Below are 223,285 nucleotides of genomic sequence, written 5' to 3'. Positions count from 1 at the left end.
TATAATAACATAATTTTGGCATAATTTGGATCTTCAACGATCTACAAACACTTCATTTCAAAATCTAAAGGTCTGGGGCCTTATTTGAGCTACACAGAATTCTCTTCTGACTTGTAATATTGGGAAAAGAACAAAATTAGTCATGAAACGTGTCAGAAGTCCCACTCCACCTGTCTGATGACTGACACCTTCTCATTCACAGCATCTGCTGTGCTTCAGACTACTGATTTATTTCCTTGCCTGAAAACTCCTTCAGAATTTTGGAAAATTTTCTTTGAGCAGACACAGTATCTCCCCAGGACAGGAACTATCACTTTTCTGCCAGGGATTTCCACCTGATCTACTCTTTTCTTATGGGAAAACAGCAGGAGATGCCCTTACTACTTCTATCAGGACCCTTCATTTTTTTTTCAATAGAGAATAAATTGAAAGGTCTGAGAAAATCCAAAGTGGGATTGATTTTGAATTGAATTTAGTGAAGTTTCAGGCAAAAAAAAAAAAAAAAACCAGCCATCCAGTTGGACTTCTCTTAGCTGACGACATGATCAGCGTTCAAAGAGTAACAAGACAGAGGAAAGATCTTCATGGTGCAACATTTTTCTTGTATTTTCATCTACAGGAAGAAAGAAAGAAAGCAACCACATGAAAAGGTGTAGTACTAAATGGCACTTGTGCAATCAAGTGATGTAGTTGCCCTGAGGATTGGCGCACAATGGGCATGATTCATGGAACAGTTATTCCTGCACCAGGTGGTTAAAACTCTGTAATGACAGGTTTACAAGGAAATCATCTTTTATTTTTCTCACCACGTGTGTGAATCAATGGATCTGCAAGAGGAATCATGATTCTCAGTTACGTTATATTGGGAATGCTGGGTCTGCTGGAAACAAGTTCGTCCCCTTCTCCAAGCAAGGGCATTTCAGAAGACTGCCAAAACCTGCGCTAGTATCAGAATGGCACTGAAGATACACCCTGCCCAAAGCACAAGCTTGCTCTTGGGAATTCCATGAATGCTGTGCTGTTCTTCATCTGCTCAGAAAGTTGAAAAAATATATAAACCAAACAATTAAAAATAAGGAAAACCTTTCGTAGCAATACTTGAGATTTCTGCGTGGAAGCGGAGGGTCAAAGATAGGCAACTTACCCAAAAAAAGAATGGAATGAAGAACTAGCTGATATTTCTCAGTGATTAAACGAGGCAGAAAAGTAAATTAATTAAGGCCTACATGCTGTAAGAACTCTGTAAAAAACAAAGCAAAACAAACAACCAGCTGTTGGTGCAGTACAAATATCTTTCCTGATTTATTTTTAATTGTGAGAAGGAGATGAGGGGGAGAAAGGCACTAACAGCCTTTGCCAAGCGTTCAGTGATTCTCATATACCTGATTCCCAGCTGCATCTCACTCATTATCACTCTTGTGAGCATAACACTTCTCTGCAAATGCTCCAGCCACTTAGATTTTTGAAGAGGGTTTTTCAACAAGGATGGAATGTGATAAATGCAATTTAAACAAGGCACTTAATAAACTTGTTTGTATTAGATTACAATATAAGCAGAGGGAGTGAGTCTTTCACACAGAAGCACACAGGAAAACCTCTCTGGAAAAGAAAATATCCTGAGATCCCTTCATGTCCAGACACAAAATATTTCTCTGCTGGGTGATGGGTCTGTGTCCCCTGACCTAGAATGGGAGCTCAGGGATTCTCTATACTATGGAGCTTGTAGCTTTGGGATTCACACTGTCACCAGGTTTGGTGCCTCAACCCCTTCAGATCTCTGAAGATCTGGCACCACTTGTGCGTGAGCTTTGACAGATCCCATCCCTTGCCCCATACCACCAGCTGGTAGGCAAATTCAGCAGAGTCCTAACTGATTTCAGCAAACTATTTATCTGCTTAAAGCCATGGCTTTAATTTTCTGGGAGAACATGCAGCTGTAGTCTGGGAAAAAGAAAACAACCCAGGCCAATAGGCCTCAGGAAAATGTTCAAGGAAGAAATCTATGCAGGCAAGCTACTAAAAATGTCAGTGAATAAAGCTAGGTTTTAAAATTACTTTTTCAGATCAGAAATAGGAGATGATCCTCACATTAGGTGAGGAACAGCAAAATAGAGGCAGATTTTTTTATTATTATTCATCTTATTAATCTGAGAATTTAAGTTTATCCTCATTTTACAGAAGCTTGTGGAATCCCTAATTTGTGATAAGGTCTGAGCAGGGATCAGAGACCCCAAGCAGAGAAGAAGACTGATAGAAGTTTAAGCTGACAGAAATTTAAAAAGAAACAAATGGGCTTTGCCATCCTGAGAATGTAAGCAAAGACCACAGTTCTGGAGGGAAAACAAGACAAAGTCATAGTAAAATGATTTATAAACCACAGACTCCACTTCATGAAATGCAAAGGCAAAGGTGAAATTACAAGAGGAGACAGGGCAAAACTAGGGTGGCTTTTGAAGAGGCATATCCTGAAAGTGTACAGACAAGCAGAAACCAGACAAATTTTGGAAGCCGTTTTGTCTGTATGAAAAGTTAAACCATGGTAATAACTTCAGGTACTCAAAGGATACATAATTTGCCCAGACAAGAAGGATTTGTAGGAAGTGTTAGATAGCTGTATGCCGTGACTGAATATTAACAGAGCACTTTTCTTGGTCTTTTAAACATCAGTGCACAAGTCCATGGGAGATTGGAAGTTGCCTTAGAAATCTTGAAAATAAAATTAGTATTGTTGCAAATAAGAGTGTAGGCCCTTGCTGGAATCACTGAGGAATTTGAGAGCTAAACAGGGAGAGAATGTATCTGTCAACAACAGAATCCTCCAAGATACACAATAGAACAGGACATGACAATTAAGGCCCATGAGCTCCTTTAAAGATCTGCAAGACGGAGAGGACCGTTCAAAATGACACAGACCTTTCAATATGCCTGGTATAAGGTCTCTTCTTTATATATCTTTTTAATGAAGGAGATGTAAGTGAAATTAGACTTTTATGAGATTTGGGATGAAAAATAACACTTTCTGCAGCATTGCAGCTAGGAATGAATGCTAAAACAATCTGGTGAGCAGTATGCAGAAAAAGTACAGACCAAACACACAGACCTTCTGTCTCCATCCCAAGGGTCTTCTCTCTAACACATGTTCCACCAAGAAGGACATTTCTGCATTGCAGCTCGTGTTTCTCCCCTGTAGATGCACAGGGACACAGCTCTAGAAGCATCCTTTTCTCCTCCTTCCCCTGGAGACCAGCACAGATCTGCCCCTCACCCTGTGAGCATGGCTCAAGCATTACCAATGGCCTTGATGGTCAGGATTGTCCCTAAATTCATCCTTTCAAGGCTGCCACATTGGCCTTACTCACAATCTTTACTTTAATACAGCAGCAACAGCTGTCAGCCACTGATGGCAAGATCCCAAGTCTCAACCAGGTCTACAGTTTCAGAGCAACACGCGCACTTACCATATGGACAACCCTGTAGCAACGTCTCTGAGACTATCCTGGGCTGAAGCTGGAAGTTCATATGGAAATATTTTTTTGTGTGTGAGCTGGTTTTGCCAAACGTCCTGTTTTAATTATTCATCTCTCCTCATGAATAAATGAAAAAGGGAAACATCAAAAGTCGCCAAATACTCTGTGCTGGTCACAAACACTGAAGGTTTCTTTTTAATGTACAATCAGAAAGTTGGATTAAGATTCACTCCTTTGATATGCAACTGATTATTTTTTTATATATAAAAAAAGAGAGAAATTCCTGTTTCCTGCAATTAACTGTATTTTTTTTGAAGCGCAACAGGCATAGAGAAATCACATATCTGTGGCGACTTCTTTCAAAGAAAACAATTAGCATCCATATCAAAAAGCTAATTCAGAGAAATTAAAGAACACATACATCAGTAAAATATAATATTTCCTCTTTAGCACATCTCATTGTGTACAGTGTGTCACTGTAAAATTGTTAGGCTTAGAGATAATGAAGAGTGACAGTTGAAGGGTTCAGGGCTCCATATAAGACTTTTGGGTATGTAAAGATTTTAATTGCACATAATTATGAATGTGAAAGTGGAACGATTTAATTTTTTAGCTTTCATGCTATTAGAAGGCTAATAGAACCAATATCAAACTGAGTTAGTTACAGCAGAATTACTAGAAGAAGCTATTTTTTCATTCAGCAATTTAAATTAAATCAAAACAAAAAAAAATAGCTCATGTTTCTCTCTTCTTTTAAATTTATGTATTGGTAGGAAGATAAGTGGTGTATGCCATTAACAGAGATGAAGAAAATAGTTCCAATAAGATTAGAGTATCCTGGAACAGTGGGAATGCATAGTGGGGATCGCAGAAGAAAAGGGACAGCTATGAATCACAGACTCATAGAATCACAGGATGGCTTATGGTGGAAGGGACCTTAAAGATCGAGCTCCAACCCACTGCTGTGGGCCACTTTTCCCCCACCAGATCAGCTGCCCATGGCCCCATCCAACCTGGCCTTGAATGCCTCCAGGGATGGGGCATCCACAGCTGCTCTGGGTTAAAGTAATAGAGGTCTGTTAGTTTTGAGATACTGTTGATAATGACACTAGGACACCTTCCATGAAAGCACAGGGTGGAATAAAAAAAGCTTTCTGCAGGGTTCAGAGCTCTCCCTGCCTCCTTCCCCTGTCTGCTAAGCAAACACCCAGGCTAGGGGAGGCTGGACTTTCTCTCCCCTGCTTTTCATCCCTGTGCCTTGTCTGTCTCCTTGCAGCTGGAACACAGTCCGCCCAGCAAAGGGGACAGGGGCAGGAAGAGCAGCTATCAGCAAAGAGGAGTGAGAGGAAATAACGTCCAGACACTCAGCGCGTGCTGTATCCATAACCAAGAGTTGTAGTTCTGGAGTGCTTTTGCGTTCTCCAAGTCATCCCTTACAACAGAGAGAGAGAATGAATTTCTATCTACTCCTAAACCCTATTTAAGTCCATCTTTTAGCAGCAATTAGAAGTCTGTTGATGTTAGATCTCTTTGCAGATCTTGGACCTTTTCAATTAATTTTAATCAGGTTCATTAGCACTTTTTTCATGTGTAAGAAATGGGCAAATACATAACTGAAGAGCCACTTACCTTTTAATGAAGGTAACAAATACGCAATTAAAAAAGCTCTGTCTTTCAGCAACTTTGCATTAAATTAACTTGTTTTGTCATTATTGTGCATGCAGAATGTCACTTGCTGTGGAGTTTTGACATAAAATTCTTTGTCACTGGCAGAATTAGCCAAGTAACGTTAAGAACTAGGAAATGACAATTTAGTTCACGAATTAGGTGGGATATACAATGTGTTAATTACAGAGGAACCAAACTTCATGCAATTAAAATTTTAAATCAAGATAAGAATAATGTCTTATTAGTCATCTGAGTGTTTAATGAAGTTGCAAATGATTACAAAATTTTACAAATTAATTCTAAGTTTCCTTGACTATTCTTAGATATTTTTGTGCCTTGGGACTTATAACAGGCTACAGTTGCTTGCGAGCAGAATAATAAAACAAATCTCTAAAATAAATAAGAAGCTTTGGATTTTATCAGCTGTACGTATACCTGAAGAAGTGTTTAATAACTGCTTTGCTGTGTATTGTATATGTATACCCTTCTTCACCAAGATCTTCCTTTCAAAGCTGCATTTGACACATCCCATATCCAAAAGTTTGTTGCCTGTGTACTGGTAAGCTCCATGTGCTGCAAGCTGCTGGAAGTTCACTCTTCACTGTAGGCTCAAGCAAAGGCTCCTTAAAATGAATGGGAATCTTCCCAAGCAGGCCACATTCTGCCCTTGCCACGTTCAAGTAAACACAGAGCAAAAGCAAACAGCAGCTGGCTGCTGGCAGCAGTGGGACTTGGATCACGTCCATAATGCTGCTTGAGACTTGATCCAGAGGCTGCAGGTGGAGGCTGGAAAAGTCCTGAAGTTAGACTGGCAAGTCATCATTTCCCTGTGAACAGTCAGCCCTGTATTGTCCCAAGAAACTGAACAGTAAAACAACAGGTCCTAAAGAGGGATCATTTTTCACCACATATTTCTGGGTCATCGTGATTTCCTATGTCAACCACAATTGCTGTCTATCTGGTGAGAATAGAGACATCTACATAGGCAGCTTTCAGATGTCAGCAGGAAGAGATCACATCCATGGAAGGTCAGAGGGAGCAGGGAGAGGAGGGGCTCTCACAGGGCTGGACTGTGGCTGTTTCTCCCACCTTCAACCTGACAGACCAGCAGCACTTATGCAGAGAAGCAGCCTCTATCCTGGCTGCACCACTGAACAGGCTGCACTCATTTCTAGCCTTTAAGAAATAATTTTTAAAGGACTGCTTGGTCCTGACATTGACATGCACCACATTGCACCAAGCCACTGCTCCAAGGCAGTCTGGGTGTTCCTGGTCAGACCTGCACTGAAAGCAGTGCAGCATGTGGCACTGATTCTACATGCAGCCCACAAACAAGGCTCTGTGTAAACTATCATATTTATTTCACTATCCTTCCCCCATTCACCAGGCAAATTATCACATGTGTATTCAGTTTCAATAAGATAAAAAATTGCCTAATAAAATATTTACTCAGCCTTTGTCCCTGTAAGTGTAAACTCATGTAATTACAGAGTACTCCAGAACCTGTGGCTATAAATCGCTAGAAATAAAATCCTCAGCACATTGATAGAATAAGGCTCCCACTTACTGTGAAAATGGGAAGCTAGTCCATGCCAAGCTGTTAGATTAACTTAATATGCTCCTACGCACGCTTCTTCTCTCTCATCAGTCTTTAGGGAAGGATGCTTATCTCTTCCCACTGCCTCACGACAGCTGTCATTGTCCCGCTGTCATAGGCTGGAAAAGTGATGATTCCACCTTTCTCACTGAAATCATCACCTCTCAGCCAGCAGTGCCTCTTGTCACTGGCTGCCACAGGGGCTGTGGCCAGTGGTGCCTGGGACACGTCATTACCAGAATTTGGCACAGAGAGGAGAAGACAAAGGGACCTTGCGTGCTGAGAGAGGCACAAACTTGCAGCACAAGCGACGGGTGGTGGGAGCTACAGAAACGTGAGCGTGGTCATACCTCAGGTAACAAGGAGCTGTGTGTAATAAGGCGATGTGTACGGATGCACTCAGAAAATTCAAAGTATGCCGGTAACAAGGCGGCTTTGATTATCTCAGCTACAAGTAGCTGATGGATATTAAAGCCCTCTAACCCGATCTTCCTTGAGCAGCTTTCTACAGGAAATACTGTCAGCAGAAACATGGTGTGACAAAGCTGCTGCTTCCAGGAAAACAGTCGTGAAACTTCAGGACTGAACCTCGACAGGGAATGGGAAACCTCTGCTGGAGGAGGCTGCTGGCAGAAGACAGGCAGTGATAATCTGCTCATTAGATGGGCAGATGAGAAGAGAGGCTATTATTTCTTCTTTTAACTAATGTTTACATTGGGACTTCAGTGCAGAGGGATCAGTGGAGAAAGAAGCACAAAGAAAAACAATATCTTTTGTACCTGTCACTTTAATATATGCCTGCTCCCACTTTGGCACAGCACCAGAGTTTTTGAAACACAGTAGCTTAGAGCAGTAGGGAGTATATTTTGAAGGAACTTTTAATTAAGTCTGCCCTTGGGCTCCAGAGCAGAGAAAGGTAGAGGCTCTGGTGGTTGTTTTTAAAGGGTTCCTCTAAAAAGGCATTTTTTTTCCCAGACTATCACAAAAAAAAAAAAAGGAAAGAAAAAAAAAGCAGGTAACCTCTCCAGCTCAGCAGGTAACCTAACCCATCTGCCCCTGAAAAAGCACAGTTCCATAGGCTTTTTACTCCCCAAACTAATTACTTGAAAAAAAACACTGCTTGGACACAAACCAGGTATCAACATTGCTATTCAGCACTGTCACTCCAAGCCACAGCAGTAGGCAAATAGACAATAGGAGAAAGTAGTGAACAAGGAAGGAAAGTGTCCTTTACAACCTGTCCAGTAGAAAGTCAAGGCAACTCAGAGAAAGTATTCTGCAGAAAGGGGTCAGCGACTCAATCCATGAGTTAGTCATGACCTCAGGCTCCCCTTTGAAAACTAGTGGAGTCTTCCTAAAGAAAAATTTGCATGCTTGATTTTTCTCCTCAGATCACCATAAAACGCAGGCTTTCCTGAGCTAGTCCTTTTTACATTTGAAAACCTTTTGTTGAAGAAATCTTCCCAGCAAGGTCTGCTACCAGCTTCTTCAGGAGAGACCTGACCGAGTAAGTTGGCCGTGCTAAAATTTCTTTCCATGTTTGGCAAATGCTGGCCTTGGAAATTGTGGAGAGAACTCTGTGGGTGGTGTGTGGCCAGGGTGAACCCTAGGCTGTCACACAACTTCACACAGCCTTGCTGTAAAGTTGAAAATGGGAACAGAGACTTCCTACTCCCACCAGGTTAGTTCAGCATCACTTACCATTGCCATGGGGTACTTTGCTCTGGTTGTCTAAGTTGTTTCAAATTCTGCTGTATGAACAAAGGAAAAGAAATACGTATGTGCTTCAGCTTTGCTACCCCTTTGTTCTCTCTTTAATCAAGTTCTCTCTCACTTTCCCTCCTCCTTGGCACCAGAATACAGCTTATTCCTAAGTGCATCCCAATTGGGCTCTAATCAGGCCTGCTGCTCACAATGTTTGCTTCATGCCATCCTGCACTGCCTGGCTCCCTGTCCTGACCAAGGTGCATTGCACCATAAGAGGTCTTCCCATCACTCATTACCCATCTAAGTGGGTTTTGCTGTCTTTTTTTGTCTCTTCCTAGCAGAGAAGAAGAGAGTTGAAAGTCTTGTTTCTGGCAACATGATATAAGACAGTCTCCAGGCTGGTGAGGCAGGGTTGCACACTTGGGAGCAAATTCAGTCTCACTCTGCAAAAGCTGAGCAGATCTGCAGTTTCTTATGGCCTGCCAGTCCTGCTCCACATTACGTCTCTGTTGGGAATGGTGCAGAGGAAGGGGCCAGAGTCCTGCCCTGAGCTGTGTCACAGAGGGGGACATGGCCCCATGCAGTCGTTTCACAGCTTTTTGCTTTAAGAAATTACTGCAGAGGCTAAAGTAAGTGACTGAAGCGTTAATTTTCTTCCTATTTCTGCTCAGCCTTAACAAAAAGCAAATAACCCCTTTGGGGAACTCTATTAAGGAAGGAAAACTTTTTTTAAAGCTGAATTGGAAGACGCTGGAGTGGCATCAGCTTTCCGTGTCCATTAAACTTCAGACTGTGGCTGAGGAGTCCTGCTCCCAGCCTGGCTGGGCATGAGGTCTCTGCTCAGCACCGTGGCAGAGCTGGCCCCAAGGAGGAACATGCACAGAGCCTGCTGCACGCTGACACCCAGGGATGATGCTCCTGCACATATCCCTCATACAAACTCTGCTGGCTCTCACCCCATACTCTTTAATATACACAAAACATGGATACAGAGATGCTTGGGCATAATTATTCACAACATATAGGGCCACTTCCCATATGGGAGCTGTTTGAACACTTTGATCCTTCTTGCCATAAAGCTGGGCTTGGGAGGCCTGGTGCAGAGAGCAGGGTGGCAGGGAGGGCTCATGCTGCCGCCCACCCCTTTCAGCAAAGGCCAGGGCTGTGCCTGCATTTACTCATTTCCCATGCGTTTTTGGGAACAGGCTCTCCCTTCACAGCTGGAAGTGAGCTGGGGAGCAGCACTGGTGTCATCTCCAGCCAGCACAGGGCCTCTGTGAGGTACTTGGGTTGGGTCACAGCCAGGCTGCACCTCCAGCCCTGGCCATCAAGCAAGCAGAGCAGAAAGCCTCTGGGGGGAAATCTCAGTGCTCCTCAAGGCCTGTGCCTCACCTGTCCCATATCCCACCACCCTTCCCAATGGCTGACAGCTTCGTTTGCATTGGTAATGGCAGTGTAGGCACCGACAGGACAGGGCTGGCAAGCGGCTGCAACCCTTCATTTTTTCTATGATTTTTACCATTCTCTACTGAAATTGTTTTATGAACTACAAACGCTATATAGATGCATTTATTTGTTTTATTTTATATTTCACTTCTCAGATGGAAAAAAAAAAGCCTATTTGCAAAGACAGCTAGAAACGTAGATGTATTTTACATGGCCTGGTAGGCTCTGGGTTCTGATTCCCCAGCCTGAGTTTGATTTTTGACTCAGTTGCTGAGCTGCAAGCAGCCCTGTCCAGATCACTTGTCTGCTATGACTCAATTTCTTCTTTTCTCTTTCCTTTGCTCACTCTATAAAACCCTCCATGAAAAAAAAACCTCTCTAAATCCCTCTTCTAGCTGGGAGTTTGTACGTACAAAGGAGGGAGAGATCTGGGCTGGAGTAACAGTAGGGAAGAAACCCTGCTAACAGTGTGATAAAAACAACCAGCTATGTTTCCAAAAGCAAACAGCACCACTTGTCTGATCCTACTTTGTTCACCAGCTAAACCCAAGCTGGAACAGAAGCCAAACCTCTGGCCAGTTCACATCTGGACTTGCCAAAACAAGAGCTGGGGAGCCCCTGTGCCTCTGCCTGGTGCCCCAGGCTGCACCCACAAATCGCCATAGGTCTAAAGGATGCTTGCACTCTTGGGCTTGTACCAGCCAACTCCCCTGGAGCCGTTTATTCCATCCTCCTGCTGCTAAAACATGAGAGACAATAGCACTCTGCCTGCAGTTAGCAGTGTTAACCTCCCTTGTGCACACTCCTTACTGCCAATAAACCCATATCACAGAGCAGGTACTTGTAAACTTTTCCTTTGCATCCTATGTGGATGATACTGGGTTTTATTTAAACATTTCCCTTATTTCTCAATCTTTTTCCAGGCTATTTAAACCACAAAAATGGCCAGCAGACACAGCTGGGAAACACACTGCAGCACAAAGAAAAATAATAAGGATTGGGAGGAGTGGTTTTTTTTTTTCCCCAAACTACAGAACTGTAATTGGGGCTTGTGTTTATTTATTTATTTATTTTTAAAGCTCAGCTGGAATATGAACTCCTTAATGTTAGTTTAACTTATGGAAAAAGGAGGGCATTAGCATATTCATAAAAATTTACCTTGTTCTGAAACTGTAGACATGTTTCACCTTTTAATTTCATGATTAGTGTCATTTCATCATAGGGGAAAAGCCACTTTTTTCTATCCAGCGGCACAAAATGAATACAAATCAAACACATGCTTTCTGGAATTATTCACACAATGTTTTCAAAAATCGACATAGTTCAATAGTTGAGCAATAAATTTTCTTACTAATGAGACACTAAAAAATGTTTTTGATGTTACGCCCAGGGAGAACTAGTTATTGCAGATTTATAGGCAATCTGTGCAAAGACTGTCCTTTGCTTCCAATGAGTTTCTAATTTTGATTTGATGATATCCAGCTGCAGAGATTTGGCCATGATATTATATGACTTGTGATATCACATCTCTACAGTATTTTCTTCACCCTCAACAACTGGCCTTTCCATACTCACACTGGACTGTAACATGCCTTGGGTTCCCTGTACAGACCCATCCACAAAGCATACGTAGTTACAGTAAATGCATCTCGTAACTCTCTGAATCACACAAGGCAAACTTAAATTTTGCTGAAAACACAGCTTTTCTTATCAGTTCCTCTTGCACTCTCTTTGTTGCTGGGACCTGTAGGGCTAAAGTAAGTGGAAATGTGCACAGTGATGCACCAAGGCCTTTCAGGCAGCATTTTCCCCTTCCCCTTGTTTCAAGCACCTCTTCCAGCAGGGAAGCCTGTCAGCCTCATAACACTTAAGAGTCAGGCACCACATCAAGAGCTGGAGTTGCTGCAACCTGCCCTGCACACAGGGAGATTTGAGGGCTGCCATTAAATCCTGCCACTGGGACCTGAGCAACACCTATGGCTTTCATAATAGAGTCCATACATGAGTCCTCAACATGGTAGGCTGCGTGAAGGTAATCTCTTCTGCCACCATTATGGCGATGAGGAGGCTGAGCAGGAAGGTTTCTCAATTGAACAAGGAGTATTTTCCCCTCTTAGGAAAGGCAGAGTGGTGCATAACCACCAGTGGCCCAGTGTAGAAGCTGATTTCCATGACTGCAACAGATCCCACCAAAGACAAGTACAGATCTTCCCTGGGGACATTTTTAATCTGAAACAAACTGAGTGATGCCGTATTGATACTGTTGGCAGGCCTCCTTCCATCGGAAATGAGGGAATGTGGTATCTCTCAGAGGGTAATAACAAGGCTCCTTGCCTGGATACAAGAACGATGAGTGCTTCAGAAGTGCTGATGATTAAGGCCCATGTTTAGGACGTTTGGAAAAAGCAGTCTCCAAAACGAAACAGCCATCAGCCAGTTCTCTCCGCTGCTCGCCTGCCTTCCACCCACATGGCGGCCTTGTGGGCAGCCTGCAGACAGGCTCTGTGAGCGCGTCTGGCAGCCGGCTCCCCCACCATGTGTGCCTCAACACGCAGGGGCTGCCTAGGCCGCCATGTGCTCCGGCTCGGCCGCGCCGTGCCTCGCAGCCCTACTGCCTGCACCCCGCGGCCTAGCCCTTCGCACCCTCCTCAGCCAACAGTGCAGGCACATCTGCATCCCTCAGCCAGGTTGTTGCTTCGTGAGGTTAACATGCAATCATCTCAACAGATGACGACCACTTTTTTTGAGGTTTTTTTCCCCCTTTTTTTGTGGAGTCTGCAGCTCATGCTGTAACTGAAAAGTGTGGCTTCTAGCATGACGCAGTAAGACAGTGGTGTATTAAGCTGAGCGACTGCAAACAAAACTCTGCAGAGCTATTTTTCATTAAACAAACGTTCCTAGCTTCCAGAAAATGACGAGGAGTCTGTGGCCACCCTAATTGTATAACATTAATTGATAACTCAAGAACATGTAAGCCAGCTACTCCTCCAAGGTGCTGCTAGAAGCACACCCATAGAAAGCAAAACAAGTGATTTCAGCAGGGACTCCTCTGTGAATTGGGCAGAGCCATCATCTCTCATTCCTTGCATGTCATATATGTGCATAGTTCCACATAAAGCGTGTCTCTGAACAACACAGAAGTACTACGGAAAGTTAAAAGTTCACAGAAGCACATTCAGAATGACAACTTATTCCTATCTTTCAGTAAGCACATTATACACTGAAGAGTTGCCTTTTATTTTTCCTCATAACCCAGGCTTTGGGTCTCCTCGTCCTCATACACACCTTCCAGTCACATTTCTATCTTCAAATTCATCGCTAATACAAATGATTTCAATAGCACTTCACAAACATACACGGAAAATGCAGCCAGATGTCTTATTTGGATTTCAGAAAGGCAAAGAAGTGTCAGAATTAAATCTGGATTGCTGTGATGTTGCCAAAAATAGTTTCTGCACTCTCTCTGTGCCTGTGAAGATGGATCCCAAGGCCAAACACAGAAATTAGCTTCCATATCAACATTTTACTGTCACTTTCATCACCACGCCAATAGATTAGTTAAAATAACATCGTTTACTGGCATGGATTGTTATTGCAAACAGATGTCATTGTTAGGATAAAGACAAGTTCTTCTATTTCATCCAGAAACTTATTCATGGAAATTTTGATTTTTCTCATTGAAACTACAAACATTTTTCAGTCTTTGAATCTTTCACCCTCCAAAAACACTTCAGGGTGTGTTTTGTGGGTTTTTTTTTTTTTGTCCCCTTTTCCAAGAAAGAAGAAACCTGCCTTTTGCTTGACAAGGCAGAATTTAAGTAGATATTTCCAGTTGAAGGTTTTTCTTCCAATAGAAGACAAACATTAATGGGAAAAATATCCATGAACAGCTCTAATTTCCTGTATATCTTTCATAATTGCATCTAATTGCATACTGCTTCCTTCAGCTCTTCTTTGTCTGGAGTTGACTAACTCTAGTTTCAAATATATTCATATTTTTCCACATGTCTAGTCTCTGAGCTGCCTTGTCTGTTATTCAAATCAAATCGGACATACTATTTACAATGATTGCTTTTTGCTGCCCTCCTGTATCATTAAGGGAGTGGATGCACATTTCACTTCATTCTCTACAAGGGAATATGAAACGCTATAACAGTCTGAGACTGGCCACCAGAACACAGCAGCTCAGAAGGGATGGAGTAATAGTGCACCCCACAGAAATCTGAAATCTTTGTCCCATGGGACAAAGAATTTTTGAGTGTCTATATTTCATTTATTTAATCTACTGACAATGTATTAAATATTAACTACCACACCATAATAGATTCTATGTATCATTGAGAAATAACTATAAAAATCACCCTATACAAAAAAGTAGTAGTGGCAAAATTGCATTCTTTCTCGTTCTGCTCCAGAGAAAATAACAACAAATAAGGTCACATTTAGCAACTGCTTTCATGTAATACGTTGACTCATTCCTCCTCTCTGGTTCTGTTTATTTCATATACTCTGCCTAATAGGCTCTATATTACTCCTACATGAAAGCTGCAATGTGTTCTTGAGCTCTAGCGACGAGATGGAAATTCTTAGCATTTCACAAAGGCCCTAGACTCTACTCCTACTTGGATCAATGGAAGATTTCCCTAGACCTCAGTAAGGAAGGATCAGGCACTAAAATAAAGATCCTTTGGGAAAAAAAAAAAAAATGCCCTACTAGAATCCATAGTTAAAGTCCAGCAACTCAGTCTTTCACATGCTCTTGAGCCCTCTTAGAGTATGGGAGAAATGACACTAGCAAGAAAAGACACCTTTTCAATACAAGGTAAATCTTAAGGGAAAACAGAAAGCATTTGCATAAACAATCCTAGGGCATACACTAACTTGCTGGCTGCTGGAAAATCCTAATCTGAGCCTAGAGAACACAGGAAAATCACAGAGCAGCAATGGAGGGCCCCGTGGCAGTGAGTCACACAACCCTCAGAGCTGGTGGAGCATGCAGGCACCCCAGTACCTTGGTGACCATCAGTTTCCAAATCATCATGAATGCAAGGGTGCTTCTCACTGTAAGCACTCGAGGACATCAGCTGCCCCACCAACACCAGCCCTCTCCATGGGATGTTTTTTTTCCAGGGTCTTCCCACATGTAATGCTGTAATGTGATGGAAAATACTGCAATAACAGCAGAGAGGCACAATCCCAGGCTGCAACAAACAAGAACAAGCCCAAACACAGCAGCCATGGATACAAAAACAAAGGAAGAAAAATTGCTTACCTTCAGAAGGCCTCAGGTACACAAAGATCTCCAGCAAGATACCCTTACCTCCACTACCAACCCTTACACGAGGCCTGGGAAGAGGTGGATCCTGACTCCACCCCTTCCAATCACTCAGGTGCATTGCATGCACCCGAGCTCCCCTGGGTTGGCCCTGGCCTTTCCACCAGGTGCTCAATCACTGGTTCAGACCATGACTTAGCATTTCCACTACACCACAACACTGCAAATGTCCATTATAGCTTGAACTGGCTGTTGCAGAGCCAGTATTTGTTCATATCCTGACTTGTGGTTGTGTGCTGTTTTGCTTTAATGGGTAAAAATCTTTACCCTACATCTAGTATAAATGCCTTCAGGGGGAACTGCTATGTCTCACCACTCAGGGCTGAGAAAAGAGCAAAAATTAGTTACTGATGGAGGAGGAGCCCAGAGAAACTCTAGCCAGAATTTCTCTATTATGTGTTTGCCTTGACTGTAATTATGTTTCAGAATAATTTCTGTGTCAATCTTCTGCTTCCAAATATAAATGTCACTTCTCTTACCCAGGTTCAAAACAAACTGTCAGTTTGAAATAGCTTCTAACACGCTAATAATGAAATACCATTTTACCCCCACTGAGAATAAAATGCTAGCACTAATCATACCATTCTAAAGGGCTTATAAATCAATAAACTGAGAGGCAATGAATGAACAAAATGCTGATTGAAATCACAAGCACATCAAGTATCTGCAGATAATCAGTGTCACATGTTTAAAAAAAAAGAGAGAAATAATTTTCCCTAAACATGTGGATACACACAGTGCCTGGCTAGATTTTATTCTCACAACATGGTTTGATTACCTCACCGAGGTAGATGAAAGCACAATTAAATGCTAGAAAAATTAGAGCAGTAGATCACTTTACGATGTGACATTCACAACCCAGAGTGGTACAACTTCATAATAAACTGTCTCCAGTAGCTAGGATTTCTCCTGTGCCTATTTTCTCTCTTCGCTGCTGGGATGTCACCCCGTATCCTTTGATCATGAGCAGTTCTGGTGCAGGTCCTGGGGCCAAGGGCTATGTCATCTGGCCAACAGAGTGGCCATGAGCTAATCCCAACGCCTAACTGGGGCTGTTCCCACCACACAGCTCAGATTCAGTTCCTCATTAACCCAACCCCATCCCACCCCACGGCATGGGGAGCTTGGGGTATGACTCTCCCCTCCCACATCCAACGTGTCCTCCGGTTTCCCATTGCTTCTCTCCTTGCAGCGTATGCATTGTGGCTCTTGGCCACGTGCAGACTTCTGTGAGCAGCTCCAGGCAGGTGACTACCTCTGGTATCTTGTATAACATAATTGCTTGGTGTTGGCAGCTATGGTATCGTTGTTAGCTGAATACAAAACACAATTTAAACGTTCCTCCCTGGGTGAGTCATGTTCCTCCCCATCCCATAGATACTAAGAGACCTTTGTAAGCAGTGTTGGGAAAATATTTTCTCGAACGTGCTATTGCCTTTAATCAGTGCTTCGTGCAACTGCCGTTACAGAACTGCCATCCCACCTGGGGATGTCTGCAAAGTTCTGCTGTATGAAATGCTAATGAAAATTTTGGTTTCTAAGTTTCCTAGGCATAATGGAAGCATCCCAGTGCCTAATCTCAGGCCCAGCCATGCTGGCAATGCAAGCTTCTGTATTCAGGTGTAAGTCATTTGTGGGAAACCCTCTTGGAGGCAGGAATTGCACTTTATCAACCAGCTGTTGGCCACCAAGTCACAGCACATCAGCCCCGTGTTTGTCACTCAAAGAATGCTCCCTGTCTATAACTGATAGGATCACACTTGTCACCTATCAGCCTTTGGCCAAGAGCTGTTTTCCAGGCCCAAAGGAATTGCTGCAGGGCTCTACAGCACTTCACAGCTCACCTAGGTAGCCAGTCCCATCCCTCTCATCACTGGAAGGGAGCAGGTAAGAAATCCTTAATACCTTGGAAGAGGCATACTTGTATCTTTAATAAAACCAGAAGCCTTGTTCTGCACGTAAAGGCTGGCACTGGACATAAAGAGAAAATGCTTAATGCAAAACACCAACAGATCATCTCTTTCATTTGATGTAAACTGCTGACGCAATAGATTTCAGTAATTTCCTGTGTGAGAGTAAGAACAGCTCTTAGTAATTGTCAACTCCAAATTATTTCCTCATATACTTTTTGAATCTTCCATAAAGATAGATTTTGTAATCTATTTCAAGAGAAAAGTTTGCGTGATGCATCAAGAATTCTCTGTAACTTCTCACTGTGAATCTTGATGCAACAGAATGAATACAGTGCAACAGAAATGAAGATGTTGGGGTTTTATGACAGAGCTTTTAATTAAAGATCTAGGAATAAATGAAGATGGAATTTTCTTCCTAGACAATTGTACATTCATGTAATGAATATTAACATTGTCTTTTTTTCGATACTTAATGTTAATAGAAGCGGATTTTATGTATTAGTCCAAGTATCTTCAAGGACTTGCAGAGCCAATATACAAAAATGGATCCCTATTTTAATAAATAAGCTTTTCTGAATAGGTAAATGGATTAACTGATAAAGAATCATGAAAAGCTTTACAAACGTCTGTTGATGAACTTGTTAACAAAATATCACACAATGCTTTGTTTGCATGAGAACCAGTAGCAGAACTGCAGCAGTAAATGCATCCAGCAGTGTTATGGGATTTGGGCACCAATCTTCAAAGAGTATTGAGAAGCCTAACTACTGCTGCAACCCAATACAAATTTAACCTGGTGCTTAGGAGCTGGGTATTCAGAAACTCAGACTTACACCATGGAGGTTTAGAAATTAGAGGTCTGATCAGCCCTTGTTCACCACCATTGATTGCAGTCACTGGAGGCTCTGATTCCTTTAAACTGACTGGGATATCAGCTGAAAATGTCATTGTAGGTGGGTATATTGTGTATGCATGGGCACAGTCAGCAGAAGCCTGAAGAACGTCACAAACAGCAAGGACAGCACAGGTTATTCATTACCATGTTAATACTAAAAGATTAGATTATCATTATATGCTGAAAAGTGGAAAAACTGACCATTAACTTGGAAACAGTCTTGTAGAACTTCTCCTACAAGCCGTTCACAAACATCTCATGTTGTCAGATGACTGTTGCTGAAAGCTTGGGGACAGCCAGCAACAAATTGTCCTAAATATTAATTTTAAGGTAAATTTTAAAGCCATTACAGAGTTCTTATGAGGTGCGCTTGTGCAGGAGCCCTCAGTAGGCTTTGGCATGTGTCATGGGTACAAGTGGCAGCTCCACGCAAGCACACAAAAAGAGGCCCAGACTTGAAAAATTCAATGTGTTTCACAAGAAAGTGGCCATTTTTTCCTGTTTTCACATTCATGGCAACAAGGTATTGTAGCCTTGTGAATATTCACCTGATACTGAAAACATTATACTGAGTTTTTTCTCGGTACAGTATTGTTTTCTTAAATCTCTGTTATGCTATGCTGCCACTCTATGTCACAAGTGAAATCAAACAGCAGCAGGAGGTTTTATAAAGACGTAGAACATTTTGGTGAGAACAGACCCTGCCATTTGCAAGGTTTAAGCTGTCCCTGCTCTGACAGGCACCCAGCAGCAGTCAGCCCGTGGGGCTGGTTTGGCTGCTGGGATTCAGCTAACCCACTTGCAGCCTTACTGGACATGATTGCTTGCTTGGAGAGACATAGAAGACATAGAAAAAGAAGGTATGCTCTTTGTGCAGTTTTGATCAGGTATGCAGGTCTCTCCTTTTTCCTACTCCTCCAACAAACTGTCTGGATACTGCAGCACAGCTGTCTTGGTAATTATGAGAAAGTCCCCATCAGTGCTCCAGTGAGAGCAAAAGTAGGGAAGACCACCCTGACTTCATCTATCTTCATTTAACTCCTATTTTAAAACATTTGTTTGTGAAGCTGTGTTCTTGACAGGGAGCAGCTACACACAGACCGTTGTATTCAAGCTACTTTTTGGTAGCAGCTAATTAATGCCATTGACACACAACAGAGAAGAAGCCAAGGCAAGATGTGCTGTGGCCTCAGCTCCTTGCTGAGCACAGAGACAGCATCTCAGGGACCATCCCACACTGCTGGCAGCCACCAGGAATCCAAGAGCTCATGGGGAGAACTGGGGCTTGTAGGTCCAGGAGGCTGGGCAACCAGCAGCCCAACGCTTGGGGGAAATGCTCCAGTGCTGCACACTGAGTCTGGAGAAGCAGTAATCCCTGCCTCTGAGATGTAGGGCATTAAGTAGGCTGATATTGGACTGCCATTTCACTGGAGTTTCTATCAGTTACACTCAAAGTCCTCAAATGGTAGGAAATGTCAGGATGTAAGCTGCAGAGAGAACCTTACCTCCGCCCTTTTTGTGTGTTTGTGCCACACAGAGTAAAGCAGCACTCTGTTAAAATCAGAGACACAGCTTCATCCAGAAATGTGGGGGAGCATCTACTTCAAACTTTTCATATTTTTCTAATGTCCCTTCAGTTTCAGATTTAACACTTGGTTAATTACTGTTTCCTTCTGACAGTCACAGCATTCCACCTAAACAATCTTTGAGCTCTGCTTCAAGCAAGGAAAAAAATAAATAACGAAGTAACCTGGCTTGAAATACCATTTATTTGTAGAATGGAGCACTCGCTCTCTCCCCGAGCAGAGAGAACCTGGTAAAGCAAGGGGTGAATAAGGCCTGGCTTCGGTGAAGTTCCTCCTTTCTGAAGCTTCTACTGACACCTGCTGGAGACAGAATCTAAATGTCGGACACTTCTTGGATGCTCATTTTAAATTCAGCGTCCAAAAAGTGCAGGAGGGATTTAGGCACAATATACCTCACTCCTCCATTTAATCAACAAAGCACACTGAATGCCTGTAACAATAAAACACTGTCATAATCTACAAAGCTCGTCTGCTTTCATCTGAGTTTACAGAATAAACCTGGCTACACCTGAAAAACAGACCCAAACTACAACCATGTATACGCCATGTTTCCACAGCCTGAGAAAAACTAGATTTGCAAAATAGAGAGGTGGGATTCAGAGCTGGGTTCTGTTCCAGATGGAGAGGGGTTTGGAGAAGTGGAGGGAGGAAGAAAGGTCTCCCCTGCTGCCCTCAGCAAGTTAGAAGAAGAACGGGACCTGGCAGTGGTGGACAGACTTTCCTTCCCTTGTACAACAGCCCCACACAGAAGTGGAGGCAGCAGTGAGGTCAGCAGGCCCAGCTCTCAGTGCCCTTGCATCCTGGCTGGCAGATATTGCTGGGGAACACTGTATGCATTTGTTGTCACTACCAAGGTCACTCAGTGCAGCGCTGCTGGAGTCAGCAGTTGGCTTACACATCATAAAGCAATCAAGTGCTTTCTGCAAAGCACCCCAGCACTGCACGGCTGCTTGGCACAGCCCATAGCATAGTGCAGAACAAACCATGGGAGGGAAGGATTGTGTGACCCTATGAACCTGCATCACACTATGACCCTAACATACAGGCACAATCCTAAAGCAATGTAAACTAGAAAAAGCATCTCAACTTTAATAGATGATTTGTGCTGGTGTAACACTCTCCTCTTCTGATTGGGCATGAGGCAGAGCAAGCCACTGGGAGACCTAAACCCTTCCTCCAATTTCAGGTTAATAATGTTAATGCACTCATAACAGCTCAGAAGTGAGACATGTCTGACCAAAAATGCCTTTGCTGTGGTTATCTCACGTTGTCTAGGTCAAAACAGCAGGATTTTCACTAAAGCCCCAGACTGCAACATACAGTAGAGACCCATACACCTTTTCCTCCACACATCAGGATTTTCTAAAATGAGTAAAAGTATTTGGGGGGAAATTTTCATTTTGTATATGCAAAATTGACCCTTAGATTTTGAGTTCTGGCCAACTGGAGACAGTTACAGTGTGAGGTATTTTTTTGCTGCTTGTGTTCTGGTTTTCATTCTTGTGTGTTGGTGGTGTTGTTTTGTTTTTTGTTTTTTTTTTTTCTTCCTTCTGCAGAAGGAAAGGAAAAACTGAATCGCTTGTTTATTAGCTTTTCAGGTTCATCCATCCTTTCATTACCACCCTGCTCGTATCAGGTCAACTCCAATGGGTCGTGCAGCTGATGTCCCACTGCCCGCGGCCAGAAGGTGGCAGTGGAAGAGCACCGTTGAATGGTCCCCGTGCATTGAACACATGGTCAGGAAAAAAAAAAAAGATACTGCATCAAGCAACGGAAGAGTAGACAGCTGCATTTCGGAGAATTTTAAGAGGTATTTTCTGCCTCGGAGTACCAAAATGCGTGACCCCATAGCTGTGATTGTGTAAGAAGACTCATTTGTTCACTGTAAAACAGAGAGAAAAGCTTTTGAGACAGCTGTAATCACTTTAATTACTCAAATGGGTAATTAAATTTGAGCACCCGAATATGTTTTCAGGCTGTTAAAATGGGCCTGAAAACATAAAGGGCTGCACTGTAAGCAAACATCACAGAGTTTTCCCAGCATTGAGTTTTAGGTCTGTGTTTGTTCATGAAACCCCCCCCCCTTTTCTTTGCCCTTGCTGTTAGGAAAGCCCAGGAAAACCTTCCCTGGGAAGAGTCACATAACATGTCTGTACTGCTCCTGCAGCTAGACTGCAAGAAAAGCCAGCACCAGAGGGGAATGCAACAGCTGCTCTGCCCTATCCCTTAATGAACATTTGTCTTATTCTCTAAGAAAGAGGGCAGCATCAGACCACAAAGAAACAATAAAATTTCATATTTTCCAACTCTGAATTGAGCAGGGGCATTAGCAGACTTAGAATAACAACTTGGTGAGCCAACCAGAGACATGGGAGAAAGTTTGGGAAAGTGGGAAGAAGTCATGAGTTCGTCATTCAGTTTAAAATACAGAAAAGGTGCCTATAAGAAGGATCAGGCTGCTAAGGCAAGCATGAAAATGACATAAGCATACTGTTTTAAAGCTTTCTCTCTGCAAAGGCTTGGGATGAGATTGAACAAGTAACATCAGGACTAGCAGGAGTCAATTACAACAATGCACAGAGAGAAGGGAACCAAGCAAAGCACTGATTTTCTGGCAAGTGAAAATAAAAGTCATCAGCACAAAAAGAAAAAAGGCTAAAACAGTCAGTGCCTTATTTTGTGTATCTGAGTGAAAAGCTGAAGGGTGGACAATGGCAGATGTAAGCAGCAGCAGCAATAGAGCATTGGGATCTCTCCCCAGAAGCACAAAAGGAAATGTCAGCACACTGAAGGTATTCCGAAGTTTTCACACTGCCTGAGCCTGATGGATTTATCTCAGGAACCCAAACAAGGAGGTGGCAGAAGTAATGTCAGAACCTCTCATGGTTATCTGAGGGAAGTCAGGGAGCGTCAATAAGCATCAGAAGGCTCGAAAAGGGCAAACGTATTCAGTTTCTAAGAAAGGAAGGAAAAGACTAATCAGGGATTTGTGTATCAGTCAGCTTACCTTCAAATGCCAGAAAAACCCTAGAATGAATAAAATCTTTGTGAGCGTATGAAAGAAAACAAGGAAATGATTAAGAGCCAGAATGGATTTGTCAACTGCAAATCCTCTCAGAGCAAACTCATTTCTTTTTATGAATGGGTTGAAGGTCTGGATAGAGGGAAAACAATAGACATCATCTAAAAATCACAGAATGGCTATTGATATATTTGCTAAAGACTTTTTCATTCAAAAGGTCGAAACGGAAGTTCTACTTGAAACGCTGATATTGCACAGGTCAAACAGACTGAACAAACCCCTTGTGCTAAGCAAAAAGTAGCTGTAACCAGTGGCTCATAATCAAAACCCTGTAATTAACTATTATAACGTGACAGAAAGCACAGCAAGGTCCTAGGCCACAAAAAATGAGAATTTGCTCAAATGCAACAACCACAAAAACAAGGGAAAGAAAGCTGCTTACCTTCAGAAGACCTTAAGCATATAAAGATCTCTAGCAAGAGACCCTCACCTCCACTGCCAACCCTTAAATGAAGTCTGGCAAGGAGTGGATCCTGGCTCCACTTGTTCTGGTCACTCAGTGCACTGCATGCACCTGAGCTCCCCTGGGTTGGCCCTGCCTTCCCACCAGGTGCTCAATCACTGGTTCAAGCCGTGACTTAGCATTTTCACTACAATTGTCGTGGATCTGGCTATGTTCAAAATGCTTTTATAACATCCTGGTAGGTGCAACTGGAATCTGTACTGTTAAAGCTCTACAAAACACTAAGATGGGAAGAGATGCAAGTATATTAATGACAGGGGTGGAAACTCAAACAAGCTGGACAAATTGGAGAAATGGTATGAAAACACTGGATAAGCCCTTACAGTTCCAAGCAGAAATATGTACAGCAGGTGGAAGTGATAAGATGCAAAAATAAGAAATGGAAAAAAAACAGAAACTCCAGAAATCCATGTTTATGGGAAATCAGGAGCCAAACACAAGCCAATGTTTCTCTGCGGTGTTATCAAATGCAGGTAATCCTCACTGCCACACACGTTACTGTTTTCTGAACAAAACTGATGTTTTCTTGCAAGGAAGTGATATTCACGCAGCACAACACTCAAATGCATTTGAGCCAGCGTACAACGATCCATTTCCTAACATCATGCACTTTCACAGGGCAATTAAGCAAAATTGCTTATGTGCTGTGAGAACAAACCTTGCTGGAAGGGACTGCAATAAAGAAGAACCCATCTCGCCTAATGGCGCTAACTCATTTCCCAAAACCTGAAATTGCTAAGTGGCCGTCTGCAATCAAAAGGTTTGACACGTTTTAAAGAACCTTTTCCTGCAATTGGCCACTCCTGAGCCGTCCCTCAGAGCTGCAGATGAAATGAATGGAATATGCATTGATTTGGCACTTTTAAAAACCCTCTAGCACAAGCACAAACCAGAATAACCTTCTGCCATAGCTTGTGAGAGGCAACCTTTGCTAGCCAACATTTCTAGGTTTTAACATTGTTTTATTTTATTCTAGCTCTGCTAGACAGAGAGGCTAAACACCAAAACAGTATCTATTCTGCAGGAAATGGGAGGCTGATCTACAAAGCTAAACACTTGAGCCCTTGAATATTTCCCAGTATGCTCCCTTTGGAACAATCCTTAGGAGATGCTGTGATTTAGCAAACAGAAGACTGGCACTGGTCACTGTTATCTGCTGCATCCATAGATGTAAAAACCCCAATTCCTCTCCCTGGCTTCTTTCATCTCAGTAGAAGATGTGACCTTTACAAGGGAAGTATTCTAGGTTCCAAACTACTTGTATAAACTTTTGTTTGTATGGTGTAATAAATCAAAGGCAGAAATAGCCTACAGGGTTCCTTGCTACACTGCTCACTGTGAGCAAATCATTTACTTTCCAGGGGACCATTAATTAGTATTGATTTTTCTTCTTGCTCAGACAGTTCACAGGCATATGGACAGAAGGCTGCATGCCAGCTCATATAGCATCCAGAGCCTGTTGTTTTCACCCTGCAGCTTTTCACACAGGTTGAAAAGATTTGCAAACCGAAGACACACTGAAACTAAGGTGATCTTCATATCACCTGTTTTAAGCATCTAGTGAAAGGAAATAGGTGAGAAGTGAGGATCAAATCACTGGCACATGTCCCCACATCCCTAGAGACTGACCTAGACACCCAACGTCAGGCTCTGAGCACCTGGTAGAGCTGTTCACTGTTCATTTCAGAGGGGCTGTGATGACTACAGCTTGCCACCAGCAGCTTGTCATTCTTGCTTTTGCTGCACCACCTGAAAAGAAAGCTTGAGGAACAGTCCTGGGGTTGTACCGAGCTCCTGCTGATCATTGGCACAAACTCTACAGCAAAAGCCAGTTAGGTAGGAACAAGACCGGCTTTGTACTGACTGCATTGATCCATCATCCTCCATCCTCTAGACAGCCCCAGGATCAGCAGGCATCTAAAAATTGGCTGTCAGTACCTTCTGCACAGAGATAGCAATTATAATTAGAAGATCAAGTTTCTTAAAAAGAACATGACAGCTTAGGAACAGCACTTTGCCACTCCAGTAGAAGCAGGAGGTCTACAATTAAGTGGAAACTTGATTCCTTCATTGCTGCCTCCTCCCCCACCCCAGTATTTTTGTTTGTTTGTTTGTTTTTGTAAGTTTTCAGTATCTATTTTCTTAACAGATTAGGAGAGTTCCTTTTATTTCAGTAGGTTTCTGACTTAGTGTCAGCTATTTTAAATCAACCTTTTGCATACGTGGATTTTATCTGTCTTCAAATGCCCAGTAAGAATGCAATCCTGTAAAACATATTGTTTAGTAAGCTGGACCTCCCTACAAAGCACTCCCATACCACCCAGCCTTCAGCAGCACTGCTGGCATTTTCCATGGGATAACTGCATGCTGGGTGGGGCAGGGGATGAAGGGTTTGTTGGAGGGTGAGTTCTGGCAGAGAGGGTGTAAAGCTGCTGGTGGGTGTGGGGAGCAGTGACTGTTTTTCTAATGTTGAAAGAATTAGGGAGAAAACAACTGATGAGCAGGCTCTAGGGAGGCAAACTTCGTGTGAGACTCCAGGGAGTATCTAGCCATTTTCTTAAATGTTAAGGCACTGAATACTGAAATGAAAGGGATTTGGTATTAGTTCCAGGGGAGCTTGATCCAGTGGCTAGTTCTGATTTAGAGCACTTGCTTCATCTCTGGGTTAGGATGATGATTACCTCTACTGATGCTCTTGATTTTGGGCATTGGGAAAGCCCCTTGTAAAGTGCCTGTTCGCTTAAATCTGATATGAAGGCTGCTGACCTCAGTGGGGCTGGAGCCCAGTTTCTCGGGTACCTGGGAGCAGCCCACAGGGTGACCCCATGCAATCACTGAGGCACAACAAGTGCTTTCTTCCCTTTTGTTCAGGTAGTTCTAGCCAAATATTCTTCAAAAGGAGGCATTCGAAGCTTGCCACATCACAGTGCTTGAGTGCTGTGAGTCACAGAGGGGTTATATCTTCCTATCAGGCTGCTCTTTGCTTCTCAAATGTGATACAGCCTGCAGTGAATGCATATCCCACCCTGCTGCTTATTCTGAACTAAGTGAAACTGTTACTCTGTGGTGGATTCTCGTAAGGCTAATTAGCGCTTACTGGTAAATATACATGTGGGGTTGAGATTCAACGGATAATAAGTATCTGTTGGATGCTTCTCCATTAGTATAAGAAATTAGCATGCACCTACATAGCTAAGCTCTGCTGTATTTAGTTGTGAGCGATGTCTTGCTTGCTGTGTTCCAGCAATTCTGGTTCGGGTGATTAAAAGTGGCAGTATCTAGCTCAGGAGGAAAGAATATTTTTCTGAAAGAGTATTGCTCTTCCTGGAAACATCTGTGCTCTGGGGCTGCCAAGACCAAATGCAGAAAGCAGAAATTTCAGGTCACAAGAGCTGTAGTTTCACAGAAAACACCTCCAGCTATCCAAAGATGAAACAGACTACTTCAAAGCTTCCAGCGCTCCTCTGTCATTTCTTTTGGTTTTAAAAATGTTTAGTTGCTGTAAATGGGTCAATAGCAAGAGTTTCTATTTACATTGCTTGTTGTTTTCTATCCTCTGGTTATGCTGTGAATGTTAAATTAAAATCTTGTGGAGAGGCACCTCAAAGCTCGGTCTGGAGCTATTATTTACAGCAGAAAATCGGAGAGACTTGGTTTAGTCTCTGGACTGCAACAAAGAAAAGGCAATATGAACACAGTAGTTCCTGCTCAAAGCTTTCTTACACAAAGAGCTTAGGCTTTATGCAATTAAATTAATCAAATTAATTAATCAAACTGCACATTTTTTTGTGTCAAATATCTAAAATTTAGGGTAATCTGGAGGGCTTGCGAGGATTTTAAATAGGGGAACTGCAAGGCTTGATGTAGCTCTAGATGACATCAACCTTTCTCTGGTCTCAGTATTTGAATGTGAATAGCCTTCTAAATCTGTACTCTCCCTTCAGTCTCTATTCACTGGCGTCAAAATTTATAAGACCATTCTTGTACCAGTTTGGCCTTCCTCCAGCCCACATTCCACCTCTGGTTTTGAACGCTTCACACTGTGACTGGAAGCAAAAATGTTTGCTGAACAGTCCCTATTTCCAACATAGCAAGCACTGCAAATTAGGCTGTGTTTGTTGAACATGAAGTTGCTGGCCCAACTGGTCAAGCTGATTTGTTTTGACACTAAAAATCCCATGTTTTTTCTTCTTGCACTCAAATCTGTGCTTCTCCAATCACTCAGCAAACCCATAAGGATCTAGAAAGCTACCAAAAGTTTTAATGTTTGCCCCATGGAAGTGAAATATCTTCTACGCTTTTACAGGTGACCTCATGAATTGAGGCATTTTAGGAACTGTTTATTCTTCTATGTTGATCGATTCCTTCAATGTACGTTGTTTTGCTTTGTTTTTCTTGATAATACATTTCACACATCTGGAAAAGCTATTTAACCCAGGGCCAATAGTTACTGTGCTATTTCTGTTCAAATTCTTACAAAGCAGATTTGAGCTAAACCCACAAATTAGATTTAAACTTCTTAGGACCATTTGGCTCATTGCATAGGAGCATCCACAGCATTCCAGAAAGGCTGTTTGTACAGTGCACTGGCGGAAGATTTCACCCAAAATGTTGAATGCTAATGTGCAGAATAAGTTGTTCACCGAACTGAGCTAGCTGACAGCTGTCACTGAGGATGAAAGTGAAGATGTGGTTTTAAAGCCCACATCTCTGAGTCTGGGTGCAGGGAGATGTCTGTATGAGAATTAATAGCCTGCAACTCAAGCAGAATATGTGGGGGAAAAGGGGTAAATCATCTCAGTAAGCAACTATGAGACACATTTTGAGTTCATAACCAAATTCCTCCAATAATTTAGTGACTTCAGGATGTGGGTAGTCTGGCTTTTAATTCCTATTCTGAAATCTGAGCTGTCTTTTATGTGCTCATCTTACCCTCATCAACAGCACATACTGGTAGTGCCATTTGAAACTGCTCCATGGGAAAACTTATTTCTTGATTTTGCAAAAAAGGAATAATTTTATGAACTGCGAGAACATGAAGACACTGTGTAAAATTTTTTTATGAAAAGGATTTGAACAGTGCTTTCCACAACGTCACAGAAACAAAGAAAACATCAGAATCATTGTGGTTGGAAAAGGCCGCTAGGATCATCAACCACAAACCCATCTCCACCGTGCTCACTAGCCATGTCCCTCAGTGCCACATTCACATGTTTCTTGAACACCTCCAGGGACTTGTTAGCTACAGCAAAACTGGGCTCCCCGAGAGTCTCTCTGCATTGGTGATGTTGCTAGAACTCGGTTTGCCCGTTGATGGTTTGCATTTCATCTGTCCTCAGTTTGTGGCAATCTTCCAAGAAAAAGCGCTATCAAATTAACTTGCCATAAATTGTGACTGACAACAATTGCAAACGTTGTACTACAAGTTTTAGCAAATAAACATTATTTTATGCAACAGACGTGAATACATGTTTTAATGAAGAAGTGATTCATAACAAAAATATTATTGACTTTGTTAAGATTAAGCTGGTCTGCCATATGCTGTGTCTAGTCCTTCAGATGGTTTCAAATTTATTTTTAATTTTTCTAAGTTATGCATATTAACAACAGATGCTGAATTTTAAAAGGACCTAATCACTGAGAGGAAATTGTTCCAAAGCCGAATATTGAAGGTTTTTCTTCTTAATGATTCAAAATATGCTGTATATATAGTTACTCAGAAAGTAATTTTTAATTAGTAATGTAGCTTATAAAGAACTCTTTCACGTGGCATTTGGATTACTTTCATCTCAATGCTGCCAGATCTGTATGCAATTTCCACAGGCGCTGAACTGGCCCACTGCAAGTGAAGGGGCCGTGCTCACAAGAAGGCTTGAGTAGTTCTTCCTGCATTCAAGAAGAAATGCAGCCTCTGGCTGGTTTCAGATGTAACCTTTGGATGGTTATTTTTTACTTGAGTGCAAAAAATACTAATTTTTCTTTTTTTGCCACTCAGTCCCTAGAAAGACATGTCATACAGTGCAGTGCAGTGCACTGCTTCTCCGTTACCCTCCCAAACACAGCTGGTTACACAAACTGGAAAAGTAGGATGTTCTATAACCTGTGACCATGAGACACAGCTGCCGTTTTGTTCCACTGCCACACGTCCTCTAGAGAGCTCACTTCTCTTATCACAGGTGTGATGGGGGTGACTGAATACAGCTCCCTGTGGCCAAGAAACCACAGACAGAGCGAGGCCACCTCAGATAGCTTCAAGCCCTCCTGCTGCCTAGCATCACATCACCAGCTGCTGCCTTATGCGCTCCCCTGACATTGGAATCCCCAGCTGTGCAGATCCAGCCCTCAGCACCGCGCTCATCGCCAGAGCTAAAACCCCTCCTGCTGCTGTGAGACACAGGGTGCCATTGTAGCAGCCTATCTGGAAACCAACAGTTGTGATCGGTGGAGAGGGAAATGCTGCTGCTCCTTTGCAAAGCACCAAGCTGCTCCCCACAGCCCTGCTCACTGCTGACTGTCTCCAATGCCAAATGGAAATGTAGGAACTGCAGGAAATACAGATGTTGGACTTAGAGCCATCTCCTTCCACTCTTTTGTATTTCCTGCAGAGGAAAAAAATAAAAAATAAAAGAGAAAATTACAACTTAATGATGTTAATTAACATAAACAAGATGCAAAGAATGCAAAGCCCAGTCAGCTGCTGACAGTGGTGATCCTAAATTGGTTTCTGGAAGGCTCTAGACACAACCCAGGGAGCTCCTGAGTGCATGTTTTATTATTTATATCAATTACTAACTGAATTAACTTAGTTTGACAAATCAGGCTGCAGAAAGGCAAAGCAAGCAACACCAGGCAAGAAAGCCAACCCTATCAGCTCCTTGTCAAAGAGAACCCAGAGAGGCACAACTCCCAGCGAGGGCTGGGAGGCTTTGAGCTTCATGCCCTTGACACCTCACTTTTTGGATAATTCATCAGCACTTAGTAAGGAGGCAGCCTGGTGGACTCATTGTGAGTTGTAAACCATTTGATCCACCCCCTGTGGACATCACTGTCCCTAAAGCGCAGAGCACTTGCATCTCTTTTCCTTCCCTGGGCAGAACCAAAGCAATGCTTCCTAATTTCAAACAGCTACCCAGATCTGCACATCCTCGAGGTTCCTGCCTGTATTGGTTTGTTTGTTTGTTTGTTTGTTTGTTCTTCAGTTGATCAGTGCGTTCAAAAGGCTGGAGGAGGAACGGGAGAGCAGAGAAGCATGTACAAAACAGGGTTGAACTAAGCCTGGTGAAGTAAGCCATCTGGTCACATCTACTTGGTAGGAATTTCCCCATTTGAAACTTTTCAGACAGGGAGTATGATACAGGTTTTGGAAGGAAAGGTCTCATTCCTACAAGCGGGTGCCTAAGATGCAGCTGCAGTTGTTCCCTGGGACTCTCAGTAGAGCAGAGGCGCAGCTCTGCTGGTACAAAGGACTGGCTACACAGGAGGACTTAGAATTCTGGAATTGTTTAGGTTGGAAAAGACCTTCAAGTTCATTAAATCCAACCATCAGCTTAACCTACACAGAACAATTTTGGGCCCAGAACAAGGATGCACTCTATGGGGAGGGATATTTACTCGATACGACCATTAAAGCCAGTGCTCCAAGTGGCAGAAAGATTCCTGCCAGCTGCAGATCTGCATGGCAAATAGCTACACATATGGTCTGTATGTCAGGGAAACATCTAACTGGCTATTTCTTCCTCCAGAGAGACACTGAAAAGAGAGTCATAGAATCATAGATATCCCAAGTTGGAAGGGACCCATAAGGATCATAGAGTCTAAATCCTGACAAGAGTTGAAGAGGATCTCCACTTTAGATCTCTGATTTCTGTATGTTTTCTGAGGTGGAATACAACTATTTTTACGAGGAAAAGAAAAAAGAAGTGGGCAGTGAGAGGGGAAGTCTGGAGGTAAACGTTTGTGTTACATATCTTCACACAGAAGTGGAAAGACAGCGATTTCACATGCTTCACTACCTGCACACAATTTCTCCCTGTGCTCTTCTCATCTGGTGGGCAGATTGATGGATGTGCTGCACAGTGCTGTCCAATTTGGCATTTTTTTCCCGGCTGCAGGTGCACTGTTTTCCGCTTTTATCTGTACCCTGCATACTCTTAGACTTCTAATTATAGCTCACCAATGCCAGCTCAACAAGCAAGATTCACTCAATTAAAACTACACAGAGCATCTGTTGTTCAGCTGCCATGAAAAATGACAGCTTTCCTCATGTCTCTCAGCTGAGAGGCACTCACTGTTGTCCTGTAACTGTCTCATGGCAGAGTCTGCCTCTGACCATTCCAGGTAATCTGCCATTCCCCAAATACAGCTCCTGAGCTTGATACAAATATAGCTCTCTCAGTTTTCTTGATCCAGGTACAAGGAATGAAGTTAAATCAATGCACCTCACAAACACTTTACTCTTTGGTGACTGCTCTGGAGGTCTGTGAGAGATCAACTCTACCTGGCCCTGAGTTAACTGTTGTTTTGCTTTTATGGCTTGATTTAGGATGAGAAGTAATGGCCTTAAGTTGCACGAGGGGGGAGTTCAGGCTGGATATTAGGAAACATTTCTTCTCAGAAAGAGCGGTGCTGCACTGGCACAGGCTGCCCAGGGAGGTGGGAGGGTCAATGTCCCTGGAGGTGTTCAAGGTGGGGATGGGTTGGACTGGATGATCTTAGTGGTCTTTTCCAACCTTGATGATTCCATGATTCGATGATTTCAGATTTAGTGCCCTTTGTTCTGACAACCTGTCTTTTTGTTTCTGCTCAAATACTGATTCACATTTTGACGTTGCTCATAGGTGCATCACCTTTTTATATCAATCCTTTGTTTGACCACAGGGAGTAATTTATGTCTGACCAAGCATTTCTGCATCTACAGTCATTGAAAATGCAGTGTATTTGCTAGAAAGATGCCCTGTGAGTCCCTCCAAGAACAAGCTTCAAATTGTAAAGCTGTCACTCAGGGAGGCATTCCAGGGGCTGGCATTTAGGAACAGTCCAAGGAAGCATCACAAGTTGCGTGTATTTCCTGCTGTAAAATGCAGACGACACAGGTCTCTACCTGCCAAAACTCTCTTGGTACATGGAAACAACTCAAATGAAAACCCAGCAGACAGGGAGCACAGTGCTCTGCTCACCTCACAGAGCACCCTCCTCAGCTCAGACACAGTCCTTGCTCCATCCTTCACTGTGAGAGTCCTTGGATTTGAATGTAAACAAGAAACAATGAAAACCCTTGCTGGGAAATGTAATAGGCTCACCAAGTTTAGAACTGCACTACTTTATAAAATCAAAGCATGTAATGATTTCTTAAATTGTAATTAAAAATTATAGCACCAAAAATACTGTAGTGATGAGCCCTGGTCCCTCAGAGGAGCACAGCAGCTCCCCAGAGAGGGGTACAGATTAGAAAACACATTCCACATGAAGGCTTTTACTGTAATTATTTGCATAACTGGATTAAAGAAGTATACCAGAGTGCCTCTAAATCTTATTATTGTTTATTACTCTGGATATCAGAGAAAACAGTAATTACATTTAGAAGAGATTGCTGGGGCTAGGTTCAGAAGTGAGGCTATGTGAATGTACTCAATCACTTCTGCGGCCAATAGAACTGCTGAGAAGAAAGAAGGAGCCTCAGGACCTAAAGGCAAGACCATGCTGTGGTGTTCCTGCAAAACCTGATCCTGCAGGTTACAGTCCAAACACAGTGTTAGCAGCAGAGCCGCAAGTGCAAACACAAGAGCTGGAAGACTTAAGGCATGTGCAAGGTGCACCTGCTCTTATATGAGGATGCCCACCATGCTGAGCACCTCAACACGCAGCCCCTGGTGCTGCTGTGAAAACAGCTCTAGAGACTGCTGATAGTAAAAGCACACTTGTAAGAGTTAAAAATAAAAGACAGAGAAATTCAAGCTCTAGTTCGCTTCCTTCAGCCCTTTGCAGCAGCCATCTGCAGTCACTAGCATGCAAGAGAACATTAATAACCAAACTGTGGTGCCTGGAATGGGGCAGAAACGTGATGGGGAGGAAAGAAATAACACCAGGCCTGCAGTGGTCAACAGGGGTTTTCCTAGTTACTCCAGTGGGCTTTGGATCACCGTATTAAAGTGCTGCATTTAGTGCATGGGGTTGTAAACATTAAGGGCCATCTCAATGCTAATTAGCCTTTACAAATGGACAAATTAGGAGCTTGAAGTAGCACAGTTCCATAGAAGAAAAATCTCTAAAACACAGGGTTTTGTCGTTAGTTAAATCTACTTGTGTCAGTGTTCACTGCTTGCTCTCAGTGCTGTGCTATCTGCTCTTTCCTAAAAAGCCCTGAAGCAGAATCCAAAAAGCTCATCAAACTTGCTTAGTTTGTTTGGAAGGTTTTTGTTTGTTTGTCTGTTTGTTTGTTGCCTTTTGCAACGTCTCCTGTTATTCTGTATATTGAACTTGAAAGAAAATGATTTCCCAAAATTCAGCAAAAGCATCTTACAGTAAGACATTCGGATGGCTAAACCACAATAAGCGGGGCAGCTATACTTAATCACAGAGTAAATGCAAACACTGCCCACTTTAGAGAGACTTCTCTGATTCAGTGTCGCTGTAATCAGCTTCTAATATTCAACTCCTCATTACAATCACCGGAACAGCTTGAAATTGCAAGGAAATTTGTGAAAAGGGATTTCAAATGTTTCTGCAGCGCTTTTCCCAGGGTGTGCATTGGCATTTGTGTAATTTTTTTTAACCAGATTAGTTTACTGAATGTTGATGAGCAAAATGGTACAGTTTCACAGTAGGAATGCATTTAGAAACTAGTGAAACCGTAATCTTTTTCTTCTCTCTCCCCTTTTGCCTATTTGCCCTGCCTGGCAGCACATGCATCTCTGGCCACTTACAGGTACAGTAGGTTCAGCTTGGCTGAAAAAGGATGAAACTGCCCCTGGACTGAGCTTTTCCTTTAGCTGAAATATCAAACAGCTCCTCATGTTACCTAATGTTCCAGCTGGAAGAAGCCTCTTCAGAAAATGTGTCAGGTGTCACAACTTTTTCCCTGATTCTTATCAGTTATCTCAGATATTTTCAGTTCAGACAGGGGAAAGAGACTAGAAATCATTTGTTTGATTATAGCTTTTAACTCCCTCCTTCTATTGAAAGGTGAATGTCAAAGGAAATTGTTTCCTTACAAGAGACTCCTTCAAAAGAGAGCACTTACCACTCTGCTTTCTGACAAGCCTTTCTTCTGTTGGTCACTCAGTGCTCATCACAGCTCAGTGACAACAGCCCCTTCTACCCACCATCTCTTGAAGTGCTCTTGAAGGCCCTGGCAAGGTCTCTGGCTGTCTCTGGAGATCAAAGCTGATGGCAGCATTACCCATTGCACGCGTCAAAATCTGTTCCTCAAGGGGTGAGCAGAAAGCCTCTTGTCTGACAGGGCTACGCTGAACTCCATTGGCTGGGAACACGGTTGCCTTGCTGAAGGGTCAGCAAATTGGGGTTATATGAGACAATGGCAAGTGCACAACTCAATGTCTTGTGGCATGTCTTAATGTTCTCCTATTTTGATGAGTTTCCACCGTGCAGTTTCCAGCCTGACCACTCTTGATGGCAGCATCAGCAAATGCACCAGGTGACTTTGCTAATAGGCTGTCTGTCACTCTGCATCAGCCTCACCTCACCAAACAGCTTCACTCCTGCCTTGTTTGCCCTCTCCCAGCAGTGCAGCTCATCTCACTACATGACGTGCTGCAGCTTCCCAAGACACAGCAGCTTCAGGATCTCACAGCAATGCTCCCAGTAGCCCTGCTCCCTGATCACAGTGTCAGCTCTGCAGGAAGGGCACATCAGAGAGCTGAGGCTGTTCCTCATCATAGCCCTGATGAAGGAGGTCTACAGGAACACTGTCAGTCCTTTACTCTGCAATTTATGCTAGGGACTGTATTCTGGGTAGATAAACATTTAATTTTCACCCAAAGCTTTAATCCCCTCACTGGGGTATCTAGGTTTTATATTCATCACTGCTTCTCCCTGTTCCCAAATCTATGCTGCCAGCAACATCAAAACAAGATAGGAAGGATTCTTGTGGTTTACGTAAGGGGATTTTGTTGTTCTAAGATCTCCATGGCCTCTAGCTCCTGTCAAAGAAAAAAAAGACAATTTGGGATATGACCTCTGCCTCTCCTCTTCCAGCAGGGCTGGAGGTGCTGGGGAAGTAACCCATGGGACATGTGGTGTTATGACTGAGCCCCCAGGATGAGCATTAGCAAACAGAACCAATTCAAAGTGGAAATGACTTACAATGTTGCAGGAAGGAAGTGCACTCCCACCAGCTCTTGTATTTACAGCACCACACTGGCCACAATGCAATTTGTAGCAGGTCCAATCTTCTTCTTCCTCCAGGCAAACATTTTCTTCAGCTCCCCCCTGAAGCTGTCATGGAGCCAGGCGTAGAGGAAGGCATTGGTGCAAGCAGACATCATGGCAAACCAGTGGCACAGCAGCTGGATGACATTGAAGTACCGCTTGTCAATTAAGCTGATATCTATGTCCTTTATCATGTTGAAGATGTGCAGAGGCAGCCAACAGACTCCAAAGGCTGCCACCACCAAGACAAGCAAGCGGAAAGTCTTTCTCCTTCTTGCCCGGTCCCACTCAGCTTGGCCCTGGGTGACATTGCCTGGGACCACTCGGTTTTTCAGCTTGACTGAGATTCGCAGGTAGGACAGGGAGATGACGGCCAAAGGCAGCACGTAGGTGATGATCAGAGTGCTGTAGGCATAAGCCAGGCGATCTCTTTTCATGTGGAACCAAAACTCCTCGCAGATGGAGAAGTCCAACTCTGGGAATTCGGCATGGTAAGTGTGGACCAGGGCTGGGGCAGCCAAGGTGCAGCTCAGCAGCCAAATAGCAGCCAGGATATAAGCACAAACAGGGATAGTGAGCCTCCTCCGGAATGGGTACACCATGGCGTAATATCTATCCACAGCTATGACAGTCAAGGTGAAGACAGACACAAACACAGTGACGGGTTGCATCAGGAACACAAAGTAGCACATGAAACGTCCGTACACCCATCCTCTGGGCTCAAAGGCATACGCGAGCGTCAGGGGCACACAGGTTGCACACATGAGCATGTCTGAGAAAGCCAGATTGCCTACCAGAAAGTTGGTCACATTGTGCATTTTTTTCGTTTTGCAGATGACATAAATGAGGAGATAATTCCCAATGACACCAATAAAAACTACTAGGGAGTAGCAGGGAATGATGAGTGGCTTGAAGGACTGAACAAACTGGAGCCCTGAGAATAAATTGCTGGCATTGCTATGAATTGCAGAGAGGAAGCTCTGGGAGGTTAAATTGTCCGAATTCATCATTTCCCTCCTTTTGTCGTCTGCCATCAGCTAAGTGAAGTAGTTACCACTGCACTGCTCTCACACTCAATCAGTGAGGATAATGAATGGATTACTGGCTGTGCAGAGGTTGCCACATGGATAGTAAACAAGCATCTGTAAAAGCAAAAGGTGAAGTTGTAATCCTCGAGAAGCAGCTTTCAGCAGTTCCTAGGAAAAATCAAATACAACCAATTTCCATTAAAGTCCTCCTGTATTTACTATTAAATCTAGGTTTTGACAGCATGCCACTTAATAAACATTTAATGCAGGGAGTACTTACTGCAGTGTTTTTCTAATCCCATATGATTTTCCCGTGGATGCCAAGAAGTGCCCTAGATGTCTGGCTTCTGCAAATCCAGGAGCGTGTGTGTGTGTGTTAGAGAGAGAGAGAGAGAATATATGAGTGAGAAAGAGAGTGATGCGCATTTACAAGCTAAGTGGAGATCAGTGTTTTTAAACAGTCTTCACTACTAGGTCCTGACAGATTTGTCTATAAGCTTTTATCCCTATTGGCTGCCCTGAGCATTACGTTGCTCTTTGCGTGTGTCTTACTGATAGTAATTAGTTCTTGAATATACTTTCAAGAATTCCCTTCCTTTGCAGTACCTCTGTAATTGCCCTCCCCAGCTAAAATTCAATTTACATTCATTAACACAAGCGTACACAGCATCTGATCCCAGATCCACTTTGTCACAGTCCTCAGAGTGCCCAAAAAAGCTACCTGTGAATTTGCTGCCATAATGTGACCGTAAAATGGAATTCTAATGACGTACAGACATCAAATAAATGTTCACACCACTAGAGGGACTCAGCTACGCGCCTGGTGAATGAAGTTGCCCCTGGAAATGAGCATTGCGCATGGAACATAAAGAATCTTATTTTCTAATGGGGTTAAAATGTTTGCTCACCCCTGGTGAGTATATTCAGTGGGGTTTACATATCTTCAAGAGTAAAAGCATACAAAGATCTCAAAGGAAATAATAGCACCCAAGCAGCTTAGCTGTAAGCGCTCGCTTACAGCGAATTACAACAAATAGTTTATAATATTGCAGCTGCCCAAATGTATTTGGGATGTTCCCTCATTAGGCATTAACCTTAAGTAGTTATTAACCTTCTCGACACTAAACAGCAAATGCAAACCATGCTCTAAAACAGTGCAAATTTGTTTTGTGTGGTTCAGGCATTAGAAAGCAAAAGGTCAGGACAGATGAGCAGAGAACACACATTTAAGCAAACATCAGCATCAGACCCTTACTTATTGCCCTAATTCTCCCTTTACTCCACTCTGTTTCAACCACTTTGGGACCATGACCTCTGCTGGTGAAAAAAAAAAACAGTGAAACTCCACTGTTTCCATTTACATTCACTAGAGATGCTTTAAAAAAAAAAAAAGATAGAATAAAAGGGTAAAGGAGCAGCTTAGCAGCTCTTGAATACTTCAAAGCAGGGAACACTGAAGATTTTGCAAGGAAAGGGGGTTTAGACACAAGTACAATGGGCAGTTTATGTCCTAATATCTTTGATTACTCAAGAAAATATTAACCTAATGTTTTCTATGAGGCTATTATTCTCTTGATTTGATGGGAAGAGTGATGTACACAAACCAAAAATTTAGATTTCAAATGTGTCATAATCCTTTCCCTATTCTTAAAGAGGAGTTAATCTTCTGTAGCCTTTGGTCAGACCTGAGCCATTCTGCCACAAATACTTATTGATGAATGGGCATTTCAAACCTAGTAAGTGCTGATTTCGCAACTGCATTTATGATTAGATTATGCTATGGACTGGAATATGGCCATTATTCCAGCCTGAGGGGAGAGCAAGTGTGTAACTGAGGTGCTCAGAAGTACCATCCTTCACTTCATGGACATAGTGACCTACCCATGACCCATATAAAAAATGGGATGTTATATCCCGCTTTGGAGACCAGTCTCATGTATCTAAGCTGGAGGGGACCCAGAGGAATATAGTGCCTATTTGTCCCCACATACTCAAATCCAGAATAGCAGGAGGACTTGAGGGTAATGATTCTGAAGACGAATCCTACTGTTTTCACAATCCCACGTGACCGTACTATTTTCTTATAAGCAGAATGCTGCAAAACCATTTCCTTACGTTCATAAATACATTTGTTTCACATAGTGTGGGAGAAAACTGATCTCAGCCCTACTCAGGTCAAAATGAGCCTTTTAAGTGATTTCTGTAGGCTTTGGATTGGGTCTCTAATACGAGCCAAAACACACAGAAAAATGAACAGCGAGCATTTGTAAATAGACTGCGTACCGCCCACATCCTACTGGAATTGTAATGCTTATGCTAGGAAAGAAGCCTCACAATAATGTCAGTGCCCACATGGTACTTGAAAATCACATTTTTAACTAGATAATTTGTCTTTCTGAACAGTTGCAGAGTGGATCCAATGAATATCCTCACTGTATTCCTATGAGAAAGAGGTTTATGCTTTGCTATGTGAGAATAAAAATCAAACAAAATATCCAAAGTAGCCTCCAACGTCATCTTAACATTCAAGTCACAGAAACCTGCAAGCAAGTTTAAAAGTTCTTTTATTTCAAAATGTAGAAGGCAATTTTCATGCATTTTCTCTGATCAATATATGTATTTTCTTCACCTCTGGAGCCAGTAACTTGTACATTCTTTGTTGAAAAGCTGCTATCTTATTTCTGTTAATGATTCTCTGTTTGTTTTGGCTTCAGGCAGAAAGTTTCTTCAGTTCAGCTGTATTCTAAAGCCAAGACCTGGAAAGATAATATTTACTAAGGGGCTGAATAGAAAAAGTATTTCAGTATTTTAACACAAAGAAATCCTCTTTTCTCCTTTCGAAACTGCAAATATTAATCTTGTCTAGAATTTCCTAGATTAGATGGCAAAGTCCTTCATGAATGGAATGTAAGTCTATTTCACACATAGAACATACTTACTTAAAAAGAAAAGGTCACAGAAACTGCAAAGTGTCTCATTAGAACTGTTTTGCCATTCCAAGTGTATAAATGTGTCACACATACGGATGCTGATCAGTGTCTAATTGAAACCCTTTTCTTCCCTGAGTCAAGGGAAAATGTATGATCTGTAGCCAGACTGACAAACCTGCACAGAAACATTTCACAGCTGAGCTTACACGACCTTCCACACTAATCTGTCCAGCTCTGCATGGACACTGAGCAGGAACATCTTTAGCTTTCATAAAGTGGTAAACCCCCTAAAGCACTGAAGCTGCTCTGCACGTGCAAGCTTAATCACCCCTGCAGTTCTTGGATGAAACACCATCCAAGCATGAGATCTGGTCCTAGCAGCTACACAGACAAAAATAATGGAACTTCTTAAGTTAGGAGGCCCTGTTCTATTACTTCAGCTTTACAGACTCCCAAAAGATTTATTCTGTCATTTGAGCCTCAGTTACAGGTGTTGGTTTTCTATGCTTGTGTTCATTTGATACGTGTCTTTTTCTGTAATAAGGAGACATATAAATAAGTAAATAAATAATCTTTGTTATCACGGAACTCCTCGATGAAGTCTTTCATACTCTTCCAGAGATGTCTGGTAGAGAGCAGAGCAGGTAATTCTTGCAGGGCCTACAATAAAATTTTGCCAGCATTGAAGGAAGCAGAGACAAGAATTCCTTTGCCAATTTCTTATGATCAGTGAGAGAACAACAAGGGTGTGTGTTGGGTAATTTCAAGACAGGGCAGCCTGTACCTCAAACCCTCATTTACTCATCTGAATGCATTGTGTCTGCTCCCGTTGTGGGCTGAGACGTCACAAACTCCAAAAAGGGTGTTTACAGGTAAGGGACTTGTTTGACTCACTTGCAGTTTTTTTGTTTGTTGCTGTTTTTTTCTGTGCTTGAGTAGGGTACAAAAGGAAGCTCTTCCCAAGTTAGCTTTCCATCTGTGAGCTGTTAAATTGATTTTGTTTATTAGCTAGGATATACAGCAGTTCTTCTCAATTTCAACTTATATAATACATATGATGTGGTAGCATATGAGGAACTGTCAGCTATACCAGAGGAAATGAAAACTTTCCAAAGAACAGTAAGGTAGGCAAAGGAAAACAGCATTAATAAAGGGACTGGTCTAGAAGGCAGAAATCATTTATGCTCATTAAGAATTTTTCTTGCAATTTAACAGCCTTGATAGCTCTTTTCTTTTTATTAGGTTAGCATGAAAAGCAGGCTAGCACCAGCAGATTTGGAAACAGAGGTGAAATGAAGGGTTACTGCAATATTACACAGAGAAACTCTGAAAACATGAAAGTAAATGAAAAGAAGTTTGATACTATTACAGGAGAAAAACTTGTCATAAAAGTCAGGATCAAGGTCACCTTGTAATAAACATTTTGACTGTGGCTTAGGAAGGAGAATTTTCTGCACAAAGAAGAAAGCAATTAATTTGGAAGTGAAAGGAGAAAACCTATGACTTTGAGACAGATTCCAGGGTGAATTTGTCTCTACATTACATCAATTTCTCAACAGTTTTCCTGCTGTGAGTGTCCATTCATTAGAGCAGAATGTTGTATTATTTAAAAACACAGGGGAGGATGGTAAACTCTAGAGCAGGTGGAGAGGTATTTTAGCTAAGGACAATATGAATGAAAGAACAAATTCATCATAGACAAATTTAGGATGGAAAGTAGAACACTTCTATGTGGGAGGGCAAAAAAGTACCCTTTGAAAGTGCTGACTTTTGGAACAAACAGTGTATTATGGGGAATAAAACACCTACTTTTAACAGAAAACTTGAATCATTTATCACATACGTGTGGTATGATTGCTTGCATGGGGCTTGGGCTGCAGAAGATGCCATCCAGTACATCAGTATAGTTTTAGACCCTGAACTTCAGTCACTCTTCCTTGAAAATAACACCAGTAACAGTATTTCCATTGATAAAGTTCAAAAGATAGGATTGAAATTTCTACATGTGCACACTTACATGTATGGACACAAGTAAGACAAAGTCCTAAAATATTTTCAGTGTTCTTTGTGGTTCTTTGATGGGAAGATTTGTGTGTTAGTGCCTGTGCTGCTCAACTACAACTGCACTTGAACATTTGCCAGATCAACTTCCACTGTTGCTGATCTTGGCACTTGTTCAGAGCACATGATCTACAAAGTAAGGAGAAGAGGAGAAGGGCAGGGCCAGCAGAGTCACTCTATAAAAATATTTGAGCCCCAAAGTATTTTTATCAGTAAAATCAAAAGTTCTTTCTCTGCTCTTGCTTTCTACTGCAGACTCCTACCCAGACACTAGATACAAACAAACTTCATTCCCTCACCTTCATGCCCTCTTAAGATCTTCTTTGCCAGCCAAAACCATTCAGGAAATTAATGATCAAGAAAGAAGTTAAACCATTTTTTTATTTTTTTTTTTTAATGTTAGGGTGCTGGATTTTTTAAAATTTCTAAAAAGAGGACAAGAAGGCTAAACTCCATGACGACTCAAGAATTATGCAAGCTAAAGTAGGGACTAGGTGAGAAACTGTGACCATCTTTCACTTGTCTGGATTGAGTTTAATAGAGTTTAATATTTGTATTACAGGTCCCTCTGTAAAAACCCCACCGAAATTAAAGGTCTCTGTTACAAGACAGGATTAAACTAGAAAAGTATGGAAGCGGATCTGCATATCCATCAGAACCAGTAATTTATACTCAGCCCCCAGGAAAAAACTAGCATTTCTCCTCCTCCTACAAGTGCTAGAGGGATATGCAATACCAATACGTGCCCCAAGTTAGAACAGACTGTGGGAATTAACTCCTAGAAACACCTGAAGATTGAACTCTGAGCCCTGGAGAAACTTAGGGTTGTGAATATTCCCTGCAGACATAAACAACCAGGAGTCAGGTTCACTGTACACCCCCAGGCGCATGTGCACAACCGTGCCCTGGTGAAGAAGAGAACTGACAAGAAAACCTGACAGCCATTTGCAGCAACAGGGCAAGATGCTGCCTGGCCAGTGACACTTCTGTACAGTACCGTGGAGAAGCTATCCCCCTCTGCTCCCCCATTCTGCTGGGGTCTGAACGGCTTTCAAGGGGCATCCACCCGGGGAGAGGTGACCGGCGCGGAGCTTCAGCACCACGGACAGCGCCACCGCACCGGAGCTGCGCCCTTCCAGAGCTGCCCTGACGATGAGCGACGGGCAGGAGCAAGACAAAAACTGATACCTAGTGTTCTGTAGAGACCACATTGCTATTTCAACACTTTGTTTCCATGGGGCAATGAGTTCAATCAATATTTGTCGAGTAGAAACGGCAAAAACCCAGAACACAAACAACATTCCTGGTCTTCTTAGTTGCTTATATAAAGTAATGAAATCCATCTTCCAATTAATTAATTATCACACTAGCAGAAGTCTTCCCTGGAGCTCTGAAAGCTCTTTATACTAAAGGTTTGCCTGGAGGACTGTCATCTGGTTTGATTGTAGTTGCATAGTAACACAATGCCATCAGAATACTATTTGGAAATACAACTTTCTGCTCTTTTACACAAGCTAAAATCTGAAGAAAAGGAGGAAAAGAGATACTTAACTAAGAAAAACCCTACAGACATTTCTAATGAAGTCTTCATTATGTTTGCAGCACAGTCTCATCTAGAGTGAGGCAACATTTCAAAATAAAAGAAAAATAAAATAGAACATTTTCCAGTACATGGGCAGTCACAAGTGCAGTATTTTCTGATATTATATAGCACATGAGGAGAACTTGGATGAAATCTATAAGGTCTATCATGCAGCAGAGGTTTATATTTCTTACATCTTTTTACTTATGTTTTATTTTATCATTGTAAAAGAAATAACTCTCTACAGTAAAAAAAAAAAAAAAAAAAAAAAAAAAGTTGTTATTCTTCAAATGTTTCATTCCTAGGAAATCATAAGAACCATATCCTCATTAGAGTAAAAGTGAACTGATATGTGCTACACTGGACTTGTGTACCTCTATTGGTCTAGTAGGACTCTGGAAGTTCAGAGAGACATGCTGAAAACAAAATAAGATCTTTCCAAACAGAAGACAATTTAATCACTGCAAATTTAACAAGCCAAGAATCTCACAGCATTTTATACACAATAATGAATGTCTTTCTGACAGCAAAGTTCACTGAGATGTCTCACGCTAGAGAGGGTAAAGCTGAGGATGGATAATTTTTACCCCATAGCAGTACTGATTTGATGATAGAACTGACAAGTGTTATCCTACCTAGTCAAAACGCTGTTCCCTGGTATTATATTAGGTATCATGACTCCAGAGGAACAAGAAGGTAAGACAAGAATTTCTAATTAACCATTCTTTCCTTCCCCTATTTCTTTTCCAGCATTGCTATAGCCTAGATTCAAGCAGGCAAATTCAAAATACACAGCAAACTCCTCCAAAGATTTTTCTAAAGATGCCCACAAAATTATGTTTTCACCAAATCCAAAAATCTATCCTACATCAGTAATGGTTCCTATTTTTAGTTTTAATAGGCAAAAGTAGCTGTTTCCATGGGGTAAAAGAAGCTTTTGAGCCTCATTAGAGATTTACTTAACAAATACGTTATAATAGAAAATGAAGAGGAAAAACCCATTGATTTCTGACCACACACTAAGTCTCTTTGAGTACTGGAATAGTCTTTTTTCATGAACCCAAATCCCATTCTCTTCAGTATCTGGATAGAATGGGGGTTCCTAAAAAATGGAACAGAAAACATTATTGATGGAGAGTGATTGAGATGTCTATGTCAAAGTTCAGAGGAAATAGAGTAGATGGAGTAGATATATTCATTTAAGAAATTTTTTCCTAAGTATTTTAATTAAAAAATTCTTATGGACACCACCAACAGTATTTTATAAAATGCTACTAAATCCTGAAATAAAGGTTGTCTTGTTGAATGACATGAAATACTTGGAGGAGTTGTGCAGTGTCACTGGCATTGACATGCAGTTTTCAATACAAGGCTATGGTTACCTCAAAAAAAAAAAAAAAAAAAAAAAAAAGAGAGAGATAAACATCTGCTCTGTATTGGGATCACAAGACAGAAGAAAACAAGTCAGTTCCTGCCTGCTCTTGTATACATCAAGTAGCCACAAGAGCTGAAATAAGGCAACATACTTGTAACGAGGCTACACATGCTGAAGACATGCAGAGGCAGTGAGATGTGGGACCCCCCCACAGCCATAGCCCCCTTTTCAGCCAACCCTGTCAGTTCAGCTGTGTTCCTAGCCAAGACAGAGACTTTCCTCTGGTAGCATTACATGAACAGCAGGCGTCTTATCCCTCAAGTTTTTCAATATCTGACACAGACTCACCTATCTGGAGGTCACCTCTGAATGAAATCCCACAAGGAAGAGATTTCAGAGTGTCTGCATCACTACAATCCAGAGGCAGAGAAGCAGTGGGCCAACAGACTGGTGATCAGGTCTCATTTTTCAGGACAGTGCTTGTAAAGTCTCAACTCTTGGTCTAGCACATACTGAAAACTAAAATGCTTGAAATTATTCACAGACCATTTTCCTCTAGTTCCTCTGAGGCATTTTTTACCCCACAAAGCAGCAGTGGTCAATGTCTCTAGAAATGTATTCGTTTTCATTCTCAGGAAAACCGAACCACTTTGAGCCTGGAGCCTGAACACCTCGGGTCTATGCCCTAGTCAATGACCTTCTGCATCTAAGACTCATTCTCCTATTTCAACACTAAAATCCCATTTTTGCTATCAGAGCAATAACATGGGATGATGAAAGTATCCCCCTCTTCTGGCTTTAAATACTTGAGATTGTATTTCCCCTTCACATAGCCTCTGAACCAAACCTATATAGCCTGGGGTTCACACCTTGCCTCGTGATGGGAAGTTTTAACAAATTGCAGTGAAACCTCAATAGCTGAAAGCCAGACAAAGGCATCTTTTAATCATCCAATTAGGTGGAGGGAAGAGCTGGAACTGCTTTCAGTCTGGAAAGTAGGGGAAATCATTAAAGGAAATCATCCCCCTTTCTTTTTCCAAATAATTAGAAGAACCATCTGTATGTTCATTCCACTACAGCTAAGGGTGCAGATTAGCATTTCAGAGAGATTTGAGTTCAACCAGCAATACTTTGATGTGTTAACATGAATGATGCTAACATTTCTAAGGCTCTCAATGTTATACAAGCAAAAAAAGGTACACATGTCACTTTCCAGTCACTCTTTTTTAAAAGACTATTCAGTGGAGCCAAATTTCTGTTCAGAGAATTTTCTTTTTATCTCTGAAAGCATATTTAAAAAAAAATAATATGTTCCCATTAAAAATAAATACAGGACTTACATAATGCCTAGCTATAGCCCTTTGTATCTATACTGCCAGACTATGCAGTACAAGTTACGATAATGTAATCAAAATTGTAAAAACTTTTAAAAAGCCCAGATATAAACAAGTTAAGCAAACATTCCAATTATCTGTGTTTTTACTCAAAATAATCCCTAAAACATTTCTTCTGTGATTTACAAGCATATGGCAAAATTTCAGGCGCAAAATCAGAAATAACTAAAGCACAATGAAAAGGGAAAATGAAAACAGGAAAGTTCTACAGACATAGTTTCATGTATATAAAATAAACAGTCTCTAGCATGAGACCACCTTCGATTAATCTGGAAAGAAAATTTTCCCACTATTAGTTCTTTGAGCACTATAGAAATCTGCATTTGACCTGAGGCAAAATGGAAATTATAAGGTAATATAAAAGACACTACAGATCTCATAAATAAAAGACTATGCGATGTCTAAATCCTTCCATACAGACTTCTCTCCATGACTGAAATTAACTCATATGGATAAAGTAAAGCTGAATTTAGCTTCCCTAAAATCCTTTGTGATCATCCTGTTCCTTTAATATACTTGTTCACATCATTAAGACGGAGTTCTGCTCATTTATTTACCAACAAATTGTAAACTTCAGCTCTAGCAAGGCTAGCCTTCAGCTCCCTGAATCCGAGTTTGTCCTCATCATCCATCATTATCACTAATCATGCATTAGCTTTTACATGAAAATGCATGTCCTAGGAAAGAGTCTTCCAGTTACTAGCGCACTCTGGATATCTTCCACCTAACTTACCCTTCACCACCTGTGAGCTGGTCAGTCCTCCTGCACTTTCTGTAACTTCTGTCGGCTCCTTGCTCAGTTATGTTCAGCATCTTTTCACATCAAGTGCAGCAGTTTTTCACGGCTTGTTCAGTTAGCTAAATGTAATGCCAGTTATTTTGACCATTTAACGCACCCTACCTGATGAGGGACTTGTCCTCTGCTGACAGACACACAATCCTTTGGGTCTGGTGCCAAGGAGAGACCTAACTGTGCTGCTGCCAGAGATTGTGCCTCTTTGCATGGCACACATTTCTGGTAGAACCTAGCAGATCACATCATCATTTGTGAGAATGTACTCAGTCTCCTTGGCGAAGTGGTCTTGTGGACCTAATCACAGGACACTGCTGACAGCTAGCTGAGTTCTTCTGCTCAGGGAATCAGAAAAGCAAAACAATATATATAAAGAGAGAAGAGAGCAAAGAGAGAAATATATACAAAGAGAGAAGAGATGCAAATAGAGAAAAAAAAATTGAATGGTTGAAACACAAAGTGTTTAGCATTTCTTCTCCATACTTGAACGTGGTCCATGGAGAAACTGAGTCCCTCAAATTTGAAATATTTATCCACAGAGCACATTCTGCTGTGCCTCAATTTGCAAAAGATTAACAAAAATATGAAATTACTAAGCAACTTGCTCAACAGCAAAAAGAAAGGGAGAGAGAGATAGGTCTTAAACCTATGTTACTAACCCCTGCAATATCTTTGCTCTTTAAATGAAAACAGAAGCTAGACGATCTTTGTCCAAATGGCAATGGGTCAAAATTTGAAGAATGATAGGGAGGAGAGAAGAAATTTATTCTGCTGCAATAATTTTGAAGAAGAGCTAATGTCATGATGTTATCTCAACACCAAGTCCAGGAGCTCTGTCATTGATTTCCACAGGGCAAGGTTTTTTACCAACACTATGTTAAAATAATGTAGCTAATATAATCTACTGATTAATTCAATTTAGATTAAATGGCACCGTGTGCCACACTGATCTGATCGAATTTGAGCACACAAATCCAAGAAAAAATGCTAATCCGTGCTGCCCTCTCAGCATTCATGCTTCATAATGAGAGAATTTCCTGCTAAAATAGATTCTCAATTAATATTGTGTGATAGTCTGTGGCAGAGGTAGGTATTCACAAGGACTAAATTTAGCCCAGTGAGATATATCTCCTAGAGCTTCCTATGAGGTCAGTGGAACATGAGGCTCAGAGGCTAGTTTAAAAGGGGCTGAGTTAATTTTCTGGATCACTGACAGGAGAAATCACTCTTTTCTTCACTTTTCCTCTTTCTCCTTCCCAGTCCCATTTTTTAAAGAGGATCCAGGGGGGTTAGCCTTTGGGTATCTTTCAAGTCCTCTTTCTTTTGATTCAAACCCAGTGGTATGGAAACATCATTCTATAATACATAAAATAACAACAAAGTCATCAAAACTCAAAGTTCATTCAGTACCTACAGACATTTTGGGTAACCTGAGAAACAAGAGTAAAATGTTGGATCCGCACTAATCAAGCCATCATTCCCCTGGACCTCATTGGGAAGCATTGTGTTTGGTGTTTTCTAGGAAATACTTTCAGTACCTAGGTAAGGTACAGGAGCTTCCAATTTTGAAGTGTCCAAACCTGGCAATCCAAGCTGTCAGAAGTGGTACAGCTCAGCGTTCTCCGAAAATCTGTTTACTTTGCATGAGGGTTGAGTATCCAAATTTACAAGTTCCTTATAAAAAGGACACCCAACAATCCTATGTGTAGTTGTTTCACACTTCAGAAAGACTTGCACAAATTGTGAAAACATGAGATTTTTCTGCTACTTCTTGTTTTTGTTGCTGTTGTTGTTTGCTATTCTGTTAATCACAGTCAGTTTTAGAGCTGTTTAAGGTGTGTCAAGGTGATTAACACTCATTACTCCTTGCCTTAATTACTCAGACACTTTTTAACCTACTTTTTACTATAAAGTACATGAATTCTACATCAAGGGACCTAGGAAGATGGATGAGCAAACTAAAATAATTTAGTATAATTCCAGTACTTGTCCACAAAAAATACCCCATTACTAAAGGAGCAGTTTTCTTTCTGTGCCATTTCTCTCTGAAGTTAATGCTGCTTGACTACAATGAATCACAGTAGATGATGTTCCCATTATCAAGACAGCATAAGTAGTTTCTAATTCATAATAAAGCAATTTTTAAGCCATTTGAAACACTTACTGCACTTGGAGTTACTCTATTTTCTGCCGCTTACAGCAGGAGTTGTCTACCTCCAGTTTAGCTGATTGGTTGAAACGCAGAGACCTGTTTCACAAGACTGAAATTACACACTGCTTGAGGACTACAGAAGTGCTGCAGAAGCAGTGAGGAAGAAACAAGATAGCAAAAAGATCACAGAAATTTTGACTGGCTGAAGAACTTGCTTCACCTTGACAAGTTGCAGAGGAGACAATTGCAAGCATTTGCTCATTTGTTAAAGGTGAAACAGAGATAAAGCTTTGAGAGACTGAAATGCAAAGAGCTGGATCTCTACACATTCTTATCATGGAAAAAGACACATACAAGCTGTTGGAGCATCAGTTTTTACAAAGTCCAACACCACATCCATAAACTGAACAAGAAGATCTGGAAGCCTTAGCTGGAAGTATGCATTCTGTGCAGCATGGAGGGCAAAAGAATCCACCTAGATTCTCCTACACTTCACTTTATCAACCTGACAGCCCTTTCAAAGCCACATATCATGGACATAGTTTTGCTGCTAGACTGCCTTAAAAACATGGCTGAAAATGTTTTGCATTTATGCCAGCAACAGAAAATAAGTGCCGTTCTGTGCCTCTCAGGGTCTGAATGTGTGTTAAGCATCCAACTGGGGAGTATAAAATTACTGTGATGGAAGCACAGGATGTTAACTCCAGCAGCCAAAATAGTCACCTTGCTGTAAGACTCATACAGGGACTGTCATGCTTCTGTTGGGGTTCTACAGACACTGGGTGGGGAAAATGAGTTAGTTTTCTGCATTGTCATCAAACATGATTGAGCCATTTGGAGACATACTAAGTCAACAGACTTTCTGTCACTGACTGCAATATAATAAACTCAGGGTCTTCACTGATGCAAAGATCTAACAAGTTGTTCCATAAAAAGCAGAACACCAAAGCCTGGATTCATACAGATATCTATGTCACATCTCCCATACCACTGTGGCCGTCCCACACACATGCCCTTTATTACTTGTGCACACATCGTTCCTGGCTTCCCGTTACAGTCACCAGTAGGCGAGGACTGACTGGCACTGGGAATATCTAGTAGTTAAGCTAATGCTTGACATAAAAAGAAGCTGAAGAACTAACTCTATTGCTGGACCCATTTGTTGACCAGATGTTCCTAAGGTTTTATCATCCAAAAATAATGTAATATTTCAAGAACCCCCTCCCTGCCAACACACATATGTACAGCTAGATTTTACAATGCAATAAAAGTTTGCCTTTGAAAGCTTAGTTGTTCTGCCTAACATTATGAAGCATAATTATTTTATGCAGAAATTATCTACATATTTGTAGTTATCCACAGAATATTTAGATATTTTAAATGAAAAAAAATAGGAATGTTTCTGAAAAATAAGGTAACAGGATAATTTTGGGTGACAGTGAGGCCCAATAAAATGTAAAAAATATCTTGTAAAGGTATTTCAGAAGGAAAGTGAAGAATCATAGTTAATGGAATTCACGTTACCGTATATGAATTATACACTCTTTCGATACTTCTACAGAGTTTGAGCTCATGTCTCATTATGAATGTGATCTAGGGATGTAAATAAGATTTAAAAGGTCTTAGCACGGAAGGATAGGAGAAATATTCACATAACAACATGAAAGGGGCGAATTATGACTGCAAAATGAGATGCGGAAAAGTAACTATGAGTTTAACACTGACAAAACCTTCCTGCTCCTTGCCTTTGAATATTACTTGTGGCCTTTTGTGTCACAAGATAAGCCCATGATGAAATGAACTGAAACTGCATTATAGAATAACAGCAGCAGTAGGGTAAACTATCTAACCCAAACACCCATCTCTATTTGCGTCTCTCAGGAGAAGAAAAGGAGGAGAAGAATCAGAGTACAGTGATTCTTCTACTATTCCTACTGCCTTCCAAACAAACCTAACATTTTAGGTTCATCTAAGCCAGCAGTTAAATCCAGATAGACAAATTCTGTGGGCTTTTCTTCCACAAGATTGTCTAATTAAATATTTTCTGATCTCCATTCACTACAAGTAAAAAGAATGCCACATTTTAAATATGAAGCTCTGGTTTTTAGGCCTATAAGCCTACTGCCTGACAACTTTATGAGTTGTTTCCTAGTTTCTGCTTCCTCGTGCTATACCACATAATTTGCTTCCTACGCTAAACCCATAAAGTTATCAATCAGGCAATAGGCTTTAAGAGCAAAGCAACATAATTAAAATGTGATACTTTTTTGGCAGGGATTGTGTCTGACTGCTTGACATATTTAACTACAGAACAAGGAAGATAAAACGGCTTCTGTAGTACTGCTGAAGGCACAGATTGAACTTCAAAACAGGAGGCTACAGCCAACAGCAGCTGGTACTTCTGCGTAATTAGAAAAAATTACTGTTGGGCTTTTAACATTAAAAGTGATCAACATATCAGATATTACATGAAACAGAGATATCTTATTGTTAAATTTTGACAAGTTTTGTATTCCATCCCTTCCTCAGCAATTCTCTCCTGCGTTCATTAGTTAATTATTTCTGCCTGGAGCAGTAAGCTTGTGATGTTTAAGAAACAACCAGAAAATCAGTAACTTGAGAGACCCTCAGAAGCTTTGATCATTTGTTCACTTATTTTAACCTACAAATCTTTCCTTTTATCCTCCTGAAAACTCTTGCTACATATTCCCACAGCAGAGCCTAAAACATCGTTGGGGTCTTCTCAGGTGAACTTCTGGTAAACATCTTCAATCCCATGTTGCTATAGAGAGCTCTCCACAGGAGCTGGATGCCATGGAATAAACGCATTAACCTGTCAGTCAGAGCTTCTCCAAACAATTAAGTACCTTTAGTAAGAAAACCAAAGATGTGAATAAGCTCAGCAATTTTGACTTCCAATTACAGCCCCTCAACAAAACCTGGTATAAGGCAGTCACAAAACCATTATGAGCCAGACAAAGTTATTTGGCAATGTTAGCTCTGCAATAAGGTACCAAGAGCCTCATTCAGAATCAACTACAGTGTTTACTTCTGCATACAACAATCACTTCTCATTTGTCCTTCAGTAAGTTAAATAATTTGTAATTAAATAGTAAAGATATCTTGCATCTATTAGTCATCTTAGCTAGACCAGCAGCTTAGTCAGAGATTAAAAGAAATAATCATTTTGAAAATTCTGCGCACTTTATCTGGAATCAATACAGATTTGGTTTGAATATTTAGTGCTAGCAGCTATAAATACTGCCAGAAATAAATGCAAAATAGGTTTTAAAAGACTTCTTCCTTCTCCAAGTAAGAAACCACTCCATTAACCTCTTCATTCAAGTGTTGCCTGCATGAGAGTCGTGCATTTCCCAGCACAGTCACTGATTTCAGGTTAAGCTATTCATTGGAATTTGAACTCATTTGTAATTTAAAACTGTTCATAACAGCTCTTGGATTATCTTATTTACTGGATGACTGGAAATTCAATATTGCGACAATTAATTTTCCAAATTAAACTGCTTCCAGAGTGGTAATCGCACTGTAAATGTCTAAATATAACTCTTAAAATATGTTAGCAACATTCACAAATCGAAATGGAGGGATTTCCTCAACATCTGCACTAAGGAGATTTGGTTCATAATAACAGGAAATCTGTTAAACCATCAGACTGAGGCCAGGTGGAGAGAGCAGCATGTAGGAGCCAGGAATTCATGGACTGTGTTTGTTCTACCTTAGCTTGAGCCACAAGAGTGTAAGTGGTGTTTTAAATATACAGAGTGTTTACAAGTTCTTGCCCCAGAATCTATTAATCACAGAATAATTTATTTTGAAGTATTACAAGGACAAGAATTTACTAATATTTCACTCTGAAGATGCACAGGAGGGAAAATTTTGCTTGCAACCTGGGTTTCCAGGTCTAAATCTACCAAAACAGTGGACGTGCTTTGAAAAGTGTGCACCTTGACAAAGGTCTCATTCCCATCCTCCCTTGGAAAGGAATTCAACTGGTTATGCTCTTGAGTTCCGCATCTTTCTAACGTCAGCTTCCTTTTTGGTGTCAGTCCCCGTTTTGGTTCATGACAAGGACAGCCAAGGAGTGCTGGTGACAATGTGACAAGCATATGACTTCCTTCCTTCCTTCCATATCGCCCAGCTCTGGGCATACACCAAGCTCCACAGAAGCTGAAGTGTTTTTTCCTCTTTTGCCTTTATGGTCATGTTCAGGTCCACATTTCCACATGTCTGTGCTCAAACAGCCAAGAAGTTGCAGTGTCAAGGCTGCTGTTGCAGTTTGATGAGCTTATTTACTTTGCTTTGAAATGCAGAACTTATTTAAATAGCACAGCCAGCTGACATAGTTCCCCTTTCCTCTCCGTCTCCCCATCCATGTTAGGGCAGCAGCCTGGCAAGCTGCACTATGGAACTGATCTGGCTTAAAAATAACCCAGCAAACAGCAAAATGATTAATGGCCAGGGCTGGTACACAGGCTGTTCCCCAAACACTGTATCTGTCACTCAGTCCCATGGTCACATGGAGGCAGATCATGCTGACACAGCTCTTGGTGCTCAATGGTGGCACAGAAGAGGCAGGTGCTTGCCAAGCAGCACCAGGGTGGTGGCCAGCATTCTAATGAAGATCCCCATCAGATTGAGAGCCAGAAGACAGGGCTAACACTTCACTGATGACTAGGAAAACCTTATTCAACCAGATCGTGTGCCCATGTCACCCCAAGATGTCCTCATTTGCATCACTAGAGCCATTCACATATTTTTAACCATTTTTTTCTGTAGATATTCTACTGTTACGCAATGCATCCAGCTAATTTTTGCCACATCCCACATGTACACATATTTTTCATCAAGTGTCAGCCAGATCTGAATGAGTCATCCTCAGAAATGATCTTTTTTTCACGAAGTCCCCAATGGTATAAAATTCCAGCCAGGTTACTCGTCACCTTGTAACAACCAGTGCCACTGGTGGAGTTGGTTTTGGAAGTGGCACTGCAGGTTGGTTCAGTCATACACATGGCAGTAATAGGATCGCTGTGGCTGACACAGACTCATTCAGCTCATCCCAGATGTGTTTTCTGGCACACTGTTTGTTTTCCACCACACACATTGGTACAGACAGGAGGATGAGGTCTATATCAAAAATAAGCAGGCTCAGTGCAACATCCAAATTTTCCATGGTAGCACCTTGAAATCCGGCACCACATGCCTGTTCACTGTGCAGACAAACAAATATGGTCTTAAAAGCGTTCCAAAGGAAGCAATCAGCATAACGGAGGCAATACAGAACTGCCATATCTACAGGTGAACAAAAGAAGTTCCAGAAAGTGAAAATCTTTTTTTGTGTGTGACACAGAATCAATTCTGCTGCTCCTTTTTCCCCTCTCTCTTCCAGCTCATTTGTACTTAGAAATAAGATCGTATTTTAGCAAGGTTTTTGGACTCTTTTATCAGACAAAAACATCTTCCTGTTTCTTTCACTGAGAACAAAAGATAGCGAAGGTATCAGTTAGGCCAAGGCTGTGCAGATGTAGGTTCTATTTATAACTGTGAGTATCCAGACATGCAGAATTATTTTCCTCCCACTGGCATCACACTGTGTTCAGTACCAGCAGGACTGCATCCACCTACATCCATGCAATGCCCCTTCAAGCTTTGCAGATCTACAGCTTGCAGAGACTCAGAACAAAGCAGTTGTTAAGGGCCACGTGGCAGTGACCCATGGAAAAAGCCCTGTTTGGCAAGCTGGGAGTCAGATTTAATGATATATCACCCTCTGCTATCCCAAATGTGGGTTGTGCCCAGTGCATATAGCCAATAAGTGCACAGAGTTGGAATCCACATGAAGATCTCTGCTTTAGTTCTGGCCAGAATGAGGTGCTTGGCCATCCTTCACGAAGCAATCACGTCCCCAGTTACTTATACATGGTTGTTTACAAAATTATGTCTCTTTATAGTGTCCAATCTGTTACTCTGCTTCAACTAATCTGGGCATGCGTATTATGGAGTTAAAAGTCCCCGTTCTGGAAGGGGGTAGCTGTTGTCTCATTTATATCTCAACTTCACACTGACAGGCATGTTTTTTAATATGCAATTAGGCCCTAATGAACCAAAAGGTCACTTGTAGGGCACTTTCTCATCCTCACTTGCTAATACCAACTCATTATCACCAGTTTAACATGCCTATGGCTAAATAATTTTCTTTTATATTTGTTTTTTGCATATTTGTGATCAACCATTTCTGCTTTCTCGTCCTTGACAGTACTGCTGGCTGCCCTGTTTGAGATCATTGTGTCTATTTTCTTTGTCTCATTGTAGACTACACCTGGACAATCAATGGGATGCCTTTGAAGAGTTGGATCTGAAGATTCAATAATTACACAGGAAGATTTTCTTTGATACTTTCCCCATTAGATAGCCATCACTTTTCCTTTTAAGCTTTGTTTGCCCTGTGTAACAACTAGGTGTAATAGGTACAATTAGGTATAAAAGAGAGATTCTTTCTTTGCAAAAAGATGACTAAGTATTTAAAACGTCCATGAACAACATTTATATAAATAAATACAGAAATAGGGTGACTTCCAGTGAAAATCATTTGCATTTTTAAAAATACAATTCTATTGACTTCCAAACAAATTAAGTAACGTGGAGAACACTGAAAGGAAGATTAGCCTTTCATCTACACAAATTATTGGAAAGTAGTTTGACAAGATGATTGTTACGCAAATGTAGATTCGATGCAATCACAAGTCCTGGGAGTACTTTCTAAGAAAGCACATTCACTTGTTTTCTAACACACCCTATCTTCCCCCTTCCAGTAGCCTTTCAGTCAGGCTTTTCTAATCAGCTCCATATACTTTGTCTTAAAAGAAATATTTGCAGTTGTGAACGTTCACACAAACCAAACATTCCTACTGCGTTGGCTGAGAGTGTAGGGGCCACAGACCCCACATTGCCACTTGAAAGATGCACAAGTATCTTGTGCACCACACTTCTTCTGTAAGGACTGTTTGGAGGAAGCTGAGCCTACAGTGCCTACAAGGCACTGTATTGCATCCACATTTAAGTAATCCTGCATGCATGCATAGCTACTACACAGCAGCAAAAGAAGTCAGTCGTGGCTTTGAGCTGACAGAGTACAAACCTGAACCCTATATATATAAAAGCACAGGAATGTCACCTGGAGGAAGAGAAACGTTTGATCTGCTCATCAGGAGCAGAGCCAAAGCCTTGTTTAGAGACAGCTCACATGGGTCTTGCTGATCATCATCAGCAGTCCCTGCCTGCAACATTTTTCCAGCCCTGTCCTCGCTTTCTGCATGGCCCCACTGCTCTCACACAAAATGCCCCATTTACTGAGGCAAACAGCTAGCTCCTTAGGTTCCCTACCCCTCCAAGATCACCCAGCTCCCTCAGAGAAGAAAGCCAGCAAATCCGGTTGCAGCAGACTGATAGCTGTGCTTACCTCACTCCTGCCATTTATATTACCATGCTGGAATGCTTTGCATTTGCTTTGCTTTTTTCTTTTTCTCAGTTTCCCAATACCATTGTGAAAGAGACAGAAAAACAAATCCACTGGGGCTGGATTTCCTAGAGTTGAACATTCTCATGAAAGACCCAAAGGAGCTCAATATAAATTCAGCCAAGAGGAGGTTAAAAGGTGAAGCACTTCCAATCCATACAGACATGGGGAGAACATCTAATAATGCAGGGATTATTAATCTGCCAAGGGCATAATGAGAGCTGGAGGCCGAAGATGGGCTGGATAGATTCATGCTAAAAATAAGGCACAAAATATTAGCTACAAAGTGAATTGGATATTTTCTGAGAATACAGATTCTCTGTTGCTAGAAATCTTTCTAAAGGTTTTAAGGGATGATTGCCTTTCTAAGTGGTATTCTGCTACTCACATAGGATGTACGTGAATGGATGAATGAGGTTCCTTGTGCCGTACACACAGCATTTGATTAGACAGAGAGCTCTCCTATTTCCTAGAGACAATATGTTCCTCAGGAAGCAAGAGGCGTATACATAGCTCTATGCATTAAGAGTGTGTACATCTGTGTGTGCTGTACATCCTTTCTTCTTTACCTGGGATTTGATTGTGCACCTTGCTAAGGATTTTGATTTCTATGTAAAACGATCAGCAAGGACGGTCATGAAATATAAGCTTCATTCCTGGGTCACAAGCACAATTTCAGATCAAATCAGTAACAAATGGCCATGGGGTTTCATTGGTCTGTGATGAGGAAGGTTTGGGAGTGAAATTAAATTACAGGGACAGCAGCTGAATATTCCTAAACAAAAGGCTGCTACTGGGACAAGTATAGACACATTTAAAAGCTGGACAGAAGCAATTCAAGAATATTGTGCACGGTCATTGCCCTGGATAAGAGTGTGCCTCACTCCGCGTGCCATTTTAATGAGGCAATGCATGGAATTAAAGCACACTTCTTTCACCGCGCGCTGTCTCTTCTCTGCATTATTCCACTTCTCAGCATAAAGAGATATTACCACACAGCAGAGGAAGTGCAGAGTTTTTATTTTAAGGTGAGGAAAGTCAAAAACCTTATGAGCCTGCTCCCTTATCCACAAGTAATAATGGAAAAACTCCTACTGTTTGTAGCAGACTGTGTATTTGACCCATATCACTGTAGATTTTTTTTCTACTAACAGCGCAAAATACCTGACATCACTATGAAATCACTGTAGGTTTGTTTAGAGTATGGTGGTTTACTGTTTTGCTTTAACAACAGTTGTAACAAAAGGTGTGTTCTTTCTTATCCATTGGATTTATTTATTGTATGTCATCAGAGAGGAGAGCTGGAGCTGTCTGAAATCCTTAAATGGATTCCTAATTAACAAAAACATCCTGGAATGACACGTGCATTTTTTCATTATTATAACAAAAGTAGACCCTTGTAACATCAGCCTGTCAAATACCTTCCCAAATCCCAGCATTTCAATCCTTCCAAAGGGGTCCATTCATTGCATATGGAAACTAAAACCACAGTGCCTTGTCTCCACATGCTTAGCTACCTTCCTTTAAGCTTCTTTAGTACATGCCCCATTTCTGATGTATTGCTGTGTCTTTTCTTTGTCTTAAACAGTCGGTACAAGAGAGCTCTGCAATGCCTGGTTTGAGATGCAGGGTGCTGTGCACCTCATTTGCAAACACCAAACCACTGCAGATTTGGTCTGCAACACAGTTCCAACTCATAACATAGCTTCAACTTATTTTCAGTGCATTTGGTAGGCATAAGGAGCACCAGAGCACTAAAGCTCTTTGAGCCCATAACGCTGGTGCTCTCAAGTGCTTGTAAATCCACCCCCTCCTGTTCTGCAGGCACTGCCCTTTACTGTTCTGCTTTGCCAATTACCAACTGCCTCTCTGCAGTTCATGTTAAAAGAGTTGCAGCTTAATATACTGTCAGGTAGGATGACTATTCCTGCTCGCTGAATGAATAGTGGATTTTTCAGTTTGAGGGAAGAAATACAAAAGGATTCTAAAAACTTGGCTTGGGATAAACATCAGAAAACGGGGCAATGACTGGAGAAAAACAAATTAAAAAAAAATCATTCTGGGCAACACTTTGCCTATTTGAATCATAGAATCATTTGAGTAGGAAGGGCCCCTTAAAGAACATCGAGTCCAACTCCTCTGCAACGAACAGCGACACCCACAGCTTGATCAGGTTGCTCAGAGTGTGGTCCAGCCTGACTTTGAGTGTCTCCAGGGATAGGACATCTACCACCTTTCTGGGCAACATGTTCCAGTGCCTTACTACCCTCATAGTTTAAAAACAAAAACAAACAAAAAAAAAGCGCATTTTTCCTATATCCAATCTTAATCTCCTTTCTTTTAGTTTAAATCCATTTCACCTTGTCCGATCACTGCTGAAGAGTCTGTTCCCTTCCTCCTTATAGCCACCCCTTAGATACTGAAAGGCCACTATCAGGTCTCCCCGGAGCCTTCTATTCTCTCAGCCTGTCCTCGTAGGAGAGGCTTTCCATTCCTTGGACCATTTTTGTGTCCCTCCCCTGGATGCACTCCAACAGGTCTATGTCTCTCCTGCACTGAGGACTCCACATCTGGAGGTCTCACTAGCACAGAGTAGAGGGGCAGGATCACCTCCCTCAACCTGCTGGCCACGATCCTTTTGATGCAGCCCAGGACACGGTTGGCTTTCTGGGCTACCAGGACAAATTGATGGCTCATGTCAAGTTTACCATCCACCAGTACTCTCAGGTCCTTTTTGGCAGGGCTGTGCTCCATCCTTACAACCCCTAACTTGTACTAACAGCAGGGGTTGCCATGACCCAGGGGTCATGGACCTTGCACTTGGACTTGTTGACTCTCATGAGGTTCACCTGGACCCACTGCTCAGCCTGTCTAGGTCTCTCTGAACGGCATCCCACCCCTCAGGCATGTCAACTGCACCACACAACCTTGTGCCATCCGCAAACTTGCTGAGGGTGTACTCAAGCCCACTGTTGATGTCATCTTTTCTTCCATTATCAAAATATACCATGTCAGAATGAAAAGTCAAAGTTATGGGGGGAAAAAGTTTGACATCCCAAAACTGATGCAAGGAAGGATCCCCAACAGAATGCATTCAAGTTCTGTCCCTTCCACCAACGCTTCTGTGACATTATCATAGATTTTTTTTTTTTAAACCAATTAAAGTTGGAAAAGACCACTAACATAATCAAGACCTATCACCACCATGCCCACTAACCATGGCAATCTCCGCTCTTAAAATGTCAGCCATCAATTGCAAAGCATACTCTTTGCCCATCTGTATAGATTTATCTACTGTACATGAGTAAATCATGTTAACACATGAGTTAGTACATTGCATTTAGTGCTCTGAGCTCATGTCCCTCAATTAACTTTCAATGTCCCTGGCGTTGCCATGCCTACGAAGCCTAAGCATCATTCAAATAATGACTCCTCCGAGCAGCACCTCCTTCATTCCACTCATCACCAAAGCTCTCAGTCAGCCACAACTCGATGCAACCAAACTCCCTCCCTAGCGTTTGCAGATTAAGACAAGATCCTCTCCTCAGTTCCAGCATCAGAGAGCTGTGGGTGAGCAGATTCCTCCCACTACAAACCCTCTGCTCAAACAAGTCTCCACAAGCCTTGGGAGGGCAGGGCACCAGCAAACAACATGAGCAATGCCAAGGGAGATCGAGAAATGCCATATAACAGCCTGCACAAACGCTGGTCTTCTCATTCAACAAGCACAGTCAGCCCCAACATTAAATAGATTCACACTGCCAAGGCTGCTGCTGCTCCTCTAGCTGAGAAGTGGCACACGTGAGCAGCAAAGCGCAGCTGTCCTCCCCTCGGTGACTGATAGCCCTATTGCACCAGGGAGATTAAATCAGCCTTGCATCCAGGCCCATCTGCCGCTGACACAGCAAGGAATTGAGAGTTCTTAGCCAGGGGTTGAGATTGCTAGGTAAATAAAAGGAGCTTGTTTGCATTTGTCATCAGAAGTTTTGGCAAAAACATGGGCTTTCAACTAAATTGATTTTAATATTATCTTTGCTCTGTGAAGATTTCTGTTCTGATCGAAAGATGAAAGTCACACCAAACTGAAATATTCTGACAGGATATCGCACCAGGCTACACTCTGGTAATAAAAATTTGGAAATAGGACTTGAAGAGAAATCTAAGGCACAGACCCCAGCTGGCAGAGACACCCCATAGAATATAATCCCTTAAATAAACAGTTTCAGAGAGACATTAAGCACATGTTTTCTGCCCAGGTACCTCCTAGGCCAGGACCTCAGAACCTGCTCCAAATCCTGCTGCTGCAAGAGAAACTTCTTCCGCTTGAAATTAAACCACGCACAGTGACAGCTTGATCCCACAGTTCTGCCTCCCAGCAGAGGGAAAATCTCAGCGCTGGGACCCAAAATAATGGGGTCACCTTGGTGGATTCTGTCCTGTCTTCACCTTAGCCAAATAACGGAAGTCACAATAGCATTAGGCAAACAGCACAGTAGCTGCAAGAATCCCCCTGTTCCTCTTCCAATCCTCAACGTTGTAAATGTTGTATTCTGACAGCTGACCACAGAGTTACATAAAGTTTTGGCCAAAATCAAGTCTATCTCCTGTACAATCCCCTTCTCTCTGGCAAATAGCCTGGGGTCTACTGATTTTATAACAGCAGAAAAACAACATACTGAATTTGGAAAGAGGGTTATTTTCTCTGTATTTGGCTGGTACAACAAGATTTCAAAGGAAAAGTTGTGAAAAGTGAATAATCTTTCATTGTCTCAGTGCCAGTTCAGTTCCATAAATCATTTGCAAAGAGGCACCTAGGTCCATCCCATCATCTGGCTTTCTAATCTCCATGACAATTACCAAAAAAATCCCCAGGGTAATTTAAAAACTGGCTAGAATATCCTGGACTTTTCCAAGATAATGACAGAAAGAAGTACAAAGAGGAAGCCGTTCATCAGAGAAATGCTAACAGCTGGACGTATCTTGCTTTTGAATATCAGCTCTATTGGCCTTTGTCAGATAGACTGAAAAAAGATAAGCAGAGGCTCTTTTTAAATGTGCTTGTTTCCACTGGCAACCAACAGAACAAAAGGATAATCAGATTTAATCAATTGATTTCAATGTGCTATTTTCTCATAGATTTCCTTTAAATGATTCAAGAGATGAAAAGAGGAAGAGAAAAGTCAAGCAATAAAATGCAATAATTCTCATTAACTGCTATGAATTGACTGTTTCATAGTTTAATTTTAGCAAGGTCTGTGAGTTTTTCACATTTTCATCAAATGAGATCTTATTTTCAAGCAATGCCTCAAAACTTAAATCTAGACTGCAATCCTTTTATTGGATGCTGATTTCAGAGCAGGTCTATTTTAATTTAATTTGATCCATAATTGCAAATGATCAAAATGAATTTTTCTGTATGAAATATCATCTACGTTTTTCTTCAATAAATCTTTATATATGAATCATCAGTATTATTGCCAAAGGGACATAAAAACATTATACCTAAATTGGAAACACTATGAAGCCAGATGACATTTGCAAAAAACAACTTGTCAGAATAGTTTTCCACATATCTCTTAATGATTTTATTTTCCCTATATTTATTACTGTCAAGAGAAGAACATTTTGTCCTAGAATAATGTATTTATGGCCTTTCTCCATCTTTGTTGCCTAGGTCTCCTGGTTCAGAGAACTGTTAGAGGCTTTCAACCTGTTCACGATGTCATTCCTGTCAAGTGGTACTTTTGTCGGGCTATCTGTCCTTTCTCTGGGGAAGCTTCTTCTTGAAACCCAAATAGTTTTCTAAAATGCATTTCATAAAGTATTTCTTAATGCACATATTTGTAGCACCATTGCATTTTGTTATGATTGCAAGTGACTTGAGATGGCCCCACAGGCCATATCCAGCTCATAGACCTGTTGTTCCCAGTCCTTGATTTGATTTCTTTAATAGCTCTAAATATTTGTGTGCCCTATTCAGAATTCCCCAGCTTCCAGCTCAGTGTTTTCCAAGCCCCAGCCTCGTGATGAGATTTCCCTTGCTGGGATTTTTGTATGATAGCCTCAAATGAGAATCGGATGTACACTCCCAACCCACACTGTTCTCAGAGCCCATTAACAGTTCCAGTTTCTCTTTGAAACAGATCTGTTGTTTCAAGCATTTATCAATATTCATAGCCTTTTCTCAGGAGTTGCATAGTTTCTCAAATGTAATAAGGAGGCTGAAAAATTGGTAAAGAAGTTGAGGGAGGGCTAAGACAACAGAGGAAATGTCAGGCAGAATAAAGATTGCACTGCATGAAGGGCTGACATGAAGACAGCCCTTGTGATTTATTCAGTACGCAACGAGCCACTCCAGATTTCTGCACTCTCAGGGCAGACAGCAATCCTCCACAGGACTGAAGGTGAGAGGTGTCACTGATAAACATGGAAGTCAGGTCGGGAAAACATTAATTATATTGCAAATCACTGGTAAAAAAACATCTTTTTAAACAGTAATTGCTGGTAGTAGAAAGAGAACAGAAGATCAAAGTTCAGAAGAGATTTAATTATGGCTTTGTTTATTGTGTTCCAGACACATGCTAACAAGAAACCTTTTCTGTCACACTGGAGAATGGTTGCAGCCATGTGTGGGGACTGGAGGAAGAGGAAAAGGATTGTACCGAACAGCATAACTTCAAAATGTTTACTGTTTATAAAGGCCTACAGTTAAACCAGGAGATAAACCACACCAAAGGATTTCCTTAAAATCAATCACAGCAAACCAATTTAACATCCTTTCCCAACTGCAGAACTGCCCTAAAGACAGGGAGGACTGAAAAATATCACACATACCAATTTTCATGAGGACTTTTGGACCTTGTATAAAGAAACTAACAAGCCTGATCTCTCTAGATGAAAACATTCTGAGAAAGTTGGAAAATCCTTCTCAGGTACAACCAGAAATACTCAGTGTCAAACATGCTCCTCCTATACGGTAGGTTTTGGAGGAAGCTGATCTTGCTCCATCCAGTATTTCTGGCATGGACCTGAATGGTTGATGGGAAAGGATGCATATGAAATTGCATTCAATAACCACCTGGAGATGGCTTCAGGCATGTCTGAAGGCAAGGCTGGAATACAACAGGATCTCATCAAACTGGAGAACGGTCTGAGACAAATAGCGTGTGATACAAAAAATGGCAAATACAAAACATTTTGTTTGAGCAGGAATAATCTGCTGCACGGACACAGAGTGCAGAACTGCACAGATCACGGAGACAGTCATCTCCAACACCAGACTATGGGGAAAAACACATGGAGAACAGACAAGCCCCAGAGTGCTGTTATGCCTCTTTTTCCTTTGAGAGTCTTACTGTTTCCAAAGTAAATCTACTGGCAAAAAAACACATTTCAGTCAACAATTCAGATCTAAATGAATTGTGTTTCCCTTCATCTGTCTTATTTTCATCTGATCCATTTTTGCTTTGCTATCAGTTATTCCAGTGTGCTATTGTTTGCTGTGCATTCAGATGCATTTATTATCATGGATCAGAGTCAGTAAATATTTTCAGTTCTTACCCATTCCTTCCCTTCCATGCCCTCCCCAACACCTCCTAAGCAATTCATCATGTAGTCAAAGAATTTTTCACACCTTTGTTTTCCTAACCAAATGAAAAAAAAAAATCTCATTTTAGAGGTGCGAGGAGAAGTGGCTGAGCATGGAGATAAGAATTTTGTGTAGATTCTCTTAATACATTCCATTCACCAAGGAAAGCAAGATGGAATGAATTCATGACTTAGTTACAGCAAACCTGTTGGCTATTTTTGAAAGATTTGAGTACCCAGTCCTGAAGGCAAATTTTCTGTTAACTCCAAGGGCATACTGGCTCAGATTAGACAGACACAAAGACAAGAATGTTGTTTTACACTTGCAAAGTACCACTTGTGGAGGAACATCAATTTATGGCTGGAACTGACCTTCCAAGGCTGGGATGATCCCATGATCCAGCATTTGTAATTGTAAGAGTAAAAGCAGGCTGCAGCCTAAACAAAACAAGAGGAAAAAAAAAAGAAACTTGTGAAATACAAACCAACCAACGGCCTTTCAATAGCTAAAGGGGAGCTATAGGAAAGAAGGGGACAAACTCTTTAGCAGGGTCTGTGGTGGTAGAACAAGGGGAAATGGATTCAAGCTTAAAGGAGATAGATTTAGACATAAGGAAAATGTTTTTTACAGTGAGGTTGGTTTAGGCACTGGGACAGGTTGCCCATAGATGTGGTTGATGCCCCATCCCTGGAGACTTCCAAGGCCAGGCTGGATCAGGCCCTGGGCAACCTGCTCTAGCTGTGCATGTCCCTGTTCATTGATGGGGAGTTAGACTAGGTGACCTTTAAATGTCCCTTCCAACTCTAAGGATTCCATGATTCTATGAAACAAAACAACACATCTAAAACAAAAACCTCCCATGAGCTAACAAGAGAACATAAATACATGAACAATTAGGTCAACGTCAGAACATAAAAACTTCAGTCCAATGAACTGGACTGACAGTCTGAAAATATCTCTAACTCTGGATGGGAGAGGAGATCGCTACTTCCCATACTTCATTCATCGCTTTTCAGCAAGGACACTGGGGAAAGATGTCCTTGTGGAAAAAGCACGAAGCACAGATTGACAGGGCTTGAGGCGATCCCTGTGGAATGAGCACAGCATGCTGAAGGACCAACATCCACAGTCTTAGCAGGAGAGCATGCTTAGTTTTCTAACTATCCGAGGTGAGAAGTATGGATCAAAAAACTGTATTTTAAAACCTTTAAATCTCAGGATTTTTAATGTGAAAAAGGTCAACATTTCAGGTAGAGTTGGATAGTGCAGCATTTATTTTTTCCCTCTCTCTCTTTCTTCTCCAATACTTATTAATGTTTCACTCAGTGGAAGAAGGCATAATACACAGTTTATATGAATGATCAACAAAGGGTAACTATGGTTCATTCAACACACTTGACTGTAGATTAGATAAAAAGCATTGTTCTGAGAGCACCCTGAAGAAGAAAACTGAAAGACAGAAGTAGGTATCTAAGAGGAGCAACACCACAACAGTTCCCTCACATTTCTTTTTCTCCCTCTTCAGTCTCATTATAACATAAATTACAAATGGTTTTATTACCCTGCCTTCAGCAGATGAGCATCTTGACAGTGAGCAGCAAAGTCAAGATTTGTCATGAAATTCAAACAACTGTGACAGTATGAATGCATGACTGTAAAAGGAAAACAAAAAACTTCCAGAAGACGATTGACTGTTACATACTGTATAAGCCTCAAAACATTGTTGCCTAAATCACTAAGCCAAGATTTAGCAGATCAAAAGGCCAATCTCCTCAAAGTATTTCATGACTTTGTTTCAGAGCAACTGCAAGCCATAAACCAGATTTGCTGTTGTTCTCATGTGTTGCCACTCGAGCGTTCTTATTGCTAAATCCACTAGACAAGAGTTTTCAAGGACTTGAAGCAATTGTGGCTTTTGCAAGCTTGTTAGTCTGATTATCAAACAGAAATCCTGTCTAAGTGCTCATTAAAACAGTGAATAGAGGATTTTCATTGAAATTTTTGTGATGTGCTGATTCTAAATACTATATTAAATAGAGTACAGTATAGTGGTTTGGAAACAAACTGCATGACCAGAGGTCAGGGATTTTCCATCTCCCTTTTCGTCTTCACCACACTCTATCAAGTTTCCGCAAGACAGCAGTGTACATATTGAAAAAAGAATATGCCAGGGAATGGTTTTAAGTTATAATAATTTAACTCCAACTGTTTTCATTATCCTCTGATGCGTATACAAAATCAGTCAATTCTGAACATAATGAAAGACATTCTTCTGCTTCATGTCAATGACTTAAAATGTGTCTTACAATGGAGTATAGAAACATTTAAAAAAAGAGTCAAATATTGTGCAATATGGTACAGAATTTCAGTAATTAATTACATGCTACAAAAGCTCAGCTATATAACTTGTGGTTTTCCATAAAAGATAGCAGTTGTTTCAGCTAGTCCCAATGGCTCTGCTTCAAATTCACTGAAATGGATCACAGTGTCTCAACTGACTTCAAGCGATCATGATCCTTGAATTGAGTATTTATACTCAATTCTAACAGCATTACTACAAAACAAAACAAGGACCAAAATTCTCATCTGACTCAGAGAGGAACAGAGTATGGCAAGAACAGGAAAATCACGTCCTATAGACTGCTCACTAAACTCAACTGGAGAGCAAGGAGTGCTGCTCCCTCAATATGTTGCCCAAATACACAAAAAGTGATATTGCCTCTCTGGTAATAGAGAATTTTCCAGTTTCACATTGGAGGTCTTAGGTGCTAGAAGAAAATCATTTGTTTCTAAGGGTTGCAGATAACTTCCTAACAGCAGGCCAGAATGAGGTGATTTAAGCTAATCTCCCTTTCTTTGCACATAATCATTTCCTGCCTCACAGAACTGCAGACGGTAACATCTCAGAGCTGGCAAATATGATCACCTAAGGGCTTTATGGTAGAAGGATTAATAAGCTAGTGCTGTATGAAATGGATCCATCCAGATGTCTAAACATCAGCTCCTAGGTATATTTGAGACACTTCTTATTCAGGACGTACACATGGGGCTGGAAGATAGGATGCAAGACCAAGGGTAACCGCACCTTCTTGTAGCCACAGTTGGGTGCCAAGAAAGATACACAAATAGATGAAAATAGATGAATAGAAAGATACACTCTATATCCCTTTATTTAGGCAACAGAATTAAGACCTAACTGATACAACCACGTAGCAGAAGCTACTGTATAAGAGACCTAAAGGTCTGTTATCAACATGAAAAATCATTAAATGGAAGTACTTAGAGTCAGCACTTCCAGGAATAAACAGTCATTTCATGATAAAACAGAAATAACTTGATCAAAGAAACATTGCTTTGGTGCTGCATGAGGATTGAACTTTATCTTCTTAACAATTCCACTCTCCCATCAGCAGAAGCAACTATGATACCTGGAACAACCTACAAAGGAAGGTGACCCTTGCATTATAACTAGATGTAGAGAAACAGAAAATTCTATGAGAAGAAAGGAAACCCAAGAAAATCCCCGCCTATACTACACTAATCATTTAAAATATGAAGTTTTTAAAGGGCATGAGAGAAGTTGCTTTTGAGTTGATGAAACCCAAAACAACAGTTCTAATATCTGAAGGTGAATTGTGTCCCTGGAGATTAGAGTGCTGTCAACTACATCGGAACACACACCAGGAGCCTCCTCTTCTGCTAGACTTCCTTCCACCGCTTTGTCGTCATACAAGCAAGGCAAGGCTTTTTCTCTTGTTTCACTTGAGATATACTGCAAAATACCCTGGTTCGGAAGCAGCTGCTATATACTTTAAAGAAAAGCCAAACCCTTATTTGAATGAGAAACCTTGTGTAAAAGTGAATTAGCATGTCTTTTAATTGAAGTGCTGACATTAAATAAGCAACATGCATTGCAGTAACAGTTGCCTCGATATCTGAGCAATCTAGTCCAAACCACAGGATCCCTGTATTGTAATTAACATGCACTTCTGGGTGACTCAGGAACCTATGCATAGCTTGTGACACACTACCTGTGAGATGAGTGGTAAGGAATGTCAGAAAGGTTCCATGTGTACATGCATGCAGAGATACGTACACACCTGTATATAATATGGGCAAGGTGGTGATGCGCTGGTGACTGAACTTGACGATCTTAGAGATCTTTTCCAATCTTAACGATTCCATCATTCTATTCTACGAGCCTATGAATGCTAACAGCTAAACAAATCCTGCCTGGGAGATAAACTACACGCAGTTCGTGTTTCATTCTGTTTTCTAACTTCCCTTCTGTGTAAGTAAAGCCTCCCTTCCTTCCACCTGCAATAGAATAAAAATATATTTTAAAAGCACAGAAGCACTGGCACTTGAGAGGGATTTCCACAGCAAAACAGGCACCTTAACAAGTAGTAAACTAACACTGTAAAATTATGTACATTATATACAAGAAACAGAGGGGGTCTGGGGAATTGAGTTGTCTCGCCAGCACACTCTGAAACAGACACAACACACTGAGACTGTTACCTCTATGCCTGCTGCCAGAGATGTTAAAACCGTGTTCGTGATCAGGCAGATCAGGCAGCTCAGTCAATTGGAGTGATCAAGGCTGCTAGGAGGACGCCATAAATCTGTAAAATAATCCTCCTTGAGGCAGAGTTTATCAGCTTCAGGTTTGCCTGAACTAAGCATTGTCTGACAGCTCACTACAGACTGTACAGCCTCAGAATACCAGGACCATAAATAACTCTTACAAAATCAATTTTAATCTACATATTTGAGCCAATGTACTCTCCTCCAAATCGTGAAGGGAAGAGATTAGCCATTGCCTATGCCAGGAGTTGGCCTTGCATTGAAGAAGATAACACAAGTCCAATAAATTATGTCTGGTGCATCATCAGCCACGTGGAAGTTCAGCGTCAACTCTATTGATATTCACTCAAGAGAGTAACTCATCTCAAAGCCCAGTGACCTGTGATGCAAATAAAACAAGAAAGAAAGTTTGCCCTTTGGTTTATGTACACATTCATAATTCATGCAGACAGGCATTTCCTTCTGCATATGGGGAATGCATTTCTAAATAGACACATGCAGCAGTTTCAACTTCTAATGCTATTTTATAGTTAGGTTATAATAGCTTTTTGAATGGAAATGTGGATGGATCATAAAAACAGCACAGGCATAACCAGTACCCAAAACAGCATTAGAAACCATACAGGGTAGGTGAAGCACCTTTGTACACAAAGCAACTCTTTCCAAAATATCCCACCAGATTCAGGGGGGTGGGAAAAGGCTTACACAACAAAACACTTTCCTAACATCAGTCTCAAGACTTTGAGTTTACAGTTGTTGTGCCACAGATTCCCAAATCCTTCACTTAACAGGATTTCATGGGAAGTGCATAATACAGCATTTTACATCCATAGGGATTCCATGCTGTGGTCAAAATTATGCATACATCTAACTCCCTCCTTCAACACGGAGTTGCATGAAGTGCAACAGAGCCAATACCAATTTAGAAGGGTGGGTCACAGTAAAAGAATGAGATGGAGAAACAAAGTCCACCATCCTCAGTACACTCCCTTTCTAATTTCTTCATTCTCTGTCTTGATAATCTCACTGCCCAAAGGAGACAAACTAAAAAAAGAAATACCAGTCAACATCTCCATATGACTTCAGCAACAGCAAAGAGGCTACAGTCAGTAGGGCTGTACCTCACCAAACCTAAGCTATCATTTTCCAACAATTTCATGGCCAGAGAGTGCCTGTGCTTTAAAGAGGATGCTTCTTTGCTAAGAGCTGAAGCACTGGCTCCTCACCATCATTCACAGTTCAGTTGTGTTTCTGAACACAGAGTAGGTTGCTCTCTTTGCTTCTTTCTTTATCTGAACAGCACTCTTAGTCCTCAGATTCTCTCTTTTTATGGGTCTTGCCAATTTTTCCCTCTCTTCAGAAAAACATCCCAGCACCCCATCTTTGTAACTCCAGCACACTCATTAAAAGGAGAAAGCCTTTGAGCTGGGCTACTTGCATCACTTGTCTTGCAATCAACCTCACAAGAAATATTCAGCGCCAATCTAGAACAAACTCAGAATCTGCTGAAAGCCAACACAAATGACATGGTTTGACTGCTACTTGATTTGCAACAAATTATTTTGGCACAAATAGTTAATTCCTCAGGTCACTCAATATGCCTCAAAATGCTGTTGAGTCCCAATTGCCCCTTATTTTATGCCATAGGCATGTATTTCCTACTGAAAGCTTTTAGTACAGAGGTGTGGGTGCAAGAAGAATCATGAGTGTGGTGCATAACAAATCAGAAGACAGCTATCACAGGTACCACTGTTCATATTTTCACACCAAATCAGTACATACTTCATTTAACACCTAAAGGAAGCTGCTAGAAAGGCCCACAGAACCAGCATGGTTGAGTTTTGTGTCTAGGGATTTAAAACAGCAGGATAACACCTGGAGTGTTCAGTACTTGGGCAGAAGTTAAACCGTTGAAATGCTGCTTGTCAGGAGGCAGAGCCAAATCACCTCAAGCAAAGCAATTGCTGGAGGAGAAATGATGCTCCAGAGATAAAATAGCCCAGATAAGAAGAAAACCTACATATGTAGGCAGAGAAATCCAGTCAAGCCTTGCATATCAGGACTCTATTAACAACACTTACTTTAAAGAGATCAAAGGATATTGATTTTTCTGACACAACAGTTCTGCAGAGAGGAGAAGGAGGATTTTCATAAGTTAGGCAAGTAATAGAAAAAAGAAAGTAATAGAAGTCCTGGTTACAATTCTATGCCTCGATTCTTCCCCGTTTTAAAGCATTTGGGGATTTACATTACAATTCAAGGTCTCCTGTTCTGCATGTAGTTTTTCCATAGGCCATTCTTGTGCAGCCAGTCTCTTTCAGTCCCAGCTGAAGCTAAGAAGGATCCTTCTGCTAAAAGCGTGTTTCTCTGGGGATCTTTCTTGCTCAAATATCTTTGTACCTAATGCTCCCATTTCTGGTCATTTAACCTGTGAACTCACAGCTCAATTTATGATGCTGAAAGCTTTGAGCTTATAACAGTGCAGCTCAGAAACAAACAAATCTTCTTCACTAAATAATGAGAAAACGTTTTCCTAAGGGAATATTTATGTAGGATTTATAGTTTATACCTTTACACTTCATATTCTATTCTAGGATTTAGGTAATGGGGCTCTGTTCTGGAAAGTATTATTTCTGAGTTGTTTAAATCAGCTGCCATAACAGTAACACACTTGGAGCTCACAGACACAGCTAGAGACCCTGAAGCAATCATGACAAAAGAAATTGTTGTGGCTCCTTTCTGTTTCTGAATGAAGACAAATAGATGGACCGGCGCACCTAGGTGCATCTCCCGCATCCTCCAGTGTTTATGGGAATGAGACTTAGAATAAATACAGATAGGATAGCAAGATAGCTAACCTAGTAGCCATAACAACTGTATTCCTCATTGCAGGAGTCCAAAAGTTTTGTCTTGCTGCTATTTCACCCTAAAAGTTCTTTAGCTGTCGGTATTTGTGAAGAATCATAGAATGGCTTGGGTTGGAAGGTGATTTTGAGAGGAACTAAAGAGACTCTGACTTCTCAGCTATCCAATTGCTAAGTCACCTCACCCTGCTGGTCCTTTTCTTGCTACCAAGATTAAATCCACACATTTCCTTCCCTGCAGCTTCCTAATCAGTAGGAATGCAGCCTTCCTATATTAACTGATCTGCTCTTGCTATTTGCATGCTGAAGACTTCTTCACCCTGTCTGTACTACCTGAAATCAGCAGAACATATTATAAGGATATCTGCCAGCTAAAACTATTCATTTTTTAATTTATGTTTTTTTCCATACAAGTACCTTTGGCACTTCCATTTATTATCCCCCCCCTCCCCCATAACATGGGAACAAGTCACAGTGGTTTTCTATCAGGAAAGCAGCAGCTTACTAATGAAAAAATTAAATGCCCAATCTTGAAAATATTCAATTTTGGCAAATCATACGGTGTGCCAAAGGTATGGTTATAGCTCCCCAAAATCACCCCTTAAGTAAAACAGAAGTCTGATTTTCATTGTCGTTTTTCATTAAAAGCGCTATTCCCCCCAAAAGGAACAAATAAAAGAAAACATACTTCAACCTCATGAAAAAAAAAGAATTCTTCCCCTTATAAAAGGGTAAACTGGTGGGGTAGTAAAGATTGCTCTTGTATATGCTCCATACACAATGATCCATAGCTCATCCTCAGAAATTGAATTTTATAGCAGATTCAATTTAATAACATGAAAAACAAAATAATCCCATAAATGCTTTCCCCCTCAGAAAGTATTTTAATTCTCTCTTTACTGAAAGACTTTTTATCCAGAAATTGCCAAGAATGTTTCCATCATTAAAAAAAAAAATACATAGCCTTCCAATTTTATGTAAAAGTTTCCATTAATTTGAAATTTACCTAAAGAATTTCTTTTTGCCAGAAACATTCACATTTTATCAGATTTGTGAGTTACCCATTAAAGTGACAATCTGGTTTCCAACCTGTCCCATTAAGCAGAGTACAATGCTTTGAATCGATGTAGTAGAACAGCTACTACAATCATCAATCATATGATCTGGCTGAAGCACAGCCTTTTGCGACATTCTGCACTGTTTGTAGGACTTCAAAAATTCCCTTATCATTCACAAAATCTACTTCGCACCTCTTTATTGCTGAAAAATAGTCACACTGACATGTACATGGGGGAGGACCATATACCACGTCAGCTGTTCAGTACATTGATGACTGGTAGCAGATGATATTGCCATTTTTGCCTTCAAAGAGCAGAGAGAATTCATCTGAATAAATACCAAAGAATTGAGCCAGTACAGCATCCATTGTCTTTCTTGGTTTATGTAAAGAGTATTGGAGTCTTTTTCTATGCCTATATATAGGCATAAATTATGATAGGACAAGGGGGAATGGTTTTAAGCTGAGACGGGGAGATGTAGGTTAGATATTAGAAGGAAGTTTTTCCACACAGAGGGTGGTGACGCACTGGAACAGGTTGCCCAGGGGGGTTGTGGATGCCCCATCCCTGGAGGTGTTCAAGGCCAGACTGGACGTGGCTCTGAGCAGCCTGGTCTAGTGGCTGGCGACCCTGCACTCAGCAGGGGGGTTGAAACTCGATCTTTGAGGTCCTTTTCAACCCAGGCCATTCTATGATTCTATGATCAGTAACTCTTGCTAAGATAGATTCTCATAATAGATTCTTAATGAACTTCTTTATCTATCTACTTCAATTTACCTACTTCTTTATCTTCTGGAGAAGAGGAGGCTCAGGGGAGACCTTATCACTCTCTATAACTACCTGAAGGGAGGTTGTAGTGAGCTGGGAGTTGGCCTCTTATCTCTTAACTAGTGACAGCACAAGGGGGAATGGCCTCAAGTTGCACCAGGGGAGATTTAGGCTGGACATTGGGAAGTACTACTTTTCTGAAAGAGTGGTCAGGTGCTGGAATGGGCTGCCCAGGGAGGTGGTTGAGTCACCATCCCTGGAGGTGTTAAAGAAACATTTAGATACAGCATTGAGAGACATGGCTTAGTGGGGTTATTGGTGGTAGGTGGATGGTTGGACTGGATGATCTTGTAGGTCTTTTCCAACCTAGCTAATTCTATGATCTAAGGAGGACAAAGAAACGTAGTATGGCTTGGGTTGGAAGGGACCCCAAGGATCATCGAGTTCCAACCTCCCTGCCACAGGCAGGGCCACCAACCTCCAGATCTGGTACTAGAGCAGGCTGCCCAGGGCCCCATCCATCCTTCTTTTGAACACCTCCAGGGATGGAGCATCTACAGCCTCACTGGACAACCAGTACCCCCTAATATTTTTGCTACTTTGAAAATAAGGACATGAAAACAGTGCAGGTGCTGTGAGAGTAGCTTCTTCACAGAACCTTGCAGAGGAGAAGCAAGAAGGAATCACAGGCCTTACGTCTGCACAGAAATGTTCTATGCTGATTAACAACAAAGTCAGGGCTGATGGGAAGGAGCAGCAGCATGGAGTAATACTTTGGTGGAATCGCTGCCCCATTTTCTATGCTCCGCCCCCTGACAGCTCCTTGAATTTGGGTCTGGCAAAGTCACAGTGCACTGCTAACGCTTATTCTTCATCTCCAGTCCCTAGATGAGATGTTCACCTGTGCCCCATCAGGTGTCCTTGTCGTAGTTTTCCATCACGAAATGTCCCAGCATCCACAGGCTGGGACAGCTTAGCCACCATAACTGGTGCACCCTTTGGCCAACACAACAACGCCACCCAGTGGGATGGCAGACGTGCTGGGATGGTGCCCTGGTGGGACTGCACAGCCACCAGATTGGCTGCCATCACCAGAGGTCAGAGAAACGTCACGGTTTCACAGCACACATGCATCAGGATGAAGGATTTCTGCTGGGAGAAAACTGAAGGCTCGGTGTTCTCTTCCACTGATTTAACAGGAGAAAATTAGCAATTAGAATAAAGCAGTGAATGAACTGTGATTTCACTGTTCTACCACTTTACTTGAGCACCTCAGAGCCCTATAATATCACAGCAGCCCCAAGAACATGCCTGGAACTGCCTTCGGCTGATCAGCAAGAAGCTCCTGTGGAGCACAGGCATGCCACAGCACTTTATGTAAGAGCAAATACTGACTATTCTGAGAACAAAAGGAATCTAATGGAGATGCTTATTTTCTCTCGAGTAGGCAACGAAACAACAACATGTAATGCAAATCATTTTGTACATTTCGTAAACGAGCAGTGGCTGTAATTTGACTAATCTTCTGAGCTATAACCAAAGGGAGTTACTGTATTACTTCACATTGCTATTATTTCCCTCACAGGAATGAATCTAATTCTTTTACAGACATTGGGGCAATTTTTTTTTTCCTTGGAACACACAGAAACTGCTGCTTTCTAAATGCTGAAGAACAGAGACCTGACTGGGGACAAATGTGGTAATGTAAACAAAAACTCATCATAAACATTCATGGGTTTCTTAATTTGTTTCCTTTTTAATTAAAATTGTTCTGTTCCTGGGCAGGTTTCAAACTTCACAGCAAACACCTTCCAAAAAATTTCTTAGTTTCCGTGTTTTTCAATAAAACTGTTGAACAAAATATTTAAGGGAAAAATCCTTCCTAATCCTAATGGAAAATTAAGTAAGAAGGCATTAATAATCACACACCACTATGTATGACTAATAAATGAGCTTAGCATATAGCCTGGGATTTCTGGGGAAGACTGCCAGCCCTGGGCATGCAGCTCGGCACCTGTCTTGGATCAGCTCCCCTGGAGGGCTTAAATGGATGGATCAGTTGCTTATTCACACAGATTTTAGTCCACATTTTGTTTGTTTTTTAATAGAAACTAAACTGAAATGAAATTTGAACCAAAGTATGTTTATGAAATAAGTTGAAAGACCTTCATTCAGCAAGTCACAGAGGTGGACTGCCAGTAGGTGTCACAGCATAAGAACCATAAGCAATCATCAGTCGCCATGTCCAGGAGCCCAGGAAGCAATTACCCAGTCCTGTTCAAAGTTAAGGAGCACAGACATGGAAGCCACCACTAGAATGATGCATTTCTTTCTTTCTTTACATTTTCATATCTTCAAGGAAGATAAAGCTATGTTGCCTCTTGCTTAGGAACACACTGCTCCTGTATAGTGGAAATCTGCTCTTTAGAAAAAGAAAAAACAACAAAATCTGACATGACTGCAAGCAATTCACTCACTTTCATCACCCCAAATAGCTGGTTTCTATCTATTCAGAGAAGAGAGCACAGGAGGTAGAGGTTTACCTTGCTTTCTAATGTATCAGCTTTGCTTGATCCAGAGTTTAAGGGGATTCCTAGAAATTAAGTCTGTCACAGCAAACACAAGAAAATATTTATTTTTACCTTCATACTGCTAAACACTGGAGGGAGGCAAGAGAAGTTATTGGAGAAATCCAGAGATCAGCTTTTGGCTTAGAAAGTCCAGACTTGAATAGCTAGGAAACATCTCAGCAGGACTGTTCCACCTTTGTGTCCAGTGATGGGCAAGGTCAGCTGGACACATCTGCCTGCAATATGACGTCTCTTTATTTTGTGCACTGTTGGTACAGACAGCACTCTCCAACAGAGCAATAACACGGTCAGCCAGGGGAACCAGCATCTGAGAATTGCCAGGTACAGCAGAACAGCCACTGAAGTTCGAAGCCACTGCTTCATTCAATCGCTAAAGCCCTGGGAGAGCTCTGAATTTATGAGCTTCTCTCTTCATGAGTCCTATTAATTAAAGAAAGATCGCATCATTTCAAAGTTGCTCTAATGTAAACAGATCCAGATTTCTTACATAGCGTCTAATTTTCAGCCACCCATAAAAGCCAAAGTGATGAAAGTTTAATGCTGATCAAAGGGATCTGGCTATTTGCTACTGAATTTGCTACATCACTACTGGACAAAACACCTTGAGGTTGAGGCTTAGCATTGCAAGTTTCTCACTCTCTTATTAGCCAGAATTTTCTACATTTAGGCTTTTCTCACATTTCACAATATTTATTTTAGAACAGATCCAGCAGGTGTTGCAGAAATAATTCTGAACAGCATATGTCTTCATTCAGCCATGCCCTCTGGCTTACAAGTGCCCAGTGATGATCGTACGCCCTCTACAGAAGGACTCCTCCAGAACAGAGGCCATGAGGCACAGCAAGAGAAACCCAATAAATGGCCTTCCCAAAAACATCCTCAGTACACAGCAAGGCAGGAATCCATGGATAAGACTCATTATCACAGAGCAGTGTTCAGAATCTACTATAGAGTTAAAACATCAAAAGTAGAAAGTCAACAGTCCCTCCTCAAAGGGTGGACAAGCAAACAGCCCCAAACAAGTCATCAGGAAATCAGCTTGTCACACATGGCACCCCACTGCCTTTCTTCTCTTCCACTTCAGCTAAAGCCACAGGTTAATATTTCAGTGAATATCTTAACAATAAATTCCATTCCATCTCTGACAGCTTCAAGAGTATTTTAATAGAGAATTATAAACCAGACTTTCTTTTTTTAAACTCACTTTGATTCGATCTCATCTTCAATTAAGTCAGTACTGGAAAGCTTCAGGTCATAAAGGTCACTGAAAGATGTTGGCATATTTGTCAATTAGCACTAAAAACTACACATTTTTTAAATACATAGGTCCCATTTCAACACATGCGATAAGGTATTCTTAAAGGAAAGCGCATGACATTAACAAAATATCACTATAAACTGGTTTGAGTTGTAAAAATTACTCAGGGTTAATTGTATTTTTTAATTGCACTTCCAATAAATCTACGTTAGCCAAATTAAAATAACACTGTTCTCAAAATAATGACTAATACTTTATAAATAATGAATTTTGGGGGTGAACTTCGGAAAATGGTTTGCTTCCAGATAAACTTGAGAATTTTCAAGGTGTCACTGAGACACGCAAAGAAGAGTAGTTTGCTTGGAGTCAGTCTACAGAAGTGTTTAACTTGAAAGGTCATTTAAAGCTGTTTATTAATTAACCAATTTCTAAATAAGGAAAGCTGTATGAAAAAGAGAAAAAGGTCATTTTTTTTTTCCAAATAAGAAAAGTCAGCACTTCCAAATAAGGAACTAAGAAAGGAAATGACTGTCTTTCTCTCAGCTGACACAATTCATTAACGCTTTTCTAAATTCACAGCTGACATTCATTTTTGGATCAATTCACTCTGTTGCAGACTCTTCACCCAGATCTAGCTAAAACCACTTTCAAGGAGTTTCCTCACCAGTTTTCTAACAGCATCGCTTGAACGCCATCCAATTGAATGGAACAGATGAGCTTGGCTGTTGATGTCTACCAAACTCCAACAAGTTTCTCATTCACAACAGTACCCAGAGTTTGGCTGAGCATCATCTGGGACATTCCCTATAGCAGAGGGAAGGAAACTGGAGACAGAAGAAAGAGCCGAGAGCCAAAGGGCTCTGCCCTCAAATGAAGGCTGGTATCCATCACTGCCCTTTGCAGCTGAAAGAAATCAGATGAGTCTCCTGCAGGCCTTAACTGGGCTGTAAACTCATTAGGCTGCTCAGGAGATTGTGCAGAGATGGTCTACAGGGGTATACTGCTGCCTGCCAACGTTTCATGTGATGACAAGTAGCTAGTAAAAATAAATGCATATATTTAGAATGATTTTGCAAATACTTATGGGAAATATACAACACAACTGCCCTCATGGAATAAGGCTGCACTTAACAAATATCTTCTGGAATTGTATTTTCATCCTAATAGGATTAGTACTGCAATTTAGTATCTTAGTCAGCCTGGATGGGAACAGAGCTGAGGTCCCTTGGGGAAATGAACTTGTTCCTGGCTGGTGAGGCAACTGGGAGCAACAAGAAAGAGCACAGGCCTCAGTCTGCACACAGCTGCACAGCCACCCCAGGACCGGTTTGTGCCTGACCCCAGGCCTGGCACTCAGCAACGTCCTCTGCATCCCAGCAAATAGGCTCCCGGCAGCCAGACAAGCCCTGGCTAGCTTTCTGCTGCCGTGAAAATTGATCCACATGCTGGGCAAAAATTTGCTTTGTCCCTGTGACAAAGCAAGGCCAAAGAAGGTCATTTGCAAAGAGTGATGACAATATAAAAATTAAAAGCAAATCCTGCACTGAATTTGCGTAAGTTCGGGTTCTTGGGATTTTCAGGTGGTTCCATGAAGCAAGATTCCTTGTAAATTCCAGTTCAGACAAGATCGATGTCATCAATGCCATCCAGAGCCATGCAGGATTAGAAACAAAACAGTATCTGGAAAGTCACGTTGCTCATCAACATTCTCTGCTAGGTGGCTGTTTCAAAATCCCAAGCCTTATCAATCTCCCTGCCAGGAGCCAGTCCCAGCAAGAACACAGAGCTGTGGGCCATCCATCATCCTCAAGTTGTTCACCTGGCTTCCTGCTCTGAGATGGGATAGAGCAAGAACGGTGTGTGCTGATTGTGCCTACAGAGCTCACAGAGGATACTTGTGGTGCAGCACATCCCCCTGTGCACACCTGTTGTGCAATGGCCCCTGCAGGCCTGCGGAGCACCCATCACCCACACCCGATGGCTCCGAGGAGGAACTGTTCCTCCTGAGCTCCCACAGCTCCATGGCTCTGCCAGGTGCTCCCAGCATGGGCATGGGGACAACACCCACAGAGGAGCATCATGCTGGGGTGTGGAAGATTGTCCATCTGCGCAGTACAGGAGAAATGCCTTGGTGATTATGTACCATTGCACAACTTAATTTGCATAGCTTCATAGTGGCTATAGGGTCAAATTGGGGAAAAAGGGTCTTTGCGTAGAGGGTCCCCCAGGTTGCGTGTGCAAGCCAGAGAGGACAGCACATAGACACAAGCAATGGGATTCATCTGGGAGAATTGATCCACATAGACATCAAGTCAGATCCCATACAGGTACCCCCATGGACACACAGCATGGTGTACAAGGAGCCAGATACTGGCTTTTCAGAAGGAACGAGAGACTAAAAGGGTGTGCAAAACAATAAGCCTGCACAGCTTTTCCTCCTTGCAGGATTTACAGAAGTACCATGTTTGTCTCCTGCTCTTCCCAAAACTCGGAAAGATTTCTGTCAAAGGCTGTGCCTTTTTGTTTGTTTTTCAGTAAGGTTAATTTTCCCAGTGCTGACAGCCAGGCACACATTTGCATGAAGTGCTTAACTTCCAAGTGAGCCATTTCTTCCAGACTGTGAGCCTTGCCACCTCAGAACAAGGGAGCAGCTCAGCACCCAGTGCTTCCCATGTGACACCATGTCCCCTCACCCCTGAGGGCAGCAGCCAAACCCAGCACCTGGATCCAACACCTCGAGGCCTTCCAGTTCCTCTTGGCACCACTTCCCAGGGAGAAGCGCACAACACTGATATTAGGCCACTTGTCAATTTCTGAAGTGTGACATCCACTCGGCTCAAAGTGATGTTTTCACAGTGAGGGCAACCAACCAGATTATCTGCTCAAACGCAGAGCACCAGTTCCTGAGATGTGGGGCCCAACCTGGGCCTTCTGCCCACTTGTGTTCCCTTGTAGTGTGTGCTGGAGGCCTCAAAGCAAAATGCAAGGCAAACAGCTGTGAAACGTGACATCCTTCCTTCCTTCCCCTCCTCACCCCACTGTTCCCTCTTTTTTCTCCTCAATAATTACCCCCTTCTCTCTGGGAATTCCTGCTAGAACAGGGGTGACCAGACCCACTCCAGAAGAGCCAAGGGTGCACCAGTTACAGGCCAGCTCCCATCTCTTGCTGAAGCCATCAAGCGTGCCCATGCATCCACAACCAGGCAGAGCTGGGGACCAAGCTGCCACTCTTAACCCACAGAAAAGAGGTCAGATATTACAGCTTGGCTCCAAGTTCCAGAATTTAAGGATGCTGCCCACACCCTGGAGGAATTCCTCAAGGCAGGAGACAGGTCCTTACCCAGGGCATGTGACTCTCCACATTGACCCCATTCATAGCACAGGTATCATACTAATACAGTCTTCATTCCTAAGGCTATTTACTTTAAAATCCATTTTACCCAAGCTAGACTCCCTCAGCACAGCCATTTTGGTTTTGCGCACATACAGGCTGGGCCCTGCCAACCTGACCTGCCCCCAGCACAACTCATCCTGCCCTTGGCACAGCCATCATTCCCAGAGGCAGCCAGCTGCCCCGGGCTGAGCTCAGCTCATCTCAAACACCATCAGCATCAACATCAGTAACAGGAAATTGCAACATGATCTAGTGCCTGGCATTGGAACTAGATGCTCTTTGAGGTCCCTTCCAACATATACCATTCTATGATTCTGTGAAAGTCACCTAAAAAGCATTGCCAGTCTGACTCAAAGCCAGCCTCAGACACCCCACCTGCAGGTCATGGCTCAATAAGCACAGTTCTCAGGATTACTAAAGGTATTTCCTTAAACATATCGACCTGACCACCTATCCCTGTAACTCGCCATATGCTTTAAACCACAAGAAAAGGGAATCACAGAATTTCCCACTAAAGAATCTGCAACTCCTCTTGGAGGTATTTTCTTCGTTCAGCAGGCTTTGTGGGTAGAACAAAGCTCAGCCATGGGTGATATCTGCCCAGCCTGACTTGGGCCCACAAGGATCTTTTTCTAAGCAGATGCTTTAAAGTATGAGGAGCTGACGTACGTATTTGGAAAAAAGATTAATTTCTTAAAAATGAGCCAGGCTAGATATGGAGAAGTCTAGGTATGGAGAACTCAACACCTCTCAGCAGTTTGTTCCAGTGGATGCCTCAGAAAGAATCCATTCCAAATTTGCCCAGCTTCACTTCTAACCAGCCTCTCTTACATTACTTCTGCTGCTGCATATAAGAGCCCTTTCGACACAGGAATCATCTCCACAAAGGCATTTACATTTTGCATTCAAAGAGCTAGACAGCAGAGGTACCTACTTACCACCCATAGAGCAAACTAATGCATATTCACAGATGCCAAATCAATCACTCCAGGTATATATCAGCAATAAATTAAGATCCACAGCATATATGTAAGATAGTGAAAATCATTGTTTTCAAAATGAATAGATGCACAAAGAGGCATGAAAAGTCAGAACGTGTCATTCCAGCAACAGACACACCTGAGGACTCCTGTCCTCAGTTAATGGAACACCTATGCCATGCTTTTGTGCAGGAAATGTGTTACTGGAATAGTTGCTGCAGTCAAATTGCTGGAAAACTGAAAAGCTTTAGGCATATTAATTTTGAACTGTGTCCCTGAACAGTGTAACATGCCAGACTGCAAATAGCTTTCTTTCAAGTAATAAGTGGGTTCTTTTATGAACTTAAGAGCATGGAAAAGGTGTGGTTTAGTCTGTGTGCTGTCCATAGAGTGAATAGAAAAGGACACACGCCTGGCAGTCTCCAGTTCAGTGCCTCGTCTGGGAGTCCAGGAGTCTCCTTTTACACAGAGGCTTGCTAGCAACAAAAGTAAACCCACACCTTTTCCTAAAGCACATCCTGGACAGCATCCACTCATGCATGATTTTAAATAGCTTTACCTTGGCCACAGCAACAAGCCCAGGGGCATGGACAAAGGTGTGACAGCAGAAACTTCGAGGAAATTAATAAATACAAAGGAGCCATACACAGCAGAAAATCTAAATATGAGAAAGACAATGGAAATGATCCATCCCAGACAGCCCAGAAGGTGAATTCCCACCATCAAAAGGCATCCTTAATCTCTTAATGCATTAAGTGGATTCAGCAGTCATTACAACTGCCTAAGCTTTTAAAGGTTAATTGCAACCAAGATCTCCTAACAAACTGATGTGAGAGAATAAAGGTTTCAGGAGATGAAACAACCATAATTAAAAAGTTGATATCACAGATTCACATCTCCCAGAGCTTTGTTCAGTGCCTAAAAGGACAGCTGTCCCCTGGGCAACTTGATCTGGTGGGTGGCAACCTGCCTATGGCAGGGACGTTGTAAATGGGTGATCTTTAAGGCTGCCAACCCAAGCCATTCAAACATTGACTCTTCAGCTTCACAAGCAATACAAGTAAATGACCCACAAAGAGTTATGATATTAAAAGCTGAGTAGATGTGGAATCAATTCTTTCCACACCAGTTGAGAGGCTGACTCGGTCCCTTGTCATAGACTTTATCACCCCTGTACACTTGGGTTTCCATACTGCCAGCATTGGATAATGATGAGGTACTGAGCTCACATAGGGCCCCCACCAATCCATCGCCCCAAAGCTGCTCTTAGTCACTTTCCAAAAGTTAAGAATTAGGCTTGTTTTACAAGCTTAATTGCAGTCATAAGTTTTTTTTTCATTGCTATTGTGTTACAGATGAAAGCTAATTTCCCAAGAAATAAGATAACCAGGAAAGATGTAGGAAGATGTGAATATGAGAAGTCTCTGGATTTAATAGATAGGCATACAAGAAACTGATGAGTATTATAGATAGCATGGTAAGGAACAGCTGGATTTGCAGGCGGTGGCAAAGGATTTATGCAAAAAATAACCAAATTTCACATAATGGGAGTACTGATGGTCTATAGAGAAGTAGTCTTGCCCAGTCAGCCCCATCAGCAGTACCAGCAGGATGCCCATAGCATTGCCCAGCAGAAACAAGTCAGTCTCACAACTTTGTCCACAGTATCCACCCACCCAAGCAGCATCCATCCTATCTTGTGCAGAGAGCTCAAAGAGAAGGGTACGTTGGAGCAAACAAAGCAGACAAAATTTAGATAACCTATCTGCCTGAATTAACCTGAAAATATTCTCTTAACCAACCAAGGTCTCACAGCCTCCTACCTGAGGACAGAGTTTGTCCCGCTGATCAGGGCAAGGACACGTGGCTGGCAGATCTCATCCTGGTACCCCAATGCAAAACTTTGTTTCATGTCCAGTCTCTTCCAAATCAAGCAGATTCCTTCAAACTCAAGACCACTCTGTTAGCAAAAGGACGGGCCCAAATGCAGACACAGTAACAAGATCTTAGACAAGCACACAGGACAATGTGGACTAAGCGTGAGTACATCAAATCTAGTTTTTCCCACTCTGGCTTTACACAAGTGCAGAGCAGATGTAAGACTAGAGCTTTGTTAATTTGAAATAGTAAAAAAGCAGAAGTGTAAGCGGAGGAGAAGCAAAGCAACATTGCTATCCCTATAAGACATATGGCTACATTCAGCGATACTTCTCTTGGATGAAATCAGATCTCTGCTCAATTTTCAAAAGGAGATCTGAAAGCAGGAACGTATCTATTTACAAAGCAAGAACAGGAAACAAGCAGGATTTTCTTAGGAATATACCCAGCTCAAAACCTCGCCTATGACATCTAGTGTTTTAGAACTAAATGGTATTTCAAAAACCCAGTTATCACTGTTAACAGCTAAATGCACGGTTAGCATTTCATATTATGGGGGAAGAAGAAAACAAACAGACAAGACCTTTTCCATTAACAAACAGCTGAAACCACCTCTTGGAACTGCCTTTTAAGATAGGGATTTCTACCTGCTTTGCAACTCTTCAGGCTGCGTTCAGGGAGCAGGCTAAAACCAAGGACGTGAAGGTGCTTCTAAGATATTCTCTTAACAGAAGCCAGGCAGTTTCCTCCAGGTCTGGTAAGAGTCCAGACCAGCTTTTATTGCTTTCTATAGGGAGTTTTGATCAATGTGTTGTCCCCAGGAGGGAAAACGCTCACTTAATCTTAATCTTGTTTCTCATTTGCAAGGTTGATGAGTGAAATATTGGGCCACCCAACTCCAGATCCAGCAGGACCAGGTGCAAAGTGTAAGGCTAACAGACAACCAGCTGAAGAGTTCTCAGCCTCTGAAGGTCACAAAGTGTATGCAAAGGAAATGCCAATAACTATGTGAGCTGACAAAAGTTGCAATGAATCTCTAAATCTAAAGCGCAGCAATGCAAATTGGCTCTGACATTAAGCATTCAATACATCACTCACCCAACACAGCAAAGAAATCATTCTTCCTATTAACACAAAGTAAAGAACCAGTGATTAACACCAAGTGTTTGAATGCTCTATTATCTGATGTTAACAGCCCTCCACAACCAAGGATTGGTTCCAGCCACCTCAGGCCCTCAAGAGCACTTCTTCAGAGCCATAGAGAGCCCTATAAGAGATACATCAAGACCAAACTCAGGAAATTAGCTTTCATCTGTAACACAAAAGCAATGTAAAAAAATTTATGACTGCAATTAAGCCTGTAAAATAAGCTTAATTCCTAACTTTCAGAAAGTGATTAGGGCTTGGAGCAATGGATTGGTGGGAGTCCCACGTGAGCTCAGTTTCAAAGGTGCAGATGATCCCACTGAGAAAACAGTACACTACAAGTTAAGGGTATCTAGCTTAATACACCACCATTAAAATCAGCCCAAGTTGAAATGAAAGAGGGCTGTTTTTACGCTACTGCTTGAAGTATGAGAGACATTTGGTGTTGTATATTTGCTCAGCATCACAGGGAATAGCACTTATTCTTAACCTTACTTATCCCTCCGTGGAGAAGGTCACAGATACACACTGCCACACAAGGGTCATTGCAGGGAGAAGGCCAGCAGAGCTACTGGGGTCCCCAGATCATGCCAAGCGGTGTTTGTCTCCATCACCATGAACAGCACAATTCTTGAGGCGAGCAAAGACAGGCCTAAAACCACAAGAAGATCAAGAAGAGTTCATACAAACTTCCCTGACAGAAACGAGAGAAAACCACCAGCCCGAGACAAAAATGAGAGATTCTTCTCGATGCTCTTCTGCAAGGTGCCCAGCTCAACAACTTGCACAGAACAGAGAACAGGCAGCGGAAAGGTCATTTTGAAATTAAATTCTAAAAGAGACACTACAGCTAATGTTTTCCAGGCTCAGGAGGACAGAATTGAGTTATTTATTCAGAATGAAGCAGGTCTGGCTAATGTAGAGTTTGCATGTAATTGGCTCTGATGAACAATAAAGTTGCAAACTCATTTCACTAGTGCATGAACATACAGAAGGCAATCTACCATTGAGCATTTTATAGGAAATGCGGTTATCGAGCGACATGCAGCCTTCTGCTATGTGGATCACAGCCCATTTAACAGTGACATCGATGCTAGGCTGCTCTGAGGAAGGAAAGGCAGCTCTGCCCATTACATAGCAGCCAACATCATTAGGGTCAATTACCCCATTAGCGCTGAAACAAACCACAGATTCCTTATGCGTGAACAGAGAGCTTCAATCTTCTCCAAGTATCACTTTCAACTAGCAATCACAAAATGGGTGTATGAAGATATTCAGCTACTTATGAACAGTACTGAGCACCTAGCAGAATTAGGTCCTTAATTAGGGTTTAATAAGATGGTAATTGTAATGGTAGTGGTCTCATTAGCCTGATGCCTCATTACTGCGAACACAGATCAAGTAGAGAAAGCCAGTCAACCTTGCAAGCCTTTCCAAACAATGAGACTAGAGTTGATTAAAGCAAGCACTGCTTTTGTGGCAACTACTAATTAAAAGCTATTTCATGGCCAATGGGAAACTAATAGCAATTTGTGTCACTCTTTTTAAGTACGTGTTTAGTAAGAAGCATGGGACCAGGAAGTTTGTTAATACCAAATAAAGGCCAAAAATAGAGAGGAAGAATTTGTAGTCAGCACCACAAGAATTGGGTACACTGGACTGGAATGATGTTTGCACCAAAGGCAGTCCATGGGTATTACTAATGACTGTTCACTGTAAAATCTCTAAAGCAGACCAATAGGTTTCTGAATCATGAAGAACTTAATGGCCTTTGGTTACCTGCTACATCTGCTAAAGCTGCCACTTCAGGCACAAATTTGGACACTGCTCTGCTCCATAGGAACTGAAGTCAAGCTGGATTTTCACTGCAGTGTTCTACTTGTCTTTGAACAAACAAAAACATCTGTCTGGTGATTCTCATCTGCCTCCACTTGTAGAAGGTCATAGCTACAGGATCCAAGACAAAGCTGTGCCTTTAAGAACAGCATTTATAGAAATGTGTTTCATAAATCTTTTTCTTGTGATTTTGGCAGTTCAGAGAAAAAGCCAGAGTGCCCCATGAACAAAATGGGAGTATAGATGCCACTTCATGCTGGGCAATCCTCTAGCTGCCAATCAAATAATTATTCCTGATTGCAGACCAAGATGGTGTATCCTCTAGACTGTTGCTCAACTGCTTTCAATTGAAAACACGAGGCTTGCTGAGGCTGGGAGCTTGCAGCAAGCCATTCTCCATCATCCTTTCACCATCAGAATGCAATGTGAAAGTTGGTAAAATGAACTCAAAAGAAATGGTTCATTAAAAATAAATATTGAAGTGGCTTTAGCAAAAATGAATCACTTGAAAAAAAACAACAAAAACTCTTCTGGTCTTGATCTCTGGGTATCCAACTAGAAAATTTAGAAAATAGCCTTTTTTTGCTGGGCTGTTTCTTTGCTGGTTTAAGTCTTTGAACCTGCTCGCTCCAGGATCAAACATACAAAGCATCGATATCATCACTCCGAGCATCAGTTGTGTGCTTACAGAATCAATAGTGAATAAGAAGCACTACTCAAGGATGTTAATGCACAGAGAGGTCCTTCAGGATGGCCCAGGAGCATTACAGGAGAGTAAACATGGATATCACAAGGTGAGTTAATATAAAGCAAGAACACAGAGCCACGATGCTAGGAAGTCCAGCTGCCTGCTATTGGTTTTACACCACAGGCTACTGAAATCCAATGGGAAATCTTTGCCAAGGCTCCATTAGCCTTCAGAGAACTTATCTAACACTAAGGCACCGTGGCAAACACAGGCTTCAGGTCTGATAGAGGGATTTCTAACAGCCTTGCTATGCAACCGCTCTTCTGAAGGAAGTAGATCTCATTACCAAAAATGCCATTTCTGGAGACCAAGCAACCTCAGATAAATGCTGCAGGATGCAAACCGCACCAAAACCCTGCTGTGCATCAGAGAACATCCAGGCCAAGGCAGACAGTGAGTGGACAGCAAGGCAGAGGACATCAAAGACAGATGGAAGACTTCAAGCTTGTAAAATACTTAATGAGGCAAGAAGAGATTTATAATCTGTGCGGCATCACTTGCGGACAAGCTGAATTGGCAGGACCGAGCTTTTACCCTGATCTGTGAAATATCCAAAATGGAGATGAAGAAAAGCAGTAACAGCCTCTTCACGAGTGAGGAATGGAGGCACAGTATGACTAAAAAAAATACATTTTTAAAGTTGAGTACCCCAATACTCGGAAAATCTAGACTACTAGACAGAAGAGGGCTAACAGTACCCAATACCAGGCACAGTGACATCTCCATACCAGACTGCTTTCTCCCGAAGTTAAAGCAGATACCAAAGGGACTCGCTATGGCTGAGGTGCAGCAAGCAGTGAAATGCAAGTTCGCCAAATCACTCTCATCCTCCTTCTCATCACGCTGTCATTTCATAATTTAAATTCAAAAAATTACATTCAAGTCTCCATAGTCAGTGCAGATTCAAAAATACAGGACAAGGGGTACTCTGACACTGCCAGGCTCTCTCAATGGCCAAAGAGATGGACAGTGCACCAGGTACGTATGTAATCACTACAGATAAACAAGGTATTTGCCTTATTCCAGAAGGATGTGTGGAACTGCCATGCAAGAGGTTGTCATACCAGCAATCTGAGTGAGCAAAAACAGAGCTATAAGTTTTTTTGAACTTATAATTTTGTCATAGATTTAAGTGAATACTTTTAAAAATATTTATAAATTGTATTACTCTAGCATTTACACCAGTTTTGATGTTCATGAGCAATTGCACTTTATGGAGTTTAATGAAATACACCAGGAAAAATCTGATTTTAGCAAAGCAAATGGTGTTACGACTGGGACACAAAGTCTCTCTCTGTTTCTCCGATCTTACACCCACTTCCAGAACCCGTATCACTTCCTTCAGTAAGAAAGGGTGGTGGAAGTGCTCTGCCATGAATCCTCTAAGGCCCACAACTCTGACAAACTCTATTATCGTGCCTAATTTACTGTCCAACCAGTTTCAGCGTGGATGAACCCTTCACTCAAGTTGCAGTTTCACACAACATCCCTATTTGGTTGGGGTGTAATTTAAGAAACAGATGAATGCCATTTCCATCTTCGCACAGCAGTAGGTGCAGCCACACACCTGAGCACTTCCTGAACACAAACCCCGTGCTAAACCCACAGCCTTGGGGATTTCACAGGGCAATTCCTCCCAGGGACAGCACTTCCATCGCTCTTCATAACAGATTTCTTTCTATCTGTTTTGGAACATCAAGCTACCAGCATTTTAATCCCTTCTGCAACATGACTATTTAGGGGAATCAAAATATCACTCTGCTAAATGATTGCTAGTACATCATCCACACAGAACAGAGCAATCAAACCTGCTTTGGCAGCTGCAGGGAGATTATTAAGCCCAGGGGAATTCAGGTCATAATCTTTCTCCTCAGAAAGGGACAGAGCCCTACTATTTGCACTGTTGTCCTTCCCTGAGCAGCCACTCAGAGCATGGCAGCCACACAGTGAGCCCAGGAGGGGAGCAGGAGGATCTCACAGAATGGCTTTGGTTGGAAGGGACCTCAAAGCCTGTTCAGTACCAATCCCCTGCTGCGGGCAACGTTGCCACACTCTAGAATCAAACAGCATAGGGCTCCCTCCAACCTGGCCTTGAGCACCTTTTGAAGGTGCTCAGCAGCTGCAATTGAGAAGATGCTGCAGTGCTGAAATACAGTCTTGGCATCTGACATTACATGGAAAACAAGCTTTGGACAGAATTCAGGCAACAATTCGGAGAAGATAAAGGATGCTGAAACCGGGCCTATGAAGGCACACACCTTTTGCAAAATCTCAGCGTGATCAAACACAAGCACTCCTTCCTCTCTGATCATGAATTGTCACATTCCACGTGACCTGGCGGCTGTATTACCAGCTCTCTGTGATTCTGAATATTCTTAGACATCAGTATCCGTGAGCGAGCCAGCTGCACTCTGTGGTTTAAAATTCCTTTCATTAGCCTCAATTTGACCGATACATAACTAAAACCACATTGGCTCAGTTAAAAGGAGCCAGATCTTACTTTTTTTCCTGTGCACAGACAGCTTGTGGATGAAGAAAATAAAGTAACTTAATAATGGCTAAAGCATTTGTATCTAACGCAGGAGGAATTCATCAGATTAAGCTAAGCTTGAAGTCACTCACTCTGAGCATGCAGTCAAAACCAAAGTTAAATTAGCTCCAGTGAGAACAAGCTTCAGATGCATTATCTCCCAGAATGCTTTCAAAAATCAATAAAGCTCTTGAAATGCTTTAAATACAACCAGAGATTTGCTGCAAAGTAGCTAAACCAGTTTAAGAGCGGGGGTTTGTTCTGCCCTGGGAATTGCTGAACTGAAACACAAGCACCATTTGGTGGTACAACGAATAATGTCCTCCACCGCCCAATATACACCTACCCACTTAAGTAAATCCAAGGGCAAAGGACAATCTTCTGTTTCCCTGTTTATAAGGCAGAGGAGCTCCTAACCCCAAAGCTTAGCCAAAGGCCAACACGTACACTGTTATTACACCATTAATTAAAAGCTCAGCACCAGGGCTGTGGGTCCCACTGCTCACCCTGCCCTCCCATGCTGCGCAGGGAGCTCAGAGCAGCTGTACCTATCTTTCTCTGATGTTTCAGAAGTAGAAAGCCATGACTTTCTTACAGCAGAGCCCAGAGATGACATGCACTAGGAAGACAGCAGCTCTGGCAAATAAATTCATCTTAAAGGTGACTCCTGAAACTTGAACACTAACTGTGGTTTAATTTAACAAACAAAGGTGCAAGTGTGGTGATAGACAACTTCAGTAACAAGGAATTAAAGCACCCTGTAGATGAAAGAGACCATCCTGCAACAACAACTGCAAAGCCAAGCCTCAGCCACAGCAGCTGAGCTGCTGCTGAACTGCCCTGCTTACAGAACAGCTTAGGTTGGAAGGGACCTTAAAGATCATCAAGTTGCTCAGTTAGGATCTTCAGATGCAAACAGATGCTTAGAAGATGAGTTGCTGGGCTGGCAAGTTGACAAGAGGACTTGCCAAATTGTAAGCTTGCTTGCTATCCTATATTGGGAAATGATGAAGTCCAGACAATCAGTTAGTCTGATCTCAGAGAATTTTCAGCAGTAGGTGCAATTTCCACTATAGCAACTCTTCGCTAAATAAAATGAAGTATTCTCATGCTAGAAGTCTTTCCTATTTACTTTTACTGAAGGAGATCAACTTGCTAACACCCAATTCACCAGCAGGATCAGAGCATGGTATCACAAATTCCTGTTTGAATTAGTAATCTCCAATATCAGAGCTCAGACGTGAGTCCATCCAGCAACACCTACGTGCTAAAACAGCGAGCTATAAAGCATGGATGATGGAGGCTTCATTCCATAGTTTAGACAACAGACTCATAAATTCATGTGGCAATAAGCACAGCTGGGTTACATTAGGGCAAATCATTCAGCAAGCATGCAGCAAGAGCCTTTGGTAGTGATAACGGGGAAGCTTATATTAATAAACTGTCATTTGAAAGCTATGCAGTAGGCACTGGCAGCTCTCACAAAAGAGAAGAGACCAGCAGAAGATCATGGCACTTGGACTGTGCCAACTACTGTGTTCACTAAACGCTGAAAGAGAGAAACAGTGAACCTTTGCTCCTAGGGGAGCAAAGAAGATTGGCTACAATGGGCTATAGGACAACATTACACTAAGCAACAGGGTAAGCAAGCCAGATTACTCATTTTTATGTCAAATGTCAAAATGATACGTTAGAAAAACCCTATCTTAATTTTCCTTTCACAAGGAGGAGCTCTGAGTTACAGTCAACCCACAAATTAGATCTTGGGACTATGACAGCTCTAAGAAGCATTAGAACCATATACAGCAGTTATAAGGAAAATACAAATTTTATGCTGGGAATTATTAGAAAAGATTTTCATACAAAAACATGAATCAGACAAAGGATTTATATCAATAACCGTGTGCAATTTTTCAGTTCCCAACACCTCCCTGGGGGAGACTCAGAACAGAAGCATGGATCAAGGATCTCAGTTTAATTCATGGGTCTCTCCTGCTTATCTGTACTTAACTATGACATCCTCTGAAGCAGAAGACTGGAGCCATAACTAGAAAGCATACTATCACTCAAACATGCTTGCAGACATTGTAACTGAGGGAACAAATACGATCAGTTCATTTATATTATAATCAAATAATCACTAGGTACGATGCATCTCTCTACTTAAAGGAAATCGTTCAGTAGCTTGGAAGAAATTCTGCCTAACATTCATTGTAACAGACCAAACTGTGGTCAGCATGAAAGCAGAGCACAAGCTAAGACAACCACAGCCATTACCAAGGCACAGCAGGAAAAGCCCCTGGGATGATTATACACCACACAATCTTTATGTAATATAATTCAAAGGGAACTTCAAGGGAACTGCAGGCATGCAGCAGTCAAAATCGTGTAGTTTGAGCAATGAGGGCTACAAAAGCAACAGGGAGCAGCAGGTGCCTCCTCCAGACTAAACACAGAATTCATTAATGAAAAAAAGAACCAAATTTTGGAATCCTCCTAAACCAGTCATTCAGGTTAGGTCAAGATACTCACATTTAATCCATCCACCCCAAGTGAAGCACAAAGTACTTTGTCAGGGAGCTGAGGCCAAATCATCAAGATGGTCTGTCATGTAATGCGCTAATCTCCTGCACCCCCTGACAGAAGCTGAGGTTCCCCTCATACGCGGTTCAGCAACCCAGCCAAAGGCAGAGTATTTAAGTACCAATAAAGATTACATTTAGATTCTCTGAACTTCTTCTGTGAACAGGCACTGGAGCATAAAAACACTTTGCTGGGACTGTATCACATCAATCGATGATATAAAAAGTAATGTCCTATTGGACAAAATAACTTCCTCTGTACTACAGTTACTGGGAAAATGGCATCTATTGAAATCTATCCCAGTACACATCTTCCCTGCTTGTCACTTTATCTGAAGCTTACAAGTCTACCAAAAAAGTCATTATTTATCCAAACCCAGAATTCAAATGCTGGAGGGCTACAAGCACAGTACCATCAGTGTGACTGCCTTGCACCATTACCTTGGAGACCAGCAGGCAAAATACCCATAGCCTTGCCATGGAGAAAAGAACCTTCTCTTCTACCAGCCAAAGAATACCTCAAGATGAAACTTCAGAAGAAGAGATCCCTGACTACCTACTAATACTCCTCTTAGCTAGAGATAAAATATTAAATAGGACCTCCATCCCCTTTCACAAAAGTCACAAAGCTATATGCTGAGAATCTACCTTCAAATCTCATGTCCGAGAGCAGTGTCCAAGTACTACTGAAGCTCCAGCAGCTTGGTGCTGTGACCACTGTCCTGGGAACCTGTTTCAGTGCCCAGCCACCCTCTGCTGAGGAACATTTCCTTGTACCCAACTAATATCACAGCGAGTATTCCCACATTACCACACTGTACCACTATAACATGATGGAAAGCACAGCAACAATAGCAGGATAGCAAAGTCCTAGGCTGCAGCAAGTGAGGATAAGCCCAAGTACAGCAGCTGTGGACACAAAGGAAAAGGGCTGCTTACCCTCAAAAGGCCTCAGGTAGGCAGGGAGCTCCAGCAAGATACCCTCCCCTCCACTGCCACCCCTTAAATGAGGTCTGGCAAGGGCTGGATCCTCACTCCACCCCTTCCAGTCACTCAGTGCATTGCATGCACCTGAGCTTCTCTGGGTTGGCCCTGCCTTCCCACCAGGTGTTCAATCACTGGTTCAGGCCATGACTTGCATTTCCATTACACACACCATCCCAGCAGAACAGATAAGGAAGTTCACAATCCAAGCAGTGACCATTCCTCACTAGCAGTACTTCTTGGTTGTGGTCAGAAACTGTATCAATCCTAAAGGTACTCAAACTAACATACTGTGAGCTCTACTACATGACACCTCGTGCATTTCAAGATGTCAAAACACCTTGGGTTTTCCCTCAGCAGGAGCTGAGGTCATGACAAGAGTAGAGACTTACATAGGTGCTGTATTTTTCCCCCATCCCACAGATCTGCAAACAGGCCTTTCCCCAGGGCTGCCACAGTACACATGAATGATATTTTTCTGTCACTCAGAGCACGACCTTTGTGTTACTGCTTATTTTGTTTTTAAACCTGAGGTCAAAACATTGTTGCTTGAAACCATTCATTTTACAAACACTTCCTCAATAACTGCAGAAAGGCATCAAGGAAATGCAACTATAGAAGAGACGAGTACTTATCTACATGGACTCCCTTTTACCATTTGTATCAAAGCCCATCTTAAATATATATTGGCAATCTCCTACCATCACAGTTGTCGTGGAGTTGGATATATCAACTTTCAAAATCAAGAACTGAAATTCATCTAAAAATATTTTAATGTAGCAAGTTTGGCTATAGAACCAGTGCAACATAGAGAGGACACCCATTGCATAACCAACTTTACTGCTTAATCTTAACAGAGTAAGCTACAGATGCAACGGATTTACCACAAGTTATTTGGTTAAATTAAATACTGCAGTTAGGATCATGCTGTTCATAGTTGTTGTGGCTTTACAGTACCAATGCTCAAGGTGGCTGAGTTAGTTTTACTGTAAAATGCAAGTTTACAGAGAAACAAATAATTTAGTATAGTATGCTGTATTCTGTTTCATGCTCAGTCACAACGATAAAGCGTTAGACAAACACTATTTCAGCATTATGTTAATAATGCCAAAACACACAAATTTTAATGCCAAATTTACAACGTAATACAGTGCTTAACAAACAGATTTCTCGTGTATGTTGGCCAAGTGAGAATGCTGCACAGGACTGAGAAGCATCCAAGCACTGCTTGTAGTGCGCGTGAAGTGAACCACACCGACAAGAATGCTTTACCTTCTGAAGGAATTATTGTCCTAGAAGTTTGTGCCCCAAGCATAATGCGACATAAAATGAATGTTAAAACTCTTGCCTCAACCATGAAGCAAAAGCACTGTGTTATTTACAAACTTAAACCAGTAAAAACACTTGAAAAACAGAAAAAGTTGTAATCGGTTGACAAAGATGACAGAGCTTGCTTAGGGTACTACATGAATGAGAATGAAGTTGTAAACAGACTTTAACCAGGTTAGGTTAACACATCTACTCTGAATTCGAGTGTTGTCATTTCAGCACAGAGTGATTTTTAAAGCTAAGGACACTATCAGTGGTTTTATTTTTGTTTAAAGCCAAAACTGATACAAATCAGGAAGCTGGCAAATCTCTTTTTGTTCCCTCCTAGCGCTCATTAACTTCTCCACTGTGTACCAGCAACGTTTTTCAAAATACCTGATTCTGTTTAATGTTGCTTCAACTTAAGTGGTTGGTAGAAAGTTGAAACAAATGCTATGAGCATTTGAAAATCCCTCTTCAGGTTGGTTTGCTTTTCCACTATTAGGCATGGGGTCTGACTGCTGGCATTGTTCTCCCTGGAAAACAAAAGACTGATGCATTCATTTTTAATTTTAAAACTTCCTCAAAATTAAATTTTCTTTGCAAGCATGCAAAGCAATACGTAGGTATAATCACACTGGAATCTGTCAGTCAAGGTGTCCTTTTCCTTCTCCCTTTTTTCCCCCTCCAAATTAAAGGTATTGCCAAAATGGTTGATGTGAAACTGATAACATTAAACTCATTTACATGAATTCTGGCTACAAAATATAATGAAAAAGAAAGTTTATCCCTGCCGCATATATTATTATTAAATCTTTTTCCTGCATTTCAGAATGAACACATGCAAGCATACAGGAGTTTCTGTTTTGTTGTTTTTGTTATGTTTTTTTTAAACAGGAATAAAAGTTGTGCAAGACATAACTGAATAAACTTTTGTTTCGTTTCAGAAAGATTTTATATTACCAACTCATTTATCTTTGTAACTAAAAGTGATAAAAATAAATCCATAGTATTAAAAAAACTTAGTCAAACTGCTCTTTCAAGTATGTTTTTCCCCTCAAAGGAATTACATTAGCCACATATGGGTAAAAACTCATATAACAATCATCAGGATTCAGACCACAGGTCCTGACCTCCTAGAACAGGACTCAGCTGGACCTCCTGCTGAACCCACACAGGACTGGAAGCAGGTACACATGCATGCGTTACACCACTCCTGAACTCCCTGATTCTGACTACATCCACCATCGCACCCCCATCACATCCCTGCACAAGGAGCAATAACACAGAAGACACAAAGTGATCTTGGACAGGTGGTATTCACTGATCAATCAGGTGCAAATCTGGTTTGTGCTGATGGAGATGTACTTTACAGACCTACCACAGTGGAGAATTTTTCCACAATCCACCCTAAAAAATTTAGCCATGGCAACTAATGTTTCCACACGACACAGCCTAAAACACATCTTAGTATTTCCCTTCAGTCTGAAATTCACATCTCAAACAACTGCAATTATGGAGGCCAATGAAGAGTTAGAGAGGGGTTCTACAAGAGTTGGTCCCAGCACTGAACACTAACACATACAAAAAATGAAAAGGGACAAGCTTCTGAGTCACGATTCGTGATGGTAACAGGTTCAACTTTTCTTCCTTCCACTTTAAATTCACCTCCTATTGATGCAAGAGAAAAGTGCAACTTTGCAGCATGTTTGTTCACATCAAGTTTTTCCTCAAGAACACATTTTGCAGTAACAAAATATGGTCTATAAAGTTGCAAAGTGCACGAGCTGAAGGCACAGAGTACAAACACATAGGAAAGCAGAGTTCAAAATAACAAGAAAAAAACCTGGAATTTAAAACTCCCTGACAGAAGATACATATATATGGGACCAACTCTTAAAAGGTGACAATTTTTATACTAACAAACAAATACTGCAAAATAATGAAAATTTATTCCTATTATTTAATCAAAAGCTCCAGAAAATACCTTGAAGTTTAAAAACTAATACACTGACATGTTAACTAGTTTTAAGAACGTCCTTAATATTAAGAAAAGAGTGCAAAAAAGGTTCTTCCATTCTAATGCTTTTGGAAGCTGCTGATTTCGGCTGCCCATTCCCACTTTGAAAGGATTATTTTTTCAAGGTGCGTTCTTCACAATAATCGTAGAGCATTAACTTGTTGAGAGACCAAGGAGATATGTCTTTCAAAGTCACCCCAATTGTAGCAGCAACTGACATTTTATTATATGAAGAAGAGAGTCCAAAATTCTTCTTCGAGGCATAGTTTGTGTCAGAGCTCAAGTATCATCAGTTGCCAAAGAAGGCTCCGGATATCACTTGCGCTCCTCCAGTGTCTGTTGTGGCTAGGAATAGAAGCTGATCCAGTATATTCACTATCTGTACCCCCTGGAGCTTGCACAAGCTGATGAGCCATCTGAAATCATAAAAGAAAAGTTCAAGATATTCTCTCATTAAGATTCCATGTTAGGTCCTTTGCCCTCCTTCCCCAACAATTCTAAAAACAGCACTTCCTGCAAAACATTAGCAGTGCCACCTGAAGATGATATACCAAATAAGCACTCATGCATTTCAACATGTAATAAATATTTATAACTGTATGACATTTTATGGTCAGAAAGGAAGCAAACATGCTCAGCTGAAGGGACAGGAAGAAACATAGGGGAGAATGCAATGAAATGAAGTTAACAGCAGCACCAGAAATAGATACTATTACCAAACTCCAGGGGCATTTAATGACAAGCAGTCAGGACCCCATTTTTAAATATTGTAAAATAAAAGCCATATTATAAAATATGGCTGACTATATCTAGGTTAGGGATGTCTGGAATAGAGCAACTGACTGGAAGGGCATGGTTACAAGTCACAGTTGCATTGTTCCATTCCCAGTTTGTTCAGAAATATTGAACTTCACAGCACCCAGAGCAGACCTTGGCAGAACCACATCTGGCGGAGACCCATTGGAAACCCCTTGATTTGACAGCAAACCTCAGCTTACTGCTCAAGGAATACTCCAGAGCTCTGAAGCTTTGTAGTTCCAGCGTAGCCCAGGTTTTCTTGAGACACTTACAAGATTGTTGGGCAATGCAGTCAACCCTCACTGAAGCCAAGAAACAAAGCCATGACTACCACCTCTTAAGGTGCCAATAAAGCCTACTAGACTGCCATAAGAGGAAACTAGATTTGTTATAAAGTACAAACAACGCAGTTATAAAGGAGTAGTTGGTACAGAAATGCAGAGACAGATAAATATCCTCTATTCTTGCTTGTTGGGAGGAACTATACCCAGCTCAATACTGTCATCAGAGCTGAAGATTCATACTTACTGTAAGATAACTCTTCTCCAGCTCTCTTCCGTGACTGGTCACCTCTAGGAAAGAGGAACGAGAGAGGTATGTTCATTTGCCAAAGAAAAACAATTACAAAACACCTCAGCACAATCAACTTCTTATGGACTTACAGAAACAAACTGCAAACACAGGAGTTACACAAAATGATTTCTGCAATCTCAGTTTACAAAATCAGATGTATTAGCTAATTTTATTCACTTAATAAAAATAGGAAGTTCAATTTTATACGGTAATATTTTAACAAAAAGAAGGTGATACCATGGTGCATATGAGCACTTTCCTGAAGTCACGTATGAAGTCGTTTTCTTTAGTTCTATAAGGCTTGGTTGAGAAATTTTAAAAATTTGAGAAATCTGCATCTATCAACCTAAAATACTAAGGTGTGCCTGGAAACTCAACAAACTGACTAAAAAGTCCAAGCTGACAGTACTCCCTCTCTGAGCAAAATATTGAAATAACTGCAGAGTTCTACAAACACAGGTTGACTGCATTCCTCCTGAAAACTGAAAGCAATATTCCTACCCATGTGGGGAAAAAAGAAAAAACAATATCCCCCAAACCTCCTGTTGATCTTAGGTACACAAACTCTTCAAGGCTGGAAAGCCTTGCTGTTTTCATAAGTTTCTCATGCTGATAGGCTTGCTGTTGAAACTGTTATATAAGGAAGAGAGACTCCAACATATTTTCATCACGGTAGTTATAATTTCACACTTAACTGCTGGAAACTGCTTTAAATCAGGAGTTCTAGTGATACAAAGTGTTCTTCCTCTAAAACCAGTCCTAGGGTGGTAGACCTGCTGTGTATACCTTGATTAAGGTCTTTCACAAGAGAAATACCACTGAGTGATTGGTTTGTGTTCCCGTTTTTTGCGGCAACAACATGTGCTGATCAACAGACAATTTCAACTGTAGCCTGGCAGGCCATTAACACTGCTCAAGACATTTCCTAGTGCTGTATTCAACAGTTACTGCTGAAGAAGTGCAGCAGCAAAGACATCACCATTTTTTGATGTAATTAGAGGAGAGCAGAGAACTCAACAGAACAGTCTTGACATGCTCCTTCATTACAGAAAAACCAACCCTTTTGTACATATATACCCATACAGCTATATATAGGAATATAACCTTATCATTTATAACCTTTTACAACCGTTTTATATTACTGTACAGAGGAAGAAGCACATTAAATCTTGAAAAGTGTTTCCTGGCAAAATGTATTTCAAATATCAATGCAAAATGTAATGAAGCAAATATATCAACTGTACTTTCGTTTTATTTTACCTTTTAATGGCGACAGACTGTAACTTTATGCACCATGCATGTTTACTAGAATTCACCAACTCCCTGACAGTACAAGCCTACAAAGAATATTTTGCAAAACTTTCACCAGACACTCAGTTATGCCACTGCAAAGTTGTACTTTGCACTAAGCTACATCAAAAAAAGCAATTGTAACAAAGCACAGGCTAGTGCGATTTTATAAACCCACAAACATACATCACTGCTCCTTATGTGGCCAATACCCTTCCTGACTTCCACCAAACAGGCTTGATAGAGACCATAAAGCAACTGGCACAGTCCAGACTGAACAGAAAAGAAAAATTTCCACTGTCCCATCTACTGTGTGCTCACCCCTTCACCTCAGCTCAAAGCTTAGTCAGAAGGGAAATTCTCATTTAAAATAAATAGCTTAGCTGTATAAATAGCTCTGGAAGTGGAATAAGGAGAGGTCATTAAATGACATTTTCAGGAACACCATGGAAAAAATGTCAGCTTACAGAAAATAAAAGACCAACGTAAAAGCCTGAATAAGAACATGACTGTGCACTGCAAGTACAATCAAAGGACAAGGAGGCACGAACTATAATCTGTCTCATGAAAATACTTTAAGATTTCCAATCTTCTGGCTTTTGGCTCCATCTGCAGGGTTGGTAGCCCTCAAAACATGTGCAAATTTAGGCCATATTTTAGATACGAAGTTTCAAAGGTTCTTATTAACTCTTAAATTAATCCTTCAATACTTTTACTTGTATCCATCTTTACTGTCCATCACAATTACTACAGAAGACTAGTAACTGTTACCTAGTAAACCCATTCTGCATAAGTTCTCTTTGAAGTTTCTGGTCTTGAGCAGCATATTCCTGAAGCTCAGATTCCACAGCAGGGGGTAGAATGTTTGGGATGAATTTAGAAAATAAAGCTGGTGCCATCTGTACCCATTCTGTAAGAAGACGGAAAACAATAACAATATATGGATGAGATCATTTGTGAAATTTTGCTTTTTAAGTTAACAGCAGACTTACTATGTACCTTTGCCCTACCTTAAATAGCTTCTAGTATTTTGAATTAAAAAAACAAAACAAGATCTTGGAATAAAGAGTCACACTTAAAAATAGATGTTTGCATGTAGATACAGGATTTTTTTTTGTCAACCGTACAACCAAAACAAAGTTCAGTTCTAGTTGCATCTCTCAAGGATTACTGTATCTTTTACCTGAGTCTTCCTATCCAGCTGTGGAAAGGAAATCTCACAAGTTGTGGGAACAATCATACAGATGTAAGACAACTATTCAAAATCTGATGAGGCTCATAATGCCACCCAAACTAGTATCTGCCTGAGAAGTAAACAGGCAAGACAGGAATCAACTGAAATGGACAGCAAGGAAATCACAAGCCCAACATCTATAATATTAAGCGCAATACAACAGAACCACATTGGACTGCTTTAAAAATAAATCCCTTTTATACTTAACATATATATCCTTCCTTTCTGCAGTACTGAACACTTTATTAAAATGATGCTCTTCATTTTTAAAATGTTATTATGATAATTCTGTTGTCGTGAAAATAAATCTTGCTTACTAAAAGTGATTTATCCATGCATTTTGTAAATTGAAGGTCTACTACACTCCTGCCTTGTTTAAACACTAAACATTGCACTACAAGAAAAGGGCTTTTTTGTAAGATGTTCCTATCCACACTCTTATTTCTATAAATAGGGACTCCAAGGCAAAAAATCAACTTAAGCTGGAACACTGCAGTACTACTGAAAGGAAAAAGAAAGAGAAGATCTAATTTGTTCATTTTGGTTGGGGTATTTTTTGTTTATTTTTCTTTATAGGTGTAGAAAAATGAGAAAGACTTTCATTCTGAAATAGAATGGCTTGAGTTGGAAGGGACCTTAAAGATCATCTTGCTCATTTCAAGTTTCAGAAGCCAACCAAACCATTTCCTTTCTAGTTCTCAGAGGCAGATAGGACTTGACAGCAAGATTGCAGAACATCATTAGAGAACAAAAACATTTTAACATTGCTAAAACTATGCATCTTACTTTTACTAGCCGAACTGCCATTTTGGCACAGAACTCAAGCTCACAGCAAGCTTCAGGTACCATATATTTATGGATATTTTGAGAACTTCCTGAGTTGATGAACTCTTCTCAAACACAGGCTAGAGTTCTGCTCAATTCTCCAGATATTACAGAACAAAGGGGTTTGGTGCAAAATGGATTCAAACCTGCAACACGTTTTTGCTTTCGATATAGTTATTGTTACATAAGGTGTCCATGATGTACTGAGGAGCTAATTTAAGGTCCTGCATGAAATAATACCATTCAAATAATGGCTTCAGAGAAGAAACTGTCATTCATTTTACATTAAAGATCTGACCTTTTGAAGAGCTGCTGACAATAATTCTCATCATTTCAGTGCATCACCTTCTAAATCTCTGTCATAACTGACGCATTAAAGAAACTTCCTTATTCTTACAGAACACAAGAAAAAGCTCTTCTTATAGTCTTCAGAGCAGAGAGTTTGCTGCTGTGTTATTTGGATAAAAAACAACATCACCACCACAAAACAACTTCGGTACCCACATGGTTACCACACCACCTTGTGCAGGTCACAGAGATGGGCAGCAAGAACCACCAGGTCCTTGGGTTCCTTACACAGTGCAACTAAGCATTATCACTGACAAAACACAACATGGTTTGCATGGTAAATATACATTAGATGGTTAGCAACCACATACGTATGTAGTGAAATATATCAGAACAACAGTACTGAGACTCAAACATTTCTTTTTACCTGGTCTTAGTGTATACAGGCCTTTCACAATATTCGCCATGGTTGATGGAGTTATTTGAAAGGGTGTTGACTGAGCTTCCAAAAGTAAAGCTGAAATAAAATTAAGAGAAGCATAATTATCCATCTTCCTAATTAAAAAAGTAGGGAATTACTCACATACTTTAGTTCAAAAGAAATACAGCAATTGTGCCTTTTTTGTTATCAGATCGGTGGCTGTTTCCTTTGAGGACATCTGGACTTCATACAATTTCATCTTTCCGTAGAAATATTCTGCTCAAGTTATGGAAGATGAAAATGTGAAAACTTATTTTTCACCCCTTTTCAGAAAGGCAGTGGGAATCGTGACATAAAAACAAGCAAGCAATGGCTTTAAGTACTCTGATACACAAGTAAACAATTTATTACTAGAAGCACCCAGTGTGGTAAACACCTGGAGAGTCACAAATCCTCCCTTCGTATTTTTTAGCATCTTGCCTATAAAACTAAGACTGGATTGAAAGTCCATGAATGAAGTGGTGCAGAGAAAATAATCTAGAAATTAAATGAGTCATTTGTTCTTTTAAACCAAAAGCAGACATTTCTACTTCATTCTTGATACCAATGCCCTGTAGTAAAAACTGCAGTAATTGCATCTTTTTCAAGTGGATATAACTGTCAGTAGCAGATCTGGATTGCTTATACAAAGCTACCCAGACCTTTAGCCTGCACTACATTTCTTCGAGGTCTGAACTTACATTTGGATTATAAAAACAACCAAAAGAAAAAGATCACTACGGTTTAAACCAGCCGCTGCCTCCCGGGTTTTGTGCCTCTATGAAGCATCTGAACAGTACATAAACCCTGTAGAAATGACTGTTACAACTCTTCCTAAAGGGCACATCTCTTTCACCTACACACTACAGTCTCTGGTTTTCAAACATCTTTGTTTCTCCAGTTTTAACTTCTGTACCTGTCACTATAGCACTTAACGTAAGAAGAAAAACCTCCAATATTATGTTCTGCTCTTCCTGAAGCTGTGTAGACGGTTCATAAGAGATTACTGAAGAAAGCTTTTTTTCTAACCTCGCATTCCAAGTAATCAAAGCTGTTAAACAGAACTGTTATAGATGAATTTATTTTACACAGAACTATCTTAAAAGTGCTTGCTCCTTTCAGCTGAAGGCTTGAGGTGGTGAGGGCATATGATTTGTTTTATAATGACATGTTTACAGCCTATTTCCTACTCTTCAAACAGTCTGGCAGCCAAGAAAGCTACAAGTTGTTATGTTAAAAAGGGGCTAATGCTCTGTAAGGAAGATATGCATACAGATAGTCATGGACAACCCATGCAGTGGGTATGGGCAGCCTGTGCTCCGTAACTTGCACAGCACAGCAGGTGCTGACGGTCAGAGGGAGCCCACGTGTTCCAGTCCATACCCACTGCCTCCTCTCCTGTCTTGGGCACCACTGACAAGAGCCTGGCTCCTTCATTGCACCCTCTCAGACAGAGAGGTAAAGCTGTGAGCCAGTCCATGCCATTTCCAAAAGCTAGATACCAGTACCTGAAGGATGAACAACACAACTCTACTTAGAGATATTTTCAAAGTTATTTCCCTAAGGATGAATAAAAATCCAAATGCTTCTGGATAGGTCTGAAAATCTCAATACAGGTTGAAAGACAAAAATGTAAGTACATCAACAACACGAAACTGCTTTGCACAGAAACTCGCCTTCAGCTTCACAACAGAACCTAACCACTTCTTACCAAACTTTCAATCCCGTATTACCTCTCAAGAACACTACTTAAATCTAACGATGAGAAACAGCTGTGCCAGTCACACTGAAGAAGCTACCCTGTTATTGTTACGATCTTGACCTTACAGGAAACCTCCAGATATGAGGACTTTGACTCCTGCTTTTTAGAGCGGTTAATGAGACTCCAGAACACCAAAGCTGCACGGGCTCCTTCAACCCTTGGCACTGGCATGGGCTCCTTGGAGAAGTGTGGATACCCCATCCCTGGAGGGGCTTGAGGCCAAGTTGGATGGGGCCCTGGGTAGTTGATCTGGCAGGGGCAACCAGCCCACAGCAGTGGGTTGGAGCTCAATGATCTTAAAGGTCCCTTCCAACATAAGCCATCCTGTGATTCTATGACCCATTGCCAGGAGGCGGCATGCACACAGAGCAGGGTGAGGCAAAGCCTTGGGTGAGTGACAGCAGTAATGACTCCATGATACAATCTGACCACCTCCGCAGTGCTTTTGAACTAATATTGCATCTTACAGACTAAGTAACCAATATGTAAAGAAGTTAATTAACCTGCAAATAATCTTGAAAATAACTCACGGCAGAATCAAAGAGGAGTGTGGGTTCCCATGATGAAATGCTTTGAGTGCAGGGAGAGATACAAGATGCTTTGGAACACTGCTAACCTGAGGGAAGCCAATAACCACAAAGGCCTCAGGATTTTTGTCAAGGATCCCACAGCCCTTCAGGTATTCTCCCGTGACCAAGTTTCTCCACCACTCCATAGGAGTGCTCACATAGCCTGTTCCTTCACAAGGGTTTAAGTTACTTCGTAATTACAGGGGGCACCTGGGGCAAGACCAAGGACCCAATGATTAAATGAGTAGTAGATGATACATTGCAAGTTTGCACTCAGCTGTTTATAACTCAACTTTTTGCAAGTAAAACTTAAGAGTTAACTACTCAGAAAGAAAATCTCTACGCCCTTCAACATTCCTTCAAAATAGTTGTTTTGCCTGACAGATGTAATTTTTCTAGGAAAACAGCGCAGCTTTGTGTGTTAGCTCACAAGACCTTTAGAACTTAAAAACAAGACTTTCTCACAAATCATGCTTAAGTCTGGCTTAGGTAGGTGTGTTCAAAGTTCTAACTACTCAACAGCACTCTAAGAATTATGAATTCTTAACAGAAGCAGAACTGATTGCTTAATTAAGCTACAAAATGAACGTATGAATGAGGATCTTATTCCATCATGCAAAGTGTACTCTTCAGTACTTAAATTTAGTGTGTATACAATATTTATAGTACTTTGCAGAACAGCAACCCTGACGTTCCCACAGAATTTGAGCCCTTCCACTGCTTTAAGTGAGAAATAAGTGAGAAATGCAGAGACGGAGAGCAACAGAAAGGGAGGTACTGCCAGTGCACAGTTTAAATAAAGCTTACTAGCAGAGGCTTACCTGGCACTTTTGCCCTTTCAAAATATCATCAGATTACACACAGTCAAATCAATAGTATAATAAATTACTTCTCTCTCAGTTGAATCACACGGGATCCATCTGATCCCATACATCCTTCTGCTTCTCCTTGATGACCTTGGCCTTGAATCTCAATCCTCACTCCCAAACCCAGTCCATGCAAATCATCCGGCCAAATGCAACAAAACAGGAAGGGAACTGCTACGAACAGAGTCCACAAAACATGGATGTGGGTTGTTTGGTTGTTTTGTTATTGGTTGATTGGATTTTTGGTTTTGTTTCACAAGCCTGCTGCCTATTTTGCTATTAAATTAACTAATGAAGCTTGACCATGTATTAGTTTTTCATTACTTTAACCCGGTACAATTGAATAGAATAGCTCAGCTGGAAGACAGAGTCCAACTGTCTGACCTCTCCAGGGCTAACCAAATGTAACGCCTGTTATTAAGGGCATCATCATGTGCCCCTATGATCATATTAGGGAATTATCATCTCTTCAGTATTAATACATTTGTACATTTTAATCATTGATTTAGATCTTTAAAAGCCTTCTGCATGAAAGCAACCTTCTCTCTGGCTTAATTTGCAGTTACACCAAATCCCTCACCATGCTGCATTTGTATCTCCTTAAATTAAACCAATATAGTTTTTGGTCATTTAAATTCTTCAGAAGTCTGAAATAAGTTAAAATATAGGTTAGAGAAAAACATGAATAAGTTGGATCTATTACTAAGCATTTGCCACTAGGCATTCTAATGAGACCACAGATTACTTTAAAATATTCATAGTAAAGCCCAAAAGCTTTATTTAATATGTAATAAAAACACTACGAACTAAAACTTTCAAGTCTCAGTCACATGGAAAATATTCAATGTTGCTAAAAATAAATATGAAAAACAAAGCTATAAATGCAGAAATACAGACTTTTGGATTTCTGTAATTGGAGAACCGATATTTTCATGTTTACGGTTGTATGAATGTTTATTGAAATGGGAACATTTTTGCTATTCTCTTACCAAGAAGCCAGGTTAAACGTGACAGCCATTACTTGAGAATAACATTTCTGATTTAAAAATTTCCTTGCTTTGTGGTGCTGCAGTATGAAACAAGAAAAATAAGAGCAACTGCAACTTTCCAATGAAATTTAGTTCTTTAATTAGAAGTTTGGTTCAGTGATAAAAATGTGTGTAGTTTAAGTGTTATTTCAAGAACATGAGTACATAGTACCTGCTAACAGTGCTCTTAACACTGTGGTTACACTACAGTTACCGAGGCCTGTTAAATCACAGCTACCATTTGAACACTGTTGTTACCACCCATAAACTGGTGGGTGTTCTCAATTATTCCATCAGGCCTGTGGAGCACAAAGTATAAAGAAGACTGGTAGCTAAACAAACTATTCTGTATTGCTCTTGAGTGCAAAATTACCCTCTCAGGTCTAAGAACAGACTGACATAAATGTGTCAATTCAACATCTTAAAGAAGGAATGGCTGATTATCCTGCAATAGTAGAGCCCCAGCACACTTGGAAAAGAAATGGAACATAACTGCAATTGGTGGTCGTTAGCAATCACCTGTGTCTTCCAGTATTTGGAAAGAACAGCATGAGGTTTTTTTTATGAAAAACTCAAAAAATAAATCGTCTCCAAATAAAAAAAATACTGTTTTACGGTTTAGAATGGAAATTTGAAATTGAGGTGACGGGATTATACTATTTGCCTACATATCTTAACCCAGAATTAAACAGTGTGAACCAAATCACGATTCCATGACTTCCAGCAAAGAATTTGACAATATACGCATTCCTTCCCCACACCTTGAGAAGGACTTGAAGTTTTATATAACAGAAACCCTGCAACTCCCATAAAATTCACTGTCAACCTACTGTTAGGTACAAGTACACTGGAATAGGACAGTGTTTTCTCCTAGTACTCAGTTACCTTGTTGTATTTTTAAAACCCTTAGAAAGGAATCTTCTCATCTCATTTAACCTACCAAGACACCCAGACTGACTCTTCAGACACAGCAAGTCACTTCACAAGGGAGTTATTCTCCCTTTTTTCTTTTTTTTTTTAATTTCCTTTCAAGAAACCTACCATTTTATTTTTTCCATATCAAGCTTAAAAAACAATAAATATTTTTATGAAGGTGGCAGAGTAAAGTTGTGCAGATTCTCTTCTGCTAATGACTTTGCACACAAAGGAAAAGTATAGCAGTGTCACGGGGCAGCGCAACATGCAATAAGTGACAGAAGGAAAGCTCCTCAGCAACTGAGTGATACTTTTTTCTTGTTATACCACGCTGCTTCTGCCATTACAGCAGTTGCTATGTGTCTGAAAGAAAAATACAGTGATTTCAAATGCTTAAGGGCACATTCTACGTTAATGCTTTAGTTCAGATTAGAAACATATTTTTGAAGCAAACTCACTGATCATCCCACTTACTGCACTTTGGTTCATATGACAGAGGTGCCTTGGAGCACAATAATTCAATTCTTTTGGTATAAAATTCATTCCATCCATGGGAACAGACATAACCAAGCATGAAGTAAAACTCCCCAAAAGCATGTACATGTGAACCAACACTGGGTCCTCAACAGCAGAATATTGGTTGTTTGCACTCTAGATCATCACTTGATGATGCAGATGCAGCTTAAACTGTGAAAGGAGAAAAACTTCTTCACAGTAAGTACATACAGCATATAAAAAGGCTAAGACTTTCTGAAAAAGCAGAAAAGTAGAGTGCTTCTCTCTTTTCAGGGGATTTTCTCTGCTGTCTGAGAGTCATGACGATGACAGGCTGTTTCTCTTATGCAGGTTGTTTGAGATCAGTGTCAGAATGGAGAAAAAAGAAACACCAGCCTAAGGAGAGAAAAAGTCAACTGATGCATCATCTTCTTATCCAACTGCCAAAGGGTGAAGCATGGGGCGTAAAGGAAAAACCAGCACACCAGCCTGAACAGCAGCCCATGTTATCTGTCATAGCTGTACACTCAGGCTATGAACCTGGCTCAGCCAGTCCTTCAGTCCTCTTCTCAACCTTTTGCACCACCATTCTTCTGGAGTATTCACAAACAAAACTTGATATGGAATTTTGTCACTAAAGAAGTTGTGCCATAGCAGTAAGCAGCCAAAGAGATTAGGTTCCCTTGCTCCACTGTCATTATGGTGTTTCTGAAGGTCAATAATACTTATTTGCTAGCAATGCAGGGCTGGACATGCCAGCACAACCTGAACAACACACGTCTCTGCAAGGCAAACAGAGACACTGGTAATTGCAGCAGGGAACAACAACTATAGCTTCATTCATTTTCTGTAATTGTCTATTATATTTGTACCTGCTGCAACCAAAAAGCACACTGCACAAGCTCATCATCAGAAGCTGTTAAGAGTCCTTTTCAGCTTTCAGGTGAACTTTTCTGTTATCTTTCAGAGACCATTTACAGCAGAAACATCTTTCCTGCCACTATAAAGGAAGAATCTTCTGCAACATGAAGTCCCTTTCTCTTGAAGCATATATCCACAACCAAAAAATAAATTAAGGAGATGAAACAGCAAAATCCCTTCACCTTAGCTGAATCCAAGTGACAGATCTCTTTCTAAAGCTACTTTCCTATCTATGACTTCTTTAAGCTATCATTCCTTTTCCTCTCAACACTGAGAAGCTGGAACCTTGTCAACTTCCAGGGCAGGATTCCAGCCCAACACTCCCTTCCTTTAGGTTTTGTAGAGAGAACAGAGATCATTTGGTTTGAATTACCCATCTACCAAGCAAAAACAACAGTACACTGCTAAGAGAGCAAAAGAAGAGAGCTATTATAGAGCAACCTTGCTTTTGGCACCAAGCTCACTAAGTCTCAGAAGGGAAGAACAGCAGTTAGTTAAAGCCACCCTCCACCACTGATTTTCACCTGTTTCATGTAGTAAAATCAGAGAGCATCAGAAGCTGTTAGCCATTTCCACAACTGAAGATATTTGAAGTCCTCAGTAATGACCACTCTTCCAGACAAAAGGCAAAGTGTTTCCAGGGCACTGACATTACAACCCAAGAAACCCACCAGAAATGACACTGATTGTAGGAACCTAGAATGAATAAAGATAACATTCTCCTACTGACAAGTAGGTATCAGCTGCATTATTTATTTTAACTTCTGGGGCTTCTTGTAAATAAGATGCTGTATCTTTTTTACATTCGTTTAAGTAGTTCTGCACATAGCAACTTCTCCCAAGCCATTTTATACACCACCCTTATCAGCAAGAGCCAGCTTTAGGCCTCACAAGGAAGTTACCAGTTTTCTTTCCCCTTAGTTTGTACGCATCCACTTTAATTTGAAGAGCACTGACTTGATAAACACATGTGAGTGCAAACATACTTCACAAAAACACAATCGTATTTTAATGTAATTTACATATTGACATTAGCTGCTCAGAAGTGCTCTGAAGCCCTTTATTTTACCTCTATGGAAAAAAAAAGAGAGAACCAAATTTTGCAGGCAAGATCTGTCCATTTATGCTGCATTTTCTTCTGCAAATACAGGATTCTCACCTTCATCAGAGGTATTCTATCTGCTGCTTCTACGCACTCACACACATTCTCCATTCTGTCAGGAGTTCTTTCTGCATCCTCCTGCTTTCAACCACACAGCACAAGGACTAGGAACCCCTGGGAGCAGTATCAAATGCTAAGAAACAGATGTACGTTACGCTTCTTTCCTGACACTAATTTTTCTCTCAATTTGAAGCAGAGAAGGAACTTGTAAATGGAACTGAAATTTCCTTACAGTCCTTCCTGAACACGGCCTCGGATGGAAGCACCAGCTGCCAGGCTCTGATAAAATGACAAGATGCTACAAACAGAAACGCCTGCATGTGAAAAACACAGCAACAGATTCAAGAGCAGGTGTTACTGTTTTCCTTGAGCCTAGATCACAAGCTGATTCAACGAATGTTTCAGTTCTTTTTTCTTGAAGGACACACTTCTTTACACTAAGCATACCTAGAACGCAATTTTTTAAGACCACAAATCGTTGAATTTGATTTCCTATGCATGCCCACTCAAAATGTTATTTTCTTCCTTCATAACACACCAACACTTTCCTATTGAACCAAATCCGTATAAAACTGTAGAAAACTATCACACATTGAAAATGAAATTTGAAAGTAAACTCATAAAACCCACGTATATACACTCTATTTCCACATGCTCTCACATTCCTGAAAATTAAGGAAATATAAATCTTTCTGGCACGAATACCAGCAAGCTAGAACAGCTGAGAAAATACAACACTATAATTTCTCTGTACCTCAACAGTATTATACATGCTGTGCATATTCAAAAATTTCCTCAAAATTTGTTCACAAGTTTGGAATTTTATTTAGCCTACTTTATCTCAGTGTAAAGATCCCACTATCTGAGGTTTAAACAGGTCAGATCACAGAAAAGAGTTTATGCAAGTCTTAGGAATAAAACAATGATGAAATAACTTAGCTTTAATAAGCTGAAAGTAGACTGAAATGAAATCCAAGAAAGGTGCTCATTAAACACCACCCTCCATACAGAGCAGCAGGACAGGTGACAGATTATTTTTCCACATTTTCCTTCAATTTTACTTCTGTAACTACCACAAGGCTGGGGAAGAGTACATGGTTGTGGGTTTTTTTTTCCCCTCTCACTGCAATACATTACCTGTAGCTTCAATTTGTTTCTCCTACGTCAATTCATAGACAACTAACTAACAGCAACACATCTGACATTCCTTATGTTCTGAAGATTTGATTAGAAGCGTGACCTTTACCTTCTCATTGAATAAAAATCACATTCATATTTTAATTGCCTGGAACATGCACGCACTTAAATCTAACGTCAGTTGAATTTTCAATGATCTTGTTGGAGGAATCATCATACCACGTTTCACTAAATGTCTTTGGCCCAAAATAAAACATTAGGTGATGGATGGACATTCCTCACTGACTTCACATTTCCTAGGTGATCTGATAATGCCTAAAAGCTTTACATGTAACACTTTTCCAGACAGCAAGAAAAAGATGAAATTAAACTGATGATCTCCCATCATTCTGGTGTACCCCAAACGCTTCAGTCAAGGGAGAAGGGCATTATTGACCGAGCAAGGAGAAATAAAACCCGACCCTTACCACCCATCATCTGGGTGCAGCATACACACAGGGATTGCTTCAAGGTAAAAGAAGAGGGGACATCACAACAGGACTCCTCCAAATACTGGAACAATCATGACTTCAAACAAAAAAACCACTTAAAAACAACAGTTGACATGCGATGTATTCCTTGATATGGTATATCAGAAATTACAAATTTTGTAACAAAGACACAATTTTAACACACTTAATTTCCAACCAGTAATAAGAAATCACACAGAAGAAACAACATTCCTTCCTCTGCCTCCAAAAGGAATTTGTATTTCAGCCCTCTTAACCATTTGCCATTTTCTATTTGCTGTGGATTTCTGCAGTATCTGAAAACACCACAGTTTTCCAGACTCCCATTATAAGAAGTCGTCAATAAGTGTACTTACGCATTAGGTTGTAAATGTGCTTTTCTGCAACGTGTTCCGTAAACAGCTTTATAAGGTCATCTTTTAAGTCTCTGTTAAGCTTGGTTTCTATGTAAAATTTATTCTGGAAAATAAGACAGAAATATTAGCGGTTGGTTTTCATAATAGGAAATAAAGTTAACCTTTTTACTCCTGAATAAAATAGTTTCTATTTTTAAAACTGTAGAATATTTAATCTGCAAAATGCTTCCTTGGTGCCTACTTTCATACTACATAGAACAGTCTTGTATAATAAAAAAAGTATTTAAAATTAAGCCTGCACGTGGTACTACAACATTAATAAAGTTCATTATCTACAGACACATCTACATATTGATCCAGATGAGAATATGTATAAAAAAGTGCATTTTAGAACATTATAAACACTAAAAACAGCAAAATAGGGCTGGATATCACATTTAAAATATCTAATAGTGATTAAGCCATTAAAATAGGTATATTACGGTAATAAATTATCAGTAGAGCTATCCACTCTTGTGGTTCATTGACAATCTCATAGGGCAGATACTCAAAATTAATGTACTGTGGAAATAAGTGATATATACAAACCTATATCAAGCTAAATTACATTAAGAATTTTAGGATTCAATTATCTGGACCCACTCAGCATTAACAAGTTTGTCTCCTCAGGCCTCAGAAGAAATTCTATTCATGATTTCCCTGAGGGACTTTAAACTCAATGTACCACTTGGCATTACTCCCCAGTTCCAAGTCTGCAATTAATAGCAAGATTTCCTGACTGTATTTTATGTGTGGGCATTAATACCTACAAGTGTAGTTGTTCCATGAAAAATCTATCACTTCAATACCAGCTTGGAAATAGGCCAACTGAACTCATCTGGACAACCTGCACAGTATTAGGTAGCCATGCTACTAAAAAATCAACTTAATCTGAATTTTACGTACTGGAACACTTACGTGATAGATTTATTGGAAGAGGGAATATCTTAAGGGAGAATGGTTTTGCACAATTTAAATCAAGTTCTTCTCCTGTCTTCCAAACTACTTAACAAACTGAACAAACTCTCAGAACTTGCAGAGCAATCACTACATTTTCTGTAAAATCCATATTCTCAAGCATTACCAGAACTATACACATACCATAATCAACTTTGCATGCAGAAATCACGAATTTTCAAGACAAGCATTCTGCATCAGCAGCAGCTTTACCATTGAGGTTGGTCTATTTCCCCTATTTGGGGGTATCAGAAGAGAGACAAACCTATGGCCAATTCATGCCCCTGAGGAAGGGAGGGTTTCTGTTGCAGTGGCAGACAATAAACTCAAGATGTAAAGGAATAAAAAATGAAAACAAAGGTGTTGCACACAGAATAACCTGCCTTGTAATGAACAGACATTTTTGTGCCAATGGTTAACTGTCATTGCAACAGAAATTCACAGTAATGGAAGAAGTTCTTCTATATGTTTTCTAGGAAGCACCAAGCTACACACTGTACTTCAGTCTTCCATCAGTCTGACTTCTTAAAGCACGTCTGCAACACCCACTGACCTCAACCAGCACAGGACAACATCAAGCTAACCACATCGTCCTATGAGCCAGAGGAGATACTACACTCTTTATTTTCATAGCCTCAAAACTTTCTAACATTAAATGCAGCTGACAAAGACATGCAAAAAGCAATAGTCTTTTCTTGTTCAAGACTTGAAAAACCTAGAGTAAGTACTTCATTTCCAGTCCAGAGTGCTGAAAGAAGACAGCAGAGTAAGTGTCTCAATCTTGTTAGTGGAAAACCAGGAACACTTCTCACATAAGACATCACTACCTCAGCTCTATCAGTAGTTCCTGAAAAGTGAGTTAACTTCAAGATTTAGCAGACAGGTAAATAAATAGTAAATCGATACCACCACCTCAGAAACTTGGATACAATGCAAGCATCTCTTCTAGAAACCATCTTGACTAACATTAGAAGACGTGATTCTGTTAATATCATTAAAAGGAGAGCAAAACACACTTCAGAGAGAAAAAAACAAACAGTACAAGAGTGTTTATTACCTCATTCACATATGTATACAAACATCTCTGTGTATACACACACGAAATGCCTCCTAGCTAATAAGCAAGTGCAAAGCCACCCAGTAAGAACAACATTTTAGAGGCAATGATAAAAAAGGTTCTAATCTCAACTACCCTAAATCCACAGGGTTCACAAGAATGAGGCCCGCCTCATACCACAAAATAATAGATTTTTATCTACTCAACTATAATAAGCAATTGAGAACTTATCTTTTAAATGCCAATTTTAATTTTTCTTTGAGTACTGATTTGTATTCATTCACGTGTGCAGTATACTGTTGTATGTAGAGGCTGTAAGCATCTAGAATTACCTCATTTCGACTTACTGAGCATACAGAATGCAATTATTTACTTGGTACTATCCCCGGGCATAAAGAGTTTTGTGCTAAGCTGACTTCTAGTTTCATTTGCTTCATCTACATTATAGCACCAGAACTTTTGAAGGAGCTTAAGCCCACTAAACTTAGAGTGAGAAGGGTGATTTGGTTCTCCACGCTTTCTTGAAAAGTTCAATGCAGCAACAGATGTAGCATCACCATTAGGAAAAGAAAACCACTAGTGCTCCTAGCGAAGAAAGAAAAAACAATTCCCCAGTTGCAAAGTCAGCCCTCTTAATTGTCACCCAAGGGCTTGGTCACCACATAAAAGCACATTAAGAAAACCCCCATCCTGCGTTTCACCATTCACACAAGAATATGGTTTGGTACAGACCAGCAAAGAGAAGAAAAGCACCACTGTTGATTTTAAATGCATAGAACTGAGCCCTAAGGCTAATTACGTCTCTTGTGGCCAACGAAAGACAAAAACATGTTCCAGTTGTACTAAAAACCTTTACATTTGCCTTGGCTTCCTAGATTTTTAAACATATAAATGAATGTTTAAAAAGCTTTCCTAAGCATTAATATAACCACCTTTTCAGAGCTAAGTTTATTAGTGCAAATCAGCGACCTCAAACTCCTGATTAAAATAATTACATCACTACCAAAAAAGTTAAACACTGGTATTTCCAATAAAAAGGCAGAGTCCAACAACTTAGTCCACTTCCATTAAATAGTCTTTAGAAGTACCTATTAAACAAACTGCAAAGCTGTAATTTATATTGGAGAATAACTAGGCTTTTGGCTCCTGCAATTGTTTTGTAATTTTATTTTCTTGTCTAAATAAAGGAAACTGCTGCTGCATGAGAGAAAACTCAATTAGATGCAATAATGTAAGACTGCGGAAGTGGCTGTACATAGAAATACCTCCAAGTATGCACAAATAAACTAAGAGAACATTTTTCATCCTGTCTTTTCTAGCAGCACCTTCCACATCATGCGCAACTGATTAATAAAATATATCAGGGAAGACGTTTGAGTCTTAACTTGATATTATCCTTCAAAAACAACTATATAGCTGAGACAAATCAGCATTGCATTTGGCAGATAGAGGAACTAGCACAGAAGTCACTCTTAAGCCTGTTCTCATTTGCAGGAACAGAGTTTTACTGCCTGAACAAATCACTACTCTTGCTTCAAAGATACTGCTCCTTTAAAATATTATCAGTGTACTTAGAATTCTTACAAAAACCATTGTATTTTACAACTACTACGCAAGTACTCCTTTTACAGATTTGTTCATTACTCTAACGATTTTGACTGTGTTCACATACCAGTTAGACTCAAACTGTAAAAATTAAGTGAGAAAAAACACTTCTCACTAGAAGCCATTGCAGCTGTTTACAGAAAAGGATAAGGAAATCTATTCAATTATACCTTGTCTATCTATATAGGCAAGATGTATAATGATAAAGACAGTCTATGCCTACCATGAACATTTTTAGATATTACAGGTACTGCAGTCTTAATTTTGAAGGAGATTTTGACCTCTGTGATTGAAGAGCCTCCAAGACAGAGCTGAGGATTCAATAAAGTACAAACCCGAGCAGCTTATCTCCATTTGTAAGCAGATACTAAAATGTGATATAATAAATCATAGCAGGAACTGAGAGGAAAAAAAATTATCACCACAAACACAACCCTTAGCTTACATGTGATGCTGTAGCAACTAGATTTCATTTTGGCAAACTACTTGGTTTCAGGAATACCCACTAAAATGTAGGTCTTTCTAAAAGATGTTGCTTCCCAACCATTGGGATGCTACCAATGAAAATAACTTTTGAGGAGTTTCAGGTTATGTTACGTAATCTAAAGCAAATTTTTTTTAAACATTTCTTTGCTAAAAACTTCTTATTTTAGTTTTTATTTCTACGCAATGTCAACGTAAGAATAATTTCTAGGAGGAAGGCAACTCCAAGCTTTAATTACTCATTACAATTAAAAAAAGCAATAAGAAACTTGGCATTTTGACTAAAGTAACACAAATTACAGGCTTTTTCAGAGATATGGATTTCATGAAGTACATAATCTGCACAGTCACAATCAGTGCCTCCTGAACGTCTGCAAGTATGCCTGACAGAGCTATGAAACTCAGTTTACCTACATTCAGTCAACGCTCAGAATTGCTTTATAACTGATACAGACATTTCAAAGAGACATTTCTTTGAGGCAGAAGTCGTCCATCTTGTCTTAATTTGTACAATATAGGAGCAATAAAATCATCTTTGTAATCTACCAAGCCAACATATAACAAGTCAATAAACCATCTCATAAAGATATAAATAATGGCCTATTCGGGAAGGCTAATTTTGACTCAAAATAAAAGTAATTCCTCCTATTTCCAATAATGGGATATTAGGGCAGAAAATCAATTCCAGAAGTCTGCGTTTAGAAGCACAGCTTCCCCCTTTTCTCCCCACATATCTTTATCAGAACTGCTATATAAGTAGCAAAACTAGGCCCGAATAGTAAGTAATTCTACAAGGAAAATTATTAGAGCTGCATTTTACTCCTTTTAGCCAGAATCTTGTGTATGGACATACCTTATTTGAAAATAATTTTCTAAAACTTACCATATATATGAAAAGAGGCACAATGCTCTGCAATGCTCCCATATACTGTCCAAGAGCTATGTTAAATCTTTCAATATAGAGATCTGGAGGGCTGGCCTGCAAGAAACCGTAAAAGTCAGGTTGTAATTTGAACAAGAGAACGATCTGGAACAGCTATGTTTTCACACCAAACTCAAAAACTACAAGGCGTGTGATCCACTAAATCTATTCAAAGCAAGCCACACATCTTTCCAGAGTTTCTACTGTCACTCCCTCCAGCAAGAAGGGTTTTCACCAGTCAGTGATTTTGCTTAGGACTATGTGTCAGAACAGCTGCATTCAGTAAGAAATACCTCATGCCTGTGGCAAACTAATATTTAGCATATGCAAATAAAAGCACGTATTAAAGAGCAGTATTCTTTTTGAAAAGCTCTCTATCAGGTCTAGGATCCATAACCGGATTTCACAGCGTTGCGGTGCGTGCACTGATCCCACTGCTCCAAGACAGAACAGTGACGCTGAGCAGCTGCCTGGTGCCTGAGTGGGCATGGAGCAGATCCTCCAGCTTCAACAGACACTGTCCTTCCCAGAAAGCATTTTTATGTTTCAGCTGGGTCACACAGGGCAAGGCAAATATTCAGGGTGTTGAGTCAGAAGGATTGTGAAGTAATATCTTCAGGGAGCTCTGCATTTGGAACCTACGCAAAGATCTACTGCATGACCTTGAAGCCCCCAACTGGAACTGCTGGAAGTGCCATCTCCCTGACAGGCCTTGCAGCACCACAGCGACAGTGCTGCTATTTTCTGTGTAAAACACCATCTTTCTCAAAGGAAAAATATCGAAGCTCGTTGCAGAATAGGATTTTTAGCTAAGTTAAGTTGTGAGAGGAAGCAGGAAAATGGGAAGTACTAACCACTGCTTGCTTCACAAATACTTGGGGAGACTCCAGGTTCCACACCAGAGCACTCAGTAGCGCACTTAGCCAACGACGGACACACTTGGCCATGCAGAGCTGGAGTGAAGCATTCCTCCACTCATCCCCGCTCCATCCTGACCATGCAAACCCAGTGCCCACCACTGGCCACCTCCTGCTCTGCTCCTGTGCTCCCCTCAGAAGAGGAGGGCTGGCTGCCCGAGCTCCTGCTGCCACACACCCCTGCACACACCCAAGGACAAGGTGCTGCTCGCTTACAAGAAGCGCAGCTTCTTTTCTCTTGCGCCATTTTCCTCTCCTGCAGCTCTATGCAAGAGGGTGAAAAACGCAGCAGCAACAAAAAGCTTGCAAGAAAACAAGCTCAAATATCTTTCACAAAGCATCCGCGATGTGAGAAATGCTCAAGGCTGACTGCACCTCAACTACCTTATCAGAACTTACAGCTCTTATCTCTAAGCAGCAGATTTTTCAACCTTTGCATGGACATTCAGCAGAGGCCCCAAAGAACAGCTACACTTCACACTGGTGTTTTGCTCTATTAAATGTTCTCCATTTACAAAACTTTTTTCCTCTATGCTAGCTTCCTTAGCTCCCCTTCTTAATATGCTTAATGAACACATGGGTAATTTTCACAGCTAACTCCAATACACACATTTCGGAAAGGAAAGTAAACCTGGCAAAGGAATAAAGAGTGTTATTCTACGTGTTGTTGCCCAAGGTTATATATCATTATTCTTCATTTTGATCCTTAGTTTTTATTCCTATTGCAGATGCTGTTCTCAGGGGCAGCCAAACAAATTTTAGTGCAAAATTCCAACAATGTATAGAAGTGCCTACAAACCCCAGGGACTCCTTTTCATATATATATATGAAAGATATATATATGAAGATATATATATATGAATATACATAATTGGTTGCAAATAACATGCAATGAAATCTGCATTTCTAAGCAAAATGCATTCCTGCTTCAGTCCTTTTTAACCTCAGCTTTAAATATGGTTATACTCCCTGGTTCATAAAGACTCGGTATGCAACTTTAAGATTAAAGAAAAAGGAAAATTCTACTTCAAAGCAGACAACAGCCTGACACAGGGTACTGCTCTTCTCACACTGACAGTCCACACTTTCCACTTAAAAGAAAATACAGAAGGCATCTGGACAGTTTGCCAGTCCTGTTTACAGGGGCCATCAAGGTTTGATATCTTTTTCCTGAAGATGAAAATGCCATTTGCTCACCACACAAAGCCTATGTCACACAGAGCAATTTTAAGAGGAATACAAAATGCACACCCAGCTGCCTTCTGAGAACGACCTCAAGTCTTCAGAGAATAGCTGGAAGTTGTTGGCTTGTTGGCTACCACCACCCTATAACCAAGCAGAAAACAAGTGCTCTAGGTCAGGACAAAAGAAGGGTGAGAGAAGCTCTGAGAGCTTCACAGGAAGCACTAGGCAAGCATTCAGCCTTGTTCTTAACTTCTAGAAAGCAAAATCATGACCATCTCTTTGCCACCGAGTTTTATTTTCCCGGTAGCGTTTCAGCCCAACTCAGCGCTGGAGATGCTAACAGAAGGGCACCAACAACCTGACTCCACTTGTTTCTAGAAAAAAAAAAGGACAAAACTCTCCTCAATTATTGCTTAATTTGTACACAAAGAAAACCACTCACAAGCACAGGCCAAAGAACTCAAAAAACAGTATTTTCACGGGTCATCTATGAGTCACCGTAACCTGTGCGGAGAAAACAGAACCAGCTCAGTGTCTTCTGCACACGAGCATTATAGCACAGCTGCTCAAAACAGCCAGATTGAGAGCAATTACTTGTCTGAGCTTACGAACTTTCTCCATGTGCTTACATTCATGTTAGTAGGACAGTAACTGGAGTGGGACTAGCTTGATATAAATAAAATTCTTGTAGTTTATATTAAAAAAAGCATTGCACTAAGTCAATCGACCACAAGCTTTTGTGAGTAAATAGATGTTGCTAAGATTCTTCTACTAAATGGTCAACGTTAGAGTAGATGTGCATTTAGAATCTATACAGTCTGCTGTGATTTTTTAATAAAAGAAATAAAGAAACTGCTTGAACTGAGATTTTTTTTTTACTCTTGGTCTTAGTCCAGAAACAGTAATACATCCATTCAGCTGTTTTAATTACAGAGGGAGAAAAAAGATAAGAATGATATTTATTCCTTACCATCCCCTAGAAAATATTAAGTCTTTAAAAACCACTCCTATCATACCTGAGGGACATATTAAAGCAGCTGCTCATATAGAGAAAGAAAAATGTACTGCTAGCCTAAGGACTTCCCAAAAGAGGAACCCTCATTCCTCCACTCCTCATTCTGAAACCCATCAATCTGACAACTCATTTCCTCTTTCATGAGCCTCTATATAGAAAAACAGCTTAAATCCTCTCCTACAAAAGCTCTCATCTACCATTCATAGGGCTAAGAACAGTTTCCAGCAGCAACCATTTAACGTGTCTGCTCACAGGAGAAAGCAAGGTCAGATTTCTCAAATTGTGATGGAGTTGCATTCATTTAACATCTTCAACTTGTTTTTGAAGACTAAAATACTGTGGCTACTGTTAAAAACTGATGTTAAGGGCATCATTGAATCTCCTTCCACATCAGTCACCTCAGCACCAAGAGATATGAGAATTACAAAACAGATTTGAGAAAGGATGATGCATAAGATGTACACATCTTCCAACAAGCAATGAGATCTAGTATACTAAAGTGCCCTTCCCTAAAAATCCAACATCTAATATCTAGTCATTTCAATGAATGTGCATATACACAAAAAATATGGGGCTTTCCCCCCCCCCCCAAAATCATACTTTGAGTGAACACATGAAAGAACAAACAGCAGAAGACAGGCTGCTGGCTCAAGGCAAAACTGGCTCACAAGAGAGGAGCGATGACAACAGGTCTTTGTTTGAGAACACAAAGCCAATCTGTTTATGAATACTCATCTGGCATAATCAGCAACACACTTGGTAAAGCTTGCATTCTTATACTGATGTGCAGTTCTACTTTCCTGGGAACATGTTCACTGCCAGGATGCCAGCATACATGCTACAGCATCTCTCCCACGCCTGACAAGTGAGAAAGGAGTGCAGCTATAACTACACAAACTAACCTGTTGTTTGTGTAAGCATTCCGACTCTTTGAGCAGTTTTTGTTCTTCCTCAGTAAAGCGTCATTTGTTTGCTTTGCCCTGCAAAGATAGGTGATCCCCAGGTCTACCTCACCAGCCAAACATGCTATCAAAACTTCTTATGAAAAACAGTTATCAAGCCAAAGTACAGCTCATTCAAAGACTGCCATCCTATTAAAAACTCTGCCCTCAAGCTGTACATCGTGAAATACTCACAACTGTCTTCATCTCTTTGACATCCACACACCAAGGTGCACATATTTCTACCACATCTGATTTCTGACAAAGTTCTAGTACTATTCATTTGATCTGATTCAGTTCTGTGTGATCAGAGCATTAAAAGTCTGTTTTACAGGCAATTAAGTGATGTTCCCTTGGTAAAACGGCTGGATGAATGCCTACAGCAACAGAATGATATTCTTCTCCCTCTTAAATATTATTGACCAGATAAATGGCCAGCTGGAGTTTCCTCTTAAAAATACACTGTATATATTAATATCTGACCCAGAAGGATGCTGAGAAATACCAGTATACGTAGTAAGAAGACTTAAGAAATGCAAGTTCTCACTTCATTTTCCAACACAACTTATGCTCTATACTATAAGCAGAACCTAGTGGTGGCAGGTTTCTTTCCTAAATCAGAGCTCAAGAAACTATAGTAACTACAGTACGCATTTCAGGGAATCAAACAATTTTAAATTAATAAGAGCTGCTTTGAGTGTCACTTCTCTGATGTGGCATCTCTTGTAGCAACCACGAAGGGTCACTATATCTCATTTAGCCAACAAACCAAGCAGTACCCATACAAACAGTGGCATAAGAATGGGATTCTTCACATGGGTGGTGTGCGTGGCCTGACCTCACGTGCAAAAAAACAGACAGAGATGGTGTTGTCAGAAGTGTGCATGCATGTGTAACCTTCAACACACCTTGGAAGGAAAGCACAGCATCTACAAAACAGTTGGGGCTAAAATTACCTTAAGGTATAATACTAAGAATTGTTGTGTTGTACCTAACATTGCCCAGTTCAGTTTCACCATGCACTCAAAGCACTATCTGGTTGCATTTTACAACACCCTGATGACTATATGTAAAGTTCATAAGCTAAACACAACAAGCCACCTAAAGCTTCACACACTACTCTTGTAATCAGCAGAAATACTGAAAGTTACACAACAGTTTCTAAAACAAAAACAAATTTCAGAATGTAATCTGAAGCTCCAGATCAGGCATCTGACAGCCTCATCATGTTTATCAGATTAGTAATCATCAGCTTAGTATTTCAGAAAAAAACTGGGCAAGGAAGTGACAGCCTGTTCATCACTGGAAGACAAAATTCCCTAAAAACACACGGAACAAGTGGGAGATAATCATGCTACAGAAAGAAAGGGACAAGGAAGGAACAGGCCATCCACAAAGGAGACTGCTGACATTTCTAAGGACGGGAAATGACAGACAATGGAACAATACAAGGCACTCAGTTCCTAGAGATATGACAGTCCTTAAGATAGCAGAATGACTTTGACAGTAACCAGGTGCTATACATATTCTTCCAAGTAATCAATAGATTGGAAGATGAGAGAAGATCTTTCATACACAGCCACAGCTGGTTTGAGAGCTGGCAACAGAGAAGGCTCAGAAGCTGTAAGGATTAATATCAGGCAGGAAAGCTCCCTCCCACTGCACAGCAAAGACTCAACCTGCACGTCCTGGGGACTACACAACAATTGTGCGTATTATCCACCAACACCAGAGACCGCTCAGTTCCCTCGTGTTCACAATAAAACGCACTCCTCGCAACATATAACAGAAGAGAAAAACCCCAAGCTCTTTAGAGCATTCAAGAGGGTAAACAGGCCATGAGCAGCTGGCTCCAAACTCACCACAGTGCTTTTAGTCAGATGGAATCTAAGCAAGAAATTCTGCCATTTTAGCTCTGTTTGGTTTAAAATAAACACCACGCAAGCAAACTAGTGTTTATTTACTTAGAGAAAGAAAGGACTTCACGTATTAACTTCACTGAACATAAGAATTGCAGTCAGTGAACTGAACTGTTTCTGATGAAGACTTAGAATCAATAGATCCCTTTTTCACTTTTGCTCTAAAATAAAAGCCTTGTGAACACAGCAAACTATTGCTTTTCACCTCACAGTCATTTTCTAAATAAATTACTGAGATTTTTCTAACTAAACCAATGGTAGTTAACTGTACTTGCAGTTTGTCAAGGGCCTGCTCAATGCCAGGGTACATTTTGATTGTCAATTCTCAAAATACTTTCCAGTGTCGCTTCCTAAAGAGATACGTAATGGACAGAGCAGTTAATTTTAAATGACTTTACCAAAGCACAAGAGACATGTTTAGGCCAAACACTCATCATTAATGCAAATACAGTTTTATAGCTTTACTATATTTAAAAGGAAATGTATTTAAATTGAAAGTATGTCTGCATATTCACCCTATCTCATACATCTGAATGACTCAGCACTTACCCACAAAAACAGCTGTCATTATTTTAAACCACAGCATAATGGGCTATGTCCATTACCAATAAAAAGTTTCCAAATAAAGCACCTTGAAAAAAATCATCAGTATGCATACAGGTGTAATAGGCTTCCGGACAACAGCAAGTATATTCATTTGTGTGTTCTGCAGTCACTCTCTTTAAAACACAAATAATCCACAATCCTGACCAACTCAAGAGTTAGGGAACCTTCATTTCTTTAATTACTGGAAGTTACATGTGGCAAAACTCAATCATACTAATGCAGAGAAGCTGGTCCGACATCTGCTGGGAGAAAGGAAGGCAACCCTTGCTCATAGTTTCTCCCTAACTGAAACAGCCTGAGGAGAGGATCACTGACCTGCACAGCCAGAAGGGAGCTAGAAACATTTTCAGATACAGAAGGCTCCATCTCAAAGGAGCGATGAGGTAACAACAAGCAATTCACCTCACTTCCATGTACTTCTCAGCAGTAATGTTCATAGCTTTTCACCCAATGCCAAACATGCTGAGTGCGCATCAGCCCACTCCTATTTTCCTAACCCCTCCCTCACCACCACAAATTAATTTCTTGAGCTGAAAATGCGTGGGGCAGCCCTTCAGGAGCGCTCAGGGTAACAAACACCAGTGCCACCCAACGCGATACCCAGTCAGTAAGAGCAGAAGTCAGCAGGGGATGACCAGGGAACACGCACACGTCCCAGTGCATCCCCAGCTGGCACCCAGGCCAGCCCTGCCCACCTCCGTCCTTTCACCAACTTCAGCCAAAGGCAGGTTTGCCAGACAAGCAAAGGAAAAAAAAAAAAATACACAGGGAGTTCCTACAATGAATGCCGAAAAGAAAGAGAATAAACTCCAGTACGGTGAGAAACTAGCAAAAGCAGGTCAGACTGGTCCCCTTAGATGCTCCACTTCTACCATCTGGTATCTGACAGTTTTACTGCTTCTGCTGTTGATGAGCGCTCCTAGTAGGGAATGGCTTGCTCTGGCATGTTGGTTACACGCAGATATTCTGCAATCCACCTGCCATGAAACCATTGCACTTCCACACAAAGAAGTTGTTCAGCTTGTCCAGAACAAGACATTGCAGCTGCCCGCCATTTCAGTTTTCATGATGACCTGCTTTCTCACACAAAAACAGTTCAGGATAAGCCAGAGTACTATCTTTGCCTCTCTATATGTAAAAATATTACCTCACATCACGTCACACCTTGCCAACTCAACAGAACTCCACAATTTGATTAAATATTATTGGTAGGTGGAATGAGTTTACATCAGAGTAAGTGAAACGTCACATACTGTGCATTAGAAGGATCTGCATACATCCTATTTATGTTGTGTGAAACGGAAACTTCCAAGTGACTGACATTTACAAAGTAATTTTTTGTTGGAGATTGTAGGGTAAAGATCTAGCACCATGTTTCAGCCTTAAACCCATGTGACTACATGTCACCAAAAGGTATTAAGAGCAAAGACACAAGGATAGTAAAATGGATTGTAGTAATTTCACAATCCACAACTAAAACAGTTTCATTACAGAACAATTTTTTTTTTTTTTTTTTTTAAGGCATACAGGTTTTTCTTCAAGCAGCTCAAAAGATGGATTTACCATTTCTCCAAAAACAAAGTCCCTTGAAGATGGTATGGTGTTATACTACCACTATGCCACCTGCCACAAGGAGAGTCTACCCTACGTATGAACACTTTCGCAAGACAAACATTGCATTATATGGTTGTCAATTACTCCTTCAACAATTTAGGTTCAGAAGACTGCCTTGTTTTTAGGCGGAAGAACTGAAGGCACGTATGTGCCAAAGGAAGCTTTAAAACCTACAGTTTCAGAACTGAGGAAGCCATCAAGGACTACTACAGAGAAAAGAATTTGGGGTATTTCCAAATTCAAAGCAATGTAGTACTCTACTATGGGACGTATTTGAAGAACTGGCCAAACCTGTACAGCTGCAATGATTCTTACTTCTCACAATCAGAGGAAAAATGTACAGGCTGCACCAGTTCAGCTGGACCCAGGGAAAACTTCATTCTAAACATTATGTTTATCTGCATTGACAAGCAGTTACAGAACAGCTGAGGCTGTCACTGTATGAGAAATAAAGAAACCATAAAACAGAAAAGCAGCAAGGAATCTAGCTCAAGATGACCTAGATATTTCACAGACTGTCATCACATCCACTACATTTTGGGGTGTTGTCTCTTTTTGGTTTTTGATTTGTGTTGTTAAGGAAAGCGTGACATGAGAGAAGAACAGCAGAATGATTACAGTGAGGTGCATTTTGATGGACATGCTAGTTTACCCAGAGGTACCTGATGCAGTTAGCATCAGTCATCTTACTGACTGCTTCTGACTGACTAAAATTAGCTATGAGTTATTAGAAGCACTGAAAGAGCTGCTGTAGCTTCTGGTTCCTATGCATTTGGCATCTCTGCTTGACTCAACACAAGTCAGTACAAAACTCAAAAATCAGTTTAGAAAATAACAAAAACTACAAAAATAAATTAGTGTTGCTGCTAGTGATGACAATGTCAAGCACATGCCTGGAGTTTCTAGCCTAAAAGGAATTTTCAGTGAGGAACACATGAAAACAAACATGGATGCACAAATAAGATGTAAAGAAGATAGGTATATACAAGTTGTATTAGGACTGCTGTAAACCACTGACATCTAGAGATAGGCAAGAAAAATGCAGAATAAACTGTAGCACACAATATTCACATGAATTATGAAATACCAGTTATGAATTACTGCATACTTAATTCACTTTAATTTCTTTCTTTAGATTTTTGTGCTGCTTATCAAGAACAAAGACCGTAAACAGTTTATAAAGATTAACACAGCAATGGCAGATAGCAATGTTGTGCTCAGATTATATTTGACTGAAGTGTTTACAAGCCAGATTACGCTTTAGAATTCCCCTTCTCAAATCTTTGATTCTGTATTATATCAAGTTTTAGGCACTCTTGTCTACACAGTATCTCTAAGACTAAGGGATGCCATACAACTGGACCCAGTAGTTGGCATTCTGTCAGACAGCGAGTGAGGCAGTTCTCAATTTAGTAAACTAGTGTAAATTAGAATTAATGGCAACAGCCTCCATAGGCCATCTACATGCTGCTCCAATATAAGCACAGATCCCAGGAAAGATAGAATTAGATTGTGCAGCTTCTTACCTGCAGCTCCTTTGAGACTCTCTCTAAGTGGTTAGTTATCTTTTTTATTAGGTCACTATACATCTGTTCCGAATGCTGCTGGCATACACACTTATACACACAACTGCAGAAACAAATATAGGAACAAACAATGAACTTACAACAGTTTGCAATGAAGGGTAACAGACTTCAAAATATTTCGTTCAAGTCTCAATTCAGATGCTAACAGACTTAAGTGAACAATTGCTGAACTTTTAAATACAGCCCTAAGCTTCAAATGAACTCCAGTAGACTCTTAAGTCATCCCTGTCTTCCTCACCCTTCACCCCCGCCTAGCTACAGCTTAGCTTACAATGAACTCTCATAACAGTGCACTACTGAACAGACAGGCAGAAGTTCTAAAAATAAAGACCTATGCATGCCGTTCTATCTTCTGTGACTTAAAACCTAAAAAAAAAAAGACCAACCAACAACTATATTTCACAATAAACAAAGATGTGCAAAGAGCAACCCAACTTTTACTCTCCACTTCATGGGTTGGCTGTAGTAATTCTGCTCTTCAGTGTCACGTTTGCTTTTTAAGAACATTTTACTGCTCTCATATTGCAATAACAGCATATCTGCAGTAAGTCTAGGTACTCAAAACACATCTACAACAGTTGTAAGACAAATACACACATATACATATAGACACAAAATAGTAAGCAGCAAGTAACATTAAGGTAGTCATCTTCAGGGCATTATTGGCATCGAGTAGCTTCTGCTTCACTACCGTGTTTACATTCTCTGAAGTCAGCACCCTGAAAGCTACCTGCCAAAAAACAAGAGGCACAGGAAGCCTTCACCTGGGATCCTGGGCAGGCCAAGCCTCCTCTCTGTGCCTCTGTCCTGCCCCTCTCTCCCAGACTACATGGAGTACTGCAAGAACAATCAGTTTAGGCCAGAGACAGTTCCTTAGAACGTGCACAGACAAATTTAAATCTAGAGAGGTCCAGTTCCTAGACTACAATTCTGGTACCTACAGGCTAAAGAAAAGGCACAGCAACACTATGCCCCTCCAAGGGAATAATCACATTGCGATTCCTTATTGAGCAAGTGGTTCAAAGAAAAAAAAACTGAAAAGGTGGCACTGACAACTCAGGGCTACTCTAATTTTGTAATGCAAGGGAAAGGTAAAGCACCGACTCTGGTACTTCAGGGGCTGAGACAGCACTCTACTTCAGTAACTGCCACTCTCAAAGCCTTCTGGAAGAAGGTTTGACAAGCAGATTACCAGTAACAGATTTAATATTCCTTTGCCTTTTACAAGTTTATATTTATTTCCTTTGACAACTTCAAGAATACTTTGTTCACCCTTACATAAAGTCCTCTCATCTGGCAAGCCACTTTTTTTTTTTTTTAAAGAAATAAAGACACCAAACACCATTCCCTCTCTTATATTGTGAAGATAACCAAGCATGTCTAGTTTGGTATTGTTTAAAAAAAATAGTCAAAAAATCCTAATTCTTTCACAGGAAGTCTACCAATAGCAGGTTCTATTCTGGAACAATCAAGCGCAGAAGATATTTTGTTATGGTGCTGTAACAGCAGACATATCAATTTAATTTAGATCAAAGAAAGAAACATTGGTAAGAAAAGCCAGAATGACTTCTGTGATCTCTTAGAAACCAGCCAGCACATCAACAACAGCAACGGCCTGATGCTTGTTTGCTGCATCACCAATGGGTATACAGCTGCTTCCTCAAGCTGACAGCTTCATTTATAACTACGTAACTAAACTGAATTTTAAAGCAGGTCTGCTTATTGCTACATGCACTGAACTTAGTTCTGCAACATATCCTGTAGTGAAACATCAGTTTTTTTAAGTACGTGTAGGACATGCTTATACTTTATCTGAACATTTATATTTAGATGTTACTTCCCCATTTGCAGATCCTGTTTTCACTTCCTGATTGTGGGCTGACTCCGTGAATCATCCCTGCCCTGCCATTACCCCAAAGAAGTCACCAACTTGTTAGCCCGTTAGCATAGCTCAGCACCACTCAAGTAGGACAGTTAGTGGGAGGAATGAAGATTTGAGATTGAAAGTTGTCTTGAAGAACAGTGATCTACTTGCATTAGCCTTAAGAAACACCGGTAATGATTGTCAGAAGTACAACTTGGCTGCCCACATTTTTCTCACCTCACTTTGTTACAACTCTATCAGTATTTAACTTCATTCCTTTAAGAGGAAGCAACTATAAACAGGCAAGCTTTGGACTCAAAGATGAGAACAGTCACTAATGACACTTGGTAGGTTATATGTAAACTGATCCAAAGCAAACATCTGCATACACACCTCTGAAATTATCTCCTAGCTTTCACCGCGGTGGAGCAGTCTCACCTATAGTTACCGACCACATCAAATACTCTAGCTTGTGCATCTAATAAGACATTTCAAGTTTGCAAAGTAGAAACCTCAATTCCTTTATTCAGCACAAAGAGGATCAAAACAGACAGCATATTTTCAGCTCAATTTCACTGCAAAAAAATAAAAGATATGTAGCTGCTTGAGATTTAAAAACACCTTAACTTTCAAAGTACAGAACTAGCTTAGGGAAGCAGAAAGGATCTACAACCTGAGTCTGTTTCCTACTTTCTATGATACCCCAAGAAAGCATCATCAATAAATTCAACAAAAAGGAGCTTTCTTCCATCCTCAATCTACCTTGTCTAGATCGCAAGTCAGGCAAAGGGACACTACAATAAATAAATCTCCAGGTTGGAAAAGGCTGTGTCAGTGTAATTACATCCACAGACAACTTTAAAAGAAAACTCCAGAAGTGACATGCCAGCTTTCTCAGTAACAAGAAGGTACAATCTTGTTTCAATAATACTAAAAATGTATGCAAAAGATGTGTATCACTAAAATACCGCATCACATTTCACTCTGATGTCTAAGGGTTAACTAGTAGAAGCTTAAAACCTATTATCCCTTTTATATATAATTTTTAAAAGAATCTTAACTAGGTATAGATCAAATAAACTAGGGAGGACTGCCAGCAGACAATGACTTCACTGTTCCTGATGGTTGTTTGCACATATGCAATTTCAGGCTGGGGAAGGAAGTTTCATTATCCATGCTAAAGTTGCAAAACACATCCCAAGTCAAATTGACCATCATTATTATTTATAGACATGCTGATGTCCAAGTGCTGACAACAGCAGCTCCACAAGCTTGAAGAGCAAAGAGAAATTTTAACTGAAGTTTTAACTGGAGTTAAGAGGGAAGACTGAAGATCTGCCCATCTTGCATCTAGCTCCTTAATCCAAAGCTTCAAACTAGAGGGACAAAGCGGCTGAGAACAAGTGGACAGGAGACAGAGCTGAAACTTTCTGAAAAGAGCAAGCATTGACTGAAATGCCTGTGTTATTTCTCGGTATGCAACATTATGCTTCTAGCTGTGCTGCAGGCAAGGATCAGCAAACAGCAGCAGCCCCCCAGTTTCTGCCCTGTTTACCTACACTCGGGATACTTCTCGTCTACAGAACAAAAATGTCCATTTTAGTCCATCTCCTAAGAAATTGACAGATTGCAAAAGCATTTAGTACTTTTGTCTGGAGCAGTAGCACAGCTTTGAAGCAAACCTTCCTGCCATAACCAACTGGGCATTAGCTGTGTCTGCAGGACAGTGCAGGTGAGTGCCGAGGTTCCTTACTAAGCAAAGCAAGGCAAATCTCCAGGCTGGGCACAAGTCAGGTGTTCTCCAGACAGGAATGCAGACGCAAGGGACTGAACCACGTCAGCCTCTACCATGCATGCAGCAGGATGGCTGGCCAAAAAGGAATCAGACCCAATCTACCTGATGTAAAGCACACAAATGACAACTTCCATGAAAGGACCTCAGCACCAATTGTTTCAATTTACTCCTGCACTTCTACTGCACCAGGTTGACCCCTACTAGCTATGACAACAAAATCCTTTTGAAATACTGTCAGACACCTACCATGCCTTTTTCTTCTTCCCCTGTGAGGAAAGGGATGTTGAGACTTCAATGCATTTCGTAATGTATTACGCTAAGCAACTGTGGTGCTGATTATTCTCACATTGGCAGTTCATGCATCTTTTTCCCCCTTCAGTATTTACTTCTGATAATATGGGATATCAAGGTATTTATCTGATATTTACCCATTCAAATGATTTAAACAATATTCTACTTTGTATAACCTTCCCTTCCCTCCACATAAATACAAAATATGACACATGCATAGGCTACAAGACAGAACAAACATTTACATATAGAAAGGAAGTCATGAAACACCTGAAAGATTTCCTTACCTGTATATTTGTTCATAGGAGATAGGGATGTAGTCACCAGGACTCTGAGTTAAAAGCTGATCTATGGCACTGTCCAACTTTGGCCAATATGTGCTCTTATAGTCTTCAATCGTTATAACATTCATTACTACAAGGAAAAGAGGAAAACTACATTTAGTGACTTCAGCTAAGAGATCGGAAGCAAATGAGTGAGGTGCAACTTCAAATCACACCAGTAAGCTGCAAAAAGAAAAAAAGGAACAGTTCACTTCTGCTAAGATAACCTCATCTAAAAATAAAGCCCATACTTCAATTTGCATCTTTTTTATTTAAAGAAAGAAAGAAGCATAGAAAGTGGTGCCTGGATAGATTGCCTCTTCCAACATCCTTCCCAGCAGCTGTGTCCATGTTACAAGCCTTGAATGAGGCCAGCAGCTCACCTGGCCAAAGCCTTCACGCAATTCCCTTTGCCTTCAGTTATAGTGAGGATTCTTTCCTAATATATATTCCTAATCTATATATTTCATATATGTATTCCACAGATATATACACATAGAAGGAGAAAGCAGCAAGGCAGACTCATGAGAAGCACCACACAGGTAAAGCACAAAACACTTTCTAAAAAAGCCCCGGCAGATTTGAATAGGAAACATTCATGGGTCCCAACTAACTTCCTACAAAAGCTTTGATTTCTACGCTTCAGTTCTGAAAGATAGCAACATAGATGTTGTGACTGGCCTAAGAGCCCAAGGCCAACCCATGGAACAATCACTATTTTCTGTTCTTCTAATCCAGAAAACAAATTACTTTCAGGTTTCACTAACTGTCACAAGTCAGCAATAGCTTTTTTTGGAAGGTACTATCCTACTACTGCAAACTCTGCAAGAGCCACCCCAGGACCAGGAAGGAAAGGAACCACGCTCACCGAAAGAAAACTACAATAACCCTTTTAAAGCATCTTTAACCTTTTCTCCCCCACCTTTTTAGGATGCCGTTCTTAACAGTTTATCCTTATGCTAGGTATTCAAGATTTCAAAGAACACGCATCCAACAGCCTCCATTTCCAATCTGCAGGGAAAGGGTGATTCCGGAAGATGAGGTCGATTTCCTTGAGATTAGTTGAGTTTTTGGGAAGTGGAGGATTCCGTAACAATGCAAGCATTTGATCTCTCTCCCTGTCCCACCCGAGTTTGATTGAATGGAAAAGACGCCGATACTCTCCAGCAAATTACATTTCACAAGTAAAGCTAGACAAGCAACTGCTGCTTTTCCACACGCTGAGAAGTTCAAAAGAAAAACGGTGCAAGTCAAATGCACCAGTGAAATCATGTCAGTGAAAAAGAATACGCGTGAGCTTCATAGCATAACCTAGATATTTCAGCACCACAGCCGGAACTGAAATACAGCCTTCCCAAAACTATCTATCAGAAGGATGGCAAAAAAACTACTAGAATTATTACCAAAAAAAAAGAAAATCCGAGAGTAGGCATACATCACCCACTGAAGTGATAGGAAAAACACATTTTCTGCACAGCCCAAAAAGGGTGCTAGAAAGGTCATAGGTACAGAACAGAATAACAGTAATGATCAACGATGCTCTTGATTGTTATTTATGCAAGGCAACTTGACCTGAAAAGCACTCCAAATGTTTACTACAGTAACACAGGAAAGACACCCTTCTTTTAAAGCTATGGCTAGAAAAGGAAGGAGTGAAGGCATAAGGAAACCCAACCTGCTGCCAGCTAAGCAGATTTTCGTCCGCCCATTGTCTGTCATTTACTCAGTCAATAAAAATTTAAGGGAGAAAGAAGCAAGACATCCTTAAGAAGCTTTGATTATTTCATCTCAGAAGTGAAATGCATTAAGCTCTACCACTTAATTAGCAATGCTCACTACAACCCTAAAACACTTTGTGCAAGCATAGAAACGTCAGACAGATGCCTGAAAGTGATGGGCGGACCCACAGCCATCGCTGTAGATCCACGCCTTTCTTTTTCTCCTCACTCACACAGCCTGACAAGAGACTTGCTGCACTATGGCACCACGGTTCAGGCAGGGGATGTGGCAAGTGCATGCATTTGCATTACAGCGGCTTTCAATTCTTTTGTTTTTAATGATAGGTTTCTCTGTCTGCACCAAGACTGGTTAGTAAATGTAACGTTACACTCCTTTTTTCCCCTCATCACACTAGTTGTCTATGCAGCCACGTGCAATGCGCACAGCCCCGTGTGCCCATCCAAATAGGACTGGGATTGAATACATTCATATTCACCTTGGTTTGAAAAGGATGAAAAAGGAAAACTGTGCATCCTCCCCACAACTAGGGTATGCTCCCAGTTACCAGCATGGAAGAGGTTTCTCTTAAAGCAATACAAGTTCTTACTTCCTCCTTTATGACCTTTAGGAAACATTTTTCATAGCAGTATTGCTTTACGAATCATTAGCTAGGATTGAATCTAATCAACTGGAAATAGGTTGACTTATAAGTTCACCACAACATGGAAAATTTTCTTAAGTTGCTCTAACTAGAGAAAAAGCTATTAAAGGTGCTACACATCACTACATCTCAGTTCTCAGCCTTATCTGAATCTCAAGGAAGGAGAATTTTACTTGCACCTTCTAGATGGAAACTTCTTTCTAATCTTCTTCCTCCATTAATCTACAAGATGAATTAGACCAGAAAGGGCCCACTAGACAGCATTAGTCTGCAACTAAAATGTGAACAAAAGCTATAAGCTGCAAGTAATTACATACTAAAACAGAAGTGATGGACTTTTTTTTTGCTGTTTTAGAGGAAAAACTCCAGAGGAAGACCAGTATGGGTGTCACTGGAGCTCCAGTTTACCAGAGCACTGCAGGACAACCTGTCCAAAAGGAAGTCTCAGCCTCACAACAGAAGCAAAGAACAGCCCTTCTCTGAAGAACCTCTTCATGCAGCAGAGAGCAGACAACTTTCTTACCAAGCTCAGGACTGACAAGCAGTTTTGCACGTGTATTCTGCCACTGCAAAGACACAGCAGACAGGAGGGGAACAAGCACATGCTGCCTCCCTATTCACCACACATTTACCTCTGAGGAGACCTCTCTCCCTTTATGCATATATGAGAATTAAGCAGAGGAGATCAAAGAGTCTTCTATCAGCATGAGGATGGGAACATGCAGGACCCCTGCTCAGCTCCTGTACTTTCTCCACCCTCACTATCTCAGTGGATTTGTGCTGTTCATATACACACACCACCAACAATAGTTAAAGCTGCAGAAAAGTTCTACTGAATGTAACACCTCGCAGACTTTCGTATTTTACAGGACTCTCAATTTTCTCTTTAAAAATATCTGAATATCAGTAAGACAATTATTGTGTTGGGATATTAATGCTGGGGAAGCAAAACCAAGAAGTCAAAAACCACACACTAAGCAAAATCATGCAGAGCTGCCTCTCCTCCCCCTCATATACATGTTGTGGACTAGCTAGGCAACGACCTTCCCACTTGGGTAAGATCCAAAGTTTGCAAGTATTTTCATTCTGAAATAGAAGGAAAAAGCCCAGCTCTCAACTTCTGAATTGGGAATTGAAGGGCTCGGTTTACCGAGGCCAAGCGCCATTTCTCTGCAGCCTTCCCAAGCATTTACAAGCCACCCCGAGGTACCTGGGGCCCTGACAGCTGGGCAGGCAGCGAGCCAGCAAGCTCAGGGAGTCTGGGAGCCTCGGCTTCAAAGCAGCCGGCCCTGGCAGGGTGCCGAGAGCCACAGAGCTGGGGCTGCAGGGAGCCGGGAGCCTGAACTTCTGGCTTCTGAGCTGCTGGGGAGCTACGCAGGTGAGCTGGCACAGGGAAGAAGAAAAAAGGGCACTTCCCATCAAAATTTCATCATGGCAATTACACAGCTACAGTTCTAGGAATTTATTCGCCAAATCCAAGTTTCCTGAAAGCCATTAGGGAAGAGGGTGTACTTTGCCCAGCGATATGACTGCTAGAAATAAAAGTAAAATCAAAAAGAACAGCAGGAAGACCTTCCCTTCCCTCCGCCTTAGCTCAGCAAAACGGCAGAAAAACGTCTACATTTACCATTGCTGCTAAAAGCTTGATGCAAAAGACGGTTTGAATCTACCTCAGTGAGGAAACACTCACTGCTGCTCTCCCCAGGCCTCTACAGACGCACATCACCCTTTGGGGACGGCTCTGCACCTATTCCCTCTCCCCCAAGCCAACGGGTTTCACGCCAGCCTGCACCATCCCCCGCTGCTAGGGTCAGTTCTCCAGCCAGAAAACTGCAGGAAAGCGCTCCCCAAGTCACAACTCCAGGCCAGGCCACGGGGTCCCGCGGTGCCGACCCACGGCCCGTGTCAGCGCTCGGCAGCCGCGGCACCGCTCGGGAAGGCGCTGCTCCATCCCCCGTAGAGCGCTGGGCGCCGACCCCAGTCCACGAAGCACCTCGCGAAGGCTCCGGACCCCACCCCTGGCCAGCCCCAGCCCCGAAGCTCGCCCACAAGCAATAGCATGGAGGAGGGCGGCGGGCAGCCCCGCCGCCCTGGGCTCACTCACGGAACTTGGAGGTGGAGGCGTTGATGTTGATGGCGGCGGCGATGGCTCCGGGCCCCCCCTTGCCCGCAGCGCCCGCCGGCTCGCAGCCCCTCAGCACGCCGTTGGCCTCGGGCTCCACGGGCAGCAGCGGCGCGGCCGGAGGCCCCGCGGGGCCGCGCAGGAGGCGGTCGCCGAGAGAGGCGGCGGTGGCGGGGCCCAGCAGGTGCCGCACGGCTCCCCAGTTGTTGTGGTTCTGGTCGTCCATCATGGCCTCGCAGCCCCCGCCGCCGCCGCCCTCCTCCTCCATGCTCTCCTCCTCCATACCGCCGCCCCAGACCACGCGGGACGGGGTCAACGCCCGCCACCCATGGCGCCCGCGCTCCTGCCACCGGAGCTCGCTCCGGGCACGGCCCGCGGCCACCGGCACAGCCTGGGAGCCGCGGCGCGACACTTTGCGGCAGGCGGAAGGCGGAAGGAGGCGGAGGGGCCGCGCCGCGGGGCACGCTGGGAAGCGTAGTCCGGAGGGGCCGCGCGGTGATTGGGCCGCGGCGCGGAAGTGGGCGGTGCCGAAGTCACGTGGCTGGGCTGCACGTGGCCGGGCTGTGAGGGGCTGGGGGCTTCTCGGGCAGCAGAAGTAATAAAAGTCTGCTCAGAGAGACACTTAAAGTGTGACTACCTCAGAATTGATTTTCGTTTACAACCGGCTGCTCTGCTGACCGAATGAAAGCGGCAGATTTCCACGTTGTGGATTTTCTTGCTGGCTGAGGGCAGCGCTCGTGGCGGCTGCAGCTCCTCACAGGGGGCGGAGGAGCAGCGCTGAGCTCTGCTCTCTGTGACAGCGACAGGGCCCGAGGGAACGGCCTGGGGCTGTGGCAGGGGAGGGGCGGGGGGGTTAGGGACAGGTTCTGCCCCAGAGGGCAGTGGGAATGGAACAGCTGCCCAGGGCAGTGGGCACGGCCCCGGGATGCAGGGGCTCAGGGAGCGTTCAAACACAGGGTTTGGGTTTGGCTGGGTGTTGCAATTTTCTGATGGTCACAAAGAAACAGAAATAAAGTTTACGTATCTTGGCTTCCAGAAAGACACGTTTGTGCTCTGCTCTCCACCTGCGGAGCAGCTCCCTTGTGCCTCCCACTCACTGCTTCCAGTGACCCTGGAGCAGCTCTCAGGTTGTTTGCCAGCATTCAGGAACACTGTGACCTGAGAAGAAATCAGGAACTTATCAGTAGGGATTTATCTGTGCTTGATTCATTTCAGAAACTCTTACGTTAACATCTAAGAGCAGGATAAAAAAGTAAGAGAGACCCATCTGTTTTGTTTTTTTTTTTTAATTCTATGATTTCTTTTCTGTTTGGTAGCCTTGTGTTGCACACATCAGTTGTTGCCACCTCTGGAGTTTACTGACCAGGTGGGGTTGTTGTTTTTTTTTTTTTTTTTTTTTTTTTTGCCACGCTCTTTAGAGGTACGTTTCCTTTCTAATCCCTTTTGCAACATTCCCTGCACGGTGGCTGCACCCACTGCACTTCCTTGTGGCAGGAGTCCAAAGCAGCTCAGCGAACGCTTGGCTGCGGCGTTCTCTGTACGGTCTCCTCTGTTGCCTTGTGCAACAAGCTGTCTCATCTTACAAATCAAACAAGGAGCCCTTTCTTGCCTCCCATAAGGCAAATGAGAAGCTGAAACAGTCATCTCTGGCTCACGCTATTTAAGCACATGACTGCATGCCGATAAAGGCGCTATCAAATATTTCGTCATTAATGAAGCGCTTGTTTCTGCATGCACCTCACAGACTCGTCCGCACTGTTTCCTCTTTTCCTCGTCAGCATGTGAAGATCTGAATTATGTTTAAATACAGGCTTTGCAAAATAATATTTTGCAGTAGCGCAGCTGTAATTATTTTCAGTATTAATTGGCAATGCCACGCATGGTTCTGACGAGCTTCTTGAGTGTCCTCACATCTCCATAAAATCCCTGGAGACTTAAGGCTTGCAATGAGCTCATCAGCAGACTCTAATGCTTTAGCCCACAGAGTAACATGCAGATGTCAGACCAGCAGCGGTGCTTTAGTTTCAGACTCCTGAATCATATTTAATTATCTAGACAAATGTCATTATTAAATCTTCATAACCATTTTTTTTTTTTTTAAGAGTGCTTTTGATAATCAGGTCACAGTCGCAGGCCGTGTTACAGTTTAAAAAGGAAGATCGAGGTGTCCTAACAGTATCCATAGAAAGTGTGAGTCATTACAAAAGTAGTATTTTTTACACAGAAATGTGTAGAAATAAGGCGACAAGGGAGCTTCTCCACCTAGGCTCTCGGAAGCAGGCTGTGACACTTGCTCCTGCTGGCTGTTTAACTTTTGTGTAATTTCAGTTTTATATGAACAGCCGTATCACTCAGGTATGGGTATATTCTTCTTCCTCATATACTTGTGATTCTAAACACGATTGCCACAAGCAGATATCCCTGAGCAGCTGTCACTGCACTCCATGTGAGAGCTGGGTGCATGGAGGCAGCAGGTAAGTGGTATATGAAACTTGTTAGTGTGCGATACACAGGTTGTTTTATTCCCTGCTAAACGTGATGACATAGATACAATCCTTCTTATTTTAAAATAGACTGGCTTTTCCTTATTTCACAATCACCCAGCCCACTGAGGTCAACAAGAAAGCTTTCAATGAGTTAAATGGAATTTCAATCAAGTCCTAGCACAGCATGTGAAGTGTCTCCCAGATTTATAGCTTTGGTCATAAACACCATAAGAAAAGAGAAAATACTTCCGAGAAACAAGTGTGTCCATTACTGCAATACGGACTGTGGTGAGAGCGCATTTCTTTGGCTGTATACAGTCTGCAAATGTGGTCTGTCTCATTATCATAGAATCATAGAATGGCCTGAGTTGAAAATGACCATAATGACCATCTAGTTTCAACCCCCCTGCTGAGTGCAGGGTTGCCAGCCACTAGACCAGGCTGCCCAGAGCCACATCCAGCCTTGCCTTGAATGCCTCCACGGATGGGGCATCCGCAAACCTCCTTGGGCAACCTGTTCTAGTGCATCACCACCCTCTGGGTGAAAAAGTTCCCCCTAATATCCACAATAAACCTGCCCTGTCTTAGTTTAAAACCAGTCCCCTTTATCACTATCCACCCTCATAAACAATTGTTCCCCCTCCTGTTTATATGCTCCCTTCAAGGCCACTATGAGGTCTCCCCGGAGCCTTCTCTTCTCCAAGCAAAACAAGCCCAGTTCCCTCAACCTTTCTTCACAGGAGAGGTGCTCCAGCCCTCTGATCATCCTAGTGGACCTCCTCTGGACCCGTTCCAAGAGCTCCACGCTATATTGCAACCTCTTAGTTGGCCACTGGCTAGAAAAAGAAACATCTTATGTGACAAGTCCTTGGAACTAAAGGCTGCAGACACATTTTTATCAGCAGCATTGATTTCTGAGAGTTCAGAAGGAATCACAGCACAAACTGAAATCGGCTGCATGAAGAGAAATCATCCTTGCCATCTTCCACAGGCAGAAGAATGCGCAGGAACCAGTGTATTTGGCACACAAGGAAATCACCGCTTTGTGTTCCCCGTGCAGCAGGACTGTGCCTGTGCCATCCGTGGGAGCGGCCAGAGTGCAGCACAGTGCGAGCTGCTGGGCAAAGCCAGGTACAGCTGTGATGTGCCGGACATATAGGCAAGTTCCTTCTGCACAAAGCCAAGTGGAAATGCAGAGCAGAACGCATTCACACCTCGCATTGAATATTAATGGAAGGTGTTGACTGAACAGAAATGAAATTTCAGATTGTCAGGGACAAACAGGAAGAGATGCACGGCTTCATCTGGCTTCGTCTCTGTGTTCTGACAGGATGAGAAAATATCACCAGGAAACTCCAACAAAGCCACAGGAGACACAGTGTTCTGCTCGCAGTTACTCTGGGTGCATATGCAAAACCTCAGAAGGATGATGTGCATGAGGGTGAATGGGAGCTTTGCATTAGATATATGTGCATACCTGCCCCTGTCCTTCAGCAAGTAAGGCTGTGCTCCTCCTCTCCAGCCATGCAATGAGAACAGGACCCAGAATGCATGAAGCTCTTTATAAAGCAGGCACGCTTTCCAGCCAGCTCCCTTTTCTCTGCCCACCCACCAGCGTCAGCAACACTTTGGGAGTACAGTGACCGAAGCACTATAACCACAGAGATTTTTTCCAGCTTCTCCACTAGTGGTCACCTTCCCTGCACGATCTGTGCTTGACGGCAGGGCCCTGCCTGCACTAAGGGGCACCCATCCCACCAGCCTCTGCCCTTTTGCCCAGGAGCTCCGTCTCACCTCAGGGTTTGTGCCTCAGCCCTTGCCGGTGCAGTGCTGTGTGTGACATCACCTCTCACTGCCAGCTCTTTGCTTGCTACTTTCTCTCTTCCTCAAAACCTCTTAGAATTATTTCTCAGTCTGCATCTCTCAGTTCCTGGAGGTGAGGGTGACTCCAGAATTGTCCTGGAAAACAGGCAGAATAGAGAGTGAAGGAAGATGGAAGGATGGGTGGGAGATGTATCCTGTAATTTTATGGCACTTGTTACAGCACTGATACAAAGCACAATTCTTTTGGCATAATCACGCTGAAAGCATTTTTGTGGCATGTGATATGAGCTAATCCTCTAACTATGAGCACAGCCAGGCTATTCTGTTCCATCAACCAGTATCGAAGTAATGCTTATTCATTTGATTATTTCTCAAGGCTCTAGTCAGCCAGTGCCATGTGTCTGGACCACTCTACAAGCAACAGAAAGGACTCTGTTCCTCCCTTTACCAAACCAACTGCACACCTCTTGTACCCAGCAACCAACACAGAGTGGGAGGTACCTTGTGGACATAGTGCACAAATAACGTGGAGAAAATTCCTGCCACCAGGGAAGGCTCCAAGCTTGCAAAAGATCCTGGCACAGCACAGGGCACAAGGAGGGAAACAGGCATGGCTCTTGGCCGACCGGGCAGGGACAGAAAGTAGTAAAACCCTTTGCTAATGCCCCACTCAGAGCTGCAGCATGCCCTGTGAGTGTGTGTGCAATTAGACAAAAATAAGGCTTTGGTGGTATGTGAAGTATTCATTGCAGCTAATAGCACGCTGGCAGTTCGGGCTTGTTCAGATGTTTCATGATGGCACTGAATTAAAACCTCTCGGCCAGGGGCTCTGAGCCATTGCCACTGGGAGCTCCCAGGGCAGCACCACTCACTGTTCTCCCAGGAATGGGCTTAGGAACACAGCGTGGTGCAACACAGCAGAAGGATGCAGGTCAATTCACTGAGGTATTAATGTCAGCACGCTCCCCCGGGGCTGGCAGGGCTGTGCAGGTCATTACCCACACACACTTACGGGCTATCATTTGGCAATAAACACAACGGCCCCAGTTTTATTAATGCAAAAAGAAGAAACAAAGCAGCATGTACATTTTCTGCTGTTTCATCTTGTTTTCCCATTTGACTTGCTCCATTATCTCCTGGTAATCTTCCGCCTTCCTACGTCTCCACGCGTGTGTGCAGCCCATTGTGAGCTCTCTGAAAGCACAGCATTTAGCACACAAGTGCTGCTGGACTGAAAGCAAAGGGAAACTCGAGCCTCCTCAGAGTGGATTTGTTCATTATATCATTAAGCAGTTCATTTCTTTCTCACAGTGTATTCAGGGAATAAGCAGGAGTCTGTGAAAATTGCCATACCAGCACAATAAATCTCAGTAACAGAATGCATCAGGCAACATTTTCTGAGAGCCTAACAATGGTTGTTTGCTATGATTTGGTTGTGCTTCAATTCTTTGATCCAGGTTCTTCCTCTTTTCGCTTCTTCAGCAGTGTGTTCAAATATGAAGCTGTATTGGGTGCAAAAGCATGACAATTTTGGTCATTTTTTGAAAAAAAAGGTTAAAAGGATTTTAGTGTTAACTGATGCCAGTACGATTTTTGCAGCAGTGAGCACTCTTTTTTAAAATGGACATTACCAGTACGCTTAGGCATAAAGATTAGGAGAAGTATGGGAGTTTCCACTCACAAGAGTGAAAACTCCTTCCTTGTGGGCTGTCCCCAGGTGCGTGTAACAGCAGCTGTGTGCTGCTACCGAGAACTATCAGTGTCACAACACGCTCTGGTTTGACTTTTTTTTGTTCCCCAAAATAAGCATTAAAGAACAAACAAACAGCAGTATAAGGCCTAAGGGCAGCTCATCCTGTAAAATTCATCCTGTCATTCGCCTAGAGGTGGAGCCAGTCATCTGCAGGGCTCATACACGGAGGAGTGACGTTTTCTGAGTAATAAAGCAGGAAAAACGAAAGCATCTCAGTCAGGTATTTGCCTGAATAATGGCTGGATGATACCTGTGCAATAGCCACAGGAGAACTTTTGGGAAGGAGACTGGGATGGAGGGGGGAAGGAAGAATCCTTGCACAAACAAAACCAATGTATAAAGAGGAAGAGAAGGAGACCAGCTCCGCTGCAGACTAATGCCTTCCATACCAAGCTCTCCTAATGATTAGTCCTGCAAATTGCTTTTAAGCTTTAGGCAGCACTTCTCTTGCTGTTTCAAAAATAGGTCTTTTTAGGACGTTTTGATCAGGTAATAGGAAAGCTGACTGCATCACATCTTTCACTCGCTTTCACATCTAAGACTTTCTGAAAAACAATCTGGGCACCTCATACCCAGCTGGCAGAGCCATCAGGATGCAGCAGCAGCAGGACTGGCACCTATCTTTGTTTCATGTTAGGTCGTGACTCTTAAATTCTCTGTTCCTGGTATTTTCTCTGGAAGCAGAAAAACAGTATCCATGGTTCCCCCTGCTGGATTGTAACGCATGCATTCACCGGGTCTGTTTTAAACTGGATCATTTTCCGTAACTAAGAAGACAGGAAATGCAGGTCTGTTAAAATTTTTTCCTTTATTAAGATGGTGTGCTGGGGAAGGCTCTAATGGCAGTCTGTGGTTATCATAGTGATTGCCTGGTTTCTTGTTCTGCTTTTGATTCAGTACTCAGAGGAGGCTTTCCCCACATTCTGTGGGATCTGCTGCCACTTCCCACTTTCCCTTCTGCATTGGTCAGGTTTAAAAGTCAGCAGTTGCTCTGATCGCTTCCAAAATCTCAAACTGGGAAATAGTGGAGGGTGAAAGGGCTAACACAAATGAAGGATGTTTTACAGACAAACTTAAAAATAAGAAACGTGAGAGATTATAGTGTTATTAGTCAAGGAACAAAGGCACCAGCCCCTCACCATTGTGATTACTGTAATTACCAGAGCAGCAAGTGGTCCTATCTTAATCAGACTTCACAGTCAGTGCTCCAGCTTCATCCTCCCAGATCAGTACAGGGCTTTGGCATCATTCACCACTGAAAATCTTGTCCTGCCTGTTTTGATTTTTTTCTTCCCACTTCTTCACTTATTTCTCCTCTTCAGCCCTGTTTGTTTGTGTCTTGGTCTTCACTTTCTCTTTTTCAGAAGGGACATTACTAATACAGAACCCAGGCTCTGTTTTAGTCCCAGGCTTAACTTTCTCTCCTCCTGCCTTCCTTCTGGCAGTACAATCTCAACACAGCAGACCATACATTCAACTTCTAAGAGGACTTTTAATTTCTCTCCCAGCTCACCGACTTACCTCCATCCCTTGACTGTTTTTTGGGCACAGACCCACCACCCCCTCCGGGTACTGCCCTGCTTAGGTTCCACATCTCATATCCTGGCATTCTTGGGGATGGAGGAACACTTTGGCACAGCCTCTCTCAGCCATCTGAAGATGCAGCTCTCCTGACAGATTCTTTCCCCTTTCCTCATTACAGTGATATTTTTTTGTTCACATTCTCTCTACAAATGCAGTTGTGTTCCACTCTTATCCATCAAGCTGACCATGTTATTAAACCACATCAACTCCATTTGACTTTTCTTTCTGGATCCCCTTTTCCAGCACATCAAACAGAAGCTTTTGAAGCTTCACTGTCAAGGTTCTTTAGGATCTAATTCTCATCTTTCATTAAGTATCAAGAAAGCAACTCTGTCCTTCATTCCGCTCATGATAAGAGCCCTTATCTCCCTCTTAAAACATTCAGGCAGGCATGTCTATGCTTTCTGCCATGCAGCTATATCTGCAAATCTATCCTCATTATCCTCAAAATTCTCCTTTGACGTTATGTCAATAAAATCCTTAAGTGCTGGGCTGTGAGCGTGCTGGAACCACGTGACAAACAGTGCCTAATGATTCTTTGCCTCCCTGTCTGGCTCTGTCCGTTCATTAGCTCCTGTTTGATAGCAAGAACTCAGGCTCCAGAGGACAGACATTGGCTTTCTCTTTCACAGCCCCTACCACCATGGGGGTCTTGAACCATGGCCAGCTGCTGTGTTACGACAGTGAGGGAATAAATTGATCCGTGGTCTTATTTCATCAAAACTATGCTTCACAATTCACCCTGATGGATAACATACTTGTCCCAGTGAGCTAGCAAATGCTTTATTGAAGCCTAATTCTAATTTCATGTCAGAACGAACATGAAGTCCCGATGGCACATAAAGAGAACAGTGACAAAAACATGGAAAAGCATTCCTGGGATATATGATACGTAAAATATTTTTAATTCTGACCTTTACTTCCGTCAAGTAATTGTCTCTAACCTCTGATAGACATTTTCAGGCAATGAGAGCAGAAGGAGAGCAATGCTTTTATACAATTCCTAAAACACCAGCACCTTGAAGTCAAACCAAAATTAAGAGGCAATACTCTTTCCTATTAATGCACTAAAAGTGTTTTTCTGTTAGACAACAACTTCTAAGTCATATTTCTTTTCCAGGGCAATTTTTGCTGGCAGAACAATAGTGGCATCAGAGCTATCATAGTACTCCTGATGCTTTACATGGCAAACTCTACAGGTTTTACATGTGCACAGGCCTAGAACAAGGGGCTTCACTTTTAAACAGCTTAATTCATTGGGGCTATTTCTTTGATATATACCAGTTAAAGATGTTTAAGGAAAAAGGATCAAAGTCAAAAGGAAGATAGTACTGAACAACAAAGTGAATAGAAAGCAATGCAGGAGCAAATATATACAAAATAAACTTTATTTACAGTGAATAATTGGGCATAGGAAAATAACAAACAAATCACTTCTTATGTGTATTCATTAGTGTGGCTCCAGGCATGGGAAACTCTTACTACAGAACTTGCTGCTACAGCACATAATTAAGAAAAGCACGAGGACTGCTTCCTATTGCAGCAAGGAACCTCAGCTGAATCTCACCATCTTTCATACAGCTTTCATCCACATTTCTCTGCTGAGGTGTAATGAGGATGAGCATACTGTAAGTGAGCTTTTATGTGCTGCCTTCCTGAAAAGGTTAACTTCTATGCAGAAACAAATAAAATAGATCTCAATGGAGGAACTGGCTGGACTATACAAACAAAATTCTATAGTCAGTGAGCTGTTACTTAAAAGGAAAAAAGGCAGCAAGAAGCCTCTCAAGTGGGACAGCATCACAGGCAGGAAATGACTCTGAGCTCCCCTTAAAGATTTCTTTTTTAAGTGAAAGAGGTGAAGAAAAGCCCATGAGGCAAAAATAAGGGGAATTAGGTCAGATTCTGAGCTCATCCCTCAGTGTAAATGCAGCACATCTCCAGCTCATACAGTTCCAAAATCATTTGAAGCAATTGTTTTCAAGTCAAACTCCCATCCCCACGTTTTTGTTTTTGTTTTTTTTCCACTGGGGCAGAAATAGCCCCTCGTTATTTACCCTCTGTGTCAGGGCTTTGCAGCAGCTGCCCCTATGAGGCAGTGAGCTCAGCTTGCTGCATCTGCTTTCAATGCACGCACCAGGACCATGTTTTCTCCATTGCATTCACCTGTCAAATGTTGTTTAAGAGAACAGGCTTCAGACAATGCTAAGAAATGCTGCATCTAATCCACAGGGCTGTTCTGTGCTTATAATTCAGTGTGTTCATGAGCAGTCATGAAAAGCTTATGGAACACGTTGCAACAAACCAATGCTGCTAATCTGTATTTATGAGTTGCATGTCAGAAAGTAGCTGGCTGATAAGATTTTAATTTCAAATAAACTGTTCCCATGGACCCAAACATACCAAATTTCTGCCAAAAAGTTAAGTAGAGAAACCTCCGTGCTCTTTTTCCAAACGCTGAGTACTGTGATATCCCTGGGAAACTTACCTCAAATGTGTCCCCAGAGCCATGCCCAGTCCCTGCACAGTGTGAGTCCCCTCCACGCTGGCAGCGAGGCTCAGGAGCAACTGAACTGGGTGCAACTTCTGTCCCTCCCCACCTCCACCTTGGTGCGCTGCTCTCATCAGGAACAGAACCTGGTGCGTGAGTCAAAAGAGAAGCATTTGGGACAGGTGCCTGCTCTGAGCAAGCAGGAGCAGGATTGTGCCACAGCTCATGCAGCATGGAGGTAGCACCCTTCCTTTTATAACAGCTTGTGACAAGATCCCAGGGTACCTGGGCTGCCATGCACAAGTTGTTCCTCCCATGATGCTTGCCAGAAAATCACTCTGGCTTTTTCCATCGCCCAGATGAAGCTTAGCCTAGTGCAAGCAGAATGGCAGTGCTGAAAGGGACCACCCCATCTTTGCCATTTGTTATCTGCTCTGTCTGGAAACCCAGCACCAGGGCCCCGGTAAGCCAGGCTCTTGAGAGGGCAGTGATCTAGCAACAAACCTCTACTCTGCCCCATGTCCTGAGCAGCTGCTGGACAGGACAAAAGCAACAACCCAGGTGACTGGGGAGCTCTCCATGTTATTTATCTATTTCCACACCCTCACTGTTCTGAAGCAGCAGATTCTTGGTTCCTTTATGAACGCGTGCACTGAGACTCGAGTCAATGGCAACTGCATATGGTGGTTTGTGTCCCTTTATGCCATATCTGCATCTTCATCTTTAAAAAGTAGAAAGAGCAGCCAGTCCAAACTGGAATTCAACTGGCTTCATGTTGAAAAGGGGAGAATTCCCTTGAAGAGGTGCGTATTCAGCCTCAGCTTTGTTCAGCACCACCTCCTGAATAGCAGGGATCACATTTGAAAGGTATGTTCTTTTGAGCAGCTCCTGAATAGGAAAAACTGTAGGAGACTGCTGCACGTTTTTACAAAGGGAGAATATGCTCTTCTCCACTTACTGATCGCATACTCAAAGAGCACCGAATTCACCTCCTGCAGGTGCCAGGCTCTGAGAACAAAACAGCATGTAAAAAGAAAAAATGGATATTCCGGTAACTATGGAGAAGCTAAAAATTTGTTTTTTTTCTAGGTCACTGAAAACAGGCAAAACACAGGAAATGTTTTCTGTTTCATTCCCCTCCCCTCCCTACTCCCCCCAGAGCATGAATCGTTTTATGCTGTGATTCATTGAAAGCTTCTCCTACCTTGCTGAATACTGAAAGAGAATGTAATTGCTTTTTCCATATACCGATGATGATGAGAGAGACCAAGAGACATTTTTTACATAAATGTAAAAGCATTTTTACAAAAAAAAGCAATATGCCATTCATTGAAATTACTCCTGCGTGAAGCCGGGGAGTTTCTAGTGTAAGTGACATCTTCTCAGAGCACGTACTGAAAGGAGGGCAGATAAATAGAAATTGTCTCCTCCTACTTCTACACAACACAGCAAGCCCTACTTTGCAGTTTAACAAAATCTACCTTCTCTTTCCCCATAGGAGCTGCAGTTTTGTTGCAATACAGCTTGTGTGTACATATATGTGTATATAATAACGTCATTATATCTCTATATACCGACTATGTATGTATTAATAGAAATGTGCTGTCCATTAGTTCAGCTGTGACTTTATCATTCCTACTGAAATATTTAATTGTTTATAACTCTTCACGCTTTGAGTGTATAGATTTTGAAAATATTTGGCTAAATGTACACCATTTGCTCCACCACTGCGATCAACAAATAGAAGGAGGATAGGTTGAAGGGATGTTGTTCAACAATGAAGGTTTGTAATTAGGGGCTGTGCCCAGTGCAGGGAGCAGTGGACTCTCTGATACAAGGATCCTCTCTCAGTAAATCAATGGGTGATGCATTCCGGCTCCCAACACAGTGGTCCTTTCCAGCTCGGAGGACTTCTAGAAGTGCTCCCTGCTGACAGCATGCTCTCCCCACCACTGTCTGGCATCCATCAGCAGCAGACCTGCTAGACCCCCAGGGCATTCATTCCAGCATACTTTGCATCCCGTGAAATCCCAGAGCTCGCATGCAGCTGAAGTAATGGTATGCCCTCAGTCAACAGCAATTTGTTCACTGTCGGTTCACTCCCTGCGAGAAAGGCATCACCCAGCAGCACAGCCCAAAGCACATCACACAGGGGTGCACAGCTGGGGGATAAAAGTGATAAAAGTGAACTTGCACTTGTTTTTAAAGCACCAAACACTTACAGAGTCAGAGACATCCCTTTGGCTGGGATACACCTAGCTGTACAGCAAATGCAGCACATCAATTGCTGATGTTATCAAAGGAAATAACATTTCCAGCCGCATGGGAAATATGTCAGCAAAACAAATGGATTCAAATAAACAGCAGCAGAAGGCACATAGAAATATTGATTCATGGCTTTTTATCCTCTGTCCTTTTCAAATGGTCCCTTTCCAGCACTCAAAGTGCTGTGATAAACACCTCCTCCCCTTCCCGTATTCTTGACTATTGAAAATACACTTTGTGTGATTTTCTGAGCAGGGAGAAATGGGGAAAGAAACCGAGAGACCTATACTTTTTGGTGATTTAGGTTTTGAGCATTAGCCATTTTGACCAGCTGCATCAGTCCCTGCTTTGCACAATTCCCTAACAGAACGGTGGTTGATACGTATCAAGGTGCTTCTTGGTTAAGGCAAGGTATTTAAGAAAAATAATGAATAAGTGTCATTAACAAAAGAACATCAGTTGAAATGCATCCAAGGAAACAAGACCAAAACCACGATAAAGAGAGCAACGGAACAAACTGGAAAAGTCATTGCCACTCAGATAGGTCACTTATTGAAGTCCAACCTAAACCAAACCTGAAAATTAGTTATCTGTAGCTTTGGAGAGGAGATGAGAGGTCACCCGACCGGGTTTGTGTGATGGACAGCCCCATCACAAAACCAATTACTATCGGTACTAGCAAAGGACGATGCAGGGTTGCAGCTGTGGTTAATCCATTCAAAACATTTGTTAAAAAAACAATTGTTCTGCTCGTTTTTGGACTCAAGTTCACTTCCACGAGTTCATTTGTGCCACCTAACAATGCAAGCACAGAAAAGATGTGCAAATGTTTTTCTGTTAGTGAATGATCATTTTTGGGCTTTGTTGGTAGGAATGTTGGTGTAATTTGTGAATAAAGGGTTTATTATAGTGGGAAAAAACGGATATTCAAGCCCACATCACAGAGCAGTGAAAGAGAGAAGCCAAACTTGTGTATCCCCTCTTCTCAGCCATCCACAGGCTGATTTAATAACAAGTTTTTAATCACAGATTTCAACTGTGGGCATACAGATTGCTTTTTGTGCAAACTCTTCCTAGGAATTACAAGTGTGGGAGGGCCCTAAGAGCCTGGGCAGCCAAGCTGGAGCTCAGGGCTCATCTGAGAGGCAGAAAAGGAAACTTCAGCTTCTCCAGGGGACTGCTCACAGCACTTCAGCTCCTTATATTGCCAACAGAGAAATAAGTCGGATACCTAAGAAAACTAGCTTGTAAGCACTCTCTCATGTACAAAAATATATCATCTGAAAATTCTTATGTAACTCTAAATATTAGTTCTCTCTGCAAATAAGCAATAGAACTTCCCACAGAAGCATTTAAGCTCCATCTCTTTTCATGACACTTTATTTAGTGTCCTGGCTTGTTGTTTGTACAGAAATGAGACGATGCCATTTAGCTCATCAGCCAGTGATGGCAGTGGAAACCTGTAACCCAGCTCACTCTGCAGAAAGAATGTTGGCTCCAGAATACAGGCACAGTCAGTGCTGGAGGACATGGGAAGCCGAGCATCCCTCCAAGCACGTGGTCAGACCCATCCCATACCCTTTGGGAAGGCTTGTGACTGCCTTCCTCTTCCTGAGCTCCTTCTCTTGTTTAGCAAACCTCATCTCACCATCTATCTCAGCCACACGTGCCCTCGGGTACTTTTCAAACTAAACACCCCGGCTGATTTCCAGGGCCCTACCTGGGAAGTGCAGGATTACTAAGCTCAAAGGAACCCATATGAGCAAGGTGCAGGTGCTGAAGGCATATTCAGGCATGGCTTCCTGCAGACTGATGAGGATTTTGTCTGAGGACAGACTGACAGCTCTGTCCCCCTGCCACTTCATGTAGACACATCTCAGGACTGTGCAGCCTCTATGCAGGAGAGAGGGGACACCTGAAGGAGAGGTCTCCACCTTAGGGACCATCCCCTCCACTGTCACATTGTCATGGGAAGGTGATGCAATCTCCATGAGGAAGGCTTCAGAACTTGGAGACAGCTCAGAGCCCACTCCACCCTTTGTGGTCTAATATTTGAGGATGAACACTCTAGCTGTGATTTATTCAGTTCTCCAGCTGAAGATCGGGAGGGCTTTCAGCAGAAGAGGAAAAAGAATGGATCTAAGTCACACTCCCTTTGTCCAAGCCACTGGCAGCCCTGCCAGAACTTACGTGCTTCTGAGGCAAAGCTGAGCCAGCTCCCAAGAAACACCCTGCCTGTCCAGGCTATGGGGTGGAGAGGCACCTGAGCATCCTGCCACAGGCAGGATAAGTGCATGCATGTATAAATACAAGGAAGGTTCAGATCTCCAGGAGTAGCTTTGTTTACAGATGGACCCACACACCCAATAGCTTTCCAAGAAGAAACCAGCAACACCTGTGGCCTTCTATTTTTGGTGCTTACTTTTTGGTGCTGGCACAGGCTGCCCAGAGAAGCTGTGGATGCCCCATCCCTGGAAGTGCTCAAGGCCAGGCTGGATGGGTCCTGGGCAGCTGGTTTGGTGGAGGGCACCCAGCCCATGGTGGGGGTTGGAACTGGATGATCTTTGAGGCTCTTTCCAACCTAAGCCGTTCTAATTCTATGATTTAGGCCTGAAAACATCACAGCTGACTCCTTAACTGCCATCCACCAGAGTACACGCCTTTTCCCACAGCAAGCTCTGCCCCATTTGTTATTATAGGTTTGAAGCTGGAAGATAGAAGAGTTTGCTGCTGCTCCCCATTCTGGAGCCTTGTACAGTCTGCACTGGGGTTGGGGCAGCTGGGGATGCTCTCGCTTGCTCCCCTGCAGCAAGACCTTATACCAGGTATCAAGGAGAATTAAACTCTAATCTACAAGTCCACATGGCTTTTGCACAGTGCCAGTGCACAACAACAAGGCAAAAATAACAGCCATGTCTGTCACCTCTGCAACAGCAGGCAGCTTTTCAGTCCAAGTTTCCTGTGTAGTCATTTATAGCAGCACAGAGCAGGTGGAAATCATTGCCATTCAGATCTGGCAGCACTTTACACCCACTCTGAGTCAGTGTAAATCACTATAAAGAGGTGCAGTGTAGGAGAGCCAAATATACAGCACAAACAGTCTCCTTAAGACAAACATTTGGGACCAGCTAGTTTCCATGCTCACTGTTGCATACCTGCAAACAAATTTAGTCTGACTGGGTAATGTAATTGGGATGCTCTGGAGCACTGACAGAGCAGAGGGACCTGTTTCCACTAACAGGTACCCATCTGCAGCAGGGAGCTGTAGCAGGTGCATCTCCTGTCTCCAGCCTGCACATCGCTTCCCAGGCCAGCTCACCTCTTGCAGGTTTTCTCCATCTCTGGTGAGCAAAAGAGGCAAATTCACTCTTCTTGCTCCCAATAAATTTGCATCTGCCATTCAGAATCTATGTTTTCTTATCACAGCGCTCACAAAGTGACAGCAATAATTAATCTTACTGCATACAGAGCCGATTGATATCAAGCAGAATTAAACTACTGTAATCAAGTTAGGCAGTTGCAGATGTGTGAAGTGCTACAGTTTATCAAATTCTGCAGGCACACAATTTGATTCTGCATAATGAGAAAGAACAATACAATCAAGATAGCCAATAATATGATGCAGTATTTCATGAAGGCCTGTTTTAGCTCTGAAAAAGTGCCACACTTTCTGGCTGTACAAAAAGCACCATGCCACGTTAAAAGCTGGCACATCAGAATTGTCAGAGCAGGCTGCACACTGGATGTGTGCTGTGCAAATCAATGTGCGCACGCACAGCCCGATTGTGAGATAGCCAAACTCAGAGCCGAAGGCTCCTTAACCAGGGTAATGGGAGTGCAGATCTCCATAGGTGTGAAAAGATGCTGCTAAGGGGGATATTGAAATAGAAGCAAGGGCAGTCTCTCTGTCAGAGGCTTTCAGTGATCAATGTCAGCTGCCATCGCAGTAGGAGGAGGGAAAACCACAACATGAATATTTGATTAAATGAGGCCAACCTGAAGTCTCTGCCAGAGCATGTGATGTGACATGTTTTATCTGGGTTTTTCTTTCATACTAGATTATATCTTTGTCTCCCTGGCTTCTTGTTCTTCTTGAGCTGAAGTGCTTTTAGCTCTAGGAACAGCAGGTATGGAGCTGCAGGACTGGCCAAGCTGACACACCAGGTGGCTGCTGCAGAAACATCAGCAACTCACCTCCCAGTTCAGAAACAGGCATCCTCCATCACCTCATCTCCCTCCATCTCTCTATGCTCCTATCCTCTCTCCAGTGGTGGCTCTCACATTGTTCCCCCACATTTTTGAGCTGCTTTAATGCACTAAGCAGGCAGATACCTAATTTTCTATAAAAGAGGCAGTGTACATGGGAGCATCTACTGCATGTGCCTCTGCCTCTGAGAGCAACGCACCAGTGCTGGAAGAGACCTTCTAGGTTGCTAGGACTCACTCCAGCTATCAGAAATAGCTCTTTCATGTAAAATTGCTCATAAATTGATCAAACTCTATCCTTAAATGAATTAAGCCTGTGACATCTGTTGCAAGGCCATTCTTCCCTCATGCCTAAAAGCTCTCTGCCAGTTTCCAGCCTCTGTTCATTTTGCAGCTGCTTCGCACTCATTTGCTGTGTTTACCTCCTATCAGTCCCATTGACTGACTCCTTGACCTCATATTATTCAGCGTTTCATTGTATTCCTTCATGTTCCAGCACTAACAAAAGGAAGTGCAAATACAGTAGAACAGAGTTAGAGCAGCAGGAAGAATCACAGAGTTATAAACAATTATGAGGGGACAGAACAAACGTAGGTAATAGTTCACAGACGAATCTTGCAGCTTTCTACATAATAAATAACTAAAGAGGCAGTAGAAAAATGGTCCTATCAGGTTGAAAAGAGACACAATTCTCCATGCTGCACACAAACAGAATAGCATTACTAACCTCATAGAATGGCCACTTCTGTGTTAGATCAGTATTGAAGTAGTGGGGTTTGGCAAATATAGCCAGGGAGCTGTCTTTGCAGAAGAAGGAAGAGTTGAGGAGAAGACATATAATAGCTGGAAAGAGCCAAGAGGGCACATCTGCTGTTCTTGGAATCTTGGAACTCACCGGACGATCCTTGTAAATAATGGGCAAAGTTATGTTTCCTCTGCTCTGCAGGGGGAAGGTGAACATGAAGAATTTACGTCTTGTCTCTAAGAAAGTGAGAGCTGCTTTAGGGTTTGTCACTATGGATCTTCAAGAAGGCAGACCAAGTTTCAGGCGCTGGGTGATATATGGGTTGCAGCCGGTCAGAAACATCCTGTGGCATGGAAGACAGCAAAGTCCTGCAACAAAGAATGCTTCTTCTTTTCACTGATTTGCTCTTTCCTACTGGGAGGTCAATTTTCACTTCTGCTTATCCCTCTCCAATTAACAGCACCCTCCTTCCAAAGATTATCAGACCGGACAGTACACAAAAGCAAGTAAAAGAGAAATAAAGCTCTTGAAATAGAGAAGTTTAATTCTCAGGAAGCATTCAAGGCTGGCTTTCTTGGCTTTCAGCACACTCATTTGTAACATCTCTTCCTTCAATAACCAAGAATTAAAGTTTCCAAAGTCTTTTATGGAAAACCTCCTAAAATATATTACGTAATGGCCTTTAAGAGAGAACAAATTGAACTGAGGCAATGGAAAACATCTTCTCAGTCAACAAACATAGAAGTAACTTAACAGAGAATCATTTCAGGACTGACTAAGCTTTCTGCTGCTAACATTAGATTTTAATTAATTAATACAGGACAAGAAAATAGACCATTAAATGTTATAAAATATTCCAGCTCATCTGAGAGCAAGCACTAAAGCCTCATATTCAGTTGTACCACCCTTTCTAAGCTAAAAGCAAATAAAAATGCTGTGATTAATTCCATGAGTCTGTTACCAGGAGGTGGTTGGGACTCTGACTTTGAGACATTTAAATATCTATAGATCTCGAACATGGTTTCCAATAAATTCTTTGAACAAGTTCAACCATTTGCCTTTCTATGTTTAAAAAAAGTTTGAGAATTTTTGAAGTTGCACTCAACATAATCAGAAATTGAATTTTTTCATTTAAAATTGCAAGATCTTACATTTTAGGTGATAGAAAGTATTCTTTGCCACATCCTTTCTCCAGTAAAAACTTAGAAACAATATGTAAAAATGCCATTTTGGGAGCAATTTCCATTTTTGTCACACCAAAAGTTCTGGCAAAGATTTTTTGTTGTTCTTGACGCTACTGCTCATTTGTAAAGATCAGGTGAGTCACTAGAGAAAAGCACAAGCAATTAGAGGTCACTTCATTGCAATAGACGCTCACCTCTTGTGTTTGAAGTTACTGCTGGTTTGCACCAACACAAGATGCTCAGGAGTGAGGTGAACAAGGACTTGGCCACGGTGACAGCTTCCTTCCATCAAGGACAGGCGGTGCCCACACCCTGTGAGCCCAGCAGAGCTTGGCACTCATTCTGCACAGGCTGTCCCACTTTCATGATGTGCTGATGCTACTGGTGACATACTGGATGGGGAAATCAGAGCCTGGAGGTCCAACAGACATGGCAGAATTGGCTACATTTCTTGGCGGTGGGCAAAAGAAGCAGAGAATATTTGTACCAAAGCACAGTGCAGACTGCGCTGTCAAATGAACTAGTTCACAGATTCCAGTGTTTACACTGGGAAACAGCGTGTTTTTGTTGGGTTTGTTGGTTTGTTGTTTTTTTTCCTTGTCAAAAACATACCAGGCCATTCATTTTCACATTTTCCGAACAACATATTTTGTTCCATGTCAAAAAAATGTTTCAGACAACACAACCTTTTTTTGCCTTTTTTATCTAACACTTAAATGGGAAGATGAAAAAAGTTGGAGGGGCTGGAATCAACCCACAAGCATTTCCCTCATACATTCTAGTTCAGTCAGCAGACCAAAAAAATCAATTCTTCACCCCTTTCTAATGTGCAGGGTCACTAAAAGTGAAACACATTCTTTTACAGTAAGTCATTCCTAATAAGAGGCATGAAACTCAGTGGGCAAATGTCTTTAGTGTAGACCTGGAAACACACAAATTGAAATGAAGCTGGCATTCAGCAGCCTTTTTTCCCCACAAAAGATAGATATTGAGGGGGAATGATTTTCTAGAAGCTAGGGCATGTGTGCATTTAATTATTCAATAGGTTTTGTGGTGATTATTCTGCCCATTCAGAACAAATAGCATTCTACTGTAGCATTTTCTGTACAGAGAAAGGTATTGGACACATCTTGATTAAGCAGTTTGTTAATCACCCCTATTTTCAGGTTGCTTTAATCAATAGAAAGATAACAGATGAATGTCTCGGCTCTCAGTGTACAATTTTCTTTCACTCTTCTCTTCACAGAAGAGGCATTTACCTTCATGCAGAGAGAAGGACAGCAGTGTGAGCCAGTCTCCTGTGTGCCGACCACACTGGGAAGTGAGCAAATGCTCAGGGGATGGAGAAGCAGCAACAACAGTCCCAGCCCCTCTGCCTCCTCAGCAGTGCTCAGACCCAGCTCTCCCTCCTTCTGTCCTATCTCTGGACTTGCCTGTAGGGCCTCACTGCAGCCATAGGACAACAGAGATTTCCTTACTCCCAGGTGCACCTTCACTCAGAATGGAGCTGGAGCTGTAACTCCATCACACAGCTTTGTCACAGCTGTCACTGGTTTAGGAAAAAGAGTCGTGAAACTCCTCTTCCATTTTGAGCTAACCGTGGAGCGGCGTGTTAATTTTCTGGGTCAGCATCCTAGGATTTTCCTTTTCCTAGCATGCTGTTCAGCACTCTGCACTCTTTGACATCACATACAACTTCTATAGCAGGAGAGTGCTTAATCCTCTCTGAAGTAATTTCTTTCTTCTTTTATGACTAGAGCCCTGGACAGGGTGTTACGCTTCAGCCCCAGTGCTATATTTAACTCAGCCATCTTGCTCGTTCTTCATCTCAGCTACAGCTTGGCTAAAAGGAAGGAATTGCAGTCATGAATAAAATACCAGCAAGAAAGTCAAAATGTTCAACATGCAAAAAAGTTAAAAAGGTGCAATCATAAAAGTTGGGATGGAATTTGAAACAACAGTCAGATAGATACAAAACTGCTGTGGTCACAGGGCCCCTCTCAGCCTCCTGCACTATGCTGAGGGCTTGCATAGCAAGTGACAGCACTTGCAAGAGGTTGATGTGGCTCCCAGGGGATATGTGGCTCAGAATGTTGCCCAGCAAACTTTGACCAACACTGTGCTCAAGCAAAACCGGTTCAACGTGGCATTTGTCACCACTTCCAAAGTAAGGAAATTCAAACTGTATTTAGATTTCACTAATCAATATAACTCAGTGCTCTTCATGTTAATTCTGACAGCCTTTTCAAGAGTCTCATTTTTTTTTATATCCATAGGATGCAGCCATAACACGGGGAAGAAGAGTAAAGTGAATTGGGGCTACCCTGTTCTAATACTGATGGCACGGTTGTCCTGACCCATCCTCAGTGTCTCTTCAGTTTACTTATTACTGCTTTGTTCATCTTCAGCAGAACTCTATATTCCTAAGGCACATTGTGCTTGCAGTGGGGGGAAAGAGGACAGCTTTTGTCAGATATCTGCGCCTAAAATGAGGCATATGCAAAGGCACATGAATGCGAATAGCATAATCTTCAGGAGGATGGCGGATCAAAATAATTTTTAATGACCTAGGGACAAAATTTGCCAATTCTGCCTCTCTTCAGTTTTTCTGAAGATGACGCTTTCATCTTCTGTTTAGCCTGAGCACTCACAATTGAGAAGCTCCAGGTTTCAGCCTTCAAAATGTTAGCGTGAGTGACAACCCACAGAGCAGACACCTGCACACACACATGCTACAACACAAATGTTCCCATGTCTACATTTGCAAAAGTGTAATGTGCTGAAAAAGTTCATCAGCAGTGACAATTTTTAAACAACTTCCATCTGCTCTTGGTGACAGCAAAAACTCATGCAAATCTGCTTCATGTTCCCAGCAATAGAAGGGGCTAGTGTACACATTGGCAGGAAAGAATGAATTTCACATTTGGCTTTGACACCTCGAACCAAGCAAACTTAAAAGCCACCCACACAGGCATGGCACGCACATTAACAAAGTTTCTCCCCTCAGTGTACCAAACAAGAACTGCTTTTTCCTGACTCCAGATCCCTTTGGACTGTTCCCCAATTCTGGAACTGATGCCAAAGCCACAGATTAGACAAAAGCACCAATTTATTTGCTTACTGGTCAGTTAAAGAAAGAGCAAATTCCTTTCGCGTTTTACACTTCAGGTTGGTCTGCCAAATGAACCAGGAAAAAGATGAGCGAGGAGAAATTGAAGCCTTTAGCCTGTGACATCGTGCTCCCAGCAGGAATTTCTGTCACGGACAGATGCTCCCTACCCCCAAGCCCTATTAATGGCCGTGCTTCCAGTCCCAGCAGAAACATTGCTTCCCTGCACCCTGGGCTGCAGATTGGCCCGGCAGGAGATGCCAGCAGCCACCATCCCATTTCCAGCACCCCGTGATAAATAAGGGAGGTGTGGGAAGGCCAGTTGCTTTGCACAGCCGGCCGGGAGGCTGGAGGAAGGCCAACCTCCTCATTGTTCTGCAGGGCTGCTCACAAAGACTCTTTTTTTCATTGTTTTGTGTCTTTTTTGTTCCACCAGATCCACTCTAAATAGGCATTTCCTTTGCTATTAATGAAATCTGCTTCAATTTCAAAAGTTCTGTTTGCAGGCTGTAATCTCAGTCCCAGTCCAATTTAAATATCTGTTGTTTTGGTGGTGGACTTCTGGACTCCGTCCCTCTAGCTCAATGCCAAAAACATAACGGAGAATATTTCACCCACCGTTAAGAGCCATCTGGTTACGCTGCTCTGAAAAGTGAGACAGATAAGGAGCTGTATGATACCCATGTAAGGCAATTTGCTGGCCTGTTTATCATACCTGACTCTGGGGTGCACAGCTTTATTTTGATTTGATAAAAAGCAAAGCAGTACAGCTGCAGCACACTGCTGCTTCACTAAGCCGACAGATGGGCATCACTGCAAGGAAGCCACATGGCATTTTTTTGTTAAACTCAGCTCATTAGGTTTTATCTGCAATATGTTGCTGTATTGGCAGAAAACCTTTTAGCAAGCAGAAACACTGGCCAAAGTTTGTCAACAGATATCAGAAAGATCCTATTGTGTAAGGATGTGTGCTGGGGCAGGGTGCTGGCTGATTGCTTCTAAATGCTCAGAAGTCTGCTCTCAAACTTTCTTTGGCTCGCTCTATAATTTGTGCCATAATGGTAACCCTGACCAGCATGTTAATAGAGCTGCTATTCACAGTTTGCAATTGTTGGTGTGTTTCAGGACAATTCACAAATTACGTTATCTGAAAGGTGAGCAAAGATTGCCAGCAAAACCCAGAAAGTGGCAATTTTTCCTTGTCTTCAACAGATAGCATAAACCTAGATACCCAGATTTCTTTAAAAATGCATTTCAAAGTTGAGAACCACATCTGCTTTCACAGTCTGCATTATTTTGAGATGTTCTGAGTTGTAAGCAATCCTTTTCCCCTCTTAGGTCACCGGTTGCCATGCTCTGGGTGACAGCCACAAAGCAGTCTGGGAGCACGCACTGGGTTCCTCTCGGATGAAAATAACCACCAGGTCATCAGCAATAGCACCCCAATAACTTGTACAGTACAGTCATTGGGGCCTTGGTACAATTTCAGCCTCCACGCTTAATGGCACTGAATTACTTGCTAATAGGAATGCATCAAAGAATCTCTCTTATTTTAATTTGTCTGCGGTAAACTTAATTTTACACTGAGGGTTTCATTTCCTTAAAATCAAATCAAACCAAGCTCAGCTAAAAGCCAACTCCAGCTCAAACCAAAGTGTTTCTCTGAATGTACCGTCCTAATAGGATACCTTGAATTAACCTCACCAACTCCGCATGTAACTCTAACCTCAGTATCTGTAGAAGAAAACATTTTTCAGGAAGGCAGAGGGTTGAGCTATGTTTTCCATTAGTGGAAAATGTGATCACATTCAGAGATAATTCGTATTTTTATACTGGCTCTTATTTTTAGCTGTTTCTGTATTACAGCAGTGCCCATTATCTTGCTATAATTAAAGGTCACTGTTCCTGTTACTATCTATAGCCATAAAACTTCATGGTAGGCTGTCACATCTTGACCCAAAATTAATAGATGTATCTTAGATCACATATTTCCCCTCGCTTCAGTTGCCTAGCCAGCCTGCACGTAACATTCTCCAGCTCTCAGCCATTTTTGGAGCATCTGAAAGATACTGCAAAAGGATGAGATCATGAGATTGCCCTATCTATGGGAGGTGCAGCCTCCTATCTGTGGCAGGTTTCACTATTCAGATCTCACTGCAGGGAATGTGCCAGCACCACAGGTTTGCCGGAGACTTGAGGCCTTGCTCTCCTCCTCTGCACGCCCACAGCCTGGCAGCAGGAATACAGCAGTGCTGCCTGTATTCCCACTGAGAGCAAGGACCATCCCTCCCGAGGGGCACCACTGAAGATCCACTGCCTTTGGCAGCGGTACCTGAGCAAACTGTGTGAGGATTTCTGGCTTACACCGAAATCCCCTTGGGGCTGGTTTGCCTTTTTCTTTGATTTCTGCAGAGCATCCAGCAAAGTGGAATGCTAACCCATAAGTAAAGTTCACTGGCATTTTTATAGTTCAAATAAAGAACACCTTAGTCATACTGCCAGCTTGCTCTGCCCTTCCTTCTGCTGCTGTACAGTCAGAGATTATTTTGCCATAGATAAAATGGACTGTATGAAAGGAAAAGATAGTTTCATCAGTAGAAAAGAATAGATGTAAAGTTTCTTATATGCTTTTGGCCTTTCTGTGGTCATAATGATCCAAACCTCATAATCAGCACAGTGCAGGGGGTGCAAAACAAGAGAAACACTTATTACCCCAGAAAATAGCCCTATTTCCCAGTAGTCCATAAACTCTGAGAGTTTCAACACCAGATGTTTTCCTCCATCTCAAGCACTGGAAATTTTTCTGTCCTTTTAAACTTCGATCTTGCTGGGGAAAAAAAATACAATATCTAGTCACACATGAGAGAGCTAAACTCCGTGGTAATCGAACAGCAGAGATTCTTCACTCCAAACTCTGCCCAAGAGCTTGTGTGGATATCGCCTTTCAAGGGCAGAGAGGGGAATGGCTTTTCCTGATAACCGTTGTATATACAGATAGAACAGGAAAAAAGCAAAGAGCCATCAGCGTGGTGGGAGGGAGTGGGAAGAAGAGGTGGCAAGTTGGCTTGGGGAAAATGCCCCCAGGTATTACCTGACATGAGGTCTGGGTAAAGAATTAGGTCTCAATTCTGTAAGAAAGTAAGAAAAATCTCCTGGAACCCAAGTGGTATTTGATATTCATGAAAATGTATGAGATTAATGGACTCACTCGGCACTGCCCTTCAACCTTATAATGAAAACGGTCAGGGCTGAGATGGGATGGCACAGAATGAAGAGAAGCAGGCAAATAAGAGAAAGGGGCAGACTGAAATATTTCCTTTATATTGATTTGCTGGCCAAATGATGGTCTCTTTTGCACCAGGTCAATCTGGGTTTATTTAAGATTTACACTGGTGACCGGAGCCAAAATTTACCCTAGATCTCTACTCTTTCTAAATGTGCATTTCCTTACCCATGCAAGAGCCAAGGCCTTTAGCAAGCAGTCTGGATGGGTTCAAACAGCTGGAGCTCCCTCATACTTATTTAGTGTCTCCTTTACCCTAGCCTTTCTTCTGACCATCTTCTTTTCAGAAATATTTCAGGTAATCATAAGATCCTGTCTACAGCATTTCATTTCAAGGACCAGCAGTTTTTGTGTGCTGGTTGAGCATTTCTCAAGCAACATTCCTGTTGAACCTCAGGAGACTTCCTTGCCTCTTTCTATTTGCTTTTAGATAGCATAGCTGCATGCACAAGGCATATTCTCTTTACAGCCTCTTTGAAGCAGTCATCATCCCCTGGATGAGATTTCCCAGAAGTTGAAGTTGTCCAATACTCTGACATGCTGCCATTCACTTTTTGTTTGTGCTCTTCCCTTTATCCTACAAAAGGTAATCACTGTTGTCTTGTCCCCTGTCCTGCAGCAAACACAGGTGTGCGTCCTCAAATCATGCTGTCGCTCTTTGGAGAACTTTGCCTTATCCTCGAACACTTACTCTCCATGAGAACATTTTCAGATCTTTACATTTTTGTGATTATTTTGATAACACATTCAGCTCCTTGTGTTTTCAAGGTAGAGCAGGAGGAGGAGGTATTGAAAAACAACAGGTCATTCTGTCTTCTGCCAATCATCATTTTAACAGAAATATTAGGCCGTGTCTTGGCTATGGCTTGATCTTCCTTTCGTTAACATATTTATAGAAGTAAACCATCATACAGTACTAAGTGATACCTCATTTTGGAGCTAAAGAAAACCTTCATGTTGGCCTCTTCATCTAGGGTTAGCCTCAGTAACAAAATTTGCCACATCACCCATTTACCCTTTCAAAAATGATGCTGTTCCTTTGGTGTGCTGCAAAAATTGCTAAATGCAGCAAAAAGAACTGCAGGAAGGACTTTGTTCAAAGTGCATCTCACTGAAACCGTCCTAAGGAGCAACACAATGGTGAGGGACACCTCACTTGTTTTCTACTGCTGTGTCTGGCTCAGTCCACACTGTAGAGTCTCCTCTGAAACTGTGGTGTAGTTCAGTGGTTGTACAGCACAAAACTCCTTCCCCACTGCTCAGTTTTGCTGGTAAGCCAGAAGCAAATACATTCAACATAAGACTATACTACAGTGAAAAAAATCTTGAAACATTGAAAAAAAAAAAAAACGAAGAAGAAAGGAAATGAAAACTAAAAGATTTCTACTAAAGAGCTAACATGGAACCTCCTTGGAGCAATATTTCAGTACTTCAGGTTTCTCTAGAAGCCATGTACCTTGTCATATTACATCCCCATCACACCCTCCAAACTATTCTCCAGGGGGAGGAGGCAGCTGTTTGTTGTGTATGAGGGAACAGGGAATCCATCTGGGAAATAAAATCCCATAAGACATCCTTTCAATATTTCTAAATAAGACATGTTTGTCTCAGTTATCCAACTTAAGGAGATGAAGAGAGGAAGTAAAGCACAAAGCAAAGACTTTTCTCAGAAACTTCAACCTATCTACAAGTTCAGTTTGCTGTTAAAAAACAGTTTTAGAGGAAGTTTTCAGCCAAATCTACAGTGTTTCTTAATGCTCACAGCTGAGTGTGCTGGAGCACACCTGGTCCTCAGAGGAGAGTGGTAGGGGCTATGTTTGGGGATGAGATGCTGCCAAGAAAGGAGAACAGCTCTGCAAATTGTGGTGTCTGCTGAAACAAGCTTAATGGCAATTCTCCTTTCTCCCTAAGAAGTCTCCCTTTAAAAATTAAATCCCGCATCCTTTCTTAAAGATGGTGAAAACACATGCTATTAAAATCAAATAGATAATAGCTTAGGGTCCCACATACACTTACTGTGTAGTAACCACATGCATTGCATGTGGATGCTATTGTCATTTACCCCCCAAGGCAAGGAATATGCTGGTGGCATGAACACAGTCTCCATGAAAGGTGCAGTGACAGCTGGCAAGATGCTGAGGATTTTCAGCTCCTATTTACCCTGGTGGGAAGGAAGAGAATGTAGAATCTCATATGAGGCCCCTGCTTTGCCACTGTACATGTCTTGTTTAAAAGGGCTGTTTTTAACATTAAGAAGGAAGTAGGTCAAGGATAACCCTTGCCAGTTCCCTTCTACCCACTTTGTACAAAAAAAAAAGTAACACAATTCTTCTCTCACATAAGGATGATGTAAATTACCTTTTCATGTTTAATTCCATTGCATGCAAAAGGCTGGCTGAGCTGTTCACATCTCCATTTGATTTTATTCTGTGTTTTTGCTGGGTCACTAGGACTTCCCGTCTTTCTTGCCTACCAGCTCAGAGACAGGACATTGTTAGCTCTCCTCTTTATATTTGAGAAACAAAATCTGCCCCTCCTGCCAGCACTGAAAACCCCAGGGGAAAGAAAAACACTTTCTGACCTCTGAAGTATTTTCTGGATGAAGTGGATCCTTTATTTTTCACCAGAGGCAGTAGAACAAAGCTGGTAGTGATCAGTCTTTATGAACTGAAAAGATATTGGAAACCGATGTAACTCAGCGTTCACTGTGCAATTCCCCCAGAGATGAATTCCCTCCATTTTACTTTCCTGGTTTTGTTTCTGTCTTCTGTGGCTGTATTGTCCTCCCTCTATACTTACACCAGTGCTGAGTGGGTGAGCATTGAGGTCCGAGCTGATAAACAGCAGATGAATTCCCTTGCTGTACTCAGTTGCTCTTTTTGTACTTTAATTGACTTCTTAGGTCAATGAGGACTTTATAGGACACTTTTTTCCTTATCTGTGGAGTAACAGTGCACACATGGAATGAAGACATTTATATCCAGCTCCAGGAACAGCATGCTAGCTAAATTTATATTTCCAGGCACTTGTGCCAGAGTCATCACCATGGTACCTGCAGCAGAAAGAATTAACTGTGGCCTTTTGATGCAGAACCCATTAGGTAGACTTCACCCCACTACTGGGGGCCAGGAAGTGCAGGGGACCTCTGATGTTGCTCTTGTACTATTCTGGAAGGAGCAGAAATGTTAGTCCTGTTAATCATTTCTTACTTGTTGCATCGTAATACGCTCTGGTATGTTAAGTGCCTTACCTCTCCTTCCAGGATTATGATTTGTGGATTATTAATCACCCCTACTTTCAAACATGTAGATCAAGATAACAATAAAGACAGAAGAGGAGAAGCAGCAATGCTGTTAACCCTTCCAGCCCAGAGGATGCTCTCTATTCTGCCTGATATATTTCCCCAATCTCAGTAAGAGTCCTGGGATGTCCCTGAGCCAGTCACCTCCTCAAAAGAGAGGCCCCTCTACTTTTGAAGCCGTCCTCAAGCCCAGTCATGCGGTGATCCTACATCCACCACTTTGGATCCCAAGGGAATGACTGGGAGAGCCCAGATGCCAGGCAGCTACAGTGGGGTTGGCAGGATATTGCATCCCACTTCGTCACTGGTATGAGCGTTACAATGCTGCTACAGACACAGATAAAGGAGGAAAAAAGGAAGAGAGCATTAAAAAAAAAAAAAAAGAAATAGGAGAGAGATTTTTGGATCCATAGAAACTGGGCTAATTTAACAAAGATTCACAGATTATTGATGTTAATATTTTCAAATTAAAAAAAGGAATGCCTCCTGTGCTCCCCCCAGATCGTACTGGCCTTTTCCTAGGCTAAAACAGTGTTTCTGAACTGGGGAAGGTCTTTAGCTGGACTAAATATTCTGGGATAATCAAACTTCTGCAAGACTGCCAGGTTGTACTTGGCCTTCCAAGGCTGGAGCAGGGCTGTGTGTAAGCCAAGCCCACAGGCTAGACAGATTTCTAGTCTACAGGAAGCCTTTCAAACCGTACAGACCTACATCTGTGCCAGAAATCTACGTTGATTTCAGGCTCAGCTAATGAAGTTTTCAAAAGCCAGAGCAAATCACTGCCTATGTTGGACTTTCATTCAAAGCTGAAGCAAGCTCTGTAACACAGGAATTGTATCTCCCATTAACAGACATTAACAGCAGAAACGTTGTGCTGATACAGGGCTTTAACTGTGACCTCACCTTTGCCAGGTCTGTGCACAGGCAGGGGGTTTGCTCGTGTCTGCAGCCCTGGCTGGGAGGAGTGGAGAAGGTGATGCTGCTCAGAGCAGAAGGCAGCGAATGCCACAAAACAGACACAGTACATGTGCTAGTAGTACTTAACCCAACAGATGGACCGTTTTGAACTGAAATATAGCACAAAATGGCAAATTATTGCTACTTGTCATGACTTCTTTGCATGTTTTATGCCATGGCACAGATTAACATTTTGGTGGGGGTTTTTTTCTGTGCTACGAGGTTTACAGTTAATAAGAATAAATCTGCTTTTTATATTGCTAGTCATTCCTAATGCTCTAAAGGCCTCGCAGCAAAGCAGAGCAGATGAAATCCTAATCTCAGTGAGGATGACTGAGAGTTGTAGCTGTAGTCTTTCTAAGTGTTGGTTTGGTTTCAGGTTTAGCTGTACCCTAACTAGGCATGCTTATAAGTGACCACAAAATGCAGATTTGCATGTCTAGGCAGCCAGTTCCTCATGCAAATCAGCACAATCTCATTTCAATCTGCTGGGCTGCAGCCCCAGAGAAAGATTTGATGTCAGTGGAGTCACAACGCTTTACAGCAGCAGAGATCGTTATATTTAAGAGTCTGCAGCACCAGAGTGGGTCTTAAATATTGAAGACTATCCTGCAAAGGGCTAAAAGGATTCCCATGTCCTTGGAGCAGCAGGCATTTAGTGCATCTCTGGAGAAACAAGGTCCTCCTCATAGTCATTTTCTGTTACCATCTGAGCATGGCTCTGTACATACTGTAGTACGTACTGTCACGGTGGGTGAAACTCATCCCTATGAAGACGGCCTGCATAGAGCACGTCCTCATTCGAAGCTCACTTCAGCCTTTGCAGTGAATACGAGTGAATTCATCCAAGAGAAAAACCCCATTCTCTCCAAAAGACCATTCCTACAGCCCTGAAGCTAAAAACCCTATGCACAGAACTGTAGCATGAATGTGCATTCAAAATCTCTGCAGATATGATAGGGTCAGTGTAATAATACTCCTGCTAAAAATTTGATTAACAGTTACAGAAAGCAGCACTAACATTTCTAGAGGGAAAAGAATATCTGATTCCCTTCTGTGCTAAGACTCAATAGGTCCAGCATAAATTATCTACAAAAAGCACCATATCTTATAAGACGCAATCTTATAAGCACAACTTACTTAGGTATTTACACATAGCTAGTAAAATTAAGAAACTTGTAAGTGTATGAACCTGGAACTAGGAGACATGAAGCTTATTAAATAAATGTAAGGTGCTACAAAAACTTTCTTACTTAGATGTGCTGAAACCACAGCATGGTTCAGTGCTGTGTATTCTGCCTGCAGGGTGAAGACCAGCAGGGGCATTTAGGTCACACTTCAGGCAGCCTTGGAAGGAGGGAAGTGAATGCAGGCTCTCAGCAAAGCATACATAGATTATGGCCATGCCTGAGAGCTGTCTCAGGGAACCTGCTCTAAGATAGAAATAATCTAAGAATTATGCCAGAAAGCATGTAGCACTGTATCAGAATAACCCATCTGAACACAACAAACATTCCAGAATGCCCGTAAGAGCCTTCACTGTTCCAGTGTAGCCCAGGCAGTCCATTTGCCCACACAAATGCACCGCCAACGATTCATCTTGCAGAATGAGAATGCCTTTTCCTGGAAGGAAAAAGGAATGGTAAAGGTTTGTGGCCTGGCTGAAGCTCAGGCTGTAGCACCAACGTCCTCTTTGTGACAGGAACTTCTCAAGGGCTCTTCTAAAACACCATCACTGGCAGTAGGGCAAATTTACCTTACTGCGGCATTGGTGTCTGTGGCTTTACCCTCATGGAATGAGCAGATATCAGCCTATTTTGTTTTTCATCTTTTTCCAAGTTGTCATCTCTTATTTTTTTCTAATCTACCTAAGAGTAAATATTGCCAGAAGCAAGACTCTCCTTAGAACAGCTCCTGAATCATCTATCTCCTGTTTTCAAAGAGCATTTGAATTAGACTAAGAAAGTCGCCCTGTAGTCAGACAAGCTATATATTGAGCATGCTCATTTGATTACAATCTCTTTGGTTTTCTGGACTAACACTTAAATGGAAAAAGACATTCAAAATGGACTATTATTAGCTATAGGCCTTGCAGGCAGAACACTTATGTAGAAAACTTAGCATACTACAATATGAAAGGGGGAAAAAAATCCTAAGTGTTTGATGCAGATTGTAAGAAAGTAAGTATAAAAAAAAACCACCAAAAAACATTATTGAATCCACCACTTGGATGCTGTTCTATAAGCACATTGTTAGTCAGAAAGCAGTAGTAACTTATATTCTCCACAATGAAATTGAAAATGCACATATAATATTGTGGATTGAGGCATTGTGAAATACTAGTTTTCTTTATTTGCCTTTACAGGTAGTTAAATTTAAGCACAAGTTACATTCCCTCTCATACTCAAATTTAAAAGGCAATAAATCGCTTTAGAGTTTTCAATTTCTTTTCCTTCACGAGATTTAAATTGATTGCCTGAATCCCCCCACAAACTTTATTTTTATGAATAAAGGAGAATCAATTTACAAGGCCATTTGCCCACGGAACTACACTTTAGCCTCAGGTCTCCTTCCCAGCCTGGGGGACAGGGCTGGCTGTGTCTGAGCTGTGAAGGTACAGCCTGACTCGGAGTGAAAGCTGCAGGCTGGGCTGGCTGACAGGGGCACATGACACCCACGCTCCTGGTTGCTCACAGCTATCACTGTAAGCAACAGCGTCACACACAGTGTCAGTGGTGACACTTCCTGCGGCACACCTACAAAATGTGGTGTTTTTCACCCATCTTGGCCTTCCCTGCACAAACTACAAGGAGCAAACCTGGAGTCAGGTCAACAAGCTGTGCCTGAAGAGACTTTGCAAGATGACTCCACAGCTAAGGCTAAGACCAGAATTTGCTTTGAAGTAGGTTTTAGGGGCTGAGTCAGGCTTTTTCTACTGCTCCTGCACATCTCCACCATGGGCGGATCCAGGCATGGCCACAGCCTTACCAAAACAACCTACTGGTACAGAGATCAGAGCAAGCACCACGCTTCTGTCCATATAGTTTCACAACACATAATAGAGGCTACAGTGAAGTCTTTAACAGGCAAAAACCATGGTTAAAACACTACCTGAGCCTTTTGATTTTGCCTCTCAGAAAAAAATAAGATGTAGCTGTGTTAAGGGATGACAAATCAACCAGAACCTACTGGTCATACTGAAGAGCAAGACAAAAATGTACAGGCAGTGAAACAAGGGACAGGTGCAGTGCAAAGAGTATAAGGAAGCTGCTAGGCTGTGTAGGGATGGGGTCAGGAAAGCCAAGGCCCAGGTTGAACTAAACTTGGCAAGGGATGCCAACAAGAAAGGCTTCTACAGGTACCTCAACCAGAAAAGGAAAGTGCAGGAGGGTGTACCACCACTAGTGAGTGACACAGGCAAGCTGGCAACAACAGACCAGGAGAAGGTTGTGGTACTTAATAACTTTTTTGCCTCGGTCTTCTCTGATAACTGCTTGCCACCCATCCCTCAAATGTTTGGTTTGGTAGGAGGAGACTGGGGAAGCAACATCCCTCCCACTGTAAGTGAAGATCAGGTTCGTGACCACCTAAGGAACATGAACATCCACAAGTCTATGGGTCCCGATGAGATACATCCCAGAGTCCTAAGGGAATTGGCTGATGTAGTCATCAAGTCATGCTCATTGATATTTGAAAAGTCTTGGCAGTCAGTCACCTTGGTGACTGGAAAAAAGGCAGCATCACACTCATTTTTAAGAAGTGTAAAAAGGGTGACCCTGGGAACTACTGACCTGTTAGCCTCACCTCTGTGCCAGTGAAGATCACGGAACAGATCCTCCTGGAAGCGATACTAAGGCACATGGAAAATAGGGATGTGATAAGAGAGAACCAGCATGGCTTCAAGGGCAAATCCTGCTTGACCAACCTAGTGGCCTTTTATGATGGTGTCACTGCATCAATGGACAAGGGAAGAGCCACTGGTGTCATCTATCTGGACTTCAGTAAGGCCTTTGACATGATACCCCACAACAGCCTTCCCTCCAAATTGGAAAGATATGGATTTGATGGGTGGACTCTTTGATGGATGAGGAACTGGCTGCAGGATCGAGTCCAGAGAGTGGTGGTCAATGGCTCAATGTTTGGATGGGGATCAGTGACACGTGGTGTCCCCCAGGGGTCACTGCTGGGACTGATACACTTTAATATCTTCATCAGTGACATCCACAGTGGGGTCGAGTGCACCCTCAGTGAATTTGCTGATGACAACAAGCTGTGTGGTGTGGTCAGCACATTAGTGGGATGGGATACCGTCCAGAGGGACCTAGACAGGCTTGAGCAGTCAGCCAAGGTGATCCTCATGAGGTTCAACAAATCCAAGTGTAAGGTCTTGCACCTGGGTCAAGGCAACATCCACTACCAAAACAAGCTGGGAGTTGAAAGGATTGAGTGCAGCCCTGCTGAAAAAGACTTGAGGGTGTGGTGGATGGGAAGCTAGACATGAGCCAGTGATGTGCCCTCGCAGCCCAACCATATCCTGGGCTACATCAAAAGAAGCGTGGCCAGCAGGGTGAGGGAGGTGATCCTGCCCCTCTGCTCTGTGCTGGTGAGATCTCACCTGGAGATATAGAGCCATCAGTACAGGAGAGACCATAGACCTGCTGGAGTGCATCCAGAGGAGGGCCACAAAAATGATCCAAGGGATGGAACTTCTATTAGGACAGGCTGAAAGAGCTGGGGCTGTTCAGCCTGGAAAAGAAAGGGCTCCAAGGTGACCTGATAGCAGCCTTTCAGTATCTAAAGGGGAGCTACAGGAAAGAAAGGGACACATTCTTTAGCAGGGTCTATTGTGTTGGAACAAGGGGAATTAGTTTCAAGCTTAAAGAGGGTAGATTTAGGTCAGATATAAGGAAAAAGTCTTCTACAGTGAGTGTGGCGAGGCACTGGAACAGGTTGCCCAGAGATGTGGTTGATGCCCCATCCCTGGAGTCTTTCAAGGCCAGGCTGGATCACGCCCTGGGCAACCTGATCTAGAGTTGGATGTCCCTCTTCACTGCAGGGAAGTTCGATTAGAAGACCTTTAAAGGTCCCTTCCAGCCCTAAGAATTCTATGATTCTATGAATTCAGGGGGGTACCCTCACCTACATGTTTGGATTTTTCCAGGAATAGTGGTCATTCCTTTAGCAAAGCCCAATTGCCATTCATAGCACACATTCCTTTCAGCCTCATCAGCCATCCATGCTCAGTGCAAAGTGCAAGCATGCTTACTGTCAAGTGACAGGAAGAAAAATGCTATCACCAGGCCAGTGCCTGTTGTGGCAGATTTGCAAAATGGAAATCTTCAAAGCCTTACAGGGTAAGGGCTGGCAGCATGGCTAGTTCTGCAAATAACTTGCACACCTCCAAAGGGAGGCCCATCTCTTCAGTGAGATATCAAGATAAGGCAAATAACCAGGCAGCTGAGGCTGACGTGCACAAGCAGCAGGATGCATGGCTGAGAAGTGCCAGGCAGCAGAAAGCACGTCCTCCCGAAGCCCTTGTTGCACTTTCTCAATGGCTGACGGAGGACATCAGCACTTCCTGGCTCATCCTCTTAAAAATCTCCCTAAAAGGTGAAGGAAGCTGTGAGAGAAGTGATGCACTCTGCAAAAATGCAGCCACTTGAATATGTTTCATGCACAGAAAGCCTGTGATTCCAGCCCCATCCTCACCTAATGCCCAGTGACGTTCCATCAAGTGTTTCCTCTTTATTAAATTTAACTGTGAATAAAATTAGCAAAGAAATATGGGTTTTAATTAATGTTTGCCTTGACCGTAAATGAAACAGATCTTTAATTTTTTTTACTGCATTTTACTAATCAGAGGCATTCAATATCTTGGATGCTAGTAAATTAATTCTGGACTAATGAAGTTAAAGGAGGTCATTTGTTAAAGAAAACTGATTACATACTGGGATCTCCTGGGGACCTAAATGAGAAAATCACTATAATGAAAAAATATTTTAAATGATGTAGGTCAACCAAGTAGATCATTAAGGATACGGGGGGCTGGAAATATTAATGACAGCATGACAGAAAAATGCCAAGAGGGAAGTGGGCTGACATAAGTAAGCAAAAAGACACTTATGGTGGTAGGCTGTTGGGTTTTTTTTCCTTGTAATAATTGAAACACTGTAATTTCATCATCTTGCCTCAAATTAGTCACCTGTGCCCAGATATTTCAATGACAACATAACAGCAGTGCACTAATGTGTGTTATGTATATTGAGTTATTAATGTAGGTTATTTGTGTAGACCATAAACACCCTTCCTCGTATAAATCACAGTGGCATCTAAGGACCCAAGCCAAAATATGGTCTTTGTTGTATGAGATATAAGAAAAATATAAAAAGGGGAGTTTCAATTTCAATAAGCAAACAGCAGCCAGGGGATAAGGGCTTACATGGCAGTGTCAGGTGCAGCAAACCTTCACGCTTATGCTTAAAATACAGCTAGCCAGAGTGATGGGATCAGCACAGCCTGTGTGAAGAATTGCTCTCAGGGCTGAAGCCATGTTCCATCTAGCCCAGGAATGTCCTACCTCAGAGCACGGCACTGGGAGGCTGTGACATAGCCTAATCCTCTGTGGCAAAGCACACAATCACTCAACTCAACAAGAGCATCTTTCTAGACTCTCAGGTTTGCTGAGTTTTATTGAGCCATATTATGGAACTTCCGTACACTCACAGAAAAAATAAAATAAACCCAAAGGGGTGACTGAAAATAGAAGCGAAACAAGGCAGGAGGTACAAGCAATGTTATCCCAAATGTACCATGATGAGGAAAATTGCATGGCATAGCTAAACAAACAAAGATCTTTGTTCAGTAGTGCATGGATGGGAAGATCACAAATTCAGGAAGCCAAACATATTCTAGGAAATATTAGAGGAGAAGTTAATACACTACTGAAAGAAAAACAAAGAGGCACTGATGAAATCAGAGGAAAAAAATCTTTTCTGAAAAAGGAAGTAAAGCAGATAAAGCACTGGCACGTCTGTTTACAAAACTTCCCAGAAAGCAATGAATTCAAGGGAAGGAAGTACCAAAAGCCATCCTAGGCCCTCTAAGTGGAGTTTTCAGGATTTCATTGCCAAATCAGACTTGGGACAATACACTAGATCTATAGAGCAGATGCAAAATACTTAAATGCCTACAACAATCAGTTCTGTCACAAGGAGCTGTAATTAGGTTTGAGGAACTTCAGGGAGAGCCTGGAAGGGCGATCAACAGATTACAGCTTCGAAAACTCACAGAACTGGAAGGCTATGAGGCCAAATTCTTCTGAGCATTTAGGAAAAACTCATCCCCTCATTAAATGGAGCGTTTGCTGAAATTCCAGCAAAGAAGACTAGTATGAAGCTACCACATTATTCCCACGTGGGAAATGGCAATCATATTAATTATTGAGGATTCTTATTATTTATTTTTTTTTTAAATGCTGGCATTAAAATCAGCTGTAACAGGTTGATGATGAGATGGAGATTGCTTTTCTCAAGGTAAGCATTTCCAGCTTCTTAGCTACCAGTTGTTTAATTGCAGTCTCCAGATAAACAGTAACAGCAATTGATCATTAAGTAAATATTCTACAATAGAATTAACCAGGACTGTTTGTCTCTTTGCAACTTCTCCTTCAATTAAAGTATTCCGACAATCCTCAAAGAAGAAGTCCCAACAGTTATAATCCAAACATTGTAAAACCCAACTTTCATTTCAGATTAAGCATATTATATTGAAGTACTGTGACAGAAGGTGGTCATCCAAAAAATCTGGAGTTATCAGACATCTGACAAACAAGAAAAACCTCAAGATGTTAGTTCAGTACAAACAAGCATGGGAAAAATAAAATGACAGTTCTACCAGCCTGAAGAGGAGTAGATTATTGACACATTACATTCACTCTGAGGAAAGAGATGTTTTTACAATTCCGTAAGGAAAGCCAGAGACTGAACAAAAATGTGTTAACAGATTAGGCTCATACTGGATCGTTTGAAAATCCCTTCCAATATGAATTCCCAACATTTTTTAGAAGAAAGCTGCTACAAGCGGCTGTGAGCCTTTAGGCACTGCTCACCCACTGAGAGAACTTTACAATGTCCCTCAGAAGAAGGATGCAGAAGGCTTCCCAACACGAAGAACTGCCACGTCACAGCTCAGGGAAGCCTGGGATGATGAAAAATAGGGAGACATTTGAAATCGGATAGGAAATAAAGACGTAGCAAACTCTTCAGATGTATGCACACACCTGAATGAACTCTACCACAGGAATGGAACTTTCAGCTGCTCACGTTCATGCGTAACACAAAAGCACTGAAATGCCATTTAAAGTATTCTGTGATCATGGCAGCACTGGGAACACGGACACAACCTCCTTGTATTCCTGTAAATCAACGTTACAGGATGGAGATGCTAACTGAGTGGCTTAGCGCACAGGTAGAAAGTGATGCCTTTGGACTAGCAAAAGGAAAAATGCAAGAGCAAGCAGACAGTTCATGTTGCTCTAGCTACTGACCTCCATTTCCAGCTACAGAATACTTCATTCATTTATCCAGCAACCACATAAAAATGATAGAAAGCATTATAACAGAAAACTAATTGCATGGGATACAGTGCACATAACAGGGCAGCATCCTTCACCTTTATGTTTACAATAACAGAGCTTACAGAAGGCTTATGAGCTCCTAGAGACAGAAGGATTACTAGACCATCAAGGGCTAGCTCCCACAGGCAGAAAATGTAAGACCTTCCACTACAGTTGTAAAATAACTAAATATGAGCAAATACATAGGGAGGAGCTTTTATTCCTCTGTGGAAGCGAAAGGCAGGTTTAAGGCAGTGCTATGCCCACTGATGTAACTGTCAGCCAACAAGAACATGAGAAATAGCTACTGCCTTACCCCTTGTGCTGTGTGCATGCAGCCCATTGAAATTACTGTCCCACAGGCAGCATGAGGAAAAACATCAGAAAGAAACCTGAAATATATTTGTTCTCATCCCAACAGAATAGAATGGAATATGACCAGAATTATCAGCGATGTATTTCTCACTCTACTAGTCTTACGCAGAGGACTGCGTTTATAAAACAGCTCGTTACAGCTTGAATCATAAGTAAACACTGAAACTGAGTTTTGTTTTACTCAGGTGCATTGCTTTTCTCACCTATAAAACTTAGAACAGATGTACAGTGGGACACATCTGATGCTTTCATTTGGTGTGGTTGAATCGGGTAGAAAATGAGCAATGATTTGCCATACTCAGTATGCACATTTGAATGCAGTACATTACCCATGCAATAATGAGCAATAATTTCTTCATTCCTAACCACGGAAGAGCTATGTATTTATATGTAAGTATGAATATGTATATACATATTTAATTTAAAGTTATAAAAGTGCAAAACAATGCATTTCTGCTCTCCAGAGATGAGTCGTGTTTGTCAATGGAAATTCAGGCTGTGTGCCTCATAATGTGCACACATTTAAACTGGCAGAAGACATCTGTGAAATCTGTTTTGATGAGTGTAACTCGAAAAGAGAATGATTTTACTATTTTTTTAAATCAATGAAAAGTGGGCATTAAAGAAAAGAAACAACCAGACAAAAACACCAACACCAACCGCTATCTCTAGCTCAAAAATGCAATGGAAACATCACTAACGCTTAGCATGAGTCCAGTAATAACAGGAAATTATAAACAGGCATGTTTCTGGAGAAGCCAACTGACAATGGCTGTTGAAGGGTCCCTCATCACCATTTAACCCAAGACCTCCTCGTAAAGTTTATTTCTAATTTCTTGGCCAAAAATGAAGTTCAAGGGATTTATTACTAAGACACAGCCAATAAATTCCTCCTTTTATTTACCGTTAGGTATGCTTACAGGCTTTGAGCCCCACTGAGATTTGGCAGTCGGTCTTTGTTCTCAGTTACTACTATGATGTATTAGAATGTAAGCAAGTTGAAGCAATGTGTCAAAATAAACATCTCTGCCTCATGTCCAAACATTGTATGACATTGTACTACAAGAAGCTAAATAAAGCTGGTAGAAGCAGTTATTCTAATCACAGTTTTCTACAGCTGCTACTGTAGAAGAGTAACTAAAGCATGGGGTTTTGCACGATCCTAAAATATTGCATTCTCGTGGCTGTGAAAGAAGTGTGGTTCAAGCTGAAGCAATCTACCTCACGTTAATCTAATCTTGGTGTAATTAGAAGATAGCTGCCAAATATAAAACATATGCTTTGCCCAAAATCTCAGTGTAAATTCATGTGCATATACATGTGTTGAATTATTGAATTTGGAAACCCACAGCAACATCTATAGTAATACATACTGCTGCTATTATAATACATAAGAAGCTATAAAGCCTCTTTTAATCAAAAAAGATCCTTTTAGACCCATACCTGGTTTTAGTGACATTACTGTTAATGCAGCTGATGAAATATTAAGCGTGCAATTACTGTGTGTGCTCTATAAATGCTTTCCATCCATTCCGGCTGTATAGAAGGCTACACCAAAATTAGAGGGAAGATATTTTTCTCAAAAGTATCTTTTTTCCCAGAGAGAGACTCGAGATGATGCTGAAATTATTTCACCAGATGAGAGCCCCAAACAAAGGCCACATCCATTAAAAAAAAAAAAAAAAAAGACAGACTAGAAGAGACAAATCAGCAGAGCTCCCAGTTGCCGTCTTGAAGGAGCACAGGGCAGCCACATCCCAGCTCCACACCTGGGGCTCCCAGCTGGCACACATCGAGTCGCTCACAAAAGGAAGCGAGATGGAGGCAATCTCCTGCAGAAAGCTTGTTACAGCCACTGAAGCACAAGGTATGTATGAAGAGCACAGGATAAAGGTCACTTTGTGCTCATTTTTCTAGGAAAACAGAGCGTTCAAAAATGAGACTCAGCCACAGCCTGATCCCTGACACAGCTCGTGCTACATACAGTGTAAAAGGGCTCATTTTGCAAGCATCCTGTTTCTACCCCACTCTTGAAACTCCAACCGTAACCAGCATTGATTGCTAGCAACTAATGGTCTGCTAGGGATATGCTAGCATAACTTTATCTGTGGAGGTGGATGTCAATAAGACACTGTTACAAGCATTTGGAGAGCTATATGATCTATCAAGACACACCTCCTGGTAAAACCAATATCCTAACAGAACCAAATTACATTTGCTCATGCAATCAGCATACTGTGTCCCCTCACTGCACACACACACACAAACTCCCTGTAGTGCCCTGGTGCAATGAACAGTCATTGGCATAAGTAGGTAGGAGCCCTACCAAAGCAGCCTCACTGCAGGACATTCATAACCAGTGAAATTCCCTTTGTGATCAGCCCATTAGAAACCTGTCACATCATCACTGATTGCTGTGGTTATGGGCAATCTGCTCATTATTGAGACAACGTGCAAAAGGGAAAAAAAATTAGCAATGTACATCCTTTTACTGTCTTAGGGACAAATGTTCCTTCTTTGCATGCATCATCCTCACTTTTGGACAGTATCAGCTGCTGCTGCAAACTGAGGGAGAAGTACCTGCTCTGGAGCATTGCTATCTGTTCTCCCCATTATTCTTCCCTTGGAAAATGTAAGAAATTGGATGCCAGATGGGGAATTCTTTAGCACAACACTCGCCTTCACTACCTTCAGAACTGTGCCATAAACCCTCATTCTCCCTGGACCTGAAGCTTTTACATTCCTGGCTCCTGAAACCCAATTTTGTTTCAAAAAGAGCATCATCAGTCCCCTTCTATTATACAGAAGCCTCTTCAGGAAAAGGCATAGCTGGAAGGATCCCAATAGCTGGTATTTATCCAGACAACTGATAATTGTATGCAACGTGGGCCTCAAAAAATGATTAGTTCAGTAGAGACAGCTCCTGCTTTATAAAGATGTGATATAAAGGAGGTCAGGCTAAATGCAACCGCCCCTTCTGAACTTAAATACTATGAATCTACAAAAAGATCATCTATTTCATTTGGTGTCACGTAACAAAATGATTGTGCTCACCCTTCCTCCTAGCACATCACTATCATTGACAGATTCACAAAATAATTCTGCTAAGTACAGAATGAAAGAGAATATGCTCATAAAAACCCTACAGTATTTAGTTATTACTACCAGAAGGCATGAAGATATTTTCATTTTAGGCTTATATTGGGCTGCAACATCTGCATCAAAGCAGATGTGTTTTTCAAAAAAGTGTTTAAAATTACCCAGCTGACAGCATCTGACATATTTCTGGTACATTGTATTGTTTTCATGCAGATGAATTTCTGCATTCAAGAGCTTATTCTTCTGGATCTGGAATATAAAGGTATTTTCCTTTGTTCACTTCCAAGCTTGGATCTGGGATTCTGAATGATAATCTAAATATTTAAACGATTATGCAAGTCTTTAATCAAATCTACTAAACAGTCTTTCTGGATGTGTTCCGATATAAAATAAAATGCTTTGTGCTTTAATGGAAGAATTACTGATATTAAAGGTTTTAATCCTAAATATACCACAGAGCGTTTCTTTATACCTCAAGCAGAGTCTGAAGGGCTGCTATTTTTATCAGGTTTGCATTTCATAGATAAGCATTAACTGCAGATTATGAGATTGGTTCACACCAGGTTTCCCCATGCTAAAAAGGCAGGGCTTTTCAGAACGAGTAAAGCTAGACTCTTCTTAGCTACAAGTACCGCCGGTTTAAGTGTCATTAACACATCTTTATTCTTGTCTCTCTGATTAGCTTTTCCGTGGTAGCAACTTTCCCTGTTGCTAGGACAGATTCAGTGGCAACCAGAGGAAAGGTCTGTAGCAGCTGGAGAGACAAAAGGCAATCGCAGAGGATGGGCATGTTCTGCTGGCCATGGCAATGCGATACATAGCGAGAGCTGCCTGCAGGACCCCTTTCCTGCATGACACAGCCCTGCGCATCCCAGCAGGGGTGGACCAAAGGGTCTGGCCCTGCCTGACAACAGAGGGGACACTGAGGTTGGCAGCACTGTGTTAGGACATTAGGATACAAGAAACAAATCCACCCATCAGAATATCTGCAGTAAAACGGAGTTAGAACTTCTTCTGGCAGAGTCCTGGAGCGAAGTGCAGCAGCAAGCGCAGCTTGTGAAAATTAAAGCTGAGAGAAGAGGGAGAATTCTACTCCAGAGAGAATTGCTCAGGGGCAGAAGGCAGGGTTATTCACAGCCTTTATTCATCTTGCTGCCTGCCTGGGATAATAAGAGAAGGAACATAATATGGGAAGCTAGGAATGATGAATGCAGTAATTTGAAAACACTTTTAAGCATCTTTTTCATTCTTACCAGGAAATAGTTGTTGTGACAGTTTGAAGCTATTCAGGAGAAAAATACATTTAAATGAAAAGGAAGAAAAATGTTATTCACAAAGCTATCTGAGGATTCAGGGACGAGCCATTGACCTGCGTAGAGAACAGACCTCAGAAAGTGAATAAAGAAAGGATGGGAAGAGAGGCACTAGGGAAAAGATGTATTCTAAAACCTCGCTAAAGGATGGAGAGACAGGAATCTGGTGTTATGAAAGGAACTCTGAAGGCAAAAAGAACAAGCCCAGAGGAAGCCACTGTCAAATGTTTAAGAACAGAGGATAATAGATTGAAGGAGATCCCTGATAGATGGAAAAGGAAAAAAAAGGCTTCAGATGTTCTTTCAGAAGCAGACATGGAGTTGAAGGCACATGTCTGTGCTGCAGAGGAGACAGGATTGTTGAATCCGCCTGTAATCTGTGTTTTTAAGGTAGCAACGCAATAGTTGGCTGTAAACAACATGGCTTACAAGCATGACACCAACAGGCTTGTGTTCGCAGTGAGCACTGTCAGAAAATCTCCCTTTGATACTGGAGCTCACCTCCCGTTACAAGCAGCAGGAGTGCCAGCCCGCAGAGCCAGCTGAAGGCGTTCCTATTGCTCTCTCACAGGTCTGCTCTTTGTACTGGGCAGCAGAAGCCATAACTGCATTCCCCTGCAAGCAGCACTTGCACTGGTCACAGTTGGGCTGGGACTGGTCTCTGAGGAAAAGATGGCAGGGTACACCCATGACAGATTAAAAGGGAATTACTCCTAACTACTTCATCAAAGAGGGAGGACAAAACTGTACTACTCTGACAGTGAAAAGTGAATGACTCAGTAGGGGCAGTGGATGCTTGGTTTGATACACAATCCTTCTCATTCCAGAGTTTATTTCTCCCCAGGTGAGAGGAGCAGGCCTGTGCCAAAGCAGCAGCTCCTAACTCTGCTATGGTGTTCTCAAATTCTGGCATTGCTGCACGCTTTCCCCAGAGCAGCAGACACAAGTCAGCTCACCTGTGCTTCATTCTCCACATGCAAAATAAAACACTCACGGCAAATGCAAGGAGGCTAGCACTAGTTTGGAGCAGATACAAAGCTTGAGCAAACATCAGAACCAATTACATTCAAAAATACTGTTTGTCTCAGCTATTTGCATTTCTTGTACACGCTTTTAAGAACTGATTCAGTAATCAATCTCAATTGCTTAACAATTCATACCATGAAGTCATAGCCAGAAAGATGCACTTTGAATAGGAGGAAAGGTTCTTAGCCCCATGCAGCCGATTGCTCTCCAGCTTGAGGCCTGGAGTCATAAAGATGATGACAAAAACTCCAGCAAGCAAAGTGGCAGATGATATTGCTATTTTCCATGCAAACACATAATCCTGTTCTGAAGGCTACTAAGCTCTTTGCCACCAAAATCAGTGGAACTCCAGCTGTTTACATCAGATCTGTGAAAGGCTTTGAAGATTAAAAGAGCTGTGCAAGTGCTAAGTGCAGCTATTTTGGCAAGGAATCCAGACCAGAAACAGAGGCGGTTACACACAGACCCTATTGTTTCCTGTCAGAAGTCATCTTTATCAGCAGAAAGGCGGAAGCCAGTGAAACCCAGATCAAAAAAAATCTTTGGAGATTCAACAGTCCCCTTCCTAGGACACTTTCAGAGGCACTGTCAGCAGAAGAGCACACTAAAGCATTCCTTTGTGTCCATTGCTAATCCTTTCTTGTATCAACTTTAACTTTCTAATAATAATTTTTATTTGTTCCGACATAGTTTTTGACCAGCCACTAGGCTAGACCAGTATTCAGGGAACTTCCCAGCAACATGAGTTTACACAGGTGAACAGGAGAAGGGTATGGAGGCTTGAGGTGAAAAGGCTTTTTGTAAGAATAGTGCGAGGTGAGCAAGCAAAAATACAGAGTGGAAAGAGTATCGCAAAAAGCCAGAGCACAGCAGATGAAAGAGCCCTGGAGAAGCTTCCTGGCACAAATACCAGAGCAGGTGCTAAGTTCTTTGGGTTTTCTTTGTGTTTTGTTCCTTGTTGTGTTGGTTTTTCCTTTCTCTCCAGACAAAGAAGTCAGAGACTAAAGATCTTTAAAGAAAGTCTGAAAGAGAAACAGGTGGATTAAATGGCACTGGAAACAAATATTACTAGTAGGGAATCCACAGCTAAGGAGCTGTACGAACCAATTCATCAATAAATGTAAATAAAAGCAGAGTTAACATGAGAAGTAAGACAGGTACTGGAGAAAAATGAAAGAAATACCTGCAGGTGAACAGGCTGTGTTGAGGGCAGTACTCCAGAAAAACAAATCGGCATACTCTTTTAAGACAGATCTCAGAAAACTCTGCACAGACCCAGCTGAACCTGCTATAATAATTTCACAAAACCTGAGCACATTCTGACAGCAGCACGCAAAGTGTTATGGTGAATTCTGCAAACATGTGACATCCCCAGAGATCGATCAAGCTGACGGAAAACATCTACGGCAAGTCGGTGCATGTGGCGACAGCAAACAAGGTGATGATGAAGTGGTTAAGGATGACTACTGAAGTCAGACAAGGAGACACGCTATGCCCAGATTTATTTCTCCTTGTCACTGAAACTGCTCAGCTTTAGCCTAATAATGGCTATAGTTTGGAAGGAAGATAGAAGAATAAATGAGCTGTATGAGTTGTGTTGATAGATAAGTAAAATTGACCTTATAATATAATTATAGAAACAACTGAAAAAGGAGATAAGAGGAACATAAAACTCAATCTGGAAATTTTTAGAGGGCAACAAAAATACAGCTGTAGGTCCAGGTATCCCAAAACCCTGCAGGCTCAGAGGACTCTACAGTCAAGAATGGGAATTGTGACAATGCTGGAAAGAGAAGGATTATACCCATTGTTACTGACTGCAAGAGAATCAAAAATATTACAAGATCTATATGGTTAGATCTATCAAAAAATTATAATTGAAGAAACTCAGTGGGCTGGAATTACAAGGGAAGCAAGTAAAGAAAAGTCATTGGCTGCAGAAATGACTTTAGCTAAATGATAACGTATCATATGGAATAAAAAGGTCTGATAACACAGATGCTTTAATTCATTTCTGTTGTTGCTGTCGAGTTAACGGACACACTTCATATCCAAGTCTGTGGAGCAGAGGTACACAAACCAGCTCAGCAGCATCTGCCCTGAGCTTGCCAGTGTAAAAAATAAAATGCAGTGTCACGGAGCCATGGACTTGAGCCAATGCACCCTGGGGCCAGGAAGGCTCAGCTCACTCCTGCAGGTCTCTGCAAAGCCCAGGCTCCAAAGAGGAGCACAGAGAATCTGCTGTTCTGAGAGAGCTGAACACATTAATCATTCATGGATTCAGACTATTGCCCAGAAGAAAAACAGCCACTGTGCATTTACACAGTCTTCTCATCATTTCCCATCTTATATTTGATCACCTTATGTAGTGGATCAGGAGGATTTCAGTAAATTCTCCTGACAGCAGGAGACTGAGGCATTCAGTATAGACCTCTGCAGCTGCTAGAAGTATGGACACAGTTTCTCTAAGACCAGCTTCCTATTCTGCATGTATCTTTGCAGCATTCACAGAAAACATTCAAGGAGGGTCAGGAGATCTACTTGCTAGGGAAACAATTGGTAGACAAGAGCAGCATGGTTCTCTCATCCACTTCATCCCATCACACATTTTGCAGGCTGCACAGAAGGGAAAGAGTGACCTAATGCCTTCCTGCTCTATCTTTCTCTTAGATCTTCATATCACAAAGGAAGAAAGGGCTGCCCTGAACCCCCTCATCATAGAATAATCTAGGCAGAAGAAGGTCTTCAAGATCGTCAAGTCCAGCCAACAACCTGACCTACCAAGTCCTGTCACTTAACCATGTCCCTTAGAGCCTCATCCACATGTCTGTTAAATACCTCCAGGGATGGCAACTCTGTTACCGCCCTGGGCTGCCCATTCCAATTCCTTACCGTTTCCTCTGTGGAGAAATTCTTCCTAATGTCCAGTCTAAACCTCCTCTGGCAGAACCCGAGAACATTTCTTCATGTCCTATCACTTGTCACCTTAGAAAAGAGACCAACACCTCCTCGCTGCAATCTCCTTTCAAAGAGCACTTGATAAAAAAAACCAGACAAAACATGGAGGAAGAGAAGAGGAGAGTAAACTTTAAAGCAAAGGCTCACTGCTACTGTGAATTTCCAAACACTATGTGTGTCACTTAAAGAGGATGTTTCTACATCCTTATGTTTTCCAGTTCAAATACTGTAATTAAACTACCTTAGTTACTGACTGGAAAAGGCTTTATTATTGCAGTAGCTAAGTCTGAAGATGAATCATACTGCCGTTGTACACTGCAGGTGGTTCATAAGAGAAGTCACCCAATTGCCTTTTAGGACAAGGTGGTTACTAAGAGAAAAGAATAATTTTGTAACATTTATCTAAGCAGAAGATACAACCCCACCTATTGTCCGTTCTCAAAAAAAAAATACACCGAGAAGTCAACATTTAAAAGGGAGAGACTGCAAAGCTGACACTAGTGATTAAATCCTGAGGTTTTAAGTATGTTTTGCTTTACAAAAAGAGATGAAAAACCCAGCAGTCCATCACTGATATCTTTTGAAGACAGACCTTAAGTTGTTTATAGAAAGATTTTTCTAGAGCTGAAAAACTGAAGAATGCATCGTGTATGATCAAAGACATGGCCACTGTCATCTAACATGCCCTAAGATGGATAAATGTAAAGGCATGATGCAAAACTAGGCATTCAACTTTATCAAATATTTCTGGGTGAGGTTTTGAAGAGGGCTCCGCTTCCAGATCATCAGCAAAAGCAGCATGATTTTCCAAACACGTAGTTCAGTGACAAGAGTGTTAAGATCTTTTGTTATTCCAGCCAAGTTAACCCCAAAAACATTGCTGGGTACTGAGAACATTTAAAAATGCTGTTAGGGGTTCAGAATGCTTCTCTTATTTACCTTCAACAGAGAAACACTGCCCCTTCCATTTTTACCAGGATCCAGACAGCAACCCCAGCAGAGAGGATGAGTTATGCAGGGAGCAGCACAGAACTCAGGACGCAACCACTATAAATGAGAGCTAACAAATTCTGTGACGGGTCAGATATGTGGGCTTTTTTCTTCTTGCTTCACCAAAGAAGCCACAGGAAAAACAACAGTCCTTGGTGTTCTAATCTCTTACCCATGTTTCATCTCACGTTACAGTACTTAACACTGTTCTTTCTTTTTCCTACAGAGAACTGGTATGATTAAACCAGAGCAAGAGCAAGTCACGTCCAAAAAAATTCCTTAAAAAGGCAAAAATTAACCACCCTGGAAAAACAACAAGAGAGGAATGTGAGTAACACAGCATTTCCTGTGGCTTGTGTATTTATCTCATACTGTAATGACCAAGTGGCTTACTTGTCTCTACCCGTTACAAAACGGATTATTTGCATTTTCACGTGGTTCTGCTGTACAACCAACCACACAGTTTTACTACTTTGTCTTAGCTATTTTGGTGCTTAGACACTCAAATCCTTTCCCCTCCCCCCCCCCCCCCCATAAGTAAATTTTCCAGGCTAAAGTTCAAAGAAAATTCCAATGTGATTATATAAACACATGCATACTGTAGATTGACATCACACAATGCTATTCTTTGTTGCTGGATTTTTTTGTCTTCTAATTTGCAGCAACTTCTGTATTCCTGGCTTGCTTCCCTAAAATAGTAACTTATTACACCCTACTGAATAAGATAGTGCTGTATTTATTCCTCTGGCTGTTTGGACTTCATAGGAAAAAATACTCATGATTTAATTCATAAAAATGGACTTAGAAAAGAAAAACAGAGTAACAGATCTTATGGATCTCCCTGTTTATTAATGCATGTGATTAGTGAAGTGGAGAGAAAGCAGGTTTATATGTTTCAGTCCATCATGACTGTGAAATTGAACTGTAAATGGTACCTAGTGCAGTCAAGTGAAACAGACACCATGCAGCGAGTTAATGGAAATGTGGAGGGCTTTTCTTTTTAACAAAGTACTCGAGCAATTATCCCAGCACACCCACAGCGAAATGAGATAAAGTTATTCCGTGCATTACAAAGGCTGTTAACTGCAAAATAAATTTACTGACAGCCATTTGGAACCTTTAGTTCGTTGTTTCTTTTTTCTGCACCTATTAGCTAAAAACGACAAACCACTAAAAATGAACAGCCAGTGCTTTGTGGAGTGGGAGAGCAGCAGCCTGGGACTCTTCTTGCAGGCACATGCTAGCAGGCAGGGAACTACTCTGGGCTGTAGATACTCCTTAACCCAGAACACACATAAATAGTTCAAGCAAGTAATGAACTTCTCTTTCATACTCACCTGAAGAATTGGGGTGGTTCTCAGAGCAATCTGAAGCGGCCTTGTTCTGCCACTCAGACTACGCAGGCACTGAGTGCTTCCAACAACCCCACTCCTGTTCTGCAGTGAGTGCCTTTGTATTTATATTAACCTTTTATAGTCATAGTAAAAGTACATCTGAGCTTCCAGCCAGGCTCCTCTTTCCCATCACTTTGCTGGCTGCCTGTAGCACCAAGAAGGAAGGTCACGTTTGAGGTGTTAGCTGTATCAGTGTGGGACTGAGCTTCAGAGACAAACAGGATGAATGGCAAGTCCCACCTGCCTTCCAGAACCTGCCTCTCCTGTGTATTTAACACAGATCTCCTTCCTCCAGCTCCACCTGCTCACTCAGTGCAATGATTTCAGTGTATTCATTGGTAAATATTGGTCCTTTGTGGCAGAACTCAGACCACGTGCACGATCAGCCAGAAAGAGGGCATGCAGGTCTCACAACCTGTCCAAGGGGAACTTTGCTGGGATAAATCCAGGAAAGGAGCTGATAGATGAATAATGATACAAATGTTTTGAAAAAGCAAGCAATTTAAATATCAGTTTCTGTTTTATTACTTCCTTTATCTGTTGTAAGAACTGTATTTAGGCCGTTGTGTTTTGTCTCCTCACAATACCTAAAGTAACAGTACACTGTATTTTTTATCATGCTGTTTTGAGAGCAGCTCACATGCAAGCCAGCATCAAATATTGCACATTGACCCAAAGTCAAGCCACAATTTGTGTAATACCAATCACATCTCTTACTCCTTCGATGACACAATCTATTTCTTGTTTGTATTTTCGGTGCAGATGAAAGAAGGCTGCTCTGTCACCAGTTTTGCATTGCTATTCCCATTCTCTGTACTGGAACATCATTTGTTCAGCAGGTATGTTGCCTTCCCTAACTCTGTCTTCTGGAGACATCACCACAGTTTGTTGCTATTTGCCTCAGCTACTCAACCTCTGAAGGCATCCCTCCCTTCATTTCAGGGAGGTAGGATTTGGAGATCCGCATCTTTTGGCCTCACAGTTATTATTTGTAGCTGTCAGTCAGATAACAGAAACAGAAATCTAAATAACCAGTGCTCTCCCTCTTCACAGATCCATCACTGTCACTCACTTCTTTTGACTTTTATTCAACATAATCAGAAGTTATTTTTTCCTCTTATCTGTATATCTTACATAAGAATCCTGTGCAGCCATAGTACAGCTGCATCATAAACACTCTCCATCCCCTCCATAACCTTACACACAATCCCAGCAAATAAAATCCTGATAACTCCAGGAATTACTCTGATTTCTGCCCTCCTAAGCCATCCTTACTCAGATCCTTACTGCAGACAAGGGACATTGTAACTTGCAACAGTTAGACTTGGAACCAGCCTGAACCCTGGGGAAGTTGCTGTTTTGTCCTGCCCAGAGCTGCTAATGCACGTGTACTGACTCCTCTCTCTGCCTTACAGCACTTCCATTTCTTTGCATGTCTGTCAGATTATTTCCATGCTGCTTTTCCTTTGCAGTGCAGTGTAGCAAGATGCCAGCTTTCTATTTTTTTTTTTGCACTGTGTGCACTCTGGATCTAACGTTCCGCTTGAGATGCTATCAAGTAGCCAAATGTGACACATTTTCAAGGTTGGCCTCAAGGTAGCTAACCAGGGGAGTGAGCTTTTCAATCACAATCAGATACCAATCAAACAAAAATAGATGAGGGCTGACAGTGGGCTTGCATTATTATACTGCCTATTTCCAGCTGCTTTAGGTCAGGATGTGTTTATTAACCAAGACTCCAGCTCACATCACCACTATGCAAAGAAGGCAGGAGGGGAAGTGGTTGTACAAAAGTGGAATAGTTTGTGATTCATAGCTGAAGGAAAACAAAGACAGTAGTTATCCTGACTTATTAGATGTAATTGTGCCCCTAGCATCATTGTAAGACAAAGAAAATCCCAAAGATAAAATCAATCTGGGGGAGGAGTGGGGCCCAACAGCTGTGAGGGCACCATTTCAAGAAGTGGCTTTCCTCTCTCCTCTTGCATAAACATGACATCAAAATTGTTGTAAACCTGCAGCTACCCAAACGGCATTCGTTGTGTTCTAGTGCATAGCACAAAGTTCACTACTGACTTCAAAGGAACAGAAAGATACAGAGAAATTTTACCTTTAATTTGCTGTGCTGATATAGATCAGGGAGATTTGTAGGCTTTGATCTTCTCTTATTTAATTAAAGTCAGATGAGGCCCAGTTGTAGCATGAAGTTTCGGTTCCAGCTGGGGACTCTATGGCCCAGCAGAGTTTTCACCCGTCTTTCATCTCCTCCGATCAAAGCTCCCCATCGTGACCTAGCTGATGTCAAATAATTCTAATTTGATCCTAGTGAAGAACAGTCTTTTTATTTGTGACTGGGACTTCCTGTGAATATCACAAAGACATCTCACATGGAGGTGATGCACTATTGTTTGCCATATTTGTTTAAAAATGCATTTAAAAGGAAACAGACCTTGGCTGCTCTACAAGTAAGGACCAGAGCCAGAGTCCTTTAAATGCAGGGAGGTTGTCATACAACTTGAATCAAGGTCTAGCATAGTCTCCAGTTTTTCACTGACTTCCTTGCTAATTTTTGCACCTGTAAGAAATCAAAACAATGATTTTGAGTGTAGCTGGCCTGAGGATAAGTTGCCTGATTAAGATTATTATTAAATAATTGTGCGCAGTTTTCATAAAATCATCAGTTCACCTGAACAGGTTAAAGATGATTCTAAAGCTGCCTCTTCTCCAAAATGTTATCACTGCATGTTATGTCTTCTTTCCTGCTTGATCTCATTTTCATCATAGAGAAATTTTGGTTTCACAGTTATAGAACTGTCATAGCCCACAAAGCATCACACCTGATTACAAAACAGTATTTCCACCTTTGAAATGAACCACCACCAATCCATAGGTCACAAGTAAACCTCTGAATCTACAAGGAGCTCTGCAGGAGCAGCCCCCTTATTCTGGCTGCTGGTGCTCCCATAGAAGGCACCAAAATAACTTGTCTGAAGTAAAAGTAACTACCTCCTATCAGTAGAGGTCTGTGTACACGCTGCTCTGACTACTGGGATCTGGACCTGAGCTTGCCACTTCTTTTTTGCAGGGGAATGATCTTTGTGGTTGTTCAAAGTGTATCACTGGCAGTTGAATGTCACCATCTACCTTTGGCTGATTAAACTCTGTTTTGCTACATCTGATACATCTGTAAGAACGCACCATGCTGATCAGGCATACCTTTTCCACAAAATGTCATGCGTGTTTATTATTAGATTAAGCTGCAGCAGGTTTAATTTTAGAACTTTTTATTCAAGTGGTACAATGAAGATTGAATGCTAGGCATTATTAAAGATGCAGATGTGGATATATTGAATTATAAACCTCATTAAATGCAATGTCCTAGACAGGCTTATGAGATAAGCTACAAAGAACTTCCTTACTTCATGCTAAAGTTATTAAAATATTAGAAGGTAAATCTAATCATAAAAATATTATGATAGAATGAAACTGATACTTTAAAAACCTTATTACAAAAGACTGTATTTCTTTCATGTATAATTACTTCCTTTTCAACTTAGATTGCTGGATTTGATATTAAAAGGAAATGTTCTTCCTCTTTTGAATGCACATAAAAAGCAAATACAATGGAGCCAATTTTTAGTCACAACTTTTGGCATTTGAATCTTGAATGGTCCTCCCCCTCCTCATTGTCATGTACTTAGTTCTCATCGACATTAAAGTTATCCACTGAAAATGATATACAGCCATCTCCACTTGCATGGATGAGTGGCTCAGACACAACTATCACAGAAAATTTGTGAAGAGGTTTTGGAATGTCTGAGGTGGCAAAATTTAGAGAAGAGACCAACAACACAGAGCATGGCAGAGATTCATGGAAAAAATAAAGGCACATTCAGAATTCTCAGATCTCCTCATAAATTCCTTTAACATCAGTCAATTGCTATACTCTCTGTTTTGCAGAAGAGAACTGGAAGAATTTAAGAGCATTTTCTGTAGGTGCATTATGTAAACTAAATGAATTAAGTGACTGCAGTGGATTTGACTTACGATATCTGAATTTGCTTGTTTGCAAGCGTTGCTAGATTAGGTAACATGATTTGTCTCTCCAAACACAGAGCAGGTCCCTTCACATAAAGCTGGAAAAAAATACCAGTTGAATTATTGCAATATATGTTACATTAGATTATATTTTTGGGAATCTTGTAGAAGCTGGCATAGATCTACAGCTATCTGTCAATGACTCAAGGCATTTGATGTCAAAAATGGCAAACTAAGAAAGCTTGTTTTACAAATACATCTTTAAGAGAGGGCTAAAGCAATGATTTTTTAAAGCAAGAAATTACATTCTAGTATGTTGGAGTGTGAATACTACAGCTGTTAGGAGAATCAGAAAATAAAGGATGAAGATACCTCACTTCTAATTGGAAGAGAACTGGGGAACCAGGAAAGCAGGACTTGTAGCAGAATACACAAATCTTACAATATTTTTGCAGTAGAGAGTTACAAATTCTCTTGCTTCCTTTTAGTTGTTTTTCTGTATAAAAGGCTAAACATTTTTAGGAATGCTTCTCCACCAGAGTTTTCTCTTATATCAAAACCAAATTGTATTTATCACTTTTTTTTTTTTTTTAATCAAGCAGTATAAAACAACAGGATTTAAAGGGGAAAAAAACAGATTACTTGTGAGGGTTTCTGTGAAATAGCATGGTTGGATATTTTTATCTTCATTTCCTTGTCTTTTGCAATTTTAATTTGGGAGAAGGCATACACTGTGAGATGCTTAGTTAAATATTTCATTGTTAGTGCATGCTGCAGGAAGCAAAACAAAAAAAAAAGATGTATTCTGAAGTTCAGTTCTTCTATATTTGTTAGTATAATTTGTTAGTGTAAACTGGAAAAAAAAAAATCAAGACTCCCACTAAGACAAGAGACTTTGGAAGAAGACAAAAAGTAATAAACCACCATCGTGAATTCAGATGCTGCAGACAAAGCTGCTAAATAAAATACACAAATGAGGGAGCCGCTGCTATTGCCCTTTCTTCTGCTCTGTAAACATAATTCTGCAGACATGGATTCCTTCTGAAGCTGGAAATAAAAGCAGCTCCCATAACCTCTTTGAGCAAAACCAGCCATGACAACACGATCTCTCGCACAGCCTGTACTTTTTAACACATGGACAATTGCAAGATGACTCACCATGCTTTTAATCGCAGCTTTGATTGCTAAATGTTTTTTGAATTACTGAAGACCCTATTTCCACTTTTCAGTTACAAAAATCATCAGAAAAGGATTTGAGGTTTCAGGTTAGAAGGTTCCAGCTTGATCCAATAACCATAACGTGCTGCAAACACCAGGAAAAAACATGAGACCACAGCAGACTTATCTCCTTAGCCTTGAACATCCTCTGTTGGCATTTATTTCTACATTGTCTGCCGTTTCCAGGCACGAATTTTTGTTGCTTTGGTAACTTGCCAAAGCAACACCTTATTTTCATTATAATTGCCCTGCTTCTGGCACTAATAACTCATTACTCTTTCTGGATTATCCAGAAGCCATTAAAATGTTTCAGCGAGGCTTTACAGTCAATAGCTGAGGAAGGCACCACTAGATGGCTCGAGGGACAAGCTGCCTGCCTCTGCTTCTGCACACCTCTGGGCAAGGCGCGTGGTGCTGGGCCCAGCAAGCTGTGGCCATGGCAGAGTCATTCAGGCAGCAGTAGGCAGCGCCCAGCCTGGGCCTGTCAGGGTGGGTGTCCCAGCAGTGGTGGGGAAAGGCAGGCACCCGGCTCAGAGCAAGTCCCAGCCTTCAGCTAGCGTCCTTTAGATGAAAGGGGCATCTCCACAGGCAGCAGTCATTTGCAAGCATGCTCTTGTGAGCACTGTGGAAGCCTTTGCGCCTTCAGACAGCACTGTCAGCTACGCCCATGTGGGCAAATCAGAAGCAATCCGACTCATCTCTCTGTTGAGTGCACAAAAGCAGATTCCCATCAACCATACTGTACTTCTTGTGAAACAAAAGGGCAGATTTTGCTTCATAAAGGGCCTTCCCTGCTCTTGCAAAGCCCCATTTCTGTGTGATGCATCAGCAACCAACAGAGGAAAATGATGATCCCTCACTGGCACACGTACTCAGCTCAGAAATTCTCACTCTGGCTCTTTTCCCTTGCATAGCCACACAAATCCCAAAGCAACTTGTCAGTGACTTTTAATTCAAGCTGAAGATTAACGTGGTTGGTAGTCATAATCACCACATGTTTTCTTGGTGATGTAAATCCCTTTCCTGATGGAAACCGAGGACCTTGCCACAGCCTAGCTTGTGAGGACAGTTCCTCTGCGCACACTACGTGCACAGAATGCATTTAAGCATTAGCTTAATGGACTTCTAAGTCTCTCTGGTCATCAGCCCCAGAGAGGTGCATCCAGCTGGCTGCTTCTAATAGTTAATTTGTTTCACAATTGGAGAGGGATTTTTTTTCTCTTTAGCAAGCTCTTTAGTGGGACCATTTGTCCCTTAACTAACATCAGATCTTTCTGACTTCTGTCTGGGAACCAAAATTCAGTTCCTTGTTGTGCAGCTGAGTTTGTCTGCCAAGGGAAGTGCAAAGACAGAGCAAGAAAATTACAAATAATGTTGATAAAAGCAGAGGAAAAAAAATCATTCTTCTCATCCAAGTATTCTCCCCATACTAGTCTACTATTGTACAGTCTTGTCCCTACAACAACACATATTTCACCTTCTCCTACTCCTCAGCAGCCCTCAGGTGGGGACACGCTTGCTCTGTTCACTTTCTTACAGGGGACAGTAGGAGTTGTAGCATTTTTAATATTTAAACAAGTTTAACATACCCAGTAAATAGAGATTTATAAGCTAGAGAAACTTGGTCAGCCATAACTGAAGTGTAGCAGCACAGTAGCCAATTTATTTGGGTTATTTAGAAATGAAAAATGAGCCAGTCCACTTATTAACAGAAACTAGCTGCCAAGTGAACTTTCAGGCAGCCAAGGGCTCATTGGTAGGAGTTTCCACAAATCTTGGTTTTGTCAGACTTCTCACAATAGGACAACATAATCAGGTGAAATTAAAATGGCCCTCCATGAGACAGTCAGCAAAAAAAGACAGCCCAGCCTTCAATTAGTGTCATCACTAACAAGCCATGTGAAAGATAATATAACAGATCTTGGCTGATTTCCTGCCAAGTTTCCCAGACCTCACTTTGCTTTTTTGTCTTTACATGCAGTATCATATTTAGCAGAACTAATGAGCCTGCATTCCTCTAATGGGCCCACCCCAGCATGTGAGGTTTTCGTTTTCTTTTGTTGATGATCTCCTTTCCCCAAGAAATCAATGTTTCGAAAAAGATGAAGAATAAGGTCTTTGTAGCATTATCACTCCAAGGTCTCTGCTCTACCCTTACTTTTACAACAAACAAATCATTTTTGCCTAGTGATTTTAAAGGAAGTGTGGAAAAACATTACTTTCTGCAGGATTGCAAATGTTATTGCTCCCACAGCAAGGGCCCAGTGCAGCTCAATTTGTTGCTCTTAATTGGGTAAAGTGATGGAAGCAAACAGAGAAATAGGAGAGAAATAAAAGGAAAAGATCAGCAGAAAGCACTCTCTATTTTCTAATGCAGAGTCTAAGTACAAGCCATCCTTTATCAGCGAGGCATTCTCAGTGTCACCTGTGAAAGCTCTGCTGGAGTGACCATGGGCTGTAACAAACCTCCCCTGCAAGCCGAGCCAATAGCAGCTCCGTATCCTGAAACCTGGAGCAAATGCAGCATGTGAGATTGAGGCTGCTGAAAGCAATTAGCCTTTCACTCTCCTTAACATGGGACATTTCGTCTAGCAAGTTTTCCAGATCAGTGTTGGTGGCGTCAAGGAATGCGTTAGCGGTTCATCAGAATGCAGCCGCCAAAGGCACAGCAATATGCCCTCATGGCAAAGGTCAACAGCATCCCAGGCTGCATTAGGCAGCATATTGCCAGCAGGTGAAGGGAGATGTTTTTTCTCCTCTGCTCAGCACTGCTTGGACACGTGTGGCATGGTGTGTGTGGTGCTGGGCTCCCTCCATATTGGAGGGACACAGACATACGTTGCAAGAGCCATGAATAAGATGAAGGAATTGGTGCATCTGTCGTATGAGGAAGATGGAGACTCTTCAGCCTAGAGAAGAGAAGGCTAAGGGGATCTTATCACTGTGAGCAATGGCCAGTTAACTAGATGATCTCCAGAGGAGCTTTGCAGCCTCAGCCATTCTATGACTAGTCACGTCCAATGCAAATCACATGCAGCTCTCAAACAGGCTGAGCACACCCCTATCTATGCCTGGGCTGCATCTAGCAGAAGCCTGTGCTGTTGAACCTGCAGGACAGCCAGAACTGGGACACAAGCAGACAATGAGGCTGGCTTAGCTGGATTGCTTGGAATTCAGGGTAACATCCAGGCCATGCCCAATCTGACAAAAGGGCAGTTGGGCTCCGGAGTTATTCCTAGCACTGTCCCTTCTTGAAGAGCCCAAGGGCACGTTGTAAGTGTCTGACAGCCCTTGGTAACATGAAGAATTTGGTATAGGATTTACAGCTTCAATCAAGTTGGCCACCCATGCTCTGCACTTTTGCCTCCTGCCCAGACTAATAATCAACAGCAAGAGAACAGCATCACTTCGGGACATCACAAGATTCAACAAAGATAATGACTGCTGTGGTTTTCTTAAAACACTAGTATTAATAAAATTCATTCTGAAAAGGCCGAGACATTAAGTGCTAAGCAGATGATGAGCTCCAATTGCAGCAATTACTGATTGACTACATAATGTACCCTAGCTTTTGCTAATGTTGTCGTTGTTCTTTTCTCCCCCTCCTTTGTCCTTTCTCCAACTGTTAGCTAAGACTTTTTAGGCAATGGGCAATGGACTGTGGAAGGAGACTTCCATGCATGAGGTATTTTGTTTGCTGATTGCAGTTTCTCAGCTTCTATTCTCCTAGTGATTTTTCCCCCTTGTTGATTTTATTGGGGTATTTATGTCTAGATATCTCTTTCACAAGGCCTATAGGGAAACAATTATCCTGAGCACTTTTTATGCCTTTATGAAGTAAAACCATCTAACAGGTTCCCATACCATCAGTAAGGCCATGCCAGCTTGCTTCACGTCAAAATAAATGCCAGAAATGAAGAAAATTGTGAAAAATTTCTCCTATATGTATATATTTTAAGTTTGGATAAAATCTTTGGGCATGAATCTGCATTTGGCATTGCAGAAAGCCTCCTTCATCAGAGAACTTCAATACATAGGAGCATTTAGCTTACAGAGGCAGGATTTGAAGGAAATGGGAAAAAAATGAATCAAGACTTGGTGAGGCTTAGTCAACTCAGCTACTCTGCTGTTCGTATTTATACAGCAGTGGTGCACAGCCCTACAATTAAAATCATCTAACTCACTTGCAGTAAAGGTCAGGCAGCAGATGCTGCCACTAGACCTGACGGATTCACTGATAAGCTTCACTTCCAGGCAAAGATTATGAGAACAATATAAAGCATCAGCCTTTAGTACTTACAACAACACATGCACTTACACAAGCATACATCTTAGCAGTAAGACTCTGTATTCATTTTTAGTAAAAATATGCACTACTAAGGCTCAACCTTTTCAAAACCACGCCATATGCACTAAATAAAATTGATATTTTAAATGAAATATGTGACACAAGTGTGAATAGCAATTCTTTAAGTACAGTCAAGTGTTTGCGTAGCTGACAGTAAGTGAGATGTGTTCTGAAGAATGAATGGGTTTTGCACTAATATGCAGAATATCTTTGCATAGTAATAATGGAAGAAAAATCAAATTATTCCAGAATCTGGTTAGGCATTGAGTGGAGTTATATGAGAATGTAAATTGGAGAGAAAAGAGCCATCTCTGCATTCTCAACAATCTTTTATAGGTAATGAATTGTTTTGAAAATTTAGCTAGGAAAAAGCATTTGAATTGGAGTCTGGCAGTCCTTCAGAGTATTCTTAGAGGTTATCTCTGCAAGGCAGGTGGATGAGGAAAGAGACAAGCTTAACCCTATAAAAATAATTATGATATATTATTAGCATCTAATGGCAATCTAATGGAGTCTTTTCAGCAAAGACATCACTGGCTGCAATTTCTCTCTGTCATATGCATAAAAAAGCAACTCTTAATGAAGTCTACTTTCTGGTAATTTCTCAAACACAGTGAAGTTAGCAGGGAACTTTCTGTACTTGAAACTTCACATGCTTCAGCATATTTCCATGCTACTGTTAATGGGAATGCTCCACCAGGGCAGCATGCAGCAAGCCTTAGCCCCTAAACCAGCATCAGAAACCTCGAGGCTACATAGTGTACCAAGCATAAACCTGCAGCAAGAGGACTGGAAGGGAATGCCATCGGGGGTATCATGGTCTTCCCCATTCCTCCAGCTCTTGCACCCCAGGAAGAGAAGCATAACTCTTTATAAAATTTCCTTTGTTGCATTACCATGCTGGATACAACTAAGATACTAACACTGCCACAGCCATGTAGACATTGAGGTGAAAATGGCCTGGAAGTCCAAGTGGCCAAATGGAGATAAGAACAAGATTCAGCAGGGAGCAGGCAAATTGCCTGTCCTTTGGAATGAGCACAGGTGAACCTCAGACTCAAGCTCAAAAGGAACTGAAATCCATGTTCCTTTCAGCAGTGAGAGACCAGCACTGCCATTGTGAGAGCAGGATTGGTTCAGATCAGTATAATTAGCTATGTCACTTGCGTATGAAGGTCAATAGCTTCCTGCCACTATGAAACAACCATATCTTTACATGCAGTGGAATAGTAAATACTCACTTTCTCAAACCAAATTAGAATAATTTAACTCAACATCATGTACCTGCATTCTGGACTTTCTATTTCTTTCCATCTACAAGAGTAAATTAGACTTCTTTGTATGAAAGCAGAAGATGCTATGGGGCTCTCAGGAGAATGTTGCGTTTGTCATCAACAATAACAAAAACCAAGCTCATGCAAATGGCAGTATCTTGTGGGAAATGAGTAACACGGTGAGTTAGGAGGCTGTTTTTTTCTTTTTCTTTTGAAGAGATTTGCAGAGATGTTATATGGAAGGAAACAGAATCTACTAGAGCATTAATATTAAAGCTAGATAATACTTTCAGGAAAAAATGAAAGGTCATCTCCATCCACGGAGACAGTCAAAACCCAACTGGACACATTTCCTGGCAAGCTGCTCACACTGAGCCTGCTTAAAGGGAGGGTTAGGTGATCTCAAGAGGTCCCTCCCAATCTAAATGACTCTGTGATAGTGAGACACAAAGTAGCTACCTATTTATTTACTTATTTTACGTTTTCAAAGTAAGTCTCAGTGTTTCTTCTTTGAGCAGGCGAAATCTCAGATCTCCCTTCCAAACTCAACAATTCTAGTTTAGGAGTGTAAAAATATTTTTGAAGCTTTAAATTGATCTTTGAATTTTCAGTTCAGCAATAATTTTTTTTAAGAGGTGGAGAGGGCCTGAGGAATAAAGACTAAGGCAACTTACAAAATAACAGATATTTCTGCTTGGTTCAAAAGGAAAAAGTTGTTCTTATCTTGGCAAAACCAACACAACTGCTTTTGACCTGTTTTTTTCTTTTTTTTTTTTGTCAGCTCCGCCCTTGAGAAAAAAAAAAAACACTAGTTAACTGTATTTAGAAACTGAGATAGAAAAAGATTCAAGTGATAATTCTCTTGATCTTTAATGTCAGTCATATTAAAAAAAAAATAGAACAAACCACAAGATCACTGTTTGGGAATTTGGTGCTTTCAGAGTTTAGAAATGTCCCCAAAAGAAACTCATTCCCAGTAACATGGGACATAAAAACCCCAATCTCATATTTCAATTTGTGGAAGATAAAGTGAAATATCAAGTTTCCATCCTATTTCTTCTGCTTATGTTTGTCCAAACAAATTATCACATTTCAGGAGCATTTCCACCTTCTTTCATCTATCTGGTTATACCAGAAGAGTTCATGTGTACTATTTCCATTTCTTATCCAACCACTTGAACAACACCTGCCTTCTTCATCAGCTTCCTAAAATAACTACCTCTGGCAGGTTAGAAAGAATCCTTCATTCTCCAATGCAAAATAGCATTCAAGTAATGAACTTAGGGCTTAGTTCAACAAATATTTAATTTGACAAGTGCTAAGTTTTAACTCGTGATATCTCATCTTTGCACTGAAATATCTAAACCAGGTGATCCATGCATAATGCGATAAGCTAGAAATAAACATCATAGCATTTAGAAAACAGCTCCAGCTTTTTGCCATGGAAATTATTTCTGCTTAAAACATCAAGCCAGAGTAATTGTATATTTTGTTTAGAATGACAGCTGAATTTTTCATGTATTTGCTGTCTTTTGATGGCAGATAAGTGGGAAGGGAAATGTGCTCTCCGAAGGCTTTTATCAACGAAAATCACAGTCAGAAAATTGCACCAGGGAGCACAGCAATATTTCCATACTTTACTGCACTTACAGACAGAAAACTGTCATTAGGGCTAACCAGGTGTCATACAAAAAAAAAAAGAGATGTTTCTTTTCACAGATCCTTTATTTGGCCAGAATATTTCCCCCTACAGTCACAGGGGGTGGGAGGCCATCAAAGCAGAATTTAAAGCATTAGGCTTTTCAGTGAAGTACAGCCAATATTTTAACAAGGGAATCCAGCAGAACTCCTGCTAGATCTACAGACTGTGATAAAACCCAGAATGGGACAGTCACCCTGGGGAATCTATTCACCTATATTACATTTAAACAAAAGGGCTCTTAAACTGAATAGGGAGCAGAAACATCTACAAAGCCTTTCTTGCTCCTTAGGATGTTTCTTCCTAATGCCCTTCATGTGTTGTTTGTAGGGCACACCTACCAGGAGAGCATCAGTAAAGGCAGCTGAGCAACTACCTTTTCCTGGGAAGATGTTTAAGATGGCTGTTTGGAGTCTGGTTGAAAGGGAAACAGCATTTCATGAGCTTGTATGTGCTCAGACTGAGGGAGAACAGGGGCTGGGCTCTGCCCTGGGTGCAACAGGAGCCCTGGGGTCTGCTCCTGCTGTTGCACCATGTACTAAAGCTACCAAAGCTCTACTTGCATTTTGCTAAGTGTGAGCTGTGACTTCTAATAAGAGTTGCTGCTTCTGCTGTTAGAAATTAAATTCCTAGTGAGCAGACTCCTGTGGATTCACAAGAATCATCACAGCAGCTGTAAAACTCTTTCATCTCTCTATGACTCAGTTGTGCAGCTAGTATTTCAGTTACTTGCATATTTTGTAAACAAAGCTGTTCTGAGATCCCTTGGAAGCCCCATTCTCCTTCTCTAAAGGCAGTCCTGGCTTTACCTATCAGGACTCCATTCCCTTTGGGAAACATTGTGCCTTGCTGCTCCCCAGCTCACAGCGCTATGGGATCTCTGTAGGGCTGCACCAGCTGTTCCTCCAGGAGATGCAGCAAAATGCTCCTGAAACAGTGCACAGGGTCCAGCCCCCAGCACAGAACTGCTTGTGCTCTTCATGCATTATGACAATAATGAAAGCAGCTGCTGCCTGAGACAGGTTTCTTCACAGCAGAGTGGTGAAAAATAGCTGAGCCTTCCCTGTCATCCAAATTTGGCAAGAGACAAAGAAAGCTGCACACATTTTGCTCCAGCAAAGTGATTTGAAATAACAACAAGAATATCTCAAAATGCTGCTTCTGACCCAAAATGCTATTAGTAGTAATGTGGGTGTGCCTTTAACCAATTGTCAAGGAAAAGGTAACCAGAAAAAAAATGAATGAGACATCTAAAGATTCTCATTTGGGTGTCCCCATCACAAGACCCTTTCAGCCTTTTTGCTGCAATCCCCTCATGGTGCAGGCATTACTTCCTCCATACGGATCTCTACCGGTGCTATTGAAAGATGATTTATTTCCATGCTTTGCGTTACGGATTTCATCTTCAAAACATTTGGCTCAACTAATTCCTTACTCCCCACCCAGCATTCAGGAATATCATGCACAGCAAGTATGGAACTACACTTTTTCTTGTTCTGCTACTATTCAGCACTTCAACTAATCCTCCAGCAAGAAGACGTTTTCTCCTTTTCTTGGGATATTTCAACATCCTTCTAGAAGCTGACAGCAATAATGCAGAAAATAAGTGATTTTACTCCCCTCTTGATAATTGATTGTATAGAGTGGAACTGTCCCTAAAATAATAACAAAAGCAGCAGCCCAATGCCCATAAAAGCTGTTGGCCCTTCCACAAGTTGAGTTTACTTTTAATTGTGAGGCAGCAGAGAAAAAGAGAACGGGTCTTAATGGACAAAACTGTTAGACTTCACTACATAATATCATAGTTAAAGTGCTGCAGCTTCATCTTTTAGTTCAAATTAAGAGATAGAAAATAGAAGTTATCCAAAGCCTCTTACTAAAACATGACCATTCTCCTTTGCACTTTTCTTCTTCCTCATTTAAGGAAAGCTGCTGTTTCTATCATTTTCTAGCTTTGTTGAACAGGACTTGATGGAGGGGAATTAAAATGGAACATGACTTGGTACTGGCTTGGACCCAAACCAAGCCATGTTCTTGGAGACCATTTGTCTGCCACCAAGATAGTGGCAAAGCCTGCAGACTGACCTGGCTGCATTTAGTTCATGGTCACTCCCAGAGAAGAAGTTCTCAGAAAAGGCATGGAAAAAAGACAGGGATGCTGATTAGAAAAGATGTAAGGGCTGGTTTCTCATTTGTTCAATACCTTACTAAGGTTGCATTCTTCCAACACTTTCAAATCCATTTCCTGCTGTAACTCAATTATCCCAGAAACTAAGTAAAGCAATCAAATTCTGCCCTAACAGCTGGGATTTTTCCAGCAGAAAAAATATCTGTAGCTGAAAAAAAAAAAAAAAGGTTTCCTACATTTTACAGATCTTTTAGTTGGTGTTTACAGGAGTAGATCCAGTAGGCTTAGTTGGTCAGTATATTTTATTCTGAATCTTAGTATGTAACAAGCTTGCTTATCTTTTTAGAGAGATAAGCCTGCATCCTTCACTTTGCCTTGGAAGAGTCCCTTTCAAGTGGTAATCACAGAAAAATACAGTATAGAAATACGAACAAATTATTACACAGGTTTTCAGAACAGAAAAATTGAAAAGACCTTACAGATCACTCAGTTCATTTCCTTGATGATAAAAAACTGAGAGGTTGTCATGCAATATAAACCCATGCTACGTGAAATAAAAGTTTACTTGAATATTCTCCGGTCTTGTACAGAGCATAACAAAAACCCAGCCTCCTTCCATCGTATCATTAGGGATCCAATTACAGAACTTACAACTACTGCTGCCAGAAGTACTACATCTTCACATTCGTGTTTGTAGCATGGAAGCACTGCTACATAGCAAAAATGTACAGTTTGACTGCAGACTTTGATGTCAATGTTATGTCAAAGCCCAACTCTGTGTACATATATGTGAAGGCTGAGAAATAAACTAGAGTTACGTACATACAAGCAAGTTTTGCTGGTTATAGAAGGTAGGACGTGTAGGATCTTCCAAATGAGCAGAAACGATGTGCTTGCACAAAACACACTGCCACAGCATAAAAAACATCAAGACTAACAATTCATTTCACTTGAACTAAGGAGCAGTTTGAAATAAAAGCACTATCATTTCCCATGACTATCATGCTTCCCAAACACCAGGAGACACTGAAATGAAACTTGTTTCATTTTGCAGAAGAAAACGTTACTCTGGAAGCAATCAGTGGTCAGCAGAACATAACAGCAGTTGACATTTCAGGTCAATATGAAAGCAGTTTGGAGCCAGCCATTTTGGAAACACTCCAGTTTGTCACTTCATTGCTAATGAAGACAATGTTGCAACATGTTTTGCTTAATATAAAAAATCAGGATTAGGATCATGGGAGAATTATTTCCCTCTTAACTTCTCCCCCCTCTAACCCCCTTTCCAAATGCAATTGTTCTATTTTTAAACAAGCTCATTTGCTCTTATTGTTTTTGCATCAAGTTGGCAGCTCACTCATCTGTCTCCCACTGTGCTTAAAGAGATGTCATGATCCTGCAGTCCCAAACACAGTCCTGATGTTTCCACTGAGCTAAAACACATCTGCAATGACAGCTTTCTCTTTGGAGTGAAGCTATTTTTGTAACAATGACAAAATCAAAACATCCAGGGTACCACGATATTCATTGGTTAACAGCGAAAAAAAAAGCTTGTTTAAAGAGATCCTTCCCTTCACCACACACTTCGTTTGGGAGCAATACCACATGAAGGTGGCTGACAAATGAGGCTGCCTTTAGGACCGCCCTTCACCCGCAGTCCTACTGCAATCTCTGGAGCAGCCCCGCATCTCCAGAGTGGTCCCGTGTTTCTCTTGGATCGGTGACAGAAATGCCAGGTGAGACACACCTGGAGGATTGCTTCCTACCCCACATCAGCTGGGAAAGAGACAGGCAGCAAGCAGGTAACTGAACTCACACATTAAAGAAAGCTTGATTTGGGATTTCAAGCCCAGTTCTTGCAAGTGACTGAATGAAGACCCAAATTCCACTGAAAGGACTAATGCTCTTACAGCTAAAATTCATCCACCTATGCCTTTACTTGCGTAATGCAGTGAAAGCCAAGAGAAAGATATAGAACTGTGCCACATCACTGGTCTAGGTCCCTGGTCATTACCCCTGCTGCCTTAGGTTTTGGCAGTCTTGGTGAGGACTGGGCTCTTCTCTCCTTCAAAGTTGGGACTGGCTCTCCTCCAGAAAATCAGCTCTGCTTTTACATGAGCACAAACATAGCATCAAAAGCGATAAGCTTTCAGACCTGGCACAATCTCCAGACCAGTTTCTGACCCTGTCTGCATGTACATTGGTTACTTCAGTAGGTTTTTCATCTTGGGACTCAGTGAAGGAGGCTGAAGACTCCTCAACTTAGTGAAAAATAGAGATTGAGTCACTTTGTCGCCCTTAGAGGTCTTCCCTGCGAATCAAGTCAGATGCACATTTGCCATAAGCGTATTTCATGGAATAAATAGGTTTGATAGCTGACCATTTCTGGCAAGAGCTGCACAGAATCTTGTACCTTTTATTCTTAAAGAAACTGAAAGCAGAGGCATGGCAGTACATCAAAATAACTTCCACAGAAAGCAAACAGCCAACCCTAGAGGGGTCCTAGAGGGACAAATCCCAAGGAGATGATTTTTTTTTTTTCCTGTATTACAGTAATGAATATTCTGCCACTTTGGTAGGGCAAGCATAATTGTTCAAGCTTCTATGCTGAGACTAATTGCCCTGTCACTTACAATTAGAGATGCTAATATGGTCATTAAGGTATTCGAAATGGCTCCTGAGCATCCTCTCAGGTCACCACAACATATAGGGCCCTCCTAGCCAATTAGCAGAGGGAGGTGGAGGATGGAGACCTGCACAGGCCATGGTGCCATGGGAAATACTACAGGCAAGGGTATGCCACAGCCTTCCTGCAAAATCCTCACTGGCTGAGGATGTTGAAGGGAGACCCAGGTGCCCACCAGCAGCCTGGCCTTTCCCTGCAGAGAAAAACACCCTTGTTCAGAGTGGCCTGGCTGCTTTGACAGAGCCCATCTTGAGAAGCTGCAGCTTCAACAGCTGTCTCTCCAGCAAGCCACAGAGTGTGGTGCTCCAGTGCCTGGGCACAGTTTGTCATCAGAACGGGACTGAGAGCTCATTTGTAAAGATGGCTAAGGGAAAAGACCATTTCGTCATTGATTTCTTTTGTACAGAGCAGCCAACACACAAGACAGTGCAATGTGGAGTTTTTAATCCATACTACATGGCAAGAGGGTGTAATTACACCCAGTCACACAGAAAAAAACCACACCACTAAATCTTGGTGGGTGCCAGGTTGGTGAGGACAGCCTTTGTGGTTTTGTGCCACGTTCATTGGAAGAGGTTGCTTTTGCATGGGAGAGTCCGGACTCCAACAATTTTGTGCTTTAAGGTAACTTGGAGATACTTTTTGAAAGGTCGGTTTTGAAAAAGCAGCAGGAAAAAAAAAAAAACCTCTCTACAAATAACCCAGCTTCTCTGAAGGGTTTGGCACCCCCCCGTCAGGTTTTGGCAAACAGGAGAGGGAACTGTCTGCCTGGTGTTGGCTTTCCTCCACAAGGAAGTTCATATCTAATATAATCAAGCCATGTTAGAACTGAGCAGATAAGAAGCCACATGCAACCCAAACCACAAAGCCTCCATTGAAAACGTGCCTTGATTTCAGGGAGAGGAAAACTAAGAGAGGATTACAGACCCAGGGCTCTCTCCATTGTCCCAGATTTAAATCCATTACACTACAGCAGAGTTGGCCCAAATTCTGCTTCGCTGTGAAAAAGGCAAGTGCTTAGCTTCCATCAGCTGCAACAACATTTCCGATTTCTTATCTCATTCCTAATTGCCATTCATGAGACAGCAGAGTTGTGTTCACGTCTAGCCTTACCCCATTTACTCTGAAGGTTAAAATGTCACAACAGGTGCAGAGTAACCAGCAGTTAAAAAAATGTTTGTAGATACACAAGCCTGTTATTGCAACTCCAATGAGAAAATAATGCTCTCTTTGTACTTTTTTTCTCTTGACAGACAGCTTAAATTAGGTTGCTGAATAACTTGCTACGTAGTACAACAGTAAACCTGTCACAAAAGCATGTTAATCAAAGCACAACTGATACTTGACATCCCCTGGTGAAAGGCATTTTTACAGTGTTTCATTAACATTGAAAGGAGGATTAAGAGGCCTATTCCTTGATTAATGTCTCTCTCAGACTGGGAGATGTAATCCTATCTATAACCTCAAATTACTGGAAACAAAATTAAATTTCTGCCAGCGGATAATTCCGAGCGCATGTGATGCTGAGCACAGAAGTATGAGTTTCTTTACCTCCTTTATCTGACCTGGAGACACTGTGAGTTGCTGGAAGTGCAGGGGGGACACTGAGGCTCCAGCTGCCCAGAGGGGCTGAGCAATAGCCCCTGGGCTCTGGGGGATTGTACAAACATTTGGCAAATATTGCTTCTAGTGTCCAAAATTACTGCAAAATGATATGGGAAAATCCCTGGTGGCAAAGTAAAGCTGGTTATAGGAGAAAATTTCATAGATGCCAAAGGTTAGAGAGAAGGTACTTGACCAACCTGGCATGCCAGCTGTGATAGTGAAATATTGCAAATGACGCAGGGTGTTTTCAAACAGCTTCAGGCTTTAGGAGGAAGAAAGGTAGACAGGGTGGAAAAAAAAATAAAACAATGCCAGGATTTTTTGACAAGATATTTCCTTGCTCTTATCCCTACCAGGTGACAGAGACCCTCCTGAGACTTCCGTGCTCTATTTGATGGACAACACGGCCAGGTCTGGACTCTTCCTGCTTTCCAAACCCGGTGCAACTTGTACCAGCAGTACTTGGAAGCCCAGAAGAAAGAACCAGAGCTCATAAAATCAGCATCAATGTCAGACTGCCCAACACAAGACAGGGCAAAGGTGCTATCAGGTCAGCCAGTAACTCAGCTTCTTCCTCGTGGAACAGAGTCCTTAGGTCAGGAGCAAGGGAGACCTGGACTCCCAACAGACTTCCCTCTATTTCGTAGAATCATAGAACATTACATTTGGAAAAGAACTCTAAGATCCTGTCTAGTCCAATTGTGTGTGTGCCTGTGTTCCCCTCACCAACACTACCACTACCATCCTGAGCCAGGAATAATTTCTTCCATTAGATGAGAGCAAGGACTTTTTGGAGACAAGCTTCATGTTCTGAGCTGTTAACACCTTGCCTAAGGCAACACCATGTCTCACAACTCACCCCACTTTGATCTTCTCTTCAGTTCTTACAGCTTTCCTCTGAAGCACAGGCTGCATGCCAGGGGTGTAGCCCTGGGGTTTGGTCCCATAGGAAACACAGTCCCAGGACCTGCCTGCCCAGTGGTACTGCCAGACCACACTGTAATTGTGCTTTGCCATGAGTATCTGGAAACTTTTCTTAAAAGCAAAGCAATCAAAAATCACCACTCGGCAAAAAAAAAAAAAAAATCTGGAAGAGGGCAGAGCATGAAATGCATGCTTTTAAAACAACATTGAAACTAAGTGCATGTGTCTGCCCTAGATCTTGAACAACCACTCTCAGTCCAGGTTTCTACAAAGCAGACTAGTTTGTAACCCATCGCTCCCTCCTCAACTTTTTTTTCCCAGCAGCTCCTTTGCACTGGCCCAACACCTTTGTTTTCATGACTGTCTCTAGACTCAGGTTAAAGCAGCCTGTGGAAGGGACAGAGTTTAAGAAACAGACGGGGCCACTTTATCCTCAAATTGTTTTAAGGGTAGTAACCATCCGGATCCTTCCCATGTGTGCTTCTTGGTAAACCTGTCAGCATGCTAACTCAATGTACACATACAGACAAGTACATCTGAGATGGGAATTTTGAGATATGTCCTTCAAAATGCTGTTCTCAGAGTATTTTCAGGGCAGAGAGGGCTGTTGTTTTAGCCTTGCAGCTTCACTAAGCTGAGGGCATGAGGCTGTACAGCTGTAAGTCCACTGGAAGTGGCCTAGAACTTTCCATTACATCATCTATGACTTAGAATCTTAGCGTGCCTAAACCTGACACTTAAAATGCTATATCCACTCCCTAAAGAAAAGGCTGTGTTTCTTGTAGCCATTTATAACATCACAGAAGATCTTAGAGAGCCTTAACCAAAAGGCAGACTTAAACTTTGCTACAGCAATTAAAAACCCTGTCCATTTATATATATTTATATATATGTATTTATATATATATATCAGGCATTCAAAAGCTTTAGGGTGAAGTTCTTTAGGGAGCAATTCAGCCAGACCTCTTTTTGTTAATCTCACTTTGAAAACTCAGTTTCTTCTGATGAAACAACAACTCCTTCATTTGCAAGCTAACTTGTAAGGAAATATTTGCACCACATACACTGGCTTACTTAATAGTTAAGTGAGCCATATGGCACCAGAACCAGCAATTTAAGTGGGAACAGACAACAAATAAATGGTGCAGAAAGCTAAGCTTTAGATGGCTGAGAGGATCAGTTCAGAGATGAGTTTGACCAGAGACAAAAAGAGCAATTTCCCAAAGAGCAAAAGAAGTCTTGAACTGAGGTCATGAGCGAGGCCATTGGATAATCATACAGATGCTGAGCTCTGTGATGGGCTTGTTAAGACCTCAGTGCCTCACATCACCAGTCTGTACTGTGTTCATCAGTGCATTAAGGGGACAAGATTGATGCCAGCCCTCTACAGCCTGCACCACACAACACACCAGACAATCAGCCCTGCACAGCAGCCATCCCCCGCAGCTCTGAGATGGGACAGGATTCCTATGGAAGGCCAAACAGATCAAGCACCTCAAACAGAAAGAAGACCACTGCTCCTCCCATCTTGGCTGTGTCAATGGCATATGTACAGAACAGGCTGAGGTCACGGAACCATGTGTGACAATCTGACAAAATTCAGCACAAATCAGTATCTCGACAGCACCTCGCTGGACTCTAAAAGACTGCTTTGTGGATGGGGGAAAAGCAAAACCTGCCCAGCAGCTCACTCTCTTGGCTCCTGATATTACTGATGCTGGTGAGGGGAAAGGAAGAGAGTAAGACCAAGTTTGTCAGTTTCTGTTGTCATCTCTGTTATGCTCAATTGAAATTTTCCGCTCTCATTTCTAAGTGCAGACATGACTCACTGGTAGACATCATTAACCAAGGACAGGATCATCCTACTTAATTGTTCTCAGTAGGAAACAATCAATGGCAAGATGAAAGCTGGCAGGAGAAAGAAGGGGCAGATTTAAATAACCAGCATTTAAATGGAGTTAGAAACAGCTAAAACAAGTCACCCAATCAAACAGGTCACCCCACCTAGATGAGGCATGCTGCACCGGGACACTGAAGGCGAGATACATCTCATATGGAGCTGCCGGGCAGATGCTGAGTTGAAGCAAAGCCAAAAGCAGGCCTTACCCCAAGCCCCAGCATCTGCAAGGAGCAGGAGAATACCTCTCCTCACTTTTGGCAGGTGCGCTTGTCCACCAACTTGTTCAAGTGCCTCAGAGGACTCAAAGTCCCTTTTTTCAGCCCACTTTAACAGCTTCCTCTTTTTTTCCTGTTTACAGTGCTACATGTCACCATTCTCTTGTCTGATCTTCATGCTTAGTTTGGATTGGCGTACACAAAGGCTCAAAAGAGGAGGCCCTCAGCAGCAGGAAGAGAATGTAGCATTGAGGAGACACAGCAGGACACCTGTCAATGACAAAGGTGTCACATCGCAGAAGTAGCTCTGGCTTCAGGGCTCAACCCATGTACCTTAAGCAACCTGGTCACCTGAAACACCAGAGAACCCCATTCCCTCTGGCTGGATAGCAGCTGCAGACTGTCTCTTGCTTTGGAGCATGAAGTCTTGGGGCACAGAAATCTCTTTGGTTACCTTCAAAAAAAATGTTTTTAGAATTTGGGATTTAATATAGGGACTACACTGAAGAGTATATTAGAGAGCAGAAGAATTTAGAAATGCATGAGGTATGAACATTTCCTCAGCTATCTGATTTGGAAAACAAGATATAGGAGGAGAGTTTTGTTTATTATGAGATCAACTTCCTTTCAGATTTCTTTAACAGTGTTTTTATCACATGAAACAACAGGCAGTGCCACAGCTAGTTAAACAAAACAAGTGGGAAAGAAAGAAATAATTCTGAAACCTCTATAAAATGAAGGCATTTTTCCAACTCAGGAGCCGTAAATAAACTCAAGTATTTGCCCTCAAGGAAGAACTTCACTCCAGTTCAGTTAAAGGAATCTCAGAGACACATCTTCACTCCCCAGTCTGTTCCTGTGCCTCTGCATCACTATTCTCAGTTTGAGAATTAAAGTCACTCTCCGCATTTAATGGATGTAAGCTAACAAAGGACACCCTGAAAGAGCCAGCAGAGCCAATAAAATCTGGACAAGACTGTTTTCTAGCAATTGCAGTTCCCTGACACAGGACTTCAGCCACCAAGGCTCATGCAATAGCCCACACCAACCCTCTTTCCTCCATCCATGCCTGGGTTTCCTAGAGAGCCACAGGGATGCTTCTCCCTCTTCCAGGGGTTTCTTCTAACAAGTCCCAGAAGTCATGCAAAACACCACCTTATATATATTATTATATAGATTGTGCATACATTGTATGCAAATCTCCAAATACTAGGGTTGTTGGGTTTTTTTGCCATAGTGAAACACATGCGAGTCTGAGAGTCCTAACAAACCTAAGCATTAACAACAGTCTGATTGCTGTTTAGTAATAACACTCCTCTTGCAGAAGCAATGGAAAGGGCAGTGCACACTTGAATAAGGCATCTGTATTACATTTGTACCAGCACCGCATTGCTCCCACCTTCACTACCTCTGGTACCCCGCTGGGGTTGGGATCCCTCAGTGCCTTTTAGCAGGTGGCAGAGGGATTAAAAAGCCTGGGATGCGGCAGAACATGTTCAGGAAACTTTTCTCTCCCATCTTTTCGCTTCCCCACTGTCATTATTTACTTTGAGCACTCGTTTCTGGTAGTTTGGATTAGCAAATTTCTATTTTAAGCTACCTGCCAGATGGATAAATCAACCACAAATCCCAACACAACTGGCCAAATCAATTTCTCTTCGCACCTGTATAAATCAAAAGTCACTTCACAGTGAACTCAGTAGAGCTGCCCCAAATTTACTACAGCATTTCATGAAAAAGTGTGGAAAAGAAAATATGAAAAAGTTGCTATTTGGGCTGGCTTGCTGTGGTAGGTGACATTATTTTCTTCTTGGAGTAGAAATTGATGCCAAAGTCCTGAAGTTAAGTAAGAGAACATCTTTTTTGGGGAAGAAAATCAGTCACACACAAACATGCTCACACCCTTCAATATTATGTGGAAGATTTGGGAACCATGTTCAATGAAAAGCTGCTAGCACAGCAGATGCACCATTTGCTGTTCGGGAGGGGGTGTTTGCATATCCTCATTTTTCTACTGCTAACTTTATTTAACAGAAGTGAGTATAGTTTCACAAATCCAGTTATACTTTTGTTCCCACCCAATCTCTTCACTCTCAAAAATTTTCAGACAAAGCTGGTGAGAGGCACTGAGGCTGCCTGACCCATACAGAGCCACAGGAGACACAAGCATGGGGAATCCAAAGTCCCCAAAGACAGCAAGATACTGCAGAGCCTGCAGAGTACAGCAGCTTCCATTCCTTCTAAATATTCAATCAGCAGAAGGACCTCAGACCTTCCTGAGTAGCAGAAGTGAGAATCCAGGAAATACTGCTTCTATGGGATGGAGCAACTGTACCCAGAGCCCAGTGTTCAGGTGTGAGGATTGAGCTTTCCCAGATGAAACACAGCCACAGAGGGCCCAGCAAGTGATGTACCTACACTAGTACAGAAATAATTACCTGCCAGGTTTCCAATTCCAATGCTGGAAAATGATGAGTTTTCTGAAGCTGATTCATGTGTACATGTAGGGAGGGGAAAAAAAAGGTGGTTTTAACACAGCTTGTTCCTGTCTCCTCTTTCTCTCTGCTCCTTTGAATTTCAAAAGGAAAATGCTATAATTGGAGTGGAGTAAAAAAAACATAGTTTCTATCATATGATAAACTGACATTACGGCATGTTTCTACTCTGACTCAGAACTAAAAAAGAAAAAGCTGTTTTCTCATGAAATGACAATCCAAAAATTCCCATTTTGAACCTATCTATATTGATACATTTAAACATTGTTTTGAGAGCATTGAAGCAATGTAAGAAATTAAATGCTCTTAAAGTGTATCAACATTTTATGTGACGAATCCAAGCAAACACCGAAACAAGGATTTTATCTTAGCAGAGCAAAAAAGGAATGTTCTTCTGTTGCAAATATCTGTGCAATTGACACTTCTCAATAAGAAATTCTGATTTTCACAAAACTGCATTTCCTGACAAAAAAGTGTTCGATCAGAAATTCTGAGTAGCTTTCCTGTAATATAAACATCTTTTGTTTATACATGCCCAGAAGCAAACGTCAGTCAGTAATATTTTCATTTATGGGAGGCACGTTACAAGTATCTGTATATTACACTGAAGCTGGGTTGGATTTTCCCCCATTTGCCCCCCCCTACACACGCACACACACACAGAGCATGTACATTTATCATCTTATTAAAAACGTTATTTATCTTTGTATAAAAACAAGCCAAGACATTTATAAATAACTTATAATACTACAGCGGAGTGCTAAACATCATGATTTAGGATGAAAGAAGAAACCTTTCTGATCATTGTCCTTTAGCGTTTCAAAGCTCATTTTTCATGTTTATTTGCTGTCACTGGCAATAAGTGATTGCCTTGCTGTATCGCATTTCCTCTGCAATGGTGAGTTGTTTGCAAGAGGAACGGAGGACAAGCTGTCACATCAAAGAGAAAAGACTAAAACCCACCAGGAGGTGAAGCAGGGGTTTATTGTCTTTAGCCCTGGGTTTTGACAGTTAATTAGCTCTCATCCAATTTATGTTTGTATGACAGCTACGCTGGGGTCAACAGAAACAACTCCAAGGTGAGGCAAAAGCAAAGGATACAAGGCAGGAAAACCTGCTGCAGAGCCCCAGGAAAGCAAAGGGCTTCCTCTTTCCCCCTACTCATGACCAATGGACTCATACCCTAATGAAGCTTTTGACCTGCTTGTTTTCCCCTCTCCGCACAGAGGCTTCTTTTGACAGCTTTAGACACTGAGGAACTGCCAAAGCAACTGCTAAGTTGAGCAGTCAGTATAGCAACATCTGTGAAAAAAACACTGTCCCTTCAGCTTGCTTTGTGACAACTGCCTGGGAAGTGGAAAAAGAGGAAGATGTCAACAAGAAGACAGCAATATAGGGCTCTGTCCAGAGCCTGCAGTGCTCCATAGGGTTGGACTCCACTGTCTGCCCATTGGGACCTACATGTCACTTCATCCACCTCTCTGACATCCAGAGATCTTTCAAAATGTTGTGAAGCCAACGTGCTTAACCTCTCTGCACCCTGTTGCTCCTTCTGCTGCTTCAGTGGCCTCTGCCACCTGCACTTCTTTACCCACAGCAGTCTGAAATTCACAGAGCAGGGAGCAAGCTGTGCCCACACTTTGCAGGGAAGCAGTTTGCACACCTTGTGATAAGACTTTTGCTCATATAGTATGTCTTAGCTGCAGTGAATTCCTAACCGCTGGGGAAAGCGCTGACCTACTTGGTCTGTAGCAAAATGCAGCAAGGACTCACCACCTAACATAGCGATTGGATCACATCAGAAGTCATGTACGTGTCTCAGGGGGATGACATAGACAGTAGCGCTGGAAGAAAGAATTGGAAATAAGATGCAAATTCACTTTGTATTAGGGTAAACATCCTCTGAATGGGAACGTCTGAATGTAACTGAACCAATGGAGCTCAGAGGGAAAGTCAGCCCTGAACTCCACAGAGGCTCCTTGGCAATGCCCCAGACACATCTCTTGTCCTGTTTCTAAGGCAAAACTTGTATTGAGCAGAAAGCTTCCTTCTGCCTAAAAAAAATAAAGTTTATTTTTCAGATCCTTTCAGGTCCTATCCAAGCAGAGCTTAAGCTCCAAGGTGCACAAGAAGCCTATCTCCTACAGAGACTGTCCTAAAGACACAGCCTTTCCATACTTCCACATGAAATACATAAAGCACCACAGTAAAGCTAACGCTGGCACAATACCCAGAGTCCCATCTCAGTACCGCTCTCTCCCTGTGATGGCACCTGATGGGATCCAACAGCTGAACTGCTCCTGTATGTGCATCCCACTGGGGATGCCACTGGAAAGCCACCAGCAAACAGTGAGCTTGAAGCAGAGAATCACCCAAATCTTTATATCTATTTCAGGGAAAATTTCACCACGCAAAGATTCAGGTTCATAACCAAGCTGTTCAATGTTATGCAAAAAAAATACAATGCTATCTTTAATAAAAGCATGAGAGTTAATATAAGTTGTATGAAAGCAGTCTCATGAGATGCATGCAGCAAACAACAGCCTAAACTTAGCCCATGAGCTTGTGGCGATGTATTTCTCTCAGCTGTGAATCATGTGTGGGGTAGAAAACTGTATTCCTCTCCCAAAATATCAAGGAAAGTAAGCAGTCCCTCACATTGCAGCAAGAGAGGCTCTGCACAGCAGGGGCCAGAACTGTGTTACTCACAGGGAGCCTGAAGACTTGGCAACATCACAACTAAATCTGTCAACTGCATTTCACACAGGTCACTGAGCAATCAGCAGAAGAGAATCATTTGCAGTCAGACCTGATCTAGCAAGGTTCGGATAAGAAATTGGATAAAGACCTCTTCAATTCAAGGTCATCTTTCTCCCATTTCACCAGTGCTTGGAGGCCTCATTCCAGTCTCCTCTCCGCCCTCACTGTCTGTTCCCCGTGGCCACGAGCTGTGCCTGATGCCTGGGGTTGGGTGGATGCCAGCAACAAGCCTAAGGAAGCCTTTCTTCTGCACAAATCTGGAAGCATGAGAGTTGGAGCTAAACAATTCCTAGTAGATTTAATAGATTTACATTGGCAAACACTGAGAGATTCAGCTCAACTCTCCCTCACCTTCAAAAATATGCACATCAGGTATTGTGGTGTGTGACACCTAAACATGTCCCTCAGTGCTGTGAAGCACCACGACTCACCACACTGCTTCAACTCAGGTGCTGTATCAATTTTTCAGTATGTGCGTAAAAAACGTGGTACTTAACAGTCAACTCAAAAGGAAGACAAATCAGAAATGCTGAATCCTCAATCCTCATCTACTGCTTTGATCAGGAGGCAGTTTCCTCCGTACACACTTCCCCTACCAAAGGAAAAGAAGGTTCCTTAGCACCAAATCCATGGCCTAGTGCATAAACACAGGCAGGCAGCCACCATAGAGAGGAGACGGAGAAGTCTCAAATCATAGAATTACAAAATCAGAGAAAAGATCTCTAAGATCACCAAGTCCATCCCCAGTCCATCCCCACTGTGCCCACAGAATCACATCCCTCAGTGCCGCATCTCCACATTTCTTGAACACCTCCAGGGACGGTGACTCCACCACTTCCCTAGGTAGCCTGTTCCAATGCATCACTACTCTTTCCGAGAATAAATTTTTTCCTGACATTGAGCCTGAACCTTCCCCGGTGCAACTTAAAGCCATTACATCTATTCTGTCACTGTTTCCTGGGAGAATGACTTCCACCTCACTACAATCTCCTTTCAGGCAGGCTTGGAGCCACAACACTCCGAGTCCTATATTTCCTGTGCTTGCTTCCCCAGCCCGTACCTGTGAGGAGCACCAGGCACTCATCCACCACATCTCACTGAGGGCTTTCCAAACTCCTTTCAGATTTACAGACACTGTATGGGATTTTCAGAAGCATGGAACCAATCATAACACTTTCTCATCCACCCTTTTAAAAGGCTTTTACAAACATCCATAAGTAGGTGCTGCTGCTCAAGGGACCCAAATGCTCAGGGCAGACAGGACCCCAGCACACACTGATCTGTTTCAAATATCTGTCCACCTCTGTGGAGAGCATTTTGATGATTTCAAGAACTGATGAAGGTAAAAATTCTAAAGGAAGACTTGTTGTTGGAAATCAGGTACCTCTCTATTTCAAAACCATACCAAGACAAACATTTTTGATGTGTGTGTGCATATCTTTTGTCAAGGGACTGAATACCAGGCTCAAACAAGAAGGTTAAGGGTATTTGGAAAATAATGCTTTCTACATCATTTAAATTTGCAGCACACTGAGCTGAGGGTGTGTGAGGATGGAAGGGAGCTGAAGCAGTCATGCCAACAGCATTAGCTGCTCCCACGGCTGGAGAGGCACTCTGCCAGCATGGGCACTGGGAGATGGAGGAGCTCTGAGTCCCACACCCGAATGCACACAATGTTAAGTCTCATTACCTAGGCACCAGAGCAGCCTCGAGCGGCTGCTTCTCCCTAACACAAAGCAGCCTCGTTCACACAGACCAGACACAGTGTTAGGTTCTAGATGTCATAGCTCCAAAGCTGCTCTCAAGGGCTGCTTTATTGAAAAGCTGATCCCAAGCCTCAACTCAGACTTGCACCTTTGAGTCTTCCTAGTGGTAGAGAGGAGCTGAGGGCTCACGCTAGATCAAGCATCCTCTGTGCAGAGGTTACACCATGAGATGCTCCTCAAGGAGGGCATCACTTTACCGGCAGACTCTTCTCCCTTCTCTCCCACTTTCAAAGACCTTTGCTTTTAAGTATGTGTAAAGCTTTTGCCTTTGAGCGATCACTGGAAGAAAGCTGATGCAACCTGTGGGAGGAAGAGATGTCAGAAGAGGAGCTGCTGAGCAGAGGAAAGCATCTCTATTCACCGCAGGTCTGCTGGCAGTCAGAGATTATGAGATGCAGCTGGCAGGAAAAGTGTCATTGCACAATCAGTCAAGGCAGCAGTATTTCCTTTAGAGGTATTCAGATTTCTGGGCATCCTACAGAGTCTCCAAATAAGTAATATTCGGTTGTGGCAACTGCCTAGCGTACTTCTGAGTGCTGTAAGAAAATAAAGCACTGACATTACAAAAATATTAGAGTGGCGTAAGTCAATCCTATTCATCAAATTAAGAACAACAACAAAAAAAAAAATCCATGAGCCTCCACATTTGATTAAGAAAAACATCCTCATCACTGTTAGCAATTGTGAAAGCTGCTTTCCTGGCAAGGCTCAAGCTACCTGCAGAGAATTCACTTTCCCTGACTTCTGTAAGAAGCTCAAGGGAAAATACACCATCCATCCCTCTTTCCTCTATATACTCCAGTCTGATCCATATGGTGCTGCCTGATAGTAAATGAGAAATTAAAAACATTAGCAGCAGCCTCTCCTCCCCCACCGCTTTCTGCCAGCACTGACTGTACAAAACCCACTGACCCAAGCTGGGGACTGAGCTATTTAACTGCTGATCTCTGTACAGAGATGCCAGTTCTGCCAAGCACCGATTGTTTTGAACTATCTTCTCTTGAAAAAGAATCCTAATGAAAAACTGAACATCTCCACGTGCATTGTTTCTTTTTTTTGAATTCAAAACATGGAAAAAATAAAGAAAGACACCATCAGAAATTAAAACTCTATAAACCTGAGTCTGAGTCAGGCAGCAATAACTGTAGCATTTTAGCCTAGTCCTTCCACATTTGCAGAGGCAGTTTTTCTACAAACTGACAAAAATTCCAGTGAACTCCGTTCATAAGCTCATAACTTTCAGCTGCCACTTCACTTTGTCTTCAATCCTACCAAAATGAGCTTCAACTCTGGTGTTCAGGATGGACAGTTTGCAGCCAGCAAAGCTACAAAAGCATTGTAAAACAGGATCCAAATTTGGAGCAACTGAATCAAATAGCTAAGAACTAGAGGAAACAAACAGTAGCCACTGAGTCTTTGATTCTATTTTCCCCTCAGCATCCAGGAGTGGAGGCAGGGGTAGTTACCATGTGGACTTGGAGAAAGCCATCCACCCCCAGTGTGCACGGAAAGAGACAGATGAAGAACGGGAGGTCACAGAGGAGTGGGTGCAGTGAACGTGACAAATAACACATTGCCATGTGTGAGCACATGGTCTCTATGGATTAACCTTGGCTCCTCATAGAATAGCCATTCTAATCATCCCATTGTCATAGGCATCGCAGTCTTTTGGGAAGATTTGGATGCTGAGAGTAATTGAACTCCATCACCAAGATGCAACAGCCGCAGCCTTGACCTTCACAGGCAGTGCTTCGGGCAATGCCGATCTGCTCCAAGCAGCACCCCCAGCCAAACCAGTCCAGTCCTGCTCTTTCTCATCTTCCAATGGAGACAGAGTCCATCCATAACAAAAATTTCAAGCAGAGGCTTCAGAAAGTTTCCACTGATGTTACCATGCATGCCAGTGACCAGAAGCAGCGGCAGGACAGGAGGTGAAAACTGACACTGCTAGTACAAGGACACCTGCTGAGATTCAGGCTGCTTCCATGACAAAATGTTTCTACCAGGAGGATAAGTCATAGAATCCCTTAAAAGATCCCTTGGCCTGCTCAGAAGACCTGAAGAAGTATGCAGATGAAGAAGCTGTAATGCATTTCATTTGTCATTCAATCTGTGAAAGAAAGCTTGCTCTGGACTTTAAAACAAACACTCATAACTGCAAGAACTACCTCAGACCTCATAACTGCCACATAAACAAAATGTATGGCCCGGGCTACAAATCACTTAGCATACTCAGTCCAGCACAAGCCAAGCGCAAATGGATGTGGAAGCAGAAAATTAATGCCTCCTAAGCAGAGACAGAGGCTTCATCACTGAACAGAAATCGTACAACCTGAGAGATCAGTGCAGCAACAGCAGTTGTTCCCCTAACAACAGTATGGAGAACAGGATGCATGGAGCCTGACAGCTGGAAGAGGAAATACACTGCAAGAACCTATAAATACCAGGGAGTAGTAGGGAGAAGGAATCCAAGAATATAAGTGAAAAGTGGCCTGGAACCTGTGTTTGTCAAGCCTCAAAAGCACTGAAGGCAGATCAAACCACAGAAAAATGCTTTGTTCCACTTCAGTAGGCAATATTACCTCCTTACATCTCCCTCAGATGCCAGCACAGCCGTCTGCATGTTTGTCAGGGCCACCCATCTCCGTACTCATGGAAGAGACAGGAGCCCAGGCATGGCAGCAAGTCTCTTCCACCACAGTCACTGGAGTATGCTGTGCTCTGTTCTCTGCAGATCTACCTGCTCTGCTCGCCATCTAGCTCAGCTGGCAGATTGCTCCCCTCATGCTGCAATAGGAGATGAGGCCAGGCTGGAGGGAAGGGCAGCCAGGAACTGCAGGGCAATTCCTTTTCCCACCTGAACAGAATTGTTTGCCACATGCCCATCAACCTAAGCTTTTGTGACATGCTGAAATTAAAAAGTGTTACAAGCAGAATACATTAAAACCCGGCACAAGAAAAGGAGGAGAACCCTCCCCATTCACAGCTCGAGGACTACACACACTCTGCTCACTGACAGCTTAGCTCCAAGCCAGCAGGCACTGGTAGATGTCCCCAGGGTATTCCCAAGCCTTTGAGGCTGCTCAGTCAAGTGAAGACACTGTGAGCCCCTGTCATTGCTTTTGCTTCTCCGTTTGAAGGTGTTCATGGACTTGGGGCCCCTATGCCAACACGGCACATTTACAGGCAAACTTCTGAGGGAAGCTTAAGACCAGGATAAACAACTTATTACGGTTAATGTGTTCCTCATTCTTTTAACTGATGCAATGCCAGTCACCCAAGTGCAAGGCTGTGAATCCCAGAATCAGCACAGGCATAACAGAAAATGCTTTTCAAGGCCCATCTCAGGGCAGGATCACATTATATTGTGTCATAAAGGTTGTCCCAGTGACAGTTCAACAAGGCAGGGCTTGGTTCACAGACCTTCTGTGTTACTGCTGCAGCTGAGGGCAAGAACCACAAATAGAGCAGATAATTAGAAGGGAAGTTTGCGCTTCTGAGCAAACACATCAAGCATAGAAAGATTTTCTGCTCTGGAAAGGTAGAGAAGCCAAGTTTACAGAACTAAATGAGCAACTTTGTGTTGGTCAGAAAGCACATACACCAAAAAAACAAGGGCTTTGCTCACAGTTGAAGCCTTACAAACATCAGAACCATCAGCCTGTATTAATTGCAATTGCCATTTCAGGGCTTGAACACTGGGAAATCTATATCCCTGAAAGGCCACATTCAGAAGCATAAGACAGTGCAGCAGTGCAGGTGACTCTGAGAATTGTCCCTTCATTTCCCAGGAGAGTGAGACATCAGGGACAGCCCTTGAGGAGTAACAGGTTGCATTCACTGCTGGCAAACATGGAGACAAGTTCATTGGAGCAAACAGGGCTGAAAGAGACAGGTTTCACAGTCTTGTTCTACACCACAAGAAGAAGAGCATAGATACCTCCCACCTGGAAGAATCCAGGTGATGTTTGTGCAGGGAGAGAAGGGTTTGCTTTGACACAGAGGAAAAATATACATATTTTTTTCCTTTAGCTTGTCTTAGCTGTGAGTTTTTGCCAGCTTTCCATATTGGCTTAATTTTTCTACTCCACCTTGTTCTCAGAAGCTGGCCACAGCCCCCTGCTAGGTATGCACCTTTGGGGCCAAGGATAGGGCAGACAAACTGTTCATCCATATTTTTATGAGACTACATGTGTGGACATCAGGCAGTGTTTAGATGCTCCAGAAGGCACACAATCTGCATGCTTCATCTTATCAGTAGAGCAATGCTATATCATTGACAAAATCCCTACACAAACACCCAGCTGGAAGTAAGATTATGCTCCGAGGAGAAGAGACTGATAGCCTCAGTGATTTTACTGTACTATAACAATAAAAGCCATCTTTGTCCACATATTTCTGTAATCCCTTTCTGAAACATCACTAAATACTGCTTCCTGACACAGGTGAGCTCTGCAAGTTAATAGCACATCACAGAAAGAGCAAGCTCAAGCCCTGGTGTTAAGTTTGAAGCTGAAGCCCTTCGGCTCACTAATGAAGCTGCAGATACCGGAGATATTTTTAGAGTGCCCATAAACCTGGATATAATCCACAAGGAAAAGTTTCGTTATGACAGGAAGATATGGAATGTTACACCCCACACCCTAAAATATCTCTCAGTGCTATGAAAAACATCCACAGTGCCAGCACAAAAAGAAAGCCTTACCTGACATCAAGCAAAACTTAAATATTCCTCAGCGTCGTAATTCCCGAAACAAAACTTATTAGCAAATCTAAATTAATTCTCCTCCAGGCATTATGATACACTATCAGTTACTCCCTTACTCCCCCTGGGAAATATTTCGCTATTGCTGTCAGTCAACTGCTTGAATGGTTGGAGTTTACCAGGTGCATAACATATATTGATTTTTGATGAATTACATCCCTCTCTGGGCCATTATGGTTTTGTTTTCAAACCTTATTTAATTGTTCACCTATTTTTCAGTGAAATAAATGCAAAGTGTTTATTCTCCAAAGGCTGTAAACAGAGATCTCAGGTCTAGTTTCTATGACAACCTCACTTGATACAGCAAACCTAGATTCCCTCTAATGACAGGCATGAAGTTTAAATTGCACATTCTGCACAAACAGTGCACTGTTGACCTTTTGTTGAAAAATGGAATCCAGTGCGATTAGCATGATGTGCTGTATGAAAGGGAAAACTGTGGAATAATGCCAATTATACTCTAATCATAACTACAGTGCTCGTCTCGAGCAGACCGTTTGCCAGAACAAGAAGCTTTAAAAACCAGGATTTTCCAAGATACCGTTTTGAAATCCTGCTAGATTGCAATGCTATCGTGCTAAATAGTTCTCAGATAACACTTGCTGCTCCTGCTGCTTTTCTCTGGTTGCACTTTTTTTTTTAAACATGGAAGTAAGAGAAGATAAGGTTAGGTAGAAATACGGACAAAAAAATTCCAGCTATGAGAACTATTTTTAAACCTCCTGAAGGCATCTTTTCCTTATGCTCACAAATTCACTTGGAAGAGAGAGACAGAAGACATTGCTCTTTTTGTCAAGCGTTGTCTCCTGAAACCCACACGTTTTCCTTGTAGGAGTATTTGCTCGTACGCCAGTGAATAAAGCCCAGTGCATCGACTGAGACAGGGAGGCTGAAGTTCTGCTTTGCAAGAGCAGAGACAGAAAATCTCTTGCCTTCACGCGCTGCAAATTTCAGCAGGATTTGCTTTTGCCAGCTCACAGAAGTGTCTGCAGCAGTTCACAACGTGAATATCTGCAGAGCTGGGGGAGTGAGTGGAGGTTCCCCTTGGAGCTCAAAGAGCCACACGCTGCTGCAAGGGGGTGGCAGGCTGCTAAGCCTTTCTTTACTTGGCAGAATATTTTAACTTCAATTCCTTTAAGCATTCGTGAAACAATAGGAAGCGTTTCCCATTTCTGAGTGGGATTTCAGTTCACCTGTAATCAAAGTAATCAGTGAACACTGTGGAGACAACCACTCAACCAAATCCATGAGTAGTATCAAAATAGAGATTTAGACGGCAGAACTGATGGCCCAAGGAACTAGGAACAAAGCAAGGGAGAGCTTCATTTCTGCAGGGTCCCAGAATAGCACCCAGTTGACTGTTATCTTCCCTCTTACAATTGAAAGAAAAATTTCAGAAGAGCCACTGGTATGAAACTAGTGATAGGTAGAATCATAGAACTGTTTGAGCTGAAAGGGACTTTTAAAGGTTGTCTAGTCCAACCCCAAAACACAGGACATGGGATACTTCCACTCTGAGCAACTATCCCCCCACCACTGCCATTTCCTGCAAATAGAGAGGTCTCTGATTTTCAGGGTATTCTACTTGGCAGTATTATATTTTTCCTCAGTAAGCATTGTCTACCATTGCAGCAGCTGACAGGAAGGAATCCATTAATTTAAAAGGCATCTACTTGTTTTCATGTGGACGTATGACACTTGCAAATATAACCCTGTGATTTGGAGATATGACTAGAAGCTATGTGTTTGGTAAGGTGGCACACCCCAAACTTAAGCATTTTTAATCTCTGCAAAATTGCCCGAACTTGTCCAGTGCAGGAGAGGCTTTAAACTGTGCTGCTTCATGTGAATGGCAATGAGCATTTGTAATGCCACTCAAGGCTGGGTTATGGGACAGAGATTGCATTGACCACCTCTGCACAGCTGTTCAGATGCTACCATGGATTTTATAAATATTTACCCCCCAAAAAAAGTCAAGGTAAATATTGTTCTTATTAGACCAGCAGCAGAAGCCAACATGTCCAATCAGTAACTTTGCAAGCATTCTCCCTACCTATCAGTTTTTCTAAACACAAATAAATGAGTGCTTTGAAAGACATTTGTCACGGTTTTATGATTTTCGGTTATTGGTACTCCACATCATAACATCATGTAGTGAATGTACCTGGTTCTCAGAAGAGAAGGACTACTACATTCCCCACGGCACTTTGCTGCTCTGTTACCATTTTCCAGCCGGAGGGAAAAGATAAAAGCTCACAGTATAAAAACTTGCAGATCACGAGACCTCGTCCCTTTTTCCGCTGTCTCTCGTCTTGGCAGCACCTCGCTCTCCAGCCGTTCTTTGCTCTCAGGGCCATCTCCTTACCCTTTTTCCCCTTTCCCCTTTTTCCCGGGACGTGGGCCCGTGGGTCCCCCCGGTCCCCTTCGTCACGGAATCGGGCCTAATGCCCGTAAACCGTTGACAACATTGTAAATTATAAGCCTGTTTAAACATAGGCTTTCACCTCTACCTTCTGTGTCAGACTAATACATTCCCTGGACACTTGCCTTCCCAGGTCAGAGGAAAGTAATTTCTTCCTTGAGCTTCTCCCACATTTCTTCAGTTTCCATCATAATATTTTTAGTTAGGACACTGATAAATGTTGGTACCTCCAGTTAATTCTTGTCCTCTGTTTCACATTTCCTTCAGGCACAGTTTGCATAGCTCTAGTCACTTGTACAAATATTTAAAACCAGCAAGACAAACCAAGCATAACAAATCCAGAAATAAAGCTACTCCCACAGAAGCTAATGTTTACCTAAGCTGGGGTATGAAATATTCCACACCTCTCTCCTGGCAGCCTATTCTCTCTAAGGTGAGATCTGATGACACTCTGAATAACGAGGATCAAAGAGCTGAAGCCCCTGACACTTCAGCACTTCCACCTTCAGTTGTGGACCTTCCCGGTCTACTCTAAGGGATCTGGAAGAGATGCAGCTCCTGGAGGTGGAAGTCAGATATGGATTTTGAGATAACAGTGCCTGTGTCAGTCTCATACGTTCATGCAGAAGTCAGCACTTTGGTCACCATCAGCCTCACCCAGGAATGCCTGGGAACAGGGCCCTCCAGCTCTCTGCATCGCCCCACGTCTGTAACAGAACTGGAGTTTGGCTACCCCATCAAAATGAATGAAAATTTCAATCAGGCAAGAAAAATTAACCAAGAGATTAAGTGAACTACTCCTAAAGGAAAGCATTATCAGCATGAACGCTTAAAATTCAAGCTAGCTGATACAATTACCTTCCTAAAGTAAACACCTGCTACAAAGACTTAGACAGCTGAAACATCATTAGTTTGTAGGTGAACTTTTAGCCCCACAGCTCAGGCAAGCATCCACCTATTTTTTTTCTCTGCAATGTAACCAGCTCTGTGAGATGCCAGACAGCTAGGAGAGCACTCCAGACTAGAAACAAAGATACTATTCACTTGAGACTGCCACAGTCATTGTTCCTACCTATGCACAATCCCACCACTTCTGCAAGGCTGACAAAACAGTTGGAGATAGCTTTTATTCCCAGCTGCTTAACAGTGCTGTCAATCAGTGATGCAGCTGGCATCAGGCAAGTGACAGAAATCAAACATAATGTGGCCAGTTCTTGCTGCAAAGACCAGATCAGAGGCTCAAACATATGCAAGACTCCAACCTACATTTACCCACTCAGTGCTCAGATGGCACCTGGATGTCCCTGGGGGTCTGAAGTAAAATGCCCCATAGTTCACGTACACCCCTACTCTATACATGATTGAATTTGCTGCACCATTTACCTGTGTGCAACATTCATTTGTTCTTCAGTGCAAGAGCAAACTAGATTTTTTGAAAAGAAATAATAAAAATCAGATTAATGCTTATGACTGAATTATTTAAACATTATTTCAAATCTTTAACTGAAAAGACATTTATGAAAGCGACTTCTTCACAAGAGCCTCTGCTTCTATCAGCTGTTGTCATCCTCTCCACTGTTCTCTGTAACGGCAAAGGACTGTTCAGGACCTTCCATATGCATCATTACATCCTCTAGGAAGAGTGTAGTGGATACAGATAAGTTGGGAATAAATGTGAGCAAACTGAGCAACACCCAGTGGGTGATGGCTTGCAACTGGAGTGGCTTTCAGCTGGATTTTTGCTGGATTTCTGCTATGCTGAAAGATTGGAGCAGAACTTGAAAATTATATTATTAAATGAGTGCCTGTGAAAAATCAAGATGAGAGTTAAGCTGCCAGACATGATAGGAATGTTAGGCAAAGGTGTCTGTAAACTTCTACTGACCCTGAACACCAAGCAGGTCGAGAGCTCTTTCATTAATACTAATGCTTTTCGTATTAGAGCTTCACATGAAGAAATCCTGCTGACTGCTAGGGTCAAAGGGTTCACAAGATGTGTTGGCCACATCAGCAATACACTGATGATTGTTTCTGATGCGACCCATGGCTGATGAAAGGCCATTTGTAAGGGAATTGCTTTTCATGAAGAAAGAAGTTTAATGAAGGTATAAAACATATCTGGAGTAGGACAGGCTGCTTCTTTCATGATGCAGTAATGAACAAGACCACCATCCTACTGAGACACTGTGTTTCTGTGCTTCCCCAGGTTTCTTCTTCACATTCTCATCACTAAATTTTCCCCTACACAAGACACTGTTTCCATTCCTGGTTGCCAAATGACTACCACTCCCCTATTCATGAAATCCACATGTACTACACCTGTAAATTAGATATTTTGAAGTCCTAATCAACACTACAGCCCTCCCAGCCTACCCTGTCCCCTGGATACCTTGCTTTTGGAGTCCCTGTCAATCAGGCTTCATAACAGATAAAAGGTTCAGATGCACAGCAGCACAGGGGTCACAGCCACAGGTAGCATGAGGAACAGGAGCATAACAAAGAATTATAGAAGTGAGATCTGGGGCAGACCTCAGGAGAACTTCACCCCTAGGAAGTCCATGTACTTTAGCTACATTGCTCCTGACAGATACTCCTCTAACCTATTCTAGAACTTCTCTATGGAACCCCTCCAAGAAGTTGGGTCTGAGAAACTACTCTTCTCATCATTGTAATGAAAGACCTCAATGTTTCTATTACTGTGCCTTCTCAGGATCATCCTTCACTTCATGAAAATTACGCTCTTCTACAATAGCCTGGA

The 223,285-nt window shown here is 41.9% G+C and overlaps 2 protein-coding genes and 2 long non-coding RNA genes across 7 annotated transcripts; 1 reads left to right on the top strand and 3 right to left on the bottom strand.

Moving 5' to 3' along the window:
• LOC110400568 lies at positions 20,825–23,496 on the bottom strand. Its single transcript, XR_002439940.1, has 3 exons — positions 23,079–23,496; positions 22,622–22,641; positions 20,825–22,504 (listed from the first exon to the last, which is right to left on the bottom strand). It is a non-coding gene; the product is annotated as an uncharacterized LOC110400568 (long non-coding RNA).
• On the bottom strand, positions 35,385–36,865 carry PRLHR (prolactin releasing hormone receptor). The gene has a single exon (XM_021399761.1). It carries the CDS (start codon positions 36,578–36,580, stop codon positions 35,522–35,524), a length of 1,059 nt encoding a protein of 352 aa, XP_021255436.1. The 5' UTR covers positions 36,581–36,865; the 3' UTR covers positions 35,385–35,521.
• CACUL1 (CDK2 associated cullin domain 1) lies at positions 93,946–145,583 on the bottom strand. 4 transcript variants are annotated; one of them, XM_021397914.1, is made up of 10 exons: positions 145,463–145,576; positions 139,608–139,772; positions 135,310–136,485; positions 130,790–130,916; positions 126,493–126,595; positions 116,731–116,826; positions 111,707–111,809; positions 99,951–100,089; positions 97,845–97,888; positions 93,946–96,934 (listed from the first exon to the last, which is right to left on the bottom strand). In XM_021397914.1, the coding sequence occupies exons 3-10, from the start codon at positions 135,608–135,610 to the stop codon at positions 96,894–96,896; spliced, it is 954 nt and encodes a 317-aa protein (XP_021253589.1). In that variant the 5' UTR covers positions 135,611–136,485; positions 139,608–139,772; positions 145,463–145,576; the 3' UTR covers positions 93,946–96,893. The 4 variants fall into 4 exon arrangements, with proteins under 4 accessions (XP_021253589.1, XP_021253591.1, XP_021253588.1 ...); XM_021397916.1 differs by lacking the exon at positions 116,731–116,826 and having other exon boundaries at positions 145,463–145,583; XM_021397913.1 differs by lacking the exons at positions 139,608–139,772; positions 145,463–145,576 and adding an exon at positions 101,954–102,043 and having other exon boundaries at positions 135,310–136,113.
• Positions 141,153–205,099, top strand: LOC110399348. Its single transcript, XR_002439133.1, has 4 exons — positions 141,153–142,178; positions 183,117–183,217; positions 185,047–185,123; positions 203,637–205,099. It is a non-coding gene; the product is annotated as an uncharacterized LOC110399348 (long non-coding RNA).

The sequence above is a fragment of the Numida meleagris genome, chromosome 5 (assembly GCF_002078875.1).
Source record: "Numida meleagris isolate 19003 breed g44 Domestic line chromosome 5, NumMel1.0, whole genome shotgun sequence".
NCBI lineage: Eukaryota > Metazoa > Chordata > Aves > Galliformes > Numididae > Numida > Numida meleagris.
This window is presented reverse-complemented; position numbering and strand designations above follow the sequence as displayed.

Bases quoted from the DNA above. Each gene is read 5' to 3' on its own strand.
- CACUL1 (XM_021397913.1), bottom strand. From the start codon at position 135,610: ATGGAGGAGGAGAGCATGGAGGAGGAGGGCGGCGGCGGCGGGGGCTGC. The intron at 130,917-135,309 runs GTGAGTGAGCCC...TTTTCCTTGTAG, and splicing joins CGCCTCCACCTCCAAGTTCC to TAATGAATGTTATAACGATT. The intron at 100,090-101,953 runs GTAAAAAGAAAT...GTCTTCTTACAG, and splicing joins CCTGTATACACTAAGACCAG to AATGGGTACAGATGGCACCA.
- PRLHR (XM_021399761.1), bottom strand. From the start codon at position 36,580: ATGGCAGACGACAAAAGGAGGGAAATGATGAATTCGGACAATTTAACC.